General features: G+C 45.8%; 1 protein-coding gene across 4 annotated transcripts; it reads right to left on the bottom strand.

The window, feature by feature from the left end:
- Positions 1-34,456: 34,456 nt before the first annotated feature.
- On the bottom strand, positions 34,457-217,008 carry LOC115466794. 4 transcript variants are annotated; one of them, XM_030198316.1, is made up of 12 exons: positions 216,994-217,008; positions 214,662-214,707; positions 200,524-200,624; positions 175,546-175,672; positions 157,988-158,071; positions 157,049-157,112; positions 111,632-111,717; positions 110,298-110,354; positions 105,352-105,570; positions 93,243-93,291; positions 72,631-72,719; positions 68,649-68,818 (listed from the first exon to the last, which is right to left on the bottom strand). In XM_030198316.1, the coding sequence occupies exons 3-12, from the start codon at positions 200,614-200,616 to the stop codon at positions 68,802-68,804; spliced, it is 885 nt and encodes a 294-aa protein (XP_030054176.1). In that variant the 5' UTR covers positions 200,617-200,624; positions 214,662-214,707; positions 216,994-217,008; the 3' UTR covers positions 68,649-68,801. The 4 variants fall into 4 exon arrangements, with proteins under 4 accessions (XP_030054175.1, XP_030054176.1, XP_030054177.1 ...); XM_030198317.1 differs by having other exon boundaries at positions 200,524-200,621; positions 216,994-217,003; XM_030198315.1 differs by lacking the exons at positions 68,649-68,818; positions 214,662-214,707; positions 216,994-217,008 and adding exons at positions 34,457-35,133; positions 204,672-204,842.
- Between the last annotated feature and the right edge of the window lie 28,108 nt (positions 217,009-245,116).

The raw sequence follows: 245,116 nt of genomic DNA, 5'->3' as shown, positions 1-245,116 counted from the left end.
GAACGTAAGGCAAAGAGTTGAAAAAACATTAGATTTAAAAAGGTATTCTACATATTAACTACACAAACTAAACATATTCTAAAATAAGCATCCTTATAAGACATGTCTAAACATCAGGAATATCTATATCTAAGCTATCTCCTTATAACAAAATCTACATATCAAGAACTTCTAAAATTATTTCAGCTTTAAACTACTTTTAAACTACAGCATGTCTGGCTCATGCTTTTGTTCATTCATAATAGTATACAGCTGTGCCAGCATTTAGCAATCCATCAATCACAAGGGACAGAGTTTCATTTCTCACTGACCTTTCTAACCTTTAGCTTGGCAAACGTAATCTAAACCAGATGACATTCCTCCATCACTTGCAGAACTGAAAAAGTTGAATTCAAACACCAAGCTTTTAAACCCCAATTAATATGATTTCTCAGAATTAATCAATTTCTTTTGCCCACTGCCTCATTCCCCCCTTTGAGACTAAAATCAGCTTATGCAGAGATAAGTCTCACAACTCAAACTCTGGCGATTATAGTGATCCTAACTAAGAATAGGCTTGTGAATCACCATTACCTTACTTGTTAAGGTCCGACGGCATACTGCCGAAGCACATGAGGCCAGGAAACAAAACAACAACCCTGCTAAAATTAAGACTATTAGGGAAATGAACAAGGGACGTATCCAGGAGGTCAATGACCACCACCAGGAGGTAAGGTCTAATCCTCCTCGGTAATCCTCCACATTAAGACTGGCCAACTGTAGGACTTTATCCATGGCATGCCTAACTACATGCGTCCTATTTATGACAATGGTACAGCACTCTGAAGAATTTAGCACTGTGCAGAGGCCACCCTGGGCTGCAAAGAGATAGTCAAGACCCATACGGTTATACCGAGAAACTATACTTAATTCATTAATTTGATCCTGCAATGCATTGACTACCACGTTCAGCTCATGAACTAAAACATGGAGTAGAGACTGAAGTCTCCGGGTAGCCATGCCTAGTTCAGTAATACCCGCTACCGGGCCCCCAATTGGAATCCAGGCCGTGGCAGAAAGGGCTACAAGTCTCTTTTTAGTCAGAGGATAAGTAGAATTAATATACTGGAGGGCTAATTCAATCGCCTCATCCTCTGTGGCAACGGAGGTAGGTAAGGACAAGGCCTCTCGCTTAGAGCGGTGCTGGGATGGTGGCCTGAGGAGAGGAATAACTTTAGGAAAATAATTCAAAGTTACCAATACACAAAATTCATATGTGGGGGGAAGAATCATGTGGAGGACATTATCACAAAGCCAGTAATGACCAAGGAGAGGGCGAGGAAAGTTCCCAATAAATGTTGGCACAGGATGGACATTAGGATGCCCATAATGCGAGCCCCTATCCCAGGGGGAACTAAGAAGAAATGGAGACTTTGTACACCATAGGTGCCAATCCCCAATTGTGACAGACTGCTCATATGTTGCAACCCTTTCATACCCCGGGGACTTATGAAAGTAGAAAATAGGCCGGGACACTATAGTCTTCTCAGTAGTAAGGTTAGGAGCCAGATAATCACCTTGGTCATAATCTGCAGGTATGGTAGTAGGGCACATAGGAGTACCTGGAGAGACTACCCACACAGATTCCCCTTTTTCTGGGAGAACATTAGTATAGTTACAGGGAATGGGAAGAACAGTTGAGATGTCTCTTGTTAAACAAAACACTCCAGAAGCTGGATAGGGAGACGTAAAGACTGGCCTTAGAGAAGATTCAGAGGGGGAAGTAGCATTATAAAAGGACCACCAAGTATAATCCTGGCTCCAAGGGCCTGAACTCGAAAAGTAGGGAGGTATAAGAGCTGGGAGCTGCACAGGGACAGGAACAGCTGGGACATCTGTAGTATAAGGAGAAAATTGGGAACACACAATACAAGGGGAAGTAATCTTTGCCTGGCTAATTAGTTCCTGGACTGAGTGTAACCAAAGGTTGGAGCGAGTTGGGGTATTAGGAAAAAGGAGGCAAGGAGTAGAAAACAACAAAAGCATCCAAACTACTAACATTTTCTTTCTTCCTAATCTAAAACAAATACAGCAAACTAATTAAGCAATAATATTTCAACAGTCTGTGCTAATCACAGATTACTCTCATATAATGTTCTCAGTCTTTGAGTTCTTATACCAGTTGGGATAAACCCTCAACTGACAAGGATCAAGCTCTCAAATTCCAAGAAAGCCAGAATCTGGACAGAAAGAGTCTCAGTGTGAAGCCGAAGTTCAGCAGCTCCTGCAGTATGCAGTTGACCCTTCTTTTCAGCTAGTAGATTCTTTGGTTCGGGTCAAGCGCAACTTCAATGGCTCCGCAGGATCACTTTCTGCTCTCCACTGTCTAGGCTCCGTCTGATCCGTGCTGGGCTCAGTCTGGTGAGCAGACTTAATTCGAGACCAATGGACCCATGGAGTTATCCCTGCGACCTTCACAGCTGTAGGGGTAGAAAGCAAAACAGTAAAAGGTCCTTTCCATCGGGGCCCCAAAGGCTGGAGCCTCCAGTCTTTCACCCAAACTCTATCCCCTGGCAGGAAGGAATGTACCTGAGCCTGGAAGGGGACAGGGTTTATTTCTCTCACATAAGACTGAAGCTCAGAAATTATCTTGCCCAAGAGGGCTACCTGCTCCTGCACCTGGGCAGACCCTAAAATCCCTATGTCTCCCTTAATTCCCTGCAAAATGGCTGGGGGCTTCCCATACACAATTTCAAAGGGAGAGAGGGCTGTTCCTTTAGTTGGGGTGCATCGGAGGCGGAAGAGGGCTAATGGCAGTGCCTGTGGCCATTTCAGTTGGGTTTCCTGACAAATCTTTGCTAGGCTATTTTTCAAGGTTCTGTTTGCCCGCTCAACCTGCCCTGAACTCTGAGGACGGTAGGCACAATGCAATTTCCAGGTAATGCGCAATGCGCGGGACAGGGCCTGAAGTGTAGCTTCAACAAAGGCGGGACCATTATCTGAACCTATGGCAAGGGGCAGTCCATACCTGGGGATGACATCCCTAAGGAGGGCTCGAGCTACTTCTGTGGCTTTCTCAGTGACTGTAGGATATGCTTCCACCCACCCAGAAAAGGTACAGACCATGACCAAGAGGTATCGGAGCATACCGCTCCTGGGCATTTCTGTGAAGTCTATAACTAGAGACTCAAAAGGTGTTAGTCCTCTAGACTGAACTCCTGGTGGAATACGGGGTCCCTGACGAGCATTATTCTGGGCACAGAGAGTACATCGGGCAGAGGCAGTGGCAACCAGACTATCCAATCCTTCCAGCACCACTACTCGACTGAGTAGGCGGGCTAGTGCTGTTTTCCCTAAGTGTGATAGGTCATGAGCTTGAGACACTACAGGCCAAGCTAGGTGGCGTGGCACCAGAACTCTGGTATCAGGGAGATGTAACCAGCCATCAGGTCTCCTTACTGCACCTTCCTCTTGAGCCCATTTCTCTTCCGTTTGGGTATACATAGGCGTCCATTCTTGCAGTCGAATTTGGAACAGGGGAGTCACAGTACTTGCTGAGGGTCCTCGAGCAGCTTCCTTGGCCACCCGATCAGCATGGCGGTTCCCTCGGGCCACTGGAGTATCTATCCTTTGGTGTCCCCTGCAGTGAATGACAGCCACCTTCTTAGGGGCCCAAACAGCCTCTAGCAGCTGAAGTATTTCGGGTCCATACTTAACAGGTTGGCCTGCGGCATTTATGAGTCCCTTTTCCTTATACAAAGCTCCATGAGCATGTAAAGTTGTGAAGGCATACTTGGAATCAGTATAAATGTTGGTTACCAGTCCTGCTGCTAGCTCTAGAGCTCGTATGAGGGCCACAAGTTCTGCTTTCTGGGCTGAAGTTCCTTGGGGCAGGGCTCTTGCTTCTATCACCTTGTCCTCTGTCACCACAGCATAGCCTGCCAATCGCTTGGAATTCTCCACGTAACTGCTTCCATCTGTGAAATAAATTACATCTGGGTCCCTCCACGGAACATCTTTAAGATCTGGTCGACTGGAGTACACTTCATCCATGGTTTGGATACAGTCATGATCCGGTGGTCCCTCAGATGCTGGCAAAAGAGTGGCGGGATTGAATGTAGCCACTGTTTCCAGGTGTATCCGTGGATTCTCACACAAGCTAGCTTGGTACTTAACCATGCGGTTATTTGTAAACCAGTGGTTGCCCTTATACTCCATGAGGGTGAGAACTGCGTGGGGGACTTTAACAACCAGTTCTTGCCCCAAGGTCAACTTATCAGCTTCCTGGACCAGTAAGGCTGTTGCTGCAATAGCCCTCATGCAGGCTGGCCATCCTTTAGCCACTCCATCCAGCTGTTTAGACAGGTATGCAACAGGCCTCTGCCAGGATCCCATCATCTGGGTCAGCACACCCAGAGCAACCCCCTGTCGCTCATGGACATACAATGAGAAAGGTTTCTCCACATCAGGAAGGCCTAACGCAGGGGCTTGGAGTAGGGCTTTCTTTATGGCAATGAAGGATTGTTGAGCAGTAGGTCCCCATTCAAATGGTTCCTTTTCACCCCCCTTTGTGGCCTGGTAAAGGGGTTTCGCCATCAATACAAAATTTGGAATCCAAATTCTGCAGAATCCGGCTGCTCCCAGAAATTCCCTAACTTCCCTTCTGGACTTGGGTTGGGGAATTGCAGCAACTGCTTGCTTCCTACTGACATCCAGTCTCCGACTTCCCTGGGAAATGCAAAAGCCCAGATACTTCACTTCTGACTGACAAAGTTGGGCCTTTGAGCGTGAGACCTTATAGCCTGCATCCAAGAGTAGCTCCAGCAATTCTCTGGTAGCCTCAAAACACTCTTCCTGAGTCACTGCTGCAATCAGGAGGTCATCTACATACTGGAGTAAAACTCGCCTGGAAGGCTCAGATTTAAAAGTCTTAAGGTCTTGTCCTAGGGCTGTCCCAAAAATGGTGGGGGAGTTCTTGAACCCCTGTGGCAGGCGGGTCCATGTATACTGAAGCTTCCTGCCTGTTACTGGATTTTCCCATTGAAAGGCAAAAAGCAGTTGACTGGCGGGGGCCACCCGAATACAAAAGAAGGCATCTTTTAAGTCTAGTGTCGTGAAATGGGTAGCTCCAGAAGGTATCAATCCTAGCAGAACATATGGATTAGGCACTACAGGGTGTAATGAAATAGTGGATTTGTTGACCACTCGTAAGTCTTGGACTGGCCGGTAGTCCTCAGTCCCTGGCTTCTGAACTGGCAACAGTGGCGTATTCCATGGAGACTGGCAAGGTCGAATAATTCCATGGGATAACAAACGATTCAGATGTGCTTGAATCCCTTCCAGAGCCTTTCGGGGAATTGGGTATTGGCGAAGATGGATTGGCCGGGCACTTGGAAGTAAGTCTACATGGACAGGAGGAATATTTCGGGCCAACCCTGGGGGATTATCTTCTGCCCATACCCCACTGACCTGAAAGCTGTCTGCCAGGGGTAGGTCAACTTGGCCATGCGACTGATGCAGCCGCCATTCTTCTTCAAGGGGGCAGCAGAAACTCAATATACCCTGTAAATAATTGGCAATACAAAATGGAGTCAAGCAGAAAGAAAATGGTTGCTTGCTGGACAAGCAGCAGTTGAAATATAATTGACCTTGTACAGAATGTGCACAGGTCTGCAGAATGAACATGTGAGCATGATTCATAAGGAAAGAAATAACAGAGAACAACGATTGGCAAAAGAACTGAAACTTGTGGCTATAACTTTTGCAGATAAGAAAAAAAGGGAGTGAAAGGAAGACGCCAGATGGCCTGTATGAGAATCATGATTCACATGAAAAGAATAGAGCAGTGTGTGATGAAAAGAAAAAAACTGTATATAAACTGAAGGTGAAATGTAGTAGCAAGCAATTATAACTGCAGTTTTGTAACTGATGAGATTGTTCTTGTATTGCATACTTGCTTCCTAGGCAACCTAATGTTGCATAGCTCTGTCATGGCATTGGCAGTTGAATAAAAATCTTTTTCTTGGTACCATTTGTTTCTACATATTTTTTTTATATACTATGAACTGAATAAACTGAGTTTTGGATTTAGTACAACTGTGGATTTTGTACAACCCTTAGGGCTGGATATCGGGGGCCGAAAGGAGACTGAAGTCTGGCCATCAGAGTCAAAGGAAATTTGGGCCCTAAGCTTGGACAGCAGGTCTCGACCTAACAAAGGGATTGGACAGTCTGGCATATAGAGGAATTCATGAGTGACTGTGTGTGAGCCTAATTGGCATCTACGGGTCGTCAGGAAGGGCCTCCGGTTCTGCACCCCCGTGGCTCCCACCACTCGGACAGTTTTTCCAGACACAGGCGCTAATCGCTCCGTCACAACAGAATGTTCAGCTCCTGTATCAATCATGAATGGAATTGAGCGGCTCCCTATAGTTAACTTGACCATAGGTTCCTGGGAGCCCAGGTTGTAGGAACCCGGTCTGTCCTATTCGTCCCATTCTGCCATCTCGGCTATCCCGATGATGTCAGATTCAGGAGGCTCATATCTTCCCTCTCGAACTCGGCCTCGGCTTCCTCGATCTCCTGGTCCCCTTCTCAGTCCCTGGCGCCTCTGGGGGCATTCATCTTTCCAGTGCCCTCTTTCCTTACAATAGGCACACTGATCCCTCTCCAATCTTGGTCTGGGATTCTCCCCCCTTGGCCGGGATTGATTGAAGGAATCTCGGGGCCTGGCTGGCGGTCCGGGGTCCCACTTGGGCTTCCCATTAGCTAGAGGTCGACCTCGATTAAGGGTGGAATTAGTAATGGCTGCCGCTAAAAGGTCGGCCTTCTTCTGCATCTTCCGGTCAGCCTCTCGGCGCACCTCCTGATCTCTATTAATGAAAACCTTGGTTGCGATCTCAATTAGCTGGGTGGTATTCATCCCTGCGAATCCCTCCTGACGCTGCAACTTCTTCCGGATATCTGGCATACTCTGGGCCACCAATGCGCTATTCACCATTCTCTGGTTTTCTAGGGCCTCAGGGTCAAATGGGGTGTATGTTCTGTAGGCTTCAATTAGTCGCTCTAAAAAGGCCCCAGGGGATTCAGTTGCCCCTTGGAGAATTTCAGAGATCTTTGCCAGATTAATGGGCCTCTTTATGCCTTTACTCATACCTTCCAGCAAGTCCCGGCAATAGCCAGACAACAGTTCATATTGCTGCTCATTATTTGGATCCCAAGCTGGAGCTACGCGAGGGAACCGAGTTCTAACCCAGTCCTCTAGGTCCGGTGTCCTCTCGGGGGCACGGGCACGCGCTCGCGTGATGGCCTCAGCATTTTGTAAAATCTTCCGCCTCTCCTCAGTTGTGAAGAGGGTCAGGAGAAGTTGTTGACAATCAGTCCAGGTTGGGTTATGGGTGGCCATAATGCTAGCCACTAGGTCCACCACTGCCTGAGGCTTTTCAGTATAAGAGGGGTAATGCGTCTTCCAATTCAGGAGATCGGTGGTTGTGAAGGGTACATACTGGTAGGCCTGTGCCTGTATAACCTGACCCTCATTATTAGGATCCGGTCGAGTGGTGGTTACCTGGCGGAGTGGCAGAACTCTCGAGGAAGTGGGAATGGAACCTGAGGTAGAGCTAGGAGCTACCCTCCTATCATGCTCAAAGGTGATTGCAGCAGGTCTAACCCATTCAGTGGAGGTGTGTTGAACCCCTGAGGGATGGGGAGGGGTACTCATAGACTGAGAGGTGGTCACAGGTGATTCAGTCCATTGAAAAGGATGCCGGGCCCCTGATGAGTGGGGAGGGGTATTAGAAGGAGAGGCTGGGCTGTCAGGAGTTGAGGAGTCAGGGAGTGGAGCCCAAAGCGGATCTTGGGAGGTTAACAGGGGAGAACGTGGCAAAGAAGGGTAGAGGCCGGATGAAAGGTCCACCCTAGGATGTGACGGGGTTTGCATAGAAGAGGAGCTATCCGGAGAAGCCTGTGCTGGAGAAGCTTGGGCTGGGCGGTGTGGATCTCTGGGGGTGGCACGGAACCCCAACAATGGGCCATAAGGTGGTGGCTCAAGATCTGAGGGGTCATCAGAGAGTATGGGTTTTTCGGGCAGGGTAGGGGCGGAAGCCACCGATTGGGTGGTAGGCTTCCTAGGGCTCTTCCCCTCTTCTAGTTTAGATTTTCTAATCTTTCTTTGAACACGGCCTAACATGAACTTTACTGGGGATCCCATATAAGTTTTCAACCAAGAGGGAGGGTCAGTCACAAGGCTGTCCCAGGAATCTATATAGGGGAGTTGTTCAGAATATTCCGGTTCTCCTACAATTATGCTGTAGACCTTCCGGATTACTTCAATATCTAAGCTGCCACTAGAGGGCCACCCCACCCCCATAGATGGCCACTCAACTTCACACAAGGTTCTTAGAGTAGAGCTTAAAGTCTGTCCATAATCATTAATTAAAAATCCTTTCTTGAAGTTCTTAAGCATACAATCTAGGGGAGTATCAATTTGTCTAGACGATTTCCCTCCCATAATGCTTACAGTTACAACACACAAAAGGGAAGGAATTTTTGAGAGTGCAGTAAGGGGTCCGCACTCTCGAGACACTAGGTAGACAGACACCAATCGCTTCCTTCCGTCACTGGCCAATTGAACTCGCGTTAATTGGAAACGCAGTTATAAGAAGTCCGCACTCATTAACATTCACGCATCACACATTCCATACAGAAAATCCCACCCAACAATTTCAAATTTCTCAGATACAGATAAGCTCAAGCGGTTTCGCTTCTAATCTCCACTAGACTAAAAGCTACTAAGGCCTTCGCTGAGAGTTGATCAGACTCCCCTTCCCTCAATTTGTGAGGGGCTGGTTTACAGTTTCCTAGCTAGGATTACAATACAGAATACATACCCGGCGAATGTTCTCCAGTCAGTTGGGTGCTGGGATTAATGCAGGATTCAGGATCCCACCGCTGCCACCAAGAATTGTTGCAGGAATTGATGCATGAATTACCCCTATTGTTAGCAGAATCTGTGGTACTTCAGGAGTCAGACAGCACACATCAAAATGAGAGAGAAATCTTCTTTATTTGCCAGCAAACAAAGTAGAACATCAGCATTAAGTCTCTTCTTCTCTTTCTCAGCTCTCTGTGTCTTTGTGGCTTCTGTCTCAGCTGCTTCTCTCCTTCTGCTGTCTCTCCCTCTGTCTGTTCCTTCTGCTCTCCTTCTGACGTAAGCTGCTTCTACTCCCACTTAAATACAGTCCTAAGCCCCCTCCTAGCCCCCCTTACTTTCCAGATGGTAAAGAATAGATTGGTTACCTTGCCTCAGCCAATCAGCTCTATAAAAATATCAGTTACATAGGTTCGATATTTCCTAAACTGACCTATGACCTGGGCCCCTCACACCAGACATTTGGGCTCCAGAACTCCTGCATGTCATTATGATTAATTTCTCATATCACTAGTACTAACTGCTAACTGAACTCTGGCATTCATTAAAGGGTCAAGGGCCAATCTTACTTAATGGCATACAGCTTATAGTTTGTTATTATTTTCAGGACCATTCCTATACTTAGCTATAATTAATCAAGACTTTTCTTGACCCTTTTCACCCATCAGCTCCATACACAGAACTAGCTAGGACTATGGTTAAGTCAAACCATATGCGGATCTCTTCACTGCAGCCCTACTCAGAACGTAAGGCAAAGAGTTGAAAAAACATTAGATTTAAAAAGGTATTCTACATATTAACTACACAAACTAAACATATTCTAAAATAAGCATCCTTATAAGACATGTCTAAACATCAGGAATATCTATATCTAAGCTATCTCCTTATAACAAAATCTACATATCAAGAACTTCTAAAATTATTTCAGCTTTAAACTACTTTTAAACTACAGCATGTCTGGCTCATGCTTTTGTTCATTCATAATAGTATACAGCTGTGCCAGCATTTAGCAATCCATCAATCACAAGGGACAGAGTTTCATTTCTCACTGACCTTTCTAACCTTTAGCTTGGCAAACGTAATCTAAACCAGATGACATTCCTCCATCACTTGCAGAACTGAAAAAGTTGAATTCAAACACCAAGCTTTTAAACCCCAATTAATATGATTTCTCAGAATTAATCAATTTCTTTTGCCCACTGCCTCATTCCCCCCTTTGAGACTAAAATCAGCTTATGCAGAGATAAGTCTCACAACTCAAACTCTGGCGATTATAGTGATCCTAACTAAGAATAGGCTTGTGAATCACCATTACCTTACTTGTTAAGGTCCGACGGCATACTGCCGAAGCACATGAGGCCAGGAAACAAAACAACAACCCTGCTAAAATTAAGACTATAAGGGAAATGAACAAGGGACGTATCCAGGAGGTCAATGACCACCACCAGGAGGTAAGGTCTAATCCTCCTCGGTAATCCTCCACATTAAGACTGGCCAACTGTAGGACTTTATCCATGGCATGCCTAACTACATGCGTCCTATTTATGACAATGGTACAGCACTCTGAAGAATTTAGCACTGTGCAGAGGCCACCCTGGGCTGCAAAGAGATAGTCAAGACCCATACGGTTATACCGAGAAACTATACTTAATTCATTAATTTGATCCTGCAATGCATTGACTACCACGTTCAGCTCATGAACTAAAACATGGAGTAGAGACTGAAGTCTCCGGGTAGCCATGCCTAGTTCAGTAATACCCGCTACCGGGCCCCCAATTGGAATCCAGGCCGTGGCAGAAAGGGCTACAAGTCTCTTTTTAGTCAGAGGATAAGTAGAATTAATATACTGGAGGGCTAATTCAATCGCCTCATCCTCTGTGGCAACGGAGGAAGGTAAGGACAAGGCCTCTCGCTTAGAGCGGTGCTGGGATGGTGGCCTGAGGAGAGGAATAACTTTAGGAAAATAATTCAAAGTTACCAATACACAAAATTCATATGTGGGGGGAAGAATCATGTGGAGGACATTATCACAAAGCCAGTAATGACCAAGGAGAGGGCGAGGAAAGTTCCCAATAAATGTTGGCACAGGATGGACATTAGGATGCCCATAATGCGAGCCCCTATCCCAGGGGGAACTAAGAAGAAATGGAGACTTTGTACACCATAGGTGCCAATCCCCAATTGTGACAGACTGCTCATATGTTGCAACCCTTTCATACCCCGGGGACTTATGAAAGTAGAAAATAGGCCGGGACACTATAGTCTTCTCAGTAGTAAGGTTAGGAGCCAGATAATCACCTTGGTCATAATCTGCAGGTATGGTAGTAGGGCACATAGGAGTACCTGGAGAGACTACCCACACAGATTCCCCTTTTTCTGGGAGAACATTAGTATAGTTACAGGGAATGGGAAGAACAGTTGAGATGCTTCTTGTTAAACAAAACACTCCAGAAGCTGGATAGGGAGACGTAAAGACTGGCCTTAGAGAAGATTCAGAGGGGGAAGTAGCATTATAAAAGGACCACCAAGTATAATCCTGGCTCCAAGGGCCTGAACTCGAAAAATAGGGAGGTATAAGAGCTGGGAGCTGCACAGGGACAGGAACAGCTGGGACATCTGTAGTATAAGGAGAAAATCGGGAACACACAATACAAGGGGAAGTAATCTTTGCCTGACTAATTAGTTCCTGGACTGAGTGTAACCAAAGGTTGGAGCGAGTTGGGGTATTAGGAAAAAGGAGGCAAGGAGTAGAAAACAACAAAAGCATCCAAACTACTAACATTTTCTTTCTTCCTAATCTAAAACAAATACAGCAAACTAATTAAGCAATAATATTTCAACAGTCTGTGCTAATCACAGATTACTCTCATATAATGTTCTCAGTCTTTGAGTTCTTATACCAGTTGGGATAAACCCTCAACTGACAAGGATCAAGCTCTCAAATTCCAAGAAAGCCAGAATCTGGACAGAAAGAGTCTCAGTGTGAAGCCGAAGTTCAGCAGCTCCTGCAGTATGCAGTTGACCCTTCTTTTCAGCTAGTAGATTCTTTGGTTCGGGTCAAGCGCAACTTCAATGGCTCCGCAGGATCACTTTCTGCTCTCCACTGTCTAGGCTCCGTCTGATCTGTGCTGGGCTCAGTCTGGTCAGCAGACTTAATTCGAGACCAATGGACCCATGGAGTTATCCCTGCGACCTTTACAGCTGTAGGGGTAGAAAGCAAAACAGTAAAAGGTCCTTTCCATCGGGGCCCCAAAGGCTGGAGCCTCCAGTCTTTCACCCAAACTCTATCCCCTGGCAGGAAGGAATGTACCTGAGCCTGGAAGGGGACAGGGTTTATTTCTCTCACATAAGACTGAAGCTCAGAAATTATCTTGCCCAAGAGGGCTACCTGCTCCTGCACCTGGGCAGACCCTAAAATCGCTATGTCTCCCTTAATTCCCTGCAAAATGGCTGGGGGCTTCCCATACACAATTTCAAAGGGAGAGAGGGCTGTTCCTTTAGTTGGGGTGCATCGGAGGCGGAAGAGGGCTAATGGCAGTGCCTGTGGCCATTTCAGTTGGGTTTCCTGACAAATCTTTGCTAGGCTATTTTTCAAGGTTCTGTTTGCCCGCTCAACCTGCCCTGAACTCTGAGGACGGTAGGCACAATGCAATTTCCAGGTAATGCGCAATGCGCGGGACAGGGCCTGAAGTGTAGCTTCAACAAAGGCGGGACCATTATCTGAACCTATGGCAAGGGGCAGTCCATACCTGGGGATGACATCCCTAAGGAGGGCTCGAGCTACTTCTGTGGCTTTCTCAGTGACTGTAGGATATGCTTCCACCCACCCAGAAAAGGTACAGACCATGACCAAGAGGTATCGGAGCCTACCGCTCCTGGGCATTTCTGTGAAGTCTATAACTAGAGACTCAAAAGGTGTTAGTCCTCTAGACTGAACTCCTGGTGGAATACGGGGTCCCTGACGAGCATTATTCTGGGCACAGAGAGTACATCGGGCAGAGGCAGTGGCAACCAGACTATCCAATCCTTCCAGCACCACTACTCGACTGAGTAGGTGGGCTAGTGCTGTTTTCCCTAAGTGTGATAGGTCATGAGCTTGAGACACTACAGGCCAAGCTAGGTGGCGTGGCACCAGAACTCTGGTATCAGGGAGATGTAACCAGCCATCAGGTCTCCTTACTGCACCTTCCTCTTGAGCCCATTTCTCTTCCGTTTGGGTATACATAGGCGTCCATTCTTGCAGTCGAATTTGGAACAGGGGAGTCACAGTACTTGCTGAGGGTCCTCGAGCAGCTTCCTTGGCCACCCGATCAGCATGGCGGTTCCCTCGGGCCACTGGAGTATCTATCCTTTGGTGTCCCCTGCAGTGAATGACAGCCACCTTCTTAGGGGCCCAAACAGCCTCTAGCAGCTGAAGTATTTCGGGTCCATACTTAACAGGTTGGCCTGCGGCATTTATGAGTCCCTTTTCCTTATACAAAGCTCCATGAGCATGTAAAGTTGTGAAGGCATACTTGGAATCAGTATAAATGTTGGTTACCAGTCCTGCTGCTAGCTCTAGAGCTCGTATGAGGGCCACAAGTTCTGCTTTCTGGGCTGAAGTTCCTTGGGGCAGGGCTCTTGCTTCTATCACCTTGTCCTCTGTCACCACAGCATAGCCTGCCAATCGCTTGGAGTTCTCCACGTAACTGCTTCCATCTGTGAAATAAATTACATCTGGGTCCCTCCACGGAACATCTTTAAGATCTGGTCGACTGGAGTACACTTCATCCATGGTTTGGATACAGTCATGATCCGGTGGTCCCTCAGATGCTGGCAAAAGAGTGGCAGGATTGAATGTAGCCACTGTTTCCAGGTGTATCCGTGGATTCTCACACAAGCTAGCTTGGTACTTAACCATGCGGTTATTTGTAAACCAGTGGTTGCCCTTATACTCCATGAGGGTGAGAACTGCGTGGGGGACTTTAACAACCAGTTCTTGCCCCAAGGTCAACTTATCAGCTTCCTGGACCAGTAAGGCTGTTGCTGCAATAGCCCTCATGCAGGCTGGCCATCCTTTAGCCACTCCATCCAGCTGTTTAGACAGGTATGCAACAGGCCTCTGCCAGGATCCCATCATCTGGGTCAGCACACCCAGAGCAACCCCCTGTCGCTCATGGACATACAATGAGAAAGGTTTCTCCACATCAGGAAGGCCTAACGCAGGGGCTTGGAGTAGGGCTTTCTTTATGGCAATGAAGGATTGTTGAGCAGTAGGTCCCCATTCAAATGGTTCCTTTTCACCCCCCTTTGTGGCCTGGTAAAGGGGTTTCGCCATCAATACAAAATTTGGAATCCAAATTCTGCAGAATCCGGCTGCTCCCAGAAATTCCCTAACTTCCCTTCTGGACTTGGGTTGGGGAATTGCAGCAACTGCTTGCTTCCTACTGACATCCAGTCTCCGACTTCCCTGGGAAATGCAAAAGCCCAGATACTTCACTTCTGACTGACAAAGTTGGGCCTTTGAGCGTGAGACCTTATAGCCTGCATCCAAGAGTAGCTCCAGCAATTCTCTGGTAGCCTCAAAACACTCTTCCTGAGTCACTGCTGCAATCAGGAGGTCATCTACATACTGGAGTAAAACTCGCCTGGAAGGCTCAGATTTAAAAGTCTTAAGGTCTTGTCCTAGGGCTGTCCCAAAAATGGTGGGGGAGTTCTTGAACCCCTGTGGCAGGCGGGTCCATGTATACTGAAGCTTCCTGCCTGTTACTGGATTTTCCCATTGAAAGGCAAAAAGCAGTTGACTGGCGGGGGCCACCCGAATACAAAAGAAGGCATCTTTTAAGTCTAGTGTCGTGAAATGGGTAGCTCCAGAAGGTATCAATCCTAGCAGAACATATGGATTAGGCACTACAGGGTGTAATGAAATAGTGGATTTGTTGACCACTCGTAAGTCTTGGACTGGCCGGTAGTCCTCAGTCCCTGGCTTCTGAACTGGCAACAGTGGCGTATTCCATGGAGACTGGCAAGGTCGAATAATTCCATGGGATAACAAACGATTCAGATGTGCTTGAATCCCTTCCAGAGCCTTTCGGGGAATTGGGTATTGGCGAAGATGGATTGGCCGGGCACTTGGAAGTAAGTCTACATGGACAGGAGGAATATTTCGGGCCAACCCTGGGGGATTATCTTCTGCCCATACCCCACTGACCTGAAAGCTGTCTGCCAGGGGTAGGTCAACTTGGCCATGCGACTGATGCAGCCGCCATTCTTCTTCAAGGGGGCAGCAGAAACTCAATATACCCTGTAAATAATTGGCAATACAAAATGGAGTCAAGCAGAAAGAAAATGGTTGCTTGCTGGACAAGCAGCAGTTGAAATATAATTGACCTTGTACAGAATGTGCACAGGTCTGCAGAATGAACATGTGAGCATGATTCATAAGGAAAGAAATAACAGAGAACAACGATTGGCAAAAGAACTGAAACTTGTGGCTATAACTTTTGCAGATAAGAAAAAAAGGGAGTGAAAGGAAGACGCCAGATGGCCTGTATGAGAATCATGATTCACATGAAAAGAATAGAGCAGTGTGTGATGAAAAGAAAAAAACTGTATATAAACTGAAGGTGAAATGTAGTAGCAAGCAATTATAACTGCAGTTTTGTAACTGATGAGATTGTTCTTGTATTGCATACTTGCTTCCTAGGCAACCTAATGTTGCATAGCTCTGTCATGGCATTGGCAGTTGAATAAAAATCTTTTTCTTGGTACCATTTGTTTCTACATATTTTTTTTATATACTATGAACTGAATAAACTGAGTTTTGGATTTAGTACAACTGTGGATTTTGTACAATTGGCGACCTGCACGAAGGGACTCCAATCCTTGGAGCTGTTGATTGAGTCCAGGAGCATCGGTCTTACGATACTGGCCAGCTCGTGAGAGGTGCCCTGCAATCTTCTGATCTCGTGGCAGAGTTTATCTTGTTATTTGGATCCTTGGGTCAAAAGGTCCTTCGAAAGAACTTCACACATAAGACCTGGAAGGACCCAATTTACGTGGGACCATTTGAAATAAAAGAGCTAACTCACACAGCAGCAAGATTGTCAGACCACATCACCTGGGTACATCTATCTGATTTACGCAAGGCTCCTGATCCGGGACCACCTGTGCACACTACTGTACCCCCAGAAGGCATTCCTTAGTAATATCATCAGAGCAAAAGAATTATGAAGGTTTTTGCAATCTGTTTGCTGGTAGGACTTACTTATGGACTCAATACATATGTTGAGAGAATTCAACATGCCTCAAAGACTCTTAATCTGACTAACTGTATTGTTTGCACTCCACTTGTCACTTCCGTACTTACCATTCCAGCACACATTCACCCTTACTCTATGATTAAGTTGCAAGGTATTCATAACTGTTTCAGTAATGGTACCTGCTATTTGGGTCTGGGTCATGAACATAGGCAATATTGGACCAATGTTACTGCTCAACGCCTGCCTTCTTTGTTTGCTCATACTATACCTGCACTAAACTATTGGTGTCTGATAAACTCTAGTTCACTTAAGGGTAAGATGCCTAATGTTTTATGTAATTATACTTATGACATACAATCCCGGAATTGGACTGTGTTACAAGGATCCTATGTTATAAATCAGACTGCAACATCTATAGCTTGTGCTAACAAAATGTTCTGTAACCGGACACTGACAACCTCTTATGTGACCTCTACTAACCTTACTCTTACAAATTTGACTTTCTTCTTTTCATTATGTCAATTTAATGCCTCTTCTATACAAGCCATTACTGCTATGCCTACTGCGTGTTCTTCACTTAAGGCACTAAACAATCCTATTTTTCCTTTTTCTCAAACATATGCTTTATATCATAACCTAACTTCTCTACAGTCTTTACGGTTGGGAGATTATCTGTTATGTGATAATATCCTGTACACCTATCTTCCATCATGTTATAAGTTCTGCACTCTTGTTCAACTAAATTTATTTGATTTGATCATTCCATTAGATGCTAAACCACATAGTTCCAATAGTCAGAGACGACGTAAAAGACATGTTTCTAGTACCTCCTTTAGTGCTTTGACAGGAGATGACCAAGCTTTACAATTAGCATTAGATTATATTAACAGTACCTATCCCATGACTAAGAAACGTCTAGATGCCTTGTCAGCCACTGGATGGCTTCCATTTGCAGGATCTGCCATTGCGGCTGAAATGGGTATGTCAATCAGACGCTTACAATCACTATTACATGTTGTAACACATGAACTAGATATAGCTATAACAGCACTTCAAGAGGAAATTGATGATACAGCGAGATATGCAATGCACACCCGCATAGCGGTTGATTTCATGTTGGCCCAATCTGGAGGAGTGTGCGGCATAGTGAATGATACCTCCTGTTGTTCAGTTATTAGAAATAAATCAATAATTGTAAAAAATGCAATGAAGCGTATTGTTGACTTGGTAAAATTATCAAGTCAAGATTATGAAGGTATACTGGATACCTCATGGTGGGAATCAGTAAAAGGATGGTTTGGAGGACTAGGCCCATGGTTAAAAGGTCTTGTAACATTTGCAATTGTTTTTATAATAGTTTTATTGCTACTGGCTTGTCTGATTCCTTGCTGTATGAAAATATGTGGAAATATGCTGACAAAAGTAACAGCCACAACTATGATCTCTCAAAAACAAAATGTAAACATAACCCAGATCAATCAGGAATTGATTGAGAAAAAAGAAATACACAATGTGTATGCTAAAGCATCTGTAATGAAAAAATAGCACTTGACAGAAACCGTTTCCTAGTGACGACGGCCTTGTGAAAAAAAGTAATGTGACATTCTACATCTTAAACAAGCTCAAACATGCTAGTGAAACTATTAGTGCATAAATGTGAACACTGTCATCAGTGTTCAAGGGAGGTATGTAAATAATTGGCAATACAAAATGGAGTCAAGCAGAAAGAAAATGGTTGCTTGCTGGACAAGCAGCAGTTGAAATATAATTGACCTTGTACAGAATGTGCACAGGTCTGCAGAATGAACATGTGAGCATGATTCATAAGGAAAGAAATAACAGAGAACAACGATTGGCAAAAGAACTGAAACTTGTGGCTATAACTTTTGCAGATAAGAAAAAAAGGGAGTGAAAGGAAGACGCCAGATGGCCTGTATGAGAATCATGATTCACATGAAAAGAATAGAGCAGTGTGTGATGAAAAGAAAAAAACTGTATATAAACTGAAGGTGAAATGTAGTAGCAAGCAATTATAACTGCAGTTTTGTAACTGATGAGATTGTTCTTGTATTGCATACTTGCTTCCTAGGCAACCTAATGTTGCATAGCTCTGTCATGGCATTGGCAGTTGAATAAAAATCTTTTTCTTGGTACCATTTGTTTCTACATATTTTTTTTATAGACTATGAACTGAATAAACTGAGTTTTGGATTTAGTACAACTGTGGATTTTGTACAACCCTTAGGGCTGGATATCGGGGGCCGAAAGGAGACTGAAGTCTGGCCATCAGAGTCAAAGGAAATTTGGGCCCTAAGCTTGGACAGCAGGTCTCGACCTAACAAAGGGATTGGACAGTCTGGCATATAGAAGAATTCATGAGTGACTGTGTGTGAGCCTAATTGGCATCTACGGGTCGTCAGGAAGGGCCTCCGGTTCTGCACCCCCGTGGCTCCCACCACTCGGACAGTTTTTCCAGACACAGGCGCTAATCGCTCCGTCACAACAGAATGTTCAGCTCCTGTATCAATCATGAATGGAATTGAGCGGCTCCCTATAGTTAACTTGACCATAGGTTCCTGGGAGCCCAGTTTGTAGGAACCCGGTCTGTCCTATTCGTCCCATTCTGCCATCTCGGCTATCCCGATGATGTCAGATTCAGGAGGCTCATATCTTCCCTCTCGAACTCGGCCTCGGCTTCCTCGATCTCCTGGTCCTCTTCTCAGTCCCTGGCGCCTCTGGGGGCATTCATCTTTCCAGTGCCCTCTTTCCTTACAATAGGCACACTGATCCCTCTCCAATCTTGGTCTGGGATTCTCCCCCCTTGGCCGGGATTGATTGAAGGAATCTCGGGGCCTGGCTGGCGGTCCGGGGTCCCACTTGGGCTTCCCATTAGCTAGAGGTCGACCTCGATTAAGGGTGGAATTAGTAATGGCTGCCGCTAAAAGGTCGGCCTTCTTCTGCATCTTCCGGTCAGCCTCTCGGCGCACCTCCTGATCTCTATTAATGAAAACCTTGGTTGCGATCTCAATTAGCTGGGTGGTATTCATCCCTGCGAATCCCTCCTGACGCAGCAACTTCTTCCGGATATCTGGCATACTCTGGGCCACCAATGCGCTATTCACCATTCTCTGTTTTTCTAGGGCCTCAGGGTCAAATGGGGTGTATGTTCTGTAGGCTTCAATTAGTCGCTCTAAAAAGGCCCCAGGGGATTCAGTTGCCCCTTGGAGAATTTCAGAGACCTTTGCCAGATTAATGGGCCTCTTTATGCCTTTCCTCATACCTTCCAGCAAGTCCCGGCAATAGCCAGACAACAGTTCATATTGCTGCTCATTATTTGGATCCCAAGTTGGAGCTACGCGAGGGAACCGAGTTCTAACCCAGTCCTCTAGGTCCGGTGTCCTCTCGGGGGCACGCGCTCGCGTGATGGCCTCAGCATTTTGTAAAATCTTCCGCCTCTCCTCAGTTGTGAAGAGGGTCAGGAGAAGTTGTTGACAATCAGTCCAGGTTGGGTTATGGGTGGCCATAATGCTAGCCACTAGGTCCACCACTGCCTGAGGCTTTTCAGTATAAGAGGGGTAATGCGTCTTCCAATTCAGGAGATCGGTGGTTGTGAAGGGTACATACTGGTAGGCCTGTGCCTGTATAACCTGACCCTCATTATTAGGATCCGGTCGAGTGGTGGTTACCTGGCGGAGTGGCAGAACTCTCGAGGAAGTGGGAATGGAACCTGAGGTAGAGCTAGGAGCTACCCTCCTATCATGCTCAAAGGTGATTGCAGCAGGTCTAACCCATTCAGTGGAGGTGTGTTGAACCCCTGAGGGATGGGGAGGGGTACTCATAGACTGAGAGGTGGTCACAGGTGATTCAGTCCATTGAAAAGGATGCCGGGCCCCTGATGAGTGGGGAGGGGTATTAGAAGGAGAGGCTGGGCTGTCAGGAGTTGAGGAGTCAGGGAGTGGAGCCCAAAGCGGATCTTGGGAGGTTAACAGGGGAGAATGTGGCAAAGAAGGGTAGAGGCCGGATGAAAGGTCCACCCTAGGATGTGACGGGGTTTGCATAGAAGAGGAGCTATCCGGAGAAGCCTGTGCTGGAGAAGCTTGGGCTGGGCGGCGTGGATCTCTGGGGGTGGCACGGAACCCCAACAATGGGCCATAAGGTGGTGGCTCAAGATCTGAGGGGTCATCAGAGAGTATGGGTTTTTCGGGCAGGGTAGGGGCGGAAGCCACCGATTGGGTGGTAGGCTTCCTAGGGCTCTTCCCCTCTTCTAGTTTAGATTTTCTAATCTTTCTTTGAACACGGCCTAACATGAACTTTACTGGGGATCCCATATAAGTTTTCAACCAAGAGGGAGGGTCAGTCACAAGGCTGTCCCAGGAATCTATATAGGGGAGTTGTTCAGAATATTCCGGTTCTCCTACAATTATGCTGTAGACCTTCCGGATTACTTCAATATCTAAGCTGCCACTAGAGGGCCACCCCACCCCCATAGATGGCCACTCAACTTCACACAAGGTTCTTAGAGTACTTGAGCTTAAAGTCTGTCCATAATCATTAATTAAAAATCCTTTCTTGAAGTTCTTAAGCATACAATCTAGGGGAGTATCAATTTGTCTAGACGATTTCCCTCCCATAATGCTTACAGTTACAACACACAAAAGGGAAGGAATTTTTGAGAGTGCAGTAAGGGGTCCGCACTCTCGAGACACTAGGTAGACAGACACCAATCGCTTCCTTCCATCACTGGCCAATTGAACTCGCGTTAATTGGAAACGCAGTTATAAGAAGTCCGCACTCATTAACATTCACGCATCACACATTCCATACAGAAAATCCCACCCAACAATTTCAAATTTCTCAGATACAGATAAGCTCAAGCGGTTTCGCTTCTAATCTCCACTAGACTAAAAGCTACTAAGGCCTTCGCTGAGAGTTGATCAGACTCCCCTTCCCTCAATTTGTGAGGGGCTGGTTTACAGTTTCCTAGCTAGGATTACAATACAGAATACATACCCGGCGAATGTTCTCCAGTCAGTTGGGTGCTGGGATTAATGCAGGATTCAGGATCCCACCGCTGCCACCAAGAATTGTTGCAGGAATTGATGCATGAATTACCCCTATTGTTAGCAGAATCTGTGGTACTTCAGGAGTCAGACAGCACACATCAAAATGAGAGAGAAATCTTCTTTATTTGCCAGCAAACAAAGTAGAACATCAGCATTAAGTCTCTTCTTCTCTTTCTCAGCTCTCTGTGTCTTTGTGGCTTCTGTCTCAGCTGCTTCTCTCCTTCTGCTGTCTCTCCCTCTGTCTGTTCCTTCTGCTCTCCTTCTGACGTAAGCTGCTTCTACTCCCACTTAAATACAGTCCTAAGCCCCCTCCTAGCCCCCCTTACTTTCCAGATGGTAAAGAATAGATTGGTTACCTTGCCTCAGCCAATCAGCTCTATAAAAATATCAGTTACATAGGTTCGATATTTCCTAAACTGACCTATGACCTGGGCCCCTCACACCAGACATTTGGGCTCCAGAACTCCTGCATGTCATTATGATTAATTTCTCATATCCCTAGTACTAACTGCTAACTGAACTCTGGCATTCATTAAAGGGTCAAGGGCCAATCTTACTTAATGGCATACAGCTTATAGTTTGTTATTATTTTCAGGACCATTCCTATACTTAGCTATAATTAATCAAGACTTTTCTTGACCCTTTTCACCCATCAGCTCCATACACAGAACTAGCTAGGACTATGGTTAAGTCAAACCATATGCTGATCTCTTCACTGCAGCCCTACTCAGAACGTAAGGCAAAGAGTTGAAAAAACATTAGATTTAAAAAGGTATTCTACATATTAACTACACAAACTAAACATATTCTAAAATAAGCATCCTTATAAGACATGTCTAAACATCAGGAATATCTATATCTAAGCTATCTCCTTATAACAAAATCTACATATCAAGAACTTCTAAAATTATTTCAGCTTTAAACTACTTTTAAACTACAGCATGTCTGGCTCATGCTTTTGTTCATTCATAATAGTATACAGCTGTGCCAGCATTTAGCAATCCATCAATCACAAGGGACAGAGTTTCATTTCTCACTGACCTTTCTAACCTTTAGCTTGGCAAACGTAATCTAAACCAGATGACATTCCTCCATCACTTGCAGAACTGAAAAAGTTGAATTCAAACACCAAGCTTTTAAACCCCAATTAATATGATTTCTCAGAATTAATCAATTTCTTTTGCCCACTGCCTCAGTTGGGAGGCGGGGATAGTGCTGGGCAGACTTATACCGTCTGTGCCAGAGCCGGTGGTTGGGAGGCGGGGCTGGTGGTTGGGAAGTGGGGATAGTGCTGGGCAGACTTATACGGTCTGTGCCCTGAAGAGCACAGGTACAAATCAAAGTAGGGTATACACAAAAAGTAGCAAATATGAGTTATCTTGTTGGGCAGACTGGATGGACCGTCCAGGTCTTTTTCTGCCGTCATCTACAATGTTACTATGTATGTTACTATATTGGGAGAGCAGCTTTACAACTGGATAGGAATTTTTTTTCCTACTTTTGGCTATCGTTAGGGCAATCCGGTCTAAATTTCTGTGCATGTTTGAACAATGTATTCTTCCAAGTTTTCTTCAAAAATTTATAATTAGTTGTAGAACAAAATAATCACAAACCTAAGCTTTTTGCTTTTTTCTCCTTAAAAGTATTCTAAATGAAGGGTGAACTGTACAGAAAGCATGCACTTGTACAGTACCAAATTCAACATGAATACCATGTATAATCGTACGAACAGAAGAAAATGTTGCCATAAAAGGCCTCTGCTGGTCCACTTTACCTGCTAATGTTTGTGGCAAATCTTACTAGTTTTTTCACCCACCTCTCTTTTCCGATAGGGCCTATCGCATAAGCTACAGTAGATATTAAGACGACATTTTCTTTTCAGTTAAAACTTGATATATCTCTTAAATTAACATTAGGTTTAACATTTTTAAAAGCAGGTCATAAAGACAAGGCTAGTAATAGAAAGTTTCAGCCTAGAGTTTGGATGACAGTTTTATTAATGATAAACTTATTGCCACAGTTGTATGATAATTTCTATGTTGGCTCTTAACACAGTACAGGGCACAGAATGGACAAGGGTTGCTCCCTACAGTTAATGCAGTTGGGCACCTCAGCAGCTGTAGCTAACTGTTATCACAGTATCTGCAATGTAGTTAAATACACAGTGAAGAATTTTGTGTTAACAGTACGGGTAGATCAGGACTGGCTAAAGGGACAAGTTACAGAGGTACTGATGCAGTGTACTACTACTACTACTTAACATTTCTAGAGCACTGAAGGTTACTCTCTATTCCCCTCCTTCCCCCCTCCTCCCTCCCCTTCTTATGCGCCTTGTGGAATGCCCACTCAGTCTGCAACAAACTGTCTCTCACCCACGATCTCTTTATCTCTCGCTCCCTTCAACTGCTCGCCCTAACCGAAACCTGGATCTCCCCAGAAGACTCTGCCTCAGTTGCAGCCCTCTGCCATGGAGGCTACCTCTTCTCCCACACGCCCCGCCCAGTTGGCCGCGGCGGAGGCGTTGGGCTACTACTCTCACCCTCCTGTAATTTCCAACCCCTCCACCTACCGCAGTCTCACTGCTTCTCATCCTTTGAAGCCCATTCCATCCGGCTATTCTACCCGCTACCACTCAGAGTGGCAGTCATTTACCGCCCCCCTGATAAATCCTTCCCTTCCTTCCTCACCGACTTTGATGCTTGGCTCTCCGTCTTTCTTGACCCTTCATCTCCGTCCCTCATCCTCGGAGACTTTAATGTACACGCTGATGACCTATCCGACCCCCACGCTTCTAAGTTCCTCACCCTAACATCCTCCCTCAACCTCCAGCTGTGCTCCACCACCCCTACTCACCGTGACGGCCATTGTCTTGACCTCGTCCTCTCCTCCTCCGGCTCACCCTCCAATTTCCAAGCCTCAGCTCTTCCTCTCTCCGATCATCACCTGATCACATTCACACTTCTTCACCCCCCCCCCCTCCACCCCGTCCAATTTAACCACCACCTCCAGGAACCTCCAGGCTATTGACCCCTCCACCTTATCATCTACTATCTCTAATCTCCTCCCCTCCATCATGTCCTCCGAAACTGTCGACAAAGCGGTCTCCGCTTACAATACCGCTCTCTCCTCTGCTTTGGACACCCTCGCACCATCCATCTCCCGTCTCACAAAGCGCACCAATCCCCAGCCCTGGCTGACTCCTTGCATCCGTTACCTTCGCTCCTGCACCTGATCCGCTGAGCGCCTCTGGAGGAAATCTCGTACCCTTTCAGACTTCCTCCACTACAAATTCATGCTATCCTCCTTCCACTCCTCCCTATTCCGTGCAAAACAGGACTATTACACCCAATTGACCAATTCTCTCAGCTCCAACCCTCATCATCTCTTCACCACCCTCCTAAAAGTGCCACCCGCTCCTACTCCCCCTTCTCTCTCTCCTCAATCACTGGCCGACTACTTCCGCGACAAAGTGCAAAAGATCAACCTTGAGTTCATGACCAAGCCACCACCTCCTCTTCACCCTTTAACCCTCTTCCTCCTCCAACCTACCCAGGCCTCTTTCTCCTCCTTTCCTGAGATCACCGAGGATGAAACTTCCTGCCTTCTTTCCTCCTCGAAATGCACCACCTGTTCCTCTGATCCCATCCCCACCAACCTACTCAACACCATCTCCTATACTGTCACCCCCTCCATCTGTCGCATCCTTAACCTCTCTCTCTCCACTGCAACTGTCCCTGACACCTTCAAGCACGCCGTTGTCACACCTCTCCTCAAAAAACCTTCACTTGACCCTACCTGCCCCTCCAGCTACCGCCCCATCTCTCTTTTACCCTTCCTCTCCAAAATACTTGAGCGCGCCATTCACAGCCGGTGCCTTGATTTTCTCTCCTCTCATGCCATCCTCGATCCACTTCAATCCGGTTTTCGCCCTCTGCACTCGACAGAAACGGCACTCTCTAAAGTTTGCAAAATCCAGAGGTCACTACTCCATCCTCATCCTCCTCGATCTTTCCGCCGCGTTTGACACTGTCAATCATGATTTACTTCTTGCCACGCTGTCCTCTTTTGGGTTCCAAGGCGCTCTCCTCTCCTGGTTCTTCTCTTATCTCTTCCACCGCATCTTCAGGGTACACTCCCATGGATCTTCCTCCACTCCCATCCCACTATCTGTTGAGTTCCCCAGGGATCTGTCCTTGGACCCCTTCTTTTCTCAATCTACACCTCCTCCCTGGGTTTGCTGATCTCGTCTCATGGTTTTCAGTATCATCTTTATGCTGATGACACCCAGCTATACCTCTCCACACCTGACATCACCGCGGAGACACAGGCCAAGGTATCGGCCTGTTTATCCGACATTGCGGCATGGATGTCCAACCGTCACCTTAAACTGAACATGTCCAAGACCGAGCTCCTCGTCTTTCCTCCTAAACCCACTTCTCCTCTTCCTCCATTCTCTATCTCAGTTGATAACACCCTCATCCTCCCCGTCCCATCTGCCCGCAACCTCGGAGTCATCTTCGACTCCTCCCTCTCCTTCTCTGCGTATATCCAACAGACTGCCAAGACCTGTTGCTTCTTCCTCTTCAACATCAGCAAAATTCGCCCTTTCCTCGCTGAGCACACCACCAGAACTCTCGTCCACGCTCTCATTACCTCTCGCCTCGATTACTGCAACTTACTCCTCACCAGCCTCCCACTCAGCCATCTATCCCCCCTTCAATCCTTTCAGAACGCTGCCGCATGTCTTATATTCCGCCAGAACCGATATACTCATATCACCCCTCTCCTCAAATCACTTCATTGGCTTCCGATCAGATATCGCATACAATTCAAGCTCCTCCTCCTTACCTACAAGTGCACTCAGTCTGCGGCTCCTCACTACTTCTCCACCCTCATCTCCCCCTATGTTCCCACCCGTAACCTCCGCTCACAGGACAAAGCCCTTGTCTCTGTACCCTTCTCCACCACTGCCAACTCCAGGCTCCGCTCATTCTGCCTTGCCTCACCCTATGCCTGGAACAATCTTCCTTTACCCATACGCCATGCCCCTTCCCTACCCATCTTCAAATCTCTACTTAAAACTCACCTCTTCAATGCTGCCTTCGGCACCTAACCGCTTGAGAAATATAGAATGCCCCAATCTATCCACCCTATTAGATTAACTGTTCATTTGTCCTCTAGATTGTACACTTGTCTTTAGATTGTTCTCTTGTCTTTTAGATTGTAAGCTCTTTGAGCAGGGACTGTCCTTCTATGTTTAAATTGTACAGCGCTGCGTAACCCTAGTAGCGCTTTAGAAATGTTAGTAGTAGTAGTAGTACTATGGCGGGATTCTCCTCACCTTATTTCTCATGTGTACCTCTGCAGGCTCCTGCTCATCATCCCCTTCAAGCAAAAACCTGGCTGGATGTGCCATAGTACTACTATTACTATTAGATTAACTGTTCATTTGTCCTCTAGATTGTACACTTGTCTTTAGATTGTTCTCTTGTCTTTTAGATTGTAAGCTCTTTGAGCAGGGACTGTGCATCGCTTCCCAATGGCCAGCAGTAATATCAACTGTTAGCCATCACCACAGCATCTGTAAATCTCATGGGTCAAGCAACACTGTAGTGACAGCCTGCAGAATTGCTGATACATTTCACATCCCTCTGCTGGCTGGAAGGGTGGTATGCACATACAACCTTAAGACATGTTTTTAGGGTTAGGAAATAGGGCCAAAGCATGAAGAGCAGATCATAGGGAGAAGCTTTAGGCATAACCACAGCCAAGTCCTTGCCCCAGCCTGTGCTCCAGCAGCTGTTCACTTTATACTGGAGCAAGGCTCTGGGAAGAAGAGAAAAAAATTGGGAAGAAGGAAAGTCATTCTCAGAGAGAGGTATCATTTAGAGGAATACTAGGAAATGGGTAGAGAGTGGAGCCTGACTGGAGAGATGTAAGAAGACACTTGGAGTAAAGAACAGAGCAGAGGGAGCCAATATATGATTGGCATGTGTGCATGGCCACACATGTCATTCGTATATCTTCAGTACCACAACACTGGTAAGAGTTGAACTAGGACTGGTTTTATTTATTGGTAAAGGCCAGTGGCTATAGAGATGCCAAGTCACATACATTTCACTGACCTCACACATTGAGTACCGCCACTTCACAAGCGTAAACAGACGCTTCACATCTACCCGTTCAACTCCACTCATTATTTTATAGACCTCTATCATATCTCCCCTCAGCCATCTTTTCTCCAAACTGAAGAGCCATAGCCGCTTTAGCCTTTCCTCATAGGGAAGTCGTCCTATCCCTTTTATCATTTTCGTGCCCTTCTCTGTATCTTTTCTAATTCCACTATACCTTTTTAAAGATGCAGTGACCAGAATTGAACACATCATGGAGCAATACAAAGGCATTATAACATCCTCATTTTTGTTTTCCATTCTTTTGCTAAAAATACCTAATATTCTATTTGCTTTCTTATCTGCCGCCACACACTGAGCAGAGGGTTTCAATGTATCATCAACGATGACGACTAGATCCCTTTGCTGTACAGTTCGAACTATTTACAGAACAATACTTGGTGCAGTCATACACCACTCGTGTCCATCACCATTAATGAGACAACATATTCTGCACCTCTGGTTACCAATGACTCTATTGACATTCCAGATTTTATTCCATACGCTGTCCATCCACTCCCTCTGGGCATGGGAGAAGAGACTTTACACAAACTACTGAACTTTACTAAACGTCATGCCTATATGAACCATTTGAAAACAACCTCCACAGAAGTGAATCATACCATCCCTTATGAGAATGGACAAATTAGACAAACTGTTCAAAATTTGGTACAAGACTCCCATGTCTCAGTATGCGAATTATTCTTTGGATATTCACTGATCATGTCTTTAATGTTTTAAATCACCCTATCATTATTGTAACTGGTGTACAAGTATTGCTATGCATTGGTATGATTTTCATGTGTTGTAAACTTAGACATATGTACAATTCTGTGCAAAGTTTAACCTTTAAAATACCCTCACCCCTATAAGGCAGCTATACACACACACACTACTTTCCTTCCCATCTAAAAGAATTTTTAACTACTTTCTTCGCAGCATTTACATTTTTAATCTGGCATGGTAATTTGTTTTTGTTTTTTTTAACAGTCCCATCATCTACTTTGGAGCCACTCTAGTCTGGCAGGTTAATTTGAGCTTTGTATAACGGGCATCCTGGTACCAGTAGGCCTTAACCTCCAAATGCCTGCATCCCTTATGCACTGTCCATTCTGCTCTAAGACGGGTAAGGTGGCATATTAAGGACTGCCCAACCTAAGACACGAGGCTTGGACTCATAATGGGATTTAAACATCTCACTACTGTGGAGATATGAATTAGCAGTAACAATATAACTGGAGGTATGGGAATAGTCTGTCACTACAGTGACAGGTACCCAGGTTTGCTTACATCTTGCCTCCATGAAAAAAAAAAGGGGTGGAGATGTCAGGATTGCTGGAAGTCAAAATTATTGCTGGACATACTTATATTAATATTAAACCAGCTTCTGACCTCTGAGTACTTCCCCCACCCCTTCAGGAATCAGAGGATGGAAAAATGGAACAAATGTTGTTGAGGGGCCTGCTAGCCCTGTGTTTAATTGCTTTTGATCAGCATACCTTTTATTCCGTCTGGGAACAGAGCTCTCTTTGAAAACAAAGGAGGCCAGACATAGAGGCTCCATAGCTTGGGACTTCAAAAAGGAGAACCTGTGAAATGGCTCACCTCTCCTGGCTTCAAAGAAAGCAAACTGAGTTTGGCTGAAGGAAGATATTTTTCTGTTCTTGAGGTATAAAAGCAGAGCACACGCTCAGGGCTCACTCTCTGTCCAGGGCACTGCTCTCTGCCCACCCTCTGCCCGGGGCACTGCTGTCTGCCCGGGACACTTCTTGCTCTGTCTCTCAGCAGCAGAGCACAGGCCTTTGTTTCTTCTTTTTCTTTCTCTGCACACCTCCATCTTTAGCCAACAGAACACAGGGCTCTCTGGTGGCTGGCAACTTCTCTCTCTTCCTTTCTCTCTGCACACATATATACCTCTTGCAGCACAACCCCAAGGCTTCTCCCTTCTGAACAAACACCCTATCCTTTCTTTCTCTTACTCTAAAGGGACTAGATCCCTTTGCTGGTTGGTGCCTTCTAATGTGGAACCTTGCATTACGTAGCTATAATTCGGGTTCCTCTTTCCCACATGCATCACTTTGCACTTGCTCACATTAAACGTCATCTACCATTTAGACACCCACTATCCCATTCTCGTAAGATCCTCTTGTAATTTTTCACAATCCTCTTGCGATTTAACAACTTTGAATAACTTTGTGTCATCAGCAAATTTAATTAGATCACTAGTAACATCCTTCTCTAGATCATTTATAAATATGTTAAAAAGCAGCGGTCCCAGCACAGACCCCTGGGGAACCCCACTAACTACCCTTCTCCATTGAGAATACTGACCATTTAGCCCTACTCTCTGTTTTCTATCTTTTAACCAGTTTTTAATCCACAATGGGACACTACCTCCCAGTGGCGTAGGAAGGGGGGGGGGGCGGGAGGGGCGATCCGCCCCGAGTGCACGCCCCGCTGGTTCCCTGCTCCCTCTGCCCCGGAACAGGTTACTTCTTGTTCCGGGGCAGAGAGAGCAGGGAACCAGCTGGGCCGACGCAGCTCCGAGTGACGTGCACTCGGGGCGGATCGACCCTCCTGCAGGTAAGAACGCGGTCCGGGGGGGGGGTTGCGCTCCGGAGGGGGGGTGTGCCGCAGGGGGGGTGTCGCGCCGTGCTGCACCCGGGGGGGGGGTGCGCAGCAGTGACCCGCCCCGGGTGTCATTAGCCCTACGGCACTGCTACCTCCTATCCCATGACTCTCCAATTTCCAATGGAGTCTGTCATGAGGTACTTTGTCAAATGCCTTCTGAAAATCCAGATACACAATATCGACTGGCTCACCTTTATCCACATGTTTTTCACCCCTTGAAAGAAATGTAGCAGATTGGTGAGGCAAGATTTCCCTTCACTAAATCCATGTTGGCTTTGTCTCACTAATTCATGCTTTCGACTATGCTCTGTAATTTTGTTCTTTACAATAGTGTCTACCATTTTGCCCGGCACTGATGTCAGGCTCACCACCGTTCTATAATTTCCCTGATCTCCTCTGGAGCCTTTTTTAAAAATCGGCGTTACATTGGCCACCCTCCAATTTTCTGGTACCATGCTTGATTTTAAAGATAAATTACATATTACTAACAGTAGTTCCACAAGTTCATTTTTCCAGAAATCAGAAGATGCATTTGATTACCTAAGGTTATGCTTGAGTTCTGTCAATTTATGAATGAAGGCAACTCTGAAGCATAATATGGCTAAAACTCAAATACTGTCTTTTATATAGTACACAAAATTTGTTATTTAGGAGTACTCCTAGACTCAGTATTGACTATGAGATCATGTTTGCAAATGATTCAATTAATAATTTACAAACAGAATTTAATTAGAAAATTGAGAGATTATCACCTGTAAATTTTAAGACTGTAGCCCCAAAGTCTGATCATCTCACATTTTGACTGTTGTAATAGTATGCTTTTAGGACTGTTACAAAGAATGTTAAAATCTTCACAGACAGCACAAAACGCAGTAGCTCAGATTATAAGTGGTAAATCAAGATTTGGTCATTTTTCTCCTGTGTTATCAGTTTCATTGGCTTCCTATTGGGTGGAGAATTCCAATTCAGGGCCAGATGCACAAAACTTACCAAGCCATCAACGTGCTTTTTTTTTTACTGGTTCCAGCTGGTTTAGAGAGCATGGAGTTCAGCGAGACATGCATTAAGGGGTTCTGCAGGCTCTTTTCCTGTCATGGTAGCAGCCAATGAGAATTGTAAAGTTATTTAATGAGCTAATTACTATTCAGATGTGCATTCCGAGTTAGGTGGAGCCATTTTCCTAGCATTGCACAGAAAGGACTGCCTACCCTTAGGATGACATTTTTATGGGTGGTCAGGAGCTGTTGTTGCATGATGGCTGCTTGTTGACGGTGCAGTCAACAGGAGGATCCGAGGGTGAGTGGTGCACTACCGCAATTTAGAGAACCCTGCTCGCATCCAGTTCCTGCTAAGGAAGGGCACTGATGCCAGACACAGGAAACATTCCGGTGATCAGAGTACAGCTCTATGCTGCTGCCGGGCAGGAGGAGAGCACATCTCTCCAGAAATCACAGGCTCGCAGCCATCACTGATTTGTCGAGCTCCCTGTGCCGCTGATAACTTTGAAAAAAACAACTACACACGGCTTTGATGCACACAGCTTGAATGCATGTATGAAAGCCATAGCATGAGATGCTCTGAGCGTGCACAGAGCAGCCATGCTTAGCGATTGGCTGCTCTGCGCATGGTCAGCTAACAGATTGGCTTCCCTCCTACTGAGCTACTCGCTGTTTCTGCAAGCATTGCTCGCTATTTCCACGTTTGTAACTTTTACCGAGGTGGAAAGCGATAGGTTTTTTTTTACCAGGACTTTAGTGCATTTGCCTCTCAGTATTTTGTGTTTGTATTTAAAGGTCTGAATAATCAGGTCCCATCCATTATCACTTCCACCTCGAGACTATTCCAACCAGCTAGATCATTGGTACCTGCACAGAACCATTTTTTTTAATACCATTGTTTCATCATGCTAAACTGGATATATGAAGAGCATCTATATTTTTAGGTAGCTGGGCCAAGATTATAAAACGAGCTTCTTGTACACTTAAGAGCTATGAAGAGCATCAATAATTTCAAGTGTTTAAAGATTAAGAAAGCTTTTATTGCATTACTGAACTGATTTTTATCTTCGAAAACACTATTGGATGTTGTAATATGATAGTGTCTTTATAATCTGTCTGTATACCAAGTATGGTTATGATAATTTGATTTGTGTCAGTGGGGTTAAAATGCTTATTTTTATTTAAAATTTATATTTCCAGGAATTTGCTTGACTGCTAATCAAGGTAAGAAGCTCATTTAGAAATGATAAGTAGTATTTGGCTGTTTTTACTCTTAACACGTAGTGATAATCACAATTGCTCCTCAGGGCTTAACATTCAGGCCCTCCTCAATTCCTCTTCAACTTGTTGATTCCTTACACCCCTTCCCATTTGTTGCAGTCTTCAACAATGCTTGTTGGTTGTTCCTTCCAACTTGAAAATAATTTAAACCACTCGTGACATATTTGTTTTAGGGGCCCTTTTACCAAGCTGCAGTAAAAGGGGCCCTACGATTGTTTTTGCCACACGCCGAGGCCCCTTTTTATTGCAGAGGGTTAAGAGACCGAAAAAAAGAAATGGCCATGTGGTAAGTTTGCACTTGTCGTGCAGTCATTTCAGCAATTGGGGGGATGGAATCACTTACCCCCCCCACCCATTGAGGTGGCGGTAAGGGTTCCCGCACTAATCCAGCAATAACCAGGCAGCGCTGCCCGATTACTGTTTGGTAACCTTGGCTGTAAAAATATGGAAATAAGTTTTCCTAGTGCTGGAAATGGTGCACACTGGGGGTGGAATTACCACTGGGCTGCTGCAGTAGCCCGGTGGTAGTTCCAGATTGGCATGCAGCAAGCCTATTGGCGTGCACCAACCCTTTAGTAAAAGGGCCCCTAATGTTATAACACCCACACTGAACTCCCTCCCCCTAAAATTCTTTTCATTATTTTAAGGCAGCACTCAAAGCCTATTCTTCTATAGTGTTTTCCCTCTGCTTAATGTCCTCTGGGACTCAAACTGAAGTGATACCTGATGACACCTTTATCTTCACTGTATTGTAAAAAGACAAGGAGGGGCGGATGGTGATGTAACTTCACATTTTTAAACCTTGTTAATTGATTGAAAATCTCTCTATATAAAGAGCAACACCAACGTTCTATGAAGCCTCCAGCCGGAAGTGTGAAGGGGGCGAGATATCCGGTTTCCCTATGAGTGTCTGCCCCGTCCTCTCTGTAACACAGTCAGTGAAGGAAAACAGCGGAGCACGAAATCAAATCGCTGGCTCTGTAACAGTGAAGGACTCAGAAGGGGGAGGGGAGAGAGGCCAGAGGGCAGGGACACACACACTCCCACATGCACACAAAAGAAAACATTGCTAGCCCCTGTTTCATTTGCATCAGAAACGGGGCTTTTTTACTAGTTTTCTATAAGAGATACTACAAAATGTAGGTTCTTTGTATGAAGACAATGTGATTATTGGATAGTATTTATGTATACACTAGTAAAAAAGCCCCGTTTCTGATGCAAATGAAACGGTGGCTAGCAATGTTTTCTTTTGTGTGCATGTGGGAGTGTGTGTGTTCCTGCCCTCTGGCCTCTCTCCCCTCCCCCCTCTGAGTCCTTCACTGTTACAGAGCCAGCGATTTGATTTCGTGCTCTGCTGTTTTCCTTCACTGACTGTGTTACAGAGAGGGCAGGGCAGACACTCATAGGGAAACCGGATATCTCGCCCCCTTCACACTTCCGGCTGGAGGCTTCATAGAACGTTGGTGTTGCTTTTTATATAGAGAGATCCTCTATTGTAACCTCTCCCCTATGTTTGATCCTCAGTTGTCTGTATCCTTTGATCTACTCGCCAATCAACATATCTAAGTGGTTTACAATAATAAAGTAAAACTATGAAGTGTGGACAGGTGTTTTTGTCTTCTTGCCCTTAGATCTCATAGAGAAACCACCAAACCATGCTCCCTGCAGTTTCACAGCCATTTGTTTTCTAGGAGACTGCCAGAACTTGGTTCATTCAGGATAAATGCACGAGGAAATAAGGTAGCTTAAATTCAGTGGCCTGCAGCAAGATAAACGCAAAATGCTCATTTTCACCCTATTTGTTCTCCTCCATAGCTTGTGTTTCTTCAGCATTGGATAGCTTGGTTTTTGCCATTGTGTCAGAAGTGATTTACTGCCAGGTTTATTTTGATTACAAAATAGGCTTTCAGAAACTACTTGAGTCACCCAAGAAATATTCAAAAAGCTAATAGAATGTATTTGCAGAATTAAGTATATTTTGAGCACAGCTGTGCTACAATGTCTGATGGCTATCCCCATTGTCGCTATTTTTGCATATTTTGAATGTGAAGTATATATTACAGATTTTACACCAGTTTCACTACACCTTGTCTATTTAATGCCCACAAAACATTACCCTAGGGAAGAATGAAAAACAGCAACACTTGCAAAACATACAAATACATGTTTTTTGTTTTGTTTTTTATTATGCTACATTTGTGTACAAAGATTTGGATAACCAAGAATTGGGAGTATGGAACCAGTATATAAGAAGTTTGCTAAAACATTTTCTGTAAACAGTGTACAAAGTTTAGAAGTCAATATAATTTAAAGAAAAATCACCTCAAAAAGTTAAAGCAATCACAAGGCATGCAGTGGATACATAAAGATAAAACCACATCCAAGGAACTAGATAGTTCAAACAGTCTCACGTCAACCAGAATCTGAACAAGGTAAAAATATCCCAGTGCCCGGCTTGTATTTTAAAAGTAGGCTTTTCAAGCAGTAACTCACTGAAGTGTAGAATTTATTTTGGAGACTGTACTGTCCTTTGCAGTCTATGATAGCTCTTGATTTCAGGCTGTGTGATATTTAATTGAACCAGCTTAAGAATTAAACTGTCACCATCCTCATTTCCTCAACAGTAGTTTTGGTAAAAAGTCTTACACATTCCCTGGTTTTTGGTAGTGTTAGGGAGGAAATAAATAAAACCACCTCAAATACAGGCACTGGGCTTTAAACACAGGAAAAATGCAAACCAGCGAGAAATGGGCTCTAAGACGATAGTCATCCATAAAACTTGTTCTCCCCACGCAGTATTCCAGGAGCACACATAGAGCACCATACAGTCCTACATGGTACCTAAGAGGGAAAAAAATTAAACCAAATCATTTTCACTAAAATGTTAAGAAAATTAGGCTGCAGATGTGTCAATTTGTTTGTCTTCAGCCAGAATCAATCCCTTCCCTTCCGCAGATTGGGCAGCGGTCAGGATTCAGGTTAAAGATAAAAAAAATCCCTAATCCAGAATGCTGGTTTGGTTAACACAGTGTTTCCCAAGTCTAATTCTGGAGCCCTTTGCCAGTGATTTTCAGGATAGCCACAATGAATATGCATGACTTGATTTGCACATACTGCCCCCCATTATATGCAAATGTCTTTCAAGCATATTCATTGTGGATATCCTGCAAACCTGACTGGCAAGAGGTTACTCTAGGACTGGACTTGTTTCCCATGTTTTTTTTTATTTTTTTATTTGCATGAAGTCTTTATTGAACAGGATAACAAAACCATATGACATCATACACATTAGGTAAGATATAATGCTACTGTTCTTATAACATACAAATATGTAATTCCCAACTCACCCCAATACATCATCCAGAAATTCCAAATATGAACCTCAAGAAACTTCAGAATTTTTAAGTTCTCTTCTGTAACTTTTACTTAACAATTGAGCCCCCTCAATCCCACCCCCTCCCCCATTGCTCCCTACTACCCCCCTCCCTTCCCACCAAAACACTCCCCTCATAGAGTAGACAATGTATGCTCAATCCATAGAAAAGGTTTCCCAAATGGATTGCCATCTGCTCAACTGACGTTTTCTTTCAGCGAGCAGCCGCTCCATCTCACAAATATATTTCAACTTATTATGCCATTTTGTAATTGAAGGGACCCCTGACTGCTTCCAGTGCTGCTATAACTACCCGTGCGGCCCCCAAAGCCTGCCTTACCAGGACCCGTTGATGCAGTTTGAGGCCCACCATCTTTGCAGTAAACAAGAAAAACTCAGGGTTCCAAGGAACCGCACCCCCTACCCATTTCTGCAGCCTACTTGGACTGATTTCCAAAACACTCGGATTTTGACAGAACTCCCACCACACATGCCCCATAGTCCCCCTTTGACCACAACCCCTCCAGCACAACCAGAGGTATTTGGGAAAATGCACTTAAGACGGTCTGGAGAAAGGTACCACCGGAATAGCACCTTCACCGCATTCTCCTTGAGAGGCCCGTGGAGACACACACCCACAGCCTCTCTTTCTATTCTCTCCCACTCAGACCCCCCCCCCCCCCCCAGGGTCACTCCAAGTTCCCACTCCCAGCTTGACCTATGTAAAGTATAGCTGGCGCCCTGCGCCTTAATGCGCTTGTATATATGACCTATCAGGCCCCTCGAGGAGACAAATTTACCACAAATCTCCTCCAGCTCCAATTTTTCCCGCTTTAATACCTGATAGACCGCCTTTGTTTTAAGGAAATAGTGAAGTTGATGGTATGCAAATTCATCCTCCTCCCCAACAGAGTACCTGACCTGCAGTGTCGCAAATGACGAGTCATTCTCTACTAATTGACCCCAGGTCCTCAAGCCCTCCTTATACCACCTCGTAAAAGGCCCAACCACAGTCCCGGGCAGGAACAGCAGATTAAAGGCAATGGGGGACATTCGTGTCAGGGTACATTGCCCCTTGGGAAATAAATTATCCCAATAGTGGAACGTGGCACATATGGACGGACACACCCCCTCCCCCAGCTCCCAAAACTTCCTAGGCAGCCACATAAGCGCCCCCAGTGGCGTCTATCCCAATGAATGCTGTTCCATAGGCACCCACTGCCTATCGGGATACTCCTGGTACCATTCAATAGCAGCCTTCCCCTGTGCGGCCCTATAGTACCAAGCAAGGTTCGGGACACCCAACCCCCCCCCCCCCCCCCCTTTTCATTTCTTGGTAAAGAAGCTTACGTGCTAAACGCGGTCGCCTACCTGCCCAGACGAAACACATGAGAGAATCTTGTAGGGAAGCAAGAAAACGCCAGGGCATCATCACAGGCAGAGCTTGAAATAAATATAGTAGACGCGGCAGCACATTCATCTTAACTATTGCTATCCGCCCAAACCAGGAAAACTCATGGTCCCCCCCCATCTTTCAAGGTCAGCCTTTATCTTACTAACCAACCCCTTGTAGTTAACTGCAAATAGCTCAGAAAAATCGGATGGTAGATTTACTCCAAGTTATTTGATGCGCTTAGAGGCCCAATGAAAAGGTGCTAATGTTTTCATGGAAGCCACTACATCCACCGGGAGCGTAACATTAAGAGCTTCGGACTTCGACATATTGACTTTAAACCCTGACACTGCGGAATATTCCTCCATGAGAAGCATTAAGGTAGGGAAAGTAGTCACCGGGCGGGAAACATACAACAAAATGTCATCCGCAAAAAAGGGCCATCTTGTGCATTGTGTCCGCTATTCGGGCCCCAGAGATGCCCGGGTCTGACCGCACTCGTGCTGCAAAGGGCTGCATGACCATAGCAAACAGTAGCGGTGAGAGCGGGCATCCCTGTCGTGTCCCTCTATGCAGCATGAATAAAGCAGAATTACTCCCATTTACTCGGACACGCGCCTTAGGAGCTGCATAGAATGCCTGAATCCACCCCCTAAATTGATTACCAAACCCCATTACCTCCAAAACCTTATGCATAAAGGGCCAATGGACCCTATCAAAGGCCTTTTCAGTGTCTAGGCTAAGGCGGCACAGTGGTTTTTGGCTATTCTTAGCAAAGAACATAAGGTCCAAAGTACGTCTGATGTTATCCATGGCCTTACGGTGGGCCACGAATCCCACTTGGTCCGGGTGAATAAGTTTCAGCATTGTAGGTCCAAGTCTGTTTGCCAATACTTTTGCGTCAGCATTCAGAACCGATATAGGCCAATACGAACCACAATCCGCAGGATCTTTATCTGGTTTGGGCAACACCGCAATCCATGCCTCCATCATTGAAGAAGGCAAGGTCCCCACAGCTCCCACCTGGTTAAAAAGGTCAGCGAGTAACGGTGCCAGCTCAGGGGCAAACTTCTTATAAAATTCATTAGAAAGCCCGTCCAACCCAAGAGACTTATTGGATGGTAGACCTTTAATGGCCTCCTGCACCTCGAGTGGTGTAACTGGTTCATCAAGCAAATCCCGATGCCTATAAGCCAAGGGGGAAAGCGTACAATTTTCCAAATAATCCTCAATAGCGGCCGTAGAGGGATGTATCTCCTGATCATATATTGCTGTATAGAATTCCACAAAACGAATACGGATCTGTTCAGATGTAAATAACACTGAACCACTTTTATCACGCACTTGTTTCACCGTTCGATCTACCTTTTGTCTTCGTAGCTTAATTGCAAGAAGCCGGCCTGCCTTGTTGGAAAATTCATATGCTCCTGCCCTGTACCGTGCCCGCACCATATTGAGTTGTTCCGAATAAATTGAATCCAACTTCATCCGTTCCCCACTCAGCTGTTGCATTATCTGGGGGGACCAATCTACCTTATGCTGACCCTCCAATTGGTGTATACACTCCAGGAAGCGTGCTATTTGTAACCTGCGTACCCTAGCATGCTTGCTAGCAACTTGCAAAAAGTAGCCCCTATAAACCGCTTTTATGGCATCCCAAATGGTTGCAAAAGAGGGTCCCGAGTCTATGTTAAGCTATAGGTACTCTTGCAGCATTGTTCGGTAGCCTGCCTCCACCTCTGGCTCCTGCAGAAGGCTAGTGTTTAAGGTCCATCTACTGTCTTTTATTTCAGCCCGGATAGTGGGCCCACACAGGGGCGTGATCTGAAAGTCGCACTACCCAAACCCGCATTTGGCCCCCTCTCTACCAACGCAACATCCACAAATATGTAGTCTATTCGCGAGTAGGAATCATGAACCCGGGAGTGGAACGTGTAGTCTCTATCCGCCATATGTGTCAACCTCCACAAGTCTAGGGTTCCCAGGGAACGCACCAGAGATTCTAAAGCCAACGCCTCTTTCTTCCCCCCCCCCCTCAATTCTAGGAGATCCAGATTAGTCTTGGGTAGGATTCATAACTACATTAAAGTCACCCCCCATTATTAGAGAGCCCTTTACAAACCCTGCCAGGGAGTTCTTCACCTTAGCAAAAAAACTCTACTTGCCCAGAATTAGGGGCATACACAGATGCTATCGTTAAGTCCACCTGTTGTATTTGAACATGCAAAAAAATAAAGCGTCCTCCTAGGTCCTTCTTAACTTCCATTACCTGGGCCCCCACAGATGAATGAATCATAATTGCCACACCACAGGTTTTAGAGGCCTCTGCAGAAGTGCAATAGACCCCAGGGTAGCCCGAGCAGGAGAGAAGCCTTTCATACTTAGCCGAAGGTGTGTCTATTGCAAAAGAACCACGTGTGGTTTGAGCTGTTGCATTTCTTTATAGAGTTTTTGGCGTTTTTGAGGCATATTAAGGCCCTTAACATTACATGATAATACTTTTAAGTCCATACTCATCAGTCAACTCAAAAAGAGCACACGTTTAAAGTTTGCAGCCTAAACTGCGCAATCCACATGACTACACTACTGATTACTGTTATCAAAACTGTCTCCCCTTTCAGATCTCCTCTATCCATATCATTTTCTCCTTGTCCTCTCCATAACTTATCCCCCTCCCCCATCCCTACCCTTCCACACCATCCCGCCTCCCACATCCACCCACACAATGCACTCACCAAGTTGACCCCCCCCCCCCCATTCCACCCCCCTCCCCCTTCCAACCACCCACCAGACAGTGCCAGCCGGCACTGAATGGGATATGCAGAGAAAGTTACACACAGACCCGACTAACCGCCCACCCCCCACTGCACCACACACCCTTATCATCTGATACCTAAAGCATTTACTACCACCACATCCATAATAGTTACCACTTTAACAGTGTCCAAAGTCCAAATCTTGTTTCATGCCCCATGGCCTTAGCACTGAGCAATTGTTTAGAATCCATCACTGCTCAAGCCTATTCAGGTCCCACGCTTCGACGACTTCTGCCCAACTCATTTCCACTTCTGGAGCTTTGCTTGCGTAACTGGCGCCAGCCCCACCGGTAGAGTCGCCGTTGCAGTTAGGCCCGCTTCGTGAAGGCTCTGCCAAGCATCCATAACTCAGCGAAACCGGAACTGTTTGCCTCTCAGCTCAAAGCACACCGCGAAGGGGAAGCTCCAGTGGTAAGTAATCTTTTCCTTTTGCAAAATCTCGAGAACAGACTTCATTACCCTTCTCTGCGCCAAAGTGTAGATCGAGAGATCCTGAAAAACAGTGACCCGTGCCTCATTATATTCCAACGTGGTTTGTTTTTGGGCCTGCTGCCAAACTCTCTCCTTAAAAGGGTATGACACAAAGCACACCACTATATCTCGAGGTCTGTTTCCCGTGGTCTTGCCCAAGGACCGATGCGCCCGTTCAATCAGTATCTCACCGGGAGCAAACGTTTCGCCCAGAATCTGCTCACACAATGTACGTATAATGGTGGGGACATCCTCTCCGCCTCCGCTCTCCAGTACCCTACGGAATCTCAAGTTGTGCTGACGACCCCGATTTTCGAGGTCGTCTAGTTTATACTGTAGGTCCTCTGCTTGTTCCGCTAATTGGGATACGCGCGCTTCCATCGCCACAGTAGTGTCAGCCTGTTCTTCCGCTCGCTCTTCAAGGGCCTCCATGCGTCCGCCCAGCTCCCTTAAGTCTAAGCTAATGATATCCACGTGCTCCAGAATCTCCAGTCGTGAAGCCTTGATTTCCTCCCGGATCGCCTCCAGGCATTTCATTAAGTCTTTTGACAGAGTTTTCTTTTTTGAAGCGATACTTCGCTGATCAGTGTGGGAGGATGCGGTGTCAGAGTCAGATGACCTCCGCAACTCTGGGGACTCGTAACGGGACAGGCCCTTCGCCAACTGTCGAGTGGAATATCGCTCCCCCTTACGCTGCTGCGACCCCGATGTTTTGCTCATCGTGTTCAGTAGTGGCCTCACTCTTTTATCAGGTAATTAGATAGCAATTTTGTGATGGATTAGCTTGGATGGTAGCTCAATGGTGTGGGAAGGTGCAGGAGCTAGATATTCAGGCAGCCATCTAGCCTCGTGACGTCACTTCCTCCCGGGAAACATGGTTTTAACAGACTGTGGTAAAAGACATGGAATGGCCTCCTAGCTGCTGTGGTGGGGACCAAGAACAGCATCAGAACCTGATGACATGGGACATGCATAGATAACCGATAGTGGGGGAAACCAGAGATCAAAACATACTTGCAATAGATGGGAAAAAATGCAATAAATCACAAAACCAAGTTTTCCTATCACAAGCCTGTGTTTCAGCACCATGTGTGCCTACATCAGGAGTCAAATTATATCAGCCACAGATGACAAAATGCAAATATGAGGGCAAAAACCTCCAAAGATATAGCATCCGCAATGCTGACAAACGAAGTGCCAAAGTAGAGAAGGACTGCGTTGTCATTTTATTGTTTTTCTTCAATAAACCACACACACAAAGAGCTTTTGTAGCTTTTTAAGCAAACGTTTGATAGCCAATGTGGTAGTGTAGTTAGAGCCCAAACTTGTAAATTAAGAGACCCTTCCCAATTCCACCACACACTGACTGTAAGTCACTTAGCCTCTGAGCTCAATTTTAGGCTCTATAGTGCTAGTTCTTCCTAGCTGACTGCCACAGGTTCCATGCACTAATACTGTAACAGAACTGAATGAAATAGATCCAAAACTCAGGAAAAAAAATTCAGTTATGACATCCCACCCTGGATTACTTTACTGTAAGGGCTCTGGTTCTAAAACATGATGCCTAAACACAGCATGTAGCCCTGCATAAGTGTAAACTGTCAATCATCTAATATAATAATTTGCTCCTGCAATGTTCCAATGTTTCTGCCTGCATTCGTAACCATCTCCTGACGTCACTCTCCCACAGTAGAAGCCTGCTTGCTTGACATCAGGAGATGTTCCTATTCGAAGCAGGGAGGCGGGAAGCACGCGACCAAAATAAACAAGAGGGCTGAGACGTTGATCTCGAGGACGCTTCTGTCAATCTGTGACAGAAACTTACCGCGGGAGCAGCTTCAGCCCCTCGTGGACACCAGTGACAGCTGAACGGCAGTGACAAAAAAGAACTGGGAGCAAGCCCTGATCCCCTGCTCCCCCCTCCAGCCACCCAGCGATTCTCCTCGCTCCCCTGATTACCTCCGTCGAAGCAGCCGCATCATTGAAAGCCCTGCCCGTCTCCAGCCTTCCCTTCAAGTTCGTTCCCTCAGAGTCCTGCCTTCTGCATCATTTCCTCTTTCCGCGAGGGCAGGACTGAGGGAACGAACTCGAAAGGAAGGCTACAGATAGGCAGGGCTTTCAATAACGCGGCCCCTTCGACAGCGGTAATCAGGGGAGCAAAGAGAATCGCTGGGTGGCTGGAGGGGGGGGGGGCAGAGGAGAGAGGAGAATCACTGGGTGGCTGGAGGGGGGCAGGGGAGACAGAAGAATCACACACACTCTCTCTCTCACAGACACACTCGCACCCAGTATCACTCTCTGTCACACACACACATACACACTCGCACATTCACTGTCTCTCACACACACTCCGAGGAAAACCTTGCTAACGCCCGTTTCATTTGTGTCAGAAACGCACCTTTTTTACTAGTGTGAATTATATATTGCCATGGAGCCTCTACCTTGGGGTCATTGCAGTCATGGAAGCTCAGCATATCCTCAGGCCTCCCGCGTTTCTGTAGCTCTAGAGATTTTAGTACTTGAGACTAATGCATCTGAACTGAAGAGGAACATAAAATCCCTGCTCCTTCAGCACAACTGTGCAGTGCTTGACAGTGGGAGAGAAGGTGTAGACAGTAACTCAGTGAAGTGGGGGGTGGCAAATTTAAGTCTTTGGGATGTGTGTGTGTATGTATATGTGTGTGTTGGGGGGGGGGGGGGGGAAGGGGTGACACCTATGCTACCAGTAAGTGGATAGTGGGGAAACTTCTGAACACAGCAGGAAACTCCCCTCACCATGCCACTCCCATGCCAGCTGTCTCCCAAGCAGAAGCGTAGCCAGGTGCAGCCAGCTTGACAGCACAGGGAGAGCGAGAGTGGACTTCCACCGGCGCTGGCACACATTTTCAGTGCTACACAACGAAAAAAAGAATAGGCGCCGGCGCCAGCAGAACTCCGTTTGGGGGAGTGGCCGCTCCACCTAGCTACGCCACTGCTCCCAAGTACCTCTGTTACTTATGGTAATATGCAAACTGCTGAATCCCCTCTAGGAAAATTGTGCCAACAAAAAAAATAATACACCAAAAGTATAATATTAAACAGTAAAGTATTTGCAGTATTCTGGAAATATATGCAGGTACTGTACCATATGGCCCTAGTTCCCCATTCCTTCATCTTCCTGCTGGCTATGTTGGACGTTGTTCAGCAGTACTGTAACAAATTCTGTTGCTGACAGCCATAAAATGATTTGCCTATCAATTTTTTGGTAGGTTTCCAAGAGGCCACCAGGCTTCAGCTCTGCTGGTCTTTACTGTTCAGTTACCAAACATGTTTGGAGCATATATTCTGTATTAGCTGTACCTAATGGTTAGAGCAGCAGGCTAAGAACCAGCAAAGGCAAGGTTCAAATACAACTGCCTCTCCTTGAGCTCTTGGACAAGTTGCTTAACCTGCCATTGCCTCAGGTACAGACTAGATTGTAAGCCATCCAGGGACAGAAATATATAAATATTGTACCTGAAAGTAATTCACACTGAACTACTATATAGTAACATACTAAATGATGGCAGATAAAGACCTGAACAGTCCATCCAGTCAGCCCAACAGTCACACTCATTAAGTCATAATTAAACCAGCAATGTGATACAAAAATACTTGATCATAGTCTCTCTTTGGCATTTCTGGGACATAGACAGTTGAAGTCTGCCCGACCCTGTCCTTAGTTGCCATCTACTGAAGTTGCCGTCAAAGCCCACTCCACCCTATCCAAATCTGTATTGCCAATTGCAGGACACAGACCGTTAAAGTCTGCCCGGCCTTTTCCTCACATTCCAAATTACTGGAGTTTCTATGAAAGCCTTCTCCAACCCTTCCTAAACCAGATTGCCATATACAGGATTCAGACCGTACAATCCTGGCCAGCACTAGCCTTAGTTCTTCACAGCCAGAGTAGTCATCTAAAGCGCCACTCGACATTCAAAAACACATACGACCATTTAAGGGTTTTTTTTTTTTTTTTTAATACCATTCATTTTCTAATTCGAGATCCTCTGTGATCATCCCACGCCTTTTTGAATTCAGTCACAGTATTTTTCTTCACCAACCACCTCTCTCCATGAAAATACCTTTCTAGTATTTAAATGTTTGTATTATATCTCCCCTGTTCCTCCTCTCCTCTAAGGTATACATATTCAGGGCTTCCAGTCTCTTCTCATACATCTTTTGGTGCAAGCCCCATACCATTTTTGTTGCCTTCCTCTGGACTGCTTCAAATCTTTCTTCATCCAAATCTGAACACAGTACTCCAAGTGGGGCCTCACCAATTACTTGTACAGGGGCATCAATACCTCCTTTCTTTTGCTGGTTACACCTCTCTCTATACAACCTAGCATCCTTCTGGCTATGTGCACCACCTTTTCACACTTTTGTCACCTTCAGATCCTTAGATACTATCACCCCAAGGTCCCTCTCCCTATCTGTGCATATCAATCTTTCACCTCCTAGCACATACAGCTCCCTTGGATTTCTACTCCCTAAGTTCATCACTCTGCAATTCTTTTCATTGAAATTTAATTGCCAAACATTAGACCATTCTTCTAACTCTTTTCATGTTTTCCACTCCCTCCGGGGCATCCACTCAGTTACAAATCTTGGTATCATCCACAAAAATGCAAACTTACCTTCTAACCCTTTGGCAGTGTTGCTCACAAATATACTGAGCAGAATCGGCTCCAGCACCAATCCTTGAGGCACTCCATTACTCACCTTACCTTCCTCCATTAGCCACCATCCTCTGGCATCTGTCTGTCAACCAGTTCCTAATCCAGTTCACCACTTTGGGTCCTAACTTCAGCCTGTCAAGTTTATTCAAGAGCCTCCTATGAAGAACCATGTCAGGCTATGCTGAAATCTAAGTAAATTACATCCAACGCATGTCCTCTATCCAATTTTCTGGTCACCCAGTCAAATAATTCAATTAGATTCATTTGGTACGATTTAGTTTTGGTGAAATCATGCCATTTCGGATCTTGTAACCTATTGGATTCCAGGAAATACACTACCCTTTCCCTCAGCATCGCTTCCATTACTTTTCCAATAACCAAAGTGATGCTTACTGGCCTGTAATTCCCAGCTTCTTCTCTGTCACCACTTTTGTGAAGAGGGACCACATCCACTCTTCTCCAATCCCTTGGAACCTCTCTCGTCTCTAAGGATTTATTAAACAAATCATTAAAAGGGCCTGCCATAACCTCTAAGCTCCCTCAATACTACTGAGAAAGGTGTGAGCTAAATCCACAGTCCAGAACTAGACATACTGTGAAGTAATACAAAACCTCACAAAAGTCAGTCAGGGCCTATAAATCAATTCTGTCATACTGCAATAGCACCAACTTCCAGGATCACACAATAAGGGCCTACCAAAGAAAAGGCAGCTTTACTACTACTTAACATTTCTAAAGCGCTACTAGGGTTACGCAGCGCTGTACAATTTAACATAGAAGGACAGTCCCTGCTCAAGGAGCTTACAATCTAAAGGAAAAATGTACAGTCAGTCAAGTAGGGGCAGTCAAATTGGGGCAGTCTAGATTTCCTGAAAGGTATAAAGGTTAGGTGCCGAAAGCAACATTGAAGTGGTGGGCTTTGAGCAAGGATTTGAAGATGGGTAGGGAGGGGGCTTGGCGTAAGGGCTCAGGAAGTTTATTCCAAGCATAGGGTGAGGTGAGGCAGAATGGGCGGAGCCTGGAGTTGGCGGTGGTGGAGAAGGGTACTGAGAGGAGGGATTTGTCCTGTGAATGGAGGTTACGGGCGGGAACGTAAGGGGAGATGAGGGTAGAGAGGTAATGAGGGGCTGCAGACTGAGTGCATTTGTAGGTAAGAAGGAGAAGCTTGAACTGTATGCGGTATCTGATCAGAAGCCAGTGAAGTGACCTGAGGAGAGGGGTGATATGAGTATATCAGTTCAGGCGGAATATAAGACGTGCAGCAGAGTTCTGAACGGATTGAAGGGGGGATAGATGGTTAAGTGGGAGGCCAGTGAGGAGTAGGTTGCAGTAGTCAAGGCGAGAGGTAATGAGAGTGTGGATGAGAGTTCGGGTGGTGTGCTCGAGAGGAAAGGGAGAATTTTGCTGATATTAAAGAGAAAGAAGGGACAGGTCTTGGCTTTCTGCTGGATATGCGCAGAGAAGGAGAGGGAGGAGTCGAAGATGACTCCGAGGTTGCGGGCAGATGAGATGGGGAGGATGAGGGTGTTATCAACTGAGATCGAGAGTGGAGGAAGAGAAGTGGGTTTTGGTGGAAAGACAATAAGCTCGGTCTTGGCCATGTTCAGTTTCAGGTGGCGGTTGGACATCCATGCAGCAATGTCGGATAAGCAGGCTGATACCTTGGCCTGGGTCTCCGCGTTGATGTCTGGTGTGGAGAGATACAGCTGGGTGTCATCAGCATAAAAATGATACTGGAAACCATGAGATGAGATCTGTGAGCCCAGGGAAGAGGTGTAGATTGAAAAAAAGAAGGGGTCCAAGGACAGATCCCTGGGGAACTCCAACAGAAAGCGGGATGGGGGTGGAGGAAGATCCATGAGAGTTTACTCTGAAGGTGCGGTGGGAGAGATAGGAGGAGAACTAGGAGAGCCCTGGAACCCAAATGAGGACAGTGTGGCAAGAAGTAAATCATGACTGACAGTGTCAAAAGCGGCGGATAGATCGAGGAGGATGAGGATGGAATAGTGGCCTCTGGATTTGGCAAGGAACAGGTCATTACAGACTTTAGAGTGCTGTTTTTGTCAAGTGTAGAGGGCGAAAACCGGATTGAAGCGGATCGAGGATGGCCTGAGAGGAGAGAAAATCAAGGCACCGGCTGTGAACGGCGCTCAAGTATTTTGGAGAGGAAGGGTAAGAGGGAGATGGAGCGGTAGTTGGAGGGACAGGTAGGGTCAAGTGATGGTTTTTTGAGGAGAGGTGTGACTACGGGGTGCTTGAAGGTGTCAGGGACAGTTGCAGTGGAGAGAGAGAGGTTGAGGATATGACAGATGGAGGGGTGACAGTATGAGAGATGGTGTTAAGTAAGTTGGTGGGGATGGGATCAGAGGAACAAGTGGTGCATTTCGAGGAGGAAAGAAGGCGGGCGGTTTAGGTCAGGGTTGGTTGGTTGACGGAGAGGGTTGAAGGGTGAAGAGGAGGAGGTGGCTTGGTAGTGAACTCAAGGTTGATCTTTTGCACCTTGTTGCGAAAGTAGTCAGCCAGTGATTGAGGAGAGAGTGGGGGGGGGGAGCGGAGGGCACTTTGAGGAGGGAGTTAAGGGTGGCGAAGAGACGACGAGGGTTGGAGCTGAGAGAATTGGTCAATTGGGTGTAGTAGTCCTGTTTGGCAAGGAATAGGGAGGACTGGAAGGAGGATAGCATGAATTTGTAATGAAGGAAATCTGAATGGGTACGAGATTTCCTCCAGAGGCGTTCCGCAGATCGGGCGCAGGAGCGAAGGTAACGGATGCAAGGGGTCAACCAGGGCTGGGGATTAGTACGCCTTGTGGGACGGGAGATGGATGGCATGAGGGTGTCCAGAGCAGAGGAGAGAGTGGCATTGTAAACGGAGACAGCCTTGTCGACAGACTTGGAGGACATGATGGAGGGGAGGAGATTAGAAATACTAGAAGATAAGGTGGGAGGGTCAATAGCCTGGAGATTCCTGGAAGTAGTGGTTAATGTTGGGCGGGGCTGAGGGGGGGGTGATGAAGTGTGAAGGTGATCAGGTGATGATCAGAGAGAGGAAGAGCTGAGGCGTGGAAATTGGAGGGTGAGCCAGAAGAGGAGAGGACGAGGTCAAGACAATGGCCATTTTGGTGAGTAGGGGTGGTGAAGCACAGCTGGAGGTTGAAGGAGGATGTTAGAGTGAGGAACTGAGAAGCGTGAAATTGCTCAGAGTAACATGTACCAACTAGTGTTTCCATACAAATGCACTCAATCACTGCACAAGTCCAGATTTGTTCTTTTCCCATCATCATTAAAATTGAATATCCAAAAAAAATGTTGTTCATTGCCTCAACAAGGATCAGAGTTTCACTGATCATTTGACTCTTCAGTTAACTCCCATCGCTGGTAGTAAAGGATTTTACTAAAGGAAAATGAACAAAATTTGAATGGCATTTGCTGCATATGAAATTGCCAAATATTGGTGAAGGTATTTCCATTGAGTATGGACTGATATACACTGTCTTCTTAAAACAAGATTTTATTTATTTATTTATTACATTTGTATCCCACATTTTCCCGCATAGCAGTAGGTTCAATGTGGCTTACAGGTTCCAGAGAGGAGAGTACCAACTCCGGGAATATATATAGAGTACCAGTAGGTGCAAGGAAGCTGATAAGGTTCCGGAAAAGAGAATACAACTCTGGGACAAATATATAGTAGCATATAGCGAGAAGTAATCCCAAGGAGGCTAACAAGTATTTTGATTGAGAACTGTGAAGGACTGTAAAGTTCTTAAAATTTAAGTTTTTGAATTATGCAATTTACCCAATTTGGAAGTGTGCAGTGATTAAGAAAGTGCCTTTGTGTGGATACACTAATTGGCACATGTTGCTCTGATTTTTTTTTATATATTTCAGACGTGCTCAATGTATGAAAAGGTTCAAATTGTGATATGTGGATGTTGTAAAGATTAATACACCTTTATACCCAGGTTTAATTTTTTTACTTCATACAGTGATACTAGGATAAAATAAGCAAATGTATAGTCTCCCAAATCAGACCAGAATGTTTGATAGTACGAAACTAAAGAAGCCAGATTAGTACAAATAGATCCTACACATACACAGATAGACCCTTACAAGTATAGAATAGATAACCACAAAATGAAAAATAGAAATATGTAGCCAAAAATTAAACAAATTCCAAGAAGCCATACCGTGTAACACCATAACTTTACCTTCTGTACTGTGTAAAATATAAAGATAGCAAGTGAAGTGTGAATATATCAAAAGCTAAACTTAAAATTAAAGCCAAATAGAAATATAAGGTGATAATTTATTGGACCAATACATTTTGACTAGCTTTTGAAGGCCAAAACCTCCTTCCTAGTCAAAGAATTAAATTAGTAAAAAAAAAAAAAGTTACCACCTTAATTTTTGTTTTATTGTTAAGATTTTTTTCTTAGCATCCGAGCCACACCAATTTGGACAAGTGGGATTATGTTCCATTTTCCTACCTGCAGATGGAGGTAGAGCACTGAAACTTTCAGTGACTACAGCAGGATATAGGTTTGTGCTGTACTGAAACTTGCCAGTATTTCTGTACCTCCCGTTGATAGTAAGGGTGGTCAGGCTGGTGTTGGTCCTAGTGTAAACCCCCTAGTCGTGGAGCAGGTAAATTACAATAATTAAAGAAATAAATATATATGAATGTCACAGTTTCAAATAGGGTTCCCAAATAAACTCCACACAACCAAGGGATTTAACAAGAAAAGAAATATTAAAGGTTTATTAAATGATAAAATAAATAGAAACACTTGTTGGTTATGTTCCTAAATGTTGGTACCAATTGTTAAGCTTTGATGGTATTAAATAAAGCTAGTGCAAGGTGTTAAATACTTTGTGGTAAGTTACAAAGAAAATAAAGATAATAACATGTTCAAAATTACAATCACAGTTACCAAGACCCCACCCCCACTTCTGCAATAACACTAAACATCCCAAACATGTATACAGCTCTAATTATTGCACTCGGAACTGATATATATATATAATTTCAGTTTGTGTGCACACAATAAGGTTACCGGTATATCAAAATCTTCGCTAGCATCGCTGCTTTCTTGCGTTGGGTACCTTGGTCTTCTCCACATCCACATCTCCTTGGTTGGCGAGGTCAGCTCACTGGCTCAGGAACTCCAGGTTACCTACTGCTCTGACTCAAAAAAACTAAAAAAAAAAAAGGAAAACCCCAACTTTCTGTGGAACTTGTGGACTAACTAGATTCAAATAAAAAGATAAGCAGGGGAAATTCCTCTCTCAGCCGCCCAAAACATGACCCCCTTTTTTTTTGTTCTGCTATACAACCACCCCTAATCACACTGATGGACTGCTAAACTAAATCTCAAAGGCAGGCAGGCAGGCTCTTAAATGCAGACCCTCTCAGGGCTCAAGGGCAGGCTTAGGCTGGACAGTTTTCTTCCCAGGACAGGCTTCTGGTATTTTCCTGAGGCAGGCACTCAAAGAAACAGTTCCTTCTTAGTCTGGGCACTCAGTGCAAAGGGGGGGGGATGTCTCTCTCCCTTTATGGGGCTTCTTCTCTCTCCAAGACAGACACTCACAAGGCTAGCTTTCTCCTTTGCTCTGGACAGGCAAGCACACATACAGAGGGATGAGCTGGGTGGGCTTCTGGGATTCAGGGACCTCACCAAGCTGCTCTGCACTGCTCCCAACACGTCTCAGCTTCCCCTCTTCTCCCTCTGCTCCTCTCTGCCCGAAGAATGGCCTCTTGTGACTACTGTTACAGCTCCTCTTCTGCCCACAGCTCGCTCAGACCCCCTTTCTCCTCCCCTTCTGCTTCTCCCTCTGCTTGAGTGCCCTCACAGGACTCACCAAGTTTCTCTCTCTTCGTCAGGCTACAGCATGCCTCCTCTGTAGTTCACTCCTGCTTGGATCTATCTCCTTCTCATGCAGCTGTCCCCTTTTTTTTTGTCTTGATTGGATTTTATCCTCATCCAGCCTGCCTGAGCATGCCCCTCTCTGCCTGAGTCCGATTTCTTCTCTCAGGCCACACTTGCATCATCCATGGTCTCTCGTCTTCCCTTTCTTCTCCTCCCTCTGTACACTAAAACTTCTCTGTTCCACCCCCCTGTCCCCTGGATTGGCTTGAAATTCGCGCCAATCTAAGGGTCAGAATGCCCCCTGCTACTTCATAGGTCCAAATTCGTGCCCTTTAGCAGATCCTTGCTCCTATTGGCTGTCTTCCACACTGTCCCTCCTCTAGCTCTCAGCTTACTCTGGGCTCTCAGACAGCAAATCGGAAGGCTTGTAAAAGGTTTCCCTGCCCCTTCCACACAGATTCAACCTCGTGAAACTTTAATAGCAAGCTCCTTTGTCTGACTCACCAACTCCCCACACCCTCTTACTGCTTCAGAGTATCTGTGAAAGCGTTTTAAAACCCTTTAAACATTTTAACTAAAAGGTGTCAGTGTTGTGCTGCCCTGAGACCTCTGTACCTCCCTGTCCTCTACAAGATGCCCCCCTCCCTGGAGGAAAAAACGGGGGGGGGGGGGGGAACAAGGTAAAGGCTACTTTTTTTCTATATTTACAGTAGACATATCTCCTTGATAGGCAGGTCCTTTGGCGCTGTGCAGTGGTCAAGCCCAACGGAATCGCTGCTACAATCAGTCCATTAGCTAGGGCCACTTGAGTGCAGAGCTAGGGCTCTGCAGCCCCCAGCAAGCACAATGTGCCTCCTGGGCGGTGATTAGGCTCTGTCCCCATGAGGCCCCTGTCTGCAGGATGTGGCTGCCCTGTGTCTCAGTAGTCTAGATCTTACAACAACAAAAAAAAAAAAGGAGGAGGATTTGAGCTTCCAGGCTTTTATTTCCCTGCTGTTCAGAGAAATTGCATGGGGGAGGGGTGAATAAGCAAGATTTAAGGCTTTGAAAAAGTGGAGAAAAAAAAAAACACTATCACCTCGGGAGCCCAGGAGTGTTAGGTCACAGTCAGGAGCACACCAGCCTGGACAGGCCAAATGCATGGTCAAGCACATTGGCTGGCAGATGCTACACTGCCTGTGGGAACTGGCAGTATAATACAGCTGTTCTCTGTGCTCAGCTTGTGATGGCCTGTTTCCTTCGATGGAAATGGCTGGGGTAGGGGGGTGCTGCCAGTTTTGCTTCTGACTAACCTACAAGTCCTGCAATCCCAATGGGAATGGCAGGAAGGAGTGCAACCGGTTTTTCCTTTGCTTCCTTATCAGTGCTGCACTAGTAGGTGCTGCAGTCCATGTGGCAGGGGAACTACTTTCACCTGACCTACCTGGGCTGGGGGGGGGGGGGGGGCTTCAGAGTGGATCCAAAGCTTGGTACTCTTAATTTAGGAGGCCCTCTTGTGGGACAGTGCCACTTCAGTGCCTTTGGGAATCACACCTTGCCAAAGTGGCTCAATGGATTTGATCCAGGCGGAATCCATGATGGTCTTCAGGGCCCAAATGCATCCTTCCTACTGGCTCTGCGTCAGACATGGGTCCAGGGCTGATCTTAGCAATTGTGGGGCCTGTGTAGACCAGTTCAGTGGGCCCAGGCCTCGCCCACCCACGCCACCAATAAGCCATATTTTATCAGTTTAAAAAGGAGCTCTCGGAACCCCACCTCACCCCATACCTTGATATGCATCCACCACATTGCAGTAGAGAGCAGCAGACAGCGGCAGCAATTTTCATATCCTGTCAGCTGCCGAACCCAGAGCCTCCTCACTGCTGCATCCTGCCCTTGCAGAAGCAGGAAGTGACATTAGAAGGGGGTGGAGACGCAGTAGCGAGAAGGCTCTGGGCTTGGCAGCTGACAGAATATGAAAATCGCTACCACTGCCTGATGCTCTCTACTGAAATGTGGATACACATTAATGTACAGAGCAGGGAGGTCTTTTGAGACAGGAGGACACATGCCAGAGATGCAGGGTCCCTAGGAGCGCAATGCCCTGTGCAATCGCCCCTGTCGCCCCTGCTTAAGACCAGACCCAGAACCTCCCCAGGTGAAGGCATCAGCTCATTCCAAGGTCATTTGCCTAATTGAGGAAGGATGTGTTTCGACTTAAGGGGAAAATCTATATAAGGCGCCTTAAAAAAAGTGCCTTAAAACCACGCGGTTAGCGTGATTCTATAAAGTATGCATAAAGTTATGCGTAGTTTATAGAATACGCTCAAGTGCCGTTCTTGTGCCTAAAATTTAGGCACACCCATTTAGACCACCTAAAACCAGGCTTAAATATATGCGCCTAAGTTAGGCGCAGATCGGCTGTATTCTATAATAGTGCGCATAGTTGTTTTTTTTTTTGTAAAACGCCCACAACCCGCCCATTCCACATCATTGGAAGGACCCCAGTGCAAAGAGTCTGGATGCTGTTCTACAACACTGGCAAACAGACCACCTATATGGGTTTCCTCTGTTGCCAGTGTTAAGCAGAATTCTTCCTCTTCCATATCATCATGCTGATCAATCCATAGACTGGTGGGTTGTGTCCATCTACCAGCAGGTGGAGATAGAGAGCAAACTTTTGCCTCCTTATATGTGGTCATGTGCTGCCGGAAACTCCTCAGTATGTTCTCTATCTCAGCAGGTGGTGGTCACACACAGCAGCAGCTCTGGCTAGGCCTCCAAGCCTAATTTTTAGGTTTTGTTGAGTGCCTGGGGTTGAGGGCTCTTCTTGAGCAAGTGCAAACCTGGTGGCACCAGGTCCCTCCTTTTCTCCCCCCTCCCACTGGCTCCGTTAAAAAAAAAAAAAAAAAAAAAATTTTGAACGTCCTTAAAGGCGTTTATTTCGACATTTATTTAAACGTTTATTGCAGCTACTCACTGGGACACCAGGTCGTTACAGCTCGGAGCGGAAAGCAGGTAATTTTTACCTTTTTATAGCGGGCAGGGGGTTCCCCGATTGATCTCCACGTGGCCTATGGCGTCGGAGGGCGAGGGCGCAAAGAGTCGCTCCCCGGATCGCTTGTGCACTTCTAGAGGGGATGCGGGGGTCTTAAAGTCTGATTCGCCCTTGTTGGGTGACAGTTTCGTGACCGATGAGTGTCCCGGTCCTTCCTCCGGTGTGGCGGTTTTTCCCGCCATAAACGCCCATCCCCCGCTGCTCGCCTCCGCCATCTTGGCCGGCCACGCGGCTCGGACGGCTTCTTCTTGGGCTGCCCTTGAGGTGGGAGACGTTAATGCCATGAACGCCCTTAATTTGGGTGACGGCACAAAAGCGGCTAAAGTTAAGCGCCGTTCTTCCCGCGCGGCTCCTTCGCGGAGTGTCGCGCCGGACGCCATTTTGGATGCGCAGCATGTCTCTCCCCCGCTCTTGCGAGAACCGGTTGAGGGTGCGTCTAGGGCTGTAGCCCAGGTTGCGGAAGTGCACAGTCTGGGGGGTTTCTCCCCCGAGTTTGTTTTGCTGCTGCATCAGGCCTTCCTTATGCAAAACGCTGCCCCTGCTCCCTCGTCTGGTAAAGAGGTTGAGGCCCCCGGAGGTAAACGCCCTCGGGTTGATTCCCAGGCCTTGGAGGACTTTGTCTCCTCCGATGTAGATGAGGGCAGCGTTTCTGAGTTCTCCCAACGGTCCTTTGCGGATTCCTTGGAGGAGACGGATCCCCGCTCGGATGGAGCGGATGACCCCTCTGCAGCGCGGCTCTTTAGCTCAGAGGATTTGCCCAACCTGTTAGTGCAGGCCATGGGCATTTTGAAGATTTCCTCTCCGGAGGACGTCTCTCCCTCAGCCCCTGTTCTGCCATTATGCTGGGGACGAAGCGCCCGCCTAGAACCTTCCACGTGCATGATGCCATGCACACCTTAATTTCGGCTCAATGGGATGTCCCGGAAGCGAGCCTTAAAGTGGCTAGGGCTATGTCCCGCCTCTATCCTTTGCCTGAAAGTGAACGTGAGGCCTATCTGTGGCCTACCGTGGATTCTTTAATCACTGCGGTGACTAAGAAAACGGCATTGCCGGTGGAAGGTGGCACGGCCCTAAAGGACGCCCAAGACAGAAGATTGGAGGCGGCCTTAAGGTCGTCCTTTGAGGCGGCTGCTTTAAGTTTGCAGGCCTCAGTTTGCGGCTCCTATGTGGCCAGGGCGTGCCTGACTATGGTGCAGCGGGCTTCCCCCTCGGATCATTCCTTGAGGGCTGATTGGCCGGCCCTGGAATCGGGCTTGGCCTATTTGGCAGACTTGCTGTATGATGTCTTGAGGGCCTCAGCTAAAGGCATGGCTCAGACAATCTCTGCGCGGCGGTGGCTTTGGCTGAAGCATTGGTCTGCTGACCACGCCTCTAAATCCTGCCTGGCTAGATTGCCTTTTAAAGGCAAGCTGCTCTTTGGGGTCAAGCTGGACAAAATCGTGACCAATCTCGGCACGTCTAAGGGCAAGAAGTTACCAGAGGTCAGGGCTCGGGCTAGTACTCGCCCCGGTACCTCCAAAGGACAGTTTCAGGAAGCTTGTCGGTACCGCCCGGGCAGGTCGGGCTCTTCTGCCTCCTCTTCCTTCAAGAGGAACTTCTCCCCCAAGCAGCATTCCTTTCGCAGAGACCGCCGTCCCGGAGGTGCTCCCTCCGGTCCTCCCCCAGGGTCTCGTACCCAATGACGGGGCCTTGGTCCACGCCCCAGTGCAGATTGGAGGACGGCTGTCCTCGTTTCTGGGCGAGTGGACCACAATAACTTCAGACGCTTGGGTGCTGGAAGTCATCAGAGACGGCTACAAGCTAGAGTTCTGCCGACCCTTAAGAGACGGGTTTGTACTCTCTCCCTGCAAGTCTCCGGTCAAAGCTGTGGCAGTGCAGCAGACCTTGGACAATCTGATCCGCCTGGGTGCGGTCGTTCCGGTGCCAGAAAATCAGCTTGGCAAGGGACGTTACTCCATTTACTTTGTGGTACCAAAGAAAGGAGGTTCTGTACGGCCTATCCTCGACCTCAAAGGGGTCAATCGGGCCTTGAAAGTTCGGCACTTTCGCATGGAGACTCTCCGCTCTGTTATAGCGGCAGTGAAGGCAGGGGAGTACCTGGCATCCTTAGACATCAAGGAAGCGTACTTGCATATTCCCATCTGGCCTCCTCATCAACGCTTTCTGCGTTTTGCAGTACTGGGCCGACACTTCCAGTTCAGAGCCCTCCCGTTCGGGTTGGCTACTGCTCCGCGGACCTTCTCCAAAGTAATGGTGGTCATCGCAGCCTTCCTGAGGAAGGAAGGAGTACAAGTCCATCCTTATCTGGACGACTGGTTGATCTGAGCCCCCTCTTATGCAGAGTGCGGCAAAGCTGTGAACCGGGTGGTTGCTCTTTTGAGCTCCCTGGGGTGGATCATCAACTGGGAGAAAAGCCAGCTGCGCCCAACTCAGTCCCTGGAGTATCTGGGAGTTCGATTCGACACCCAAGTGGGCAGAGTGTTCCTGCCAGACAATCGGATTGTCAAGCTTCAGGCTCAGGTGGACCAGTTCCTAGTAGCCTCTCCTCTTTGGGCTTGGGACTATGTGCAGCTGTTGGGCTCTATGACGGCCACGATGGAAGTAGTGCCCTGGGCCATGGCTCATATGAGACCACTACAACACTCTCTGCTGCAGCGCTGGACTCCGATGTCGGAGGATTATGCTGTGCGCCTTCCCTTGGACCCAGCAGTGCGCAAGGCGCTGAGCTGGTGGACGCAGACAGACAAGTTGTCTGCAGGAATGCCTCTGGTGACCCTGGAGTGGATTGTCGTCACGACGGACGCCTCTTTGTCGGGCTGGGGAGCCCACTGCTTGGGAAGGACAGCGCAGGGGCTCTGGTCTCCTGCAGAGGCAAAGTGGTCTATCAACCTCCTGGAACTCAGAGCCATTCGGTTGGCGCTTTTGGAGTTCATCCCGGTACTGGCATTGAAGCCAGTACGGGTCCTGTCAGACAATGCCACGGCTGTGGCCTATGTCAACCGCCAGGGAGGTACCAAGAGCGCCCCTCTAGCCAAGGAGGCCTTGAATCTATGCCAGTGGGCGGAAGCGAACCTGGAACAGCTGTCAGCGGCCCACATTGCCGGAGTCATGAATGTCAAGGCGGACTTTCTCAGTCGCCATACCTTGGAGCCCGGAGAGTGGCAGCTATCTGCTCAGGCGTTCTTGGGCATCACGAAGCGCTGGGGCCAGCCGAGCCTAGATCTGATGGCGTCATCGGCCAATTGCCAAGTGCCGCGCTTTTTCAGCAGAGGACGGGACCCTCGATCCCTGGGAGTAGATGCTCTTCTCCAACAGTGGCCGACACAAGAGCTCCTCTATGTGTTCCCGCCCTGGCCCATGTTGGGCAGGGTGCTAGACCGGGTGGCAAAGCATCCGGGCCGGATAATCCTGGTGGGTCCGGATTAGCCCAGACGTCCCTGGTATGCGGACTTGATCAGGCTCTCAGTCGAAGATCCTCTGCGGCTGCCAGTGGAGCAGGGTCTGTTACATCAGGGTCCCGTGGTGATGGAGGATCCCTCCCCCTTTGGTCTTACGGCCTGGCTATTGAGCGGTAGCGTCTGAGGAAGAAGGGCTTCTCAGACAAGGTCATCGCCACTATGCTGAGAGCGAGGAAGCGCTCTACTTCTACTGCTTACGCCAGGGTTTGGCGTACCTTTGCAGCGTGGTGTGAAGCAGGCTCATGTTCTCCATTCACTGCTCCAATTTCTTCAGTGTTGGCATTCCTGCAAGAAGGTCTGGAGAAAGGCCTGTCGCTCAGCTCCCTTAAAGTCCAGGTAGCGGCCCTGGCTTGCTTCAGGGGCCGCCTGAAGGGTGCTTCCCTGGCTTCGCAGCCAGATGTGGTGCGTTTTCTCAAGGGAGTTAATCACCTGCGCCCTCCTCTGCACTCGGTGGTGCCTGCGTGGAATCTCAACCTGGTGCTAAGAGCATTACAGAAGCCGCCTTTTGAACCCTTGTCGAGGGCATCTCTGAAAGACCTGACGTTGAAAGCAGTCTTTTTGGTGGCTATCACTTCAGCCAGAAGAGTTTCCGAGCTCCAGGCACTCTCATGTCGAGAGCCTTTTCTGCAGTTCACTGAGGCAGGAGTGACTATTCGCACAATGCCTTCCCTTCCTGCCCAAGATTGTTTCTCGCTTCCATGTGAATCAGCAGCTCTGTCTCCCTTCCTTTCGTAGGGAGGACTACCCAGAGGAATACTCTGCTCTTAAATATCTGGATGTGAGACGAGTCATCATCAGATATTTGGAAGTGACCAATGATTTCCGGAAGTCGGATCATCTGTTTGTCCTGTTTGCAGGTCCTCGTAAGGGTCTGCAGGCTGCTAAGCCTACAGTGGCAAGATGGGTCAAGGAAGCCATTGCAGCGGCTTATGTGGCCGCGGGGAAGGTGCCGCCTATCCAGCTGAAGGCTCACTCCACTAGAGCTCAGGCGGCCTCGATGGCAGAGGCCGGGTCAGTCTCCTTGGAAGAGATATGCAAGGCGGCAACTTGGGCATCGGCCCATACATTCTCCAAGCATTACCGCTTGACTGTGGCTGCACGGGCGGAGGCCCGGTTTGGAGCTTCAGTGTTGAGGTCAGGGATTTCAATGTCCCGCCCTGGGTGAGTACTGCTTCGGTACATCCCACCAGTCTATGGATTGATCAGCATGATGATATGGAAGGTAAAATTAGGTTTCATACCTGATAATTTTCTTTCCATTAATCATAGCTGATCAATCCATAGCCCCTCCCAGATATCTGTACTGTTTATATTCTGGTTGCATTTCAGGTTCAAGTTTAGTCTTCAGTTACTTCAGGAAGACTTCGTGTTCAAGTTTTTTCAATTGGATTCTTCAAGAGTTGAGACGAGTTTGTGTTACAGTGAGCTGCTGCATTCCTCTCCCCTCCGTTTTACGGGGCTGGATAGAGACTTAAAATTCTGCCGGCACTCCCTCCCACTTCGTGCGGCTGTAGGGCAGATTTGTACCCCTCCCGCTTCGGCGGTGTTAGGGTCAGTCAGCTCCTCCCGCGGTTGCGGTTGCAGGATAAGCCAGATCCCCCCGCATCGGCGGGTGTGGTGTCCCTCCCCCGCTCCGCGGGGATGAGCTGGACGGATTCCCCTCCCCCACTTGTGTGGGGATGAGCTGGGTTAATTCCCCTCCCCCGTTTCGGCGGTGGTGAGCTGGGCAGAGTGTCCCTTTGTGGGTGTAATTCTCTAAGTGCTGAGTCCTGCGGATGGAGCTTTGATATCGACATACTGAGGAGTTTCCGGCAGCACATGACCACATATAGGGAGGCAAAAGTTTGCTCTCTATCTCCACCTGCTGGTAGATGGACACAACCCACCAGTCTATGGCTTGATCAGCTATGATTAATGGAAAGAAAATTATCAGGTATGAAACCTAATTTTACCTTATTGCTCATCATCCAGCAAAATTGATCCTTGTAGCTCTAGCTTGGCTAATATGTCCTTGGTATGCAGATCTGAAGCACTTGAAGATTGCTCCTCCACTATCTCTACAATTATTTATTTCCATTTATTCACTATACCGCTAGGCCTACACATAGGCATAAAGTGGTTAACAATTAAAAATAGCACAACAGGATTAGAAGGAACAAAGGGCAGAAGGAGAGGCTAAGAAGTGCTGAAGAAGACAGAAAGAAGAGGTGTTTTCAAGGCTTGTTTGAAGATTGCAAGGGTGGGTTGGTTGGTTCCTGATGTGTAGCAGAAGGTTGTTCCATAATCTAGGGCCTAGATAGCTGAAAGCATACTTTTGCATAGAAGAAAGTCATATGAGTGCAGGAGAGGGGAGCTTAAGGAAATTGTCACCCAGTATAATATTGAAGATCAAACAGTTGGTTAATGATTAAAGAGAGGTGTGAATAGTTGGATGAGTAGGTTATTTATTATTATTATTTGGATTTTGCTCACACCTTTTTCAGTAGAAGCTCAAGGTGAGTTACATTCAGGTACACTAGATGTTTCTCTGTCCCAGGTGGGCTCACAATTTAAGCTTGTACCTGAGGCAATGGAGGGTTAAGTGACTTGCCCAAGATCACAAGGAGCAGTAGTGAGATTTGAACTGGCCACCTCTGGAGTTCAAGACCGGTGCTCTTAAGCACTAGGCCGCTCCTCCATGTGTGTTGAGTGAGTATGAGTAGTGTGATTGGATGAGTGGTTTTAAGTTATGTGATATACAGGTTTATATGATAAGTATATGAATAAACAAATTTGCATTTACACATAGTTGTGCTGGTGAAGTAAATTGTGACGCAATTTGCAACTATATTGTAATTGTTTCAACCCGTAGTTTTGGATATTATAGCTCTTGAAAGCCTAAGGAAGAAAGGTTACGTGGAAGAAGTCATTGCTACTCTGCTGCAAACCCGAAAAAGATCTACTCCTATGTGTGCTTGGGTATGGAGAACCTTTGAATCTTGGTGTTCAAAAAGAAATCTATATCATCTAAAGCATCTAAATTCTAATCTTTCTTCAAAAGGGGCTTAAGAGAGGTCATTCCCTGGCTTGTTTTTGGCAGCACATCCAGATGTTGTGCATTGTTTGAGAGGTGTCAATCAGTTAAGCCTCTATCTAGACAGATCTGTCCTAAATGTAACCTTAATCATGTTCTTAAGGCCCTTCAAAAAGTCCAATTTTTGAACCCCTATTCAAAGCTACTGTTAAGGATCCTACTTTAAAAATGGTTTTCTTAATAGCTATGTCTTGAGCCAGAAGGATCTCAGAGCTTCAAGCCTTATCTTGTAGGGATCCCCTGTCTCAGCTTTAGTGAAACTGGGGTGTCTATCCATATGGTCCCTTACTTTTTACTGAAGGTAATTACTGCTTTTTATATTAATCAAACTATTTATGCTACTTGTGTCTCACTGATGTTAGGAGTTAGTTTGTGCTATTTAGAGGTCACTAATGATTTTAGGTGCTCAGATTATTTTCATTCTTCTCTTGGAACCCAAAAAGGGTTTGTGCACTTCTAAAGTGTGCTGCTGCAGCTAAGAAAGCAAATACAATGTTAGGTATTATTAGGAAAGGAATGGAAAACAAAAATGAGGATGTTATTACTACTACTACTACTATTTAGCATTTCTATAGCGCTACAAGGCGTACATAGCGCTGCACAAACATAGAAGAAAGACAGTCCCTGCTCAAAGAGCTTACAATCTAATAGACAAAAAATAAAGTAAGCAAATCAAATCAATTAATGTGTACAGGAAGGAGGAGAGGAGGGTAGATGGAGGCGAGTGGTACAAGTGGTTATGAGTCAAAAGCAATGTTAAAGAGGAGGGCTTTCAGTCTAGATTTAAAGGTGGCCAAGGATGGGGCAAGACGTAGGGGCTCAGAAAGTTTATTCCAGGCGTAGGGTGCAGCGAGACAGAAGGCGCGAAGTCTGGAGTTGGCAGTAGTGGAGAAGGGAACAGATAAGAAGGATTTATCCATGGAGCGGAGTGCACGGGGAGGGGTGTAGGGAAGGACGAGTGTGGAGAGATTCTGGGGAGCAGCAGAGTGAGTACATTTATAGGTTAGTAGAAGAAGTTTGAACAGGATGCGAAAACGGACAGGGAGCCAGTGAAGCGACTTGAGGAGAGGGGAAGTATGAGTAAAGTGACCCTGGCGAAAGACGAGACGGGTAGTAGAGTTTTGAACCGATTGGAGAGGGGAGAGGTGACTAAGTGGGAGGCCAGCAAGAAGCAGATTGCAGTAGTCTAAACGAGAGGTGACAAGGGTGTGGATGAGGGTTTTGGTAGAGTGCTCGGAAAGAAAGGGGCGGATTTTACGGATGTTGTAAAGAAAGAAACGACAGGTCTTGGCGATCTGCTGGATATGAGCAGAGAAGGAGAGAGAAGAGTCAAAGATGACCCCAAGGTTTCGAGCTGAGGAGACCGGGAGAATGAGAGAGCCATCAACAGAAATAGAAAATGGGGGGAGTGGGGAGGTGGGTTTGGGGGGGAAAATGAGAAGCTCGGTTTTGGTCATATTTAATTTCAGGTGGCGTTGAGACATCCAGACAGCAATGTCAGACAAGAACGCTGAAACTTTGGTTTGGATGCAAGGTGAGATATCAGGGGTAGAAAGGTAGATTTGGGAGTCATCAGCATAGAGATGGTAGGAAAAGACATGGGATGAGATTAATGAACCAAGGGAAGAAGTATAGATAGAAAAGAGGAGGGGACCAAGAACAGAACCCTGAGGTACGCCGACAGGCAGAGGGATAGAAGTAGAAGAGGATCCACCAGAGTGAACACTAAAGGTGCGGAGGGAAAGGTAGGAAGAGAACCAGGAAAGGACAGAGCCCTGGAATCCAAGTGAGGACAGGGTATCGAGAAGTATGCTGTGATCGACAGTGTCAAAAGCAGCGGAAGGATCAAGAAGAATGAGGATAGAATAGAGACCTCTGGATTTAGCCAGTAATAGGTCATTGGAGACTTTAGTAAGTGCAGTTTCGGTTGAGTGGAGAGGGCGAAAACCAGATTGTAGTGGGTCAAGAATAGCATGTGAGGAAAGAAAATCAAGGCAGCGGTGGTGAACAGCACGCTCAAGTAATTTGGAGAGAAAAAGGAGGAGGGAGATGGGTCGGTAATTAATTAGAGGGACAAGTAGGGTCGAGTGAAGGCTTCTTAAGGAGAGGTGTGACCACAGCATGTTTAAAGGCAGTAGGGACAGTTGCAGTGGAAAGTGAGAGGTTGAGAATGTGACAGATAAAAGGAATAAGAGCAGGTGAGATGGCATTAAGAAGGTGGGTGCTTTTGTATCATGGTGCGACCGCACCGCGAATATTGTGTTCAATTCTGGTCGCCGCATCTCAAAAAAGATATAGTGGAATTAGAAAAGGTGCAAAGAAGGGCAATAAAAATGATAAAGGGGATGGGACGACTTCCCTATGAGGAAAGGCTAAAGCAGCTAGGGCTCTTCAGCTTGGAGAAAAGGCGGCTGAGGGGAGATATGATAGAGCTCTATAAAATAATGAGTGGAGTTGAACGGGTAGATGTGAAGCATCTGTTCACGCTTTCCAAAAATACTAGGACTAAGGGGCATGCGATGAAGCTACAATGTAGTAAATTTAAAATGAATCAGAGAAAAATTTCTTCACTCAACGTGTAATTAAACTCTGGAATTCATTGCAAGCTTAGCGGAGTTTAAAAAAGGTTTGGACGGATTCCTAAGAGAAAAGTCCATAGACCGTTATTAAATGGACTTGGGGAAAATCCACGATTTCTGGGATAAGCAGTATAAAATGTTTCGTACATTTTTGGGATCTTGCCGGGTATTTGTGACCTGGATTGGCCACTGTTGGAAACAGGATGCTGGGCTCGATGGACCTTTGGTCTTTCCCAGTATGGCAATACTTATGTACTTAAGGTGAGAGGATGGAAAAGGGGGGAGGTAAAAGGGGGCATGGGAACTTGTATAAAGGTGTAAGACATAAGATCGGAACTAGAGGTGGTGTGGAGATGAATAACAGGGAAGAGATGAGAGGCAGAGACTGATGAGGCGATGAATACTGAGGCTAGAAATTGGGGACATTCAGGGAATAGAAGGCTGGGGAAGGAGTGAGAGAGGGGTGAAGAAGGGAGGAAAGTGTAGGAAGTGGAAAGCTGATAAGTAGATGAAAGAGGAGGCTGAAGATTGTGGAGAGGAGGGATGAAATCTAGTTACTGGTTCATAGAAAGGCAGATGAGAGAAAAGGAGACAATAAAACAGAAGGATCAGTGTCAGTATGCATTAGAAAGACAAGAAGACGGTGAAAAAAATACAGAAAATGGAAATGAGATCCTGGAAAGGGACTTGGAGGAAAAACAACAAAAGGAAGTAGTAAAAAAGGACCAGGACCAACCCAACTAGAAAGCTTAAATGGTCACAAAACAAGGATACAAATTCATTTTTGATAGAGAAAGATGTCAGCTTTGAAAATGTGCATGTCTTGTGTTTTTTTTCCGTATTTAAAGGAAATGCATCTCTTTCTTTAGGATTTCACGGTTCACAAGTCTGATTTCTTTTGTTTTCATTTTAATTTTTTTGTCTACATTATTTTTCTAGTTTGTAATATTTATTTATTGCTAAGATATGGTCTATGTTTTTCTTCTGTAACAGGGATGAGGGATTTAATTGATATGTAGGTTCTATATAGGAATCTGTAGTGGTCCATCTTTTCTAGCAGGAAAAGATCTCTTCACCCCCCCTATACTTAATAGAAAACCCATACCTCTGAACCCTGGAGGTGTGCTTGTTCTCTGGAACATTTGCAATGCTAACTTTTTATAGGCAGGGTTGGTGCAATTTCAGTTCTTAACTTGGTGCTGGGTATGGTAAACTTCTGAAGGTCTATTTGCAAGGTTTTGTTTTATAATCACACAGTGTTTGGTAGTAGAGGAAATTTGTGTTGCTGTCAGTGATTTGACGCCAGAGTTTATATGTTGAGTTATAAAGTGAATCATTCTACTTCTGCTCTATACCTCTTGTTGGGAGAGTTTTATTGGTTGATCTGGGAATACCCATGTGAATGAATATTTACATACAATTGACTTCTCTTTGAGTACTTGTGCTCCTCACCCCAGGCCTCGGAGGTGTGTAGCTAGGTCCTTGCAGCCACCAGCATCAGAGGACTCAACCCTGGTGGAATGAACTGGACATTTTTCTTGTGTGACTCGACTTCATTTGGTTGTTTGACTTTGGTTTTATGTGTATATAATATATAAATATGTAGTTTATGTATTTTCATCATTTTGTAATAGAACAGTAAACAACAGCTATTAAGTTTCAGTCCCAACCACTTTGCTCCCCCATTGTAGCTCGGAGGAGGTAGGGGGGTGGGACTCTAGTGGGCTGGGGGGGCACCATCTCATCCCTCGCCTCAGGCAACAGATTGGAGTGGCTCAATGGTGCGACCTTACCTTGAGTATTGCATTCAGTTCGTCACTGTTATCTCAAAAGATAGCAGAAACAGAAAAGGTTCAAAGAAGTGACCAAAATGATAAAGGGTATTGATAGAACTCCTCTTATATGAGGAAAAGCTAAAGAGGTTAGGGCTCTTCAGGTTGGAAAAGAGATGGCTGAGGGGAGATATGATTGAGGTCTACAAAATCCTGAGTGGAGTAGAATGAGTAGAAGTGAATTGATATTTTACTTTCAAAAAGTTCAAAGACTAGGGGACACCCAAGTTACATGGAAATACTTTTAAAACAAAAAGGAGGAAATATTTTTCACTCAACAAATAGTTAAGCTCTTGAACTTGTTGCCAGAGGATGTGGTAACAGAGGTTAGCGTATCTAGGTTTAAAAATGTTTTGGACAAGATCCTGAAGGAAAAGTCCATAGTCTGCTATTGAGACAGACAGAGAAGCCAGTGCTTGCCCAGGGGTTGGTAGCATGGAATGTTGTTACTAAATGGGTTTCTGCCAGGTACTTGTGACCTGGCTTAGCCACTATTGGAAACAGAATACTGGGCTAGATGGACCATTGGGCTGACCCAGTATGGCTATTCTTATGTTCTTATGTAACCCCTTAAGAGCAAGACCTTACAGAAGCAAAGCAACAAGCACCCCCAGAAAAGGATGCTTCACAATGCTACGCATATACCCTGTAAGAGAACTCAAAGCCTGGCAACAGGCTGCACTACTAAGGGCCATAGAAGGGCAAGCAATTGTGCTGCAATAGGAACATGTAAAGCAGCCAAAGGCAGAAAACAGGCAAGGAGAGGGCAGCAAACAACTGAGGAGAGAAACAAAGACTCCACCAGGTGCCACAGAGGCAAATAATAAAGGCAGGAGAGCTAATAAACAGCAGTCCAAATGAAGTTCTCTCAAACAAAAAAGGCATAATAGTCTTTAGGTTCATGAAAACTCCTATGGACCGCTGAATAGCGGAGTGAAAGGGGGAGGGGGGACCCAGCACCACCAGGTGTCACCCAGCTCCATTCAGGCATTTAGATAGTAAAAAGGAGCTAAAGTCTTCCAAGAGGAAACCCTCTGCTCAACTGGCACCCAGCTGAATTGGGTCATCAGCTGGCTGAAAAGCTGTACGATCCATCATCCATCTGTTTGGAGACTGAGAAAACTACTGAACATTCTAGGTTGCATGATACTAGTTTTCTTTTCTGTCTCCATCCACTGTTGACAGACACAACCCATTGGTCTGCACTGGTTCTTGTATGGAAGACAAGAAAACAAGTCTCATTTCATTATCTTCTGGCTTGGATACTGTGGGGTTAGCAGAGGAGTGCAGACTGCAAGCACCCAACAGTTCCCAGTGGTCCTCACTGGTTCACATTCACACAACCAACTTACAGTTTCAGCTTTGGCTAAAACCAGGTGATGAGATTCAGTGATAGTTTTAGTCTGCCTCCAGTCTGATGGGACAATAAGGAATACAGCTGTTGCCTTCTCTGCCATGGCAAAAAGATTAATCACATTACCCCTTTGCTCATATGGCTACACTGCCTTCCTGTATCACCTAGGATGATATTAAAGATATTGATCCTAGTACATTGTCCTCTGTACAGGTTTCCCCATCTAACTTGTGACCTCTGTTACTCCTTACGTTCCACAATGTAGTCTTAGACCCTCCCAGGCTAGTTGCCTGGTAATATCACCTTTAAGCTATGCCTACATTGTTCTCATAACTTTGCTTTCTACCATCTGGCTCTCACTGTATGGAATCTTTCTGTTAGAATCGTAGCTCAAAAGCTCCTACAAAAATTCAAGGTAGGTTTGAACACCTGGCTTTTTATCCAGGCCTTATCAGATATCTATAATTGAATGGTCTTCCCTCGTTTGCTGTGGAGTCACCAACGGTTAAAAGCACCCCCCCACCCCCCCCAAAAAAAAAAAAAAAAAAAATTTTCATTTTATGTTGAACACTGCCACCTTGGATGGATAGGACAGACTGACACTTATGGGTCCCACCAAGCATTGAATCCCAGAGCCACAGTAAACATACTAGAGGGAAGCGTGGGGCCCCCCTCCCATTTGCTTTGCATAGTTTGTTCCACGCAGGTAGCCTGTTACCTCTTAGCGAAGGAAAGGCCCTCTTGGTACACTTATGAACATTGTTTTCCAAATTCCAGCAGATATCAAAACACAGGATCACTTATGTGATCAAGGGTTATACACCTCCCCCCCCCCCCCCCCCCCCCACCTCCACACACACACACTTTTTTTTTTAAACAACATTATAGACCAGATAATGTGGATTCACTTATTTTCTAATATGTGCCATCTTTTCTTATGGCCTATGCTGTCTGTTAAAATGTTTTATTGCATAGTGGTGACCTTGTAATATACCTTGTACTGTTACTTGAATAATTTTACTGCTGTAATTCTTGCTGTATACCTCCTTCAGTGAATTTGTTCAAAAAGGAGGTAAATAAATCCTAATAAGGGTCTAGTTTTCTTCTGAGTATTCATAATAAAGTGAGCCCTGCCAGTAGCGTAGCTAGGTGGGGCACAGGGGGAGCAGTCGCTCCCCTAAACAGATATTTTGAAAAAATGGTGCCTATGCCTGCAAAATCTCTCTCTCCCCCCTCCCACGCGAGTCTTTCATCTGTTCTCCTGTCTCTTCCCCTGCCCGCTGTCTCTCCCGCCTGCAGCGCATAATCGTCTTTACTGCCCTGAAGTCTTCTCCCTCCGGCACTGGCGATTGATACAGTCAGCTGTTTGCCAGCGTCGGGACCTCTCCTCAGACGCGTCCCACCTCTGTGGAAAACAAGAAGTTGCTTAGAGTGGACGGGACGCGCTGAGGTGAGGCCCCGACGCTAGCAAACAGCTGACTGAATTGCCGGTGCAGCAGGAGGGAAAAGGCTTCAGAGAAGTAAAAATAACTATGCAGACGGGAGAGAGCGGGCTGAAGAGAGGGAGGTGGAGAAGGGAGAAAAATCTTGACAGTAGTGGAAGTGAGCCATCTAGTCCACTGTAAGCATGGACGCCATTTGGTTGATATGTTTCCACTCCCCCACGCAGCCCTCATTGCCGTTCACGCGAACAAAGCAAGCCAAAGGTATGAGCAGCTGTGTATCCATGTTGTCGTTCTTTATTGTTGGTCCATGTCTGTAACAAGTATAAAGTTGTTTCAGTTGGATAGGCAGTGCCTTAAAAGCTGGAGGAGAAATGTACATGTACCGTGTTTCCCCGAAAATAGAACATCCCCCGAAAATAAGACCTAGTAGAGGTCTTGCTGCAATTGTAAAATATAAGGCCTCCCCCAAAAGTAAGACCTAACAAAGTTTTTTTCTTTTAATGCAGGGCCGCCGAGAGCCAGACAAGGCTGCCCCCCCCCCCCACCCGCCCTCCGTCGCTCTCGGAAGTTGGAACTAACCTTAAACGCCTCCTTTTACCAAGTTCGCACTCGCAGCAAGCAGCAGCAGTAGGGCAGGCCACTCCTTCCTTCCGTGTCCTGCCCTCGCCTGATGTAACGTAACGTCTGCGAGGGCGGGGCATGGAAGGAAGGAGAGGTCTGCCCTGCTGCTGCGAGTGCGAACTTGGTAAAAGGAGGCGTTTAAGGTTAGTTCCAATTTCCGGGAGCGACGGAGGGCAGGTGGAGGGGGGGCCCGGCGACCTCGGGTGGGGGGGGGGGGGGCAACTCCGATGTTTCCCTGAAAAATGAGACATCCTCTGAAAATAAGACCTAGCACGTCATGGGGAGCAAAATTTAATATAAGACAGTGTCTTATTTTCAGGGAAACATGGTAGTAACAACTGAATATCACTAAAACAGCTTCAAAAATTATTGTAGCTGGTAGAAACTGCAATTATAAACGCTATAGTTTGAGTTTTCTTCACTCTGCTTCTATACAATACATATATCCAGATTTCAGTGAGGATATCCTGTTTTCTGATGGGTTCATCATCTTAACTGTTGTTGTAATCTGCCATAGGAAGATAGAATATATTGAAATTAAATGGAAGTAGAATTAAACTCTCCTTTCATTGGGGCACATGAAATTACATTTTCATCTGTTTTGTAGTTTAACTTTTTAGGTACACAAATGGATTATTCTGTTTTGAACATGTTCAGGGACAAGTGGTTTTATAAGTCAAAATAAAAATAAATATTTTGTTTCATGCAGATCACTTTTGCTTAAACATAAATGGGTTATAAATCCCTAATGCAGTCCATTGGTTTTCTTATATTTTGTTCTTGTGATGACTTATACTGTGTCAAAACTAAAAACTCTTTATTTGGTTGATAATAAAAGGAATACTATCCACCCTAAAAAGTTGTTTTGTGGCTGTACATGAGGAATTGTGGTATTGAATAAGTGTATGTTTGTGTCCCTAATCAAGAAATCCAGTTAATCGTTTAATATTTGTGGAACATAGCCACAGAGGCATGGTATGATCGCATTTTTAATATGGTAATACTAGGGCCCAGCTAAGGAACAGGTTATTTTGAGTTAGTCTTCACTGGCCCAAACTTGCTTCGCTTGTGCCATCACTATCTAGCAGGATACACAGAGGGGCATAATCAAACGGCGCCGGTGATCTATTTTGGCGGCGCCGCAACAGCTGGCCGGAACCGTATTATCGAAAAAGATGGCCGGCCAACTTTTGTTTCGATAATACGGTTTGGGCCGGCCAAATGCCACAGATCGCCGGGTTTGAGATGGCCGACTTTGTTTTTCAGCGATAATGGAAACTGGAACCGGCCATCTCAAACCCGGCCAAATCCAAGGCATTTGGCCGTGGGAGGGGCCAGCATTCGTAGTGCACTGGTACTTCTGGATGTTTAGATCTTGCTGATCAGTTATGTTATGACTTACTTGTTCAGGAGTGCTGTATTTTGTGATACTGTTTTGAGAAATGTTCAAGAAAGACTTCATACAAATGAAAAAAGTCCCTGCCGTGCATTTTCCCTTGATGGCCATCCCTGACGTGCACTTCCCTTAATAGCCGTCTTTCTCTCCGAAAGTGCACTTCTCTTAATGGCCGGCTTTCTCCCCATACAGGGAAATCAAAACAGTTTTTGCTCACAGTTTTTTTTAGTAGTAACAGTAGGATTTGAACCAGCCACCTCTGCATTACAGAAGCCATGATGTAACCACTTGGCCACAGCTCCACTTACTTGGGTGTCCCTCCCTTTTGATTATACCCCTCCAGGTCTCTCTCAGCCACTCACAGACAGCTTAACGCACTGTGATTGGCTGAGAGAGAGACCTGAAGGGGTATAATCAAAAGGGAGGGACAGCCAAGTAAGTGGAGCTGTGGCCAAGTGGTTACATCATGGCTTCTGTAATGCAGAGGTGGCTGGTTCAAATCCCACTGTTACTACTAAAAAAAACTGTGAGCAAAAACTGTTTTGATTTCCCTGTATGGGGAGAAAGCCGGCCATTAAGAGAAGTGTACTTTCGGAGAGAAAAACAGCTATTAAGGGAAGTGCACGTCAGGGACGGCCATCAAGGGAAAATGAACGGCAGGGACTTTTTAAATTTGTATGAAGTCTTTCTTGAACATTTCTCAAAACAGTATCACAAAATACAGCACTCCAGAACAAGTAAGTCATAACATAACTGATCAGCAAGATCCGTTTTGTTTTTTTTTACGAGCTGGCCGACTGGCTTCCCCTCCTAGGAAGGAAATGTTGAGTGGAGGAGTGGAAATGTTGAGTGGAGGAGTGGCCTAGTGGTTAGGGTGGTGGACTTTGGTCCTGAGGAACTGAGCTCAATTCCCAGCACAGGCAGCTCCTTGTGACTCTGGGCAAGTCACTTAACCTTCCATTGCCTGCCGCATTGAGCCTGCCATGAGTGGTAAAGCGCAGGGTACAAATGTAACAAAAATAAAATAAATGTTTTAAAGTTTTTTTTTTTGGGTGGGAGGGGGTTGGTGACCACTGGAGGAGTATGGGGAGGTCATCCCTGATTCCTTCCGGTGGTCATCTGGTCAGTTTGGGCATCTTTTTGAGACTTTGTCGTGAAAATAAATAGACCAAGTAAAACCGGCTAAATGCTCGTCATCACCGTTTTTCTTTTTTCCATTATCAGCTGAAGCCAGCCATCTTGTAAGCACGCCCACATCCCGCCTTCACTACCCTGCCGACGCCCCCTTGAAGTTTAGCCGCCTCCGCGACGGAATGCCGGCGAGTGTGTCCAAAAATCGGCTTTCGATTATACCGATTTGGCCGGCCATCTCCCGATTTGTGTCAGAAGATGGCCGGCTATCACTTTCGAAAATAAGCTGGACAGTGTCCTAAAAGGTGGAGGATAAAGGATTTTTTTTGTTGCTGTTGTTGTAATCTGCCATGGGAAGATAGAATATATTGAAATTAAATGAAAGTAGAATTAAACTCTCCTTTCATTGGGGCACATGAAATCACATTTTCATCTGTTTTGTAGTTTACCTTTTAGGTACACAAATGGATTATTCTGTTTTGTTTCAACCTAATTCATGTTTTGTTTTATTTTTGTTTTGCTTTTTTGTGGCTCCCTATTCTGTATTAGATTGGAATATTGTCACAATTTGAGTTTCTGCCAGGTGCTTGTGACCTGGGTTGGCCACTGTTGGAAACAGGATACTTGGCTAGATGGACCATTGGTCTGACCCAGTATTGCTACTCTTATGTTATATAGATGAGGGTCTGTCCATGTTCTGCATGTGTGCCTGAGATGAAGGATTCTGCTAGCACGTAGCATCTGTGTAGGAATGTGTAACAGTGCAGTTTGTTCCAGTTTCCCAATAGTAGGCTAATTGGTGCCCTAGAGCCCAGTGTAATATATATAGCACTGTCTGTTCATAGGTGGGTTAGGGCTGTTATGGTGTGGTAAGTTTTGTGTTCTAGGATGGTGTGGTAAGTTTTTGTGTTCTAGCCCTGTGTTTCCCAAGTTGGTCCTGGAGTAACCCCTTGCCAGTCAGGTTTTCAGGCAATCCATAATAAATATGCATGACATTGATTTGTATATACTGCCTCCATTACATGCAAATCTTTTTCATACAGATTCATTGTGGATAGCCTGAAGACCTGAATGGCAAGGGGGTACTCCAGGACCACCTAGGGAAACACTTCTCTAGGTCCCACTGTAATATTTATAGCACTGTCTTTTTGTAGGTGGATTAGGGCTGTTATGGTGTGGTAAGTTTTCAGTATAAGTTTTGGGTATCTTTTTGCAGGGGTCTGTGTTATTTCACAAAATGTCTAGCCCTTCTTGAAAGTAGGCTCTGGGGCAAGGGCCGCCTTTGGTGGCCCTTGTCACCTAAAATAAAAATGCTCAGGACTAGTGTTCTTCACATCCTGTAGAATCACCACACAAACGCCCATCTGATTTAAACAAGGTGTCTAGCAGTGGAAGGACTGTGTGTGCTATTCCTGAGGTAATGGTCACGATTTGAATATTTTTACTTTGTAGTTAAGAAGACAGGTTGCCTGCTCTGGCCAGTCCAGGGATCTCTTCTGCGTCCTGCCTCTTGATCTAACTTACTGTTTCCTTGTAGGCAGGACGCAACAGAGACAGCCTGTATTAATCAGCCCCTGAGCAACAACACAGACACTGCTATGTAGCTGACACCAACCGGCGCCTAGTTTATAAAAGTCTGCTCCCCCTGCGATCAAAACCTGGCTACGCCTCTGAGCCCTGCAGAGCAATCTTCAGTTCTTCCAACAGCGCAGGAACAAGTCAGAACAGTCCATCTCCCTCCCTTGAAGAGAACACATATTAATCTTTCCTGTTCTCTTCCCTCCCCACTTTACCTCTTTTCCAGGCACTGTATCTGGGGTCAGATGCTGCAGATGTTTGGCTGCCCTGGAAATGGCCTTTTTGGTTGCAGTGGTCTGTCACACTAGGAAAGAAGAGTCATTGTGAAAAGCCACATTCTGTCATCAGATCAGAGCTATAGTTATATATCTCAAATATTTATGCAGTTCTTGAGGATTCCTACAACACATTTTCATGGCCTGTTGGCCAGGGCTCTATCGTGTAGCACTATAGAAACTAGTACTAAATAAACTTTACAGCTACTAATTTTAATCAAATCAGACTGCAATAAATAGTAGGGAAGCAATGCCTTCTTTCCTGTAATCTCATACTCCATGCAGATGGGTTGATCCTTAACTCTTATTACCTATACTCTTTCCTCTTTTATGCAGATAAAGCGAATGCTACATACCTGTAGAAGGTATTCTCCGAGGACAGCAGGCTGATTGTTCTCACTGATGAGTGACGTCCACGGCAGCCCCTCCAATCGGAACACTTTTCTAACAAAGTCCTTTGCTAGCCCTCGCGCGCCGATGCGCATGCGCGGCCGTCTTCCCGCCCGAACCGGCTCGTGTTCGTCAGTCCCATATGTAGCAAAACAAAGGCAAGGGAAGACACAACTCCAAAGGGGAGGCGGGCGGGTTTGTGAGAACAATCAGCCTGCTGTCCTCGGAGAATACCTTCTACAGGTATGTAGCATTCGCTTTCTCCGAGGACAAGCAGGCTGCTTGTTCTCACTGATGGGGTATCCCTAGCCCCCAGGCTCTCTCAAAACAACAAACATGGTCAATTGGGCCTCTCAACGGCGAGGACATAACTGAGATTGACCTAACAATTTATCCAACTAACAGAGTGTAGCCTGGAACAGAATAAACATGGGCCTAGGGGGGTGGAGTTGGATTCTAAACCCCTAACAGATTCTGAAGCACTGACTGCCCGAACCGACTGTCGCGTCGGGTATCCTGCTGCAGGCAGTAATGAGATGTGAATGTGTGGACAGATGACCACGTCGCAGCTTTGCAAATCTCTTCAATAGTGGCTGACTTCAAGTGGGCTACCGACGCTGCCATGGCTCTAACATTATGAGCCGTGACGTGACCCTCAAGAGCCAGCCCAGCCTGGGCGTAAGTGAAGGAAATGCAATCTGCTAGCCAATTGGATATGGTGCGTTTCCCCACAGCCACTCCCCTCCTGTTGGGATCAAAAGAAACAAACAATTGGGCGGACTGTCTGTTGGGCTGTGTCCGCTCCAGATAGAAGGCCAATGCTCTCTTGCAGTCCAATGTGTGCAGCTGACGTTCAGCAGGGCAGGAATGAGGAAGGGGAAAGAATGTTGGCAAGACAATTGACTGGTTCAGATGGAACTCCGAAACAACCTTTGGCAAGAACTTAGGGTGAGTGCGGAGGACTACTCTGTTATGATGAAATTTGGTGTAAGGGGCCTGGGCTACCAGGGCCTGCAGCTCACTGACTCTACGAGCTGAAGTAACTGCCACCAAGAAAATGACCTTCCAGGTCAAGTACTTCAGATGGCAGGAGTTCAGTGGCTCAAAAGGAGGTTTCATCAGCTGGGTGAGAACGACATTGAGATCCCATGACACTGTAGGAGGCTTGACAGGGGGCTTTGACAAAAGCAAACTTCTCATGAAGCGAACAACTAAAGGCTGTCCTGAGATAGGCTTACCTTCCACACGGTAATGGTATGCACTGATTGCGCTAAGGTGAACCCTTACAGAGTTGGTCTTGAGACCAAACTCAGACAAGTGCAGAAGGTATTCAAGCAGGGTCTGTGTAGGACAAGAGCGAGGATCTAAGGCCTTGCTGTCACACCAGACGGCAAACCTCCTCCATAAAAAGAAGTAACTCCTCTTAGTGGAATCTTTCCTGGAAGCAAGCAAGATGCGGGAGACACCCTCTGACAGACCCAAAGAGGCAAAGTCTATGCTCTCAACATCCAGGCCGTGAGAGCCAGAGACTGGAGGTTGGGATGCAGAAGCGCCCCTTCGTCCTGTGTGATGAGGGTCGGACAACACTCCAATCTCCACGGTTCTTCGGAGGACGACTCCAGAAGAAGAGGGAACCAGATCTGACGCGGCCAAAAAGGAGCAATCAGAATCATGGTGCCTCGGTCTTGCTTGAGTTTCAACAAAGTCTTCCCCACCAGAGGTATGGGAGGATAAGCATACAGCAGACCCTCCCCCCAGTCCAGGAGGAAGGCATCCGATGCCAGTCTGCCGTGGGCCTGAAGCCTGGAACAGAACTGAGGGACTTTGTGGTTGGCTCGAGATGCGAAGAGATCTACCAAGGGGGTGCCCCACACCTGGAAGATCTGTCGCACTACACGGGAATTGAGCGACCACTCGTGAGGTTGCATAAACCTGCTCAACCTGTCGGCCAGACTGTTGTTTACGCCTGCCAGATATGTGGCTTGGAGCACCATGCCGTGATGGCGAGCCCAGAGCCACATGCTGACGGCTTCCTGACACAGGAGGCGAGATCCGGTGCCCCCCTGCTTGTTGATGTAATACATGGCAACCTGGTTGTCTGTCTGAATTTGGATAATTTGGTGGGACAGCCGATCTCTGAAAGCCTTCAGAGCGTTCCAGACCACTCGTAACTCCAGGAGATTGATCTGCAGATCGCGTTCCTGGAGGGACCAGCTTCCCTGGGTGTGAAGCCCATCAAAATGAGCTCCCCACCCCAGGAGAGACGCATCCGTAGTCAGCACTTTTTATGGCTGAGGAATTTGGAAAGGACGTCCCAGAGTCAAATTGGACCAAATCGTCCACCAATACAGGGATTTGAGAAAACTCGTGGACAGCTGGATCACGTCTTCTAGATCCCCAGCAGCCTGAAACCACTGGGAAGCTATGGTCCATTGAGCAGATCTCATGTGAAGGCGGGCCATGGGAGTCACATGAACTGTGAAGGCCATGTGGCCCAGCAATCTCAACATCTGCCGAGCTGTGATCTGCTGGGACGCTCGCACCCGCGAGACGAGGGACAACAAGTTGTTGGCTCTCACCTCTGGAAGATAGGCACGAGCCGTCCGAGAATCCAGCAGAGGTCCTATGAATTCGAGTCTCTGCACTGGGAGAAGATAGGCCTTTGGATAATTTATCACAAACCCCAGTAGCTCCAGGAGTCGAATAGTCATCTGCATGGACTGTAGAGCTCCTGCCTCGGATGTGTTCTTCACCAGCCAATCGTCGAGATATGGGAACATGTGTACCCCCAGCCTGCGAAGTGCCGCCGCTACTACAGCCAAGCACTTCGTGAACACTCTGGGTGCAGAGGCGAGCCCAAAGGGTAGCACACAGTACTGGAAGTGACATGTGCCCAGCTGAAATCACAGATACTGTCTGTGAGCTGGCAGTATCGGGATGTATGTGTAGGCGTCCTTCAAGTCCAGAGAGCATAGCCAATCGTTTTCCTGAATCATGGGGAGAAGGGTGCCCAGGAAAGCATCCTGAACTTTTCTTTGACCAGATATTTGTTCAGGGCCCTTAGGTCTAGGATGGGACGCATCCCCCCTGTTTTCTTTTCCACAAGGAAGTACCTGGAATAGAATCCCAGCCCTTCCTGCCCGGATGGCACGGGCTCGACCGCATTGGCGCTGAGAAGGGCGGAGAGTTCTTCTGCAAGTACCTGCTTGTGCTGGAAGCTGTAAGACTGAGCTCCCGGTGGACAATTTGGAGGTTTTGAGGCCAAATTGAGGGTGTATCCTTGCTGGACTATTTGGAGAACCCACTGATCGGGAGGTTATGAGAGGCCACCTTTGGTGAAAAACTTTCAACCTCCCCCTGACCGGCAGGTCGCCCGGCACTGACACTTGGATGTCGGCTATGCTCTGCTGGAGCCAGTCAAAAGCTCGTCCCTTGCTTTTGCTGGGGAGCCGAGGGGCCTTGCTGAGGCGCACACTGCTGACGAGAGCGCGCGCGCTGGGGCTTAGCCTGGACCGCAGGCTGTCGAGAAGGAGGATTGTACCTACGCTTCTCCGAGGACAAGCAGGCTGCTTGTTCTCACGACTGGGTTGACGTCCGCGGCAGCCCCCACCAACCGGAAGAAGCTTCGCGGGACGGTCGGCACGCAGGCCACGCCCACCGCGCATGCGCGGCCGCCTTCCCGCCCGTGCGCGACCGCTCCCGCCAGTTACTTTTTTTCCGCGACTGAGAGAGTGGTGCGTTTGCCTCTCTCTCTGTTCAGCCGCCGGATTTTCGACCGCGTTTACGCGGATCGTCGCTTGGACCGTTCGGTTCCCTCTGTTTTTGTTTGTATTGTTTTAAAGAAAAAAAAAAAAAGAAATTTTTTGCGCGTGTGGAGCACGCGCTCCCCTTTTTCCCTCGCTTTCTAGCGGGGACGCCACGTTGCGGCCTAGTGGCCGCTCGGTCGGTTGATTTTTTCGTGGTGTGATTTTAGCCACCATTGCCGACTTTGACTTCGCCGACGTGATTTTTCCGTCGATGTCCTCGAAGGTCCCGAGTGGATTTAAGAAGTGTGGTCGCTGCGGCCGGCCGATCTCGCAGACCGACACCCACGCTTGGTGCCTCCAGTGCCTCGGGCCGGAGCACAATCTCAAGTCGTGCGCTTTGTGTCTCGGTCTCCGGAAACGGACTCAGGTTGCGAGGCAAGTTCTGCGGGACCGTCTTTTTGGAACTTGCGCCGGCCCCTCGACGTCGACCTCGACGGCATCGGTATCGAAGGCCGGTTCTTCGGTACCGGTATCGATGCCCGAGACATCGGCACCGATGGCAGCGACCCCAGGAGAACAGGTCCCGTTGGCCCGCCGGTCCGCCGGTGAGAGTGGGGTTGAGAGGCCGCGTGGGCAGTCGGCCCCGGTCACTCCCTCAACTCGTGAGCCACGGGACCGAACCCTGTCGGACCCGGTACCTCGAGACCGAGGGGGATCGACCTCCTCCTCCTCCATGCCCTCCGGCGCCGGTGACGTGCACCGGAAAAAAGATAAGCGCCGTCACCGGGAGCCCTCGGTGCACCCTGAAGAGGAGTCGACGCCGAAGCGTCATCGCAGAGAGGAGAGATCTCCGTCGGTGGTGGAGGTACCGACGCGTCGGGGTTCCGGCACCTCGGTGCCGTCTCCTGGCCCCCAGCAGCTTCTGGCACCGACACCTTTACCGGCCCCACCGCCTTTCCCGGCAGCGGGCCTGGACGAGTGCCTCAGAGCCATCCTTCCGGGGATCCTGGAAGGGCTGATGCGCCCGGCGCCGATGACTGTGGCGCCGGCGAGCTCTAGCCCGGCGCCGGGGCTGTCGACACCGCCGCCGCTTGCGGTGCCGGTCTCGACCGCCACGCAGGTGGAGTCCCCGTCGACGTCGATGGAGGGAGCTCCGTCCCCGCCGGCGCGGGAGTCCACCTCTCGACGACACCGAGACCTTGGTGCCTCGACGTCGAGCCGGGCCCGGTACCGGACTCAGCTACATGAGCTAATGTCCGATACCGAGGATGAGGACTCGTGGGGGGAAGAGGAGGACCCGAGATATTTCTCCTCAGAGGAGTCTACGGGCCTTCCCTCGGACCCCACGCCGTCACCGGAGAGGAAGCTCTCACCTCCTGAGAGTCTCTCCTTTGCCTCCTTTGTGCGGGATATGTCTATAAGCATTCCCTTTCCCGTGGTCTCTGTGGAAGAGCCGAGGGCCGAGATGCTCGAGGTCCTCGACTATCCATCACCACCTAGAGAGTCCTTCACGGTACCGCTGCACAATGTCCTGAAGGAGACGCTGCTTCGGAACTGGGTGCGACCACTAACTAACCCCACCATTCCCAAGAAAGCAGAGTCCCAGTACAGGATCCACTCTGACCCAGAGCTCATGCGGCCCCAGTTGCCCCATGACTCAGCGGTCGTGGATTCTGCTCTCAAGAGGGCACGGAGTTCGAGGGATACCGCCTCGGCGCCCCCGGGGCGGGAGTCTCGCACTCTGGACTCATTTGGGAGGAAGGCCTACCAATCCTCCATGCTCGTGACCCGCATCCAATCTTACCTGCTCTATATGAGCATCCACATGCGGACCAATGTGCAACAGCTGGCGGACTTGGTCGATAAGCTCCCGCCGGAGCAGTCCAGGCCTTATCAGGAGGTGGTCAGGCAGCTGAAGGCGTGCAGAAAGTTCCTGTCCAGGGGGATTTTTGACACCTGTGACGTGGCATCTCGTGCTGCGGCCCAAGGTATAGTGATGCGCAGGCTCTCATGGCTGCGCGCCTCTGACCTGGACAACCGCACCCAGCAGAGACTGGCTGACGTCCCTTGCCGGGGGGATAATATTTTTGGCGAGAAGGTCGAGCAGATGGTTGACCAACTGCATCAGCGGGAAACCGCTCTCGACAAGCTCTCCCACCGGGCGCCTTCAGCACCCGCCCCCGCGGGCGGGCGTTTTTCCCGGGCTCGGCAGGCTGCACCCTATTCTTTTGCGAAGCGTAGGTACAACCAGCCGGCCCGAAGGCCTCGTCAGGCACAGGGACAGCCCCAGCGCGCTCGTTCCCGTCAACAGCGTGCGCCTAAGCAGCCCCCTGCGCCTCCACAGCAAAAGCCGGGGACGGGCTTTTGACTGGATCCATGGGAACATAGCCGCCCTACAAGTGTCCGTACCGGACGACCTGCCGGTCGGAGGGAGGTTAAAATTCTTTCACCAAAGGTGGCCTCTCATAACCTCCGACCAGTGGGTTCTCCAAATAGTGCGGTACGGATACGCCCTGAATTTGGCCTCCCTGCCTCCAAATTGTCCTCCGGGAGCTCAGTCTTTCAGCTCCCATCACAAGCAGGTACTTGCAGAGGAACTCTCCGCCCTTCTCAGCGCCAATGCGGTCGAGCCCGTACCACCCGGGCAGGAAGGGCAGGGATTCTATTCCAGGTACTTCCTTGTGGAAAAGAAAACAGGGGGGATGCGTCCCATCCTAGACCTGAGAGGCCTGAACAAATTCCTGGTCAAAGAAAAGTTCAGGATGCTTTCCTTGGGCACCCTTCTGCCAATGATTCAGAAAAACGATTGGCTATGTTCCCTGGATTTAAAGGACGCATACACTCACATCCCGATACTGCCAGCTCACAGACAGTATCTCAGATTCCGCCTGGGCGCACGGCACTTTCAGTATTGTGTGCTGCCCTTTGGGCTCGCCTCTGCCCCACGAGTGTTTACAAAGTGCCTCGTGGTGGTAGCGGCCTACCTACGCAAGCTGGGAGTGCACGTGTTCCCATATCTCGACGATTGGCTGGTCAAGAACACCTCGGAGGCCGGAGCCCTCCGGTCCATGCAGTGCACTATTCAACTTCTGGAGCTGCTGGGGTTTGTGATAAATTACCCAAAGTCCCATCTCCAGCCAACTCAGTCTCTGGAATTCATAGGAGCGCTGCTGAATTCCCAGACGGCTCAGGCCTACCTTCCCGAAGCGAGGGCCACCAATCTCTTGGCCCTGGCTTCGCAGACCAGAGCGTCTCAGCAGATCACAGCTCGGCAGATGTTGAGACTTCTGGGTCATATGGCCTCCACAGTTCATGTGACTCCCATGGCTCGTCTTCACATGAGATCTGCTCAATGGACCCTAGCTTCCCAGTGGTTCCAAGCCACCGGGAATCTAGAGGATGTCATCCGCCTCTCCACCAGTTGCCGCACTTCACTGCTCTGGTGGACCATACGGACCAATTTGACTCTGGGATGTCCATTCCAAATTCCGCAGCCCACGAAAGTGCTGACGACGGATGCATCTCGCCTGGGGTGGGGAGCCCATGTCGATGGGCTTCACACCCAGGGTCTGTGGTCCCTCCAGGAAAAGGATCTGCAGATCAACCTCCTGGAGCTCCGAGCGATCTGGAACGCACTGAAGGCTTTCAGAGATCGGCTGTCCTGCCAAATTATCCAAATTCGGACAGACAATCAGGTTGCAATGTATTACGTCAACAAGCAGGGGGGCACCGGATCTCGCCCCCTGTGTCAGGAAGCCGTCGGTATGTGGCGTTGGGCGTGTCGGTTCGGCATGCTTCTCCAAGCCACGTACCTGGCAGGCGTAAACAACAGTCTGGCCGACAGACTGAGCAGAGTCATGCAACCGCACGAATGGTCGCTCCATTCCAGAGTGGTACGCAAGATCTTCCGAGAGTGGGGCACCCCCTCGATGGATCTTTTCGCCTCTCAGACCAACCACAAGCTGCCTCTGTTCTGTTCCAGACTTCAGACACACGGCAGGCTAGCGTCAGATGCCTTTCTCCTTCATTGGGGGACCGGCCTCCTGTATGCTTATCCTCCCATACCTTTGGTGGGGAAGACCTTACTGAAGCTCAAGCAAGACCGCGGCACCATGATTCTGATAGCGCCCTTTTGGCCCCGTCAGATCTGGTTCCCTCTTCTTCTGGAGTTGTCCTCCGAAGAACCGTGGAGATTGGAGTGTTTTCCGACTCTCATTTCGCAGAACGACGGAGCGTTGCTGCACCCCAACCTTCAATCCCTGGCTCTCACGGCCTGGATGTTGAGGGCGTAGACTTCGCTGCGTTGGGTCTGTCTGAGGGTGTCTCCCGGGTCTTGCTTGCCTCTAGGAAGGATTCCACTAAAAAGAGTTACTTTTTCAAGTGGAGGAGGTTTGTCGTTTGGTGTGAGAGCAAGGCCCTAGAACCTCGTTCTTGCCCTGCACAGAACCTGCTTGAATACCTTCTGCACTTATCAGAGTCTGGCCTCAAGACCAACTCAGTAAGGAATCACCTTAGTGCGATTAGTGCTTACCATTATCGTGTGGAAGGTAAAGCCATCTCTGGAGAGCCTTTAGTCGTTCGATTCATGAGAGGCTTGCTTTTGTCAAAGCCCCCTATCAAGCCTCCTACTGTGTCATGGGATCTCAACGTCGTCCTCACCCAGCTGATGAAACCTCCTTTTGAGCCACTGAATACCTGCCATCTGAAGTACTTGACCTGGAAGGTCATTTTCTTGGTGGCAGTTACTTCAGCTCGTAGGGTCAGTGAGCTTCAAGCCCTAGTAGCTCATGCTCCATATACTAAATTTCATCACAACAGAGTAGTGCTCCGCACTCACCCAAAGTTCCTGCCGAAGGTGGTGTCGGAGTTCCATCTTAACCAGTCAATTGTCTTGCCAACATTCTTCCCCAGGCCGCATACCCGCCCTGCTGAACGTCAGTTGCACACATTGGACTGCAAGAGAGCATTGGCCTTCTACTTGGAGCGGACACAGCCCAACAGACAGTCCGCCCAATTGTTTATTTCTTTCGACCCTAACAGGCTAGGGGTCGCTGTCGGGAAACGCACCATCTCCAATTGGCTAGCAGATTGCATTTCCTTCACTTACGCCCAGGCTGGGCTGGCTCTTGAGGGTCATGTCACGGCTCATAGTGTCAGAGCCATGGCAGCGTCGGTGGCCCACTTGAAGTCAGCCACTATTGAAGAGATCTGCAAGGCTGCGACGTGGTCATCTGTCCACACATTCACATCTCATTACTGCCTCCAGCAGGATACCCGACGCGACAGTCGGTTCGGGCAGTCGGTGTTGCAGAATCTGTTTGGGGTGTAAATCCAACTCCACCCTCCAGGACCCGAATTTATTCTGGTCAGGCTGCACTCTCAGTTAGTTGTTCTTCGTAGGTCAATTTCTGTTGTACCCTCGCCGTTGCGAGGTTCAATTGACCTGGGTTATTGTTTTGAGTGAGCCTGAGAGCTAGGGATACCCCAGTCGTGAGAACAAGCAGCCTGCTTGTCCTCGGAGAAAGGGTATGATACATACCTGTAGCAGTTGTTCTCCGAGGACAGCAGGCTGATTGTTCTCACCTACCCTCCCTCCTCCCCTTTGGAGTTGTGTGTTTCATATTTTATTGCTTGTCATTCAACTGGCGGGAGCGGTCGCGCACGGGCGGGAAGGCGGCCGCGCATGCGCGGTGGGCGTGGCCTGCGTGCCGACCATCCCGCGAAGCTTCTTCCGGTTGGTGGGGGCTGCCGCGGACGTCAACCCAGTCGTGAGAACAATCAGCCTGCTGTCCTCGGAGAACAACTGCTACAGGTATGTATCATACCCTTTACCAGAAGAGTAGGGAACAGTCTTCCTTCCCCCATAAAAACATCTACCTGTAGAGGTAGAAGCTGAAGGCTGCCGGCGGGAGAACTTGTCGAAAGCGGTATCCCGCTGGTGGAACTGCTCTACCACCTGTTCGACCTTCTCTCCAAAAATATTATCCGCACGGCAAGGCGAGTCCGCAATCCGCTGCTGGATCCTATTCTCCATGTCGGAGGCACGCAGCCATGAGAGTCTGCGCATCACCACACCTTGAGCAGCAGCCCTGGACGCAACATCAAAGGTGTCATACACCCCTCTGGCGAGGAATTTTCTGCACGCCTTCAGCTGCCTGACCACCTCCTGAAAAGGCTTGGCTTGCTCAGGGGGGAGCTTGTCCACCAAGCCCGCCAACTGCCGCACATTGTTCCGCATGTGTATGCTCGTGTAGAGCTGGTAAGACTGGATTTTGGCCAAGAGCATAGAAGAATGGTAGGCCTTCCTCCCAAAGGAGTCTAAGGTTCTAGAGTCCTTGCCCGGGGGCGCCGAAGCATGCTCCCTAGAACTCTTAGCCTTCTTTAGGGCCAAATCCACAACTCCAGAGTCGTGAGGCAACTGAGTGTGCATCAGCTCTGGGTCCCCATGGATCCGGTACTGGGACTCGATCTTCTTGGGAATGTGGGGATTAGTTAATGGCTTGGTCCAGTTCGCCAGCAATGTCTTTTTTAGGACATGATGCATGGGTACTGTGGACGCTTCCTTAGGTGGAGAAGGATAGTCCAGGAGCTCAAACATTTCAGCCCTGGGCTCGTCCTCCACAACCAACGGGAAGGGGATGGCCGTAGACATCTCCCGGACAAAGGCCGCGAAAGACAGACTCTCGGGAGGAGAAAGCTGCCTTTCAGGGGAGGGAGTGGGATCCGAAGGAAGGCCATCAGACTCCTCGTCAGAGAAATATCTGATGTCCTCCTCCTCCTCCCACGAGGCCTCACCATCGGTATCAGACAAGTTCACGGACCTGTGTCTGAAGCCGTGCCCGGCTCGACTCCGTGGAACCACGGCCACGGTGTGGGTGTCGAGAGGTGGACTCCCTCGCCCGCACCGGCGAAGCTCCCTCCGCCGACGTCGTCGGGGAGCCTTCCTGGGAGGCGACCGCAGTCAGTACCGCAAGCGGCACCGATGTCGGAGACCTCACCCCGGGCAAAGGGCCAGCCGGCGCCTCACTCGACGGTACCGGTGGCGCAAGCACCCCCGGTACCGGAGGGGAAGGGCGCAACAGCTCTCCCAGGATCTCTGGGAGAACGGCCCGGAGACTCTCTCGTGCAGAGCGGCTGTGGAAAAAGACATGGAAGCCGATGCAGGTGTCAATGTCAGAGTCTGTTCCGGGCGTGGAGGCTGTTCCGGGCTGTCCAGAGTGGAGCGCATCGACACCTCCTGAACAGAGGGTGAGCGGTCCTCTCGGTGCCGATGCCTACTGGGTGCCGACTCCCTCGGCGACCCAGAGCTCTCGGTACCGATACGGGAAGGAGACCGGTGTCGATGCTTCTTTGACTTTTTCAAACGAAGCATGTCACCGGAGCTTCCCGGTACCGAGGAGGAGGACGTAGAATCCAGCCGTCGCTTCCTCGGGGCCGAGGCCGAAGAGGGTCGGTCTCGGGGGGGCTGTACCGCAGGAGCCCTCAGGGTAGGGGGAGATCCACCCGAAGGCTCACCGCCACCAGCAGGGGAATGGACAGCCCTCACCTGCACTCCAGTCGAAGCACCACCGTCCGACGACATCAGCAGAAGTGGAGGTCCCGGTACCACCGACGCCGACGCAGCCTTCCGATGTCTCGGCCCCGATGCAGAGGGTCGATGCCTCGATGCACTCGATGCAGTCGCAGCGGAGGACGGAGGTCTTGACGCTGTCGACATCGACGCACTCGATACTCCCGGTGCCGATACCAACGAAGAGCCCGAGAACAAAACGTTCCACTGGGCCAATCTCGCTACCTGAGTCCTTTTCTGTAAAAGGGCGCAAAGACTGCAGGCCTGCGGGCGGTGCCCAGCCCCCAGACACTGAAGACATGACGCGTGCCTGTCAGTGAGCGAGATTACCCGGGCGCACTGGGTGCACTTCTTGAAGCCGCTGGGAGACTTCGATGACATGGGCGGAAAAATCACGCCGGCGAAATCAAAACTCGTAATTGCGGTAAGGCACCAAAAAGAGGGGGAGAAAAAAATTTGACCCGAGGCCTGAAAAGGGCCTACCCCGAAAACGAAAAGAAACTTAACGGGGCAAAAACTGGAAATACAGGAAGGAGAAAAAGACCGAAAAGGCCTTTCTCCGAAATCCTTTTTCCCCTTTTTTTTTTTTTTACTAGCAAAAAGTCCAAAAAAGACGTGCGAGGTCAACTTAAGGGGCGCAAACGGCGTAACACGACCGTACCGAGCGCGGACAAAAGAAGACTGATGAACACGAGCCGGTTCGGGCGGGAAGACGGCCGTGCATGCGCGGTGCGCATCGGCGCGTGAGGGCTAGCAAAGGACTTTGCTAGAAAAGTGTTCCGATTAGAGGGGCTGCCGTGGACGTCACCCATCAGTGAGAACAAGCAGCCTGCTTGTCCTCGGAGAAAGTTAAGTTTCCATATTTTTCCTAATTTTAAAGGCTAGTAAGATACAATTTTTTTTTCTTAAGTGCTCAAGAGTAAAAGGTTTCTTTTGGGGGGAGGGAAAGTAAAGTAGCAGGACTGCTCCCTTCTTATCAACTCTGGTGGATGACTGGAACAATCCCTGCTCCTTTCTGCCACCACCACTAGAAACCATATATGCCAAGAACTCAAAAAGCCTGGAATCCATTCAGAAAAATAGATTTGTATTCTATTTTATTGTATTTCTATTCTATTGTATTTCTGGGTTCATGTCCCAGGATCATCGTGTTAGGTCTCATCTAAAAAGGGAAGGCATTACTAGGAGGTACCACCTCCCTGGGAAATGCAGTCACAGCTTTAATACAGTTCAGTATAGAGGTTAACACACTAACATAGAAGACTGGCCTACAATTCTGCAGTCCAGTAGGGGCTAGTATGAAAGATAGTTACAGCACTACCAGGTAGCCAGTTGCCCTCCTGCTACTGGCATTGAATAAGGAAACGCCAGGTAGACAGAACTCAAAGCATGCAGCCAGGACAGTGGCAAGGAGATACATCATACATCTGTGATCCCCATGTCTACTTTTCCTAAATTCCTCCAAAAGATGTAGCCTTCAGGACTGGCTGTTGTACTTCAGATTAAGTCTCAAGTCAATGACATTAGGCATTCTAGCAACCCATTCACTTCCCCTCCATCTTGGCACATTTAGCAAACTGGATTTCTGCCACATCTTGTTCTAGTGTACAGGCCAGGCAAGGGGGTCAGTAGCAAGGGAAATTGTACTTTTCCTGCATTTTGTTCAGCAAGCAGTTTTCATTTTTCCACATTGCAGATGTTATTGGTGTTTATTAGTTAAAACCTAAACTCAGAACCCTAAATGGATGATGTGCCATGGAAGACTATAGTGACCATATAGATTGACTTCCTCCAATGTGCTCGCTGAATGCTACTCAATGGTATATTCATAGTTGATGCGATTGAATTAATCCGTCTTGCTGCTGGATCTTCCAGTGCCTCTTTTGCTTTCAACCTTGCCAAGCATAGTACTCTTCTCTAAGAAAGTACTACTCATCCCAGTCCTCGGGGCACACCCAGCCAGTCAGGTTTTCAGGATATCCAGTGAATATGCACAAGATAGCATGTACATTGTTTTAATTTCCCCTCTCTAGACCCCCGCTGGCCCCTTGCCCACGGAGGTGAAGAGAGGGTTCCAGAAAGCTCAAATTAAGTCTCTTCGATATGACCTCAGCTTTCTGACTCCTGACATCTAAGAGCATCTTTGTGTATCTGCTCTCCCACATAATGTGTTAATGATTAGGATACAGGTGTAAGTTAAAAGGGTTCAGGACGGGTAGAATTCACTCACTATAATAGAAGAGTGTAAGAGGAGAGAGAGGCTGTGTCCAGCCAGAAGAGGTAAGGCAGAGACGAAACTAAATGTCAGGGACTATTTGAAATCTGCGGCTTGAAGAGCAAACCACAGGAAAGTGTGGCGACAAGCTACCAAGAAGAGGAAATAGGTAGTGTATAATTATAGTACAGCAAGAGGCCCTCACTGGATGCCCACCGGAAGGGTGGAAGGCCAGATTTTAGGACTCAGGCTGTAAAAATACCAGCTAGGTTTAAAAATCTATGACTGGCTGAGCAAGGACTTGCTTTTCCAGCAAGTTAATATGTGTCCCAGCTTGAGACCCATCCACTGGAATAGTGGTGGGCCGAGTTATATAGCTTAAACTGCTGAAAAGCACTGACTAGGCCTAAAAATCTGATGATGGCCTTGTTGCTGAGCACCTGCAGAAGCAGGGCTGCTTGGTAAGTGTGACATTCAAAAGCAGTGCAAAAGCTAAGATCAAGGAATTGATGGCTAAAATCCTAAAACGTTTGGTTCAGAACATGGAGGCTGATACAGGTAAAATGGCAGCCAGAGTCACAAGATATGGAACTGATCTCTTCATCTTAGAAGAGATGGTTGCACAAGATTAGGAACAGTCCATATTAGGAGTTGGCCATATTAGGAGTTATTTGCAAGACAGGAAAAAGATTAAGAAACAGGTGGACACCTGACCTGTGGTTAAGATAAAAAAGTCCCTCTCCATAGACTTGTATGGGGACCAAATACTATATAAGAACTGTGCAGCAGAGCTATCGTTGGAGTCCCTCCCCAACTTGCCTCGGACAACGGCGAAGCTCTGGCCGGTTGAACCCAGAATCTGTCTGATGTCTGTACCAACTTGAAGTCTTGATTTGGGTGAGAATAAAAGACTATTTCTTTCACTAACCTGCTCCAGTCTCTGTTTCAATCTCTTCTCTTTAAACTGTTTCACAGACACACAAGTAAAATTCTCTCTCACTATTCCCTAGTCTCTGTGTTAATTTCTCTGTTTCATTTCACACCTTATATCACATAAATAGACTATCTTTTAAACTCTAGTACATCTTGTGGGAGAATAGATGCCCTAGGATGTCCTTGGAAATTAGGAGCCAGAAAACAGAGGTCATATTTAAGAGACTTATGAGCCTTCTGAAACCCTCTCTCCACCTCCGTGGGCAAGGGTCCTGCAGGGGTCTAGAGAGGGATAGATAAAAACAGTAGAAAAGAATGATAAGGAAGAAAAAAACAGTATGTGATCAGATGTAAATGAAGCCGTAATGAAAAAGAGCTCAAAGAATCAATAAACAGAAAAATTTAAAGATTAAGAAAAGGGAAGATGCAACCTGTAGGAATCAAAGACTGGAAAAGGGAAAACTTTAAATCAAACGTGTAGCCAGAGAAATGAGGAAAGAAACAAGATGCAAAACCACGGAGCAAAATTTTAAAGGAAGAAAGTATTTCACATAAGTGTGTTTTAAAAATCCAACTACAAAGAATAGAAAGAGAAAAATTAACATGTCAGCTTAGGGACAAGAGGGAAACTGAGTAGGGGCAAAGAGCAGTGGGAGAGAGACAGGGGAAGCGGCAGTAAGGGAAGCCCAAGGAAAGATAGAAGAAGGGAGAGAGAGTGGAAGAGAACCAGAGAATAGAGTGAGAAGAAGAAGGGAGGTAGTTCAAGCGCAGGACTTGGACGCATGATATATAACATCAAACCTCTTTCATGCATATGTAATATGGATATCCTGAAAAAGTAATTGGCTGGCTGTAGCCCAAAGACTGGGTTGAGAAGCCCTGCTCTAACAAATCTGATCATCGCATAATATATCCAAAATAAAACAGTTTCAGTTTGGTTATTCTGGCTTAATTGGGAGTTCAGGTCAGATTTGGTCCAATTTCTTTTTAGTGTCCATGGTAGTCACTAAATTCACCAACATCACATCTCAAATGCATCAATACTTAAGTCTTTTTTCTGATGTTCCAGCTCTCACATTCATAGGGTATAATAGAAAAGCCATGGCACATGCAGTTCAGCTGTTTGTAAAGACACATTCTTGCTGTTACAAATTCTAGGCTTCATTGCGGCTCTGTTCAAGTACCAGTTGCTGTTGTATTTGGTCCCTGAAGGCAGAAATTGTTTGCAATTTCTGTCTCTTCTTTATCAACTCAAACTGGTGCTTGTACCTGTTGTTATAAGTTTGGTCTTTAAACTTTAGTTGCAATCAGCTGCTACTCTACCTGTGTCAAACCACATATCTCGAATCTTATTTCTGTTCTTCCTCCCTCTTTCCCTCTCATATGCCCTCTGGAATATCTGATGCGTCTACCACAAGCTTGCCTACATTCCTGACCTCTTTCTCTCTCATACCCTCCATCTTCCCACTCTATGACTTGGCTTTTCCCGGAAAACTGCCTCACGGTTGGTTACCTTTTCTCCTATACACCTTGCCCAGTTGGCCATGATGGTGTTGGGGTCAACCTGTTTTTCCACCTTAGTCTTGCTGCTTTTTTTTTTTCGTTTGGCGTCCACTCCATCTTCCTATTCACTCTTCTACCTCTGGGTAGCAGTCATTTATCAACCCCTGTTAAGTCCCTCTCCCTATCTCACTGAAAGCTGGCCTTCCACCTCTCAAACCATCTTCCCCTTTCCTCTTCTTGCTTTAACCTCCAGCTATGCTCCACTAAGCCTACCTCCCCACCATGGCCACTGCCTTCATCTTGTCTTCAACTCTGATTTCTCTACCTCAGTTTTAGGAATGTTCAGGGTACTGACCACAATTTCACCTCTCTTCTCATCCACTATGTTATCCAAATGTGTCAGTGAGACTGTTTTCCTATAATTCTCTCCTCTGCTCTGGACACTCACTCCTCCCATTTCCTGTCCTATAAGGTGTACCAAACTCCATCCTTGGCTGACCAGAATCCTCTACCTATATTCCTGTGTCAGCTCTGCTGAGTGTCTCTGGCAACAATACTGCGCCTATGCTGACTTCATACATTTCAAAATCTTGACCTCCATCTGCTCTTGCACTTGGAGAGCTGATCTAATATGTCTATTTGATAAACTCTTGGCTCCAACTGTCTGCCACACTGAACTCTCTCAAGGCGCCTCCACCTCCAACACCAACTCCCTCCTTTCTGTGACCAAGTACTTCCATGAGAAGGGTCACAAGATTAACTTTGAGCTCTCCACCAGGTCACTTCCATGTCCCCCCCCCCCCCCCCCCCACTTCATTCTCCCAACCATCTTTCAACCCCTGTCACCCTAACACTGAAAATGAAATTGCACATCTTTATTTCCTCCTCCAGACTTACTATTTGTTCATCTGACCCCATTTCCACTCATCAGCTCAGTTGTCTTTCCTACCGTCATCCCTTCTGTCATATCTGCAATCTCACTTCACCGCAGCTGTTCCTGATGCCTTCAAACGCGTGGCTGAACCCTACCTGCCTTACAAACTATCATCAAAGTCTCTCTCTTCCCTTTATCAAAGCTACTTGCAGTGCTGTTCATTGCCATTCTTGGCTCTCATCTCAATCTATTTTCTTGATACACTACAATCTGGCTTTCACCCTTTACATTCAACAGAAACAGCCTTACAACATGATCAAGGAGAGGGGCTGGTTCCATATGCAAGATGCCTGCAGGTGGAGTCCCTCATGAAAGAGGTGGGAGAACAGAAGGTAGCAAGGTTGAGAAGCATCCGTGAGAATGAGAAATACATCAGTGAAATGCTTAATGAGACATCAAAGACCTCCACTGTACTGAAAAAGGATCAGGATCAATACCATGACTCTACCTGCGCTCAAACCTAACAGCCAGTATGCAGCCCTGGAAGTAGAGGAGATGAGAGCATCCCAGGGATGGGAGGACCCCAAAGTTGCTGGATCAATAACCACTAGGAGGCAAAAAGTAAGGGTTGGCTATTCCTTACAGAGGGGTAGACTAACATTTGCAGACCAGATATGATGTTTGCCAGGAGCCACAATTCAAGATATTTCAGAGTTTTCTGAGACTAATCAAACCTAAACACTATTTATCCAATGCTGCTCATCCATGTTGACCCAACTGACACTGCTAGGTACCCCTACAAATGTATCAAGTAACTTCATGGTTCTGGGAGAGAAGGTGAAGTAGACAGTTGTGTAGATGGTGTCCTCAGTCTTTCCGTTCAAGGCCAAGGCAGAGAAGCTCACATCCTGGTGAACACGTGGCTGTGCGGATGGTGTCAAAGTGTTTTGGCTTCCTGGACCATGGGAGTTGTGTCCCTCTATCAAAGAAGGGAAGAAGCGTCTTCAGCAGCACACTGGCTAACCTACTGAATAGGGCTTTAAAATAGACTCATTTGAACTGGGTTGTCAAATCCCCCAGTTAAGTGAAGCATTAAATACTTCTATACAAAACAACAAAAAAGGAGCAACATTTGGCAAGCAGTATATACTAATGCCTGTCAAAGCCTATAGTTACTTTCATGTTAGTATTACTGTTTACGATTGTTATATGTTTGTATTGGAAAGCTCTGCTTGTTCTCAATAAAAAAAAAAAAGATTTAAAAAAAAAAAAAAAGGATCTAGAGACTGATTTGGATTTAGTGGCAGTCATGGACATTTGGTTAACAGAAAACAATGATTAAGAGGGAGAGGAAAATGTGTTTACAATAGTGTGATATACATTCCTCCTTCACAGAAGGAAGTGGATAGATTTAATTGAAGACATTCAAAGAGAAGTACTACTCGGAGGTGGTTTTAATATGCTAGACGTTGATTGGGGTTATCCCTATTGTGGGGTCTTCTAGAAAGATATCCTGGATTCTCTACAGTGGACTGTTCCACACCAAACTTAGTGCTTATGAATGGGGAGAACGTTTGTTATAGTGGGTGATCCATCTGGCATCCAATGATCACTAGGTGGTGTGGTTTAATATTAAGACAGGTGTGGAGAGGGTTCATTCAAAAAATGAAGGTTTTAGACTTTCAAAAAAAATCCACCAGATAGGGGATTACCTCCATTTGTTGGCTGGAAAGCAGTGGGCAAAAATGAAAGGAGCTATTGTAAGGGCAAGAAAAGTTTTTTTGTAAGGAAAGTAAATAAACGTAAGAGGAAAAGAAGGCTGCTTTGGTTCTCAGAAGTAATACTTGAAGAGGTAAGGAAAGAGATCAGCCTTCATCAAACAAGAGACAGCAGAAAGAGGAAAACAGGTGACAATATCTGGAAAAGCTAAGAGAAACCGGTAAAGCAGTCAGGAAAGCAAAGACACACATGGAAGAAAAAAATAGCCAGATATAGTAAAAAAAAAAAAATGGGGGAACAAGACATCAGCTATGTTAGTGATAGGAGGAAGTGAAACAGTGGCATTGTGAGATTCAAAGGTGAAGGGATAAAATATGTAAAAGCTGATAAAGGTGGAATTGCAAAGCCTTTGACATGGTTCTGTATAGACAACTTATAAACAGAGTGCCCTTGGTATTGGCTCTAAAGTGACTGAACTGGTTGAATGGAAGGTGATAGATAGTGGTGGGCAACTGAGCTCACTAAGGAAAAGGATGTTACCAGTGGTGTAGTAGTCATAATAAAACGTATGTGGGTAGACTTATAGATCTCAATATATATACTTTGGAAAAAAGGCAGGAGAGGGGAGATGAGAGACATTTAAATACCTTTGTAGCATAAATGCATAGGAGGAAAGTCTTTCAGTTGGAAGGAAGCTCTGGAGTGAGGGGCATAGGATGAAGGTGAAAGACTTGAGAAAATACTTCATGGAAAAGTGGTGAATTTGTGGAATGGCCTCCTGGTGGAGATGGAGATGAATTCATGAAAGCATAGGATCTCTAAAAGAGAGGAAGGAATAGTAGATTGCATGGATGGGCAGACTGGATGTAGGCCATATGGTTTTTATCAGCCTTCATTTTTCTGTTTCTATGCTACTTTTGGCACTTTTGATCACCACCCGGCTCCTTGAAATGCTGTCCTTCCTTGGATTTCAGGGCTTTGCTGTGTCTTGGGTTTCTTATGTTTCCAATTGCACTTTTAGTTGGTGTACCCTCAGGGCTCTGTCTTGGGACATCTCCTCTTCACTCTGTACTTATTCCCTTGGTGCTCTGATCTCTTCCCATGGTTTTCAGTATCATCTTTATGCTGATGACTCTCCACACCAGAAATTTAGTCTGTTTGTCTGACATGGCTGCCTGGATGTCTCACTGCCATCCAGTGTTGTAGCCATGGGGTGGGGGCCTGCCTCCCCCTCCTTTGGGCTCAGACCCCCTCCAAATCTACAGCACCTGTTAAATGGCTGGCAGAGATGCTGAAGCCCCACCAGCCAAAGAAATTTGCTGTCAAGCCATTCCCCTCCTTGTGCCACTGTACTAAGGAGCAAGCCATCTGTGTGCTTTCAGCTACTAATACAGATTCCTCTCGTATGTTCTATGTTTGGTAAAATCTAAAAAAAAAAAAAAAAATTTAATGTGTACCACATTGTATGTATGCTTCTGATCTAATTTTCTGGTCACCCAAAGACAGTAATTATTTTTCTGACATGGTCTCCTCTGGTAAAACCAGCAGCCCACTAGATTCAAAATACTAAATTCTCTCAGTGCCACGGTAAGACAAACTTACTTCTCACTGCTCAGGGTGGAGTGTCCACTAGCACCAGAAGACCACACATCTACAGGCAACAAGAACATACATGAGCATGAACAGAGAATAGACTATGCTACTTAGGTTATCCAAGAATGTGTATGCTACTCATGAAATTGATCCTGTTTGCAGGGAACTTGAGATTTCTTTACAAGTCCTGTTCCTTGGAGGGGAGAGAGAATGAGTTGTTTTTTGTTTGTTTTTTAACAGGACAAAATTAAATACACAAACTATTCCTTGTAGCTGTTACGCTCCCAACAAATGGCAGTACAGGGCTATGTTTTATAGTCACTGGCTTTCACAGAAGTGAAATGTTGCAATTACTGCTTTATCAAGATTTGTTTATTCCTTAGTGTCCTGGCTATGCCATCCTAAACAAATGGGTTGTGTCACACTTCCCACTGTACAAGTGTAACCTCACCAGGAATGATTATAGACTGTTGATTTTATGGTCACACATTTTTAGTACGACTATTTTGGATAAAGTGAGATTGCTTTTAAAGTTTGACTCCTTGGATTCCTTCTTTTCGACCTCACTTGAGCTGGTTGTTATCCCTGCCTACCAGAAGATGGGAGGTAGAGAGCTGACCTTTCCAGTGACATCACCGATATAAGGTGCTGTACTCATAGGGAAAAAAAACAAGGTATTTTTCTATCTCCAGCGAGTGGTAAATTGTTTAGGCTGGCCCTGGCCTAGCTCCCAGCAGTGCTGGCCAAAGCTGCAGTTTGGTTGAGCTTGATGGTTCACTCCCAGTTTTCTGGTCCATGGACAGACTGGTTGAGTGGTGCGTGCTTCTGCAGCCCCAAGCCATTGCCTCCAAGTGTTAGGTTAGTGAGGATTGTTGCTCAGCCCTCATAGAGCCTTTGCTGCAGGGGGGTGTGGGTCTCCATTCCCTCTTCATCCCCTGCACTTCTGAGTGTGTCCCTTGGATCTTCCATGCAGCTTCAGGCACTGGAGTTTTTGCCTTAGTTTTATTTACTTGTTCAGGGACTACAGCAAATAATAATAATTAAAAAAAAAAGTTAATGCACCCAAGGAGCCAGAAAGGAGGAGGATGGATCAGGGTCCTGGGCCACGGTCAGCTTGAGTAGTCCGACGGGTCTCAGAAGGCCAGTGTGCATGATCGACAGGAGACAGCAGCTGAATTCAGCTGCCTGTGCCTTTTGCCCCTGCTGTGATGATCATTTCCGGCTTTGGAAATGGTCCCAGGAGTTAAGGGGGGGGAGGGGCACATAAAGCAGTGCCAGTGTTCCTTAGCAGAGGCTTAAGGATCCATGGTCCTGATGTCTCTGGCAGGAACAGCAGCCATAGCAGCCATTTTATCTTGCTTGTGTGAAGCACATGAAGACTTAGCCCCTGTTTGGGGGTGGGGGTGGAGGAGAACTGGTTCATCAATATCTTTCTCAGTTGATTTTCTTTGAAAAGCAGGCCTTGGCTGTGGAGGCTGGGCCTCCAATCTAGCCCCTGGGAGGCTTGCACCAAGAGCCAAACATTGGTTTGTTTGTGTGTGTGGGGGGGGGGGGGGGGGGGGGAGATCAGATGGATTTGTGGTCTTTCCAAACAGCTGAATCTGGTAGTGGACATGGAGGACGTTTCCAGAGCTCCGCTGGTCTTCAGGCTCACATTCTAAGGGTGACACTCCACCTAAAAGGCCTGATAAAAGGGATAACAGCTCTGCTGCTGGAGTGAAGAGCTTTCCAGACTTATTGATTCCTTGTCAGAGGCTGTCTTTCTTCTAGCTCTTCAGCCAAGTTATCAGAAGGGGATCCTATTCTGGATGGTTTGTCGGGGACCCTGAATCACTTTCCCCTACATGATTCGCGGTTGTGAAATGGGAGACTTTGGAAATCTAAAGTTTTAAACTGATTGTACCCCTTTAGGCCTAAAGTGGACAGGTACTAGAGGTACCCCCAAAGGTGGACACCTTTGACATGGTGGTCACCAAGACTATTACCATTTTGGTGCAGGGCGACTGTGCTCTTAAGAAGCTTCACAAATAGAAAATGGAAGCAGCATTTTAAACTAGGGTTTTCCTCAAGCATAGCTAGTGTGCAGGCTGCAGTTTGCATTGGGTTTGTGACGAGAGCCATATTGTGCTAGCTTCAATAGCTGCTGGAATCCCCAGAGATGGTCTGCCTGGTTTATGACCTGGCACACAATCTCCTAGTCAGTGACCTCCACTGTTATGGGCAGGTGGTGGCTTTGGTTGCACCACTGGGAGGTGAAATTGAATCCAAGAAACTTCTTAACCAGGTGCCCTTTAGGGGGCACTTGGTTTTAGATGACCTAGAAGAGGCGCATCCACTTCAGCTTCCCAAGCTATGCTAGAAGGGCTCTTAGCAGACTAGGGGCCACTTCTGTTCAGACAAGTCATTTCCTCTGGTTCATGGTCCTCCCAGGTTCTTCAAAATCGGGGTCCTTCATGGATCCAGAGTGGAGAGGTAGGGACTTCTGGCTTGACTGGAGTCTCCAAAGCAGCCCAATAAGGGTGTGCCTTGCCCCACAGTGGCTCAGATTGTCCCTTTTTCTGCCACAAGTGAACCTACATCATGTCTAACCAGTTGCTCAGAGATGGTTGAGCAGGGCAACTGGCTGGAATTGTTATGTCCCATGCCCAATGCCTTCCCCTTGTGGCTCAGAGGTAAAATTGGCAAGCAGTTGCACTCATGCTGCAGCTTTTTCTAGATCTGGGGGTGGTGGAGCGGGGACTGGGGCATGGTTCATCTAATTTCATGGTCCTAAAGAAAGGAAGATCTACCTAGATTCAAAAGGAGTCAGTGCCTGCCTCAGGGTCCAGCACAGATGGATAGAGACTAGTCCGTAATCACCTCAGTTTGCCCAGGTGAGTTCTTGACTTCCTTGGATCTGTCAGAGGCCTGTCTCCATATTCTGATGAAGGAAGACCACAAGCATCCTCCACTTGTTGTGCTGGGGTAGCATCTTCAGTTTTTGGCCTGTTCCTTTCGTCTGGCAATAGCTCCATGCACCTTTTCCAAGATGTAGTTGTAGCGGCACATCTGCACTGCCAGGTATCCTGATTCATTATATGGATGATTGGCTGATCCAGGTTGACTGCAAAGAATTCCATGGAGGCCACTTTTCACATCACCTGTCTCCCTCTCGGACCTTAGGAGTACCTGAGGATTCTTGATACAGCGTAGGAAACCAGTTCTCCCACAGCAGCACGTGGAGATGCTGCAAGCTCAGCAGCAGCCTTCAAGCACCTGAGGCCTGCAACTACCTGCCCTTGAGGTCAATTTCAGTTACCCTGGAGGTGGTCCCCTGGACTTCGGCTCATTTACCCTCTTCTGGCAGCCCTGTTGTCACAGTGGGCTCCAGTCTCCCAGGATTTCAACTTCTGTGTGCTGCTTCCACTCAGTGTGGTGCTGTCTGGCCTGGTGGGACAATCCTAGCCATGTTCTGCTGAATTGAGTGGTGGAGACAACTAATGCGAGTCTCCTTGAAAAGGGACCCCATTGCTGGGGGTCTTGGTTCTCCCTGGAAGCCTCTTGGTCCATCAACTGCTTTGATACCCAGTAGAGTTCTTCCTGTTATGGGGGGGGGGGGGGGGGAAAGAAGTTAGACTGATGTCAGATAATTTAACAACAGTGGCCTATATCAAGACAGGAGGTACAAGAGTCCAGATGGAAGTCTTCTGGTGTTGTCATCATCCATATAGTCAGGCAAGGTCAATGTTCAAGCAGACTTTCCTCAGCTTGTCCTGGTTGGATCCAGAAGAGAAAGTGGGAGCTGGGACAGGCAGCCTTTCAGCTTCTCCTGGATGGTCAGGGGCAGCCAGTCTTTGACCTCACGGCCATGAGCAGCAATGCCAGGGCAGAGCATTTCCATCTCAAAAGGAATTAGCATTATTATTATGGCAGAAAAACAGTAGAACAGTAGCCCTTCTAATACACAGACGAAACAGTCAGAACAAGGGTGAAAAAGGAAAGGGCAGCAGACAATGTCCAAAATAACACCTTTTATTGCAATACCCAAAAAGACTTGACACGAGTTGTGTTTCGGCCCGAAGGCCTTCCTCAAGAGTCTACAACCATATACAGAATAAAGTCAATATGAATTAAAAATATGATACATAAAAATATATTTAAAAGCTATTGCAATACAAGGTGTGATTTTGGACATCGTCTGCTGCCCAATGACTTACAGATTAGATTAAAATTCAAAGTATAAAATGTAACAATATTGAAATATTATACTATAGTGGTTAAGAATGATAGAAAAACTATATACTGATGATTATATCAATTAACTAATATTGTACATTTTGATAGTCACAATAAGAGCAGAAAACCAGAGTTGTCAGCAATTTGTTACAGTATAGATTAATGAAATTAATTTGAGAAGAAACAGGCTGTGCATCTTCCTCTGGTTGGCTGGGTGCTTCTTAGCATAGTATGTCATCCCTTTCTGGTCCTCCTGGTGGGGCCAGACTGGCTGCAGAGGCCTTGGTATGTGAATCTGTTCCACTTTTTAATGGAGGAGCCTCATCCCCTTCCATAGACTACTCAGGCAGGGTCCTATGGAAATTGAGGATCTGGATCCCTTCTGGCTTTCAGTTTGGCCCTTGAGAGGCAGCCTTTAGTGAAGAAAGGCTTCTTGCCTATGGTGATGTCTGCCTTACTCAGGGCCTGCAAGTTTGCCACTCCTCTGGCCCTTGGCTGGGTTTGGAAGGTTTTTCAGGCCTGGTGCAATCAGCTTTAGCTCTTTCCTTGGAAAGACCACCACTATACGATAACTTCTGTGTTCTGGGAAAGCACAGATTCTAGAGGTGCTTGGCTTCCTGCAGCATGGGTTTGACCAGTGTCTCGCACCGAGCTTGCTGAAAGTGCAGCTGGCAGCCCTTTCCTGCTTTTGGGGCAGGGTCTGGGGATTTTCCATGCCTCTCATAGGAACATTGCTTGGTTCTTGAAGGGAGTCATGTTTCTGCATCCTCCTATCCATCCTTCTTGGGATCTAAACCTAGTGCTGAATGTCTTCATGGGATCTCCTTTGAGCCTCTGAACTTGGCTTTGATTAAAAGATCTCATCTTGAGATAAGCGTTCCTGGTGATGATTTTGTCGACCAGGAGGATGTCGGAGCTTTAGGCCGTTTATCAGGATGCATACATGTCCTGTTAGGAGGATTTGGTATGTATTTGCACTGTCCTTCCATTTCTGGCTAAGGTGATATCCCCCCTTCATGTGAACCACGTGTGCTTGCCCTCTTTTGTGATTCAACATGCAGGCTCCACAAGCTAGATGCAAGCAGAGTTTGTAGGAGACAAATTCACCTCTCAGATTATCTTTGTCCTGTTCCATGATCCTTTCAAGGGTCAGATAGCTTCCAAGGCTACTACTGTATGCTGGATTTAGGTGGCTTCTGTTTGCACAAACAAGAGCGTGTCCCATTCCCCTCCAGGTTGAAGGACTGTCTCAACTTGGGCATAGGTGACCATTTGAACAGAGGCCTATGCAGTCTCCCCGGAGGATATTTATCAAACAACCACGTGGTCGTCTCTGTTTCTTTATAAAGCATTTACAGATTGGATGTGTTTGGCAGAGCCTTCATGCAGTGGGCTTTGCCTTCCCCAGCTAGTGAGCTCTGCTTGGGTATATCCCACTTGTTCAGGATGGTACAGCCAGGACGCTAAGGAAGATGAAATTTAGTAGTCATCTCTGTTAATTTACTTTCCCTTAGTCTGGCTGTACTTTCCTAAGACTTTCCCATTGGACGACTTCAGTTACTGGGACGCTTGCCTCATTCTTATGATAGAAACAAAAACACCACACCACAGGACGCGTCATTTGGAGTTTAAACTTTAAAGCTGCAGTGGTTTATGATGTATGGGTGTGATTTTCGGTGAATCTCTTCTTAAAGGCAGTTAATAAATCCCAATAGACCTGCTGCTGCTGTGGCAGTGCTATACTGGAGATTTCCCTTGAGTACTAGCACCTTATACCAATGATTTCGCTGGAAAAGCCAGTTCTCTACCTCATCTGCTGGTAGGTGGGAACACAACCCACTTGCTCAGGATGGTATAAGCTGGACTAAATGAAAGAAAATTAGCAGGTATGGCAAAGATTTTACCTTTTCAGCTAGCAAGTGAAGTTACATTTACTGAGAAATTTTTCAAAAGAAAAAAATCAAGTCACTGTTGTAACTAGAGAGAAACAGACAAGTACAGTCAGTATCAAAAATATCTATTTGTGCTCATCTTTTATCCACCTTACCTGGGTCACTATTTAGTTTGGACACAACTAATAGACTTGTATGTCAAACACTATAGTAACTCAGTACTTTTGTAGGTTTGTATTCAGAGACCCTGACTTCAGGTTGTGCTATGCTACATCTCCCTAGAAATCTGTAGGGAATAGTTTGTGGCCCAGAACAAGAGGGAACCTAGTTGACTTGTAGAGGGTTGTCAGAAGAAGCATGTCTGCAGGTACAGGAAAGCCTATGTAGTGCTTCCTGAGACGCTCCAGTCGCCAAGGCTCAACTCCTGATGTGTGGTAGGAGTCAGGCTTGTTACACAGTCCCGATGACAGTTTGAGGTAACATGTTTCTCCTCCTCTCTGATATAGAGACGCAGGCTATCCCCTCTGCCATGGTCATGGAGAAAACTAATACGATTAAGAAAGCAGGTAAAATAGGAAGCAGAAAGTTAAAGTCAGGAGGTTGCCTCCCCCATCTAAGTTTTTTTTTTTTTTTTAATGTTAACTGTCCCCTCTCCCCCCCATCCAAAAGTAGAAAACCACCACCATACGTGTACTGGGGGTAAAGCCAGAATGATAGTCCTGTGGGTGGGATCAACTAAAGAACTCGTAGCCAGATGATCAAAGATAAATACGGGCGCTAGAAGCCACAAGCGCCGAACTAGCACCCACATTTACCTGCGCCACCATGATCATCGGGCAGAAAGTGCCCAAGCGAAACCATAAGGCAGAGCTCATTTAAATTAGGATTTACACAAATTCTGCTTGTATTACACCCCTATGATCAGACAACAGCGCTCTGATCGTAGGAGCGGAAGAGCACCTTAACCCTACACCTGCTCAAAGCTGGCATTAGGTTAAGCCCCCTCCCCCCCCCCCCCCATTCAAGCAGCTCGGGCTGTCACACACCCGCCTGTCACAGCCCTCCCCCCCCCCCCCCCCACAAGGACATGTGGGACTAGAGGTCCAATGGACCTCCAGCCCCCCGACCCCCCCCCCCCCCCCCCCCCATTGCTACGAGGGCTGGAAATCTGGTGGCACAATCCTGCCACACTTTCCCAGAATGATCAACGCTAATAAAGCACACAAATTTGCATGTTATTAGCGTTGATCATTGGGGAATTAATTCCCTGCGCTGTTTCAGCGCTATTTTTAGGGCGCCATTTCTGAACAGCGTAGGGAATTGATCATCGGGGCATCAGTTTTCTAGCGTAGGCAGTGATCTTGAGCAGTCTGATGGATTGCAGCAACACTCCTCCAAACGCATACTGATGTGGAAAGACTCATCTCAGACCAGTTTTCACAGGACAGATACTCCTTGCAACCAGGAAAGTCTTGAATTATGTTTCTACATATCATCTGGCCAGACTGAGCCATCTGAGTTTATGGGTTTTAAAGGTCATGGTATTTTAAGAGGACAAATTTGAACAGATTTGCATGCAATGAGAATAAAGTCTTTTGGGAAATACTGGTACTAAAGTTCTGAATCTCAAAAATCAGACTGGATCTTCTAGTAGAAAGGTTTTGTTTTGTCCTTTTAGGCAAGTCCAGACTGATGGATTACGTCCTAGCAGCAGATGAAACCAGCGACAAAGATTCCAACCACATCTGTATAACAGGAGGTGCAACCAGGAATATTCCTAGTATTTCTGTGTCTCCAGCAGGTTGTATATATCTTCTGATACAAAGCAGGATTTCTTCTAAAAAGGCTTTTCCCCAGGGTGCAGTCCACAACCTGCAACCCTTGAGGTTAAGCCTTGGCATTGCTACCAAGAATTGGTGCATGATCTTCCTCAGGTGTCTCTCTCTCCAGGGCCCCAAGTTCTAGTCTTCTAGTCCACAAGTTTTGCTTTTGAGGCTAGCTGGCAGTGCTCATTAGGGGACGAGTAGTATTCCCACCCCCACCCTGCTTTATCTCCTGAGACCTTCCTCTCCTACAAAGTTGAGGTAGTGTACATTTTTTGTCAGCAGTTTGCATGCCTGTTTCAAGGTTGTGTGTGTGTGTGGGGGGGGGGGGGTTTGTACGGCAGAGTTCTAGCAATTGGATACATCTTGTTAATTTAAGGGACAGGCAAGCAGGGGACTGACTGGATCAGGCCTATGTTAAACTCCTAGCTTTTAAATTCTTTCCTCCTTAGTGGAGGTTCTTTGTTAGGTAACTGATGCAGCAGTAATGCTGAGAAGTGGATCCTGTGGAACATTTGAGAGCTGCAAGCAGATTCCTAAAAACCTACTGGCAGCAGCAAGGCCAGTTAGTGTGGGAATAGTATGCATATAAATCTGTACAGAATGCACAGAGGGCTTTAGCGCAAAAATAAGCATTGCAGAGATAGGTACAAATTATATTTAAGTGTAGTCAAATATATGCTAATCATGTCATTTGCTATGTCTTCCCAAACATCGCACAAACCCTGCTCTTACCACTGGGGGGGGGGGGGGGGGGGGGGAAACCCCAGCTCAGATCTGGCAGTGGAAAGTTTGACAAGAATTTTTCTTTTGATTTCTTTTAGAAGTGGAAGAAAGCCCTTGCAAGCCTCTAAGTGCCGGTACTGAAAAAGAAACGTGTGTAAGTCCAGCCAAATCCAAAAGTGAAAGCAGACATTGGCGCCTGTTTTCTGTGCTTAAATTTAAGCCTTCCTAGTTTAAAAAAAAAATTAAGTTTATATTTAAGGGCACAGAAGTGTGGTGTCACACTTCTGCACCCTTAAATATAAGCTGATTTGCCTAGTGCATACACACAAGAGCTGCTCTTACTGCAGCACTTCTGTGCATGTGCACAAGCATGTTCCTTCCCCTTGCTTTTGCTGTGTGTATATAATTTGAATATCATTTCTTTGTGCATTGGAGAGCTATTTTTCTGCACCTACTGCAGGAGTTCCAAGAATCAGCTTGCTGGTGAGTTAGTAGTACAGCCAGCTCCTACTGCCCTGTACCGACAGGAAGAGCAAAAATTTCTTCAGCAGATGCCCTCATGGTAATCCTGGATGCAACAGCAGGACTGCTGGAGGTTGGGCTACAGGCTCCCATGGCGCCTTCTGAAAAGCCAATTTTGTCAAGAATAGAATCAGACCTGAAGCTGTTTGCCTCAGAGTCCTTCAGGACTGGGAATTGCAGGCTTCTTTGCTTTGCCTGCAAGGGTGGGGAGAGTTCCTGATTGGACACCCCACCATGTTACAGGCCCTAACCGATCATTTTAGAAGCGCTCTAGGGGAGGTTTTTTTTTTTAATTTATTCATTTAAACAATTTTTACAATAAACCATCTTGCTTAGGAAAGAGTCAGTTAAATAATTTTTAAACAGGAAAAAGAGAAGAAAGGAAAGGACAAATAAGTCTTTACACTTTCAACAATATAAGACAAGTCCATAATTGGAGATCCAAGAATTTAAATTTAGAGAGAACTATAACTCAGGAACTAATACAAGAAAATCCTTCTCTACTAGGAAACTATACATTATCTTTAATGCTTCTCCGTCTTAGCTGAGGCGATTAGCGAAGACAAATGTCCAGGTTCAGTAAACACATACTTCTTTCCCCCCAGCCTAACTATGCACTTGCAGGGGTATCTTAAAAAGAAGGTACCCCCCAAGTGCAGAACTCCAGGTTTGAGGAGCAAAAATTGTTTCCTCCGTCGTCTCGTCTCCAGCTCTAGGGGAGTTTAAAGGTTTTGCATCAGGCCCTTTAGGGATGGTCTTAGAATCAAGGTTCTAGGGAGGTGGGGTTCCAGCTGTATCTGGGGTCCTGGCCTGGGTTTGCAAGTGGGCCTGGCTGCACAGCAAGGCCTCTGCAGAGGATATATGGTACATAGACACAAAGGATATTGTTCCCTCCTGGGAACTGCCTCCCTGGATAAGGACTGCCCAGTAGTGAAACTGTTTTATAAGGATGCCAGCTCGTCCCTAACAAACGAGTCTCTGGCTCTCCACATTTGTGCATGCACCTGAGAGGAGCCTACAGATGGCGATGCCATTCTTGAAGGTCTCCACTTACACCGAGAGGGCACAATGAAATGGAAAGGCCCAAGGTGGTTTGCAGAGTGGAGGTTGCTGGAAAGGGTCCTCCAGAAGCAGTAATTGATGGGCAGGCTCTGAAGCAGGATGAAAAACAGGTTTCTCTATCTCGATAAAGTGAATTCCCTAGTGATTTGCTTTAATTGATTTGCTTGCTTTATTTTTTGTCTGTTAGATTGTAAGCTCTTTGAGCAGGGACTGTCTTTCTTCTATGTTTGTGCAGCGCTGCGTACGCTTTGTAGTGCTATAAAATGCTAAATAGTAGTAGTAGTAGTGATGGTGGTCAAAGACTATCCTGGTGAAGGGTGGCTCTGCCTTTAAGTAAGCTCATGATCACATGGTAGAGTTTGTTAAGCAAATCTTAAGACATGTGTATTGAAAGCTAAAGCATTTATCTGTGGTGGTTACAGCAATTGCCTCACTGGAGAGAATCAGGTTGAAGTTGGGGGGGGAGGGGTCTTTGTGTGTATGTTATCACTCAATGGAATATATGGGGTGGTAGCAGCACTAGGGTTGTACTGAATAGCATATTTTAGGATTTGGCTGAGTACGAATACTGGGCATTGAGCTTTAACAAATAATAAAAGAGCAATGTGAAAATCAGAGATCAAGTGTTCATTTAAGTAGTAATTTAGCACAGTAGAGCCCCGGATTATTTATATTTGAATTTAAGTTGCTATTTGGCCAAATATGAGTAATATATTCAGAGCCGAACTAAATACTAATATTTGGTACAGACCTAGAGATACAGCCTCCAAGTCCTGCTTGACTTAAGTTGGTCTTTTGAGGCCCCTTGTTCAGCAATTTGAAAAAATATATTTAGGACCTAGGCAAGACTCACCTACACCAGCTTCAAGGACAGGACAGAGTCTGATCTCAAGGAGAGGTCTTTCAGGCACTAAAGATTGGGGCTTGGTGTCAGCAGAATAGGAAAACCACCTCTGCTTGGACATTATGCGGGCAGAGGTGTTGGGGCCCAGAGGGCAAGAGATGGACCTGCTTCCACTACGGTATCTTCCAAAAGTCCCTATTGAGGATTCATGAGCCTCCTCCAGGGAGGTTCAGGTGGGGGATTGTCTCACCCTGTTCTACCAGGAGTGGCCCCCTTACCACATCAGACCAGTAGATTGTGGAGGTAGTCCATCAGTTACACCTTGGAATTTGCAGCGCTGGCTTCAGGTGCCTTTATGATTACACCCCGCCCCTAGTTCTCCACTCAAGGCATGAGTGAGTCCTTGTTATGATTGCTCCAATTAGGAGTAGGACTGTGTAGTGCACCAGACTTTCAATTCCTCTTATTTTTCTACTGTGTGACTAAGAATTTACATTTTTTGTTCTGATCTACAGTACTAGTGTATGTTTAATATTTACCAGTACTTTATATCAGAACAAGAAATGTTCATAAAATACATTTACCATAAATAATAATGTTTTAAGTTTTTATTTTGATGCTGGAGTTGAAATCTGTACATTTTTACAGACCCTGACTCCATATCCCTGGTTAGGAGCATTGGAGCCCATTTCAAGTCAGAATATAGGCAGGGTCCATTATTCTTTTTATTCTGTGGTGCTGAAGGGAGGTTTTTGGTCTATCCTAGATCTGAAGGCAGTTCATGTCTCACTTCAGATTTCCCCACTTTGTATGGTTGCCATGTGAATTTGTGCTCATAGCTGACGGACCAGGGGAATTCCTGGCTGCACCATCTATTATACTTATTTTGTCAGAATCTTCAAGTCTCTGCCTCCATTTGTTGATAGGGGTACCTTACCCATCAGTCTGGTCTTGTCTAACAGAGCTCAAAAAGGAAATCAGGTAAGGGTAAAGTTTACCCTTTTGCTCTTCTGTCCACATGCACTCAACTTCACCTTTTCTCCAAGGATTTGATATTGGGGCAGTAAGAGTCTGACTGCTCTTTGAGTCCTCCTTATCATCACCCACAGTCTTGAATAGAAAGAAGGGAGGAGCAGCTGCTTCATCCTTCCAGTGGCCTGTAGATTCAGCTAGTTTATGTGCCGTTCCAGGAACCCTAAGCCTTAACTTATCAACAAGGGTGCATGTACTGGTGGCATATTGCAGGGATTTTCCTGAAATATACAAGCAGAAAAAAAATGCTCTAGGGAATGCATAGGTAAGCCTAAAGTCTCGTATGCACAACAAAAGAGTACAATAAAATACAGAAGATAAAGTGCAGCCTATTAAGGACATCAAGAACCTTCAAGCTGAAAGACTAGTGACTCAAGCTCAAATCTCACTGCCATCACAACTCAGATGTTCAGACCATCTGTTTCAAACTGGGAACTAGAAGTTTAAAAGATAGCGAGTAAAAACTTAGCCTTCTCTAATGGAATGGAGCCATTGATGTATTCTTAGAAAGTTAATATATATTGTTAGAAAATTGTCAACTGGGTCAGCTCAAAGCTCAAAAAACAACCCCCCCCCCCCCCCCCCCCCCCCCCCCCGTATCCTGCTTTTTAACAGTGGTCAAGCCAGGTCACAAGTGCTTGGCAGAATCCCAGCAAGTAGCAAGATTGTGTGTCCTAACTTCCTTGTTTTGATAGTATTCCTTAAAGATACCTCACTCCAAACCATGTGTCTATCAGCTTTCCCCAGGTTCTAGATTAAAAGCTGCTCTAGCTCCTTTTGAAAAAATTAGCACCAGCAGTCTGGCCCACCCATTTTATCAGAATAAGGTTCCCCAGAATGTTGCCCACTTCCAAATAAATCTAAATCCCTTTTCCCTGCACCATCTCATCTATACATTGAGACTCTAGAGCATTTCTAAGAGGTAGCCAGAGCACCCTGTTCCACATGCAGAACCTCAGAATGCTACCCTGAAGGTTCTAGATTTCAACTTTCTACATAAGAGCTTAAATTTAGGTGCCAGTACTTCCCTCCTACATTTTCAGATACCCGGCTTCTCACAAGCACTGTAAAATTTTAAGTGATTTTTGAGGGCTATAGCCTTCACACCAGGCAGGCAGGTGAGTGAGCAATCCTCAGCCAGCCAGCCACCCAGCTATCTACATGCCTAATATTCTAATCTCCAACTAAGATGGCTATCCTAACCCTTCCCTCCTGGGCAGAAGACCCGGGAGACTTCCTCAGTGTAAAAGGGTATTGCAGATCTTGGCTACAAAATTGCATCCTGTTCACCAAGATGATGCTCTGTTAGGTGACCCCCCCCCCCCCCCCCCCTCCTCCTCCAAGGCAACACAGCTGTTGCTGAAACTTCTCTACTATATTCCTATAGGTGTACTTTATACACTTCTGTGTACTCCAAGTCTGCTACTCTAGCTTCAAGAGATTTGATGCATCAATATATGACCTAATTCTCGCTCATTCTCTAGACCTCCTGTTCCTCACAGAAACCTGGCTCACAGTCACTGATGCTGCCTATCTGAATTAAGCAGTCCCTCAGGGTTACAACTATTATGTCTGTAACCGCACTAGCCATTGCGGTGGAGGTATAGCAGTTATCCATAAATCTAAACTAGCTGACTAGTTTTCCACTCTAGCACATCCTACTCTTGAATCACTTAAATTCTGGTCTTCACAGCACCCCTCCTTTAGATTTTCTTCTACTCTACCCCCTCAACTTCATCATCATGTGGCCTCCTACACTCATTGATGACAGATTTCTGCCTGAACTCCTCCAATCCAATTATCCTAGGAGACTAACTTTTACCATAATGACTCCTCTTCATCCTTCTCAAAAGATCTTTTAACCCTTTTGCTAGATCATGGATTGACACAACATGTCACTGCTCCCACTCACCGTGGAAAACACGTGGAGGGGCATAATCGAACGCCCATCTCCATGGGCATCTATCTCCGAGGACGGGTACGTGAAGGGGCAAGCCAGACCGTATTTTCGAAAAAGATGGGCGTCCTATCTTTTTCGATAATTCGGTTTGTGCCGGGCAAATGCATCGGATTTGGGCGGGTTTGAGCTGGGCGGTATCGTTTTTCAACGATAATGGAAACCAAAGGTGTCCAGCTCAAAAACGAACAAATCCAAGGCATTTGGTCGTGGGAGGGGCCAGGATTCATAGTGCACTGGTCCCTCTCACATGCCAGGACACCAACCGAGCAACCTAGGGCACTTGTTAATTTTTAAAATTTTAAATACCTCCCAAGTCCATAGCTCCCTTACCTTGGGTGCTGAGCCCCCAAAACCCACAACTCTACACCATTAACATAGCACTTATGGCTGAAGGGGGACACCTAGATGTGGGTACAGTGGGTTTTGGGGGCGGTTTGGAGGGCTCCCATTTACCAGCACAAGTGTAATAGGTGGGGGGGATGGGCCTGGGTCCACCTGCCTGAAGTCCACTGCACCCACTAACAACTGCTCTAGGGACCTGCATACTGCTGTGATGGAGCTGGGTATGACATTTGAGGCTGGCAAAAAAAAAAGTTTTAAAGTTCTTTTTTTTTGGTGGGAGGGGGGTTAGTGACCACTGGGGGAGTCAGGGGAAGTCATCCCCAATTCCCTCTGGTGGTCATCTGGGCAGTTAGGGCACTTTTTGGGGACTTGTTCGTGAGAAACAAGGACCCAGAAAAAGTGACCCAAATTCTCGCTTCAGACGCCCTTCTTTTTTCGATTATTAGCCGAGGGCGCCCATCTCTCCTCGGCCGATAAACACGCCCCGGTCCCGCCTTCACCACGCCTCTGATACGCCCCCGTCAACTTTGTCCGTTCCCGCAACAGATTGCACTCCTTAAACACACCACAAAGAGGTCTTTCTTCGATTACTCCAAACTCCCTTCTTACAAATTCCAATCTAGAACAGCTCATTCACCACATACTGTCTTCAAGATCAAATCTCAATACGGAATACTGTTATGTACAGCGTTTGAAACTGTTGCCCCACTACAAATTCTTACACTGTTGCAACAGCATAAGACTTATAATCCATGGTTCACAAAAGGATCTACATTCACACAAAAGACAACTCCACCAAGCAAAAAGAAAATGGCGTAGCCATACATCCAGTATTCAACTTTCTATCTTCAAAAATACGGCACATTCATATAAAATTAGCTATACAAATAACCAACAAGAAATATTTTACCACCAAAATTACTAAGGCACCCAATAATTCCACTCTTTACAAAACCTTGAAAGCACTAACCACTTATCAATTCAACTCCACGGCCTCTGAACAAAAACCATCTGCTCAGTCGTTATCACTATATTTCAACAATAAAATAGCTATTCTTTGTAGCAGCTTTCCAGTAGGAATGACAACCTACCAATCCCTACCTACATCCCCAAGTTCGCATCTCATCTATTTCTTGCAGTACCATGACCCAAATTCACCCAACCATCTCATGCAGAGCTTAATAGATCATTACACAACTTAATACTAACATCACCAAATGACCCCATTCCATCTAGCATTCTTAAGCACTCCTTTGATTCCTTCCTTCCATTCATTCATTCCATGGTCTGCCTCAGCCTATGGGCTCAGTCTCAGATTACTGGAAATCAGCCATTGTACGCTCAAAAACATCCAATTGGTAACCTTCCCTTCACTGTTAAGATTCTTGAATCTGTAGTGCACACACAATTGGTCAATTTCGTTAGTTACTTAAAATTAAAGGAGTAGGGATACTAAACTAATAAAGAGCTTTAAGATTTGATATAGTTTATGCTTTAGTTTTGCGTTTGCTTCTCATTGAACTATAAATTGTTGTTCAGGGCAAATTGCTTGCTGATTTAGATACCTGTTGTGACAATTTCCCCCCTTTTCCTCTTAATTACTATAATTGACTATAAAATTAAGATTTTGCCTTGAGCAGATGGGAGGCCGAGGACTAAACTAAGGCAAAATTTAGACCCAATAAGCTAAATACCTACTTTATTGCTCTAGGGCTCTAACAGTTAAATTTAAATCTAATATTTTTCCTTAGTTTAATACAAGCTAATAACTAAAGTTTTTATTTCATTAAAAAAAAAAAAAACAGATTTACTCCAGGATGGAATTCTGTGCATAAAAAGTGAAGATTCTGCATACTATTTGCAATCTTCTTGTGTAGAATTTTCCCCCATAAGGGCTTGCATCTTCCCCCTAGGCACAAAATACCCGCCATCCACCACCATACAGTTTCCCCTTGCACCTTCCTACAGGCCTCCAACCCCATTCCCATGGCACGCACCACATCCATCTTTTCCAGCCCCCCCCCTTTCCCCACACTCACACCATAGTAGCATAATAGCCATACTGGCTCAGACCAGTGGTCCATTTAGCCCAGTATCCTGCTTCCAACAGTGGAAAATCCAGGTCACAAGTACCTGGCAGAAACCTAATTAGTAGTAGCAACATTTCATGCTACCAATCCCAGGGCAAGCAGTGGCTTTCCCATATCCATCTCAATAACAGACTATAGACTTTCTCCAGGAACTTGTCCAAACCTTTTTAAAACCCAGATATGCTAACCTTTTCCATCCACCTTCCTGCACATATACAGGCTGCTTCCTGTTTCTCTGTTGTCCCAGGCCTGACTGTTCTTTGAGCCACACAGGCCTTTACAGCCACATTGCAGGAACCGCCGAGGACCAAGGTGGCAGAGGAGCAGGAAGCAGCCCGATGTGCTGCTGAGCAGCTCTTCCTCATGCCATGCTGAAGCTGGCAAGTGTGCAAGAAAATGTAGAATTCTGTGCAGTCTACAAAGGTGCAGAATTCTGCGCAAATTCTGTGTTGCGCAGAAATATAGAACTCCCCCAGGAGTGACATTTTAATCAAACTGTACAAATTCTGTCCCAAGCTTTGTTACCAAATCTCCTAGCAAAGTAGTATTCCCTTACCCAGAGGCTCTTCTTTCAGAACTTGTTTAGAAAAGGCAGCTCTTTGAAACATTTCCCCTAGAACCAAAGATACATAGATAATAAAGATAATAAAGGCCCCCCCCACAACATCCCTTTTGATGATTAGCATACTGATTACTTTGCCCAAGTGACCTAATTCATCTCAACACTGCCAAAAGGTGAGAAAAACAAGAACAGAAACTGTGCTGCCAAAAGCAGTTAAGCCCTATAAAACCTATAAAAACCTAACAGCAATGAAATACCTACTTTGAATGTGCATATATATATATATATATATATATATATATATACACATATACATGCCGAAGGAATGGATCTTCAGGAGCTTAGTCAAGATCTGGAGGCGGGGAGAGTGCTGGGCAGACTTATACGGTCTGTGCCAGAGCCGGTGGTGGGCAGCGGGACTGGTGGTTGGGAGGTGGGGATAGTGCTGGACAGACTTGTACGGTCTGTGCCAGAGCCGGTGGTTGGGAGGAGGGGCTGGTGTTTGGGAGGCAGGGATAGTGCTGGGCAGACTTATACGGTCTGTGCCCTGAAGAGCACAGGTACAAATCAAAGTAGGGTATACACAAAAAGCAGCAAATATGAGTTATCTTGTTGGGCAGACTGGATGGACCGTGCAGGTCTTTTCCTGCTGTCATCTACTATGTTACACATATATATATATATATATATATATATATATATATATATATACATACATACATACATACACACACACACATACATACACACAGCAGAAAGGTCTTTCAACAAAGTAAAAGTAAAGGGACCCAAGTAGTTACAGGAACCAAGAATGGGGCAAACCTTCAGCAATTCTATACCCATGTCACAACTTACATGCAGAAGTGGGCACACTGTGGCTTTAGGTCTGGCCAAGCCACTATTGCTGAGCAAACTACTCTGCCCTTATTGAAGCTAACCCATTTGGAGAAGTTGCCCCACCAAGAGAAGCAACAGGGAGGACAGGGGGGAAAAGTGGCCAAACCAAAAAGAAAATAAAGTAATAAATCAAAGTCAGGCAAATAGGTAGCATTAGAAACACAAGATGAGCAAAAAAAATTAAACGTGTAATTTTCAGATGCCTACAAATTTTGGCCAATGTCCAAGTTGCCTAAGTTTTTTTCAATCCTGGTTGGCCACACTATTGTAAGACCGTTCCCAGCTTCTCAGACACAAGAAATGAGTAAGTTTCTTTAAAAAACAGTAATGAAAGAGATGAATCTGTACTAGTTCAGAGTTATCAGTACAGTGGGCACATTTGATTCAACTGCTTTAAGTCACTGTATATTACATAATCCCCTTCCATTTACCTTGTTTCCAGGAATTAAATGTTGGAACCTGTCCTATAGGTGTATTACTGCTCCCAAGATCTGATGACTTGAAGCTCTGCTCAGCCCTGGAGGACAGAGACAAACCATGAGGCACTCTTGCTATAATTGGTTCTGTGATATTTGTTGCACTGGTAGTTGCTTCCTGACACATGCAGAAACAGAAAGTTCATTAAACTATACAGGCATGGAAATAAATTGTGCCTATAAAAAGTTTCCTGCTGGTTATGAACACTGATGCATGTAATCCCCCATCCTGGAATAAAACAAAACCTCACTAGGAAAGTAGCTCTACATCTCATTTATGCTAACAGCTAACTGATTGACATTGCCAGGATCTTACAGCTGGGTGTTTTGTTTTTTTTCTGGGAGAGGGGAAGCAGGAAAACCTTGCTACATGGTGGTATCATCCCCTTTTCACTATCCTTAAAGTATTTACAGGAGACCTAAATCAGCAGGAGAGATCAGTAGAACCTTTCTAAAGATTTCAGAACAGCATTAGCTGTCTAGGCAACATTTAAGGCAGTGTCAAACCTTTGAAGCCTGGGGTACACCAACATCACAGATGTGTGCCACACAAACCCCTGTGGACATGGAGAATTTTAGGTCAGCCATTCATTTAATCAAACCCTAATCCAAGATAATGCTCAAGGTGTATGACAAACAATCCGATAAGTTTTAAAAACGTGCATCTCTCTATGGAAAAGATTTATCTAACCAAGGAGCTAAGGAAGGAATGGAAGACCCACCATGTTGTAAAAGAGAAAAGGAGAGGCAGATACACACATAAACTAATCACAATAAATCAGCTATATACATGGGCAGGAGACATCTGCCAGGCAGTGGGTTCGGTTAGTTACCTGCAGAGAATAAAAAAGCAAGGCATCTAAAAGCTCAAAATCAGTTTTATTAACTTGTAAAACAGGAGCAGTCTCAGGTGTATATATCCAGACTGCAAAATCAATTTTTTATTAAAAAAAAAAAAAGCCCGACATTTCGGCATTACTGCACCTGTGGCAGACACAAAATTGATCAATTATGAGTCTAGTACTTAAAATCCGCCTATGAGTAAGGTAAACAAAGAACCACTAAATCAAATTATGGATAAAACAAAACATTTTAGAAGTATATATTCACCAATGTACCTCTTCATATAGAAAACAGAGCGCCTTTAAAAGTACTGCAATATTAAAAAAAAAAAAAAAAAAAAGTCATAAAACACCATTCTAACAAATTCCCAGAACCACTATGTACAATTTTTTGTTATCAGGCTCAATCATAGGGGAGCCATGTAAAAACTGTTTTAGGTTTCATTTTTGTGAGAAATTTGGATTTTTATGAAGCTTGGAGTATATTGTTTCAGGTAATGCTGTTTTTAAATGTTTGAAGCACAAAAAAAATTGTTTTTTGCACTATTCAACTGCTATTAGTGCATATGAGCAGTGTTGCAGAGCTGTCTGCTTAAATAAAATGCTGGCTGCCTGTGGATTTAAAGTTAGTGCCTTAAAATGGTTCCCATTTTCTTGGGGGGGGGGGGGGGGTTAACAATGCATGGCTCCCCTCTGAATGATTGAGCCCGATAAAAAATTGCACATAGTGGTTCTAGGAATGCTAGAATGGTGTTTTATGATTTTTATATTGCAGCATTTTTAAAGGCTCTCTGCTTTTAAGGTAAATATATATTCACCAATGCTTTGTTAATGCAATCACCTGGGTCCCGACAGGAGCAGGAGAGCCGGACTCCAGTGCCAGGCTCACCTTGGAGGCCGGGCCCAGGGAAGTTTTCCCCACCTGTTTCCCTCCCCCCCCCCCCCCCCCCCCCCCAAGCTATCATGCTACCCGTTAGGGCCTACCATCTTGTGTCATGCTTTAGGTAGTAAGATGTATGCATCACAGACGTCAGCTGAGCACGCCCAGTACTGAACCAAATGCCTACACCTTGTCCAAAGTGGGGTGGGTAACTTGTGATGTATTTAGCACCTCCAATCATTCTGGAAAGTTGGCTCCTACGTTATGCATGACTACGCCTGAGCTCAGAAGATAACGCCTAGTGCTGCCAGATTCAGTCAAAAAGTTTAATTCGATTTGCTCATATGAATTTATTTTTTATTTGATTCAGTTCTTTAAGTCTACTATGGAAATGAGTAGATTAGGTATGTTATATTTATATGAAGTCAATAGTTTTATTAACAAACTAGTAAAAAAGGCCCGTTTCCGAAACCAATGAAACGGGCGCTAGCATGTGGTTTTTTTTTGTGTGTATGTGTCACAGAGTTATTTTGTGTGTGTGTGTGAGGGTGCGATGTGTGTGCAGGTTGTTGATGTGTCTTTTTTTGTTTTGTTTTTTGCTTGGGGGATGTGCTGTGCTGTGCTGGCAAAGTGGGTTTGATTGGTGTGTGGCTTTGAGGGTGTGTTTCTGTTGTATTGTGTGTGTGTGTGGTTTTGTCTGTCAAGGAGGTTTGTGGAGGGGGGTCTTTCTGTTGGTGAAATGTAAATGTGGTTGTAGGGGGGGTCAGTCTTTGTTGAGTGTTTTTTTTTTTGTGTTGTGCTGAGGCAGCAGTGTTGTTTTAGATGGGCTGAAGGTAGAGGAGCACGTTCTTTGTCTGTATTTTTTGGCCATTTCAGGGCTGCTGTAGGGGAATGCTGGAAGAGAAATGTGCTGTTGGAAGCAGCGCCATCTTTTTCCATTGGGCTGGGGTTCTGGGCATCCTGGAGGTGGGTGATGGCTTGCCTGAGGACGGGAATGGTTGTTTTAAGTTGGCGGAAGGGAGAAGAGCACGGTCTCGGGCCGTCGGGGGGTGATCCGGTATGTTTGGTCCATTTCAGGCCGGCTGCAGGGGAATGCTGGAACATTTATGCGCTGCAGGAATCAGCGCCGTCTTTTTCCGGGTGCTCGGGGAATCCCCGAGGTGGGAGACTGCTTGCCTGAGGCTGGGGATGGTTGGGCACGTCCTTGGCAAAAGGGGAAGAGAAAGGGGGTGGGGAGTTACCTGCAGCCGCCTGAGAAACCATGTATTCTTTGTTTGTTTTGTATTATTAGTTTGCATTTCTGTTGAAGAAAGAGTGGATGCCTTTCGAATGTTGGAGGTGGTGCGTCGGTGTGCGGTTGTTTCGTTAGTTTGGCAGCCAGTCTCCAGCGATTCCTAGGCAGGGAAGGAGTACTCCTCCCCCTTCCTTGGTTGCTGTTTGCTGCTGGCTGGGTCGCGGGTAATCCTTCCAGCTGGGCCGCAGCTTGTCCTGTTAGCCCATTCCCAGATGGTGACGGGCACGTTGTTTTTCGGCTCCTCTGACTCCATGTCAAGCGATCCTAAATACAGTCTGTGCTATAGGCCCTCGGGCACTCTTCAGTACTGGCATTAGGCATTTAAAAATTTCTCCCCCCCCCCCTCCCCCGGTCTATTTTTGCACATACCCACAGCAGGAATATTCTTCTCTCGTTCCAGCGGTGGTTCTGTGCTCTCCGTGCTGCACAGATAATGAGCCATTCTGCTGGGGAATGCTCCTCCCTTATTGTCGCATAGTTTCCTCTGATTGGTCCGTCTTACGTTGCCTAGTGTTGCCTGGGAACGGTGTTGTGATGGTCCTTTGTGTTTCAGAATGTTGAGGGTGTTTTTTCTGATTGGTCCGTCATGCGAGGGCGGGGCAGAGAGACATGGTCAGTGTTGTGGCTTCACCACCATGAATCCATGAACCCTTCAGTGAGTGACTGAGTGACTTCAGAACGTTGTCTTCAGAATGTTGAGGGTGAGTTTTATTATAGTAGATTTCACCTTATAGTTTGTCAGCAGCAATTGAACAGAGCAACTGCACCATTAAGCAAAATATAATTTGCCACTTCAGGTCCTAGAAAGCAGAGGGAAGGTGGAATGGAAGGGAGATGCTGCACTGAAGGAGAGCAGAGAACAAAGATGCTGATTCAGGGGTGGGGAAAGGGCTAGAGACAAAAAAAAAAGGGGATGCTGGGGGTGGGAATAGGATAATGACATAGGGCATAGGGAAAGAAAGAGGAGAGGCTAGAAATGGCTGAGACTTAGGGATACAGATGAGAGATGCTGGATATGGGTGGGGGGAGACAGAGAATGTTTATTGGAAGGGGAGAGTTAGCAAAATACTGATGAATATGAGGAAGGAAATAAGAGGGCACCGTGAGGGGAAAAGATGGTATTTACATGCTATAAGAAGAGAAAAGAGTTCTACTTGTGGGAGAGGTATCTAATTTCTTTTGAAGGGAAATGGAAATGGGACTTGATATACCGCCTTTCTGAGGTTTTTGCAACTACATTCAAAGCGGTTTACATATATTCAGGTACTTATTTTGTACCAGGGGCAATGGAGGGTTAAGTGACTTGCCCAGAGTCACAAGGAACTGCAGTGGGAATCGAACTCAGTTCCCCAGGATCAAAGTCCACTGCACTAACCACTAGGCTACCATGGTTACTGCATTGTTTTGTATTTCACCTTGAGTGATCAATAAGAGTAAACAAGGACCACCAGTGAACCTGAACAAAAATATTACATGGATTTCTCTAGTTCCTGCTGGAATGGTGGCTTTTTCTGGGTTGTCCGAGGACATATCCAGTGCACATGACAATGGCTAAAACCAGATTGCAGCCCCAGCCTTTCCAGTTTGTATGTGCTGGATTAAGGATGAGAGCTTGGGGAAAAGAAAATAGGTGAGTGAAGCAGAAGAGGAATGGAACTCAGTGACAGAAAGACAACTTGGTAGATGGATAGGACAACAGATGGATGGAGCTCAGGAAATAGAGGGCAAAGCAGAAGAATGGTATTCAGGACTTGGTGACAAATGGAGGGGAAAACAGAGTAATAGGCAAGGTTTTGGGTGGTGGCTGTGGGGGAGGGTCATTGACTAAGGGCCTGAAAGTTAAGTGAGGTGGTGAGAGGGTGTGGGGAAATAGTACCTTTTATGTTTAAACAGTTTTTATTAACATTTCAGCATATTAAATCCAAACAGTACATTTTACTTGACACATTTCACAATGAATTATGCTGCATAAATCACACACATTACTGAACCGTATTCAAAACTTTTTAACATTTTTCTCCCCTATCCTAATTCCCTCTACCCCCTTAATTGTCTATGAATTTTTATGGTTGAACAGGTTTGTTAGCATTTAGCATATTAATCACACAATGTTTCTTACTAGGCTAAATCATCAACAACTTATGCTCTATAAGCCAAATCAATTCTGATCAGGATCTTCACACTTGTAATTTCCCCCCCCCCCCCCCTTCCCTTTCTCCTCAGCCTCCCCCTCCCCGCCTCACCTCCCAATCCCTTGGTACTCATACATCCGAATAACCTACATTGTTCAGTGCTCTTTTAGTATCTCCTATATTCCCTTATCCCCTCTGGGCTTGGTTCTGATAGCCCAGGGGTACCTCCCTTCCCTTCCCTGCGTGCCAACCTTATATGTGGGGCTGTTTAGTAGAGGTGTTCGCTCCCTATATCAGGGTCACAGCAAATTAAGAAGCAGACTTCGTCCTTGCGGGCTTAGTTCTTGTATGTAATGATCCCAGATCTTTACAAAACTTTTTTTCCTTTTCGGAGATCCCTTTGCCTCCCTGGCTTCCCAGGTGGCCAACTCGTGCACTTGGTTTCTCCAATGCCAATAAGCCGGAGGGTCTGATAGGATCCAATTTTGTAAAATAGTTTTTCTAGCCACCAAACATACTTTGCGACACCATATTCTATCCCCCCCAGCCTGCGTTTGGAATGCTGTTTGTGTATCTAGCACATAATGATCCCAGGTTCCATCCACGGGTTTCTTTACTATAAAAGACATAAATCTCTGGATCTCTCCCCAAAAAGCTTTTACTCTTGGACATCCCCAAAAGGCATGGTATAGAGTGTGGGGTATGTAATCACATTTAACACATTTCTCCACCGTTGTGCCGCCTATGTGTCCCCTTTGCCGTCCAGACATGTAGGCCCTCACCACCACTCTGAATCCACATTCTCTAAGTCTCTCATCTATAGTGAGGGCCGGGATATGTGCCAGTGTTGTCCCAATGTCCCATCCCGCTAGGGTGGTTCCCGATTCCTTTTCCCACTTTTGTATGATATAGTGTAAGTTGTGTGGTGGGGTTCGTTTCTGCAACATTTTATATATGGTTGATACTGTCACCCCCGCCACCTCCATGGGTTGGAAGAATGTCCGTACTTTACCCCCTAGTTTCCTCTGTAAATCTGATTGGTGTAAGGCTAAGATATAGTGTTTGGCTTGGGCATAAGCGAATCGGTCTCCCCATGTAGTCCCAATCTTTGCCTGTAGTTGCTCAAACGGGATAATTGTCGTTGCATCCCCTAATAAATGCTCCACTCATAATTCCTAATTGTCCCCATCTGAAAAATACCGAATTACTTTGACCTGGTTCAAAATTCGGGTTCCCTCTAAATGACAAAAGCTCTGATGTTGTGGCACTCCCTCCCAACTTTTTAATCATCAACCTCCATGCTGCCTTCAGCGGTTGAAGCAACGAACATCGCTTGAGGTGAGCCGGGAGCTGGTCTTGTTTCAGATGCAGCAAAGTGACCATGTCATAAGGGGCGAAATATTCTTCTTCTATGTCTATCGGTGTGAATAAATTAGTCTGGCCCACCCAGTCTCCTATGTGCCTTAATAGACATGCCTGATTATATCCAGCCAGATTTGGCAATCCTAGGCCTCTATGACCCCATCCTCCCACTAATAACGGAGTTTGCATTTTGGGTTTCTTTTGTGCCCAGCAAAACCTACTAATTACCCTCATGACTCTAGTCAAATCTCTCTTCAATACTCGCACGGGGAGCGTCTGCATGAGGTATAACCACCTCGGGAGTCTAATTCTAATTAGACTTATCCTGCCTCTCAGCGTCAATGGGAGACCCTCCCATTTCTCTAACTGGCGTTTAGTCTCATCCACCATGATGTTGATGTTAATCTCATATAAATTCTCTAAGTCCATGGTCAATCTGATTCCTAAATATTTAAATGATTTATCTGCCCATCTCAAGGGAAAATCCTGAGTCCATAGTTGCTTAACTGTTAGTGATGAAGCTAGTGCTTCAGATTTAGCTAAGTTCAGCTTAAGGCCTGCATAGTCTCCATATTCTTTCAGAATTTCCATTAACGCCGAGAGGGATGCCCGTGGTTCCGTGATCATAACTAGGAGGTCGTCTGCAAAGGCCGCTATTTTGAATACCGAGCGCCCCATTTGTATCCCCTTTACTAACGGATTATCTATTATCTCTCGAATCAATGGGTCAAGAGTCAAGACAAATAGCATCGGGGATAAGGGGCACCCCTGACGAGTTCCCCTTTGTATTAAGAACTCCTCCGATTCCACCCCATTGACTCGTATTTTTGCCTTCGGCCTATGATACAGGGTCCGTACTGCCGCCAGAAACCGGCCGTCAAACCCATATTTTTCCAGCGTCGCGAACAGGAACGCCCAGTGCACTCTGTCAAAAGCCTTTTCGGCATCAAAACTGATAAGTAGAGACTGGGCGCTCCTGCGCCTCCGCATTTCCAAGGCCGCTATAATTTTCCTGAGGTTTTTAGCTATTACTCTGCCTTCTACGAAGCCTACTTGTGCCTCATGTATTAACTTTGGCAATACTCTTTTCATACGGTTAGCCATTATTTTTGCCAATAGTTTAAAATCCACATTTAGAAGAGAGATCGGACGGTATGACTCCGGATTTAATAAGTCTCTCCCCGGTTTTGGTAGCACCACTATTTGCGCCAGAGCCAGACCATCCGGCGATTGCTCCATATCTATCATTTTATTAAAATAATTGGTCAACGTTGGGGCAATGCTGTCTCCTAATATTTTATAAAATTCTATTCTTAGCCCATCTGGACCTGGTGCTTTTTGCCGTTTTCCTTGTGCTATCCCCAGTAACACTTCCTCCTCTTCAACTGGCTTGTTCATTTTGTCTCTATCTTGCTGACTGATGAATGGTAAATTTAAGTTGTCTAAATACATAGACTCTGGCAATCCTTGCTCTTCCGGTTTTGCATAGAGTTTACTATAAAATGCGGCGAAAGTTTGGCAGATTTGCTCAGCCTTATTCTCTATCTTTCCCTGTCCTCCCCGTATTTGGAGTATTTGTCTTTTACTGTCTCTTGGATTAGCCAGTCTAGCCATCAGACGCCCTGCCTTATTGCCGAATCTGTGTAGCTGATATTTGTAGTACAGCTGGGATTTAGATGCCCGCTGATGTAGCAACACGTTAAGTGCCGTCTGTGTTTCTAAGAGTTTGCTACGGTGGGCGTCTGTTTGTCTCTGTCCGTATGCTTTCCGGGCCTGACAGACCAATGCACTCAAACGCAAAATTTCTCTGTTTCGGGCTTTCTTCACATGGTGATAGTAACTAATTGTTTCCCCACGGAGTACTGCCTTTGCTGCATCCCAAAACAAAACCGGGTCTCCTACATGTTGTATGTTCAGGGTCATATAATCTTCCCATCGTTCCTTTAACTTCTCTCTGAATGTCCCATCGTTGAACAACTCTAGTGGAAACTGCCAAGAGCCGCCCTTAGATCCCGTGTCTCCCATGTTCCACTCTATATACACCCATGCATGGTCTGATATCGTGTAAGGCCCTATATTTACTTCTCTGATCCCTCCAAACATAGCTTCTGATGTGAGTATGTAGTCTATTCTAGCTTGAGATGTATGCGCCCGTGCATGGTGGGTATAATCCCGCTCACCAGGATGTAGGACTCTCCACGTATCTACTAAGTCCATCATCTGTCCTAGTCGCTTCAGGCCCTTATTGGACGCCGTGTTATCACTTCTCTGCCCCCTAGAGCTGTCTATTGAGGGATCCCACACCGTGTTAAAATCTCCCCCCACTAGTGTGTAAGTTTTAGAGTGCTGGAGAAGGTGGGTTATTACTTGGTTGTAAAATTGCTTGTCATAGTGGTTTGGTGCATAGAGATTACAAATTAGGATCGTTTGACCCGCCGTCTCCACCTCCACCAACACATATCTGCCCTTTGGGTCTCTTTTAAGAAGTCGGACTGCCGCTGCCACCCCTTTCCTAATTAACACCGCCACTCCTCCTTTCTTCCCCTGTGCTGCTGCCGAAATACAGTCCTCCACCCACCGTGTCTTTAACTTAGTGTGTTCTTCTTGGCTAAGGTGTGTTTCTTGCAGCAAAGCGATGTCTATTTTATGTCTCTGCAAGTGCTGTAATATTTTTGTTCTTTTAATCGGTGAGTTGATACCTCCCACATTCCAGGTGACACATCTAACCATAATCTATAGATGAGTTGTATCGTATCTGCCTCGCTACAAAACCAACTTCTCCTTGCAGAAGGGCATCCCAGCCTATGCCCCTCCATTCCTGCCATCACTCATGATTCACCCCTTGCCCTCGATCTTTCTTTTCCCCCCGTCCATTGGTTGACCGCCTCCCCCCCTCTAATTCCCCCCTTACCCTCTTTTCCCCCCCATTTGCCTGTTTCCTCCCTCTTCCCTTCTCATTTCCCATTCCCCCAGTCTTGTGTCCCTCAGGAAGGGACCAATCACTTTTTACGCCTGGAAATAGTACCTTTTAAAACTGTTGATCTTCTCCAGCAGCAACCAATGAATGCATTGCTCCCCTGGGCCCCAACAGCCTTCCTTCTGGTGTATTCCTACCTCAGTGGAAACAGAAGTTGTGTCACTGAGAAGGCTGTGAGATCAGTACTAGAGAATGACACAGGGACAGGCTGAGGGGACAGGGACAGGCCCTGTGGGGACTTTGTCCCCATGTCATTCTCTACTTTGAAGGCTGTTAATGAATTAGACATTTATGTTTGAGTGATACAGGTGGTGATATTTTCATTTTTTGGGAAAACTAGCAAAAGTGCTGGCTACAGCTGACAAAATTTGCATGGGGGATCCTGTACATTCCTGCTACCAGCACATCTTCTGAGAAGACATTTTCTATTGCAGGAAGGTCTGTGAAAGACAGGAGAGCTAGACTGAATCCTGAGATTGTCGACTTATTATTCATCCCCATATTAAAAAGTCATAACAGTGCTTCATAGGGCATACAGAATGGGTTGTATTTTGTACTCTGGACATTTTAACAGGATGGATTAGGATTCCTTGGCGTAGTAGAAGCCGGCTAATGTTGGGGATGGAAGGGTAGAGGGTGGGGGAGGGGTTATTATAGTTGCTCATTGTTTTCTATTTGTGATTTATGAACATTTGCACAGAATATTGTTCCTTTTTATCTCTATAAATAAATCCCACCTTGAACGTTCTGAAGCTCACGCCATCTGTGGCAGTGAAACCATGAACTCCTGGCCTCCTGGTAGGCTATTCGGACTACTCACCCTCAGTCATAGACCCGCACTCAGCCATGCCCATCTGCACATAAAAAACACCCTCAACGTTCTGAAGCAGACTCTGAAGCTTCAACAGTTCGTATGTTCGAAGCTCTGTAACCACTTTTAAGCATACTACATCTCTGCCCCGCCCTGACCTATCAGAGAACGGAGGAGCGTCACAGCTGCACCACCCTGACCTATCAAAGGGAGGAGCGTCACACCGAATGAGGGACCTATCACAGGGAAGTCAAATAGAAGGGACAAGCGTCAGAGGCGAAGGGGTCACAACATCGCTGGAAAGAGAACATTGGTTTATTTTTCTTTCTTTCTACTGTGCTCCGATTATAGGTGTTGCTATCTGTTCAAACTTTACCAAAAGGTATGAGGGACTTATTTGTACCTTTTTTTTTCTTTCCAGTGTGTTACGGTGTAGTGTGGTCCCATTATACCTGTTCCTATCTGTTCAAACTTTGCAAAACTTTGACAAAGGTTTTAGGGACTTATTAAGGGGACTTCTGTTGCCCATATTTGTTGCTGCTGTCGGTATGTACTGCGGGTTCTTACTACGGATTGCAAAACCTTCTTAATACGGACTGCAGTTTTTCAGGCATTGTGTTCTGAGCGGCTTTCGGTTACACTTTCCCTGTGATTTCCCAGTGCACCGGCACATCAGTGGCCACAACAAATTACAAAAATACGTTATTTGTATGCATTGCACTTTTCTAGCCACTGCGATCTGATCAGTTTTGGGTTACACTTTTGCCGGGATTTCCCAGTGCACCGGCACATCAGTGTGCATGCCAAATTGAAAGAACAAAAAAAGGGAACCCCAACGAAAAGAACAATGGAACCTTATAACACTGCTTTGGTACCTGTTCATCTGGTTGCACGGCTCTGGGCTGATTTAATTTCTTTCACTTTCTTCCCCATTGCTGCTTCTCCGTTATAAAATTATTCTTTCGCATCGCAACACATTTCTCCTAACAATTCCTTTCTAAACATTAATTGCAGGAAGCCAATACCTTGCTAGCACCCGTTTCATTGGTTTCAGAAACGGGCCTTCTTTCCTAGTACTTTAATAAAAAGATAAAAAGATTTAAATATAAAATCTTAAGTGTTTGAGGCTTCTTCAGATGAGGACAGATTCCATGGGAACAGAATCTGCAGAGATAGGGCGGGGATGGAGACAGAGCCTACAGAGATGGGGACAAAACCTGGGGATGGAAACAGAACCCACAGAGACGGGGGACAGACTTTGTCCCCATGTCATTCTCTAGCCAGCACGAGCAGAGTCTACTGACAACAGTTTTAAAGGGTACGCTGGGGGGGGGGGGGAATAAACTATCCCAATTTTTAAAAAAATCAATTCCAATCGTGAATTGGACAGCACTAGTAACTCCTGCACTTAAAGGCGCCTTCTGCTGTCCAATATCTCAGACCACCAGACAATACCAAGTCCTCCATAGCACACTGGTAGACAGGAGAGGAATGCATGCACTCAAACAGGTCACATCCTGAGCATTATGCAACTTGCCCTTCTTCCCCTCTCTCCCGCTTGTCCCAGTACCAGTAGTTCATCTCTAGTTAAGTAGAGTTGGAGCATTATGCAACTTGCCCTTCTTCCCCTCTCTCCCGCTTGTCCCAGTACCAGTAGTTCATCTCTAGTTAAGTAGAGTTGGAGCATTATGCAACTTGCCCTTCTTCCCCTCTCTCCCGCTTGTCCCAGTACCAGTAGTTCATCTCTAGTTAAGTAGAGTTGGAGAATGGTAGGGGCAGGAGTGGATGCATTACCCTGTCTACAGAGAATCCCAGTTATAGGTAAGCAACGTTTACTTTCTCTAGTGACAATGGGGCCAAAATGTTTCAGACAGGTGTATTCCAAAGCTGAAGTTTTGTTATAACATTGGAGAAAAGGCGGCTGAGGGGAGATATGATAGATGTCTATAAAATAATGAGTGGAGTTGAACGGGTAGATGTGAAGTGTCTGTTCATGCTTTCCAAAAATACTAGGACTAGGGGGGCATGCGAAGAAGCTACAATGTAGTAAATTGAAAACAAAATCGGAGAAAATGTTTCTTCACAAAACGTGCAATTAAACTCTGGAATTCGTTGCCAGAGAATGTGGTAAAGGCGGTTAGCTTAGCGGAGTTTAAAAACAGGTTTGGACGGCTTCCTAAAGGAAAAGTCCATAGACCATTATTAAATGGACTTGGGGAAAATCCACTATTTCTGGGATAAGCAGTATAAAATGTTTTGTACTTTTTTGGGATCTGGCCAGATATTTGTGATCTGGATTGGCCACTGTTGGAAACAGGATGCTAGGCTTGATGGATCTTTGGTCTTTCCCAGTATGGCAATACTTATGTACTTATATTGTGAGGGTCTGCAACCCAGAAACAATAGGTCGGGAAGTTGGAATGAAAAGCTAAACATTTAAGAGTTTCTGAATAACTAATTGAACGCCTATCAAGACTTCATGTATCCAGGCATTAATATTTAGTGAAGTTTTGGATAGAGGACCAATTAACGGCCTTGATTTGTCCCAAAGTGAAGTTGCCAGAGCCACTGTATGTTACATTTGTCCCCTCCACACAGTCGCTGGAGAAAAACTGTTGTAAGGACTCAAGTTTACAATATATTAACAGTTGTTTTGAATTAGCTTCATTTGCACATAGAACATGTATGGTAGACACGGTTTCCTAGCAGGGACAGCCTCTAGAGGCAGTCTTAGGGTTGATAATGAGAAACAAGAGACTTTAGTAGTCCTGCATGTTAATTGCTAGCAGCTTATTATGACCCTCATATGACAAGTGTTTCATTATGTTAGTCTCCTTTACGTGTATTGCTGTTGGTCTGTGGTCTTCGATTTTTAAACTTCCTTTTCTCTGACTCGCATATCTACTGGTTCCTATAAGTTATTATACAGTGGTGGAAATAAGTATTTGATCCCTTGCTGATTTTGTAAGTTTGCCCACTGACAAAGACATGAGCAGCCCATAATTGAAGGGTAGGTTATTGGTAACAGTGAGAGATAGCACATCACAAATTAAATCCGGAAAATCACATTGTGGAAAGTATATGAATTTATTTGCATTCTGCAGAGGGAAATAAGTATTTAATCCCTCTGGCAAACAAGACCTAATACTTGGTGGCAAAACCCTTGTTGGCAAGCACAGCGGTCAGACGTCTTCTGTAGTTGATGATGAGGTTTGCACACATGTCAGGAGGAATTTTGGTCCACTCCTCTTTGCAGATCATCTCTAAATCATTAAGAGTTCTGGGCTGTCGCTTGGCAACTCGCAGCTTCAGCTCCCTCCATAAGTTTTCAATGGGATTAAGGTCTGGTGACTGGCTAGGCCACTCCATGACCCTAATGTGCTTCTTCCTGAGCCACTCCTTTGTTGCCTTGGCTGTATGTTTTGGGTCATTGTCGTGCTGGAAGACCCAGCCACGACCCATTTTTAAGGCCCTGGCGGAGGGAAGGAGGTTGTCACTCAGAATTGTACGGTACATGGCCCCATCCATTCTCCCATTGATGCGGTGAAGTAGTCCTGTGCCCTTAGCAGAGAAACACCCCCAAAACATAACATTTCCACCTCCATGCTTGACAGTGGGGACGGTGTTCTTTGGGTCATAGGCAGCATTTCTCTTCCTCCAAACACGGCGAGTTGAGTTCATGCCAAAGAGCTCAATTTTTGTCTCATCTGACCACAGCACCTTCTCCCAATCACTCTCGGCATCATCCAGGTGTTCACTGGCAAACTTCAGACGGGCCGTCACATGTGCCTTCCGGAGCAGGGGGACCTTGCGGGCACTGCAGGATTGCAATCCGTTATGTCGTAATGTGTTATCAATGGTTTTCGTGGTGACAGTGGTCCCAGCTGCCTTGAGATCATTGACAAGTTCCCCCCTTGTAGTTGTAGGCTGATTTCTAACCTTCCTCATGATCAAGGATACCCCACGAGGTGAGATTTTGCGTGGAGCCCCAGATCTTTGTCGATTGACAGTCATTTTGTACTTCTTCCATTTTCTTACTATGGCACCAACAGTTGTCTCCTTCTCGCCCAGCGTCTTACTGATGGTTTTGTAGCCCATTCCAGCCTTGTGCAGGTGTATGATCTTGTCCCTGACATCCTTAGACAGCTCCTTGCTCTTGGCCATTTTGTAGAGGTTAGAGTCTGACTGATTCACTGAGTCTGTGGACAGGTGTCTTTCATACAGGTGACCATTGCCGACAGCTGTCTGTCATGCAGGTAACGAGTTGATTTGGAGCATCTACCTGGTCTGTAGGGGCCAGATCTCTTACTGGTTGGTGGGGGATCAAATACTTATTTCCCTCTGCAGAATGCAAATAAATTCATATACTTTCCACAATGTGATTTTCCGGATTTAATTTGTGATGTGCTATCTCTCACTGTTACCAATAACCTACCCTTCAATTATGGGCTGCTCATGTCTTTGTCAGTGGGCAAACTTACAAAATCAGCAAGGGATCAAATACTTATTTCCACCACTGTATTTCTGCCCTTCTTAATGATGGGCTATATCTTTGTGATAGGAAAAAGGATCCTTGGGGATAAATTAAGATGGTACATTTCTAGACATTTAAACTAGCGGAGTAGCCTGTTAGTGCAGTGGGCTTTGATCCTGGTAACCTGAGTTTGATTCCCACTGCAGCTCCTTGTAACCTTGGGCAAGACGCAAGTCACTTAACCCTCCATTGCTCCAGGTACAAAAACCTAGATTGTGAGCCCTCTAGGGACAGAAAAAGTACCTGCATATAATATGTACAACTCTGTGTATGTCTAGTAGCACTACAGAAATGACTAGTACTAGTAGTACTAGTAAACTAGAAGGTGGCGTGACCATAGGAAGCAAGGGAATTCAGAAAGTCACCCCCAGTAAAAGCATAACAGTGTGGGGAAGATAAATGTTAATACAGCAAGCAAGCCATCTAAACTCAACACATGGAAAGCAATGAGCACAAATGCTCGAGGTCTAAGTAAAAATGTTCAAGATTTTCAACCTCTGTTGCTATTAGAGACATTGTTCAATGACTCATGAAAGGGATGCAACCATACCAGGCTATGATCTTTTCAGGAAGGATAGAGAGGGCCAAAGTGGAGGAGTGGTGCTGTATGTGAATAATAATATCAGAGCAGCTGAAATGCAGAGGACATGGGGAAAGGAAGTAGCTATATCGATCATTCTATAAAAATGGAGCCTGTATCCACATGGCTGTTATCTACAGACTTCCAGCATAAATGGAGAAGCTGGACAAAGATCTGATCGAAGATATCCATAAGCTTGGAATGAAAGAGGAGGCGCTCTTGCTGGGAGATTCCAACTTGCCTGATGTGGATTGGAACATCCTGCTGGCAGAATCGGAAAGAAGCAGAGAGATAATGGATGCCTCTCAAAGTGCTTTGGTAAGACAAACGGTGACCGAACCTACGAGGGAAGGGTCGACGATGGATCTGGTGCTCACAAATGGAGGAAGTGTTTCCAGCGTCCAGGTGAGTGCCCACATGATATGGTTTGCTTATAAGTGCAAAAGCCGAGTGCAGATGCAAACTCAAAGTACTGGATCTCAGACATGCTGATTTTGATAAAATGGGGGATTCTCAGAGGACAAGCAGGCTTGCTTCTTATAAGTGGGAGACGCTGATCCACGTTGTCTGGCCCAGCAAATTTGCCATAGAAGAAACTAGAGTTTTAAGGAGCAAGAGCCGCACTCCAGTGCGAGTGCATTCCTGCCTGCCGCATGAATGCTCCTGACTTAGTTTCGCTTTTTCCGCATGCGGAGCAGCTGCTTTTTGTAGTGCCTCTTCACACGCCTGGTTAGAGCATTTTTTTCACTTTTTCAAGTGCCTTTCGGCGTTTTTTTCTATCCGCTTTGTTTTCCCTTTTCAAAAAAAACAAACAAACCCAAAAACAACCTTTATTTTTTAGTATTTTGCCCCACGACTAAGTTTCCTTTCTTTTTTGATGCGGGCCGTGTTCAGGTCTGCCCCGGTCGGGTTTCCTTTTTTTGTGATTTTCCCCTTTTTTTCAGGCACCATCGTGTCTTCATTTGGCTGGAGCGGTTTTTCCTTCCATGTCCATGAAGACTCCCAGTGGCTTCAAGCGTTCTACCCGGTGCAACCGGACCATCTCTGGGAAAGACACCCATTCTTAGTGTCTTCCGTGCTTAGGGCCCGACCTAGCCCTACTAACTGTGTCCTTTGTCTTCGTATGAAGAAGAGGATGCAGGTTTCTCGGGAGGCTCAATGCTAGAAGATTTTTGGAGCCAGGTCAGGTTCCTTGATATTGGCAGAGGTCAGAGGCATCGGCTTAGACATCGAGTGTCGCACCGGCATTGGGAGTCATGGTAGGAATGGCTGCTTTGAGACACCGTGACATCGAGTGGGTCTCCACCTCTCTCGAGGCCTTCTGCTATGCAGGCCCCCCCAGGACCGTCCACTGTCGGAACCGACCTCAAGGCGATGGGAGGATTCAACGTCATCCTTGTTGGCACCGAGGAGCATGGTTGACGTGCATTGGGTGAAGGCCAATAAGCATCGTCACCGATCGACACATGGTACTGGGAGCTCTGGGGCGCCAAGAGATTTGGCACCCGAGAAGTGTTGGCACCGGGAAGACTGCTCCACCTCCATCAGGAGGTGCCGATGCGTGCATCTTCAAGCAGCCGAGATCCTGCAACTTGCGCCTCAGCCGATGCCACAGTCTTTCCCGATCTTGTCCCTCAATGAGCGCATCTGGGCCTTGCTCCCTGAGCTTCTGGATGGCCTTATACAGTGATGTGCATTGGTATCAGGAGTGCTTGCACCTGCTATACCTCCCGTAGTAGCCCCGCCTGGCCCTCAGCCCGTGGTGCGGCCTCCAACGCTGGCGCTGCTTGTGGCCCTGGTATCGACTGCCACCCAGGCCGGCACCCCCTCGACGTTGATGGAGTTTCACCAGACTCAAGATGAGAACCGGTTTCTCGACACCACTCTCGAGAACATGGGTCTTCGACATCGAGGCAGGCCCGGTTTGGACTTCCCTTAGGGAGGTGTTATCCGACACCAAGGAGGAGTGCTCATGGGAATCAGAAGAGGATCCCAGGTACTTTTCCTCCGATGTGTCCTATGGAATTCCTTCCAAGACCTTCCCTCCACCTGAGAGGAGACTGTCTCCACCTCAGAACCTCTCTTTCACCTCTTTTGTACGGGAAATGGACGAGGCCATTCCATTCCCTGTAGAAGTTGAGGATGAGCCCAGGGCCAAGATGCTTGAGGTCCTGGACTACACTTCCCCTCCTAAGGAGGCAATGACAGCTCCTCTCCATGAGGTACTCAAGGCAGTCCTCATTAGGAACTGGGCATCCCCTCTGTCTGTCAATGTGGTCACCAAGAAGATTGACACCCAGTATCAGATCCACGGTGAACTTGGGTTTGTGAGGTCTCAGTTACGTCATTATTCTATGGTGATGGACTCCACTCTCAAGAGAGGCAGGAATACTAGGGACTATGCCTCAGCTCACCCCAGGCAGAGATGCTAGGGGGAGAAAGATCAGGCCTCTATGCTCATCTCCCCTATCCAGTCATACCAGCTCTTCACGAGCATGTACTTGTGGAACTCGGTGAGGCAGCTGTCAGACATGGTTGATGTGCTCCCTCCGGAGCAGGCTGAGCCATTTTGTCAGTTGGTCAAGCAGCAGAAGGCGTGTCACAAGTTCTTGGCCAGGGACACTTACGACACTTGATGTGGCATCCAGGATCTCTGCCCAAGGTATAGCAATGCGCAGATTCTCATGTCTGTGTGTTTCTGACCTGGAACATTTTGTTCAGCATAGGTTGGCTGATGCCCCTTGCTGGGGGAATAAACTTTTTGGAGAGTAGGTTGAGGAGGTCATCCAGGACATATTTTGGCAAGTCGCGGAGTGCTCCCTATTACTACTCTAAGCGTAGGTACACTCCTGTGGCCCACCAGCCTGCTCAGGCTCAGTCCCAGCTTGCTTATTCCCGTCAACAGCATGAGCCCAAGGCCCCTTCTGCTCCCCAACAAAAGCAAGGGATGAGCTTTTGACTGGCTCCAGCAGAGCATAGCCGCAATAAAAGTGTCCATCCCGGATGACTTGCAGTCAGAGGGAGGTTAAAGCTTTTTCACCAAAGAAAGCCTCTCATAACCTTCGACCGGTGGGTTCTTCAAATAGTCCGGCTTGGATACGCCCTCAATTTGATTTGCAGACCTCCAAATTGCCCACCGAGAGCTCATTCTTTAAACTCTATGCCCTTCTGAAGGCCCATGTGATTGAACCCGTTCCACCAGGGGAAGAAGGGCAGGGGATTCTATTCCAGGTACTTCCTTGGGCAAACGGCGAAGGGGGGGGGGGGGGAGGCCGACAGTCGCTCTAAAGCGCATGGTTCAGGATAAGGTATCTATCAAAGATATCACCAAAACTGGGAAGATAGGGTATCCTGATAGTGAGGTTGCAAAACAGACCATAGTAGATCAGGTGTCCTTAAATAAAAATAAAAATCAGACAAAAGATTGCAAATTAATACTGTCAAGTACTGAGCATGATGTAAATAGGAAGAACAAACAGTTTGAAATGTCTGTATGCGAATGCCAGGAGCCTAAGAAATAAGATAGGAGAGCTAGAATATATTGCACTAAATGAAAAATTAGATATAATAGGCATCTCTGAGACCTGGTGGAAGGATGATAACCAGTGGGACACTGTCATACTGGGTAACAAATATCGTAGTGATAGGGTGGATCGAATTGGTGGAGGGGTAGCATTGTATATTAAGGACAGCCTTGAATCAAATAGATTGAAAATTTTGCAGGAAACAAAACGCTTCTTGGAATCACTGTGGATTGAAATGCCATTTGTAAAGGAGAACAGGATAGTGATAGGAGTGTACTACCGTCCGCCTGGGTACAGAGGGGGGAAGATAGGCTCTTAACAAAACAATGGGGAAAATGTATAGTTTCAATTAAAAAATAAAGTTTATTGCAACAGGTTGACTCAACACAGCCATGTTTCGGTGCTGTAGCACCTTCTTCAGGAGTCTTCTAAAGGTTTATTTATTTATTTTAGCGCATTTCTATCCCACATTTTCCCACAAGCGCAAGCACAATGTGGCTTACAGTAGTGCATGAAACAATACAACAGGAAAGGTAAAACATAGGAAGACAGAGTTGACAAAGAAAGCATGGAAAGGGTAAACTGTTCAGCTTAAGCCAGTGGGCCAGAGTCTCCCGTTAACCGACAACAGGAGAGTCAGATATCCGGGCTCGGTAGGGAGTAGGCTTTTGCAAATAGGAATGTCTTTAAGAACTTTTTGAATAGTTGATGGTCGGGTATCCCTTTTAATTGCTTCGGCAGTTCGTTCCAAGTTTTTGCACTGGTATACGGGAAAGTCGAAGCAAACATTCGCTTGTATCTGACCTTCCTACTGCTGGGATAATGCAGAGAAAGTTCCGCGATGACGACAAAGCATTTCTAGGTGGTAGATCGACTAGGTTGAGCATGTACTCTGGGGCCTCTCCGAATATGATCTTGTGCATTAAAAAACAGATTTTGAAGTTGATGCGATCTTTAACAGGGAGCCAGTGCAGAGCGAAACGCAATGGCTGTGCATGGGCAAAGCGCGATTTGCCTAGAATTAATCTAGCAGCCATGTTCTGGGCTGTCTTTAGCTTTCTTAGTAAGTAGTTATGGCAGCCAGCATATACCCCGCTGCAGTAGTCCAGGTGAGAAAGGACCAGCCAGTGAACAAGAGTGCGGAAGAGATCTCTAGGCAGGCAATTTCTAATACGCTTCAGCCGCCACATCGCAAAAAACATTCTCTTCACAACAACCTTCACTTGATTGTCCATAAGTAGGTGGTTGTCAAACTCGACCCCAAGGATTTTCAGGCTATTTAAAATGGGTAGCTTAAAGGCATTGACATCGAGTGAGGTGGGAACGAATTTATTGTGTTGAGACGAAAGCAGAAGACAATGTGTTTTGTCTTCATTAATCTTAAATTGAAATACTTTTGCCCAAGAGGTTAAGATGGAAAAGCTAGCCTCGATCTTCTCATGGATCTCTGTCAAAGTGGAGTTAAAAGGGATGTAGATGGTTACATCGTCTGCATAAATAAATGGGTTAAGATCCTGTTTAGCAAGCGCTTCCGCCAGAAGAGTTAACATCAGGTTGAAGAGGGTTGGAGAGAGAGGATATCCTTGGGGTACTCCACAAGGAGACTCCCAAGCTGCAGAAATAGTTGAATTGGCTTTAACTCGGTACATTCGTGAAGCCAGAAAACCCTTGAACCAGTGAAGCACATTGCCGCCAATTCCAAAAGTGTCCATAAGAAAGGCTAGAAGCTCATGGTCCACCATGTCAAATGCACTGGACATGTCAAATTGTAACAATAATATCTTCTGGCCCAAAGCAATATCTCTCTTAAAGTTTGACATAATGGTAACAAGGACTGTTTCCGTGTTAAATTGTGGACGAAACCCAGATTGAGAGTAGTGTAAAATGCCAAATTTTGTCAAATAGTCCATGAGCTGCGAATGGACTCTCCATCGTTTTGACCAATAAAGGAATTGACGCCACTGGGCGATAGTTGGAAACGACACGATAGTTGGAAACGACATTCGCTTTTATTTTTGGGTTTTTGGAATAAGGAGGATATGTCTGTGCTCTGAAGGGAAGAGTCCGTTGCCTCTCCTCAAGACCCTTCACTGGCTCCCTATCCGTTTTTGCATCCTGTTCAAACTTCTTCTACTAACCTATAAATGTATTCACTCTGCTGCTCCCCAGTATCTCTCCACACTCGTCCTTCCCTACACCCCTTCCCGTGCACTCCGCTCCATGGATAAATCCTTCTTATCTGTTCCCTTCTCCACTACTGCCAACTCCAGACTTCGCGCCTTCTGTCTCGCTGCACCCTACGCCTGGAATAAACTTCCTGAGCCCCTACGTCTTGCCCCATCCTTGGCCACCTTTAAATCTAGACTGAAAGCCCACCTCTTTAACATTGCTTTTGACTCGTAACCACTCGCCTCCACCTACCCTCCTCTCTTCCTTCCCGATCACATTAATTGATTTGCTTACTTTATTTATTTTTTGTCTATTAGATTGTAAGCTCTTTGAGCAGGGACTGTCTTTCTTCTATGTTTGTGCAGCACTGCGTATGCCTTGTAGCGCTATAGAAATGCTAAATAGTAGTAGTAGTAGTAGATGGTAAACTCCTCTAGGAAGCAGTGAGGGACATTTGTGAGCAAATAGTTCGGACAACTATTAAGGCCACAATGCTTTTTAGCGAACTTAAAAAGTGTTCTTGAAACATTTTCGACTGTCAGGCATGAGAAAGTGGACCAGCATCGATTCGCTGGGCACTCTTCTGTAGGATAGGCGAGGGCGTCAAGGAAGTCGTCAACGGCAATTGTGCTGCTGTGGAAATGTGCATGCAACGTCTTGATTTTATTGTTGAAATAGGCAGGAAGTGTATCTGCAGAGGGGAGATCTTGTGGAAAGAGAGAATTGTGAATTCCTATGTGCATTGTTTTCTGGTGTTTTAACCATCCAAGCACCTGATAAACCTTTGGAAGACTCCTGAAGAAGGCGCTACTGCGCCGAAACACGGCTGTGTTGAGTCAACCTGTTGTAATAAACTATTTTAATTGAAACTACGTCTTCCCCATTGTTTAGTTAAGAGCAGTGGTGTGCTGGAGCCGGCTCGCAAGAGACGCTTGTTAAATTTTGACAGCTCTTGCGAGCCGGTTGTTTTTCGGGGCGAGCCGGCTCCATTGCACGAGGTAAGCATGGCAGGAGGGCGCCATCACAGGCTATGCTTACCTCCCCTCCCAAACATGTCCAGCGATGTCCTTTGCCCCCACCCTCCTCTCCCATCCGTCAGTTTCTATTATCTCCCTCGAAGCACCGCGTTATTTAAAGCCCTGCTACCCATCTCCAGCCTTCCCTGCTTGCGTCTGATGAGTTTGTGCCCTTAGTCCCGCCTTCTGACGTCATTTCCTTTTTCCGCAAAGGCGGGACTGAGGGAACGAACAAACTCATCAGAAGCAAGCAGGGAAGGCTAGAGACGGGCAGCAGGGCTTTAAATAACGTGGCGCTTCGACAGAGGTAATAGAAAAATGTGGATGGGGAGGGGAGGGTGGGGGCGATGGAGAATCGCTGGACATGGATGGAGGGGAGGGAAGGGTGAGAGAAGAAATGCTGGACATGGAGGGAAGTTAGAGGAAGGAGATTAGATGAGGGAAAAAAAGTGAGGAGAGAAACTGCACATGGATGGAGAAAACAGGCAGAAGCTGGATCCACTGTACAGTCAAGTCTGCAGAGGACCAGAAATGAAGAAAGGAGGAAAGAAAAGAAATAAATGGAAAGGAAGCCCTGGAAACGGAGTCAAGGGAACAGATAGAGAGCAGCAGAATCAGATACTGGGCCAGCATGATCAGAGAAACAAAGTCACCAGACAACAAAGGTAGAAAAAATAATTTTATTTTCATTATAGTGTTTGGAATATGTCCACTTTGAGAATCAGGTGCTGAACATTAAAAGTTTATATTTATTTACTTATTTATAGCATTTTATCCCATATTAAACATGAATTAGATTGGAATCTGGGATCATTTAATTTTTTTTCCTGGAGAGAGTAATGCATTGCCCACCCCCCCCCCCCCCCCTGGCTATAGCCAGCTCTGCAATATTGGGGGGGGGGGGGCGCAGAGGTGGACCGGGGAGAGAGCCTGTTAAAAATTACCAGCACACCACTGGTTAAGAGCCTATTTTCCCCAACCCCCTCTGTTCCCTTTTAATTGTTTCATGGGGATTAAGTGCACCTCCACACTTTGTATGGTACCCCCATACCTAGTGCGGTATCGTTTTGGATTCTACCGTCCACCTGGCCAGGATGAACAGACGGATGCAGAAATGCTAAAGGAAATTAGGGATGCAAACAAAATGGGCAACACAATAATAATGGGTGATTTCAATTACCCTGATATTGATTGGGTAAATGTAACATCGGGGCACACTAGGAAGGTAAAATTCCTTGATGAAATCATGGAGTGCTTTACAGAGCAGCTGGTACAGGAGCCAATGAGAAAAGGAAAATTTCTAGACCTAGTCCTTAGTGGAGCGCATGATCTGGTGCGGGAGGTAATGGTGCTGGGCCCGCTTGATAACCGTGATCGTAATATGATCGGATTTGATATTAGCTTTGAAGTATACATAGGAAATCAAATACGTTAGCATTTAACTTTAAAAAAAAAAAAAAAAAAAAAAACAGACTATGATAAAATGAAAAGAGTGGTGAAAAAAAAAACAGGAGCAGCTGTGAGGGTCAAAAGCTTACATCAGGCTTGGATGCTGTTCAAAAATACCATGCTGGAAGCCCAGGCCAAATATATTCCGCGTATTAAGAAAGGAGAACGGAAGACCATACGACAGCCGGCATGGTTCAAAAGTGAGGTGAAGGAAGCTATTAGAGCTAAAACAAAATCCTTCAGAAAATGGAAGGAACCGACTGAAAATAATAAGAAATAGCATAAGGAATGGCAAGTCAAATGCAAAGCGCTGATAAGGAAGGCTAAGAAGAACTTCAACAAAAAAAAAAAAAAAAAAAGATTGTGTTGGAGGCAAAAAATACATTGCTGCCTTGAGTGAATTCCTTCAAAAAAAGATAGTAAATAAATAGTAAAAACCTTTTTTAGATATATTAAAAGCAGGAAGCCGGGAAAACAATCAGTTGGACTGCTAGATGACCGAGGAGTAAAAGGGGCGATCAGGGAAGACAAAGCCATAGCGGAGAGATTAAATGAATTCTTTGTTTCAATCTTGACCGAGGAAGATTTGGGTGGGATACTGGTGCCAGAAATGGTATTCGAAGCTGACGAGTCGGAGAAACTGAATGAATTCTCTTGTAAACCTGGAGGCTGTAATGGAGCAGTTCGCAAACTGAAAGAGTAGCAAATCTGGACCGGATGGTATTCATCCCAGAGTACTGATAGAATTGAAAAATGAGCTTGCAGAGCTATTGTTAGAAATATGTAATTTATCCTTAAAATAGAGAATGGTACCAGAAGATTGGAGAGTGGCCAATGTAACGCCGATTTAAAAAAAAAAAGGTTCCCAGAGGAGATCCGGGAAGTTATAGACCGGTTAGTCTAACGTCGGTGCCGGGCAAAATGGTAGAGATTATTATAAAGAACAAAATTACAGAGCATATTCAAAAGCATGGATTAATGAGACAAAGTCAACATGGATTTAGTGAAGGGAAATCTTGCCTCACCAATCTACTACATTTCTTTGAAGGGGTGAACAAACATGTGGATAAAGGGGAGCCAGTTGATACTGTGTATCTGGATTTTCAGAAGGCGTTTGACAAAGTACCTCATGAAAGACTCCAGAGGAAATTGAAGAGTCATGGGATAGGAGGTAGTGTTCTATTGTGAATTAAAAACTGGTTAAAAGATAGAAAACAGAGAGTAGGGTTATGATTCAACATTTTTATTGATGATACATGTTATCACATCAACAGCCGGGGGCACACAGAGTGTTGCCCCAGGACATCCAATCCAACAATACCATTACAACATCCAACATCCATCATCAAACTTTTTATTAATTCCTCCCATTCTCCCTCCCACCCATCCTACAGCTCTTCCACCCGGACCTTATGTTCTTATGGTCCCGGTGGAATCTCTCCCTTCTTCCCCTTCAATGGTTACTGCTACTTATAAACCCCCCCGCTTGCCCATCCCTTCACCCATCCCGACCCCTTTTCTTTGTTAACACAGGGTGTGACACCTTTACTTGCTCATCCAAATTATAATAAAGAGAAACGAACTTAAACAACAGGATCTAAGGCCCTTATGGTCTTTAAACCAGTGTATATGCATCCGCCTGTGCCCCCTCCACACTATAATATGAGGGGAAGATCTGCTTATCACTTGCCTTCTTGAACCTCTTATTCATGGTCAGCCCCTTCCTCCCCCAAACCACATGTTCAATGTGCAATGTAACGTAATGTCAATATTAATAGTTTAATAAATAACTCCTTCCTCTAGGTGTCAAGGTCTCCCACATTGGTTCCCATTGTGCTCTGAACCTCTGTCCCGGTGTACTATCTATCTCTCGGATACCGCACCGGTCAATTCGCATTTGCTTAAGCATTTGACCCCTCCATATCTGCAGGGGAGGTTCTTCCGCATCTCTCCAGAACTGCAAAATCGAGTTAATGCCATAATATATTCCAATGCACAAGAACGCTTTGAGTCCCACCGGAGGAGTTGTTGTATATCTAAAGTTATTGAATAATATTAGTGGATCTCTAATAAAAGTGCAGTTCCACATCCTATCTATCTCCTGCCCCACCCTTGACCAAAATCTTTTAACGTGCTTACAGCTCCAGAACATATGCCCCAGTGAGGCCATCTCAAAGTTACATTTCGGACAATTTCCGTGTTCCGCAAATCCAGCCCTAAATGCCCTGTTCGGGGATATATGGGTTCTTAGGAGCCATCTGTACAGTCTCTCCCGTTGTGGTATTGACAATCTTTGTCTGTACAATGATTTCAAGTACGTTTTACAGACCTCGGGAGAAATCATATGTTCTAAGTCACTTGACCATTTTTCTGCTAACCCCTTATAATCTAGTTCAGCCGTTGAATCTTTAAGCTGTTGATGGTGGAACTTCAAAGGAACAGCAAGCTGAGCTCCTAATGTGAAATCCTCTGAAAGGACTTCTACTACATCCTCCGTTAAATCTTTCCAATCTAGAGAGGCTAAATAGTGTTTTAGTTGATAGTATGCAAAGTGGTTATTTCCCGAGATCTTATACTCTTGTTGAAGCTCTGGGTAAGAGTATATCTTCCCTTCATCTGTCACTATATGCGCTAAGTACATTATTCCCTGTTTTTCCCATTTACGGAATATTCCACCCCCCTGGCCCGGTATAAAGGCCGGATTATTGCAAAATCGACAACCAAGGTGTTACCCGGGCCGAGAAATGGCGTCTCCTACATGTCCACCTCCAGGTCTCCCTGAGAGCTCGCAACAGTGGATGTATTTTGAATGCACCCGGAGGTAAAGCAACTCCGGTATGTAGTAATGCGCTAAAATGTATCCCGGGGAACCTGGAGACCTCCACAGAAGTCACAGAGAAGTCCGAAGTCCCCCGGTACCAGTCGTTTATGTGTCTCATTGAACAGGCAACCATCAGGAACTTAATATTTAAAAGACCCATTCCTCCCGCGTCCCGTGGTGTTGTAAGTTGCTCATATGTCAATCTGGGTTTCCTCCCTTGCCAAAGGTACCCCTGTATTATTTTAATGAGTAATCTATCGTCCCTAGATTTTAAAAAGAGGGGTAGCTGTTGAAATACATAAAGCCATTTGGGAGCAATCATCATATTGAAAAGCGCAATTCGTCCCCAAATTGTTAATGGTAAGTCTTGCCACATAGTCAGTTTACATTTAGTCATATCTATGAGGGGACCTACATTATCCTTATATAGTGAGGCATAATTATTAGAAATCATTACCCCTAGGTATTTCAGTTTAGAGCCTAACCATGTGATGGGAAACTTCCCTTGCCATTGCGCTTTGATAGTCTCGTCAAGGGCCATCGCTCCCGATTTATCATAGTTCAGGGAAAACCCCGACAGATTACCATATTCCCGAATCACCTCCAATGCAGTTTTTAATGAGCGTTGGGGGTCAGTGAGTAACATAAGAATGTCATCCGCGTAGGCTAAAACTTTCACCTCTTGATCTCCCAGTCTCACTCCGCTTATCCCAGTGTCCGAATTTAGCGTCCTAAGCAGTGGTTCCAGTGTCAAGTCAAATAGCAGAAGTGAAAGGGGACGAAGTGACGAGTTCCCCTTTCCACAGAAAATCTTGTCGTTATCCCGCCATTAACCACTACCTGTGCATTCATATCATTGTAAAGGGCCTGTATTGCTCGTATAATCCCAGTGGGCAATTTTATCCACTCTAATAACTCAAATAGGAAGTCCCAGCTGACCCTATCGAATGCCTTAGCGGCATCTAAACTAACCACCATCCCGGGGATTTGCTGGTGCCTACACTGGGCCATAGACATCAATGTTCTCCGAACGTGCAATACCGACTGTCTCCCTGGTATAAACCCTACTTGTGCTGGCCCAATGATTTTAGGGAGGTATATTTTAAGGCGCTCAGTCAGAATCTTTGCCAATAGCTTAATGTCTACATTGATTAGTGAGATAGGTCTGTATGACTCTGGTTCTTCTGCAGTTTTCCCGGGTTTTAGTAATAAGGATATACATGCGGTGTTCTCATGCAGTGGGAACTTCCCCTCCGAGATAACCGCCTGATGGTATGCGTATAAAGGGCCCAGGAGGGAGAGCTCCAAAATTTTATAGAACTCACCGGAGTAACCATCCACCCCAGGTGCTGAATGGGATTTTAGTCCCTTAATCGCACTTTGCAACTCCTTCAGCTGTATCGGAGAGTCTAACAAAGCCATCTCTTCCTCTCCCAATTGTGGCATATCAGCTTTCCTTAAGAACTCTCTTATTTCGGGTCTCCCTTTTAAGTGGTCCTTCTTATATAAATGCATAAAGTGCTCTTGTAAAGTGCTCTGTATATCTTCTAGCTTATTGGTAATACCCCCCCTTTTATCTCGAATTACTGGGATCGTCCGGTTTCCGCCCCTCTTCTTAACCATCCTTGCTAAAAGTCCGCCGGCCCTATTACCAAACCTATTAAACTTATATTTTTGGAAGGTCTGATTTCTCATTTGATTCTCATGTAACATGGAATTGATGGAGGCTTGTATAGCTAAGTATCTGTCTTTATTAGTTCCCGTTGGCTGCGCCAAATATCGGCGCCTTGCCCCCGTTAGCCGCCTGTTCAAACTAATTAGACTACGTGTGGACCTTTTCCTCCTAGCCGCAACATATGCAATCAGGTCTCCCCGTAGGACGGCCTTCCCCGTGCACCAGAATAATTGAGGGTTAAATTGGTGGGCTTTATTGAAATGTGTGTACTCATCCCATCGGGCCTTTAAAAATTTTTGAAATGATTTGTCATTAGCTAAATAACTCGGGAATCTCCAACGTCTAGACGTTACTGAGTTGTATGCACCATCTAATTCTATCCATACGGGGCTATGATCAGAGATCAGTATCTCTTCCATTTTGGAATTGATAACCTGAGGAAACAGTGTCTCTGATACGAAAATATAATCTATCCTTCCCCATGTTCCATGGGCCCTCGATCTGTGGGAATACTCCCTAGCCTCTGGGTGCAAGTTCCTCCAGGCATCTATCACAGAGAGAGAATGTCCAAATTCTTTTAGCACTCTCCCTTCTTTGTGTCCTACATGCGCAAGCCCTCTCACCCCTGTACAATCTAATCCGGGGTCCAACAAGCAATTCATATCTCCCACCACAATCAAATCTTTATCCTGATATGGTGTCATCTGCCTCAGCAAATTAGGGAAGAATGACCTCTCTGGTGGCGTGGGGGCATACACATTCAATATATATAATTCCCTCCCTTGTAACCACAATTTAACCAAAAGATACCGCCCCGCAGAATCTTGCAACTCCTTTTTAACTGAGTAGGCCAAACGTTTATGAAAACATATCGCTACCCCACCCTTTCTTCCCTCCGCTGAGGCATAGAGCACCTGCCCAACCCAACTTTGTTGGAGCTTGTCATGTTCTAAATCTGATAGCTTTGTTTCCTGCATACATACAATATCAGCATTTAAATATTTTAAATGTTTTAAAATCTTTTTTCTCTTACATGGGGATGTTATACCCCCAACATTCCATGATATTAATTTACAATGTGGTACAGACGGTATTGTGATATCCACTCTGTTTATTTTATATCGTTTGGCAGCTGGGTCCCAGCCCCTCCCCAGTCGCCTCATTAAGTGTACTATCACTCCATCATCTGTGTCGGCCTCCCTGGAGTACATGATAAGTAAGTTCCAATTTACGTCTCTCCTGTCCAATGTTATCCTCTCTATTAAACTTTCTCTTTTTTCCTCTGAGTGCTTTATCTGGTGTCCCTGTGCGTTACTTCCCTTCCGTTGTCTCTGTGTATCCTCCCCCCCTCCCTTTGCCCCTCCCATCGTGATTGAACCTGTGTGAACTTCTATCACCTACATGAAGCCCCTAACGTAACCTTTCCCCCCTTTGTTTTATATCAATTCCTCCCCCCCACTATGTTCCTTCTATTGTGCGTGTTAGAATCTGGTTTCTGGATCACACTTAAATCTCATATTGCAATAACTCAATCCAACAGTTCAACCCAGAATATATCAAACAGTGTAACTTTCAACCGGAATAATAACATTAAGAGGCACATCCACGAAGCACTCCAAAGAGGCCATACACCAGAGGTTCCCCTGGAACAATATGAGGTAAAGTGCCCCGCGGATGAGCCCGTAAATCTTAGGTAGTGACATCACATCTACATTTACCAGTCCTCAAATCTCTTCTCCAAGTGGTTTATTGCCATGATACAGGCTCCCCTGGACCACAGTTACTCTTATGGATCTGGCTCTTTTAATTTTACATCCACGAACTGCTGGGCTTCTTGAACCTTCTGAAATGAATGCCATTGGTTCCCATGCTGTATCTTCAAAGTGGCTGGATATATCAACATAAATCTCTTGTTTTTATTGGCTAATGCTGCACATATTGGATGAAATCGCCTCCGTTGCTCCTGGACTCCAGCTGAGTAATCTTGAAAAATTTTTATCGGAGTCCCCTCATATGTAAGGGAATCTCGTCTTGTTCTGAAGCCACGGAGAATCTCCTCTTTATGCAGATAATTGTGCACTTTAATAATAACAATCCTGGGCCGCTGCATATCCTGTTGCCAGCGTCCCAGTCTATGTGCTCTCTCTATGCATAGTTCTCCGTAACTATCAGATAAAGCCAGCTCTTTTTTCAGCCACTGTTCTAAAAGGGGCCCCAGAGACCTCTCTGGAACCTTCTCTGGCAGTCCAACAAGTTTCAAGTTGCACCTACGTGATCGGTTTTCCATGTCCTCTATCTTGTCCTGGTGCAACTTTAACTGCTCCTGTAGACGTGCTATTTCTTGTAGGTGCTGTGATCTTAAATCCTCTACTGCCGAAATCCGTTCCTCAGCATCATCCACTCTCTTCTCTGTGTCTGCCATTGAAGATTCCATATTTTTCATCTGGCCCGCCAGTAAATCAAACCTTGGGCTAAGAGCCGCGCTCACCGCAGCGGTAATCTGGGCTAGTTGCTTTTCAGTAAATTCTCCCACACCAGCTTGTTTCTGCTCAGCCATTTTCTGACTAGCTTTAGGTGGAGATATCTTCTCCTTGTCAAACTTTGTTCCCCTGCGTGTGGTTCCAGAGGGCGTATGCTTCAAATATTGCTCCATGCAAAAGTCGGAGAAGCCCTCCGCCACCTCCTGCCCAGGCTGCGAGTGTAATTATAAGCAGCAATCCGAGAATCCAAAAGTCTGGGCCCGCGTAGGCCGCTGGCGCACTTCGTAAATTATGCGGGCTTCCCCTGAAATCCGTTTGTGCACTACGGGGCCAAAGCTGTAACAGTCCGTAAGTGCCAGCAAAGCTCTCCGCAGTCTTCTGGATGCCTGCAATCTGTCTCTTTCTCTCCTGTATTGATATTCAGGTAAGTCACTCTCTTTAAGTTACCAGCCACCAGTGCGTATTTAACTCAGCGGTTCAGGGCCCCGACCTCCCAAGGCCACGTCCGCCCAGCAATCATTTGCCACCATTCCGGTCGTCAATGCTTTACCATCCCCGGGCGGGTCACACTGTCTTTTGGTTTACTCTTCTCTTATCCCTTCATATGTCCGGAGCACGATTCTCCCTCGACTCGCTACGTCGTCCTCTAAATATTACCTTCTCCAATTTGCTCACTTGCCGCCATGCAGAGTGCGATTCCCGCCTCCGGCCGCCATTTTGCTTTGTGTGGTGCGCCTTCCTTTTATATTTTAAGTTTCTCGCTGCTGCCATCAATTTCAAGACGCTGCCCCATGTGCGGTAAGTATCCCCCTGTCTTCCGCTGGCCTGCAAGGAGTCGCTGGAACGGGTCTGGTCCGTCAACTCGGAGCTTCATAATGTGGTGCGACGGAGCTCACGGCAGCGCTGCCATTTTGCTGCCCGGCTCCACCGGAAGTCCAGAGAGTAGGGTTAAATGGTCAGTATTCTCAATGGAAAAGGGTAGTTAGTGGGGTTCCCCAGGGGTCTGTGCTGGGACCGCTGCTTTTTAACATATTTATAAATGACCTAGAGATGGGAGTAACTAGTGAGGTAATTAAATTAGCTGAAGACACATAGTTATTCAAAGTCATTAAATCGCAGGAGGATTCTGAGAAATTACAAGAGGACCTTCCGAGACTGGGAGACTGGGCATCTAGATGACGTTTAATGTGAGCAAGTGCAAAGTGATGCATGTGGGAAAGAGGAACTCTAATTATAGCTACATCATGAAAGGTTCCACGTTAGGAGCCACAGACCAAGAAAGGGATCAAGGTGTCATCGTTGATACGTTGAAACCTTCTGCTCAGTGTGCTGCTGTGGCTAAGAAAGCAAATAGAATGTTAGGTATTAAATAGGAAAGGAGGTATTAATAGGAAAGGAATGGAAAACAAAAATGAAGATGTTATAATGCCTTTGTATCGCTCCATGGTATGACCGTACCTCCAATATTGTGTTCAATTCTGGTTGCCACATCACAAAAAAGATATAGTGGAATTAGAAAAGGTGCTGAGAAGGGCAACGAAAATGATAAAGGGGATGGGACGACTTCCCTTTGAGGAAAGGCTAAAGCGGTTAGGGCTGTTGAGCTTGGAGAAAAGGCGGCTGAGGGGAGACATGATAGAGATCTATAAAATAATGAGTGGAGTTGAACAGGTAGATGTTTACGTTTTCCAAAAATACTAGGACTAGAGGGCATGCAATGAAGCTACAATGTAGTAAATTTAAAACTAATCGGAGAAAAATTTTCTTCACTCAAAGTATAATTAAACTCTGGAATTCGTTGCCAGAGAATGTGGTAAAGGCAGTTAGCTTAGCAGAATTTTAAAAGGTTTGGATAGCTTCCTAAAGGAAAAGTCCATAGACCATTATTAAATGTACTTGGGGAAAATCCACTATTTCTGGGATAAGCAGTATAAAATGTTTTGTACTTTTTTGGGATCTTGCCAGGTATTTGTGACCTGGATTGGCCACTGTTGGTAACAGGATGCTGGGCTTGATGGATGTTTGGTCTTTCCCAGTATGGCAGTACTTATGTACTTATGGAAGCGTCCCATCCTAGACCTAAGGGCCCTGAACAAATCCCTTGTCCAAGAAAAGTTCAGGATGGTTTCCCTGGGCACCCTTCTTCCCATGATTCAGGAAAACGATTGGTTATGCTCTCTGGACTTGAATGATGCATATACTCACATCCCGATACTTCCAGCCCACTGGAATTACCTTCAGATTTGGTTGGAAATACATCAGTTTCATTACCGCGTGTTGCCTTTTGGCCTTGCGTCAGCTCCCAAGGTCTTTACCAAGTGTCTAGCGATAGTTGCAGCAAAGTGATGCACTTAGGGAGTAGAAATCCACGGGAGATGTACATGTTAGGCGGGGAAGAGTCTGATAGGTACCGACGGGGAGAGGGATCTTGGGGTGATAGTATCTGAGGATCTGAAGGCGATGAAACAGTGTGACAAGGCGGTGGCCGTAAGTAGAAGGTTGCTAGGCTGTATAGAGAGGGGAGTGACCAGCAGAAGAAAAGAGGTTTTAATGCCCCTGTATAAGTCGTTGGTGAGGCCCCACCTGGAGTATTGTGTTCAGTTCTGGAGGCCGTATCTTGCTAAGGACGTAAAAAGAATTGAAGCGGTGCAAAGAAAAGCTATGAGAATGGTACGAGATTTGCGTTACAAGACGTACGAGGAGAGACTTGCTGACCTGAACATGTATACCCTGGAGGAAAGGAGAAACAGGGGTGATATGATACAGACATTCAAATATCTGAAAGGTATTAATCCGCAAACGAACCTTTTCTGGAGATGGGAAGGCGGTAGAACTAGAGGGCACGATACGAGATTGAAGGGGGGCAGACTCAAGAAAAATGTCAGGAAGTATTTTTTTTCACGGAGAGAGTGGTGGATGCTTGGAATGCTCTCCCGCGGGAGGTGGTGGAGAGGAAAACGGTAACGGAATTCAAACATGCGTGGGATAAACATAAAGGAATCCTGTTCCGAGGGAATGGATCCTCAGAAGCTTAGCTGAGATTAGGTGGCAGAGCCGGTGGTGGGAGGCGAGGATATTGCTGGGCAGACTTATTCGGTCTGTGCCCTGAAAATGACAGATACAAATCAAGGTAAGGTATACACAAAAAGTAGCACATATGAGTTTATCTTGTTGGGCAGACTGGATGGACCATGCAGGTCTTTTTCTGCCATCATCTACTATGTTACTATTCAGACTGGGAGTCCATGTGTTCCCATAGCTCGACGAATGACTGGTGAAGAGCACCTTGGAGGACAGTGCTCAGGAGTCCATTCGGATGACTATTCGGGTGCTGGAGCTACTAGGGTTCGTTATCAACCACTCCAAGTCCCATCTCCACCCTGTTCAACAATTGGAGTTCATAGGAGCCCTGCTCGACATGCAGACGGCTCGAGCCTATCTTCCAGAGTTGTGAGCGGAAAATCTTGTTTCACTATTACTACTACTACTATTTAGCATTTCTATAGCGCTACAAGGCATACGCAGCGCTAGCGTCCAAGGTTAGAACTTCGCAGCAGGTCACAGCTTGGCAGGTGTTGAGATTGTTGGACCACATTGGCTTCCATAGTATGTTACACCCATGGCACGCCTGCACATGAGATCAGCTTAATGGACCCTAGCTTCTCAGTGGTTTCAAGCCACGGGAGGTCTAGAAGATGTCATCCGAGTGTCCCCGGAGCTTTTACGCTCTTCAGTGGTGGACGATTTGGTCCAATTTGACCTTGGGAATTCCATTTCAAATTCCTCATCTGCAAAAAGTGCCAATGACGGATGCATTTCTCCTGGGATGGGGAGCTCATATAGATGGGCTTCACACAAGAAACTTGGTCCCTCCAGGAACAAATCTTCAGATCAATCTTCTGGAGCTTCGGGTGATCTGGAACACCCTAAAGGCTTTCAGAGATCAACTGTCTTGTCAAATTATTCTAATTTGAACAGTCAGGTTGCAATATATTACACCAACAAGCAGGGGGGCACCGAATCTCACCGTCTGTGTCAGGAAGCCTTTCAGATGTGGCATTGGGCTCACCAGTACAGCATGTTTCTCCAAGCCACTTATCTGGCAGGCGTAAACAATTACCTGGCCGACAGGCTGAGCAGGATAATACAACCACACGAGTGGTCTCTAAATATGGGAGTAGCCCAAAAGATCTTCAGAGTGTGGGGCACCCCCTTGGTGGATTTTTATGCCACTCGGACCAACTTCAAGGTTCCTCAGTTCTGTTCCAGGCTTCAGGTCCATGGCAGGCTAGCGTCAGATGCCTTCCTTCTGGATTGGGGGGACAGGCCTTCTGTATGCGTATTTTCCAATGCCTCTAGTGGGAAAGACTGTTGAAACTCAAGCAAGACTGCCCAACCATGATTTTAATTGTGCTGTACTGGCCCAAGTAGATATGGTTCCCTCTTCTTCTAGAATTGTCCTCTGAAGAACCGTGGAGATTGGAGTGTTTTCCGATCCTCATCACACAGAACAAGGGGACACTTCCACATCCCAACCTCTAGTCTCTGGCTCTCACAGCTTAGATGTTGAGAGCCTAGCATTCACTTCTATGGGTCTTTCGGAGAGTGTCTCCCAGGTCTTGCTGGCTTCCAGGAAATATTCCACTAAGAGGTGTTACTCTTAAATGGAGGAGGTTTTTCATCTGGTGTGAGAGCAGGGCCCTAGATCCTCTTACTTGTCCTACATAGACCCTGCTTGAGTACCTTCTACACTTACCAGAGTCTGGTCTCAAGACCAACTTAGTAAGGGTTCACCTTAGTGCAATTAGTGCTTATCAACACGTAGAAGGTAAGCCTATCTCTGGACAGTCTTTTGCTTTCGCTTTATGAGAGGTTTGCTTTTGTCAAAGCCCCCTGTCAGACCTCCGCCAGTATCATGGAATCTCAACTTCGTTCTCACCCAGCTGATGAAAGCTCCTTTTGAGCCACTGAATTCTTGTCAACTGAAGTACTTGACCTGGAAGGTCTTTTTCTTGGTAGCTGTTATTTCAGCTCGTAGGGTGAGTGAGCTTCAGGCCTTAGTAGTGAAAGCGAATGCTACATACCTGTAGAAGGTATTCTCTGAGGACAGCAGGCTGATTGTTCTCACTGATGGGTGACGTCCACGGCAGCCCCTCCAATCGGAATCTTCACTAGCAAAAGCCTTTGCTAGCCCTCGCGCGCCGATGCGCATGCGCGGCCGTCTTCCCGCCTGAAACCGGCTCGTGCCGGCCAGTCTCATATGTAGCAAGACAAAGACTAGGGAAGACACAACTCCAAAGGGGAGGCGGGCGGGTTTGTGAGAACAATCAGCCTGCTGTCCTCGGAGAATACCTTCTACAGGTATGTAGCATTCGCTTTCTCCGAGGACAAGCAGGCTGCTTGTTCTCACTGATGGGGTATCCCTAGCCCCCAGGCTCACTCAAAACAACAACCATGGTCAATTGGGCCTCGCAACGTCGAGGACATAACTGAGATTGACCTAAAAAAAATTACCAACTAACTGAGAGTGCAGCCTGCAACAGAATAAACATGGGCCTAGGGGGTGGAGTTGGATTCTAAACCCCGAACAGATTCTGAAGCACTGACTGCCCGAACCGACTGTCGCGTCGGGTATCCTGCTGCAGGCAGTAATGAGATGTGAATGTGTGGACAGATGACCACGTCGCAGCTTTGCAAATCTCTTCAATAGTGGCTGACTTCAAGTGGGCTACCGACGCTGCCATGGCTCGAACATTATGAGCCGTGACATGACCCTCAAGAGCCAGCCCAGCCTGGGCATAAGTGAAGGAAATGCAATCTGCTAGCCAATTGGATATGGTGCGTTTTCCTACAGCCACTCCCCTCCTGTTGGGATCAAAAGAAACAAACAATTGGGCGGACTGTCTGTTGGGCTGTGTCCGCTCCAGATAGAAGGCCAATGCTCTCTTGCAGTCCAATGTGTGCAGCTGATGAGGACGGGGAAAGAATGTTGGCAAGACAATTGACTGGTTCAGATGGAACTCCGACACAACCTTTGGCAGAAACTTAGGGTGAGTGCGGAGGACTACTCTGTTATGATGAAATTTGGTGTAAGGGGCCTGGGCTACCAGGGCCTGAAGCTCACTGACTCTACGAGCTGAAGTAACTGCCACCAAGAAAATGACCTTCCAGGTCAAGTACTTCAGATGGCAGGAATTCAGTGGCTCAAAAGGAGGTTTCATCAGCTGGGTGAGAACGACATTGAGATCCCATGACACTGTAGGAGGCTTGACAGGGGGCTTTGACAAAAGCAAACCTCTCATGAAGCGAACAACTAAAGGCTGTCCTGAGATCGGCTTACCTTCCACACGGTAATGGTATGCACTAATCGCACTAAGGTGAACCCTTACCGAGTTGGTCTTGAGACCAGACTCAGACAAGTGCAGAAGGTACTCAAGCAGGGTCTGTGTAGGACAAGAGCGAGGATCTAGGGCCTTGCTGTCACACCAGACGGCAAACCTCCTCCACAGAAAGAAGTAACTCCTCTTAGTGGAATCTTTCCTGGAAGCAAGCAAGATGCGGGAGACACCCTCTGACAGACCCAAAGAGGCAAAGTCTACGCTCTCAACATCCAGGCCGTGAGAGCCAGGGACCGGAGGTTGGGATGCAGAAGTGCCCCTTCGTCCTGTGTGATGAGGGTCGGAAAACACTCCAATCTCCACGGTTCTTCGGAGGACAACTCCAGAAGAAGAGGGAACCAGATCTGACGCGGCCAAAAAGGAGCAATCAGAATCATGGTGCCTCGGTCTTGCTTGAGTTTCAACAAAGTCTTCCCCACCAGAGGTATGGGAGGATAAGCATACAGCAGGCCCTCCCCCCAGTCCAGGAGGAAGGCATCCGATGCTAGTCTGCCGTGGGCCTGAAGCCTGGAACAGAACTGAGGGACTTTGTGGTTGGCTCGAGATGCGAAGAGATCTACCAAGGGGGTGCCCCACACCTGGAAGATCTGTCGCACTACACGGGAATTGAGCGACCACTCGTGAGGTTGCATAATCCTGCTCAACCTGTCGGCCAGACTCAAATTGGACCAAATCGTCCACCAATACAGGGATTTGAGAAAACTCGTGGACAGGTGGATCACGTCTTCTAGATCCCCAGCAGCCTGAAACCACTGGGAAGCTAGGGTCCATTGAGCAGATCTCATGTGAAGGCGGGCCATGGGAGTCATGGACTGTGGAGGCCATGTGGCCCAGCAATCTCAACATCTGCCGAGCTGTGATCTGCTGTGACGCTCGCACCCGCGAGACGAGGGACAACAAGTTGTTGGCTCTCGCCTCTGGGAGATAGGCACGAGCCGTCCGAGAATCCAGCAGAGCTCCTATGAATTCGAGTTTCTGCACTGGGAGAAGATGGGACTTTGGATAATTTATCACAAACCCCAGTAGCTCCAGGAGGCGAATAGTCATCTGCATGGACTGCAGGGCTCCTGCCTCGGATGTGTTCTTCACCAGCCAATCGTCGAGATATGGGAACACGTGCACCCCCAGCCTGCGAAGTGCCGCTGCTACTACAGCAAAGCACTTTGTGAACATTCTGGGCGCAGAGGCGAGCCCAAAGGGTAGCACACAGTACTGGAAGTGACGTGTGCCCAGCTGAAATCGCAGATACTGCCTGTGAGCTGGCAGTATCAGGATGTGTGTGTAGGCATCCTTCAAGTCCAGAGAGCATAGCCAATCGTTTTCTTGAATCATGGGAAGAAGGGTGCCCAGGGAAAGCATCCTGAACTTTTCTTTGACCAGATATTTGTTCAGGGCCCTTAGGTCTAGGATGGGACGCATCCCCCCTGTTTTCTTTTCCACAAGGAAGTACCTGGAATAGAATCCCAGCCCTTCCTGCCCGGATGGCACGGGCTCGACTGCATTGGCGCTGAGAAGGGCGGAGAGTTCCTCTGCAAGTACCTGCTTGTGCTGGAAGCTGTAAGACTGAGCTCCTGGTGGATAATTTGGAGGTTTTGAGGCCAAATTGAGGGTGTATCCTTGCCGAACTATTTGGAGAACCCACTGATCGGAGGTTATGAGAGGCCACCTTTGGTGAAAAGCTTTCAACCTCCCTCCGACTGGCAGGTCGCCCGGCACTGACACTTGGATGTCGGCTAGGCTCTGCTGGAGCCAGTCAAAAGCTCGTCCCTTGCTTTTGCTGGGGAGCCGAGGGGCCTTGCTGAGGCGCACGCTGCTGACGAGAGCGAGCGCGCTGGGGCTTAGCCTGGGCCGCAGGCTGTCGAGAAGGAGGATTGTACCTACGCTTGCCAGAAGAGTAGGGAACAGTCTTCCTTCCCCCGAAAAATCTTCTACCTGTAGAGGTAGAGGCTGAAGGCTGCCGGCGGGAGAACTTGTCGAATGCGGTGTCCCGCTGGTGGAGCTGCTCTACCACCTGCTCTACTTTTTCTCCAAAAATGTTATCCGCACAGCAAGGCGAGTCCGCAATCCGCTGCTGGATTCTATTCTCCAGGTCGGAGGCACGCAGTCATGAGAGTCTGCGCATCACCACACCTTGAGCAGCGGCCCTGGACGCAACATCAAAGGTGTCATACACCCCTCTGGCCAGGAATTTTCTGCACGCCTTCAGCTGCCTGACCACCTCCTGAAATGGCTTGGCTTGCTCAGGGGGGAGCGCATCCACCAAGCCCGCCAACTGCCGCACATTGTTCCGCATGTGTATGCTCGTGTAGAGCTGGCAAGACTGAATTTTGGCCACGAGCATAGAAGAATGGTAGGCCTTCCTCCCAAAGGAGTCCAAGGTTCTAGAGTCCTTGCCCAGGGGCGCCGAAGCATGCTCCCTAGAACTCTTGGCCTTCTTTAGGGCCAAATCCACAACTCCAGAGTCGTGAGGCAACTGAGTGCGCATCAGCTCTGGGTCCCCATGGATCCGGTACTGGGACTCAATCTTCTTGGGAATGTGGGGGTTAGTTAAAGGCTTGGTCCAGTTCGCCAGCAATGTCTTTTTTAGGACATGATGCATGGGTACTGTGGACGCTTCCTTAGGTGGAGAAGGATAGTCCAGGAGCTCAAACATTTCAGCCCTGGGCTCGTCCTCCACAACCACCGGGAAGGGGATGGCCGTAGACATCTCCCGGACAAAGGAAGCAAAAGACAGACTCTCAGGAGGAGAAAGCTGTCTTTCAGGAGAGGGAGTGGGATCAGAAGGCAGACCCTCCAGACTCCTCGTCAGAGAAATATCTGATGTCTCCTTCGTCTTCCCACGAGGCCTCACCCTCGGTGTCAGACACAAGTTCACGAACCTGTGTCTGCAACCGTGCCCGGCTCGACTCCATGGAACCACGGCCACGGTGGGGGCGTCGAGAGGTAGACTCCCTCGCCCGCACCGGCGAAGCTCCCTCCGCCGACATAGTCGGGTAGCCTTCCTGGGAGGCGACCGCAGTCGGTAACGCACGCGGCACCGACGCCGGAGACCTCACCCCGGGCGATGGACCAGCCGGCGCCACGCTCGACGGTACCGGTGGCGCAAGCACCCCCGGTACCGGAGGGGTAGGGCGCAACAGCTCTCCCAGGATCTCTGGGAGAACAGCCCGGAGGCTCTCGTTCAGAGCGGCTGCAGAAAAAGGCATGGAGGTCGATGCAGGCGTCGATGTCAGAGTCTGTTCCGGGCGTGGAGGCTGTTCCGGGCTGTCCAGAGTGGAACGCATCGACACCTCTTGGACAGAGGGTGAGCGGTCCTCTCGGTGCCGATGCCTGCTGGGTGCCGACTCCCTCGGCGACCCAGAGCTCTCGGTGCCGACACGGGAAGGGGACCGGTGTCGATGCTTCTTCGACTTCTTGCGAAGCCATGTCACCAGAGCTTCCCGGCACCGACGAGGAGGACGTAGAATCCAGCCGTCTCTTCCTCGGGGCCGAGGCCGAAGAAGGTCGGTCTCGGGGGGGCTGTACCGCAGGAGCCCTCAGGGTAGGGGGAGACCCACCCGAAGGCTCACCGCCACCAGCAGGGGAATGGACAGCCCTCACCTGCACTCCAGACGAAGCACCACCGTCCGTCGACATCAGCAGACGAGGTCCCGGTACCACCGACATCGATACAGTCGTCTGATGTCTCAGCGCCGATGCAGAGGGCCGATGCCTCGATGCACTGGCAGCCGAGGATGGAGGTCTGGACGCTGAAGACGTCGATGCACTCGATACCCCCGGTGCCGATGCCGACGAAGAGCCCGAGAACAAAATGTTCCACTGGGCTAACCTCGCTACCTGAGTCCGCTTTTGTAAAAGGGAACACAGACTACAGGCCTGAGGGCGGTGCCCAGCCCCCAGACACTGAAGACACGACGCGTGCCTGTCAGTGAGCGAGATTACCCGGGCGCACTGGGTGCACTTCTTGAAGCCGCTGGAAGGCTTCGATGTCATGGGCGGAAAAATCACGCCGGCGAGATCAAAAGTCGAAATGACGAAAATTGGCACCACAAAAATAGGGAGAAGAAAATTTCGACCGAGGCCTAACTGAGGCCTACCCCGACGACAAAAGAAAACTTACCGGGGTGAAAAGCTCGAAATACGGGAAGGAAAAATACCAGACAGGCTCTTCCGAACACTTTTTTAAACTTTCTGAGAAGAAACGAGTCGAAAACGACGCGCGAGGTCAACTTTCCGGGGCACGAACGGCGAAACACGACCGTACCGAGCGCGGACAAAAGAAGACTGGCCGGCACGAGCTGGTTTCGGGCGGGAAGACAGCCGCGCATGCGCTGTGCGCATCGGCGCGCGAGGGCTAGCAAAGGCTTTTGTTAGTGAAGATTCCGATTGGAGGGGCTGCCGTGGATGTCACCCATCAGTGAGAACAAGCAGCCTGCTTGTCCTCGGAGAATGCACCTTATACTAAGTTTCACCACAACAGAGCAGTCCTCCGCATGCACACTAAGTTCCTACCGAAGGTGGTGTCAGAGTTCCAGTCGATTGTCTTGCCAACATTCTTTCCACGACCTCATGCCCATCCTGGCGACAGCAGCTTGGACACCTTGGACTGCAAGAGAGCACTGGCCTTTTACATGGAGCGGATGAAACCCTACAGACAGTCCACCCAGCTTTTTGTTTCTTTTGATCCCAACATGATGGGGGTCACCATCAGGAAACACATTATATCCAGTTAGCTAGCAGATTGCATCTCCTTCACTTATGCCCAGGCAGGGCTGACCTTTGAGGGTTATGTCATGGCTCATAATGTCAAAGCCATGGCTGTGTCGGTAGCCCACTTGAAGTCAGCCTCCATTGAAGAGATTTGCAAGGCTGCGACGTGGTCTTCAGTCCACACATTCACATCTCACTACTGCCTTGAGCAGGATACCCAATGCGACAGTCTGTTTGGGCAGTCAGTGTTGCAGAATCTGTTTTGGGGTCTAGAATCCAACTCCACCCTCCTAGGCCCTTTTTATTCTGCTCCAGGCTGAACTCATTTAGTTGTATGTAGTTTCAGGTTAATCAACGTTCTCGCCGTTGCGAGGCCCAATTGACCAATGTTTGTGGTTTTGGGTGAGACTGGATGCTAGGGATTCCCCACATAAGAAGCAAGCCCGCTTGTCCTCGGAGAAAGCGAAGATACTTACCTGTAGCAGGTATTCTACAAGGATAACAGGCTTCTTATTTTCACAATCCCGCCCACCTCCCTTTGGGAGTTGTCTAGTTGCATATTTTTATTTGTTTTTTTGCTTTTGTATTAAACTAAGGCAGGCATGTTCGCATGGTGGGCGGGAAGGCACTTGCAGCTCATGCATACCCCCACCCTCCCACTCTGTCAGACTGTCAAAGTAATGCTTTGATGTTTCTCTTATATATACTATCTGCTACCACATTTGCTTATTTCTGATCTGATGAAGAAGGGCAACCTTCGAAAGCTAATCAAGAAATGTATTATGTCCAATAAAAAAGGTATCTTATTTTCTTTTCCATGTTTTATTTTGTTTGATTTCTATTGATAACCTTTAAGAGTGGACTAACACACCTCTCTATTTACTGTGGGTCCTAAACCTTCGTCATGAGAGCAATTTTGGACGGGAGGAGGGTGGGGAGGAGGAGGGGATGGGGAGAATAAAATGGAAAATTAACAAGCAAGAGACTAGAGCATAAAATTGTGTCCTGGTGTGTTCATTGGAAATAGCTAGATATATTTCAAATAGAGTGAACAATATATGTACTGTATCTTATAGATGCTACTAAGTTAGTATTACAGTCTGCAACCGGTTTGCATTTGCTTTTTGTTTGTATTGGAACGCTCTGCTTGTTATTAATAAAAAGGATTACTCAAAAAAAAAAAATAATAAACCAAATCGCGGCCTTACCTACTCTTGGCTGCCGACTGTGCTCCAGAACTGGAAGTGACATCAAAGGGGTGGGATTGGCAGCCACGGGTAGCTTAGAGACCCTGCAATCTTCCTGCTTTTGCTTACCGCTACTGCTGCTAGTCTGATGGATGAGAAGCAGTAGCATTGCTGACAGCTTGGCTGAGCTGGAGGAAGGCGCGGACCGTCCGGCCAGAGGAGAGGCAATAGCGGCGGCAGTCTGGCAGGGGTGGAGCAAAAGGAAGGGACGGAATCAGCCAGAAGAGAGGCAGGGACGACGGCCCAAACGGAGGGGCTGGAGCAGCGGAAGCAGAGCACCCCCCGTTGATTTGCATCTGGGACAGACCGCCCCCACCACCCCGCCCTTGGTACGCCACTGATGTCAGGATATACTTTTTCACAGAGATGGTGGTGGATGCCTGGAACACCTTCCCACAGGATATGGTGGAGATGAATATGATAATGGAATTCAAAAATGTGTGGGATAAACAAAGGAATCCTGTATAGAAGGCGTGGAACCAAACAAGCTTAGTGGTGATTAGATGACAACACCAATATTTAGGAAGTGAAGCCAGTGCTGGGCAGATTTCTATGGTCTGTGCCCTGATCATGGCTGGACAGATTCAGCTTCTGTAACTGAAGAACAAGTCTAGTGACTTGCAGACTTCTACGGTCTGTGCCCTGAAAATGGCAAGGACAAATCAAGTCCAAGTATACTTATACAAGTTTGTTTTTCGCGCATTTTAATTTTTTTTCCTGGAGGATGCTGTCAGTTGTCACATAATATATGTCTCTTCTACAGATTAACGTGGAGGGGCATAATCGAACGTCGCTGATGAAATAGATCGCCGGCGATCTATTTTGGCGGCGGCGCAACAGCTGGCCGGAACCGTATTATCGAAAAAGATGGCCGGCCATCTTTTTTTTTTTTTTTTTTCGATAATATGGTTTAGCCCGGCCAAATGCCAGAGTTCGCCAGGTTTGAGTTGGCCGTTTTTGTTTCGGCGATAATGGAAAAAAATGCCGGCCATCTCAAACCCGGCGAAATCCAAGGCATTTGGTCATGGGAGGAGCCAGCATTTGTAGTGCACTGGTCCCCCTGACATGCCAGGACACCAACCGGGCCCCCTAGGGGGCACTTCTAAAAATGTTTTAAAAATATACAAATACCTCCCAGGTGCATAGCTCCCTTACCTTAGGTGCTGAGCCCCCCCCCCCCCCCCCCAGATCCCATTTACCAGAACTCTACACCACTACCATAGTCCTTATGGGTGAAGGGGGGCACCTACATGTGGGTACAGTGGGTTTTGGGGTGGGGGTTGGAGGGCTCAATACTTACTACCACAAAAGTGTAACAGGTAGGGGGGATGGGCCTGGGTCTGCCTGCCTGACGTGCACTGCACCCATTAAAAATTGCTCCAGGGACTTGCATACTGCTGTCAGGGAGCTGGGTATGACATTTGAGGCTGGCATACAGGCTGGCAAAAAAGGTTTTTATTTTTATTTTTTTAGTGTGGGGGGGGTTGGTGACCACTGGGGGAGTATGGGGAGGTCATTCCCCATTCCCTCCGGTGGTCATCTGGTGAGTTGGGGCACCTTTTTGAGGCTTGGTCGTGAAAATAAAAGGACCAAGTAAACCCGGCGAAATACTGCTTTATGCTGCTTTCTTTTCCATTATCCGCGAAAGCCGGCCATCTGGTAGCCACACCCATGCTCCGCCTTTGCTACGCCTCCGACACGCCCCCTTGAACTTCACCAGATCGGCGACAGGAAAGCGGCAATGTTGTCAAAAAAAACGCTTTCGATTATACCGATTTCACCACTTTTGAGAGATCGCCGGCCATCTCCCGATTTATGTCGGAAGATGGCCGGCGATCACTTTCAAAAATAAGCCTGATAGATACCAACACTCTGCAGCACAGCAAAACCAAAGATCGAAATGGACAACCTTTCTTCCCTTCATCCCCCTTTGTACCTGACACACATATACCTTATTCGACCACAATATCACCTTGTATTTGTCTATCTACCGGACTTGGCGAATGCCTTTATGGTACTATGTAAGCCACATTGAGCCTGAAAATAGGTGGGAAAATGTGGGATATGAATGCAACAAATACATACATTGATTTTTTTTTTTTTACAAACACTCAGCGGCACAGCAAGCTTGTTAAGTACTTCTTTGAGGACCCCTGATCAAGGCATCCCTAACCGAAACACTGCAGTGCTGGGTTCATTATCTTTGGAATATCTATTTGTATTCCACTATAGCAGATCCCTTTCTTTATTATTGCCCTGGAAAACGTTTGGTTATCCTGGCTCGTTTTTGGTGCCTTCCACCCTTTTATTTGAATTTTCTCGTGGAAGGTTTGTTTCCCTTCTTTTTGTTGGATAGACTGGATAGACCATACAGAGGTCTTTATCTGCCATCATCTACTATGTTACTATGTAAGAAGACCCTCCTAGCCTACCATAGCGTTAAACAGCAGCTACTAAGAGGCTTCACTCACCTCTGTTTCATCAAGAATGAGTTTCCACTGACACCCAAAATGAATGGGGAAACAGGCTCCTCATCTAAGGACATAAAAAGCAGTCACGTTACCCAAAAAAAAATGTATGTGAAACAGTGGGTTCATTAATAGCCACACTCTAAAAAATTAAAAAGGCAGGGTCTCCTTCCTTTCTCCCCACCCTCCATGTCTGCAGTGCAAGTAGATTCATACAATAATCGCAAAAGAGACAAATAGGAAAAATTTGATTACAAGGGCACAACACTACATCAGCAAAACTGAATCTCAGTGAATATAACCTGCCCAGTTCCCAGCATTAAACACATTCAGAACAATTGAGAGTTAACAGCTGTTCTTAGCTGCCCAGGTGGACAGTCTGTAGCACCTGTCTTTCTTAATGCATTTAAAAAAAAAAAAACACACACAAGTCCAGCATACTCATATAGTAGGCTGAGAAGGTATGTGCCAAACAGGACTTTGAGATCAAGCCAAGATCTATTACTGGAAGTACCCACATTGAAAGATGAAATGCCAACAGCTGAGATCCAGGATGCTTTCAGTTATGGCTCTAACTCTGTGGAATGCTGTGCCAAAGGATCTTAGGTTGCAAACTAGTCCATAAATTTGAACAGAAGCCTGTTTTTTTACAGGATGTGATTTGATTGTGTGTACTTAGTGAAACTGCAGTACAGAGATCAGTATATGTTCTTCCTAAAACAGATGGACATTGGGCACTGGGCTAGTCATATGCTGTTGGATAACAGTAACCCTACAATATTCAGTCAGATAATGAAGTGCACAGAGGAGCTAGTGATTTTGTTGAGGACCAAGATTAGAGAGTGAAGTTATGCAATGCAATGTGGAGTGGAATGAGTGACTGAGTAAAACAAAGATTAAATAGGGTGATAGACAAGGAGAAGTTAGCCTGGACCTGCTTACCAGCATCCCAATTCTCTTCACATGGAGGGCTTTTCCAGAAGCTGGGTGGATCGGACACCTCCTCTTTAGGCTTAATGGATATTTCTGAGGGCATAAAAAAAGGCACTGTGTAAAGATGTGGGCAGAGCCACAGCTAGGGTTTCTGCCTTCCCCAAATCCAGCAACTTCCCTCTTTTTCCTCCTCACAACCTGTTCTCTCTCCCCCCCCCCCCCCACCAGACAAGCACGTTCTGTTCCCTGTCCCTCTCCAGGACAGCAGAATGACCCACTAGTATATCTTTTCAGAAGCAAGTCTTCTATACTGAAGTGCCAACGGCAGCCTTATTCATTGGGCCTTTCCCTCTGACCCATCCCTTTTGAAAACAGGAAGTTGCATCAGAAGGAGCAGGACAGGTCAGTACACTGGGGGATGGGGGGGACCTTGGGTCCCCTTCTTTGGGCTCAGACATTTTCTAAAACTGCAGTACCCGAGAGCGTGAGGATGGGGGGGGGGGGGGGGGGAAGAGCGAGAATTTGGCCTGGTCATCTTTTATTCTTCCTTACATTTAAAAAAAAAAAAAAAAAAAAAGGATTTCCTGAGAATCCAGACTGACCCAATCCCCGAGCAGTCTGGATTTTTGGACTTGTACTGTACAAATATAGTGCACACTTACGTGCGTAAGTGTTAGAACGCTATTCTATAGTTTACGTTTACATGCACAAGGTGCTTAACCTGTAAGATGCATGCTAAAGGGCTGTTTTTACCACAATTATGCTTGTCAGACTTGGTGCAACTGTTTACACCTATGTGTAGGCATACCAGTGCCAGCTTATGCTAGCATTCTAATGCAACAACTTGGTGTCCAGATGCAATTATAGAAATGGGGCCCCTAAATTGTGGAGCCCAGTTACAGAATGACCCCCTTAGAGTATAATTATTCATTCATATAGAACATTCTCAAAATCAACTAATTCCAAGCAATAGGTACTTGCCAGAAGCAGAATTACAAATACATTTTGTTCACACTCTAGCATCAAATCAGTGACAGCAATACAAACTCTTTCCACTACCAGACACTGAGAAGTAACACAAAATTCTACAAATAGACACTCAAAACTGCGCTAACCCTACCTAAGGGGGGGGAATGAGTCCATAGTCTAGAATACCAGTACACCTCCAATTAGAAAGAAAGAAAACCTACATAGAATCTACATTAAAAAAATCTATGGTTACAGAAAAGGGAAAAATTGCTGTCATGAGGGGGGGGGGGGGAGGAGAGAAAAATACGACACTGAAAACCCAAGAAACTAGCCTGTTGAGCAACAGAATGCAGAAAGAAAGACATTTCTTCCTAAACAGAACAAAATCCACATTTTCAAAGCAGACATCTCATTTCTCTAAATATTAGACCAAGACCAACCCAAATGTAAAAACAAAATTTTGATCTGTCTACAACTTTCTCTGTCCTTTTCCAGATCTAGTTTCCATTTTCTGCTACTTCACTGTCTCTTCCCATCCTCCCCTCATATTTAAGTGACTGATCCTTGTAATTTTCTCATCTGCCTTTTTTTCTTAACCTACCTGTAGCTTAATTTCATTCCTTTACCACCCCCACATACACCCCAAATTCTCAGTCTCCCAGGTTCTTACATGACTTTTTACTTTCTGTACTTTCCTCCCTAATTATTCCATTCTCACCTGTATCTTATTTTTTAAAAAATTTATAATCCATTCCATCCTACAATTCTAGGCCATTTACAATAACATCCATAAAACTGCAAACTGAACATAAAAATTATAAACAATAAGTGCCCTAAAACAAAGACTTTACATATTTATTGTTCCCCCAGTCTCCTCTTTTATGTCTTTCACCCACTTTCTAGTCTCCCATTTACACCTTCTGAATTCATGGCCTCCCCAGCTTGTCTCTGCGTCTCGTCCCAACCCCAGCTCCTTCCACTTATCCCCTCTTTAGTTCCAGTCCTGTCATGTCTTGCCTCCTTATTCAGGCTCATTTCTCCTTTTAACCTTCCTTATTTCTACTCTCCTCTTCTTCAAAGATGTTCCCTTTCTTTGTCCCCTGTCTTTTCTCCTCCCTCGTCATCCTTTGCTCCACATCTTCTCCCATACTTCCCCTTATCTAGCATTCATTTACCCTATTTTTCTTCCACCTTTACAAAGTAACCATCCTTCTACCCCTCCATCTTCACCTTCCCCCTGCTAAATGTCCTTGCTTCTCCCCCTTCCACCCAGTCTCTCCCATCCTCCCCTTGACAGATCCCAGCCGAGAATTAGATTCATTCCCACACCAACATCCCCTTCACCAGTCTGATAGCTGAGCCCTTCCCTTTACCTGCCCCAGCCATCAGCCCTCTTTTGCTATCCCCAGCCTTGCTCAGTCCCCAGCCATCTTCTCTTAGCCTCTAATTCAGGGCCAAGCCTCAACCCCTTTTTCAGCCCTCAGTTCCAATCCCTTCATTAATCTCATTTCCAAGCCCACCTCCTTCCCAGCCCTCCTTGTCCCATCCGTCCCCAGTAACAGACTTGTCTCCACGCTATTCCTAGTAACAGCACCTTCTCCAACCTGCCCTGCATTTTCAAATTTGTTTGCAGAGCAAGAGGAGCATTTCTTTCCACTAGAGATGTTCCCCTCATTCTGTGAATGATTTTAAAGTGTAGGGAAGGTAGGAGAAGGGGCAGCTAGAAAATACTAATGCCGGTGGTGTTGTGATGCAGGGTTGGTGCAACAGGAGGCAGTTGCAGATTTTGGTACCCTCATACCATGCCTTTCACAACTTACATTGCGCTTGACCTGGGGAGAGCCAAAGTGATACCCTAAATAAAATGAAGGTAGCATGGAACTGGACAGATTTATGCCATACAAGGGAATCAGTTGTTGGCAAAACTATGATCTGCACCTACTTCAGGTTCCCTCCTCAAAACACTCTTTTCCCCTTTCAGCCTAGGACCTCTCCAAGATGAGTCCATTTTAACTCATCTAGAGGATCTTTCTACTATGAAGCACACATAGTGTCTGGAAACAAGTGTGGTTGATTCAAAGCACACAGAACAAGTAAAAGGCCTTGATTACATATGAGGAAATGCTAAAGAGGTTAGGGCTCTTCAGCTCGGAAAAGAGATGACTGAGGGGGAATATGATCAAGATCTATAAAATCCTGAGTGTCCACCATCCATCTTCCAATCCTGTGTCTCTATCGGCCCCTACGTTCAGCATCTTCCTTCTGTGTCCCTGTACTTCCCTGTCCAGTATCTCCCCTGTGTTCATATCCCCACATTCATCACCTCTCTCCCCATGTCAAACATCTCCCTTCTGTGTCTGGCATTGATTGCCCTTCAGTGTCCATATACCATCCACATGCAGAATCTCCCCTTTGTCCTCAGTTTACCACCTCCTTTTGTCCAGCTTATCCCCTCTCATCCACACCAAATGTGTCTCTCCTCTCCAAACCAACTTTTTTCCCTTTCTTCCCCCACCGCTTCTAGCATCTGGCTTACCTGCCTGCCCTCTTTCCCGCTGTGGGTTCAGTATTGACTCCCTCCTCCTCCCCCACTCAGGTCCAGCCAGATTCTCTCTCCTTATCCTCCAGCCCCCCCACCTCCCATGGGTCAGCCAGCACTTTTCTCCCTTCCTGTCCCTCCTCCCTGTGGAGGAAGTTGCAGTAGAGAATGGGACGTGGCAGGAGGAAGGCCATGGAGCCGGCCTGTGTGAATCGCTGCTGGCTGTGGGAGAATGAATGTAAGTGACACCCACGGGGAGGAAAGGATTTTTTTTTTTTTTTTTACCGTAGGAACAAAGCTTTTTACCATTCCCATGGGATAGTAAAAAGTTTTGTTCCTGCATCCGCAGTAATTTTAGAGTGTTGCCGTTACTACAGATTTACTGCAGTATATCTGCGGTAACAGTAACCGTGTCACTCTCTATGCTACAAGTTGCTACTTGGATAAAAAAATTCAAACTTAAGTACTGGAATTTTTTTTATCCAAGTAGCAACTGTTACCGCAGATATACTGCAGTAAATATAATAACTAATAAAGGATGCATCTTCAACTGTTAAACTAACAGACAATTGATAAAAATCACTACAAACCCGACCCCAAGAAAGAAACACCAATAAATACAAATAGGATACACTAACGCCAGATCTATAATCAGAAAAACCACATCGATAACCGACTGGATAACGGCAGATCACCTTGACCTCCTTCTCATCAATGAAACTTGGATACATGACTCTAAAGACCCAATAATCCTAGAGCTTTGTCCACCAGGGTGCAAAATCACTCATTGGATGAGAGAAGGAAAAGAAGGAAAAAGAGGCGGAGGTATAGCTATAATCTATAAATCCCAATTTACAATTACAACTACAGTTGAATTGATCCTCCCTCAACTCGAAATAGCCTCAGAGTTACACACCCGAACTTGCATGATCAATTAAATATAATCCTATTTTACAGACCCCCGGCTAAGTGGCAAGAACAGATACACTTCACAAACTTCATATCAAATACTTGTCTATCATCCCAGAATATCATCATAGCAGGAGACATTAACCTCCATCTTGAAGACACCAACTCAAACAACGTACACAAATGCAAGGAATTCCTCCAACTTTGGGAGTTCCACTGGCCTAACATGCAGCCCACCCACAAACATGGACACACACTGGACATCATAACTCACAAATTTTCATCAGACGCGAACCTCACAATCAAGGACACAAAATGGACAATCACACCATGGTCAGATCACTACAAAGCAAATACCTCCCTCCTCTGGAAAACAAAAGAGAAAACAAAAACAGGAAAAAAGAACCTACACAACGAGAGGCAAAATATACTAACATTTTGGCAACAAATATATACCGCCGAATGGACAACAACCACAGAATCACCCCAATTCTTACAAGAATGGGATAACAGATGCAGAACAGTCCTAGACAATATAGCCCCGCTCCAAACCAGAACCTCGCATAGGATTAGCTCAATCCCATGGTTCAACGAAGAACTGAAAGAACTAAAAACACAGGTCAGAAGACTAGAAAGAGCATGGAGCAAAAAAAAAGATGCACACACACTTAAAGAATGGAAACAGTTACAAAGAAAATACAAATACAGCATCAGACATACCAAAAGAACGTATTACAAAACCATAATAGGACCAGATTACAAGGACACACACAAACTCTTTTCACTCGTAAACAATCTCCTAAACACCACACGGGTCACCTCGAACAACACAGACACCCCATCGGCAGCCAACCTAGCGAAGTATTTCAATGAAAAAATCACAAAGCTCCAACGCATGATACCAAGTAACACCATTGAATATTCAAGCATCCTTGAATGCCTAGACCCAATACCCGGGGAATACCCAGCTGATCGATCATGGACCAATTTTGACTTAATCTCAGTAGATGAACTCACACACTGGCTCAAAAAATATGCCAAATCTCAGTGCAAACTCGACATTTGCCCTACCAGCCTAATAAGAGCTCACGAACCAAGTAAACTATAGACTCCTACATGGTCTCTTCCCCACGGAAAATGGAAACATACTACTCACTCCGTTGCCAAAAGATGCCAAGAAAAGCACAATGGACTTAACCAACTACCGACCAGTCGCTTCTATCCCACTCACTACTTGATGGAAAGCATAGTGACGAAACAGCTCACAGATTATCTGACCAAACACTCAATTCTACACGAGTCACAGTCAGGATTCCGATCAAATCACAGCACCGAAACCGTACTAGTGTCTGCAATGAACTCCTTCAAAAAAAACAATTGCAACCGGCAAGAACACACTCATATTACAATTCGACATGTCTAGTGCCTTCGACATGGTGGATCATGGAATACTATTACACATACTAGAATACTTCGGAATCGGAGGCCCATTTCTCAAATGGTTTAAAGGATTCCTCACCACTAGATCCTACCAAGTTATAACGAATACTGCCAGATCACCGCCTTGGACACCAGAATGTGGAGTCCCTCAAGGATCCCCCCTTTCACCTACAATCTTCAACCTAATGATGATACCACTAGCCAAACCCTTGGCCAATCAAAACCTTAACCCCTACATATATGCCGATCACGTCACAATCTACATCCTGTTTAAGAGTGACAAACGAAATAACCAACGAGATCAACCAGAGCTTCCAGATCATGCACTCATGGGCGGACTCATTCCGGTTAAAGCTCAACGCAGAAAAAGCCCAATGCCTAGTTCTCACCTCCCAATACAACACAAACAACTACTCCACTATAACCACACCTCACTGCACACTTCCTATCTCGGAAAACCTGAAAATTCTTGGAGTCACCATTGATCAAAACCTCACACTCTATACCCATGTGAAGAACACAACGAAAAAAATGTTCCAATCGATGTGGAAACTCAAAAGAATTAAACCTTTTTTCCCAAGAAACGTCTTTCGCACCCTGGTACAGTCACTAGTAATAAGCCACTTGGGCTACTGCAACGCTCTGTACGCAGGCTGTAAAGAACAGACCATTAAAAAACTCCAAACAACCCAAAACACGGCAGCCAGACTCATCTTTGGAAAACCTAAATATGAAAGTGCAAAGCCCGTAAGAGAGAAACTACATTGGCTTCCGCTCAAGGAACGTATTGAGTTCAAGATCTGCACAACCGTGCACAAAATCATTCACGCAGATGCCCCACTCTATATGCTAAACCTAGTGGACCTACCGCCCAGAAACGCCAAAAGATCGGCCCGCAAATTCCTCAATCTGAATTTCCCCAGCTGCAAAGGAGTGAAATACAAACAGGCTTATGCTACGACCTTTGCATACAAAAGCATACAGTTTTGGAATGCGTTACCCAAGGCCCTGAAAACCATGAACAATCTAATCAGCTTCCGCAAAGCTCTGAAAACACACCTCTTTAACAAAGCTTACAAAAGTCACCCTCAATGATACAAATCATCCCCCAAACCACCCAAGCACACCTAAAACACTTCTCACACAACCTATCCAACATCCGCCCATCTAAATCCTCTTATCTCAGCTTATGATCAACTGTATTTAAACCATGTACTGACTTTATCATAACCTTACTCTGTAAGCCACATTGAGCCTGCAAAAAGGTGGGATAATGTGGGGTACAAATGCAATAAACAAACAGTTGAAGATGCATCCTTTTATTAGTTATATCTATCTGAGTGAGAAGCACAGGACAGTTTGTTTATAGAGGTGCTGCTAGTGGTTCAGTATATGGTCAGCCAGTAAAACCTGCCACAAACCAAAGTCTTACTCCATCAAGCAGCCCTCTAGCATCAAGGCACTTTAGGCTATTTGCCAACTCATTGTGATGTTCTTAGATTATAGTTTGTTGCTCCTGTTATAGACAGTCTTGATCTAATTTAACAGCCTTGCATGTAAATATGAGCGCCTGGTCTATAGAAACACCTTCTAGGTACATGAAAGAAAAATGTTTAGAATGACACATGACGTCCAACAACAACAAAAAGAGATAACTAAAGTCCCACAAGTATCAAAGTAAAAAGAAAAGGGAGGGAATGACCAGTGCAATGAGTTAGGTTAACATGACAGATCCTTTATTCATTTATTTTATATATGCACACATTTGCATTTGCTCGAGTCCACTGCCAAATGAAGCTTATTGCTTCTCTTATGTGCAGTCTTCAAGAAAAATGCTGATATATGAATAAATATATATGTATAAAGGATTTGTCCTGTTAACCTATCACATTGTTCATTCCCACCCTTTTATTATAGCAGCATTTATATCCCACATGATTCTGAAAATAGGTTAGAGTTCAATGTGGCTTACAGATTGTAATTTAAAGATAGAGTATTGAGTGTATCAATATTGAAAGTGATATTCTACAGTGATAGAGAAAGTCAGGCAGTTGGTAAAGATTGATTATATTCATAAACAACTAATTTACTAAATAGTCACGATGATAACTGAAGACTGGAATTGTCAACAGTTGTTAGTATAGTGTTTTTATTTAGAATGACATGATTGTGTTACGCCGATCTTTTTTTTGTTTGTTTATTTCCAGGGGGTTTGTTTGATTTTGTGTTTACTTTTGTATTATCTGTATGACAAAACCTTTAATAAAACATAGAAATAGAATGACATGAGGCATACAAGTGCATTAGGAGTTCTGTTGGACTCATTTAACTATGAGGGATTAAAAACTGATGCTGGGAATTTGTAAGTTTAATTACCAGTAAGCAGGTTAAGAATTTTTGCCTGGCCATCTTGTTGTACTTATTCAAGCTATTGTTCTCTCCTCCCTTGATTATTGCAACATCATGTATAGGCTGCACTACTTTCCTTCAATGAATAATCCTATAAAATAAAACGCACCTCCAACATTCTGAAGCCGAGAAAGTGAAGCCTTCAAGCATTCCTGCAACGTTCCGGAACTACGTGTCGTCAGTTGAGGAGATGGAGCCTTACAGAGCGCACAAATGCTTCAAGGCTTCACTCTCTCACACACACTGTCTCTCTCTCTCACATACACACTCCATCTCAAAAATATACACACTCCGAGGAAAGGGGGGCATGGAACTCCGAGGGAAGGGGGCATGGAACTTGGAGCCCCACACACACTCTCAAAACATGCACACACACACACACACACACTCTCTCTCTCTCTCAAACATGCACACACACACTCTCTCTCAAACATGCACACACACACACTTTCTCTGTCTCTCAAACATGCACACACACACACACACACTCTCTCTCTCTCTCAAACATGCACACACACACACACACTCTCTCTCTCTCTCAAACATGCACACACACACACACACTCTCTCTCTCAAACATGCACACACACACACACACTCTCTCTCTCTCTCTCTCTCTCTCTCAAACATGCACACTCCGAGGAAAACCTTGCTAGCGCCCGTTTCATTTGTGTCAGAAACGGGCCTGTTTTTCTAGTGTATGATATAATAATTCCTTTACCACCACTTTTTGTATCAGGCTTCAAAAAATTGAACCTCCTTTACTATTAGCTGTAATATTGCAACCTTATCTTAGGTTTTGAAAACAGCTGAAGGCTTTAAGAAGTTTTCAAAAGGTATAAGTATTACAGTAGTAGTAGTAGTACAAATCCAGACTATTCAGGGATTGGGTCAGTCCGAAGGATTGTCACACTATTTTTAAAATTCATATTTAAAGTCCCCAAAGCACCCATCCCATGGCTACGCCCACCCTCTCTCCAGCACCTCTCTCCCCTCCTGACCCTGCTCGTGGTTCCTTCCCCCATCCAGCATCACCCCCTACAGCTTTAGAAAAGCACAAAAGAGGGAGCCCAGGTATCCCCACCTGTGTCTATGCCCTCTCCTCCCCCCTGCAGGGTTTGGTGGCCCCCACCTTCCCTCCCTGCTGCTCTGTCCCTCCCCCTCCCATGTACCTTTAATAAGCAAGTCAGTCTTTGGTCCTGCAGTGCTAGCAGCAGCTTGCACCAGGCCTCTCTGACCCATTCCTGCCCCTTTTGACACAACTTCCTGTTTTTGGAAGGGCAGGATAGGTCAGAAGGAAGGACAGGCAGCCTGTGGAGTAAGGCTGTTGCTTGCACTGCAGGGCTGAAGACTTCCTTGCTTATTAAAAAGGGAACATGGGGGAGGAAGGGAGAGAGCAGGTGTGCAGCACTTGATACAGGTTAAATGCATTAAAGAGTCCAGATTCTAGGGCAGCCTGGATTGTGCAATTTTAAAGGGTACAGATTCTCGGATGGTCTGGATTTCTGGCTTTATACTGTAATAGTTTGATTTTGAATTTCCATTGTATTTATCAGGGATGAATCTTTAAACTGTTTTACTGTAATCTGCACTAAACCTCTGGGTAAGATGCAGACAAGTCCCCAAGTATTTGCAAGGGAGTGCATACACTTGGGAGAGGCATGGTTGGGACAGAGGCAGGGCACCCAGTATAAGTAATAAAGTATTCTGTAAGTTATGCGCCTCCCAACCACATTTAGGCATCCACTTACATCAGCACAGTATAGGCACACCTACTCGTAAAGTACACTAATATTGGTTACACTACTGTTATATAAAGGAATCTAGACACCCCTGTTCTGTTATAGAATAGGCTGCTCCCACACAGCCTCAGTGGGCCTAAATGGAGATGCCTAGTCATAGAATTACATCCCTAGTGCCAAGAAGCAAGAACTACCAAAAGCAGTATCATTGTTTTTCTAGAAACTAAAGTGGAGTGCAGCATATTGGGGGGGGGGGGGGGGGGTTCCTTCCCACAAAGGGCCAGAATCTACAAGCTCAATCCCCAATCTGACCGTTCAGTCATCTCCCTTTTCGCGTGTCTGGATCACCAGAAGTTAGCAGCTCTGCATTTGTTTGACATCCCTACCTCTGCTTCTGAGATGCATGGGCCACTGACATGTAAATAAGTTTCCCCTCTTCAGGTTCATGCTGGGGGTGCTGCCTCTTGGGAGAGCTTTCAACCACACGTTTTAGAGACTTATAAGTTCAATATTTTTAGCTTCAGGATGGACAGGAATAGAGAACCATGGCACAGCAAGAGGTATGAGCTAGAGTGGAAGGAAGGTTCTCCGAGGACAAGCAGGCTGCTTGTTCTCACTGACGGGTGACGTCCACGGCAGCCCCTCCAATCGGAAACTTCACTAGCAAAGTCCTTTGCTAGCCCTCGCGCGCCCGCGCGCACCGCGCATGCGCGGCCGTCTTCCCGCCCGAAACCGGCTCGAGCCGGCCAGTCTTCTTTTGTCCGCACTCGGTACGGTCGTGTTTTCGCCGTGTCGAGCCCCGGAAAGTCGACCTCGCGCGTCCAATTTGTTTGAACGTGTTTTTTTCCTTCGGGAAAGCTTTGTCCTAGTCGGGAAGTGCTCCGGAAACCCCCCGCCGGGTTTCGTGTAAATCCTCCCCGTACTTCCAGCTTTTTTGCCCCGGTAAGTTTTCTTTCGTCGTCGGGGTAGGCCTTTTTTCGGCCTCGGTCGAGATTTTTTCTCCCTCTAAATTTGGTGCTTCGAATTTCGCCATTTCGGCTTTTGATTTCGCCGGCGTGATTTTTCCGCCCATGACATCGAAGCCTTCCAGCGGCTTCAAGAAGTGCACCCAGTGCGCCCGGGTTATCTCGCTCACTGATCGACACTCGTCGTGTCTTCAGTGTCTGGGGGCCGAGCACCGCCCTCAGAACTGCAGTCTGTGTTCCCTGCTTCAAAGGCGGACTCAGGTAGCGAGACTAGCCCAGTGGAACGTGTTGTTCTCGGGCTCTTCGTCGGCATCGGCACCGGGATCTTCGAGTGCATCGACGTCGTCAGCGTCCAGACCATCTTCCTCGGCCGCCCCTGCATCGAGTGCATCGAGGCATCGGGCCTCTGCATCGGCGCCGAGACATCGGATAGCTGCATCGACGTCGGTGGTACCAGGACCTCGTCTGCTGATGTCGTCGGACGGTGGTGCATCGGGTGGAGTGCAGGTGAGGGCTGTCCATTCCCCTGCTGGTGGCGGTGAGCCCTCGGGTGGGTCTCCGCCTACCCTGAGGGCTCCTGCGGTACAGCCCCCCCGAGATCGACCTTCTTCAGTCTCGGCCCCGAGGAAGCGACGAGTGGATTCGACGTCCTCCTCGTCGGTGCCGGGGAGCTCCGGTGACATGCTTCGGAAGAAATCGAAGAAGCATCGACACCGGTCTCCTCCCCGTGTCGGCACCGAGAGCTCTGGGTCGCCGAGGGATTCGGCACCCAGCAGGCATCGGCACCGAGAGGACCGCTCACCCTCTGTTCAGGAGGTGTCGATGCGCTCCGCTCTGGACAGCCCGGAACAGCCTCCACGCCCGGAACAGGTACTGACGTCGACGCCTGCATCGACCTCTCAGCCTTTCTCTGCAGCCGCTCTAAACGAGAGCCTCCGGGCCGTTCTCCCAGAGATTCTGGGAGAGCTGTTGCGCCCTACCCCTCCGGTACCGGCGGTGCTTGCGCCACCGGTACCGTCGAGCGTGGCGCCGGCTGGCCCATCGCCCAGGTTGAGGTCCCCGACGTCGGTACCGCGTGCGGTACCGACCGCGGCCACCTCCCAGGAAGGCTCCCCGACTACGTCGGCGGAGGGAGCTTCGCCGATGCGGGCGAGGGAGTCTACCTCTCGACGCCCCCATCGTGGACAGGGTTCCACGGAGTCGAGCAGGGCGAGGTTGCAGACACAGGTCCGTGAACTTGTGTCTGACACCGAGGGTGAGGCCTCGTGGGAGGAAGAGGAAGATCCCAGATATTTCTCTGACGAGGAGTCTGGGGGTCTTCCGTCTGATCCCACTCCCTCTCCTGAGAGACAGCTTTCTCCTCCCGAGAGTCTGTCTTTTGCCTCCTTTGTCCGGGAGATGTCTACGGCCATCCCCTTCCCGGTGGTTGTGGAGGACGAGCCCAGGGCTGAAATGTTTGAGCTCCTGGACTATCCTTCTCCACCTAAGGAAGCGTCCACTGTTCCCTTGCACCATGTCCTGAAGAAGACATTGCTTGCGAACTGGACCAAACCATTAACTAATCCCCACATTCCCAAGAAGATCGAGTCCCAGTACCGGATCCATGGGGACCCAGAGCTGATGCGCACTCAGTTGCCTCATGACTCTGGAGTTGTGGATTTGGCCCTAAAGAAGGCTAAGAGTTCTAGGGAACATGCTTCGGCGCCCCCGGGCAAGGACGCTAGAACCTTAGACTCCTTTGGGAGGAAGGCCTACCATTCCTCTATGCTCGTGTCCAAGATCCAGTCTTACCAGCTCTACACGAGCATACACATGCGGAATAATGTGCGGCAGTTGGCGGGCTTGGTTGATGCTCTTCCCCCTGAGCAAGCCAAGCCTTTTCAGGAGGTGGTCAGGCAGCTGAAGGCGTGCAGAAAATTCCTGGCCAGAGGAGTTTATGACACTTTTGATGTTGCGTCCAGGGCCGCTGCTCAAGGTGTGGTGATGCGCAGGCTCTCATGGCTGCGTGCCGCCGACCTGGAGAATAGAGTCCAGCAGCGGATTACGGACTTGCCTTGCCGTGCGGATAACATTTTTGGCGAAAAAGTCGAGCAGGTGGTAGAGTCTCTCCACCAGCGGGACACCGCATTCGACAAGTTCGCCCGCCGGCAGCCTTCAGCTTCTACCTCTACAGGTAGACGATTTTTCGGGGGAAGGAAGACTGTTCCCTATACTTCTGGCAAGCGTAGGTACAATCCTCCTTCCCGACAGCCTGCGGCCCAGGCTAAGCCCCAGCGCGCTCGCTCTCGTCAGCAGCGTGCGAATCAGCAAGGCCCCGCGGCTCCCCAGCAAAAGCAAGGGGCGAGCTTTTGACTGGCTCCAGCAGAGCATAGCCGACATCCAAGTGTCAGTGCCGGGCGACCTGCCTGTCGGAGGGAGGTTGAAAGCTTTTCACCAAAGGTGGCCTCTTATAACCTCCGATCAGTGGGTTCTCCAAATAGTCCGGCAAGGATACACCCTCAATTTGGCCTCTCAACCTCCAAATTGTCCACCGGGAGCTCAGTCCTACAGCTTCCAGCACAAGCAGGTACTTGCAGAGGAACTCTCCGCCCTTCTCAGCGCCAATGCGGTCGAGCCCGTGCCATCCGGGCAAGAAGGGCTGGGGTTCTATTCCAGGTACTTCCTTGTGGAAAAGAAAACAGGGGGGATGCGTCCCATCCTAGACCTAAGGGCCCTGAACAAATATCTCGTAAAAGAAAAGTTCAGGATGCTTTCCCTGGGCACCCTTCTCCCCATGATTCAGCAAAACGATTGGCTATGCTCTCTGGACTTGAAGGATGCCTACACACACATCCCGATACTGCCAGCTCACAGACAGTATCTGCGATTTCAGCTGGGCGCACGCCACTTCCAGTACTGTGTGCTACCCTTTGGGCTCGCCTCTGCGCCCAGGGTGTTCACAAAGTGCCTAGCTGTGGTAGCAGCGGCGCTTCGCAGGCTGGGGGTGCACGTGTTCCCATATCTCGACGATTGGCTGGTGAAGAACACATCCGAGGCAGGAGCCCTGCAGTCCATGCAGATGACTATTCGCCTCCTGGAGCTACTGGGGTTTGTGATAAATTACCCAAAGTCCCATCTTCTCCCAGTGCAGAAACTCGAATTCATCGGAGCCCTGCTGGATTCTCGGACGGCTCGCGCCTATCTCCCAGAGGCGAGGGCCAACAACTTGTTGTCCCTCGTCTCGCGGGTGCGAGCGTCCCAGCAGATCACAGCTCGGCAGATGTTGAGATTGCTGGGCCACATGGCCTCCACAGTTCATGTGACTCCCATGGCCCGCCTTCACATGAGATCTGCTCAATGGACCCTAGCCTCCCAGTGGTATCAGGCCGCCGGGGGTCTAGAGGACGTGATCCACCTGTCCACGAGTTTTCTCGAATCCCTGTATTGGTGGACGATTTGCTCCAATTTGACTCTGGGACGTCCCTTCCAAATTCCTCAGCCTCAAAAAGTGCTGACCACGGATGCGTCTCTCCTGGGATGGGGAGCTCATGTCGATGGGCTTCACACCCAAGGAAGGTGGTCCCTCCAAGAAAGCGATCTACAGATCAATCTTCTGGAGTTGCGAGCGATCTGGAACGCTCTGAAGGCTTTCAGAGATCGGCTGTCCCACCAAATTATCCAAATTCAGACAGACAATCAGGTTGCCATGTACTATGTCAACAAGCAGGGGGGCACCGGATCTCGCCCCCTGTGTCAGGAAGCCGTCAGCATGTGGCTCTGGGCTCGCCGTCAAGGCATGGTGCTCCAAGCCACATATCTGGCAGGCGTAAACAACAGTCTGGCCGACAGGTTGAGCAGGATTATGCAACCTCACGAGTGGTCGCTCAATTCCCGTGTGGTGCGACAGATCTTCCGGGCGTGGGGCACCCCCCTGGTAGATCTCTTCGCATCTCAAGTGAACCACAAGGTCCCTCAGTTCTGTTCCAGGCTTCAGGCCCACGGCAGACTGGCGTCGGATGCCTTCCTCCTGGATTGGGGGGAAGGTCTGCTGTATGCTTATCCTCCCATTCCTCTGGTGGGGAAGACTTTGTTGAAACTCAAGCAAGACCGAGGCACCATGATTCTGATTGCTCCCTTTTGGCCGCGTCAGATCTGGTTCCCTCTTCTTCTGGAGTTATCCTCCGAAGAACCGTGGAGATTGGAGTGTTTTCCGACCCTCATCACGCAGGACGAAGGGGCTCTGCTGCATCCCAACCTCCAGTCCCTGGCTCTCACGGCCTGGATGTTGAGGGCGTAGACTTTGCCTCTTTGGGTCTGCCAGAGGGTGTCTCCCGCATCTTGCTTGCTTCCAGGAAAGACTCCACTAAGAGAAGTTACTTCTTTCATTGGAGGAGGTTTGCCGTCTGGTGTGACAGCAAGGCCCTAGATCCTCGCTCTTGTCCTACACAGACCCTGCTTGAATACCTTCTCCACTTGTCTGAGTCTGGTCTGAAGACCAACTCCGTAAGGGTTCACCTTAGTGCAATCAGTGCATACCATTACCAAGTGGAAGGTAAGCCGATCTCAGGACAGCCTTTAGTTGTTCGCTTCATGAGAGGTTTGCTTTTGTCAAAGCCCCCTGTCAAGCCTCCTACAGTGTCATGGGATCTCAATGTCGTTCTCACCCAGCTGATGAAACCTCCTTTCGAGCCACTGAATTCCTGCCATCCGAAGTACTTGACCTGGAAGGTCATTTTCTTGGTGGCAGTTACCTCGGCTCGTAGAGTCAGTGAGCTTCAGGCCCTGGTAGCCCAGGCCCCTTACACCAAATTTCATCACAACAGAGTAGTCCTCCGCACTCACCCTAAGTTTCTGCCAAAGGTTGTGTCGGAGTTCCATCTGAACCAGTCAATTGTCTTGCCAACATTCTTTCCCCGTCCTCATTCCTGCCCTGCTGAACGTCAGCTGCACACATTGGACTGCAAGAGAGCATTGGCCTTCTATCTGGAGCGGACACAGCCCCACAGACAGTCCGCCCAATTGTTTGTTTCTTTTGATCCCAACAAGAGGGGAGTGGCTGTAGGGAAACGCACCATATCCAATTGGCTAGCAGATTGCATTTCCTTCACTTACGCCCAGGCTGGGCTGGCTCTTGAGGGTCATGTCACGGCTCATAATGTTAGAGCCATGGCAGCGTCGGTAGCCCACTTGAAGTCAGCCACCATGGAGGAAATTTGCAAAGCTGCGACGTGGTCATCTGTCCACACATTCACATCTCATTACTGTCTGCAGCAGGATACCCGACGTGACAGTCGGTTCGGGCAGTCAGTTCTTCAGAACCTGTTTGGGCTTTAGGATCCAACTCCACCCCCCGAGGGCCCTGTTTGTTCTGTTCCAGGCTACACTCTCAGTTAGTTGGTAAATTTTTTAGGTCAATCTCAGTTATGTCCTCGCCGTTGCGAGGCCCAATTGACCAATGTTGTTGTTTTGAGTGAGCCTGGGGGCTAGGGATACCCCATCAGTGAGAACAAGCAGCCTGCTTGTCCTCGGAGAAAGCGAATGCTACATACCTGTAGAAGGTATTCTCCGAGGACAGCAGGCTGATTGTTCTCACAAACCCGCCCGCCTCCCCTTTGGAGTTGTGTCTTCCCTTGAAGTGTATTGTCTTGCTACATACTGGACTGGCCGGCTCGAGCCGGTTTCGGGCGGGAAGACGGCCGCGCATGCGCGGTGCGCGCGGGCGCGCGAGGGCTAGCAAAGGACTTTGCTAGTGAAGTTTCCGATTGGAGGGGCTGCCGTGGACGTCACCCGTCAGTGAGAACAATCAGCCTGCTGTCCTCGGAGAATACCTTCTACAGGTATGTAGCATTCGCTTTTTCTCCATGAGTGGCTTAAGTTACTTCAGAGCCAGAAAATGATTTGGCATGTGAGAGGAGCAGGGGAAGTTACAGAAGACTCCATCTCTTCACCCTTCAGGCCCATGTTGGTTATAGCTATTGATGTTTAAAGAGCTGTAGTTTTAATGAGAAACTAAAAGCAGTTCATGGGATGCCAGTTGGGCCTGTACAAATTACTGCCAGATAGATTTGTCACCAACTTGCTGGGCTGAGTCTAAATGCCAAATGTTATAAGTAGTGTGTTTTTCCTAGCAAAAAAGGTGCTGGGTACTCAAAAGCCAGGTCACCCTTCAGGGGTGGGGGGGATCACTGAGGGACCCACTCCACAATAGCCAGCCCCCCTGCAACCAGTCACAGAATCTATGACAAGGCAGAATTGGTGTGTAGAGCCTGAGCTCTTTCATTAAAACTTTGGGTCCATGGATCAATTTTAGCAGACAATGGAAAAGGTACTCAGTACCCCTCAAAAAAATCCCTGGTTATAAGTCTGTAGCCCTTAATAACCCAAACACCCCCCAAAATCAGTTTTAATTCAGTCTTTCTGGGAAGACTAGATTAAGGGGAAAACAACTCGCAATACTTCTATCTGTATGTGCCCCTGTTTGCATTCAGTGTCATATGTACACAGATTTCAGGGACAAGTTTTTAAATCCGTATCTGCAAGCCATTTTCATGTAGTAGGGTCTTAGTTCACCCAGAGCTATTTATTAATTCATTGAATCCCAGAGTATTGTCCTACCTTCAAAGAGCTCAGGGTCACTTCTGTCAGCACAGGTACTAATGTGAAGCTTTAGCTCCTGTTTTGGAACTCTGTGACGGGCATTGTAAGGACAAGTTGCCAGCATCTTTGCTATCTGTGGGTTGTTCTGGAAGAAGACAGCAAAAAAGTATTAAGTGCTTTCCTGGCTATAGATGTACTTGATGTGTATGGTGCAAAAAAGTGAATCAGTTGGGGCGGGTGTGATGGAAAATATTAAGGATTGCTTTTCAGTCTTGCTTTAAATCGATAATACATTTTTAAAATCTTCTGTCTTTGATCAAAAGTGACTTTCCTTGTATATCTCAAAGAACAGGCTGGAATGTAAGGCCCATCTCAAGAACAATCCTATATAATAAAACACACCTCCAACATTCTGAAGCCGAGAAAGTGAAGCCTTCAAGCCTTGAAGCGTTCCTGCAAAGTTCCGGAACTATGTGTCGTCAATTGAGAAGATTGAACCTTACAGAGCACACGAATGCTTCAAGGCTTCACTTTCTCACACACACACTCACTCTCTGTCTCACATACACTCTCTCACACACACTCTCTCTCTCTCTGACACAAACACACACACTCTGTCTGTCTCTCTCTCATACACACTCCATCTCTCACCCACACACTCTCTCTCAATCATACACAATCCAAGGAAAGGGGGGCATGGAACTCGCAGGGAAGGGGGGGGGCAAGAACTTGGAGGGGAGGAGAGGGAGGGAGGAGAGAGAGGGAGAGAAGAGGGAGGGGGGGCCTGCACCTCAGACGGAAGGGGGGCATGGAACTCGGAGCCCCCCACACACACTCACTCTCTCACACACATACACTCTGTCTCTCACACACTCTCTCTGACACAAACACACACACACTCTGTCTCTCACTTATTCTCTCTCTCACTCACACACACACCATCTCTTACACACACACACACTCCGAGGAAAACCTTGCTAGCGCCCGTTTCATTTGTGTCAGAAACGGGCCTGTTTTACTAGTTATGAGATAAGGCACACTCAAGAACAGGTTGGGGGAATGCCTCTGAAGCCAGCTTGTGCAGGAGGGAGGCGGGGTATGCTTGAAGTTCGGGAGATAAGCCACCTGGCCAGTGATTTGTTTACCTGAACTGAGAGCATATGACTGAAACATGTACATTCCTGGATAAGTTTTAGCTTAATAAAAAGGGGGCTTTTTGCAGCAGAGCTTTGGGGCTCATTCTGTGGATGGACGCATTGTGCAGAAAAGACTTGTTCCTGGTCATATGGAGACTTCGGGCTTTCGCTGCAATGGGCCCCCAGGCTGATGAGATAAGGGCCTGAATGATGTAATTCCTGACCAGTGATGTTGTGTGTATATATATATATACAGTGGGGGAAATAAGTATTTGATCCCTTGCTGATTTTGTAAGTTTGCCCACTGACAAAGACATGAGCAGCCCATAATTGAAGGGTAGGTTATTGGTAACAGTGAGAGATAGCACATCACAAATTAAATCCGGAAAATCACATTGTGGAAAGTATATGAATTTATTTGCATTCTGCAGAGGGAAATAAGTATTTGATCCCCCACCAACCAGTAAGAGATCTGGCCCCTACAGACCAGGTAGATGCTCCAAATCAACTCGTTACCTGCATGACAGACAGCTGTCGGCAATGGTCACCTGTATGAAAGACACCTGTCCACAGACTCAGTGAATCAGTCAGACTCTAACCTCTACAAAATGGCCAAGAGCAAGGAGCTGTCTAAGGATGTCAGGGACAAGATCATACACCTGCACAAGGCTGGAATGGGCTACAAAACCATCAGTAAGACGCTGGGCGAGAAGGAGACAACTGTTGGTGCCATAGTAAGAAAATGGAAGAAGTACAAAATGACTGTCAATCGACAAAGATCTGGGGCTCCACGCAAAATCTCACCTCGTGGGGTATCCTTGATCATGAGGAAGGTTAGAAATCAGCCTACAACTACAAGGGGGGAACTTGTCAATGATCTCAAGGCAGCTGGGACCACTGTCACCACGAAAACCATTGGTAACACATTACGACATAACGGATTGCAATCCTGCAGTGCCCGCAAGGTCCCCCTGCTCCGGAAGGCACATGTGACGGCCCGTCTGAAGTTTGCCAGTGAACACCTGGATGATGCCGAGAGTGATTGGGAGAAGGTGCTGTGGTCAGATGAGACAAAAATTGAGCTCTTTGGCATGAACTCAACTCGCTGTGTTTGGAGGAAGAGAAATGCTGCCTATGACCCAAAGAACACCGTCCCCACTGTCAAGCATGGAGGTGGAAATGTTATGTTTTGGGGGTGTTTCTCTGCTAAGGGCACAGGACTACTTCACCGCATCAATGGGAGAATGGATAGGGCCATGTACCGTACAATTCTGAGTGACAACCTCCTTCCCTCCGCCAGGGCCTTAAAAATGGGTCGTGGCTGGGTCTTCCAGCACGACAATGACCCAAAACATACAGCCAAGGCAACAAAGGAGTGGCTCAGGAAGAAGCACATTAGGGTCATGGAGTGGCCTAGCCAGTCACCAGACCTTAATCCCATTGAAAACTTATGGAGGGAGCTGAAGCTGCGAGTTGCCAAGCGACAGCCCAGAACTCTTAATGATTTAGAGATGATCTGCAAAGAGGAGTGGACCAAAATTCCTCCTGACATGTGTGCAAACCTCATCATCAACTACAGAAGACGTCTGACCGCTGTGCTTGCCAACAAGGGTTTTGCCACCAAGTATTAGGTCTTGTTTGCCAGAGGGATTAAATACTTATTTCCCTCTGCAGAATACAAATAAATTCATATACTTTCCACAATGTGATTTTCCGGATTTAATTTGTGATGTGCTATCTCTCACTGTTACCAATAACCTACCCTTCAATTATGGGCTGCTCATGTCTTTGTCAGTGGGCAAACTTACAAAATCAGCAAGGGATCAAATACTTATTTCCCCCACTGTATATATATATATATCTCCCCTATATAATAAAACACACCTCCAACATTCTGTAGCTGACTGCATGGCTGAGGCATTCCTGTTTCCTGTATCCATCTCCTGAATTGACATCACGTACTTCCGGGTTCGTCACAAGCAGAAATGACCAACCACACAAGGTTTCTCGGCTTCAGAATATTGGAGGTGCATTCTATTAAATAGGATTGGTCAGTTCCTTGAAGCACAGCCAGAGCTCAGCGTCCTGCACAGTAACGCTCAGACACCAGAGAGAGAGAGAGGGGGGGTCTCTCTGTCACACAAACTCTCTCTCTCTCACAGTCAATGTCTTTCTCTCTCACACACACTCTGTGTCTCACACTGTATCACATTCACTCTATGTGTCACACAGTCACTCACACACTCTCTTGGTCTCATACACTCAGTCTCACAGAGAGTCTGTCTCACACACACTATCTCTGTGTGAAACACACTCTCTCTCACACTGTGTCTCACATACGCACTTGCACACAGTCACACACACACACTCACTCTCACAGACACACTCACACCCAGACTCACTCTCACATACACTCTCAAACATACACACTCTGAGGAAAACCTTGCTAGCGCCCGTTTCATTTGTGTCAGAAACGGGCCTTTTTTACTAGTATATATATATATTTTTCTTATTTTACTTTTCTATAGCCTTCCTTTAGTAATGTACTCAATTAGTGTGTGTATTTCTTAATCATTGTGATGCAGTAACAATAATGACATACACTCTCCAATTAAAAGTGCAAATAAAGAGTTTACTTTACCCAATACGACTCTAATAGAATCTGTAGTATTTTAGTCTTTGAGCAGTCTGTGGTGATCAAGTGAGAAGGCTGCAATACCAAAGCATAAGTACATAATTATTGCCATACTGGGAAAGACCAAAGGTCCATCGAGCCCAGCATCCTGCTTCCAACAGTGGCCAATCCAGGTCACAAATACCTGGCAAGATCCCAAAAATGTACAAAACATTTTATACTACTTATCCCAGAAATAGTGGATTTTCCCCAAGTCCATTTAATAACGGTCTATGGACTTTTCCTGTAGGAAGCCGTCCAAACCTTTAAACTCCGCTAAGCTAACCACCTTTACCACATTCTCTAGCAATGAATTCCAGAGTTTAATTACACATTGAGTGAAGAAAAATTTTCTCCGATTCGTTTTTAAATTTACTACATTGTAGCTTCATCGCATGCCCCCTAGTCCTAGTATTTTTGGAAAGCGTAAACAGACACTTCACATCTACCAGTTCAACTCCACTCATTATTTTATAGACCTCTATCATATCTCCCCTCAGCCGCCTTTTCTCCAAGCTCAAGAGCCCTAGTCGCTTTAGCCTTTCCTCATAGGGAAGTCATCCCATCCCCTTTATCATTTTCGTCGCCCTTCTCTGCACCTTTTCTAATTCCACTATATCTTTTTTGAGATGCGGCGACCAGAATTGAATACAATATTCGAGGTGCGGTCGCACCATGGAGCGATACAAAGGCATTATAACATCCTCATTTTTGTTTTCCATTCCTTTCCTAATAATACCTAACATTCTATTTGCTTTCTTAGCCACCGCAGCACACTGAGCAGAAGGTTTCAACGTATCATCAACGATGACACCTACATCCCTTTCTTGGTCCGTGACTCCTAACGTGGAACCTTGCATGACATAGGTATAATTCGGGTTTCTCTTTCCCACATGCATCTCTTTGCACTTGCTCACATTAAACATCATCTGCCATTTAGACGCCCAGTCTCCCAGTCTCTTAAGGTCCTCTTGTAATTTTTCACAATCCTCCCGCGATTTAACGAGTTTGAATAACTTTGTCATCAGCAAATTTAATTACCTCGCTAGTTACTCCCATCTCTTGGTCATTTATAAATATGTTAAAAAGCAGTGGTCCCAGCACAGATCCCTGGGGAACCCCACTAACTACCCTTCTCCATTGAGAATACTGACCATTTAACCCTACTCTGTTTTTTATCTACAATAGAACACTGCCTCCTATCCCTTGACTCTCCCAATTTCCTTTGGAGTCTTTCATGAGGTACTTTGTCACAAACGCCTTCTGAAAATCCAGATACACAATATCAACCGGCTCCCCTTTATCCACATGTTTGTTCACCCCTTCAAAGAAATGTAGTAGATTGGTGAGGCAAGATTTCCCTTCACTAAATCCATGTTGACTGTCTCATTAATCCATGCTTTTGAATATGCTCTGTAATTTTGTTCTTAATAGTCTCTACTATTTTGCCCGGCACCAACGTCAGACTCAGGTCTATAATTTCCCGGATCTCCTCTGGAACCTTTAAAAAAAAAAAATCTGTGTTACATTGGCCACCCTCCAATCTTCCGGTACCACGCTCGATACAGTGGGGGGAGGTGGGAAGCAGTGAACTCAATTTTGGGGAGCTTTTCTTTATTCCAGTGTCCCAAGTCCATTCCTGGAGTACCGCTTGCCAGTCAGGTTTTCAGGATATCTACAATGAATATGCATGAACTTGATTTACATACACATTTCTTTCATGTATATTCATTGTGGATACCCTGAAAACATGACTGGCAAGGAGTGCTCTAGGACTGGACTTGGGAAACTGCTTTATTCAAACAAATGGGGAAAGCATGCAGAGAATAGCTGATGCAAAGCAGTTTGAATGGTGTAGTAGCCAAACATTTTTTTTAATATTAAAATGAGATATATTATATATACCTAAAGGTGTGAAGGGTGGAATATAGCTGCTGCAGAATACTGCAGCCAAGATAATTTTATACAGATCGAACTTTGACAGGGCCACTCCACTTTTAAAATCTTTGCTTTGACTGCCCATTTTGGCTCGTATCCAGTTTAAGGTTTTATGACTGTCCTATGTATTTATCATCTGTATTAAATATTCAAGGTTCAACCCGCTCAATCCATACCATTATATTGGGTTGTAAAATTGAATGAGTACAGAGTGACTATTTGTTATGTATCAGGTGTGGAACAGCCTACCATTAACAAATTCAGGAGGTAAAATAGTTTAAACGAGAGTTAATAACTTCTCTTCATACAAACGTATGGGGTGGCAGAAGATCAAAGTTAAGCTGGCAGAAATAATTAGGATTGAAGTGATTAGATTGAAGCACGGGCCTATTAAATATTTTTGATTCTTATATGTTTTTTAGCTTATTCGAAGTTTTATGTTTGTAAAAACAAACGTTGATTTTATGCATGTATATTTTGTTAACCACTGAGAACTTTTGGGTTGTGCAGTATAGAAATGTTTAAATGTGGGTTGCCATTAGCTTCAGAGACACGATTGATCTGTAACTGTAAAAAACGACTATATAATAGAGCTTTAATTTATTTATCGCCTTTTTGAAGGAATTCACTCAAGAGCTGTTCAAAGTTTGTGGAACTCTTTACCATCAGAACCGAGATATGAAAAGGATTTGAAAAATTTAGAAAGCTGCTGAAATTCTAGTTGTTGACTTGTTTCCTGCTTGTATTCCAGTGTATATTTATTTACAGTTTGCTACATAGCAAAGACCAGAACCATTTTTTCCTTTGAGCTTCTGTTGGACCTTTTTTTTTTTTTTTTTTTTTTTTTTTTTAATTCTTGCTTTAGGTTAGGTGGTTGTCAGAAGGACAGCATTGTTGCTGGTGGAAGTATCTAAGCAATTCATCTTCACTGAGTAGAGGCTAGATCTTTAGGGACTTCATTTTTCCAGCTCTGGATTGTATGTCACAAGGATCCAGGGCTTTTTTTTTAGGGGGTACCGAGTACCGGCACCTTTTCCATTAACTGCTAAAATTGACCCATGGCCCCCAAGTTTTAAATGAAAGAGCTCAGGCCCTACACACCAATTCAGTCTTGGCATAGATTCTGTGACTGATTGCAGGGGGCCTGGCAACTGTGGGGTGGGTCCCTCAATGATCATCCCACTCCTGAAGGGTGGCCTGGCATGTGAATACCGGCACCTTTTTTGCTAGAAAAAACACACTGCAAGGGACTCAGGTTCTTTTGTTCTGCAGTAAGTTGTTCAGTCACTAGTTCTGAGCAAATTGGATTGCTGCAACATTTGGGGGTGTCAAAGATCTTTTTGAAGCAGCTGTATACAATACAGAATATTACAATTCGCTTGATCTTTTCTTTAAAAATCTCTACTCATAATATCACTCCATTTTAGTTAATACTAGTTTCTACCGGAAGCCAACAAGTAGTTATATTTAAACTCGGTAGTTTAGTATTCAAGATATTATATTATTATTATTATTACATTTGTATCCCACATTATCCCACCTCTTTGCAGGCTCAATGTGGCTTACAATTCATCGTGGAAACTGGAAATAGAAGAGTATACATTTGGTTTTACAGAAAGCTTTGGATACATGATGGTGAAATACATGATAGTGTTAGAGCAAAGACATTAAAGAGCATAAAGAACATTTCTGGGTATCTTAAAGGATGATCTTTGTGGTAAATTCTGTCGAAGAGATAAGTTTTCAGCAGTTTGCGGAAGTTGGTGATTTCATAGACCGTTTTCAGGTTGCGTGGCAGCGCATTCCAGAACTGTGTGCTTGTATAGGAGAAAGTTGATGCATGCATTAATTTGTATTTCAAGCCTTTACACGTGGGAGGATGAAGATTGAGGAATGTGCGAGAGGATTTTTTCGCGTTTCTGGGTGGTAGTTCTATTAGGTCTGACATGTAGGCTGGGGTGTCACCATGGATGATTTTTATGGACCAAGTACAGAGTTTGAACGTGATGCGTTCTTTGAGTGGGATCCAGTGTAGTTTTTCACGTAGGGGTTTTGCGCTTTCGTATTTTGGTTTGCCGAATATAAGTCTGGCTGCTGTGTTCTGGGCTGTCTGGAGTTTTTTTTTTGAGTATTTGCTCTTTGCAGCCGGCATAGAGTGAGTTACAATAGTCCAGATGACTAAGTACCAATGATTGTACCAGGTTGCGGAAGACATTCCTTGGGAAAAATGGTCTGACTTTTTAATTTCCACATTGAGTGAAACATCTTCTTAGTTATGTTTTTCACATGATTCTCAAGTGTTAGGTGTCGGTCAATGGTGACTCCGAGAATTTTTAGGGTGTCCGAAACTGGTAGACTTAGTTTAGGTGTGTTGATGGTGGTAAATTCCTTCTTATTGTATTGCGAGGTAAGTACTAGGCATTGGGTTTTTTCTGCATTTAGTTTCAGTTGAAATGCAACTGCCCAGGAATTCATAATATGTAGGCTTTGGTTGATTTCATAGGAGATTTATCTTAGATCATGTTTGAATGGGATAAGGATCGTTACATCAGCGTATATATATGGGTTTAGATTCTGATTTGATAGTAGTTTAGCTAAGGGTGTCATCATCAGGTTGAATATGGTCGGTGAGAGGGGAGATCCCTGTGGAACTCCACATTCAGGTGTCCAAGTAGCTGATGTAGTCGAATTTGTAGTCACTTGATATGAGCGGGTGGTTAAGGACCCTTTAAACCAATTGAGAACGTTGCCTCCGATTCTGAAGTATTCAAGGATGTGTAATAAGATTCCATGGTCAACCATGTCAAATGCGCTTGACATGTCAAATTGTAACAGTAGTATGTTGTTGCCATTTGCTATCAATTGTTTGAGTTTGGTTATAAGCGTGACTAGTACGGTTTCCGTACTATGATTAGAGCGAAATCCTGACTGGGAATCGTGTAGTATTGAGAACTTGTTTAGATACTCTAAGTTGTTTGGTCACCATGCCTTCTGTTATTTTGGTGATTAAGGGAATGGATGCTACTGGTCTATAGTTCGTTAGTTCATTGGCATTTTTCTTTGCATCCTTGGGTATGGGGGGGTGAGTAAAATGTTGCCTTTCTCCCCTGGGAAGAGTCCATTTTGTAACAAAGTTCACATGGTTAGTTAGGTCCATTATAAATTGTTGGGGAGCAGACTTCATGAGGTTGTTTGGGCATATATCTAATTTGCAGTGAGATTTGGCAAATCTTTTAAGTGTTTGTGAGATAAGATCTTCTGGTAGTATAGTGAATTCAGTCCACATCCTGTCTGATGGGTAGACTCCAGGGTCTGGGTCTAGGCACTCTAGGAGTGTAGTGTATTCGATTGGGCTGGCTGGTATTTTGAGTCGCAGTTGTATGATTTTCTCCTTGAAGTATTTCACCAAGTCATCGGCTCCTGGAGTGTCTTTGCTGTTGTTGGTGACTGGGGTAGTGTCTAATAATTTATTCACAAGTTGGAAGAGTTTGTGTGTGTCTTTGTAGTTTGGCCCAACTTCAGTTTTGTAGTATTGTCTTTTGGTTTGTCTTATGGTGTATTTGTATTTCCTTCGGAGTTGTTTCCAAGCGTTAAGAGTGGGATCGTCTTTCTTTTTGTTCCACGCACGTTCTAGTTTTCTGACTTGTGTTTTGAGTTTTTTTCAATTCTTCATTGAACCATGGTATTGAGTTTTTCCTGTGCGAGGTTCTGGTTTGGATTGGGGCAATGTTATCTAGTATTAATTTACATCTATTATCCCATTTAGAGAGGAATTGGATTGTGTCTGTCTTTATTGTCCATCCGTCGATGTAGATCTGTTGCCAGAATTTAACCGGATCTATTTTTCCTCTTGTGGTGTAAGTTTTTCGTGTTTGTTAGGTAGGTCTTTCATTCTCCATTGGAGGGTAATGTGTGCTTTGTAATGGTCTGACCACAGTGTAGGTGACCATTTAGTGTTAGTTAATATAAAGTTTGCGTCGTGGTCAAATTTGTGTGTTATGTCTAATATGTGTCCTTTTTTGTGTGTTGGTTGCGTAATTGGTCCATGTAGGTCCCATAGTTGTAGGAACTCTTTGCAGTCTTGAGTACTTGTTGTGGTGAGATCTTCCAGATGTAAGTTAATATCTCCTATTATGATGAGGTTAGAGGAAGAGATACAGGTGTTCGAGATAAAGTCCATGAAGTGTGTTTGGCTATTTCGCCACTTGCCTGGTGGTCTATAGAGTATGACTGTGTTAAGGAGTTCCTTCAGATTTAGGTGGCTTATTCTTATGGAAGCAATTTCAAGTTGTGGCAGTATGGATTCAGCTATGTTTGTGATGTTGAACTCAGATTTGTATATTATGGCTATTCCTCCTCCTCTTTTTCCGTTTCTTGTCCAGTGTGTAATTATGTATCCTGGTGGGCATAATTCTAAAATTATAGGGTCCTGAAGGTTATGGATCCAGGTTTCAGTGATAAATAGGAAATCAAGGTTCTCTGCAATGATCCAGTCTGTTACGGTCTCTGTTTTGGTTACTACTGATCTGGCGTTTATGTATCCCATTTGGATTGAACGGTAAGGTTCGATTCGGGGCGTTGATGTCTTAATTTTTATTAGTTGTCTGTTTTCCTGATGTCTGGTTTTTTTGTGTCCTTTCTTCCCTGTTGGTTATTTCTGTATATATTTGTTTTTCCTTTTAGTTGATTGTTATTCTTTTGTTCTGGTGGGTTATGCGTAAATTGCATATGGGGTGCATGTGCATATGGGAGTTATTCTTGGATATGCTATTGCTGCTATGTAGACCTACATATGAGGTTTCATCTTATACGCAATTTTAATACATTAATGTTTCGTAGTCTTAAGGGCGTGCTATATTGGAAATTTTAAACAATATTCTCTTATCAAGCAGCAACCATTTGGTTGTTGTTTCCAGATATTAGATCTTTTATCTAGTTTTGACCTTTTTAAGAAAGCAATTAAAACCTGCTTATTTCAGAAACATGTTTTGGGTATTGTTAATTACTAAATATATTCGTGTATGATCCAGTACTCTTTTTGTAATCCGCTTAGAACTAAATTGTGGTAAAAGCAGAATATAAAGAACTGTAACTAATTATACTGCTTGGTCACCTTCGTACTAGATCATACATGAATATATTTAGTTATTAACAATACCCAAAACTCCATTTAAGTGCACGTCAGATAAGCACAAGCTCTGTTTAACTGCATGCCGTACTTCGGTCCCGTTTTTGCACCATCAATTTCTATGGGGACAAACTTCGGTTTAGCGCACCACTGATAAGTGCAAGATTCGCTTATATGCATGGTTCAAGACTGCTCCTCTGCAGGAAAAACTCCGCATAAGCGCACACATGGAATATGGAAGCCGTGACAACCAACGAGATTTCAAATTTACTGCCTCTAACTGCCACAGGCAGAATAAGCGAAAGAATGCTGTTAGAGCATGCACCGGGGTCTTTGTCATCGCGGCAGAACAAATAGAAGTTCTTAAAAAATTAGAAAACAAACAAAGTCAAGCATCTATTGCTAAAGAATATGGTGTCAATCCCAGTCAAATTTCACGTGTCTTGAAGCAGAAAGACCAGCTTCTGGAAGACTGACAAAACAATACAAATCCACAACGGAAACTAAAACGGGCAGGAAAAGCTGAGGAGGTAGAAGATGCTCTTCGGTGGGTTTTCTCGAGTCAGGAGCAGTTTCCTGTCAGTGGTCCACTGCTTATGGAGAAAGCTAACCAGCTAGCTGAAAGTCTTGGACTAACTGAATTCAAAGCCACTGTTGAATGGTTGGAAAGATGGATGGAGAGAACAGCATAAAATTCAAGAAACAGCATGGTGAGAAACAAGAGGCTGATGACTTTGGTGCTGAAAATTGGGTTGTTTCAGTTCTTCCTACTGTACCCTCCCCCTTTGTTCTCAATTCTTCACCCTACAAATGCCTCGGGTGAACAATGGGAAACTTTTTAAAATTTGCATGAAGTCTTTATTAGCAATTAGAACTGATGATACAGAATGCAATATAAAAGGCAACGTAATCATAAATACATTACAATGGGCCAAGAAACTCTACATGTGACTGTTATAAGTCACAAAAGATAACAGACTAGAACTCCAATATTTTTATAAACTTTTCAAAAGTCCCCCACTCCCCCCCCCCCCCCGCCCTAAGCCTCCCAACCAACTTTCAAGATCCCAAATTCTATCTCCATTTACTCTATACATGAATAAGAAAAGGTTCCCAAGTCCTGCGCCATTTGTGTGTTTGGTGACGCCGCTCCGCCAGACGTCTCTCCATTTCGCAGACGTACCTCAGCTTATAAAACCATCTCATTAATGGAGGAGTCAAAGACAACTTCCAGCAAGAGGCTATTACAACCCTGGCTGTGCTTGTTGCATACCGGAACAGCAGTTGCTGTTCATCTGAAAGGCTTGCTACCTTAGCCGAAAACAGAAAAAAGGCAGGATTCTAAGGTATCGTGCACCCCAGCCACATTTGTAACCTACTCTGTATCGATTTCCAAAAGGCCCTTATTTTTACACATGCCCACCAAATATGCCCCATAGAGCCTCTGACACCACAACCTCTCCAGCACAACCCCGAAGATGCAGGATAGGTGCAGGATAGGCGCTCAGGCGTCATGTACCACCGAAACAGCACCCTTATAGCGTTTTCCTTAAAGGGCACATGAGTGAACACCCCCGCCGCGGCCCGCTCTATCCTCTCCCACTCAGCCTCTGTCAGCTCCAGGCCCAACTCCCTCTGCCACCCCCATCTATGAAGTGTATACCATGGAGATTGCAGTCTAATGCAACTATATAAGCGAGAAATCAAACCACTGGTGGTGGCAGGCCCCTCGCATGCTGCTTCCAAAGGGGACTTCTCCTGAGAAACCAACTCCCGAACTGCCTTTGTGTTAAGAAAATGAGACAATTGAAGGCAGGCAAATTCATCCTTCCCCAGTATCGGGAACCGAACCACAGCCTCACTGAATGATAGCAAGGAATCACCCTTAAACAACTGTCCCCATGTTCTCAACCCTTCCCCATACCATCTAGTGAATACTCCTCTTTCATTCCCAGGATAGAACATTGGATTATTTGCTAAAAGGTGACAGGCGTGATAATACACACCTTCTCCTAGGAAAAAGACTGTCCCAATGAGAGAGTGTGACAGATGGAAGGCACGCTCCTTCCCCAATCGATCTAAATGAACTAGGGAGCCACACAAGTGTTCCAAGAGGAATCGGGCCTACAGATTACTGCTCTAGGTGCACCCACTGCTTATCAGGATAATCCTATAACCATTCAATTGCTGCACACGCTTGTGCCACTTGATAGTACCAGGCCAGATGTGGAACCCCCAGGCCTCCCCATTGAACAATGGGAAACTTTACAGGGATGAGAAGTAATTATTAAAACTAACCACACCCTCTTCGTTTCTGAAACAAGAGGGGAAGTAAACTAAAAGAACTCAGTTGAGCAAGGTTTATGTTTCATAACTAATTACATTTATTGGTTTATGAATAATTTCAGAAAACATAAAATATTTTCTTCTCTTAGAATGACACCAGCCCCCTTCATCCCCACCAAACAAAGAAACCAGATCAGGTAAGTATTTCCCTAGAAATAACAGTAACAATCTATATTCTAAGACATATAGTACTTTAGGTATTATTATTTTTCTGTTTCTTTTAATTAAGAATTGATTCTTTGTTCTTTTGTTTTTATCTTGTTTTAGGTTCTTCTTCGGATTTCGTGCAAGGTAAGTAACAACAGTCTATAGTGTTTTTGTAGGGTATAGAAGAGCTCACTTAAGACAGTTATTTTTTTTTTCTTGAATAAACACCTTTAAGGATACGTTTCCAGCTTTCTTGTTTAACTTCACCTTTCTTTTACGTTGGGTACCATTAAAGATTTAGACAAACCCAGAAGTCAGGAAGCTGGACATCCGGAACCAGGAAACCTACTACACTGAGCTAAAAGAACTCAACAAACCTAAAATCTAGCTAGTATAATTACTTGAGTTTATAACAATGAAGATTTTGGTACTTCCCTATTCTAACTTACCCCATTAAAAAACCGTATAATTCTTAAACTTGCGCTATCCCACCCACCTTTAATTATTATACAGGAGAGTGTGTGGATGCTTAGTTCAACTCTCAGAATTCTAGTGGAGGTAAAATTATTTAGGATTCAAATAGCTCCCAATTAGGTTATTTAATGATTCTATTCACTCCTTTCATTAGGCAAGCTATAGAGAATTCCCTTGTTACCCTTTAGAATTCTTCAGAAACCAAATCTATTTTCATAGACTTTAAAGAGCATCACAGTCAGAACTTCTGTTAAAAAAAAACTTAAAAGTGACAGCTCATTAAGTGTATAATTATTCTCAGCCCAACAAACCATCAGTTCTTTACTTGGGTTTATTGAGCTACTTATCTAATAAACCTCAGCTTGTAAAACAGCTGAGGGCTCTCACACTTGTAGCCAGGAAACCCTCGGGCTTTTCTTAAAAATCAGTAATTTATATTAACCACTCTTTCCTCACACTCTAACAATACTTAAAACACTCAAAATCCTTTTAAAACAAATTCTTTCAAATCAACTATCTTCAGACCATCATCATAGGTCTGTACCATTCAGTGCTTACCTCCCAACTGAACTTCCCCACCGTTTAGAATCTTCATAACCCTCCCTGAGCTTGAGCTTCTGCCATGAGATCATGAACATAATACACCCTCAAAAACAAGATAAAAACTTTTGGGTCATACAATATATTTTGTACACACATACATTTAGTCTATTAAAACTAGCATATTTACTTTGTACCTTAAGGCTCCTGTAGCCCGAAAATCCTTTTTATTGTGGCACAAGCCTCCTTCTTCGCTCTGTCACAAGCCGGCATCGGGCTCGTGCCTTCTCCTCTGCACCCAGTTCTCTTCCTCTCCCTAGCGCGTGCAGTGCCAATATCGTAGCCCACCACTTTTATTAAAAATAAAAACGCTGGGAAAGTGCACCAGAGCACTACTACTATTTAGCATTTCTATAGCGCTACAAGGCATACGCAGCGCTGCACAAACATAGAAGAAAGACAGTCCCTGCTCAAAGAGCTTACAATCTAATAGACAAAAAATAAATAAAGTAAGCAAATCAAATCAATTAATGTGAACGGGAAGGAAGAGAGGAGGGTAGGTGGAGGCGAGTGGTTACGAGTCAAAAGCAATGTTAAAGAGGTGGGCTTTCAGTCTAGATTTAAAGGTGGCCAAGGATGGGGCAAGACGTAGGGGCTCAGGAAGTTTATTCCAGGCGTAGGGTGCAGCGAGACAGAAGGCGCGAAATCTGGAGTTGGCAGTAGTGGAGAAGGGAACAGATAAGAAGGATTTATCCATGGAGCGGAGTGCAGGGAAGGACGAGTGTGGAGAGATACTGGGGAGCAGCAGAGTGAATACATTTATAGGTTAGTAGAAGAAGTTTGAACAGGATGCGAAAACGGATAGGGAGCCAGTGAAGGGTCTTGAGGAGAGGGGTAGTATGAGTAAAGCGACCCTGGCGGAAGATGAGACGGGCAGCAGAGTTTTGAACCGACTGGAGAGGGGAGAGGTGACTAAGTGGGAGGCCAGCAAGAAGCAGATTGCAGTAGTCTAAACGAGAGGTGACAAGGGTGTGGATGAGGGTTTTGGTAGAGTGCTCGGAAAGAAGGGGCGGATTTTACGGATGTTGTAAAGAAAGAAACGACAGGTCTTGGCGGTCTGCTGGATATGAGCAGAGAAGGAGAGAGAAGAGTCAAAGATGACCCCAAGGTTTCGAGCTGAGGAGACAGGGAGAATGAGAGAGCCATCAACAGAAATAGAAAATGGGGGGAGCGGGGAGGTGGGTTTGGGGGGGAAAATGAGAAGCTCGGTTTTGGTCATATTTAATTTCAGGTGGCGTTGAGACATCCAGGCAGCAATGTCAGCCAAGCACGCTGAAACTTTGGTTTGGAGCACTTTCCCAGCCTCTCCGGTCCTTCTCACTCTTTAGAACCGGCCCTACTCCTTATAAGGAGCCGGTTCCTTTAAGGACATGGAAACCCCAGGCCCTGTGTCAAGACGGCCGTCTGACATCGTCACGTCAACGTCAGACGCCGACGCAAGGCCAATCAGAGCCTAGACTCCCCGAATCTTTCTCCTCCCTCCTGCACCAGCTAAACAGCTGACCCACGCCGCCTAGAGTCGCCGCCCCTCCGGGACGCCACCCAAAACCCACTGTGATCCACCTCTTCTCTCCCCACCCAGCCAAAAACGCCTGCTGCCTTCAACAACAGTGGCAGCCCAGACCAAAACTGCTGCCACTGCCATTGACGATCCGCCCCATCCCACCGCAGCCAGACCTGAGCAGCGCTGCTCCTGCCCCACTACCACAGCGTCGGAGGCGCCCCAGCATCGTTGCTCCACTCCCTGACCCAGCCCAAGTAAATTTAAAACTTTAACCCCTTGGGGATTACACTACCATCTTGAACGAGTTTGCACCGCGTGACATTTTCAATGCTGACGAAAACAGTCTCCACTGGCGAGCAATTCCTGATGGAACACTTGAATTCAAACATGCCGAAACTACTGGAGGTAAAATATCGAAGGACCGACTGATGATCCTACTTTGCTGCAATATGGATGGGAGTGAGAAGTTGGAATCCCTAGTCATTGGAAAGAGCAAACAGCCCCCTTGCTTCAAGAAAGTTAAACAACTTCCTGTGTCATATGAGGCTAACGCAAATTCATGGACGACTGGGGAAATTTGGAAGCAGTGGCTAAAGAAGTTAGACACTAGAATGTGGGCACAAAAGCATCAGATTTTGCTGCTTTGTGATAATTGTGCTGCACACAGGGATGATGTCAGGCTGTCTAATGTCAAGGTGGTCTTCCTGCCACCAAACACTACCTCTCTGATCCAACCTATGGATCAGGGCATAATAGCCAATTTCAAACAACATTATCAGGCTCTTGTGCTACGTCATGGATGACCAGATAGGCTAGGATAAACGTGCTGTTGAACTGGCTCGTAATCTATCACTGTTGGATTCCCTACATATGCAGAAAGAAGCCTGGAATCATGTTACACAGGCAACCATTGTGAACTGCTACAAGCAGGCAAGCTTTAAGGATGTGGAGGGGGATGCAGCTGTTGCAAACGTGTCAGATGAAGAGGTTATTGACATACCAGCCGGTGTTACTGAAGAGGAGTTCCATCGCTATGTAGCTGTTGATTATGATCTACAAACAGTTGAACACAGCACTGATGTCGAGATATGCGCCTACACACAGGCAACAACGGCTGATGATGGAACAGATGAAGAAATGAGCAGCGAGGCACATGCTGATGAAATTCAACAACCTCCTCCTGTCACTTTTGCAAGAGCGCTGGAGAGTCTCAAGACCGTGCAGGCCTATCTGTAGACCACTGGATGTCAGTGCTATGACAGTTACCGTCTGGCAGACTGTAGTCTATGGAACTCACAGACAGACCAAGAGTGTACAGAGGACTATAACTGATTACTTCAAGTAAAGTCTAATGTCAGTTAACTGAGACTGTATACTGTATGTATAACTGTACTGTACATATGTTTATCAGATGTCAAGCTTCTTTGGGTCACAACGGTTAAGTGCACGCTCTGGTTAACTGCATGCATTTCTTTGGTCCCAGACCCTTGCACTTAAGCGGATTGCACTCTTATCTTTTGTTCATAAACGTGCCTGAATGTGGATGTGCTTTCAAAAGCTTGTCAAAAATATATTGTTAACCTTTTTATTAGACTATTTTCTTCTTTTGTTTTTATTTCTATTTTAATTACACTTGTGTCTATAAACATAGCATCAAAATATATAGAAGTCTGATGGGACTGAGTTCAGGTACATATCCCAAGAGCTGAGAGAAAATAATGCTCCTCAACTCATTACAGCACATGACTCTCCAAGTAAAGAGAAAATTAAAATGGGAACATGGTGGACCATGGCATTACAACAGGCCAGATATTGAGTGACATTAAACTAGTAACAAAGACCATTTTGGTGTCTGAATACTGGTTAAGTTAAACAAAATGACCAGGCAAAAAAGTGTGGGGTGCGTCAAAAAAGCAACTACTAGATCATGAGATCTCTTGACATGCAGGGACCCAACTATTGCATTATCCAGTTTGGGACTAGCTGTGACCAAATGAACTGCATTCAGGGGTCCTTACTAAGCTGAGGCAAAAAGTGCCCAGCAGTAGTGTGAGCATGTTTTTGGCGCACACTGGGCCAGTTTTTACCGCGCCTGGGAAAAAAAGGGCTTTTTTTTCAGTGGGCCGGGAAAAGGGCCTGCAGTAAAATTGAAGCCAGTGCATGCCTATATACAGGCAGAGTCCTTAATGCCACCCACTGATCTAGTGGTAACGCCTCATGCGCTACACACTGACCGGTCGGCACACGCCAACTGCCGATTAATGCCGGAAACAAAAAAGAGATTTGTCCCGGCGGTATAGGTGCATGCCAAATCTGAAATTACCGCCCAGGGGGGGGGGGGGGGCACACTATTCCTGACAGTAGTCTTGTTTTGGCACATGCTGCACGCACGAAGAGCCTACTTCACCTCCGTAAAAGAACCCCTCAATTTTGCTTCAGCAAACTGGAAAGCTCAATGCAAGACAAAAGAGGTAAAGTGAGGGCCTTTTCTCATAGCTTAGATCAGACCAAGAACAGCCAGTACAACATTACTATTATTTTGCTCAGATTGAATCAGCTTTCAGATCTACACAAGTCTGTTGCTTCCAATCTGCCAACTTGATACTGTAACATAGTAAGTGACGGCAGATAAAGACCTGTAGGTCCATCCAGTCTGCCAACAAAATAGATATATATAAAAAATAACTGGTCTTGATTTGTTCTTGCCATTTTCAGGGCATAGACCATAGAAAGTCTGCTCGGTACTGTCCTTGTTCTCCAACTTCTGAAGCTGAATCTGTCCAGCCACGATCAGAGCACAGACCATACGTTTGCCCAGCACTAGCTTTGCTATCTAATCTCTGCTAAGCTTGTTTTGATCCATTCTTTCTAAACAGGATTCCTGTGTGTTTATCCCATACATTTTTTTAAAATTCTGTTGCCATTTTCTTCACGGGAGGGCATTCCAGGAATCTACCACCCTCTCCATGAAAAAATAATTTCTGCCATAATGCCCGAGTCTGCCTCAATTCATGTCCTCTGGTTCTAGTGCTTTTCCATCTCTGGAAAAGGTTTGCGATTAATACCTTTCAAATATTTGAACGTCTATATCATAATCACCCCTGTTTCTCCTTTCTTCCAGGGTATACATGTTCAGGTCAGTAAGTCTCTCCTCATACGTGTTGCAACGCAAATCTCATACCATTTCCGTTGCTTTTCTTTGAACCGCTTCCAGTCTTTACATCCTTATTAAGATAAGGCCTCCAAAACTGAACACAGTACTCCAAGTGGGGCCTCACCAATGACTTGTAGAGGTGCATCAACACCTTTCTTCTACTGGTTATACTCCTCTCTATGCAGCCTATCCTCCTGGCCACGGCCCTTTTGTCACCTTCAGATCCTCAGACACCATCACCCCAAGGTCCCTCTCCTGAGCCGAGCTTACCAATCTCTCCCCTCCTATCTGGTTTATCTCTTTTGGATTTCTGCAGGTGCATCACTATGCATTTCTTGGCATTAAATTTTAACTTTTGTTTCCAAAATCTAAATCTCTTGGGTTTTCAAATATCTCCAGTTTCTTAATCTTTGAAAATCATAAACTTAAGAAACCTCTCACTCCTTTTCCTATGGTTTTTTAAAAAATTTTAATTCATCACCTTAGTTAAATAATGTGATTCGTGCTCAGTGTTCGATGCATTACTCATGACCGCAGTCAAGATTCAAAGTTTGTAATGCCAACATCCTGCCATCACAGCACAAAAGCCCTAACCACCCTACCTATAAAACAGGTAGCCTTTTCTTATCAAAAGTTCAAACATATAGATGATAAATTGCACTTAGCTTTTTTTTTGAGGTGGTGGACTTGTTTATTTTCCATCCAAAACTGTGAGCAGGGTTCCGTAGACTGTCCCGGTCAATGTGCAACACTGTGATTCAGTCTTTACTGGGAATAAGCCCTTTGAAGAGAAGGGAACTGGATAGGGGAATTTTTCACTGAACTCACAGAATCACACCAACATGAGGCTTCCCAGCCTGTAGTTTCTCCACTTCTTCCCCGTCTCTGCTTTTATGAAGAGGGACCACATCAGCTCGTCTCCAGTCCCAAGGAACTTCTTCAGTCTCTAAAAATTTATTAAATAAAACCTTAGGAGGTCCTGTCAGGACTTCTCTGAGCTCCCTCAGTATCCTGGGATGTATCACATCCAGCCCCATAGCATTGTCCACCTTCAGATTCTTAAGATGTTTATAAACACTTTCTTCCATGAACGGCACAATTTCCACTCCATTCCCAGATACTCCCTCAGCAGCCGACCGCAGTCCCTGTCCTGGATTTCCTTCTGTGATCAAAGGGAAGTATTTGTTTAGCACGTTCACTTTATCCTCATCATTGCCCACATAGCCATTCTGAGCATCTTTTAGTCTGCCAATTCCGTTCCTATCTTTTCTCCTTTCCCCAAATATATCTGAAAAAGATCTCGAGGGGCATAATCGAACAGGGGAGCCCATCTATAAGGGTGCCCATCTCTAATGACGGCCCCGTAAAGCGGCGTACCCAAGCGTATTATCGAAACAAGATGGCCTGTCATCTTTCGTTTCAATAATACGGTCGGGGACGGCTGAATTTCATCATTTGGGCCGGCCTTAAGAGATCGCCGCCCTTAGAGATGGCCGACATTGGTTTTTGCCGATAATGGAAACTAATGGCGACCATCTCAAAACCGGCCAAATCCAAGCCATTTGGTCGTGGGAGGAGCCAGCATTTGTAGTGCACTGGTCCCCCTCACATGCCAGGACACCAACCAGGCACCCTAGGGGGCACTGCAGTGGACTTCACAAATTATTCCCAGGTGCATAGCTCCCTTACCTTGGATGCTGAGCCCCCCAAAACCCACTACCCACAACTGTACAACACTACCATAGCCCTTAAAGGGTAACGGGTGGCACCTAGATGTGGGTAAAGTGGGTTTCAGGTGGGTTTTGGAGGGCTCCCATTTACCACCACAAGTGTAACAGGTGGGGGGGATGGGCCTGGGTTTGCCTGCCTGAAGTGCACTGCAGTACCCACTAAAAACTGCTCCAGGGACCTGCATAGTGCTGTGATGGAGCTGGGTATGACATTTGAGGCTGGCAAAAAAATGTTTTTACATTTTTTTTTTGGGTGGGAGGGAGTTGGTGACCACTGGGGGAGTGAGGGGAGGTGATCCCCGATTCCCTCCGGTGGTCATCTGGTCAATTCAGGCACCTTTTCAAGGCTTGGTCGTAAACAAAAAGGGACTAAGTAAAGTCAGCCAAATGCTCGTCAGGGCCAGTCTTCTTTTTTCCATTATTGGCCGAGGACGGCCATCTCTTAACCACGCCCCCGTGCCCGCCTTCGATACACTGCCGACACGCCCCCTTGAACTTTGGCCAGCCCTGCGACAGAAAGCAGTTGAATCCGGCCAAAATCGGCTTTCGATTATGCCGCCATTAGGAGAAGGGCGCCCATCTCCCGATTTGTGTCGGAAGATGGCCGCCCTTCTCCTTCAAAAATAAGCAGGCTTGTCACCTCTCAGCATCTTTTTAACTATATTTTCTTCCGCCTGCACTTTCACTAGCTATCTCCCTCTTCACTTCAAGTTTAATCAGATAATCTTTTTTGTGATCTTGTTGTGTTCTTCTGTGTTTCTTGAATGAAGCCTCTTTTGCCCTTATTTTTTTCAGTCACTTGTTTAGAGAACCATATAGGCTTCCTGTTTCTCTTGTTTTTGTTTACTTTCATTATGTAAAGATCAGTTGCCATATTTATAGCAGCTTTTAAGCTTGGATCACTGGGCTTCCACTTCACCTATGCCTACCCATGACATCAGTTCCTTCTTCAGGTATTCCCCCCATTTTACCAAAATCAGTACTTCTGAAATCCAGTATTTTCAGTTTTGTACATCCGAACTATTACCCATATCATTGGATGATCACCATTACATAGGTGGGCACCCACACTGACATTGGAAACACATCTTCCATTTGTGAGCACTAGGTCCAGCATCGACCCTTCCCTTGTGGGTTCCATCACCATTTGTCTGAACAAGGCGCTGACAGGTATCCACGATCTCTCTACTTCTTTCTGATTCTGCTGACGGACGTTTCAATCCACATCAGGCAAGTTGAAATCTAACAATAACACCTCCCCTTTCATACCAAGCTTTTGAATATCTTCTATCAGATCCTTGTCCAGGATCTCCATTTGTGCCAGAGAATTTTCCTGGATTGTGCTACATTCTTTGCCTCTGGTTCCACCTCCGTGCTTCTTTTCTCAGCATCATAATGCTCCAATGCAGCAAAAGAATTATACAGGGGCAAAGGTTGGGAGGGTGTATGTTCCACCTCCAATTCTTTTCTAGAAGCTTGACCATGTATTAGAGAAATTGTGGGCTATGAAGTGTAAATTCCAACAGAGAAAGTATACAGAAAAAAATTATGCAAAAATTCACCAATGTATGCTGTAAATAAAGAGGCATGTTCTGTATTTAAATAAAAAATTGAAGGTGGTAATTTTCAGCTGGAGGTGGTCAGCGAATTTTTTTTTTTTTTGAACACTAATAGCTGGCTAAATTAGCTCCAGACATTCAATGCCAGGCCCACACCTGGTCTGACACTAATATTCCTGCTGCTAGTCACCAGAGCTTATGCAAGTTCTGGCCGATATTCAGCCAGGGCCCACTTAACACCGTTATTCAGCTGTGGCCCGTATAACTGTGTAAATGCCTGGAGCTTGGCAGTGGCGTGGCGTAGCAAGGGTGCAGCATGACACCCCCCCCCTCGGCGCATCAACCCCCCCCCCCCCCCCGAGTGCATGCCGCTGGGGGGGGGGCGGTTCTGCTGGTTCCCTGCTCCCTCTGCCCCGGAGCAGGGAACCAGCGGAGCCAACACCCCCCCCCAGCGGCGTGCACCCAGGGTGGACCGCCCACACTGCCCCACCCTTGCTACACCACTGGAGCTTGGGAGCTCCCTCCAGGAACAGCCTCCCTCTTCTTCCCTATCCCCCCCGGCTGTGAAATTCAGTATTTACTCTTCCCCACCCCCCCCCCCCAGGGCTTACCTTCGCTTCCTTGGGCAGTCCATCCAGACTGCCCAACAAGATAAACTCATTACATATGGTATGTGATGCTTCATATGTATACCTGTTTTGATTTGTCCTTGCCATTTTCAGGGCATAGACTGTAGAAGTCTGCCCAGCACTGCCCTTGCTCTAAAATTTTGAATTTAATGTTGAAGTCCCTGAAGAGTTCCACTCCTGCCCATCCCAATCTGTTCAGTCACAATTATGGCACAGACTATAGAAGTCTGCCTAGCACTGGTCTTTTTCTCAAACTTCTGAAGCTGAATCTGTTCAGCCACGATCAGAGAGCAGACTTTAAATGTTTGCCCAGTACTGGCTTTGCTTCCCAATTGCCAGTGTTGCTTTTGAATCTCTACTAAACTTCTCATACAACAAGTGCTGCGAGAGGTTTCAGCAGCCACAAGGGGCAAAAGCAAATGAGCTTTGCTTCTGCCCCCATTGGACCACCAGGAAGCTAAAGTTAGGGAGGGGGGGGGGGGGCTTCGGCATCTTTGGCCTAGGTATGTGGGTGCTGGCTGATAATTAGCGCCAGCACCTGCATTACTAAGCAGACTAAATTAGGACAGCTTTTGAGCTGTTGCTAATTTCAGCTGCTTAGCTATGTGGATCCTGACACTGAATATTGTCAGCCCTTGCATAACAGCCAGCTCCTCCCAAGCACTGCCCCCCCCCCCCCCCCCCCCAAATACCACACCGACCTACCCACTTGTTTTTGGGTCAGAGCTGATAACCAGGCAGTGCTGCTAAATAAGTGCTGCCGAATGAAGTCAGTGGTTGGGCGGCCCCAGGCGATTTAAGCGGGAGGATCCTGTGTGAGTCAGAAATCAGGCTGGGGGGAGGGGGTCCCCGAGCCCAAAGATACCCCACCTTATCTCACACACCCAAATCCATGTAGCACTCATTTCCCTTCAGAAACTGAAGACTCGCTTATCCAGCAAAATATCTTTTATTCAGTAATCTTTACTCACCATACACTTATAGAAAATTAAATGCAGAAGTTATTTCTCAGTACAGAACAAAGGAAACTGCTGTGGAAAAGATAACACAGTAACAGAACATGCAATAGAAATACCTAGGCATATAAGCTGACAATCACTTGAGAGTGCATTCATTCAAAGGTTATCAGAGAAAGGCCGAGGACAGCACCTTCGTGCAATACCAAACCAACTGCCCCACACTGGATAGTCTGTGAACACCTCCTTTTATGTCTCTAAATCCAGCACTTGCTACAGTATCTAACCTCCACATCCTTTTTCTTGAACTTTGTTCCTCTACCTGTGGTAGGCCCCATGATTCACATGCTTTACAAACATATTTTACAACCTACATTGTTTATCTCCTTGCTCCCACCCCCTGCTTGTGCATACTCTGCACGTACATCTCAGCTCAAAGCTGTGCACCAAACTACTGACACAGAATTAATGGAAGAGTCATCTCTAGGCAAAGTAATTGGCACATCACATGTGTTACAGCGGCCATTTTACTTCAGTTCAATAGGGATCCGACGGTCCTGGGTCAGCAACCCTGGGCCCAGGTGAGCTACAAACACCTGAACCCGAGACCATGTGGCACACAATCCTCTTTCTTAAAATCGCTTTTTCAGCCAGTAAGCAGGGAAAAAAAATAGATGTACTCATACTTAAGATTTTTATTTACCAGAAAATTACTAATGTTAGTGAAATCTTGTGAACTTTTATATAGAAGATATTATTGGGTGTAGTCAACACATTTTAACAGTAGCTCATGTTTACATTTGACCACTAACTTGTGCTATTTTAGCACAGGTCTCATTTTATGCAGAGAGACCCAGTTACAAATAACTGGGATTAACACAAAAACCCATCCAATGGGCAGGTTATAGCATTTAATTAGACAATCTTGTTATGAACAGAATTAAATAAACGCCGACAAGAGAAGTATGATAGGGCAGATCAAGAGACCAGGCATGCTCTTCCATCTGCATCCAGCACCTACCTCTCTGCATTTTACCAAATGATAAGGTAGTCTGCTGGGCCGAATATGATGATTTTTGTCATAAGGGCACTGAACCAGTGTCTCAGGCTCCATGGTGTCTGCTGGACACAAAAGCAAAAAGAGAGAGAGAATCAGTGCAATAAGATTTTCAAATAGCAAGTCTGGGTTATATCCAAAACATAAAAAGATAGTGGAAATCCCCAGCCCGATATGCTTAATTCATCCTTAATAGGGTGAAATTAAAAGGCTTTAAACCACTTCCCCCAAAGTGGATTAAATCTCCAAACAGTAGGATTTTTAAACTTGATATAGTGTGTATGTGCCCCACTGGTGGACACAGTTGTATGTTACATACAACACTGCCCAGGACAGAACTGCCCTTATTGGATTTGTTTTGTTTGGTTACACTTCCTGTAAAAATACAAAACTAAGAATTTCATGTCTCAAGGGAAATGCTAAAATTGCCTTTTAACTACAAGATTTATAAAAACCCAAACATAAAACCAGTACATCTAGATTACATGCAGATGGTATGTTTCTGCCAGCTAACCACGGACAAGTCACTTATACCTGAGGCAACAGAATGTTATTAAAAAATAAATTGTGAGCCCACTAGGGACAGAGAAAGGACCTGTATATAATATGTACATCCATAGGGATAAAACCTTCTCCTAAGCTGGTGATATCTCCAAAACCTTTCTGGGCCCTTCCTTATAAGTCAGACACTAAGGACTGCCTTTCACTATGCTGGTTCTTATTGAATCCAAAAAATAAGACAAAACAAAATTTAAAAAAATATATTCTGCTACATACAGTGATACTCGACTTGTGAGTGCTTCTGACAATAATACTATCATCCAGGTCTCCAGATCTACCTTAGGGTGTTATGCCAGGCTTGGTTTTCTATCTTACAGAGCGCCAACTTTAGAATAGCTGTGGGATGCTTTCCTATTATCTGGCTCTTCCCCCGCTTATTTACAACACTCACATGAACAACTACTAGTAACCCTACAACTATCAGACTCCTGTATGCATTTACATAGTAGTGATGGCAGATTAAAGACCTGAATGGTCCATCCAGTCTGCCCAACAGTCACATTCATTCTCAATTCTAGATTAAATCAACAATGAACATATTATATACTTGATCATGGTCTTTGTTGTTTCTGGGGCATAGACCATAGAAGTCTGCCCGTCTCTGCCCTTATGTTCCAACTACTGGAGTTGCTGTCAAAGCCTATCTGAATCCGTCTTGTCATTTGCGGGACCCAGACCATAAAAGTCTGCCTGGCACTGTCCTCATGTTCCAAATTACTGTCGAAGTTCTCTCCAGCCCCTCCTAAACCAGGATTGCTATATGCAGCACTCAGACCGTACAAGCCAGCTCAGCACCGGCCTTAGTTGATACAGCTAGGGTTGCCATCTAAGCACCACTTGAAATGCAAACACATATGTAACCTTTTACGTTTTTTTTTTTTTAATATACCATTCATTTTCTAATTAGAGATCCTCTGTGTTCATACCACACCATTTTGAATTCCACCACAGTTTTTCTTTCTCCACTTGGAGGGCAAACATGCATCATCAGTCTGGGACTCATCCTTAATCCTAGAGCTAATCCAGGTTTTCATGTTCCTTCAACAGAGCGCTGCACTCTTCACTGGAGGGCTGAACCTGGCCTACCCTGGACACAGAGTTGTTTTTTTAGCCACAGGGAACTTTGCTCCAGTATAGGACCCTGTTAAAGCACCGCCCTCACCTTGGGCTACTAGGACCAAGACCCACATTCCCTAGCATTTTAGAACCCAGTTTCCTGGGAACACTCTCCCTAACCTTTGGAGCGCATCTGTCAGTGTTGCCAGGTAGTTGTGGAAATCAAGCAACATCAGTTCAAAAACAAGCCCATTTTTTTTAACATACTGTGAAGTTTAATCATACACTAAAACTCTTCAACTTTTGAACAGCAGTTTTTAAATATTAATTCCTCAAGGATAGTCTGGACAAGCAAACAAAACACAACAGCACACCTAGAACGGTACTGCTGCCAATATATCAAAGGGTATGTTTTTTTTTATTACTACATTTGTACCCCGCGCTTTTCCACTCATGGCAGGCTCAATGCGGCTTACATATTATATACAGGTACTTATTTGTACCTGGGGCAATGGAGGGTTAAATGACTTGCCCAGAGTCACAAGGAGCTGCCTGTGCCTGTAACAGTGTTTCACCAAGTGAAGGACAGGATCTCAAATCCAGAAATATTCCAGTTCAGTCACTCACACTTCTCCCTGATACAGCCATCTGAAGCCTTCAAACTCCTAAGCAACAGGTTAGCATAAATCCCAATAAACAAGCACATGATTACACAAATAACAGGGAGCAGATGCTTCCCACATATGAACCCTGGCTCCTAAGACGCAAGAAGAACTAGTGTAATTTCATAACTTTCCCCCCCAAAACCTTTAGTGGATCAGGAGCAATTTTTTTTTTTTTTTTTTTTAGTACAGCGAGTGATCACGCAGTCCAAACTCCAACCCATCAAGCTGCACATGCACGGACAAGTTACTGTACTCTGAATTATATTCACCCAAAGCAGTGCGCTGAGAGAAGTCATTCTGTGTGCCGGTTCTGCTCTGTTTGGGCCTGATGTCCCCTCCCCACGAAGCCGCAGCTCAGCCAATCGCAAGACGCCAGAGTGTGGCTCAGGTAGCTGGCAGTGTATTTGAGTAGTTCTGTTTGCATATGCTGTAGCAACAAGCCCAAAAACAAGCTACCGGCGAATTAAAAAAAAACTGAGTTCTTAATGCTCAAACATGGGGGGGGGGGGGGGGGGGGAGCAAGGTTGGCAACACTGGTGTCTGTTCTCACTCTTATAAGGCTAAAACTCCTCCTTTTGAATTCCTCTCTAGGACTGCCCTGTTAATTAGACCAGCTGAACCAATTAGGTCTCAGTCTTTCCAGGTTTCTTATAGTCCAGCCCTCCTGACACTAGGCCCCTGCTGGCCTTCTGGTATTTCTAGTTTTAAACTTTTAAAAGCAACCCCTGCATTTTAGGTGCCTGAAATTGATGAAGGAATATTTCTTTGCTTCTGTGGTTTTTCCCTCCTGCATGATAGGCAGCCATATGTGATAACTGCTTGGGTTGTACCACAGAAAAGCAGTGTATTAAATCCCATGACCCCTTTAGCAAGCCATGATTTAAAAAAAAAAAAAAAAGTCATAGCTGGACCACTATACTAAAAACAGAAACTTCTCATTTGCTCCAACTGAAAGTCACCAAAGGAAGAAAAAAAAAGGATAGACCTTTCAAGGACTGGCTGGATCTCAAATCAGCTTGGAGAACAGCACAACAGGTGAGTACTGTGACATGATTACATCACTCGTATCCTAGCAACAGGGGCAAAACACTGGAAGCAGATGGCTTGTTTTCCGGGTATCAAAAATGGTAAGAAAATTGGCTAAGATTTTTGTTCACTGCTTGAACAGGAAATTATTAGGTAATAAGTATAAACCCCCCCCCCCCAAACACCCTCTCTTCCTACAAGAGCTTTAGAATCTTTAGCCAAAGTTACTTGTGCTGTTATACTGAAATTTTGCCTTATGTTCATAAAGCCTTTGCTTCTTGTGCCTACCACCATTAGTTTATTGGCATTAATTGATGGCCTTTATGAAAAGATTAACCCAAGGTGGTATACAGCAGGTACAGCATGAAAAGTTAATTTTAAACTGCGTACTTATTTGGTCATTTTACTATCCATGAGGAAAACTTGGAGATGGTAAATTGAATTCTAGTAATAGGACCAATGATACAGTGTCAAAAATTGACTTTAACAGCACTAAAACAAATAACAGAAATAATTGTGAGGTGAGAATACAAATGATACCATAATAGGCAGCATCAGAAAACATTCATAACATGCCACAGTAGAAATTAACACACCTAAAATGATCAAATGCATGCCTTTAACAGATATGGTACTGGAAGTCTGGTGACGTCACAGCTCAAAATGGAAGCCCAACTTGGAGCTCCCAACTTGCCAATTAAAAACTTAACCCCATCAGCATCCATTATGGTTTAAACCCTCACTGAGGCCCAGATGCACTAAACTCCCTGCAAACAACCCTTACAGATCCCCGTTGCCGCTTACCGATTTTGAAAAAGCAGGGCTTGCATGAAAGAAATTGCATGCAAATGAGCTGCTCGCTGTTAGCTCATTTACTTGTGATTTCCTGCATGGGGGAAGCAAGTCGCTCAGCTGAGCATGCCAGACAGCTTCATAAATGCAGACAAAGCTGCGTGTATAAAAGCAGTCTACAGACTTTTTTTTAAACCTTCACACTTAAATGCTTCTGCAAGACTGTCACATTCAAAGAGCTTGTTCTGCAGCTTCTAGGAGTTAATAGCTCATTTATTAACTTTTTTTTTCATAGCTAGTCTGCTTCAGTTTGATAGTTTAAGAAATCTGGGTAGATGTGCTGCCTGCAGGGCCCTGTAAGTCTTGGCTGATCCAGTAGATTTATGTGAGTTTACAACACCTGTCTGTGGAATCTCTGCAGCAAGATTTCTGCCTCTGTCACCTCAGTTGACTGGAGTGTTGTCTAACCCCCCCCCCCCCCCCCCAACTGCTTTCAGTGCATCCCAAATTATAGTAGTGGAGGGATTGTATTTCTAAATAGTCCTTAACTTTCAAGTAAGCCTGGCAAACTCATTTTGAAGCAAGAAATTGTTTAATGACCAATGCCTGTCACTGTTCATCACAGAGATCTGCCAGGGTAACTCAGCAAGGGGCATAATCCAAGAAAGTATGCATGCATTTAAAAGTCCGTCCCAAAAATGTATATCTAAAAATGTCAATCCAGGAATGAGTTATTCTCATGTCCACAAGTGTAGTCTATGATGGAAAGCAGTCCTGCCAGGAAATCAAAAAGCCCCAGATCCTCCAGAAAAGTACGAAGGGCATGGTAATTACTGTGATCTTCTGCAGAGCCTGTGCAGTCAAGGAAGGGGTGGATTCATCGAGGCATTGAAGTTACACTCCCACCCCTTTGCTTGAATCTGCTGAGAGACCTTTAAAAAGAAAAAGGCAACTTGACCCACATTTGGAGTATAGACAGATCCAAATGTAAGCTCTTGATAATCCAGTATTAACCTAAGTGAAAACACTTCTCAGCAGAGTTGTATTGTATTTGGCGATTTCTATTTCACTTTTAACGTAATAGTACCATAGTACCCGAAGATTGGAGGGTGGCCAATGTAATGCCTATTTATTTAAAGGGTTCCAGGGGTGAACTGGAAAATTACAGACCAGTAAGCCTGACTTCAGTGCCAGGGAACGTAGTGGAAATTATTATAAAGAATAAAGTTACAGAATACATAGACAAATGTTTTAATGGGACAGACTTATGAGTTAAGCCAAGAGAAGTCTTGTTGGGCAGACTGGGTGGACCGTGCAGGTCTTTCTGCCGTCATCTACTATGTTACTATGTTAAGTCTTGCCTCTCCAATTTGCTTCATTCCTTGTCAAAATTTCTGAAAAGCCAAATACACTACAGCAGGTTCACCTTTATCCTGTTTGTTTACGCCTTCAAGAGACTCCTGAGAAAATTAAAAAAAAAAAAAAAAAAAAAACAGGAGGCAAATGTCCTTCTGTGGATTAAGGCCTGGGAGCAGAACCAGCCTTTCACCTGCTTCCTGAAGTAGAGGTAGTCTTGAATTAGGTCTAGCCCTTTGCGAAAGGACAAGTGTGGGGGCTACACCTGAGAAGGCTTGCTGGTGAGTATCACATAATGCAGTTTCTTTTGAAGAAGGTACAGCTAGTAATGCTCCATTCGAGGACCTTGGACATCAAAAGCTATGTCAGGCCAAAGATGTCATCGAAGAATACTTTAAGTGCAAGAAATGAATAAATGGAAAATAAAGATTAATGAGCTTAAAAAAAAAAAAAAAAAAGCTATGTAGAGGACTACCATATTCTTTTAGTACTCTGATCTATTTTGTCTGAGACCTTGAAAATCAATGCATGTTAAAGCTGGCCCCGTAAGGTACTTGTAAGCCAGTGTAGTTTTTGCAGGAAAGGTGCAATGTGGTCATGCTGCTTGCAGCCTTCTGGGAGCTGTTCTGCAGCATTCTGAATTAGTTCAACTGGTGCAAATCTTTTGCTTTAACCAATATACAGAGCATTACAGTAGTCTAGCTATGGTGTTCTCTATAGAGCTGCTAGGGGAATGCAGAGATTCCAGGTGGTCACCTATGGAGCTTGGCATGACAAAGTCAGTCCTCCACTCAGGGAAGAGTCAGAAAAACAAAAAGTACTTACCTGTAGGTGTTTTGTGGATAGGAGGATACAAATTCACATGCCCACCCTCCTCCAAGAAGTAGTGTTATACAAAAGTGAAGCATATTAACAGGTATTGCAGTTTTGTAGTTCTGGTTAGTAAATCTACCCACAATTCTGCTTATCAAAGTCATGCTAAGGCTTCCGGGATGTTTTTAATTTATATCCTGTATCACAACTCGAGGACATCTAATATAATAAAACGCACCCTCAACGTTCTGAGGACAACGTTCTATGAAGCCCTGAAGCCTTGAAGCCATCTGACGTCACTCCCAGGCTGAAGGGTTCGTGGATTCGTGGTGTGAAGCCTTCAAGCCAGCCAGCCGTCTCTGCCCCGCCCTCGCCTGAAACCAAACAAATCCGGAAGCGAAGCGTCAGGGAAGGAGGCGGCGCTCCCGACGTCTAGCCTTCCCTTCGCTGTGTTCCGCCTTCAAAAGAAGGCGGAACACAGCGAAGGGAAAGCTAGACGTCGGGAGCGCCGCCTCCTTCCCTGACGCTTCGCTGCACGAACCGCCACGGAGGTAAAGTTAAAACGAAGAAGAAAAAAAAAAAAAGGGATGCATGGATGCGAAGGGGGGGGGGGAGAAGAGGGCGGGCTGGGACATGGGAGAGAGAGGAGCATGGATGCGAGGGGGGGGGGGCATGGAAGGGAAAGAGGGGACTTGCTGGAAAAGGATGAATGGAGGCGGCAGGGGACAGAGGAGCATGGATGGGCATGGATTGGGAGGGCAGGGCTCAGGGAGAGAGGGGAATTACTGGAAATGGATGAATGGAGGGGGCAGGGGACAGAGGAGCATGGATGGGCATGGATTGGGAGAGCAGGACTAAGGGAGAGAGGGAATTTGCTGGATAGGGATGAATAGAGGGGACTGATGGGCATGGATGGATATGGATTGCAGGGCAGGCCTCAGGTAGAGAGGGCAATTGCTGGATAGGGAAAAATGGAGGGGCCAGGTGACAGATGAGCATGGATTGGAAGGGCAGGACTCAGGGAGAGGGAAATTGCTGGATAGGGATGAATGGAGGGGACAGATGGGCATGGATGGATATGGATTGCAGGGCAGGCCTCAGGCAGAGAGGGGAAATGCTGGATAGGAATGAATGGAGGGGGCAGGTGACAGAGAAACATGGATTGGGAGGGCAGAGCTCAGGGAGAGAGGGGAATTGCTGGAAAAGGATGAATGGAGGGGGCAGGGGACAGATGGCCATGGATTGGGAGGGCACGGCTCACACTCTCTCTCTCATATACATGTCTGACTCTCACTCTCACACACTCTGTCTCACACTGTATCACATTCACTCTCTATGTGCCACACAGTCACTCACACACTCGCTTGGTCTCATACACACTCTCTCTCACACTGTGTCTCACATACACACACACTCTCTCACAAACACACTCACACCCAGACTCACTCACACTTTCACTCTGACTCTCAAACAGTCACTCTCACATACACTCTCCCAAACATACACACTCCAAGGAAAACCTTGCTAGCGCCCGTTTCATTTGTGTCAGAAACGGGCCTTTTTTACTAGTTATATATAAAAGTGTACAACAAAAGAGAACTCTCTCGTGTAATGGCAAAAGATAGTTTCACCAATAGACAATGGATTCTGTAGAGTGCATCTATTTTAAAAGGACTCCAACCCAAGTAGTTATTAAATAAGGGTTGAGCGAACATTTGCTGGGAGTTACTGTATATCCTAGGCAAAAACCCTTTTAATTCCAAAATAAAGAAGTGCTAAAAGCTCCACAGAAAATTGGTTCAGGATCCATACAGTGTGTGAAAATCAAAAGAGTAACTTAGCTTTCAAGTGCAGGTACAAAGCAACAAGTGGATCATCGGTCAAACACACCAACTTCGGCCAAGGTTTCGTTAGTAACACTGTGTAAGGCGTAAGTAACCATAAAGGTTCACAATATAAGCATGCTTCCTGCTTACTAGTCCCTCAGGAAGCAACCAGGAAGCATGCTTATATTGATAACATTATCAGTTTCCCTCCCTTCTGTTTCTTAAAACAAGTGCCATGTACAATTGTAGTTTTTATTAACAAAAATATATATACATCTCCCAGAGCATTATCATGGATTGATGGGTTTGGAACTTAGGGTTCTATTCTGACAGATGTTTAGCATTCTTGATGATGCATAAAAGCTATACCTAATTGTACTGTTAATAATTTGTCTTTTAATTAGGTAGTTCATCCACATTGTTTGGATATCTCTCATTTACATATATTGTGAAGGTACACTTTTTGGTAAGGTAACCCCTCCTTTTCCTCAAAGATATATACATTTAGTACTGCTTGTACACAACAAAAATATAATGTCTTAATACTTATGACACTGTGATGTAAGTTAACATAATATGTACTATATTATTTCATTGTATTTTTGTATGAAAGTTTTTAATGTGTATATTGATTTATGGCAGCTTTTTTCTCTTTTTGGTGTTTCATATCAACCCTCTGGATTTGTACTGATATTCTTATACAAGATTCTGGTCCTTGTTTGTTTTGTTTCAACCTGAATATATGTAAACTGCTTTGAATGTAGTTGCAAAAACCTCAGAAAGGCAGTATATCAAGTCCCATTTCCCTTTCATGCTCTTAGCTTTTATGTATATTATTCAATAGTTTTGCGGTTTTGTGTATTTCATAATTTTTAATTCCACTAATTTATAAATGTATACTTTTGTTTGTAGTCTGTATTTACAATTATATCTTTGTGTTTTGTCATATCCCTGAGGCAGGCACTTGTTGGGTCTCACACAATAAAGTATGGCAATTATCCTTCTTGAAGGCCTAGTGTTGCTTTTTGTTTTTCTGTTGTATACTGTATTACCCTCTCTTTTGTGAATGCAAGGCAGCTGGAAAGCATCTTCTGTTATCCTGTTTGGACTTGGCCACTTTGAGCAAAATTTGGGACATTTGTGTTGAAGGGGGGGGGGGGGGTCTGTGGCAAAATCATTAAGTCACCCACCTGGGGCTAACCCTGCGGCCACATGGAGAGTCTGTCCCCAGCACAGCTCAAGTCCGCCTGCACTTTACACTAGCACCCTCCTCCTACCGACTGGGTCACAACCTCCTCTGGGCAAGTCTACCTCTTTCAAATTATCCCCTGTGATTTCTAGGTTACTGGAGGCCACACTTACAGGGCTCCCACAGTTCCCAGAAAGCACCAACAGATACAAACCACCAGGATTCTTAGTCCAGACAAGCAGAGTGAATAAACAATTTGTTTATTTTCATAAAATATTGAACAGTGAACTATAAAACAGATGAGGAAAACAGCACACAGTAACAAATAGTTTAAATCCTATCTAAACATTTTATTTTATCACTACCTGAATAGTGCCTGGAAAGTACAGGACATGCTCACCAGTTACAGAATATAACTGATCACAGGGTCTCAGGACAGAGGTCTTTCCCCCTCTACTTCCAAACAGACTGACTAGTTACTTCACAGGTGGGAAAAATAGTCACTTCTGGTACTTCTTTAAAAAAAAAAAGAAAATCGCTATCTGCTAGCCAACCAGGAGAAACAATACAGGCACAGAAACCCATTGTTTCACCACAGACAGAAATAGATCAGCATGTAATCCCATTTTTGAAAAGGGAGCAAATAATTGTCTTGATTAGTCACTTGTGAGGCTGTAACTTTCTGCTGAGGGACTCTGCTAGAATATTGAGCTTCCCTGGCAGGTAAAAAGCTGTAATGGTTGAGTTTAGATCAGTGACAAAGGTCCAAATCTGGAGTGCTTCCCTACACAGGGTTTGTGAGCCTGTTCCACCTTGCTTGTTGACATAGTACAGTGATGGCGAACCTTTCAGAGACCGAGTGTCCAAACAGCAACCCAAAATCTAATTATTTATCGCAAAGTGCCAACAGGGCAATTTAACCTGAACAACAGGTGCCAGTACTCATAGGCAGGGTCACCACATATGACCACCCTATGATAGGCACACCCCTTACACCAGCCATGGCACATATATTTTCAATGATGTCTGTTTATACTAGTATAGGAGAAAAAAATGATTTTTCTTCATTATAAATCATTTCTGTAAGCTGTTACAGCTCCAGTATACCCAGTGCAAAGTAAGACAGCAGATGTAAATTCTCAAATTGGACATATTCCAAACACTAAAATGAAAATAAAATGATTTTTTTCTACCTTTGTTGTCTGCTGATTTTGTTTTTCTATCCATATTGGTTCTAGTGTCTGATTCTGCTGCTCTCTATCTGTTCTCTTAACTCAGTTTCCAGGGCTTCCTTTCCATTTTTCTTTACTTTTCTCCTTTCTTCTTCATTTCTTGCCCTCCATCCATGTTCAGCAACCCTCCTGTCCCCTCCAGCCACCCTCCTCTCCCCCTGCCCTCCCCTCCAGCCACCCTCCTCTCCCCCCGCCTTAACCCCAACCAGGTATGCCTTTTAAATTTCGGAGGAGGGGGGCCCTGATGCTCGGAGGGATGGCAGGTGGACCAGCGACAGCGTGCGTGCCAACAGAGAGGGTTCTGCGTGCCTTCTCTGGCATGCATGCCATAGGTTCACCATTACTGACATAGTACATTGCTACTTAATTGTATGCACATGAATTTGGTTCTGCAGGCGCATTTGGAAAGTGTGGAGGGCTAGACGTAAGGCCCACAATTCTAGTAGATTGTCCAAATCCCTTGAGTTGCGAGTGCCCAGATGTGTGCCCCAACCTTTGAATTAGATTTGCTCTAACATGAAGTATACAGATTTACTATCTCCATATAGGAACACAGTATTATGAGGTATACTGCAAGCATCCATGCTCTGTGAAAAGTTATACAATTGTAACCCAGGTCTCACTCCTAGCACAGCGTCCTGGGGTACCAACAAGCTCTCTGGGTCAGGCCAAGTTTTATTCTGTTCGATCCACACACAGGACTCGTATTTTTCTCACTCGAGCGTAGGCCAGGACTGGGCTTAGTCTGGTAGGCTATAGGCCCTATAGCCTAGGGCATTAAGCTGGACATTACTGGGTACTCCGGGAGCACACACACTTCACTGTCACTACAAAAATACCATTCTAAGGACTGTATTTTATGCAACAGCAAACTTTACTAAACTCTTGCAACAGGCAGTTCAATTCCTTCTCAGGCTTAAATCAAATTCAGTTTGTACTCCAACTTGGTACAGATGCAAACTCAGTCCAGAGCCAGAACTCAGGGATATGGTTCTCTTCTCAGGTTCAATTTATAACTCCTACAGTAAGTACATGTTTATAGCTCCTGTCCGTGCCCATCCCTTCTGGATGTAACAACCCTGTGCCTGCAGCACTTCTGCAACAAGCAGAGCTTCCTCTGGATCAAACTTCCCTGTCTGCATTCTCTAAAGGATTACCTCTCGGCTCCCGCCAATCAAATTTTTCCTGTTCCTGCTCTCAGGCTGGGATCCCCTACTTCCCACCTGGAGCAGTTCTCTTTGGTCAGCCTTAGTTTCTTGAACCCATCCAGGACATCCCCCCTCTTCGAGGGTTCCAGCAGGGTAGAGGCAAAGACCTCATGCAAACCCCAACATTATTAACTCCCAATTCATCCCCTACTGTCATTCAACAACCAAGAACATTTCCCTCTTCAATCTATCCAGGAACCCACCCCCTTGGGCTGGATCTATTACCACCCACAAGCTCAGAACCCTTCCCTCAGTAACTCTGGAGCATTCTGTCATGATCTTTAGTAATCCCCATTATAATGGGAATTACATAGTTATACCAAGTAATAAGTCTTTGTACAAGGAGGTGGTCAGTTACCTCTTATAGAAAGATGTCAAGATCACAGGGTTCCAGACCACCAGAAATTTGTGATGGGAGGCACATGGGAGCAACAACACTGTCCAAATAGAGATATCTTGGGTGAAATTTATGGTTTAAAAAACCACCCCCCACCTTGGTGTTGGATTCTGAAAGGGGGGGCCCTTACTATCTCTACCCTTTCAGTAGAAGGCCAGAGCATTGACAAGTGGTCCTGAAAGCTAGAGTAATAGGAGAGGAGACCCACCTTAGGAAAAAGTGTGATGTTTGGTATGGAGTTGCCTTATAAGTCCTGAACAGTAACTCAAGGAACTACAGGCAAGAGGAATTGTGGTTGGAGAGAAGCAAGCTGACCAGGGTTTCCCAGGCATAGAGGCTGTGAGAATAGTGTGTTTTAAGCCTGTATAGCTGCCTAAATTAATTCTGAAGTGTATTTTTCTAGTTTGGCCAGCAGGTGGTGCATGTTTATGCGTAAAGCTGTTACAGATAAGTGAATGATTCCTTCTTTAGTTAACACAGATAAGGAAGTGCCTTGCAGGGATTTAACCAGCTTTTTTCAAATGTTGTTCTGGGCTCTGATTGGTTGCTGGCAGTTGATTCAGTTTCAGCCCAGGAGAAGAGAGCGCTCTTTGCTGAAGCCCTGTAACAGTTATATGTCCTGATCTCCCCAGGTACTTTTTAGAAAGTAAACAAGTGTTTAGTGTTATAATTGATCCATATTTCAGTTAACAGTTATCGTTTGCCGATTGCACTATTTTGTTCCACTGTTCAATTTTTAAAGAAAACAATTTCCCAATTATTGCCCCTCTGTCTGGACTGATAAAGAATCCTGTTTGTGTGTTGGGTCTGCAAGTGCTTTGTGGGAACTGTGGGAGCACTGGGAATGTGGCCCAAATAACCTAGAAGAAATCACTGGGGATAATTTGAGAGGAGATTCGCCCAGAGGTGGTTGTGACTCAGTCGGTCGGAGGAGGGTGCTAGTGTAGAGCACAAGCGGCAGGTGTAGGCAGACCTGAGCTATGCTGGGGATAGACCCTTTATGTGGTCATAGGATAACCCCAGGCAGGTGGCTAGGCGTTTCATGACAGAGGCCCACAAGTTTACAGGAGCCTTGAAGTTGTTCACTCACTCATGACCAATGGAAAGTATTTCCATATAGACGAGATGTAAAAGATTTGCCAGAAGCCTTGTTTTGATGCAGTTATCCTTTTCTGACATTGGCAATTTAAGTTGTATTGGATGCTTTATTGCTTTTTACATACATGCTTGTTTGATCTGAGAATTATTCTTGAAAGTGAAATCTACTTATTGAATTAGCCAGTTCTAACTTTTGACTAAACTTGGTTTTCTTTGGCATAACTGTTTCTGGAAGGAGTTCCATATGGGGGGGGGGGGGGAGCCTTTGGAAGGCATTTAACTACCTACCCAGCACTACCCCAGGGGCATGGAATGTGTTGAGATGAGTGTCCTATCCAGGGCCTAGCAATAGAAAACCAGGTACCCCTGAAGTAGGAATTTTCAGGTTCTAGATAAAACATCAGTCCTGACTAGTCCCTTTAGCCCTCAGTAACTTAGGAATTGATGACAGGTTTGATCCTTCAGAGTGTGTGTATGAAAATATTGTAGATAACAGAAACCCATCTACTAAACCATGAGGGCTGTATTGGGAGTTATGACCAGGTCAAGGGAAGGACCACCTTTCCCTCATCCCATACAAACTACAGATAGCACTTGCCCCCAAACCCAATCAGCTCTCAGTGCAACCCTTGAACCCATTTTCCTACCTTCCCCAAGATTGGAGAAGGTAGGAAAATGGTTCTAGGTTTGTATTGAGTTGATTGGGTTTGGGGGCTGGTGCTGTCTTGAACAGTAAGAAGCAACAGAAAAAGCCCAAGATCATTTGTTGCTATGCCAAGTCTCCTCCCCCCCTCTACTTCCAGTGAAGGTAGTTTTCCCACATATCCCCTACTCTTTCAGCATTTACAAAGAACCCTTCCCCATAAATAGGATCTCAACATACCTTGTAAGTGAAGCCACACCTAGGACAGATTACAACAGGACACCCTCTGGAGGTAAGGAAATGAGATTATCAGTGAACAAGTATCATCCATGCAATCGTGTCTTTTGTGTAGGATATCATGTTAGAAAACATAGCAAGACTTGGAGACCAATTTAGTTTGTACCAGGGATAGAATACAGCAATACCACACAGCTTGTCCATGGTCATATTTTATGAAAAGGGTAGAACAAGCTTGGGGGATTACAGTATTGCAATACCCCCTTTCCCTCCTTTAGAGCAGAGGTATGGAGAGAAGCAGTAAGGACAAAACAAAAAAAGGTAGAGAAAGAACACAGCCTATTGATTCCAAAGGCCATAAGGTAATCAGGTTGGTAATAGTAGTCTGTACTCAAAACAGATTGTTGGGACTCAGCCATCACCAGCTGTCTTCTATTTAGAAAGGCCACAACATCATGAAATTTTCTAAATTTGGTTACATTTGGCAAAAGCCAATTGTTAAGGGAGGGAACACACAGTCCTAGATTTGGAGTTAGGCATATTATTTCATAGTCTTAGCTACCTAGGATGGTGAAAAACCAATGAGAAAGATAATGAAAAGTGACCTGGAAAAAAATTACTATACCACAAGCACAAAGCTTGTGTGGCTTTCCTCCAAAGATGCATCATTCTTAGCCACAATGCAATAAGTTGGTAGATAAGTAATGGGTATTTCGGTGCTTTTAGTCGCTAATGCCCTGGGCTACAGCCTCACCTGGTCCAATGGTTGACATTGCACTAAGACTGAGTTCTATATACCATGACTTATCTGGGTAGTAGCAACTGCTAGCCAGGTAAATGCTGCCAAAAGACACATTCAATCACACTATCTTGATAGTGGTGCTGAAAGTCACCGTTGCCTTGTTAACTCTGTTCTGCTTGGCACTATTGAGGTAACTCACAAAAATGTTGCCCTAAATCTGCCTAAACCTGACATTTCCTTCCCCCCCCCCCCCCCCCCTTAGTTATTGGATAACCATGGCAATGTCTTAACACACATTTTGCTGTTAAGAAAAATGATTGCAAAAATAAAATATATATATATATATACATATAAACAACCTCTGACCTCACCTTGTCTACAGGTTAGGGCTCCCCCCCTCTCTCCTGTCATCAGTATCACCTCTCACTCACCAATCATCTTGTAAAATTTATGTTGGTTGCTGGCAGAAGCAGCAGCAGAATGACAGGCTGTCTTCTGCCAACCCATGAGGAAGATATGCTGAACCCCGTGGGGGAGAGGTTCAAGGGAGGAGATACCAGAAGTGGAGGAGTGGCCTAGTGGTTAGGGTGGTGGACTTTGGTCCTGGGGAACTGAGGAACTGAGTTCAATTCCCACTTCAGGCACAGGCAGCTCCTTGTGACTCTGGGCAAGCCACTTAACCCTCCATTGCCCCATGTAAGCCACATTGAGCCTGCCATGAGTGGGGAAAGTGTGAGGTACAAATGTAACAAAAAAAAAAAAAAGCAATGTTATGGGGGTGCAAGTTAGCTCAAGGCACCACTGTCCCTTGAGTTGACCCTACCCGTAATTGTTTTCCCCTTATAAATACTGCTTGGGTTTATCCCAGATGTCTTCTGTACTTTTTTTTTTCAACCTCTACTAGTAACCTGTAACATACATCCACCACCCATCACATAATGAATCTTTAACATAGTTCAAGCCTAACCCTTTAAGGAATAGAAACAAAACGTTGTGGCCAATAAGTACCTCAATGTCTAGTTAAGGCTACAGTTTAATTCTTGGTGAAATAACACAGACCATCCTCTATGTGTTAAGCTTTATTTACTGTTCTAAAATATTCTTTTCTCTGTCAAAGCATTTGCTTTTTGTGCATGGTCTATACCTTGGTGATATGTAAACATTTGTTTTACCTCTTCCCTCTACACATTTAGGTCTTTAACTTTCATCTCATAATAATGTGCTTGGTGGATATCCTACACCCTTTAAGAACCTTTGTTTAAGCTACCTCTACCTAGTTATCTTTTTAAAGGTATATCCTCTAGAATAGACCATAATGTTCTAAGTGAAAATTCATGCAGAACTATTATTACCTCTTGCTTTTCCATAGAGGTCTCTGAGCATCTATTTATTTAGTTTAAATAACATAGTTCATATTAGTTTTTTAAAATCTTTATATATAGGTTACAAATCAGACTATAACAAGGGGGGAAAAAAAACCTTCTGATAACCAAGACCCCAAAGGCAGTGATTTTAAGAACAGTAATTTTTACGACTCACCAACTTGAAACCATTACATACTACACCCTACCCAGCAGCACCTAAAAAACTTACCTAATACTACAACAGCTGAAAAGAATAACCAGCATGACTATTCTGTCCCCTTTTATAGGCAGCACTCATTCACACCATTCTCTCACACCTGCTCCTTCTAGCTAAGAAAATAAAGCCCTCCCTGAACCCTTTAGTGACATTCATTGGATTTCTTTTATACATTATACATAGCTGCAAACAAAACAAAACGTAGATTCTGATCTCAGAGGTTTGTAGTGCAAGGTTGTTGTTTTAAGAAGCAGTGCAAGTAGAACTTTCAAGGAACAGTCTCTGGATGGAGATAAATACATCCTGGCTTTTTGACAGCCTGCCCTGCTTCTTCTCATGGAGTAGTCTAGTAGTTACAGTGCTGATTGCAGGTTTAAAAAAAAAAATCAGGATCTACGTTTGTCACAGCTCTAAATCAAGAGTGGCCTGGTTTTCTTCTAGGAACTGGGTCAAGGGGCAGTAGAAAGAGAGAAACTGGAATTCAGAGATGGACTTAGAGAGCTGCCAAGTCACCCATTCCAGGAGGGAGACTTTTTGGCCAGTCCTGGTTTTAAACTTATATCGCCCTCTAAGCTCCCATTGTTTCCTTCCAAAGTTTCAATGTTTGTGCTCCATTGTTACATTCCTTAACGACACCTCAATTGTTTCGCATAACTCTGCACAATGTAATCCATAACCAATCTGTAACAAATTGTATTTCCAACATTTAACTCATATTGTAAGCCACACTGAACCCGCAAAAAGGTGGGAAAATGTGGGATACAAATGCAATAAATAAATAAAACAGTGTAGTATTTGTAGTTCATGATTCTATCAATTAAAATCAGTGTTGCAGGTCCCATAATGCACAGGATGAGGTTGGCAGAAATCCAGGACTGGCCAAAAAGTCTACCTCCTGGAATGGGTAACTTGGCAGCTCTGAGAGACTTGTGTATGCAGAAGGAAGATGCATTCACAGCTAGTACTGACTATGCAAGGGGAAGTGGAGTCACACTTTGGCAATTTAGCAGTGATACTATAAGCATAATTGTATAATTTTGTACTAATTTTACAGGACAGAAGGCACAAATTGCTCTAACAGTGCACATATAATTTGCATGCTATTAGTGTAATAGCTCCGAGCTGGCATATGGTTTTCAGCGGTAAGGGCAGGGTTTAGTCTGTGCGCTGATTCTGAGCATTGGGAGGAAATAGATAAGGATCTTATTTGCATAGGATTGACTACATTTTAATGCTGGGGACACGCATGTTGTCCCCAGCATTAGAGCCCTCTAAACGTTTTGCACACCCTAATGCTGTTGCTAATCCAGCACTAATCGTCTCTAGCGCCAGCATTAGGTTATGAGCATCTGCCCATAAGAAAAGAATGCCTTATAAGTGGACTGAGGGGGGCAGTTCCTTGTCCATGTCCATTATTAAGGCTTACTGGGAAGGTGGTGGTATTTAGCTGTGCCTATGTATATGAATAAATGTAAGGAGAGGGGTGTGACCATGTGATTGTAAGACTACTGTGCTTCACTTCCCTCACCCAACTTTCTTTCTCCCTTTATCTTTTGTCTCCTTTTCCCTCTTATGCCCTCTTCCCTTTCCCTTCAGCTAATTCTCTTTCACTCTGTTTACCCCTCATTCTCACCCCTTCATCCCCAGGTTTATCTCCCCAAATGCCATCACAGTTTCATGCCATTTTTTCTCAGCCCCCCTCCTTCCAAGACTCATCCAATCTCAGCACTCCCCCAGAGTCAACCACTGATGCACTGTCCTCCCCCCCTTTCCACACCAAAAATCCCTGGTGGTCCAATGGACTGCCTTACGATCTCCCCCTCCAACTAAACCCACTGGTGGTCTAGTGACCCCACATAACTTAAATGCACAGTAGGGCAGGAGCAACACCTCTTCCCTCCTGGTCCTCTCAAATTAGTGGTGCCCAACCCCTGCCCGGTGCATCCCAGGATGCACAGGCAGGGGCTGGACGCCACCATTTTGAGAGGGCTAGGCCCAGGGGCAGGAGGGAGACATTGCTCCTGCTTTCCTGCCTTCAATGCATTTAAGGTATGTGGGAGGGGGTCACTAGACCACCAGGGAGTTAGTTGTTTTAGAGAGAGGGAAGGAGGGGATGGTTGGGAGTCGGTCCACTGGACCACCAGGGATTTTTGGACATAGGGGAGAGGGGTCACTAGACCACTTCGAGTTGCACAGCAGGGGCTCGAGAGGGGGGTCTGGTGCCCCCCCCCCCCCGCACAACTCAAAACCTCCCTAGCAGTCTATTGTCAAATGCATTTGACAGCTTCGAGTTGCAAACAACAACCGATGCACAGAGTAGGATCTGTGCATCTCATTTGCATGCAATCTCCATTGTGCATCTCTCGCTGTTTGGGACTCACCTCAGTAAGTTTTCCTGCAGCAGCTGTATGTAATGGCTGCCTTTGTGCATTGGCCTCTCAATCATGTTTCCATAGTCTTTCACCTCCTAGACCAGAGCCCCAGGCAGGTCTGGTGTTCAGGATATCCACAAAGAATACACAGAAGATAGATTTGCATACCAAGAGGCTGATGCTCAGAACCTAACGCTGGTGTTAGAGCCGATTAGGACTGGACTAACACCGGTGTTAATCTGCGCAGAATGCTCATAGTAACATAGTAGATGATGGCAGAAAAAGACCTGCACGGTCCATCCAGTCTGCCCAACAAGATAACTCATATTTGCTGCTTTTTGTGTATACCCTACTTTGATTTGTACCTATGCTCTTCAGGGCACAGACCGTATAAGTCTGCCCCGCACTATCCCCGCCTCCCAACCACCAGCCCCACCTCCCAACCACCGGCTCTGGCACAGGCACAGACCGTATAAGTCTGCCCAGCACTATCCTTACCTCCCCAGCCCTGCCTCCCAACCCCGGCTCTGGCACAGACCGTACAAGTCTGTCCAGCACTATCCCCACCTCCCAACCACCAGTCCCACTTCCCACCACCGGCTCTGGCACAGACCGTATAAGTCTGCCCAGCCCTATCCCCGCCTCCCGATCTTGACTAAGCTCCTGAGGATCCATTCCTTCGGCACAGGATTCCTTTATGCTTATCCCATGCATGTTTGAATTCCGTTACCGTTTTCATTTCCACCACCTCCCGCGGGAGGGCAGGAGGTGGTGGAAATGAAAACGGTAACGGAATTCAAACATGCGTGGGATAAGCATAAAGGAATCCTGTGCCGAAGGAATGGATCCTCAGGAGCTTAGAGGGCTTTAGCGCAGGAAACAATGTGGATGCCAAAGATGGCTACAAAGTGTATTTAAATGTAGTCAAGCAGATGTTAGTGAGATAATTTACTATGCCCTACCAATGCTCAGAGAACAGCACACAAACAAACCCTGCTCTTACCGCTAGAAACCTACCACCAGCTCTGTGCTGGGGTTGGGAGGAGGATTTGAAGAGAGCATTTTTAATGATTTTCTGTTTGAAATCTGCTGGTTTTGATTTGTTTCAGAAGCAGAAAGAAGCCTGTGTAAGCCTCTTAGTGCTGGTAGTGAGAAAGAAATGTGTGTGAGTCCAAGCAAACCTGAAAGTTAAAGCACATATTAGCGCCTTTTTTCTGCCTTTAAATACAAGCCTTTCAAGTGAAAACAATTTTTTAAAAAGTTATATTTAAAGGTACAGAAGAATGGCGTTAATGTGTGCTTCACTTCAGGGTTTGCCTGGGCATGCGCACAAGAGCTGCACTTAACACAAAACTCATGCTCATGTGCAAGGCACATTCCTCCCCTTATTTTCAGTCTCACAGCGTACATATAACTTGAATGCCATTAGCTCTGAGCATTGGAGGGCTATTTTAATCAGCACTGTTCCTGCAGTATGGGGCAGGAGTTGTTCACTTCAGCACGGGAGCTTTGAGCATCTGTCTCCTGTGTATTAATTGTGGAGATCCTGAAAACCTGCAGCCTAGGGCTATCAAGGACTAGCATTGCCAACTGCTATCCTAGGCTACTCTCCTGTCTTGAGTTCTTTTCTAATCCCCTCCCCCCCTTCCCATTCACCCCTCATAACAGTTCAGTCAGAGCCAGAGGGTGGATTTGGAGATGTTGGGGAGGGGAGGGGGAATGGGGATGCTCAGGCTGGCTGCAATGAAAGGAAGAGCTGACCCAAGCTAGCAGTGTATAGAAATAAGTTTGGAATAGCTGAAGAGCACTGGGCAGCCATGGTATGCAGTATTCAAGCTTGTTTGAGCAGACCAGCACAAAGGAAGCATTAAAAAATTTTTTTTTGCAATTTTAATTTTACATTTACATATATAACATAAATGTTTCAGCAATATCAGAACTTAAAATTATCCAAAAAGAAAATTAGGAAAACAAAGACTTTACTTTGTCCACATAATTTGGGTCCAAGAACTAGGAAATCAAACACTAAGAAACAATAAATCATCAATAGAGCAATGGACAGATAAACACACGCAGCGGATATACAGCTAATCAATTATTGGGTGTGACCAGGGCAGTGGTGTGCTGATAAATTTTTAACAACAGGCTCTCTCCCCAGTTCACCTCAGCGCCCCCCCCCCCCGTCCACCACTGCGCCCCCCCCCCCCCCCCCCGTCGACCTCTGCGCCCGCCCCAAAATTGCAGAGCTGGCTATAGCCGGGGGGGGGGGGGGGGGCAATGCATTACTCTCTCCAGGAAAAAAAATTAAATGATCCCAGGTTCCAATCTAATTCATGTTTAATGTGGGATAAAATGCCATAAATAAGTAAATAAATATAAACTTTTAATGTTGAGCACCTGATTCTCAAAGTGAACATATTCCAAACACTATAATGAAAATAAAATGATTTTTTTTCTACCTTTGTTGTCTGTTGACTGTTTTTCTGATCATGCTGGCCCAGTATCCGATTCTGCTGCTATCTGTCCTCTTAACTCCGTTTCCAGGGCTTCCTTTCCATTTATTTCTTTCCTCCTTTCTTCTTCATTTCTGGTCCTCAGCTTCTGCCTATTTTCTTCATCCATGTGCAGTTTTTCTCCTCTCTTCCTTTTCCCTCATCTCATCTCCTTCCTCACTCTTCTCTGCCCTCCATCCATGTCCAGCATTTCTTCTCTCTCTCCTTCTCTCCCCTGCCCTGCATGCACCCATATCCAACAGTGACACTCCTCTCCCCTGCCCTGCATGCACCCATACCCAGCGACCCTTCTCAGCCCTGCCCTGCATGCACCCAGATGTCCAGCAGTTACCCTCCTCTCCCCTGCATGCACCCATGTCCAGCAGTGTACCCTCCTCTTCCCTACATGCACCCAGATGTCCAGCAGTTACCCTCCTCTCCCCTGCATGCACCCATGTCCAGCAGTGACCCTCCTTTCCCCTGCCCTGCATGCACACATGTCCAGCAGTGTACCCTCCTCTCCCCTGCATGCACCCAGATGTCCAGCAGTTACCCTCCTCTCCCCTGCATGCACCCATGTCCAGCAGTGACCCTCCTTTCCCCTGCCCTGCATGCACCCATGTCCAACAGTGTACCCTCCTCTTCCCTGCCCTGCATGCACTCATACCCAGCGACCCCCTCCATCCACCCATGCCCAGCAGCGACTCCCTTTTCCCCCCTGCCACCCCCTCCTGAGTTGTTTCGTGAATTCTTCTCCTCCCTCCTTCCCTCCCGATCCGGTCCCTCACCGTCCGCTTGTTTTTTTAATTCTTCGGGGCAGGCAGTCTTGCCTGCCCGCTTCCAGCGCTGATTGTCCTCCTCCCTTGCCGATTCGCGCTTCAAAATGGCCGCCGAGACTTCAGCCGAAGTCTCGCGAGGCCGCCTCTGGAAGTCTCGGTGGCCATTTTTAAAGCGCAAATCGGCAAGGGAGGAGGACAGTCAGCTCTGGAAGCGGGCAGGCAAGACTGCCTGCCTCGAAGAATTAAAAAAAACAAGCGGGCGGTGAGGCGGATCCGGAGGGAGGGAGGAGGGAGGGAGGAGAGCCAGAGCCGGCTCGCTATTTTCAACAACCAGCTCGCAAGCTGGAAGAAAATTTAACAACCGGCTCTTGCGAGCCAGTGCGAGCCGGCTCCAGCACACCACTGGACCAGGGTATCCCTAATACCTTCTTTAGAATTAACAAATTCTATCAGCTTTTTAAGGTCAAAAAAGACATAATTAGTTTGATTCAAAGTCACTAAACATCTGCAAGGAAATTTCAAGACAAAGGATCCACCAACATTAAGAACTCTAGATTTTAAAGCCAGAAATTCAGTTCTTTTCTGTATTTCCCTTGCTAAATCTAGAAAGACTTGTATTTTAGACCCTAAAAAAACTGCATTTATGTAACGAAAATACATGTGGAAAATATTATTTCTGTCCAGCTCCAAAGCAAATGTCACTAGAAGGGTTGTCCTTTCCGTAATTACTTCCAGAGAACTCTCTAGGAATTCAGTCAAATTTAAAACAGGTTGAGACCTCACATTCACAGTTCTGTAAGTTCCTGTAATATATTGGTCTCTGACAATAGGCGGATAGCCTTCTGACGGGATTCTCAATACCTCCCCAAAATATTTCTTCAGCATATCAAGGGCAGATACGAGAGGGGACTTTGGGAAATTTAGAAACCGCAAATTATTTTTCCTCCCTTGATTTTCCAAGTATTCAAGTTTACACACTTGAAGCTCTCTGTCTCTGACAGCTGTAGCTGCAAAATTCTGCAAGTGAACAACCTTAGCTTCTAGTGAAGTAATTTTCTCCAAATGATTATCAGTTTGGCTAGACAGAGTTTGGCACATCTGTTTAAGTTCTGTAATCTCTCCCTTAAAGGAGTTAGATAACTGAAGAAGGGAGGAATTCACTCCTTGTATCACATCCCATAATGATTCCATGGTTACTACAGCCAGTTTCACTATACCTCCATTTCTAGAAGCAGCAACCTGGGCAATAGGAGAAGAGAGCAAAGAACTTTGACTCTCTTCAGTTGACAACCTTCCCGGGGTCGATACCGCGACGGGTCCTCCTCACATGGTTAGGGAAAGCTAGCTCTTCTTGGGCGCTTCTCCACGCTTTAACCCCATCAACACATAGCTACTTCCTGGTCTCGGAGGAGCTGTGTCTGGTTGTGGGCTTAACGAAACGCCCTCAACGCTGCGGTCCTCCTCCGAAGTTGCGGGTTCCGTCAAGGCGTGTGTACTCTGTACCAGCGCATGGACCCCAAAACTCTCCAGAGTGGTTTGTTGGGCAGTAGGGGCTTCCACCAAACCCGAGGAGGTAGGTGTCTTGGGTTTCCCCTTCCTTTTCCTCATTTCCAACATGGGGGATTTTCCCCAAATAACTCCACTCACTGGTGTTCAGGAGCTCCACCACGCCATGTCTGTTTGAGACGCCATCTTGGATCCCGTTCTTCAGCATTTTTTTTAAAAAACCTAACTCATGATGCATGAGACTAGCATTGCCAGTGCATGAATTTAAAAAATACTGCCCCTGTACTGGCCTGCTCAGGATGATTTCACTTGCTCCATTCTGTTGGCTGCCCCTGCTTCTCTTTTTTTGGCAGTTGGAAGCGTTCCCCATGGAACAACTATTCAGACACCTATGGTGCTAGCAAGAACAAGGAGCTAAAAATTGTCCTCTGCAAAATCACTATGTCAAGGGAGTACAGACATTAAACTGGAGCTGCTCTAGACTTTGAGCCATATTGGAAGGAAAGGGAGTGAAAAGGGGTACAGCAAAATGCTCTAGGCACCCTGGGGCTGCACTATGGGAGAAGTGGGAAATGCTCCTAAGCATAAATAAATAAATATGAAATCAAATCCTTTCCTGGATTCCAGAATATCCTTGGGGTCCTCAGTGTCAGCCGTACCAGTAACTTGGTTTATGGTAGAGTTGTTTGAGATATGGCTAAGCCAGGTAATGCACTTTAAAAGCCTCTTCAGTGATTACCACTGCCTTCCACCAGTATTCAAGGGGCACATGAAAGAGCCTTGCTAGCCTTATGTTTGACACTTATGGCCTGGAGGCAGTGCATGCAAATCTCTCTCATGAATATTCATTGTGAGTATCCTGAAAATCTGACAGGACCAGGCTTGGGAACCACTGACTTAGAATGTCTCTTGTTTGTTGTTCTTATCAGAACCAATGCCTAACTTTAGCCTTTGGTTAATAATCCTGCTTTCTAGAAAAAAATCAGAGAGTGACTGGTCAGATTAGTGGCTCAAGGGGGTTGCATCATCCAGTTACCAGCATGAATCTGTTTTCTGAGGGAGTCATTTGGGGAAAATGGAACCAGCAGGCAGTAAAGAGGGAGGATACACAAGGACTTTTCCTCAAGGAAATCATAGGGGACAATTACCTGTGAACTCTGCCTTGGAAAAAGAGAGCTGGTACTGGACATTCACCACACTTGAGCTGTCAGATACCTCAGTCCTTGTAGTATAAATCAGTGGCAGGGAAAAAGGACAAATTCCATCCCAACACACACTCTAGAATTCCTCCCAGAATATATCTGTCAAAATCATTCACATAACCATTTACTGTCAGAAACTAGAGGAGCTTTGAAATCCACAGAATCCTTTAGGTCTGAACCAGTCCAAGATTATACAACACCTAAGGTAGGGGGACAAATTTGGACACCTCATTACAAATATAATCTTAATATCCCCTAATACTCAGTCTAAAATTACCCCATTAAAAATAATTTCCTAAAAACCCTACTGTAAACCTTACCCCTCCCCACTCTCACCTGGGAGGGAAAATATAAAGTGTCTCTGCCTGCATATCTAGTACTACTCACATCATGCTACCACTTCCCAATCCAGCTAAATCTTTCTTGGGGGGAAGGGCCCAAAATTGTTTTGTATCACCAAGTCAATAAGATGACCCAGATGGTTGGAATCCAGTTATATAAGAACATACTGAAGATCAGTAGGCTAAAGTGGAAGGAAAGGGCTAATGGACCAGAAGATTAAAAGCATAGCAACCAAGTATCATTATAAATTATGGTAGATAAAGATCAATTGAGCCATCCAGTTTGCTCAGTTGTTTTACCCTTGTTTTTCTACTATGTTGTTTGGCTTTAGACTTATAGGCCAACTTCCTTCTTAAACCAACACCATCTCTCCCATGCATCCCACTTTGTCCCAAACACATATGTTAGGGTTATAATCCTTAGGAATTTAAAAGATAGTTAAAAATGTAAATAGAAAATAGGCTGTCTGTGTATGTTACCCCAGACATCTTGGAAGCCCAAATTCTGCTTTTTCCACTGATATTCCTTGCGACATTGGGCAAGCCACTTAATCCTTTATTGCTTCAGGTAGAAAACATACATTGTTAAGCCCTCTTAGTGAGGGAAATATCTACTGTACCTGTATGTAACTTGACTGGAGCTCAGGTTTGGAAAGGTGAGTAACCCAATCAAAGTCCAGCTTATACTACCGATGTTAGGGTTGGTATGGTAGGCACTCCTTACATGTTACACCAGCCTTCTTAGAAGCCTAATGCAGTCACACTGCTGATGTTAGATTTGTAAGCAGAAGAGAGAGACATGTAGGGAGAGAGAATTAAATCATAACATTCTGGTGCATTCCACAGTTTCCTTGCCAATGGCGGAACCTGCTCAAATGCAGGGAACTCAACTCCAATAAGAGAACCTCCCATGACATTTTATTTGTAGAGTAGGCTGCTCAATAAACAGGTACAGCAATGGGCTTAATCTTAAGGGCTCAACCTCTTATTCTTCATTATAACATTGACATTCAGATGAAAACCTACACTCACTGCCCTGAAGGAAGATGGGGTTAATTTTGAGATCTTAAACTCTTTTTGGATGAAGAACAGGACATTAAAATCACTTATGGGCTCATTTTCGAAAGAGAAGGGCGTCCATCTTTCGACACAAATCGGGAGACGGGCGTCCTTCTCCCAGGGTCGCCCAAATCGGCATAATTGAAAGCCAATTTTGGGCGCCCTCAATTGTTTTCCGTCGCGGGGACAACAAAAGTTCCCAGGGGCATGTCAGAAGCATAGCGAAGGTGGGACTGGGGCGTGCTTAACACATGGGCGTCATCGGCCAATAACGGAAAAAAGAAGGGCGTCCCTAACGAACACTTGGCCGACTTTACTTGGTCCTTTTTTTTATGACCAAGCCACAAAAATGTGCCCTAAATGACCAGATGACCACTGGAGGGAATCGGGGATGACCTCCCCTTACTCCCCCAGTGTTCACTAACCCCCTCCCACCCTAAAAAAATGTTAAAATATATTTTCCAGCCTCTATGCCAGCCTCAAATATCATACCCAGCTCCATGACAGCAGTATGCAGGTCCCTGGAGCAGTTTTAGTGGGTGCAGTGCTCTTCAGGCAGGCGGACCCAGGCCCATCCCCCCCCATCTGTTACACTTGTGGTGGTAAATGTGAGCCTCCAAAACCCACCAGAAACCCACTGTACCCACATCTAGGTGCCCCCTTCTTCCCTAAGGGCTATGGTAGTGGTGTACAGTTGTGGGGAGTGGGTTTTGGGGGGCTCAGCACACAAGGTAAGGGAACTATGCACCTGGGAGCTTTTTCTGAAGTCCACTGCAGTGCCCCCTAGGGTCCCCGGTTGGTGTCCTGGCATGTCAGGGGGACCAGTGCACTATGAATGCTGGCTCCTCCCATGACCAAAGGGCTTATATTTGGTCGTTTCTGAGATGGGCGTCCTCGGGTTCAATTATCGCCAAAAATCGGGGACAACCATCTCTAAGCTCGACCTAAATGTGGAGATTTGGGCATCCCTGACCGTATTATCGAAACGAAAGATGGCTGCCAATCTTGTTTCAATAATACGGGTTTCCCCGCCCCTTCGTGGGGACGTCCTGCGAGGACGTCCTCAGGAAAACTTGGGCGCCCCGTTCGATTTTGCCCCTCTTAGTGAAATATATTGGCTTGGCTAACATTTTTTTTAACCCATGTGGAAGTAAAGGTCAAACAAATTATAAATGAGACCTCTTTAGACCATGGCTTATAGCTTGTTTGTTGACCTTTTGGACTCAATTCAATAAATGACGGCCAAATTTAGGCACCCATAAAAATGAGTGCTAAGCACTATTCTATAAATGGTGCTCAGGGTCGGGTGCTGTTTATAGAATAGCATTTGGCGCCGGGATTTGCACCCAAAATGGATTTAAGTAAAACCTGATGTAAATTCTCATGCTTAATCTCCCATATTCTATAAAACTGTGCGCAAATTCCAGGAATGCCCTGATCTGCCCATGTCCCTCCTATAGCCATGCCCCCTTTTTGGTTTACACGATCCCAGCACATAAAAATGTGTGCACAAATTTTAGTTAATTGCCAATTAGCTCTAATAATTGATTATTAGTGCCCAATTATCAGTGCTAGTTGGCTCACTTGTCAATTAAATTGGGTGTGCACCCATACTTGAGTGCACAATTTTGAGCACCATATATAGAATTAGGATGTTTAGGTCTAATATCAGAGACAGCAAACATGTCAGTCACATTGGTTTCTTTTAGCCAAACTGCACTGTACCTCCAAATATAATACAGCTGGTCATGCTGCCTTGAAGTACAGCTTAATGCACTAGGATGTTAAATTGTTTTGAATATCATCTAGTTATGGGCTCAGGCTTACCCAGCAGTGCTGCACCTTTAACATCACTGGAGTGGAGGGGAGCAGACTGTTTTCCCGTGGTCCTGCATCTCCCTCCATTAAACATTGCTCTTGTATGAACAGGTTCACTGACAGTGACAGTGATTCCCTCACACTGCCTGCTGCTAAGCTTGAAGCCTCCTTTCTGCCATGTCCCTCCTGTCCCCCTCTGTCTCAGCTTCCTGTTTCTGATTAGATGCGGCTGGAGCATGGCAGAAAGGAGGCTTCTGGCTTAGTGGCAGGCAGCATGAGGGAATCTCTGATGGGGCTCTGTTCCAGCAAGAGTGATGCTTAAAGAAGGAAGAGACAGGACTGCGGGAGCCCAGCCTGCTCCACTCCACGCTGCCCCATTCATAATAGAAGGAGAGTTGTGAGGTGGGGTAGGGAAGGAGAGATGCTACAGAGGAGGTGGGGGGGGGGGGGCAAAAGAGAATTGATAGACAGGGGAGGGGAGAACTGTTTGATATAAGGGTGAGAGGGGAGGGAGAGATGCTGCAGGAAGGGTGAGAGGGAGAAATGTTGGACATAGAGGTGGAGGGGAGGGCGAGAGGCTTCATGGAGGGTGAGATTTTGGACAAGGGTGAGAGAGGAGGGAGAGATGCTGCATGGAGGCTGAGAGGGAGAATTATGGGACATGGGGAGGGAAGGGGGAGAATTGCTGGACATAAAGGTGGAGGGTTGGGGAGATGCTACATGGAGGGTGAGAGAGGGAGAAATGTTGAGAAATAAGGGTGGAGAGGAGGTTGAGATGCTGCATGGAGGGCAAGAGGGAGAACTGTTGGACATAGGGGTGAAGGGGAGGGAGAGATAAGTACATAAATATTGCCATACTGGGACAGATCGAAGGTCCATCAAGACCAGCATCCTGTTTCCAACAGTGGCCAATCCAGGTTACAAGTACCTGGCAAGATCTGAAAACAGTACAATACATTTTATGCTGCTTATCCTAGAAATAAGCAATGGATTTTCCCAAGTCCATATTAATAATGGCTTATGGGTTTTTCTTTTAGGAAACTATCCAAACCTTTTTAAACCCCGCTAAGCGAACTGCTTTTACAACATTTTCTGGCAACAAGTTCCAAACTTTAATTACACGTTGAATGAAGAAATATTTTCTCCAACAAGCAATTCATGTCTATCTGTTCCACTCCACTCATTATTTTATAGATCTCTATCATATCTCCCCTCAGCCATCTGTTCTCCAAGCTGAACAGCCCTAGCCACTTTAGCTTTCCTCATAGGGAAGTCATCCCATCCCTTTTATCATTTTCATCAACCTTCTCTGTACCTTTTCTAATGCCACTATTGGGCTCATATTCAAAAGAGAAAAACGTCTGAAAAGTGGCCTAAGTCTGCATTTGGATGTTTTTCTCACAAGAACGTCCAAATCAGCATTTTCGAAACCTATTTTTAGACGTTTTTCTCTGAAGTCCACCAGAAGTGCATCCAAATCTCAAGGGGGAGTGCCAGGGGCGTGTTCATGGCGGAACTTGGGCATTTGTAGGAGTCACAAGTACCTGGCAGAAACCCAAATCGTGGCAACATTCCATGTTACCAATCCCAGGGCAAGAAGTTGCTTCCCCATGTCTGTCTCAATAGCAGACTATGGGCTTTTCCACCAGCATATGTGCCAGCGTACCACACACATTACTCTTAAGTCTTCACACATTCAGAATCTCATTTTGTACTTGTGGCAAAGGAAAGTTAAGTAACTTGCCAGAGATCACAGGGACCAATAGCAAGATTTGATCCTGGCTTTTCTGGTTGTCAGCCTAGTACTGCAACCTCTAGTCTACTCCTTCACAAAGCTGTAGAAACTTCCTATTAGAGAGGTTTGGGGCCAGGTGAGGCGCAGCGTGCTTTTCACTGCAGTGGTCACCTCCATGGGCACCATTCCCTTTTTTAATTCTTACATTCCTCCCTCTCTGTCTCCTGCTGAGGCCCCCCTCCCCTGCCCACATCTTTTTCCTCTTTCTCCTGCTGTGGCCGCCCCCCCCCCCCCCCCCCCCCATCCCTCTCCTTTTTTCTCTTTCTCCCGCTGCGGTGCCCTCCATCACTCTATTGCTGGGTCTCACTTGGCAGTTTATCACGGTGCAGGCTCCTTCTCCCTGCCTAACCCAAAGCCTCTACGCCCCATCTCTCTTCTTTTTTTTTTCCTCTTTCTCCCACCGCGGTCAAGTTAGAAGTCAGCTGTCGGTCGAGTCAGCCCCCCACCCCTTTCTCAGTAGCTCCTCACAGCACTGGCACGGATTCAGCAGCTCTTCCTCGTGCTTGCTCGCAGCGGCTCCTTCTCCCTTGCCTCACCCAAAGCCTCTGTAAAAGGAAGTTCCAGCCCCTCTAACAGAACTTCCTGTTAGAGAGAGTGGCTTGGAGCATGCAAAAGACAGGGGGTCTACCGGAGGGGTAAGGTCCTGGAAGAAAACAAAATGGGAGAGAGACTTGGCAAAGTTATCTTTTAACTTGCGTTAAAAAGTTTAACGTGAGTTAAACATTTAACGCGACTACCCGAAATGGCATCCGCCTTTACGGCAAATGTAAGCCACATTGAGCCTGCAAATTGGTGGGAAAATGTGGGATACAAATGCTACAAATAATAATAATAATTAGCAAAAAAAGCAGGAGATTCCTCTATGACAGAGTGTCACAGCAGACAAAAGTAGAGGCTGACCAAAGATGAATCACCACTGGAGATATAGTCCAACAGTCTTTATTGATGCAAATAAGGAAAGGACCTGACACGGTCCGTATTTCCTAATACATTTGGCAGTAAACTAACAAATATGCTTGTGTTATATTTACATTTGTAGAGTTATCCACAATATTGTTTTTCCATAAATATGATTCATTATTATTTTTCATTAAAGTTTATATCATTTTATGTTTTTATTGGCAGTATACCAGCCAATATGCTTATGTTATATTTATATCTGTTGAGCTTTATTACAACATCGTTCCTACATAAATATGATCCATTATTGTTTTTTTGTTAAGGTTTATATCATTTTATGCTTTTGTTTTTTATGTTTTTTTTATGTTTGATTAGTACGGATTGTCTTGTTGTTCTTCAGCAATACATGTATATGTTTATATACATTTTATGTATAATTTTCAATATATTTTCAATTTATGTACATGTTGCCAATTGGTTGCTTTTTATTTTTATTCTGTCACATGTTTTTAATCATATTGTGTTTTTGTAATGTATTATGTATGTTTTAATTATTTATCTCTTGACTCGTAGAGTTTATTACTTGACCCCTGATGTAGGCGCTTACAAGCGCCGAAACACGGACCGTGTCGGGTCATTTCCTTATTTGCATCAATAAATACTGTTGGACTATATCTCCAGTGGTGATTCGTCTTTGGTCAACCTCTACTTTTGTTCCTAGGACTTAAGACATTTTTCAGCCATAATGGAAAAAAACAAAACCGCCCAGGCCTAAAACAAGATATTTTGAGCTAGACCTATTTTTATAACGAATAAGGCACAAAAAGGTGCCCTAAATAGCCAGATGACCACTGGAGGGAATCAGGAATGACTTCCCCTTATTCTCCCAGTGGTCAGTAACCCCCTCCCAACTCAAAAAAATGTAATGAAAAACATTACTTGCCAGTCTCAGGTCCATCAGAATAGCATGCAGGTCCCTGGAGTAGTCTACTGGTGGGTGCAGTGCACTGCAGACAGGTGGACCCAGGCTCCTACCTCGCCCTACCTGTTACACTTGTGGAGGAAACTGTGAACCCTCCAAAACTCACCAGAAACCCACTGTACCCACAAATAGGTGCCCCCTTCATCCGTAAGGGCTATGGTAATGATGTACTGTTGGGGGTAGTGGGTTTTGTGGGGGTTTAGCAGACAAGGTAAGGGAGCAATGGTGGGATGTGTACCTGAGAGCATTTTACAAAGTCCACTGAAGTGCCCCCTAGGGTGCCCTATTGTTTTCCTGGGATTTCACTTTTCCATTATTCTACCTGATGCCAAGCTTTCTATTTTTTATATCATCTTCCTTGTGTCTATTGTTTTTCAGTAGATTTGGGCTTTGAAGTCAGATCTATAGATAAAAAGGAGGTCTCATTACATATATCTAAATACCAGAGTGCTAGTTTTCCATACTTCATAGCAAAAGTGTACATTCCCTAATCACTTGTCCCAATTCAACTGAAGCTTTTACCTCCTCAGTGCATGTAAAAGGTTTCATCCCTGTGTGGATTCTCTGATGCCGTGTGAGGCTTTCTTTCCAACTAAAGCTTTTACCACACTCAGGACATGTAAATGGTTTTACACCTGCGTGGATTCTCTGGTGAACTATGAGGGATGTTTTGCCTGTGAACCTTTTACCACACTGAGGACATGTAAATAATTTTACTCCTGTGTGGCTAGCAACACAGTCAGAACAAGCACTAGTCTCTCATTTTTCTGAATGTTTGATATTTTGAAATATTAGTCTTCCTACAAAATAATGTTTCAGATGTAAGAACTGACTGATTCTACAGCAATTTGAACTTTGTTATCCTCAGTGAATGCTTTACTGTGATTGAAACTTTTCTTATGGTCTCTATCCTAATGGCTTGATTTTGTGCGTTTTGCATTTGGATGTTTTTTGTTTGAAAATGGACTAAAAAACAAAATGTCCAAATCACAAAACGTTTTTCAAAACAGTATTTTCAAAAGAAAAAGACTTTTTTTTTTGTTAAAAATGACCTTCTTTCCTGTTTGGAATTTGGATGTTTTGTGTAAAACATACAAATTCAGATTTAGACATCATATTGAAAATGCCCCTCCACATCTTTTTTGAGATGTAGTGACCAGAATTGCACACAATATTCAAGGTGCGGTCGCACCATGGAGCGATACAAGGCATTATAAAGTCCTCATTTTTGTTTTCCATTCCTTTCCGAGTAATACCTAACATTCTATTTGCTTTCTTAGCCGCTGCCGCACACTGAACAGAGGGTTTCATCGTATCATCAAGGATGATACCTAGATCCCTTTCCTGGTTGGTGACTCCTAATGTGGAACCTTGCATTACGTTGCTAAAATTCCAGTTCCTCTTTCCTACATGCATTACTTTGCACTTGCTTACATTAAACATCATCTGCCAATTGGATGCCCAGTCTCCCAGTCTCGTAAGGTCCTTTTGTAATTTTTCACAATCCTCTTGCAATTTAACAACTTTGAATAACTTTGTGTGGTCAGAAAATTTTATTACCTCACTAGTTACTCTCACCTCTAGATCATTTATAAATATGTTAAAATGCAGCGGTCCCAGCACAGACCCTGGGGAACTCCACTATTCTTCATTGAGAACACTGACCATTTAACCCTACTCTCCGTCTTCTATCTTTTAACCAGTTTTTAATCCACAATAGAACACTACCTCCTATCCCATGACTCTCTAGTTTCTTCTGGAGTCTTTCATGAGGTTCTTTGTCAAGTGCCTTTTGAAAATCCAGATACACAATATTAACCGGCTCACCTTTATCCACATGTTTGTTCACCCCTTCAAAGAAATGTGCACAGGGAGAGAGGCAGAAATGTTGGACAAGGTAGTAGATAGGAGGAAGGGAGAAAATGCTGCATGGGGGAGGGGGATTTAGGCACAAGGGAGGGAAAGAGAGAGATGGTGGACAATAGGAGAGAGGATTCTGGAAATGGGGGTAGATGAGAGGGAGGGATAGATACACAGGAGGTGGAGAGGAGAGAAAGAGGGAGATGGATTCAGGAGAAGAAGGGAGTGATGGAAAGATGCTTGGCAGTGGGATTGAGGGAAGAGAGTGGGAAGAATGCTGGAGAAATGGGGGAGCGAGCAGGAACGAAGAGAGAAGGGATAGTGAGATATCAAGCTATGAGAGTGGAGAGGAGAGAAAGAAGGAGCAGCTGCTGGGCTAGACAGGTAGAGGGGATGGTGGAACCATGTGGGAGAGGCCAGGAGGGGGTGGCAAGGAAATAAATGATAGTGAGTACAGAGTGTAGAAATATGGTAATGGGGGTTAGATTAAAGATGAAAGAGAATGGAGGGCTGGGAAAGGTTTGAGATGGGTAATAGGAGAGCTAGTGGGTGAGAGAAGATGGAAATTTGATAGGTGACTGAAAAGTGAAAAGGAGGAGAAGGATGATAGAGGGTGAAATTTGAGTTGACAGCAGAAAAGAAAACTAAAGAGCAAAAGAGTGGTAGAGTGGTGTCAAAAGCTGCTGAGAAATCTAGCAGTACTAACACCAAGGTGAATCCCGTCTCGGTTTCTGTGAAGATCATTGCCAGACTTGGTGGGGAACAGCAGAAGCCATTAAGATGGTACTCACTCCCAAAGTAAATTACATATTTAGTATGGCCCCTATTTCCTTCCCCTCATACTTCTATACAAAGCTAGTGTTCTATCAAAATGTCTTTGGAAAGGCAAAATATCCTGTGTAGCCCTGACAAAGTTAAAGTTATCTAAAGCTAAAGGAGGTATTAATTTCCCATACTTTAAAACCTACCATACAGCTTTTCAGACCTCTCAAGCAAATGGTTTGATTTTTCTTCTCATGCCCTAGATGGTTAACATATGAGCACATCTGAACACTTGACACGAATTGTGTTTTGGCCACAACGGCCTTATAGATGAATGTCCTTTAACACTCTGTTCGTTCAATCTAGCCCGAAAGGTAGATGAACTTTACAGATGGATGTCCTTTAACACTCTGTTCCTTCAATCTAGCCTGAAAGGTAGATGCACCTTGCAGAGTCCACTCTTAATTTCACAGACAGAAAACTGTCTATTTGCTGTGAAATTAAAAGTAGACTCTGCAAGGCGCATCTACCTTTCAGGCTAGATTGAAGGAACAGTGTTAAAGGACATCCATCTATAAGGCTCCTGAAGCAGGCCGTTGTGGCCAAAACATGATTCATGTCTGGACTTTGGATGTTTAAATAAAAACCTGTTTGTTTTGTACATCATCTAGCTTTATCATTTTTAGTGTCACCTGTGCTGTGCTTCCTATATTGTTTTTCTGAAAGGGACTTTGTTTTTCTGTTTGTTGGTAACATTTGAGCACTCCAATATTGCTCCTTATCATCTTCAACTCCTTCCCACCATGAACAAATTCCCCTTCCACAAGTATTCGCTTATCTTGAAGTCCACATCAATAGTTTTAAAGGAACTCTTGAAACAACCCATTTTGAAAGAGCATTGGGCCATAGATCTCTCCCTGTGGTATAACTCTTATCATCAAATTGCACAACTCCTACTTAAACTGGAAAACTTGAAAAAATGCTGGCATATGGTCTGTTACTCAACTCATGGAAGTAGATTCCTTTATTCCCTTTGACTCCCTAGCAGGAAAATATAAGCTCCCCCTTTCAGAGCACTCAGACTGCTCTCTTCTTACCATCCATCTCTCCTTTCTGTTTGGTGATACAAAATTTATACCACTAAAGCCCACTTTCCGTCAGTGGGTTCATCTACTAATCAACTCAATGAAGACTGCCTGTAAAATTTACAAAGCACTATGTGAGTCAGAACTCTCCTCAAATTGCATACTATCCAGCTCATTTTCAAAAGTGCTCGCCGGCCATCTTCCGACACAAATCGGGAGATGGGCGGCGATCTCCTGAACCCAGCCAAATCGGTATAATCGAAAGACAATTTTGGCCGGCGCCAACTGCTTTCCGTCGCGGAGCCGGCGAAACATCAAGGGGGCGTGTTGGTAGGGTAGTGAAGGCAGGACGGGGGCGTGCTCACGAGATGGCTGGCTTCGCCCGATAATGGAAAAAAAGCCAGGCTTGACGAGCATTTCGCCGGCTTTACTTGGTCCCTTTTTTTTCACGACCAAACTTCAAAAAGGAGCCCCAACTGACCACCTCCCCTTACTCCCCCAGTGGTCACCAACCCCCTCCCACTCAAAAAAAAAAACAGCTTTTTTGCCAGCCTCTATGCCAGCCTCAAATGTCATACCCAGCTCCCTGATAGCATTATGCAAGTCCCTGGAGCAGTTTTTAGTGGGTGCAGTGCACTTCAGACAGGTAGACCCAGGCCCCCCCCCCGTTAGACTTGTGGTAAATGGGAGCCCTCCAAAAGCCACCCAAAACCCACTGTACCCACATGTAAGTGCCCCCCTTCACCCCTTAAGGCTATGGTAATGGTGTACAGTTGTGGGGAGTGGGTTTTGGGGGGATTTGGGGGGCTAAACAACCAAGGGAAGGGAGCTAGGCACCTGGGAGCTATTTTAATTTTATTTTTTTAATTTTTAGAAGTGCCCCCTAGGGTGCCCGGTTGGTGTCCTGGCATGTGAGGGGGACCAGTACACTACAAATGCTAGCTCCTCCCACGACCAAATGCCTTGGATTTGTCTGGGTTTGAGATCGCCGGCGTTATTTCCAATTATGGCTGAAAACCGATGCCGGCCATCTCAAACCCGGCTATGTCTGACATTTGGCCGGGCCCAACCGTATTAGCGAAGAAAAAGATGGCCAGCCATCCTTTTCGAAAATACGGCTGGCTCCGCCCACTTACGGCGCCGGCCCCGGAGATGGCCGGTGCCGTTCAATTATGCCCCTGTAGGAGTCCAATGGAAAAACACATCGGACTTACCCAACAGCACAGTAAACTGGCAAGACTTCTGGTCCAAAACACTCAGACCCACACTTCCAACTTCTATTACACAATCATTTTTTATATTACACAATGTCTATTGGACACCAGTGAAAATGTCTAAAATGTCTAAAAATTTCACTTCCGCTAACTGCTGGTCATGCCAACATGCTCCGGGAGATTTATCTCATCTCACATTCTATTTCCCCAATATCCGGAACTTCTGGACAGGAATATGGGAAAGAATACTTAACTTTATACCCTTAGAACATAGATATCACATATGGAATTGTCATTCTAAGATCCTCTCATCCGCATCTAAGAATACCTGATAACCATACTTATACTGTTTAACATATTGATATCTATTGCTATACATCTCATAGTTTTACATTGGAAGGTCAATTCAAAACTTCACTTGCTCTTCGCACCCATAATATAATTCACTTTCAAAAAACCTGGGCTCCTTTAGATGCCTACTATGACAATTTGCAATCTACAGTATGATAATTATACAGCTACTCTTATTCTGCTTTGGTGATGTGAATGATGTTTATCTTTAATTTGTTTAAGTTGTACTCATCTGTACTCATAAATACATTATCATATATCAGCTATACCATGTACACTGTTTATCTGTTATAATTATAAATAGAAATGTCAATAAAAAGTATTAAACAAAAAAAGAAACAAAATTTAGAACTCTTTTAATCTCTGCTTATCACTGATTGTATCCAAGATCCTGCCTTGACTATGTCATAGCAACACGCTGTAAGCCACATTTAGCCTGCAAATAGGTGGGATAATGTGGGGTACAAATGCAATAAATAATAATACCCACAATCTTTGTGAACACTACAACAAAAAAAGAAATATAAATGTATTTCTCCTGTATTTCACAAAATACAAAGATGTAAGGAATGGCTATTCCCCCTTTCCAATCACTTGAAACTGAAAATAATATTTTCTTTTTGACCATTGTTGTTTGGGCAGTTTATTCTTCTAATTATGGTGGTTCTGGTCTCTTTCCACTCTCCTGTGGTTGGTCTCCTAAATCTGTTTTCACTCTCTATTTTTCATTTCTTCGGTCTTCCTTCCTTCCCTACATCCCTGTAACCACAGTATTTTTTCACTGCATCTGTCTCTGACACTAATCTATCTATTTTCATCCTTTTTTCTCTAATTCTTTCTTCTGTGCCTTTCTAGCCTCTCAAGGCTAGATTTTGCCTCTCCCCCCTCTCCATCTTTCAGTCCTCAACCTCCCTTTTTTCACCCATCTACCTATTAACATCCTGTCTTCCACGCTCCATTCTCTCCACTCAACTGATTCTCTCCTTTCTCACTTTTCCCCAGTCTTCTATTCCCCCTCTATCTTTCAGTGAATCCCTACAACCTCATTTCCAACATTCTGCACAGGCTTTCATCTGTCTTTTTTTCTCTCTCTCTTACCAGGACCATTTCTTCCTTGTCACTCATCTCCTCCCTGGCTTGTCTCTTACCTCATATTTAGATTCGGATACCCCCTTTTACCTCCTTTTGAGCCATTCTTTCCATTTTCTATTACTTCTTCACAGACATCTCCCCCAGCTATTTATCAGAACATGCACAACCTTCACAGTTTCACACCATCACTCCACCACATTGAAGTTTTCTATCTTCTGTCTCATATATATCCCAACAAATCCCAATAAAAAATATATTCTATCCTGTTTAACCTATCTTTACACATACGCCCAGTTTTTTTACTCTCATTGCCACCTAATCCCTGAGCCCCCACTCCCACTATCTGCAAGTCCCCATTCAATTACCAGTTTCCCACACTCTCACCCAATCCCTGGGTACTCGCCTAATACCTGTGTCTCTCTGAAGGCCAAGTCCTCACCTAATCTCAATACCGAAATTCCTGTCCTGCAGCATCACCATTGTACTCATCTCAATCACTTTTCTGTCATGCCTCCCTGATTCACACTTTTTTCTTGCCCTCAGGCATCCTACACTGATGCTTATTCCATCTCTTTCCCTTTTCACTATCCCGCCCCCACCAGTCTTCCCTTTATAACTCACTCTCCCCCACCTATTAATTAGAGCTGTCAGGAGAAAGAGAATAGGAATATTTCTTTTAAGTCATCTCTACAACCAGCAATAGCAGTGTGGACTAGGCTGGCAGTGGTGATATCAGCTGCTTGGAAGGATGTAAAATGCATCTTTTCTAGCCCAGGTTGATGGCAGCAGTGATGGTCATGATAGCAACACAGGTAGGTGTAGGATGCAGTATGCAGATTTCAAAGACTTGACTCCTTGGCTCTTTGCTGTCCTCAATCTACACATGTACATGGTATTAAGGAAAGCACGGGGTTGTTGTTTATGTAACCTCTTTGGTGACACACCACTGTTTCTGAGTGGACGATTTGAGAATCACTAGGTCAGAGGAATAGGCTGAAAACCAAAGTTCAGATTCCACTTCATTCCTCATGATGTTGGGCAAGTCACTTGCCTCAGATTCCAACTTAGATTGTGGGCTTTTTGAGATAGGGACTTGTTATCTACTTATTATTATTTCAGTTCTAACCATGCCAGCTGTCATGCAGCCTCATAGAAAATTATGGAAGATAAAGACCATAGGCCAATCTAGTCTGCCCACCCATATCAGCTACTACTAAGATTTATAATCCCCTCACTCCCTCAGAAATCTATATGCTTATCACGTCTTTGAATTCAGGTACAGTCCATCAACAGCTCCAGGACACAATGCATCTACCACCCTTTCTATAAAGAAATATTTCCTTAAGACTATTCCTGAGTCTATCTCCTTTCACCTTCATCCTATGACCCCTCTCTCCAAAGATTCCTTTCAATTGAAAGAAATTGCCTCCTGTGTATTTACGCCATGGAGGTATTTAAATGTTTTTATCATATCTCTCCTCTCTTCACTTTTCTTCCAAAGTATACATATTGAGATCTCCAATTGTTTTATGATAAAGACCACTGATCATTTTAGTAGCCACCTTCTGGACTGACTGTTTATATGTTTCTCAGGACAAGAAGGATGATATCTTCTGACTGATGGACAATGTCTTCTGATGGAGCCCGACATGGTACGCTGTCCCCAGCATTCTAAAATATTATGGAAGTCTTACACCACACATGCACGTCTTTCTGCCTGCTATTGCTAAATGGGATCAGGTCAGTCTTTCGTTTTCTGTGGAGTGCTGAGTATGTATTTTTCTTCACTCCCTCATAGCTTATTTCTGTGATTTCATGGGCCCTTGTCAAGGTTTCTTTGTAAGTTGTCACCCAAGATCATCCTCTCTCCCCCCTTTTAGTTTCTTTAGTTAGGTTTTCTTAGGCCCCCTTAGGCCTCGAACACCTGGTTGGGTCTACTTTTCATCGTTGAACCATTTGATTTTGCTGCAGCTATTTTTCCAGAAAACTCCCAGTGGTTTCAAAAAGTGCTCCTGGTGTGTTAGGGGCATGTCCCTTATAGACACCCATAATTGATGCCTGTAGTGCTTGGAGCCCAATTATGATCCCTCTCCTTGTAAATTCTGTTCTTAGATTTCAAAGAAGGGCATCAAGGGTCAAGAAAAGTAACATGAACACATTTTTAGTGCTAAGAAGTCTGATCCATCAACTTCAGCATTGGTCTTAGTGGTGGTGGGAGCTGCATCAGACACTGGGGACACATAGGGCCCTGCTTACTAAGCCATGTTATATGCGCATTAGTGTCTTTAACGCGCGTTAACCATGTATGCACGTTAACTGTTTACGTGCCTTCAACATCCCTATAGGTGCCTACATGGTTAACATGCACACTAATTGTAGGCACATTAAAAACGCTAATGCGCCTTAGTAAACAGGGCCTGTAGACAATGAGAGGGCCTCTACCTTCCTCAACATCAAGCATTGATAGAGGCCATCGGGATCAGGCATTTTTCAGTTCCACCCCAAGGACAAGAAAGGATTATCATCCTCATCGACACCTAGGGATTCCAGTGTCATGCATCAGGCTGAGGCCAAGAAGTACTGACACTGATCCCCCTCAAAGCACAATGCCAAAAGCACTGAGGCATCCCCCGATAAAGTGCCCCCAGCATGATGGCCGCTTACCCTTTTGGGAACCTAATGGGGTGCAACAGCCTCCATCAAGCCAAGACTATCGAGCAACGATGTCTTTGAAGGACATGAACCAATCAGTTGAGCCCCAGCCTTCCTTGATGGCAGTCCTCAAGAAGCAGCTCAGAGCCATGCTCCAGAAGCAGATGGAGTGCCTATTTGCCCAACAAGATGATATGGCATTGAGGGCATCTGTCTCAGCACCTCAGGCAGTCTAGCCTATCCTGGAGGCCCACACACTGCCTGTAGGAAGCACCTCAAAACTAAGGCCCCCAAAGGACATCAAAGCTCACATGCACCAAAACAATGTCAATCTCCTGTATTATAACTTAGAAATCCTGCAGTGTATAACTTAGGGACTTCATATAAAAAAAACAGATCTGGATTCCAGTGGACACATATTTAGGTACTCAGCACACCATTTCAAATTGAGGCTAATACTATTTCAACGATGATACAAAACTATTGAAAGTTGTTAAATTGCATACGGACTGTAAGAAACTGCAGGAAGACCTTAGGAAATTGGAAGACTGGGCATCGAAATGGCAGATGAAATTTAATGTGGACAAGTGGAAAGTGATGCACATAAGGGAGAATAACCCAAATTATAGCTGCATGATGCTAGGTTCTTCATTAGGAGTCATCACCTAAGAGAAAGATCTGTTGTCATCGTGAACAACACATTAAACTTCTGCTCGGTGTGTGGCAACAGGCAAAAAAGCAAATAGAATGTTAGGCATTATTAGGAAAGAAATAGGCATTATAATATTGTTTTATTTTCTCTTTATTGCTCCATGGTGTGACCTCACCTTGAGTATTGTATGTAATTCTGGTTGTAGTATCTACAAAAAAAAAATGTAGCGGAATTGGAAAAGGTACAAAAGATGGTGATCAAAATGCTCAAGGGGATAGAATGGCTCTCATATGAAGAAGGCTAAAGAGGTTAGGGCTCTTCTGCTTGGAGAGGAGACAGCTGAGGGTGGGGATATAATAGAGGTCTGTAAAATCCTGAGTGGAGTGTAACTGGTAAATGTAAATTAATTGTTTACTCTTTCAGAAAGTACAAAGACTAGAGGACACTCCATGAAGTTATATAGTAATAATTTTAAAATAAATAGGAGAAAATATTTTTTCATTGTTAAGCTCTGGAACTCATTGCCAAAGGATATGGGAAAAGCAGTTAATATAGCTGGTATAGCTGGGTTTAAAAAGGTTTGGGCAAATTCTGGAGGTGAAGTCTATAAATTGCTATTAAAATAGACCTGAGAATAGGTAGTTGGGGGGGTAGAGATAGATCAGAAATTCTGTTTACTTTGATTTCAGTTTCTTTGGTTTTGAAAGTGGTTGGTGGAGGGGGATGATAGTTTGCAGGTTTGGGGGGATTTATGCTGTTTTTACACCTTTCTTATATTTTTCTGCTTTCGTTTCTTTGACCATGCTAGTCTATAGTCAAAAATTTCTTAAATGATGACACAGTCTCTGATTCTCATGTGACTTTACATTTTTCTTATTTGATGTTATCTTTTTCTGAGGGCTATGGTCATTATGCTTTGTTGTCAATAAAAATTGTTGAAAGATGAAGTACACCTGAGGAAAGTTACTGTTTATCCCTGGGAGTAGGCAGTATAGAATGCTGCTATTCTTTGGAATTCTACCAGGTACTTGTGACCTGGCTTGGCCATTGTTGGAAGGAGGATACTGGGCTAGATAGACCCAGTATGGCATTTCTCATGTTAATGAACAGTTTTCCTCCATTGGAAGAATCCCCTGTTTCTGCTTTGGGATTTCCTCTCCAATTTTTATTGTTTGACTATTTTCTTTATTGATGTACGTCTGGAGTGTTTGTTAACTTCTGTATATTCCTTTTAGTTATGATCAAACCAATCACACTTAGACAATGCAAAAAGCAAACAACAACCAAACAAAAAAAAAAAACCTACCTGGGGAAAATCACTACAGTGCATAGAAAAAAAAATCTAGGAGAAAATCCCCCTTGTACTGATATATATTCCAGAACTGGAAAAAAAAATAAGACTAAAATCCACTACTTCAGGAGCATGAATTACTGAAAGAGATGTTCTGTGCGCCACTAAAACTGGCCTTCCAACAACCACCCAACCTGAGGCAAAAATTAGTGAAAAAAAACTCCCAACAGAATCTCAAAAAGAAAAGAATTGCACAAGTGCCTGCCATATCCAGATCCATAAGTGCCCCTGAGTCAGAGTTAGCTTCTGGTGGCCACACAATATGGAACCCCCTTTGTGGTTTTCTTAGTATGGTACCGAGGGAGGAGGGGGGGTTGCCATTGCCCTCTCCTATGGCATAATGGGTCAAGTGATTTGCCCAAGGACATAAGAAACTGCTGGGGGATTTGAACCTGGGCCTTCTGGTTTCCAGCCTGCTGCTCTAAGCATTAGGCTACGTCTCTGCTCCCCCATGCAATGTACCAAGGTGAGAATTGTATTAGAACTTATAGGACCCATGTAGTTACCCACATGGAAAAAGCATTCAACATAAGGGAATCCTAGACATGCTGCTCCTCAAATGTTGTATATATTATTCGATGCCGAAAATGTAAGAAGAATGTTATATTGGGGAGATGGACTAGATGCTAAAGACAAGAATCAACTCACACAGGCACCACATCAAATACCACAAGACAAAGAAAGGAGAGGGTGCTAGATACCTGGAATGTCCGCCTGTAGAGATGAAAGTATTAACAGAATTCAAAAATGCATGCATTAAACACAAAGGAATCCTGTATGGAAAGAATGGAACCAAACAAATTTTATTGGTTTGCTTAGATGACAACTCCAGCAATTGGGAAGCAAAACCAGTGGCAGGCAGACTTCTACAGTCTGTGTCCTGATCGTGGCTGGACAGATTTGGATGGGCTGGAGTGGGACTTCGATGACAGCTTCAGTAGCTGGTGAACAAGGCCTATGCTGGGCAAACTTCTATGGTCTGTGCCCTGAAAATGGTAAGGTCAAATCAAGATCAAGTAGGAATATGTAGTATCACATCATACTTTATGCTGTCTTGTTGGGAAGACTGGATAGACCATGCAGATCTTCATCTGCCATCATCTACTATGTTACAATGATATATGACAAATTCTAATGGGGACAGCACTGTTGTTGGGAAAATGGAAAGTGTATTACAGAACTGGAGGTTCAGGGTTATATTGAGACTCTGTCCAATCTTTTAAAGAATTGAGACTTCACTTCCATATGGAAGAATTAATTGAATGATGGTTATCAGCAGTTTCATTATACATAGAAGACTGTGGGAACTTTTCTTGTAGTGTTTTAATACACCTAATTTAAAGGTGGAGGGAGGGCCCCTTAAGGGTACACTGTTTCTGTCTGGAATGATTGCTGGTTACCCTCCTATCAGTTTATTGTAAGTACTTTTTCTTTTTTTTCTGATATTGTATGTTTTTATTTAGATTGTAAACCACCTAGGCTACAAGTTAGTAAAGAAGGTATAGCAAATTTACTGTAAATAAATAAATTAAATATGCATGATGTGCAAAAATGTCACTTTGGTTTGCCTCCTTTCATACCTTGCTTGCCCTTTCTGTTGCCAGCCCAAATATTTTTGTCTAGAGATACTACTGAAGCTTGCAGTGCTGGAGCTGGTGAGGATCACTATGAAACTCGCATTCATGCTACAGCAACTAGAAAGAGAAATTAATAAAACACTACGAGAAGGAAAGGGATTAAGTCTTAAAGCTATCAGCAGAGAAGTGAAAATAATTTCTTTCTGAAAGTGAGGGTATTCCCCTATGTCAAGGATTAGTGACAAAATTCTACTTACACAGATTTCCCTTTCTCCAACCCTTCATAGAAAATT

The sequence above is a fragment of the Microcaecilia unicolor genome, chromosome 3 (assembly GCF_901765095.1).
Source record: "Microcaecilia unicolor chromosome 3, aMicUni1.1, whole genome shotgun sequence".
Taxonomy (NCBI): Eukaryota; Metazoa; Chordata; class Amphibia; order Gymnophiona; family Siphonopidae; genus Microcaecilia; species Microcaecilia unicolor.
Note: the sequence above shows the minus strand (reverse complement) of the source record. Positions and strands in the feature narration are given on the sequence as shown.

Bases quoted from the DNA above. Each gene is read 5' to 3' on its own strand.
- LOC115466794 (XM_030198314.1), bottom strand. From the start codon at position 204,711: ATGCAATTTCTTTCATGCAAGCCCTGCTTTTTCAAAATCG. The intron at 175,673-200,523 runs GTAGGTGCTGGA...GTCTTCTTCCAG, and splicing joins ATTTGGTAAAATGCAGAGAG to AACAACCCACAGATAGCAAA. The intron at 111,718-157,048 runs GTGAGTGAAGCC...TCTGTCCTCCAG, and splicing joins TCATTCTTGATGAAACAGAG to GGCTGAGCAGAGCTTCAAGT.